The 227,565-nt window shown below is 35.4% G+C and overlaps 1 protein-coding gene across 1 annotated transcript; it reads right to left on the reverse strand.

Moving 5' to 3' along the window:
* Positions 1 to 6,812: 6,812 nt before the first annotated feature.
* LOC113234936 (COUP transcription factor 2) lies at positions 6,813 to 162,980 on the reverse strand. Its single transcript, XM_026470457.1, has 4 exons — positions 162,614 to 162,980; positions 129,801 to 129,950; positions 96,154 to 96,699; positions 6,813 to 7,744 (listed from the first exon to the last, which is right to left on the reverse strand). The coding sequence occupies exons 1-4, from the start codon at positions 162,978 to 162,980 to the stop codon at positions 7,470 to 7,472; spliced, it is 1,338 nt and encodes a 445-aa protein (XP_026326242.1). The 3' UTR covers positions 6,813 to 7,469.
* Between the last annotated feature and the right edge of the window lie 64,585 nt (positions 162,981 to 227,565).

Consider the following 227,565-nt stretch of genomic DNA (forward strand, 5'->3'; position numbering starts at 1 on the left):
AAAAAAATTCTGACTAACCGCTCACGCGATGCGCTCATCCTACCGCAAAATGGCGGCTATTTGGTTTCGCAAATTAGAACAGGATTCAGTTTAAATACAAGTTTTTATAAATAAAAATTATTATTCTGCATTGCTAAATACTACAACAAAAACATCTCAAATAAAATGCAGTAATACACCGCAAATCCTGCACTTAAAAAGCACTAATGAAATTTTTGGTGTACTTGGGTAAATATGATAATATTCCGTTTGAGTGGTTCTAACGTTTGCCATGAAATTACTCCTTAAAGTATAGTTTATAAACATTTATATTCAGGGTAAACTTAAAAAACGCTACTTACGGTATGTTTTCTATAAATAAACACCGAAATCACCAGCCTAAACAATAACACACACGACTGTCGTGACGTATTTTTGAAGTTGTTTATTTTTTTTTAATGACAGACCCAGGCATTAAAAACTTTATGGTTTGCTAGAGTAGTTACCGAAATAGCAATTAGTATTAGTTCTTTTACCTATAACTTCGATATCCGATAAATCGGTATAAAATCATCACCGGCACTTCTAGGTGTGGTATGCGTCTACGGCTGCATGTATCGCGTGAGCGGATATTATGACAAACTAAATTGCTCTACTTTCAATTGCACCATATTCCATAACCATTACCTACCACAAGTCGAAACATTAAACCGCACTACTGCAACCAGTCAATTAATTAGTCTGCCAACAAGCGCATTCCCACGCGTGGACGCGTGGGCGAGTGGACAAGTGGGCGAAATCACGGATCGCATGTCTACAACACACCTGTGCACTACTATTTTACACTTACGAACTACATTACACATTTCGCGTTCATACTGTAATGCAAATTGTGCCTTGTCAAAACAACAAAAAGGATATTTTTCAATACAACTGTTAATATTTTACCGAATGGTTGTACTTGCTTAAATTGCGACCATATGAAGCTTAATGTAAAGGGCAGTACGGTTCAAAGTTGTAGATATTGGTTGCGTGAAGATTATGTACGTTGTTATGCATTGTAATTATGTTGAAGGTCTCACGATTGAAGGGATGTTCCCACGTTTTTTTTGTTGGCCAATGCTGATATTGATAATTATAGGTTTGATTAGGGTTCTAACACATTGTAGTTTATAGCATGACTAATTTATTATTGACGAATGGAATTGTAATAGTATCTTATTTCTTACATAGGTTTTGGTTTACAGTTTTAGTGATTTTTTTATTTACAAAATAACTTTACAGCGAAGGAGAAAACACTTATATGCTAGTCATCAACGGCTAGACAACGTGTTATTGGTTAAACACATCCCGTGACATCTGCGTATAATAAGCACCTAGAGTAGCCTACTGTACTCTCATTTTTATACTTTATTGGTTCTCCATACAAACTTTCATCCCCTATATCACACCTTTAAGATTTATTTTTGCTTCAAAAAGTAGTGTACAACCCAAGTAGAAGATGTAGGGAAACTCTACGAGCTCGTTAAATTAAAGACGATTTATAGTTGACTGTAATATATTGGCAATAGGTAGCTCGTTTATAGTAGCAGTAGAGCTCCTTGTGCAAGAGTTCGTCCAGGGAAGTACTGCTACCTTGCCTATTTCTACCGCCAAGCAGTAATGTCAGCATTACTGCGTTCCGGGTTTGCAGGGTAAGGGATGCTGGTGAAACAGGCACATGAGACTTATCAAGTTATGTCTCAGAGTGCAGGGCACACGTGGCAGTGCCCTCCAGATCTTTATGATTTAAAACTCTAAGTGGCACTGCAACTGTTATGAGCAGGCGTGTAGCTTAACCATTAGGCGCACGACTTGATCGTCCCGTAACTTGATATTTAAAAAAAACAGTGCCATTAATCAATAACAGTGGTGGTTTCTTCTCGAAGTACAAACCAAAAGTGAACGTTCTTTTTGACCTTTGCACAAAAAGTTCGTTAAATATGTGGCAGGGACGAAATAACATATGTTATTTCATCCCTACCACATATTTTCTTTCTTTCTATTTATATTAGTTAGTCGACTGGTTCAAAATAGAACCCCCGGCCTACGTAATGTGCCATTGACGAGAATTACATTAAATTAAATTATTAAAATGCTGTAGCGTTTGCAACAAGTAGCCTGTCTTCTTTTTTAAATTTATTATTTCACATTTAAATTTACAATTAACAAAACAAAACAATGTACGGATTTTTCGCAACAATATAAAAATTATAAAACATGTTACATGTTATTGTAGGTAACATAACATTTCTGTGGCACATGTCACGGACAACTCGCTAAAACTTTTTTAACCGATTTCAAAAAAGGAGGAGGTTCTCAATCCGTCTTTTTTTTTTTGTATGTATGTTACAGGATAACTGCGGAATTTGTCAACCGATTTTGATTTTGTTGTTGAAAAGAGGGTACCTCAGTAGTGATCCCATTCTCTATTGCTCTACTGCTACTAAAACCTTCTTCGACGTACAGATTTCATCACGATGTTTTCCTTCACCGCAAAGCTCATGGTAAACAAATTAAATTGAAAAAATCAAGGGACAAAAATCGACACTAATATAAACAATTATAACAAAACTGAAACAGTACAACAAAAAATAATAATACAAAATAATATCAAAACACAACGATGTTCAGTGACAAAATTAAATTACATTTTCTTCGAAAGATATTCTACGCTTGATATAGATAGATTTATTACTATATAGATTATAAACGTAGTACTGTTAACCCGTGCCATGCCACGCGCTACAATAAAATTATGAGGTGCCATGGCTTCAAGCGTGTGTCGGCGTTTTCCAAGTGGAATCAGATTGCACTCAACATCTTTATTGTTGAAAACCTGCATTTATAAGTGATATAAATACTGCCCTGAGTGTCTTGAGAGCTAGGGGCCTACCATGAGCTCTTATTACTATAAGATCCCGATTCGACAAAATCGTACTATCACCTAACAAAAATAAGGCAAGTTCCATGCAGTTTATGTTGACAATTCAAAAGCCTTTTCTTCATAGTCAAATCATATTTTAATGTGCTATTTGCCATGCAACTAAAGGTCTCACTCATAGACCACTTAAATACTTCTTTCGTGGTCTCAACTGTCAAAATAAGCAATGAAAAAATGTTAGTCAATGCCACTATTTGTTGCAGTTTCTTAATTCTTAGTCGTCTTTTTAAATTTCATTGGCTTCTTAAATTAAGTTATCAAAATATTGAATAAAACTTTATGAATATGAGATACGTTCGAGTTCAGTCATCAAATGCAAACCCACCACAATCATTTCAATAACAATGACAAGACGTGTTGAGAAGAAAGTAGCAGAAGTCCTTATGAAAGAATTCGTCCAGGAAAGTACTGCCACCTTACCTATTTCTGCCGCCAAGCAATAATGCCAGCATTACTGTGTTCCGGTTTTGAAGAGTAGAGATGGTGGTGAAATTACAGGCACATGGGACTTGTCAACTTATGTCTCAAGGTGACGGGCGCAGTGGCAGTACACCTCAGATCTTTGCGATTTAAAGCTCTGAGTGGCACTGTAATTGTTATGTACAGGCGTGTAGCTTACTTGATTTGTACGTCCCGCACTTGATATTATAAAAAAAATGTTTACAAATGTTACAGACGAATTGCAACAAGCCGCTTTCTATATAGGAAAACAATTTTTTTATAATAACCTAAGTTAAAGCGTATCAATTATTGAATTTGGCACGAAAATAATTCTTTAATGGTTCACAGAATTGGAGTCGATTTTAGAAAACTTCGTCTTAGGCCTAGCTCCACGATTGACTTGCAGGCATTTCACGGGTTTATCAACAAGCTCAGCATGCGCTTGCAATAAACAAAACTCGCGTGAGTAGAGAAGCTTTTCTTCGTTATCTTGTAATCTTGAGATTTAGGACATTGTTGGTTACTTGCCTGCAGCAATTAATATTGTTTGTTAGTTAACAAGCGTATGATAATTAAATCGTTATACAGAAACAATAAACAACTGCTCAAAACTGAAAGACACTCTTAACACAATGTATTAAGAGTCGATACTACTACAGCTCGAACTAAATTTTTTCCGTAATAATACGGTTGGCTCATTTTACTTGGGTCGAACGGCGGGGACACTGGCCTTATTTCAGAATAATAAATATGTTTTTGAAAACGAAATTAAATCTATTTTAAAAATGTATATCGTGTACTATACGTGATCTATTCGGTTTTGATGATATTAAAAAAAAATTCGTGTATGTAAAGGACCTATTGAATACAGCGGTTTTCTTGTAAAATTTCGAGGTAAGATTGTGTTTTTTTTTCTATCGTGAAAATTTTAAGGAATCGTGTTTTTACACCGTATAGTAATAGCATATCCTCGATTTTACTATATATTTTTTTCAAAGTGATTGATTCAACATTCTCGCTCGAATCAACTAAAGCCATTTGAGGTTGTATAGACTTTTAAGAGTGTTTTTTGCATAGCAAGCCTTGTTTTGAGACGTACTTCAGTTTAGTGCAAGAGGACATTAGGTTCTTCTTCTATTAATCGTATTTAGCAAAGAATTTACTGGTCCTATATGGTCAGTGTAAAGTCATAGGAGTCTCCTAATATGGTCCTGCAGGAGCATTTTTAAGGCTCATCATGGAGCCTTAAAATGCTCAGGTGGAAAGTCATTTAGTTTTGCCAATAAAACAAAGGTGTCAAAATCCGGAGACATTTTTATTCCTCATTACATTATGTCGTATCATACAACCATTCAGAGACAGAATCATACAATTCATACATTAATGTATGTACGTTATTGTGAATAAATACATTGCTTCTTCTATATAACATTATTACATTAGACAGATTTGGCAGGAGAATTTTGAGAGACCTTCATCAGGAATTGAAAAAAAATAATTAATGGAATAAATATTTCTGGTAATTGTTTTTTGTTATTCTAAATTCTCTTTTTATTAAGTTGAATGTTTATTGAAAATCACAGGTTGTTCACTCGAACAACATGTGATTTTGAACTCTCAAAGATCTTCGCGATTGCTGGAAATTGAAAACGAAACTATTTTCAATCGACTACAAAAAAAAAAGTGTAGGTTCTCAAATCGATTGTATTTTTTTTGTGCATATATTATGCGATTACTTCGAAATTTGTGAACCAATTTCGATGTTTCTTGAATGTGTCCAATTTAAATTTGAAGAAAATATTCCACCTCTAAGGGCGCAAATTAAGGCGTGAATGCGATTTATTGCTTTCACCCACTTTCCATAAACCGATTTCAATAAAACTTGGTATTACAGATGTAATTCCACAAACTTTTGAGGTCGGTTCTTTTTTATAAAAAAGTTATAATTATTTCAGATAAATTGCATTTTATTTGTTTTCTCAAACAAACTTGCACCCGAGACCTGTAAATAACCCAATACGTTTATTTGTTCGAAAAAAACAAAAGTATGCGACTTAGACCCGAAAAAATTGTTTCATTACCATTCGTTCACGTATTTCTTAAAGTTATTTTAAATTCACAACTTATTGCATTTGTTTCTAGCATAACATACGAGCATTGACTTACAATTATATGGACGTCGGGTCCGCGCTAAAAAGTGTCCGAACTTATAGGGCGTTAAAATCGTATACAGAGCGTCATTCACGCTTCAGTCTTCGTTTGTTCGACTGACAGCGAAGCAAGCAAAATTAGACAGTACTGCGATGACATTACAATTTAAATTCAACGTTTTAGCTTTTTCATATTCCTTTACATGTCACTATGTTTAAATAGGTTGACTTGGGACATTTTTTTCGTGGTTTTTGTATTAGACCCGTCGTCCATTTATTTGTAAGTCAACGCATACGAGCTATTTTAATATACACCTGACCATTTATATTTTAACTTATTGGTAGGCATTGAATGGAAAAATTTAGCACTATTTGTTGCGTACCCTCCATCGGATTAATTTCTTCAAATATTCACTTTACGCCACTGGCATAGAGTACATTAAGTTTCTTGGTCATTTTGGCAATGCACATTTCTCAGCTATAACATGATGTATCGAAACAATGACCAAAAATATTTCTTCACTGAAAAATATCTATTAATTTACGTAAATAAAAGCTTGTAACTCATAATTTATATTGTATTTCTATGTTCTCACTAATCTTTACACAAAAAGACACACATCTAAACAAAATAAAAATTAAAAAACAATTAACTAAATCTTTTTGACGACATTGAAAAATATTATTCAATTATAATTATCCAGAGGAACATTATTATTAAATGCTTTATTATGGAATTATTAATTTAAATAATAATGCAAACGGAGAAAAGTAAGAAAAAGGTAAATAGAGAACACAGGTCGCATTTTTTGTAAAAAAAAGCGAATAGAGAGCACCAGTATGAAAATTAAAAGGCTAACATATTTGTTGCTACGTAGAAAAATGAAAATGAAAAATGATCCTAACTCTTCAAGAATAAACACGCACAGTTTTTTTTTAACTCAGATCAAAAAGTTTTATTTAATTTCAATCAAAAACTTTTAGTTTTAATTCGGCAGAAATAGAAGTGCTTTTGTACCTCAAAACATATGAAAGGAAGTACAACTGTGGTAGGACCTACAAATGTCCAGAAGATAGTCAGGATCATTTTACACTTAGTCGATAGAAAAGTATCGAAATGTCAAATTTTAATTTTATTGCCTATCCATAATAACTACACACCGACATTGCACGACCGAATTTACATTTTATTGCATTTGACATTAGATTGGTTTTCAACCAAATATTATAAAGTATTTTTTTAAATAAACATTACATTCACTGGTCTACTTAAAAATAAAGTATATGTTTCTGTATAAAAGTAATTCTAGTTCCCAGAAAAATCAATAAGAAATTTCATAAAGAAACTCCAATAATAAAATCAGTATAGAAAACTTTGTCTCTTATACTTACACTAACTATACATTTACAATAATAAAAACATTTTATTTACAATATTTAAATATTAAATTAGCCTAAGTATTTTTACAGAGGAACAAAAAACTTGAACTAAGAACACTACGGACCCCTAACACACCTTAAGTCCCATGGCTTGGCGTTGCCTACTTCATATCAGATAAGCACGAATCCTGTCGCAATAAATTGTCGATCATCATAGATTTTTGAGCTTGTACATTCTTTTGTTCGGTAGATGTCGTTGACGGCTCGAACGTTTCCTGATGATCGGTCGATTTCGGGGGGTAGAAAGCGGAGACTGGGTCAAACGTTGGACATGGATCGGCTCTCTCGCTGTCCCTGCTTCGAGGGAAATAGTCCTCACTTGGCGCTTCTGTGGTTTCGTGGAACTCGCTGGATGACGTCACAGCGTCGTCAGGCTGGTCTCGGTATCTGTTGAAGTCGAAGCGCTGGCTGGGCAGGTACGGCGGGAAGCCGTAAGGCGAGGATCAGGCCGCCGCGAGCTGACGCCACATTGTATGTCACATGGTCGCCATATAAGGCCACGAAAACGAACTCCCGGAAAGCAACATGTCCCTGATCAAAGTTTCAATGGGTGTCTTCCCAACTAGCCTTACAAAGAAGAGTTGTTCTATGACTTGTGAGCTGACGGTGCGGAGTGAGGGTAGCCGCAATAGAAGCTTCCCGAAGCGGGTTGGTTGATTTGGGTATTGACTTCTGCAGTATTCTTCAAGCGCGCATTGCGATTTCTCTTGTAAGCTTTCTATGTGTGGCACATCGGAAAGTCCGCACGCATCTGCAAAGAAGGAAAACGGACTTTAGCTGTTTGAATCTAAATACGCAAATAAATGATAAGATTACTTATAGGTAGTAGGATTCGTATGAACATTTTATTTATTTATTTACTTTCGTAATTATCATGTTAATTATCTGATAATTGTCCGATATATATCTGATAATTATCAATGCTGCTTCATAGTTGTCTCTTTAATTTTTGAGTAATAAAATGACACAGTAAAAAAAACTAAATAAATACGAAGAAAAATCTTTGGAGGAACGGTTTCATTTGGGAGTTTTTTAAGATTAAGAGCTTATGCATACGGCGTATTTTGTATGCGTCAATTGCGTAGTCGCGCGTAGGTATCGCGTATTTCGATATGAGATAATTTTAATTTTAGTTTTGTTTGTTATTTCAGTTAGTTTTTGAAATGAAGCAACTACATGAATTTCTAAGTGTAAACTCCAGTGGAATATACAAGCTTCTTCCTTGCAATGCGATCTTTGAGCGCGTTTGAATCGATGCACTGCAACGCATCTGCGGCGCGTATAAAATACGCCGTGTAAATAGGCTCTGATATTTGACACGTTTGGATACATCTCGGATACAAACACATGACATTGCTAGTTGTAGCATTTTGTTATTCCAATTAATTTTATAAATATTAATATAATTATCATGGTATATTAGCATGAAAATTTTCTTGATAATTATAAGTGATAATTATTACTTCGAACCTAGCTTATAGGCAACTTAATATTACGCTCTCTCTCAATTGTCTTTAAAACTCATAAAGGTATATCACCTTTATTTTAACTTGTTTAAAAGCCTGTCATTAAGTAAACAACGCCATTAACCATGTTAAATGTTATAGAAAACAGTTTTTATTACATTTGACATTCAGTTCTTGCAAGATTTGCTTTAAAACATCATTTGCATCATTGTAAATGTGTATTTAAGAAGTGTAATGTTTTGTGCAATGATAAAAAAGGGCCAGTTCATGAAGGAAAAACTTGTTTTAATGTTTGCTTATGACAATTAACGGGTAAGCATTAAAAAAATTGACCCTTTAACACTTTTTGGAGGTTTTGAGCTCAGGCGGTAAAATGATTATGAGATTAGAGGATGAATTTTTGAAATATTTGTTGTAGTTAAAGTTACACAATATTATAAATACCATCTTTTTAAATAAATAGTTATACTTTTTACTGCCATAGCTTTATTTACGACTGTACTTATTAGTAGAAACGATTGAGTAGGGATAAGTGGAAATGAAATTCCACTTATCCCAACTAGTGACGGTGTGTTAGGGAAAAGTGGAAAAAAAATCCACACCAGGATGGACAATTGGTATGGACTAGTGGAATAGGCCGTATTATAATGCAATATACTATTAGAATTCTAAAGAAAAGTTTATATTTTACATACAACAACAACATCAACCCATTTATACATTCCACTACTGGGCACGGATCTCCTCCCAGGTAAGGGTTTAGGAGATAGTTCGCCACGCTAGCCGAATACGGGTTGGGGACTTTTAGGCGTTTTCCGAGGGCTGTGAACCTTCTTCGACGTGCAGGTTTCATCAAGATGTTTTCCTTCACCGAAAAGTTTATAGTTAAATAAACAAATTATAAAAAGTGAAATAAATAAATAATCATAACAAATTAGTGGAGTAATTTCACATAAAAATAATGAATATCAATTGAATAAAAATTTAAATACAGTGAATAGCGATATCTCTAGACGGACTGGTAGCTGTAAAGGTATCTAACTGGGTGACGAAATATCATAGATTTCTCATAGATGGCGCTACGGCTAAAAAGTCGTTGAAAAACCAAATGCAAAGATACGACGCAAGCGCATAGAAAAAATTCGTGAAGTCCTCTGGTTCTTTCCGTTGCTTAGTTGGTATAGCGTATGGCACAGTATGCTAGAAGACGTCGGTTCGAATCCAGCCGGATGGAAGGAATTTTTTCTGAGTGTTCGATCTTTGTATTAATAATTAAATAAATAAATTTCAAATTAAATTCCGCTCTTAAATTCCGTAAAGTAGCGGTAGGTCAACCAATTAGGCTACCACGGCTGCGTATTTCACATAGGTAATGAAAAATATATCGCACTGCTATTACAATAGTGTTGTAACTCAAAATATGTTAAATTTAATATTATGTCATTACTGAACGTAAAATTTGATTCTCAGCACGTCAAAAAAACCGTCGTTAGAGTATTGTAAGAAACAATAAAAAAATATCCGTTTGACTCAAAATGTGACACACTTTATGTGAGCTAGTTCTGGCCAAAATAATCCTTATTCAAAAGTACTAAATTATTTTTTCCATTATATTTTTAAATATAATTGAGAAATTGTTTAAGTGTCTATAATAAACTATAACATAATTATAACAAACTAGTGGAGTAATTTCACAAAAAATAATTGAATGTCAATTCAATAAAAATTGAATTAACTTTAACATAGATAAATTTTAATGATTTTTTTGCGGGAAGTGAGTAATTAGTTTTTCATCGATTCTGAGAAAGTCCACTTTTTGAGTTAATACACTATTGTATTAGCAGTGCGATATATGTAAAAACTCAGATTATCTATGCACTAATTAAATATTGTGACGAATGTTATTGAACGAAAACACTTTTTTTTTATATAATACCAAGCGACGGAACAAACAAGTCGTGTGCCTGGTGGGAAGCGACACGCCTATCCATAACAGTTGCAGTGGCACTTTAAATCGCAAAGATCTTTAGGGTACTGCATGCGACATTACAGTAGTTCGAGATTTTACAGAGGGTATATTATTTACTCTATGTGTATTATTTCCTCGAAAAATTTGCCTAAATCTAGTTAGGAAATAAACGATAGTCTTATTGTACAACAATGAAGAAACGGTACCGCAACAGGAACAAGACTAATCCTTTCCGGCGTCTTTGCTCATAGAAACTCATAAACATAATAGTCCGTGAACGGTCGCAGGCCGCCTTAATGCGATTACGGCCCCGGTGCTTTTGGCACAAGGTACAGACGACGACAAAATGGTATTAATTTTTTCTTTATAAATTCTAGGCAAGACGATTCAACCACAATCTCTTCTAATGGTGACTTTCTGGTCGCCAACTGAGGATACTTGAGTTGTACGCATACATACTAATGTTCTTGTAAAATCATAATGCAACCACACCAAACTTGGTTTCATACACTAAACTCCCTGTGTTATGAGTGCCACAGCAACGGAATTCACTGTGAGACACTACCCAGAATCAATTTAGAAAAGATTAAATCCCATATTGCTCCTACAGGGTATCGGACCCGGGAATTCCTCATCTAGCGCCCACAGTGGAAACCTTGAACCATCGACTAGGTCGTCAGTACGATAGTTAAATTAATAAAACAAAACACGTCCACTTATATATATATATATATAAAACCTAGGAATGTAATATATTTTCAATTACGAAATTTCTTTTATTTAAGACATTAGCAAATGTATTAATCTGAAATACACAATTAGATGCATTAAATATTTTAGAATAATCTACTTTAGTTCATCTGACAACTAGATAATTCTTGTTCGATGAGAAGACATATTTTAATGGTTACTAAATAAAATACAACATATTATAGTTTTTTTAAGAACAATAGCAAAACTCTGCGTATTGTTAAACCCAAACACGGTTATTAAATCCGTATATTTTTTTTTACATTTTTCACACCGACTGTACACTAGGGTTGTTTCTTTCTTTGAGGGACATTAATATTTTTTATTATCGTGCTTGGTGAAATGACTCGAACTACGCGAAATGACACGAAATGACGCGGTAAACAAAAGGGTCATTATGATCTTAGACAGATGCTAGGGGTGTTACTCGTATATATGGGATTGTCCAATTATTGCAGGAGAATTATCGTGAGGAAGTATGTCTTCACTTTTTTTTTGCAAATTCAACGAGTATTCATTTTATTAACATCGCTAGCTACTTTTTTATGATATACACCGGTGCATTGGACCTCTACCTCACATGATGGGGAGTGACGATGAGGTCGACAATGGAGCATTCACACTTTAATTTAGTCAAAATGTAGTAGCAGTAGAGCTAGAGAAGGGAAGTACAGCCAAACAGTAATGCGAGCATTACTGTGTTTACGTTTTTAAGGGTAAGTGGAGTGCTAGTGAAATTACTGGCACATGGGACTTTTAACTTTTGTTAGCAGTGCCCTTCAGGTATTTGCGATTCAAAGAGCTCTATGAGCGGCACTGCAACTGTTATGGATAGGAGTTATGGACAATGTTATGGTGTCACTTATCACCTTGGTATGATAAAATAGAAATACATAACGCCTATTCAATCTGAAGGGGACGAAATGCTAAAAAAATATTTATTATCATTTGTAAGAATTAGATATCGTCGCTTAAATGCTAAACGGCTGCATGTCAAAAGTTCACTTTTTTTACAGGAGAGGAGATCAAAGCTTTCTACCTTATTTTTTTACATTTTAATATTGTTTTATTTTTAAATACCCGGGTATTTATACTCAAAGGATGCGTATTTTAAGGCTCAATAAATTTGTAAACACAACTCACAAAAGGACTATTTAGCTCAAAAGTTAGCCACGAAAGTGCAGAAAGTCAAACAGGCATTTGCGTAATTCCGTTGTTTATAATGCGAAATTGCTAGGTGTCTTCATGTAGTATTAATGTTTGACCACTTTTAAACACACTTTTGCAATAAAAACATTTTTGAATTTTTTTGTGATGCGGCGGTTTTACATTAAAGCGACGATATGCGAAGAAATAAATCATAGGGTATTAGCATTATTTAAGGTTAATTATGTGCCTACATCATAGATACATGCAATCTTTACCAGCATTACGTGTGGGAAAACAAAGATATACATATTTTGAGAGAACACTGCGCTCAGTGGCAGTGTGGGCATATTAATATTATATATGTTAATATGTGTAAGGTATGTATTTATGGATCTATATAACCTGATTATAAATAAAAAAAAACTTCCAATTAAGTGTGATAGAACAAAAAGTAACCTACATCTGTGTTTACCTAAACAATTACATTTAAAATTATTCATTAGCTTTATATATTATTCTAAATAGCCCATAAAAGTAATACAATAGTTAAGTAAGTTTATAGTAATTCTTTGTATATTAAACACATAAACTACGTGATTGAATGTCCCGATCTATTATTAATCAGTTATCATTTACGCAGTAGCGAGACGCAAGTACTATAATATCTTTATATTATTAAAACAATATTCTGAGAAATGAACAATCATTTAACTAGTTGCAGGAAAATAAGATAACTACATTTACTTGAAGGAATTTCAAGTGAGTAATATACCAGTGAATAATCGTATCGGGAACTGGTAATATAATTATAATTTGGAACATATCTATATTAAACCACTGCCTAACAACCAACTAGATCTCTAATTAATCTTTTCCAGGTAATCGGCTCTACTACTGCGTCTTTCAGATAACCTTTATATCTGTTTAAGTTCTGCGAGTAACATGCCTATTCTTTTATACGCCCCAATGCTGGGCATGGGTCTCCTCTCAGGCGAGGATTTTAGGCCACCACGCCGTCCCAATGAGGGTTGGGGACTTCGCACGTTTTCTGAGGGCTGTGAACCTTCTTCAACGTGCAGGTTTGATCGCGATGCCGTTGCCGATATTGCTATTAAACATTTACAAATGTACGTAATTTTGAAATTAAAGTCACAAGGATTCTAATAGTTGATTATTGTATTATATTGCCACTTCAATTTATTAATGATCTTTGGTATTTGTATTGGGATAAGAAAGTACCTTGTCGTCTATCCAGTCTTCACTCAAATTACGCCGAAACTATTAATTAGAATAACCTACATTTCATTCACCAACACCTATTAATTCCAATTTCTTGTGGGTGACGCAACCACCCCGGCCGGATAATTGTGAGCACTTGTACTAATTGTACGTGACCACTTGGACAATTATTGTATACGATTGGTGACAGCTGCCTTGTAAGGAGTATAATTGATACGTATTACGCAGTTTTCAATTGGACGGTCTTGGTATGCCTGATATCATGGTTCATAGAAATATTTCCTTCCTGATTGTATTTGGTGGAGAGGCCTGTATTTTTTATTCTTCGTTTTGTTCCTCGTTCTATCGGACAAAGATAAAAGAGGAACAAATATGCAGTAATAACTGTACAAAAAGGCGAATCTAGTTTATATCCCCTTCTTCTCCATGATTGTTTCAGGTAACGTTTACCGTTTAAGTTAAATATGGTCTGTTTGGTACTTATGGAAAGCAAGCAGAATAATGAAACAATTGTTGACGTGCAGTTTTACGATGTCGTAATAATTGTACCCATTTTCGAAAATTAGATCACAGCGAACCAATTTGACGTCACGATTAACATGCTCAGCGACTGATTACGACCCACCAGCGCGAACTTTGCGTGAAAGAAAAGCCTAAAAAATACTTTAATAATATCGAGTTCTTAGGGTTCGTGATTGCTACACATAGGAAATGAAACTATTTTTTTCTCGGGTCTAAATCGCGTCTATTTCTTTTTTCAAACAAACCAACGTTTCGGGCCTTTTACAGGTCCCATGGTCACGTCTGACTGAGATGGTAAAGTCATCAACCAGATATATCTAATATTAATGCAAACCACCCTACCTATCTACCTACCTATTTTTTACGATTGTTAAAAAAAGTTACTAATCAAATACTTTATTTCTAAATTTTTCGAAGATCAGATTATGACCTCTTAAATGTAACTCTTAAACAAAATACCACCAATGAAGTATGCAAGACAAGCGTGGATTTGGAAGTTGGAAGGGGTCAATCTCAGCGAACGTACCTTAATCCGTGGTACCATCGTTGTTTCCGATTTCCATAACACAAGTGCTTAAGCTACTTACTTTGGGATCATAGCTACGTATGTGATGTAGTGTAATCAGTCTGAGAACGCTTTTAACAAAAAGCCAGCGTAAGAGTACCTGCCCTAATTAAGTTAATAACAATGGACCTAGTTTGTAGCGATGCGACGGAAGTGTCGCAATTGAAATAGAAACAGAAACAGATGTCAAAAGTAAATCTTAGAGGAAACGGAAGCGGAAGTGTAAATACTATAAAACTTAACAAAATAGTTCCTAACAGGTCTTGCTTTTGGTTTCATAATGTAAGTCTAATTATTACACAACAACAAAAAACGCGCATTCCATCGCCAAATCCGCATCATAGCCTGAACCATCGCAAACCTTGTAAACTTCCGATTAAAGTTTCGTTATAAATATTTCAGAAGCAGAAACGGAAACCGATGTAAAAAAGCTGAAGCAGAGGCCTCCCAAATGAAATTTTATTCGCTGTACTGTTGATATTTGGCTCTATTGGTTAATGAGTTTCCCGACCACTGACCTAAGCAATTATCAACTGTATCGAATCGTTGATCCCACTATAAGCGTAAAGGGTACAAGATCCTAACCCCGGCCTCCTGAAATCGAAAGGTGTACGACATTGGTAGCAACGAGCAAAGATCAGGCTGGTTGGCAATTAACCCTCGTCGCAGGCGCAGCAATGTAATGTAGTTTAATTGAAACGACCCCGATGCCCGCCGATGAGCAAACAAGGAATCTAATAAATGGAGGATGTGAATGGTCCAGTCCCTTGGAATCTTTTACGACTGTCGTGTCGTCTCTTTAATTGCTTGATGATGTCAAGATAAGATTTTTTAGGTTCATTGATGTTGTATCTTGTTAACACTTCAAAAGTACCTGAATTACATGTTATGTTTAGTAGTACCTACTCTGTACCTTGTGAAAGAGTTAATACTGATAAGTACTGCCATCTTACTTAGTTCTGTAGTAATGTTAGCTGGTGAAATTACAGCCACTAGAGAGTTATCAAAGTGTCCCTCACATCTTTGTGATTTAAACATTGACTTACAATTATATGGACGTCGGGTCCGCGCTAAAAAGTGTCCGCACTTGTAAGGCGCTAAAATCGTATACAGAGCGCGACACTCCGCTTTAGTCTTCATTTGTTCTACGGACAGCGCGATACTGCGATGACTTAACAATTTAAATTTCGAATAGGTTGACTTGGGACATTTTTTTCGTGGTTTTTGTATTAGACCCGTCGTCCATTTATTTGTAAGTCAATGGATTTAAAGCTTTGAATGTCACTGCCATTGTTATGACCAGGCGTGTTGCTTAGCACGAGGCGCACAATTTGTTCTTCCTGTCATTTAGTATCATAAAAAAATTTTGCTTTTTATACATTTTCATTTAGTAGCTGACCACCTTCTTTTGACTGTCTGTTTTTATCACTATAATCGTAATGATCACGTGCCGCTGTGCCGTTTATAGGTAAGTCTCCAAATAAGTAAAAATTTCGTGATTAAAGTTCGCCTAGCTTAAAAGGTTCTAACCGGCGCCTTACCTCCAAAAACATAGTTATTACATACCATGACTATGTTTTTAATTCAAACCTTCTTCGCCACTCCGGCGCCAGCGTAGTTCAGCGCTCATTGGGTGAGCGAGCGCCTTGATTTGCGGGTCAGAGCAGTTGACTCCGCCATCAATACTATTTGAGCCACTAACTGTTCCTCTGGTTACTTTAATTTGGCCGAGACATTCTACATGTCATTTGTTACTAGAGTATGGACTTGATTTACAGCGCCTTTCCCTGGTTTCTACTTTAATTCACTTATTTCATGATTAGGGTGATTTAATTGTAAAGGTATCTCTAGTTGTGAAGGGTCCACATAACATGATTTTACGACTAAGGAATTCCTTTTCTAACTTAGTAGTAGATATTAACCGAAAAATGTCTAGAATTGCATAATTTGCGGCGATATTTTCATTTGAACATGATAAATTATATCCAATGTAAACTAATTCGTATTGACTTTATTGTATTTCATCGAGTCACCACTTCCCCCAGATTTCCCATTTAATCCCATTAAACCGTATCGAGTAAAGGGTAGGATCGAGTAAATCGTTAATCGACCGAGTTAAATCGAGACCCGCATTGACTCGTGTCGTGTTTATCATACCAAAATAAAATAATTGTCGCTTATTAAATGCTCTATTCATCGAGATGCGGGTTACGGAGACCGCTTTTTTTGGATTATTAACTTATAGGGTTTAGTTTTTTATATATTTTATTGATTTAAGTACGTTAAGAAGAATGATGAGATACCAATGATAGGTTCCTTTTTTCTGATTAATTCCTTTGTGTGATTTTTTTATGCTCTCTTGTGCTCCAAAATTTGATGACATTTCAACAATCTCGGTGGTTTAACGGTATGAATGGATGAGGAGGGTCCGGGTTCGATTCCCTGTAAGACCAATTTGGGAAATTAACTTTTCTAAATCGATTCTGGTCTGGGTGGTGTGCGTAGAATTTCGTTGCTCTAGTACTCTTAGTACATGAAATTTCTTAGTTTGAGACCAGGTAACAGGACACAGATACGTGATGGGGGTGTAGTGGTTTTGTTTATGCCAGCCTAATGCACTATTAGACTTGTTTTTAGCCATGATTACTTATATTTTGGTAGCTTAACATTATGGAGTATCGTGTTGTTCACTCCATTCGCACAGGGGTATTGTAACACAATTAGAACCAATTATACCTACGTATGTATAAAAAAACAGATTTACACATGTAAGACAAGGTGTATCTCAAAGATGACGTGTCGGTCTCAAATCACACAATCCTATAACACAAATCGAATTTCCCCGACAAAGGCCGAAAGAAGGCGACGTCGACTCGTCGCTACATATGGAAGACGGCAGATGTTTGCCTCAAAGATTATCTGTGAGCCCATAACATAATATCATTGTGAATAAGCATTTTTGTGCTATAAAGACGTACAATACCGCCTTATGTGACCGAATCTTGTTATAAACTGACGTTGAGTTTTTGGTTTCATAAGTGTTTAGTTTTTAAAAGCGCTGTAATAATTTTTTTTCTGCTAAGGTTTTATGTGTCATTTTTATAAATATAAAATTAAATTATAAGAATTGTAGCGAAGAGTGTATACTTATTTGTTTTACAGTGAACGGTTAATGTAAAAACTTATTTCGCGAAAGCCGTTCAAACGGAATGAACACTGTTGTGAAATTAAAGATTTATTTCAAACACCAAAGACTCAGTCCATTACAAAGTACCCACTTTGTAATGGCAGATTGAATAATTTTCAACGAGATAACATTTCGGGCGTTCGCGCTCTGCTACCGTCTCGACCTACAATAGCGTCTTTACAATCGCGAAATAATCTCGTAAGGAGATCGGAAATAGCGAAACAAATTTAACACCCACAATAGGCCCCCGGTGTTTGTCGCCAAGATTCGAATCTTGAGAATAGCACCCTTCCCTTATCAAGATGTTTATTTATGTTCGAATTTCAAAATGATATAGATTACGTGTGCTGAACTCAAGTTACGATGTTGAAATCGCATTAAATAAGCAATGCGCGGCAAATAAATAGAATAGAATAAGGTGCCTGATTGGAACGCCACTTGTATTTGTGGATCAAACGATAGTGTGGTAAAGGGTAACACTGATAGCTTGCAATTTATAAGTATTATCTCGATTTAGTTATATTTGAAGTATTGCAGTCTATATATTCGAAGTTTTATTGTGGCATCATGGGCGCATTATAAATTTTACGTTTTCTGACAATAGAATCAATAGACACAAATTGGATGTCATAAACTGCCAAATTTAGAAAAAAGAAACGGCCAACGTTATTTAAAAAAAAAGTAACGAAAAGTAAAATTTAAGTATAGAACAGTTCTATAACATGTACCAAAATAGAATCGAAATTCCATAATAAAACTTTTCGAAATGGAACGTTAATGTTTTGAAATAGCATTAAATGGCGCGAATAGTGAAAAAGGTCGCAAAAAGGTGACAATCATATTGTGTTTGGAATTTTTAAATAAACACCTTTAGAGTGGGCGGGCGCGGGAGTATTTGTAAATAGGTTTTTGTTGTTTGCACAATGGTTTCTGGGTTTTTGTCTCGTCCAGCGGGGGTGTTGTGTGACAATGCGTTGTCACGTGCCTGATGTTGCCGACTTTGAAGTTTTGTTTCGCAGACAGAGGTTAGACATGTAGAGAAAGGCATATTTCATAAAACGAACTTTAAAGATACAAAAAATAAATAAAACACTTCTAAAATTAAATCAGTGAAATCTAGAAAATCACATTTTGTATTTGGAAGTACATTATAATGGAAAACAGAAAAGGCCGCACGGACTATGTAATAAGTAAGTAGTGCATGACCTTTTGAGGACAGACAAGTGGCCCTAACCGCAAAGTTTAAAATGTCTATAAATTTTTTAAAAAGGTCACAGAAAGGACGGGGTTGTAACCGCTATGAAAGAATACACATTCATAAAACGAATTTTAAAGAAAAAAAGACTAAAAAGATACCTTGCAATGATTGATTGTGTGTCTAATATTTATATAATATTAATATAACTGCCTCTGTGGCCGAACGGTTACCATGCCGGACTGCCACGCAGAGGTCCCAGGTTCAATTCCCGGGCCGGGAGAAATAGTTGTATGGCCTACAATTATTTCTCTCGTGAGTTTGGGTGTAATTTGTGGTTGTCTATGTGTGTGTCCATGGCACCCGCGACACAGGGTTTCCCTAGTGCGGGGCTATGTTGAGTGTGTGCGTTATTACTGTCATCAGATTTAAAAAAAAAAAAAAAAAAATATAATTGATACAAAAAAACTGACTTCTTCATTCATGTATTGAAATCCGGTCGGTTTGAAAGTACGTGACTAGATTTCGTAAATGAAAAAAGTACTTATAGCAAAAGTAATTTAAACCTACGACAATCCAAAAAGACAAACGAGAACAAATTTGAACATGGAACGTGCGAACATGGCACGAGATAGAATAAAGGTGCGTGCACAATGAGGTCGCGCAGCTATCGGGCGATCGCGCGACATAAACCACGCGGCGGGTGGCGCTACCGGCGCTGCTTTACGGCACCACAAAAATACTTGTTAGCTACCGTACTTGGCAGTGATTTTAACGCGCGATATTACAATTTATTGCACATTTTTGAAGCGAACGCGAAAATTGTGCTTTCGTGTCTTGAGTCTTGGTACGAAATATTACTTACAGACCACACAAATTCCTTGAATACCGAATAGAAATTGAAATGTTAGAAACCATTGACACCATTGCTCATTACGTTAATGAATATATTAATTTTTCAAAAGACTGTCACATTCTGAAAACAAAGCTTCCTAAACTTAACTGACAATCAAAACCACTGACTCCACATTGAAAGCGCACATCTCTTTCAATAAACAAAAGAACAATACAGACGCTTTCAAGTGGGTCAGATCGTCGCAGTGTCGCGACACAGCGCGCGAGCCGCGACACCAATGTCACGTCGGTGTCAGAGTGTCACTGATAGCAGTTCGAGTTCAAATAGTCACAATGGGCACAGGGGACATATACTTATACCGAGGTAATGTGGTCACATTTCACATAAGGATTCTTGACGCTTTGTGGAAAAATAATTATGCTAGAATCTTTGCGACGAGCGTGTAAAAATATGATTATTTTCTAATTAAATTCAGAATTCAAATCCAGTTTGGCTATAAAACGAACGTGCCTATATTTTAGCAGTACTATCCGTGCGCTATGAGCTCGTACAGGCGGTATGGCGCAGTGCGGCGAGCGGGGCGGGGGGGCGTAGAAACGACATAGTACTGTGATAACCCTAATGACGTCGTAAACTCTGGACTGAACAGATAGAGGCATACGGTGAAAATGCACAGACTGATTTTTTTGCAATAGATTATGTTTGTGAAGAACTTATGAGTCAAACATTTTAGAACTTCTTACGCGAATGAAAATATTTTTTATTTGGCATTAGAAGTATAAGTAATATTTGTATCGTTATTTTACATTGTTGATATACGTGGAGTATGATTAGTGCTGCCTTAAAATTAGTGATACTGTGTACAGACTACACTATGATCGTAAGGAGATATGCGAATAGGAACGCGGAAGAATTAGCTCTAGCTAACGACGGAGTAAATCACCTGTTCGGCCGAACCGACTTCTTTAGATATTAAATTGAAAGCGGGCTTAAATTACGCGATTTATATGGGAGGATGCTTGGTTAACTTATTGATTTAATGCGATAATATTTTCTGCTATGGCTATTAATTTTTCCTAAGGTTATTGTGTCCAATTCAATACACTCAAGGCAATTTAAAGTACGGGGAATAATATTCTTTAATAGTTATTCAATCTGTGTTCTGTATTGTCATTTCGCTATAGGTTGTCTGGAGTAGCAACGATTTTGCGCAACATTTGTATATTCAATCGCGTATTCTCTGTACAGTTAAATGCTATGCTGAGCTTCACACTTAAGATTTCAGGTTAACATTATGCCACGTACGATAAGAGTAGTTTGAAGTGTTATACTAATTTTAGTGTTATTTGACACACTGAAAATATGAATGACTTATAATAATTTAATTTTTGTCTTCCGGCAGTATTTGTGAAATTTTTTAAACAATACACCTAAAGCATCAATTTTCCCAACAGCTGACAAGCATTGTGAATCTTTATATAGCCGAAAAGCGGTAACACATTAATGTTCACCTCTTCAAAGCGCGATTTTAAAAAGCCATCAGTTAATTATTCCGCCGTGTGGAAGCGGGCATGTTTCATTTGAATAACAAAGCGGGCTGACCGCCGGTTGCGGCGGAAAAACGCAAGATTGACACACTCTCCCTGCGAGCGAACTACAGTACAAACAACATTAGTAGATCTGCATCACAAAATGGTTTGATTTATGAGGTAATTAAACTACTTGTAGATGCACTGTTATTATTATATACCTAACAGTTTTTTTTCAATTATGAAATAAATTAATAAAGAAATAGAAATCGACTTAATTTTGATCGTTCGTGCATCTCAATTCAATGATATTTATTTTTTATCGATAAAATAAAATTTGCATGTAATCTACAGTATACTTATGTTTTCAAAGCATTCGCCATAATACTGGATAGGTAAATGTTATGAGCAAATGTACAAGTTAAATTGTTGGAAATGCATTAACTTGATCAGAAACCTTGCAGATTCTTCAAATTAAAGAGTTTACTGCATTTACAGTGATACCGTGTCTGCACGGAGGGCGATTATGACACGCGAGCTGAATCGAGATGGGTTTCGGGATAAGTGTTTAAAGAGTTGATTCAATTTACGCTTTCCGTGTTATTTACGAGTCGTGTTGATGCATTGCAGTTATTCAAGTCGTAAACGTTTAAGGTCTTATTGTATTGTGAAAATAATTATATTTATATAATAATTGTGTTCATAATGTGAACAAATCTTAATAAAAATTTAATAACTTCTATTGAATGAAGTGATACATCAGCCTTTCACACAAAATTTACCCAATAATATTATTTATTAATGAGAAAATTTGGATGGATGTTTATGACTTAATTTAATCAGAATAGTTAAACGAATGTAGTTTGAATTTCGTGGATAGTTTGTGGCTATAAATTAGCAAATGCTTTATATTATTAACCTCATTACCTCAACGAAATAATGGGCAGAAGCTAGTGTTCTACAAAACAGAAACTTTATTTAGTGCGCTGATAACAATCCTCGTGATATTTTAATAAAAAACTCGGCTAGCACATACGCCGGCAGCATTTTTTTGATGAATGAATACATCAAGCAGCGCAGCATTGAATGACGCGAAGAGAGCTTTTACACAAAGGACCGATCTTTGCACTTTGACATTTCGCGGTTTAATCACGTACTAGAGGGCGGCAGCGCCGCGCGCTCTTGACACCGCGAGGGCGCTCGACAATGTCACTTCGGACGGATATCGGCGGCTTAACACGGATCGTTCGTTCGATGGCTATCTCTCCAAAAATAAAACGCGGGTCGAGAGTCCTCCCTGGCGCGACGAGGGGATGATGATGTTAATTTTGCAATGTCTCGTGTTCAGCCGCGAATTGATAAAAATCTGTATTGTTAGGGGAGGGTTGTATTGTCAACCGTTTTTAAATGTTTTTCGTATCGCAGCCTATTTCGAAACTTTAGAAATTTAGCTATTGCGCAATAGTAACATTGTGGAATTAAAATGCCGCTAGACGCTATGGCGTCGCGAGCGGCCAAGTAAACATTGTTATATGCACTTGTATAGCATTTCTTATTTCTATAAATATTTAGTATGTAGTACAATTCTTTCTGAAAGAGTTCGTCCAGGGATGTACTTTCACCATACCTATTTCAGCCGAAATGTAGTAATTTAAGCACTACTGTTTTGCAGGGTTAGGGTGCTGGTGAAAGTACGGGTACATGGGACTTACTAACTTTATGGTTCTTGTGATATTCAGGGTGACAAGCGCAGTGCAGTGCCTCTTACTTTTTGCGATTTAAAGCTGCAAGAGGCATACCTGCAACTGTTACGGATAGGCGTCGTGCTTACCACTATGTGTATAAAAAAAATTAAAAGTCTTGACTATTGAGAGTTGATACTACCTCAGCGCAAATTAAATTTTTTCCCGTACCAATACGGTTCATTTTGCTTGGGCCGAGCGGCCGGGACACCGTCTTTATTTCAGGATTTATTTTTTTTACAAATGAAATTAAAACCATTTCAATAATGTATATCGTGACTTACACGTGTTCTATTTAGTTCAATTGAAAAAAAAAAAAATCATTGGTATATGTAAAGTACTTATGGAATAAAGTGGTTTTCTTGTAAAATTTCGAGGTAAGTTTTGTTTTTTTTGTATCGTGAAATATTTTAGGAGTCGTGTTTTCACACCATGTAGTAATCAGTGTATATCCTCTATTTTACTATATATTTTTTCCAAAGTGATCCAACACTTTCACTGTTATGCTGAATCAACCAAAGCCATTTAGAATAGAATAGAAATCGTTTATTACTACGCCACAACAAAAATATACACAGTAATAAAATGAAGATAAAAAAAAGGTGAAGCTACATTAAAACAAAAAATTAAAATAAAAATAACAGGAAAAAAGGAATAAAAATAAAATCATATACAACAACAAAGTAAACATTAAATATTTAACACAATTAGATTAAATGTCATGTGCGCGGCTGTGCAGACTCTTAACTTATTAGATTAGTATCTCATTACAGTGACAAAAAAAAAACATCTTTAGTACAATATGCGTACAGATGCCTAGACATTGCACATATAGTCACCTACATCATAAATATTGTCACCATACAGTCACCTATTATACTATGGAGATGTTTAGCATTTAGCTGAGCGCGACTGTACATGGAACGGGAGGACGGACGCTGTACAAGTTTCAAACTAATGTTACATGTAGGGTTGTCAAAATATTACATTGGAAAATATGATTAAAAACGGTTCTTGAAATAATAGAGACTGTACAAACTCCACTCATTTCTTTCTTTATAGAACAAAAAAAAAAATAGTATTGTAAAGTTGTGACACGAGCCGCCGATAAGCAATGAATTAACGACAATTACAAAATCTTATGTTGAGGCGAGACTCTGTAATAAAATCCACAGGGGCAGATTGTTCATATTTTAAATGGGTATGACGCTTTAAAAATCTTTCATATGAAATGAAAATGGAAATTTGTATTAATATATAACATAACACAAACAAGTTCCGCCAGAGCCCGAAACACATTGAAAATTAACTTAACTACCGAATGAAGAGAGAGACCAACAAAACAATACAATATGAATACTAAAACAAAGTATGGTCAACCCTAACATACCCGGGTGAAATAAAGCCCGTCGCTTACAAGTGAACAGCAAAAATCCGGTTCAAAAAGGAAAACGCGGGTAGTCCACGCGCAAAAAGACATTGTCACCGATGCTAATGTATTTTGTGGTCTAATGCTTTATTATAGCTCATTTTCTAACTAACTATCATAATGGGCGTTACGCAAATATTTCAGAACAACATAATTGTTTTTAGTATAGAGCTTTCATTTATTAAAACTGTATATATACACTATACCAACTAAGCATGCATAAGCATGACTGCATAAAGTATATTAGGTCAATGCTCTCTTGTGATGAAAGCACTTTTGACATATGATCACGTGTGGCCTTATTATAACCAAGGACACGATTTAAGAAGGTACGAAGGATGGAGACAAAAGTAAAATTTCGTCATGTACCACTATTATTTATGTATATAACAACGTTGTAGAGAAAAAAATACCATCAAAGTATTTTTTACGTTTTTTCTTTTGCAAAATTCGCGCTAGTGGGCCGTAATCAATCGCTGAGCGTGTTAATCGTGGCGTCAAATTGGTTCGCTGTGATCTCATTTCCGAAAATGCTGACTAGCGGTGACGCCCTTCGTGGGCTGCCTTTTTTTCCCACTTTTATTTTGTTTTTTTACGCAGCCTAAAATGGTCTGGCTTTAAGGTGGCTAGGTTTGAGTGCAGTCTCAAATTATTTTGTTGTCACTGTTTTGGCAAGGGAGTAGCATGTTAAATAATATAATTTTAATAACCTCAATGGCCTAATGGTTACATTTTTAAAACCAATTCTATTAATTTAAGAAAATTGATTCTGATCTGGGTGTTCTAGGTGTACTCCGGTGTTCATAGTACAGGGTATTCTCTAGTTTAAGACCAGTTAATTGGTGTGATTGTTGGGCATATATGTATAAAAATAAAATTTGATAATAAGTGTAAGATGTTGCCTGTGATTCGAATAAATATCAATCTCGAAGATCGTAGGCAAATTTCAGACTTATGCACTTTGCATAAAATTGATTAATCTGGATTCTCAGCTGATAAGACAATTATTTTTTTTAAGTGTCTGTTATGCAATAAAAATATATAACATAAATTTTCTTTATTTTGCTTTGGTTTGCGCTTAGTTATTTTTATAAAATGGACCATTGTATGAGGTGTGACGACGATGATTACAACAGCGTTCGTTTCCACCATCACATTATTTCTGTAGTTTTATGTTTTTTTAAATTATATTTATCTAATTTCAAAAAAAAACCTTAAAAATATGCCTTATGTACAATTGTAATTGGATGTTAGATTTATAATGATTTTCTAAGTATATTGGTAATCTGTTCCTATTGCCCTAAATAAAATAAATAAGTGAATGATAATGTTTCTAAAATTTATTACATTTTTACACCTTATTTATTTTTACCCGTTTTGGCATAGCAAAATTTACTCTATACAATAGCTCCTTTCTATGTTGTAAGCTTGTAGAACAAAATTTAAAAATATTCAAAAACATTATTCTTAAAAAAACTACATATTTTTATTCAATAATTAAGCTTGAAATAATGACGCTTGGTATCAAATTTCAGGGTGCGTATACAAAAAGGGCTTTAGGGGTATATTCTATTGTCCGCGCGACTGTACATCGATTTTTATCACGCAGTATCGGTTTACGAAGACCACAAAAGATTACTATTATTAAATTATGTATTGATATTTTAATTGTGCGGTTCAAGTAACCACGCATCAACTGCATTGCCCCTGCCAACTGCTAGTGCTGTCCGCTAGCTTTGTCAACTGCATTCTAAATTCTGTTTTGCAATTGCAATGCAGTCTTCATTCTTATCGTATCGATGGCTTACAGTAATGCTTGCCATCGTGGTGAAAGAGTTTGCCAATCGGCATAAGATACTGGCCGATTGTAGCCCAGGGTGTGTCAGACGTCAGTGTAACGAACGAAGAAAAAAGAAGGCAGGCTCCTTTCGTGCGCGTCTGTAATGCAGTTAGAAAGAAGAAGGTTCCGGTTTAGAAAGGTAAGGGTGCTGGCGAAGGGCACTGCGACTGTGCCCCCATCACCCTGAGACATAAGTTGACAAGTCCTATGTGCCTGTAATTTCACCAGCACCCTTACCCTTTTAAATCGAGACGCAGTAATGCTAAACATTACTGCTTAGCAGCATGAATAGGTAAGGTGGCAGTACCTCGCTGGAGGAACTCTTTCACTTTCTTTTCTACTGCTGCTGAATTTCAGGCACATGGGATTTGTCAACTTATGTCTGAGGGCGACAGACGCAGTGGCAGTGCCCCTCAGATGTTTGCGATTGATCCATTGCTCTAAATGTCACTTCAACTGTTATGGACAGGCGTGTCGCTTACCATCAGGCGCACGACTTGTTCGTTCCGTCACTTGATATTATAAAAAAAGGTCGGAACTGAATGAAAGGACGGCACAAGATCGCCAAGAGTGCAACAAGAGGGAAGAGGGTTACATCCAAGATTGGATACGAAAACGTCCGCCATGTTGATGACAAGACTTTTGTTAACGACTTTGATGTTTTCTAAATGGTTTCATCATCATAACTAGCCAGTATGTATGTTTATTTATGTTACTGCTTTTTCAAAATTAACGTAGGTACTTATTAGTTTTTTGTACTGTAAGTATAAGTTGTAGGTAATAATAAGTACTACGATTTTCCCTTGTAAGATGTGCTTGCAATAGCTATTTAGCAATAATGGGGTATTGTATTGACATAGTAATTTTTAATATACAACAAGACTACTTCATTCATTCATTCATTCTTGGATTACGACCTTGTACATTATGGTAATGACTTCTACTTTATGTTTTTACTCGAGATAGGTACTAATTAACCACGTGCATTAAGCGACGAGAAATCGATTTGTATAACGGTTTTTATATATTATCGATATAGCTATAGTCCCCACACTTCCTACAAAGTTATAATAAATTGGTACAATCGCGCACAACTACGAAACACGGCGACAGCACCTTGTTCTCTAAAGTCGTGCGCTCCGAGCCCATTGTGCTCAATTCGGTGGAGTTAATTGTTTTTAATTCGCCGGCCGCGTTGTAACTCTTTTAATTACGCCCACGGCCGCGCTAATGGCATCGTGAGCGCATGCGTCGATCGCGATGTGCTTTTGTTTGCAATTTCTGTACAGACGCACGGAGGCGGTCTTTTTTACTGCTTTGTGATCATGAAGTCATGCAAGTGTTTCATCATCAATGGGTTGCCTACAACCAAGCATGTGCCTTCCTAATAGAACACCACAACATGTGACAGTAATACGCGTGCAACCAAGCGTGTAGGTTCACTGTGACTATTCTAATGACTTTGTTTTACCTATTATTGAATTCTACGTAGGCATATAAAATTTAAAATAGTTACAGTTGTAGTACAGTAGCACTAGAGTTCCTTCTGAAGAAGTTCGTCGAGGGAAGCACTGCCACCTTATTTATTTTCGTGGCCAAGCAGTAAATCTGACCATTAATTACTTCCTTCCGGTTTTTAACGGTTCTGGCACATATGACTTGTCAACTTCATGTCTCGGGGCGACGTGCGCCTGGGGCAATGTCCCCCAAAGCCTTGGCGATTAAAGCTCTCGGTGACACTGTAACTGTCATGGGTAGGCGTTTCGCTTACCACATGCTCACGACTTGCTTGTCTCGTCACTTGATTTATTATACATATAAAAAATACTATTAAATAAAGAAAATAATATGCTATATATAAATGAAAATAGAAGTATGTGTTCGTCTCATGGCAAGACTAAGCGTAAACTTTGGTGGAAATAAAGACCAGTTTTCGGTCACCGGTGGCATAACGAAGATTGCTGCCAGTATTTTCGGCTTGATATATTTGTAACTAAGAACAAAATTAAACATCCTACTCTATTTACGTTAAAACAGTGTGATTTTTTTTTTAAAACGAACCCTAGAATACTTTTGCATTGCACTGTACAGTAGGTACAGTCTCGTAGCAGTGTGTCGCCCTCATTTGGTTAATTCAGCCAGTGCAGATCCTCAATTAAAGGCACAAAAGGAGAACTCTGCCGACGGGAAATCACGACTGCTAGAAATTAACGACACGGGACAACTTTTTAATGAGCATTTTCGTTCGCAATTTTCTTATTGAGAGTCCAACTTTTCTATTGTGCAATTCGTGCAATTGCGGAATTTCGGATTACGAATATGTGACATGTTCAATTTAGATTTTGAAACAAATGTATAACCTTAAAAATTATGTATTTTTTAAAATTTACACTTACCGTTATCGAAAAGATTAGGTATTATGTACTTGTATATTTAAATTAAATTTAACGTAATAGGGACCATCAATAAAAGAACTTAAATCCTCAAACATTAGGTAGGTATTTGTAAATGCAAATTACAAACAAAGTGGTGGTTAGGGTACAAACCATCCCTCGCAATCTCAGAACATGCGACTTTTGGCTTGTCAATTTGCGACCCTCCGAGCGGCGGCGGATAGGTTAAGGACTGCTATACATGGTGTTATTTTAGCGAGATAGATCCGAAGATGAAATAATAATGTCCTATCTTGTCATGTTTTTGCATTTTTATTGTAATTGTACGATTTTACCAGATTAAAAAGGCGAACAATTATGTATGTGAATAAAATTTATTTGATGAAGTATTCATATTAAAAATTCACTTTGAATAATCATTTCTAGTTGCAGACGCTCTTGACTCTTGTACACGAATGGCATTGGAGTTAAGAGATCTTTTAACTCAGTAAAAGATATTTTCTCTTTGGTTCAATATAGCTTTGTTTCCCACTCGAAGGCAATTGCTAATGACTATTTGTTCAAGCGTAGTTCAGGACCAAATAAATACCTACATATATCATTAATTCAGTCATCTCTACAGTAACAACAAAAAATATATCCCAAGACAAATTATTTGAACATTTTCCACAACACCATTTTTAACTGGTAACCCTAAGGGCGTAGATAATCATATCAGCACACGTCACTTCACATTGTCACCCCTGACCAATAATCAATCGCCATTTTTGCCACTCGCATTTAAAACTGTTGGTCACCCTTTTACAAATTCATTCCAAATAATTTTCACTTTTAATAAAAATGGAACATTAGGATTTCAAAAAACGAATAATAGGGTGGCGATTTTTAAATGTCTCTCAACATATAAAAGGTATTATTACTGCATCGTGCGTTTATGTGAAATTAAATTTTATTAAGCGTGAAAAAAAAAGATATATATAACCACAACAAAAACCGCGAAACCACTAATCATCCATTGTGGTAACTTTACACCGCGACACGCGCCAAGCTTGTATTTACAAAGAGAGAGCAAAAAGAAAATTACTACTTTTTAATAATTCTTGATTACGACGAGGACAAAAAAGGTTGTGATTATTTTGTGAGACTGTAATTGTGATGGAATATCAATATGTTGCGGGGTAGCAGTTTGTTTTGATTTATTTAGTAAGTACTACAAAAAAAAAAAAAAATTTGATCTACGCTTTTAAACCTAAACGGATTTGTCTAAGTATCTAACATAATAGAAAAATCTACATTTATAAAGATATACATAGTAAGAGAATCTTTTAATGTATTATCTTGTTAAATCACAAAATGTGAAGAAATACTCTTTACATGTTATGTTACAATATCACATTGATGAGACAAAAAATATATGTCAAGTTGACGGCTACGGTTTCTGCCTACCCCGATAGAAAAAGGGCGTAAATTATATGTACGTATGTATGTATCCATTATATATAACATAACATTAACATCAAAAGCGAAGTAAAACATAAAAAAATCGAGGAGAAGCAGTAAAAAGTATTTTCCGCTTTTTGTCATTTATGAAGTTAATATATTTGTATGTTGAGTTTGTGCAGCGATAATGTTTAAATCGATTTAATTTATCGTTTAAGTGTTTATTTAATTACATTACAAGTAATATAAAAAAATATTATGTATTTCTGTGTGAGTTTAGAGGTAAATGAGATTATTTAAATTTTATTTGCGTACAGCAGCGTACTGTAGTGTTCTCGGAATGTCACCTTAGAGGTACTAATAATGTCGTAAATTCTTGTTCTGTGGGTGGGGCTACTTATGATTTACATTTCCGTTGTGGATTTGAAAATTTGAATAAATCTAGTATGAATTTGTTTAATCAACTTTTTTCACCGACTCTCGGATGCTAAATTTTTTAATAAAATTTTAAAATTGGCCATTAAAAATACTCCAGTTTGGCTGTAGTCTAAATGGAACTTCTATAAATTATTACGTTTTCAAATTATATTTATAAAAAAACTTGCATAAATTCCGTGTCATTATTAATATATAACTTTTTTTTTTGAAAATTCGTTTTAAAAAATGAATAATGTGTTAATTTTTATTGAATTGATATTCAATTATTTTTATGTGAAATTACTCCACTAAGTAGTTGGTTCGGATCGAAAGAGATGGTTTTCTGAGTGTTTGATCTTTGTACTAATAATTATAGTAAATAAAGTTGGTTAAAGAAGTCTGAATTCTGTTTTGTGTTACCTACCTGTTTTATATCCGTTGTTTTGCTTGAATAATATGTTTTACAAACAAATAAAGGTTAACCTGTAACAGATTATCTGTAGACACGGCTGTGTGCGCCCACGCAGCTGGCATAAATCGGCCATAATTGCATCCCGACAGATGTCGCTCGCGGCGCCGCCACTGGTCTTGCGCACGCGCCGCCTACTTTTAACGCTATCATTTTTACCACGCTTTTTATTTAGCATTCTTTTTATTTTGTTTTTTTATTTATGCACAACGTTTAGGTTCTTCGATTATTATTACAAGCTGTAGCTAAGTTTTATAAAACTTTTTATGCAAAATGTCGCTATTGTAGAAAGTATTTTTGACAAAACTGTTTGTTGTCGGTGAAGAATTTTTGTTTTAACACTTAAGAGTAGATTACCTCAGCTCGAATTCAATTTTTTCCCCGTATTGAAGCGGTTGTCGAGCGGCAGTGACGCTGGCTGGTAAAGTACCTATTGAATACAGCGGTTTTCTTGTAAAATTTCGAGGTAAGTTTTGCAAGAAAACAAAGGTATGTGTTTTTTTTCGTGTTTTCACACCATATACTCATCAGTGTATGTCCTCAATTTTAGTATATATTTTTTCCAAAGTAATCGATTCAACACTTTCACTGTAATGCGGAAGCAACCAAAGCCATTTTCTAACGGTGTCGCCGCCAACCATCAAAGCGCTGTGTACAGGCTCCTCTAAGGGGTAAACCATAGGTCAAATTCAAGTATACCTTTATTTAAAAAAACATCTAATTACAAAACAAACAGAATCACATTTCATCGGTAATTAAACATTAATTATAAATTTTTCAATTCTCATCCATTATAGCAAAGCTTAAGTCAAACTGGTCGATTTGAAGTGAAACAATCGGAGCGCAGTTATCATCGTAATGATTTGGCAGAATAGTTTTCAAACAAATTAAATGGCATTTCGTCTCTATTTCTGGTTATATACTCGAAGTAAGCAAACTACACTTGATATCGTCTCACTGATTGAACTCTACAACTCTTAGGCAGATTGCCCTGAGAAGAATAGAATAGAATAGAAAGTTCTTTATTGTTTTTCATTTTTGTTACAGTTTTTGTCCGTAAAAGGGTGTGTACGTAAATGACTAAGAAACTTTAGGGTTGCGCTTTGTAAACGATAAACATTTGTGCACATTTATCATCACAGTATTTATTTCATTAAAAATCGCGACAACCTGAAATAGTTAAACGGGTCACTGCCATGAATTTTTGTCATTCAAGTACGATAAACTTAAATAAACTTGGAAAGTAAAGTCATTGAAACATGTAGCCACAGGGAGTCGAACCGTCGACCTCTTAATTAAGAAGAAACCGTTCTCCCACTACACACAATATAAAATAATAACTAGACCTTATCGATCGGTAGCAACTTCAAGAATTATATTTCTATGGCAGCTCTTCTACTAAAGAACAAGTATATGTACCTATATGACGCTGGAAAGGTGAAACTTAAATTTAAAGTATTTTATTAAGAAAAGAAAATCATACGTATAATTTTATTTGCTGTATGGAAAACTGGAAGTTATGAACTTTTTTTGTTAAAAAAAAACTTTTAATCGCTCTCTTGTAATATTTTCGAAATACACGTAAGACGTTTTACCTTTCCTTTACGATTCAGTGCTTTTCGCAAACAATGCCTACAAATAACATCATTGTAAAAAATTAAAAATTTTGAAATAATAGAAATAGAATTAAAAGATTAAACGGCAAATTTTACTTCTTTTTTAATTAGGCGGAGTATATCCATTAATGTGTTTTCGTTGTTCTCACTAGAATACATTTTTACGAAGAAAATATTAAAAATAAGAAATAACGATCAAAACTTAAAAATATTTCGTTTTCAACGAAGCATTTTTTAAGCAATTTTTTTTAAATTATGTGGTGGAGCATTTTCGAATAGAGTAGAAAAAAAGAATGGCGGGTTTTAGTAGTTGCATTTTTTACACGAATTAATTTTTAGTTTATGTATATTACGTTGTGCGTTTCTTGATTATTTGTTACCATTAAGCTGATGACTCTGAAGCCAATGCTTTATAAATAAATAAATAAATAAAAATAATACCTTAGACAATATTTTTTTGATTCTCGTAATTATGGACGTTGATACTAGTGAGCAGTTGGCTATTTATAACAGTTTTTCTTTACTCTGCTTACATAACCCTTTAGTATATGTATATTTAAAAGTTTAGAGTAGCAATAGACTGACATACAAATTTTGCCGACTCTGAACGACGACCGAATTAAATTTCATACTAAAATTGTTCATTTATTCATTCATAAGTGACAAACGTTGTGAGTTCCTGTTTTGAAAATAATGCAAACATTTCCAAGCGAGTTTGAGAAAAAAATATTTTTATTCATTTAAAAAGATAGAAAATATTAAAAAGATTTGTTTCAATTTAGTCACATGACCATCCTTGTGCTTCAAATAAACCGTGCCTGCTTGTCATTAAGGCGTCTTATCTGCAATTTTATTGTTTTATCTGCCGAGGGTTACGTCCAACTCGGAACTTGTTGGCAGATTCGGTTATCTCGCTCGGATAAGGGAATTGCTAATTATTCGCACCGGTGCAAGGGCTCCTACCACTTCGGGTTTATTTGTTAAATTTAATTTGAAATGAAATATTTGTGTCTACCTCTTTTGTTTATCATCTTAAGATTAAAATGTCCCCTTCGAGGATTACTGATTATTTAAATAACTGTAATGTCTTTTACTGAAACTGAATAAACACAAGTCAGAATTGTACAATGCCTATAGCACTGGGCGCAATAGTACAGCGATGAAGTCCTAAGAACACTATCACTTGTTTTTTACTCCTTCGGTGAAGCAGGCATGGTCACAGCGACTGTTATACATTCTAGTACAAGCTGATAACCAGCGCCATTAGGGGCCATAGCAAAACTAAGTTTGACAATACCTATTTATAGCTCGCCGTGTTGTTGTCTGTTTGTGAATACAGCGGTTGTGGTACATATAAGTAATTATGAGTACACAACAAAGTTTGTTGAGTAACTTGTATGAACTTAACTGCTAGCGCAAATTGTCTCTAGGGAAGGTGGAGTTAAATTGCACAGGACCTGACTTTATAAGCCTAAAGGAAATAAGATCACGTTTCTTTTATTGATGATCTTTTATTTAGAGTAAGTTTCAGAAGCTGCAAAATGTTGTCCTATAGTGACTTTACAGCTCTAGAATAGTTTTGGAGTTGTAACAAACGAAAATGAGTCAAAGCTAGATGAAACCTAATAGGGAGGTGGCGGCATGTCGTAACGAGATTACATTTTAATTCATTGTTGGTTGTCTCGCTTGCCAAAGTGCCGAATACAAAATGCTGTTGCAGCAAATCGCTATCCTTTATTGCTTCGACATCTGTACCTTGTCAAAGAACATTCATTTTAATGTCGCATAATATTATTGCATAATTATTGGTTCTCTCGCATTGCGGAAGTCACCTAAGGTCTATGAATAAGTACTATTGCGAAATGCTGTCCTTTATTGCCATTTCGACTTTACAAATGTCGACAAAATAAACGCGTTTATGATTTTTGTCGAAGCATCACGATTTTAGGCATAAGATGATGTTTAAGACGATCTCGGCTTTACACAAGTTATATTTAATAGCAGTAGAGCTCCTTGCGAAGGAGGTTGTCCAGGGAAGTAATGCCACCTTACCTATTTCTGCCGTCAAGCAATAATGTGAGCAGTACTGCCTTCCGGTTTTGAAGGGTGCTGGTGTAATTACAGGCACATGGGACTTGGCAACTTATGTCTTTGGGTGACAGATACTGTGGCAGTTTACCAGCAGCGCTAGCACGCTAAGACGCGACTTGCTCGAGAGTGACATAAAGCGCGGAATGTCTATGCGAGAATAGTAGTTTCTCTAGTGCTAACCCTACAGATTTTTGCGATTTAAAGCTTTGAGTAGCATTGCGATTGCTATGAATAGACTTGTTCGTCCCGTCTCACAAAAAACCTTTGAATTTGTAAAATTTAAATAAAATCGATTAAATCTTTTGTGTTTAAGGTTACTGAACACATTCGAACTACTCTTAAAAGTTATACTATTTCAATAAGAATTGTGTTTTCAAAAATGAAGTAATGCAGTATGTGTCTCCGTTTTATGCATTTTTAACATGATTTGGAACCACAATTTTTTTGCATTTAGTCTGTGTTTCAGCGGAGGAGCGATATCATGAAATGACTTCCCGAACACGATATTTTGTTGTCAAATAACTGAAATAAAAACACCTGTAAAATATAAAACTATTAAAAAATCCAAATTAGGAGGTATTACACATTTTTGTTATTGTATCGGGTTTTATTAATACGCTTTTCAGTATACATTTAGTAAAACGCGTTTGCTCCTATCAATATTTCGCAATGATATTCCCGTACAGTTTCCCTCTATTTACCTCAATTAGTATAATCAAAGGCGACACGGGGGCTAACACCAGAGACTAAAAGTCGGCAGACCGTGTGAACGACACACCCTATCTATACAATAAAACCTATATATAGATGATAAACCTACAGGGGGAAGTAGGAACTCCCTAATGGCCGCTGTATAATTTGTAAAAAAATTCAAAATGTCGGATTTCTTTTTGTTTTTTTTTTTAGCTTAACATTTCGTAGTCATTCTATGCATACTTCTTACGTATAACATACAACAAATTGATACGCAAATATAGTCTATGTAATAGAATATAGGTCGTCGTAGGAACAATTAGTAAATACAATAATACAAAATATTTAGTCAGCCAGCCAGTCAGACAGTTAGTCAGCCTGTAATCATAGGACTAGTAAAGGACCAAAAACTATAAAAAAAATAATTTCCTATGTGTAACAATTGCGAAAACCTAAAAACTCGATAAATACAAAATACTGTTAAAATACAAAGACGTCACATAAAAAAAATAAAAAAAATTCTTAAAATTTCAACCCGGTATGAAAGTTTACGCTGTTTGTAACATTTCAGAGTTACGGGTTCGGGGTATTAGATAATATATGTATAATACACTCGTGCGTATATGAGTATGTGATGCTTGTTTGCTCATTAGTACCTAGTAAAGGAACAACGTTGTTAGACTCGTATATCGAGTGTCTGAGAGAAATGAGACAGGTAATTGGTATTTAAAAATTATCTTCCCTTTTTTTAAGGGTGGTCATAGGATTGAGTCGATATTGGCGATGTTATCAATTCATGATGATTCTGCCTTTAGTGGTCAGTATTAATATTTATCAGTATTATATCGACGGTTGAAAGTAAAAGGGGCTAAGCAACGTTTAGGTTTAAAATAGTTCTACCCTGGGCAGCAAAATTTACAAGAACATCAATTGCCTTTTCTCAAAGCCGCAATGGAATTCGCTCTGGGGCACTACTTAGAACACCCAGATCAGAACCAATTTAGAAAGTTCATTTTCCAAATTGGTTCTACAGGGAAACGAACCCTATACTTCGTTGTCCTGCAGCGTCCACAATGCAAACCGCTAGGCCATAGAGGTCGTAAAAATGATTGGAAAAAAATTGTGAATGACCGTAGAGCTGTATCTATTGGTATGTCGATTTAAGTGTCGTTTAGCTTTTACTTTTCAATCATAAATATAGTTTACATTTGTTCAGCAAAGGCTAAAAAGTAGGACTTTGCTGAGACGTCCTTTTCCCAGCCCAATTCTATTTTTTTTTTCTATGAGATAATGCTTGCAAAGAAACGCTGTAATTTAAACACTATGTTGATGGAATAAGTTTCCATGTATCGGTTTTATGAGTCTAGACAAGACGTCTTTTTTGTGTCTTTTTTTATGATATCAAGCGAAGGGATGAACAAGTTGAGCGCGTGGTGATAAGCGACACGCCGTCATTAGCAGTTGTAGTGCCCTCACAAAGATCTGATGAGTACTGCCACTGCTACCGGGGTTCTGAGGCATAAGTTGACAAGTTCCATGTGTCTATAACATCACTAGCACCCTTTGCCCTTACCTTATCATTCTTGTAGTGCCCTTACAGGGTTTATGTGCTGGAATAATGTTATGTAACACCTCTGTTAATCCACATGACACAATGAATAAATGAATTATGAATTATCCATCAAAACCGGACGCAGAAATACTCACATTACTGCTTGGCGGCTGAAATAGTTTAGGTTAGGCAGTACTTCCCAGGACGAGCCCATTCGCAAGGAGTTCTACAGCTGCTAAAAATCTGTGTCTGCTATTCTTGAAGTAAACAAGAAAGACAGGAAGTCTCATAGCATGCTGGTCGTTGTAATTAATGCTAGAAAAATAAACGTTCTGTTCTCAACGTGAACTTTAAATTTTAAGGAACGTTAACGTTCTTTGTTTAAATTAACTCAAATGATCGTGTCGAAAACAATTTAAATTGCAATCGCGTCAGGTAGCTAGTGACAAATTGTCATTCTTCGAATTGCACAGAGATTTCTCTCTCTAAGAGAGACAAATGCCAATCGAGTCAATAGGCGACTAGGGCGTATAATTTATCAGGTGTGCAAAATAGATTACAGAAATGAAAGGTCAAGTAGTTGACTTTACGTTAGGAAATACACATTGACAAGATTTCTTGATAAATCTTATTACTGTTGGCAAAAAATCGAATGTCCACATACATTTTTGAAAATTGAGTGCTAGTTACTCACGTCTATATGGCAACGTGTTAGGTAACAGAGTGGCGGGCGGGGAGAATTACTGACAACATATTGTTATGTATATCTCAAACATGATGCTTGTAGATTTAAAAAAAAAATCCGAATGATACTCTTTTGTATATGACTTTACGATGAAAAACCAATTGTGTTTGTACGGAGTGTCGGAAGATGTTTTTATCATTTGTTCCCAATCAGAGACGTACTTATATCTGGTTTAAATTTGGAAGCTATTTTTAAGTATACAATAAAATTTATAATTAAATATGTTTTATACATGAAAATACATTAAAATATAAAATAATTGTGTAATTTACTATAATTTCAAGTAATATTGTAAGCATAAAATAGGATGTAGGTTACACCACTATTGCGCTGATAGCCTCAACTGGCTTTCCAAATAGCTGCACTGAAAAACATTGATTTATTATCATAAAGTGATTAATTACTTATAAATCGTTGTCATTAACGTCTTGTTTATTTTATTCACATTGTTTTTTCAGTGTGTTGTTAAGTGCAAATGTATTTATTGTTTTGGCATAAGTAAATTCAACTGTAACATTTCTAATTGCCCAAGGAACCCTAAAGCTCAATACTTGATCTAATCAACTCTACAAGCGAGTGACAAATAGTCAGTTCGGATTGCAGAGTATCAAACACCGGTCGGCAGCTAACGAGCGATTCCATGAATATGCACCGTGTAAAGCCGGACATTGGTCTGTGGGATTAATTAATTCAGTACACACAGCCGTGTACATGGTAATATCATAACCTACGACAGAATTATTATAATTTCGCGTTAAGTGTCAAGCGGAATATCTATTAATCCGATTAAGTTAGCTCCAATATTGTTTTTTTGATTTGCAAGTTTTTTGTATATGTACATTATATATAGCGGTTGTTGTAACAGACGTTTAAAGAGATACCTACATCCAAATTTTTAAGTTTAATTATACATAAATTTATACATATATTTAGTATCTCACAAAGTCCATATTTAAGTAAACGTGGTAATCTGTATTGTTCTATAACTTATAGGAGGACATAATGACCCTTTCTTGACTAAATCGACTCATCCGAAGAACAAAAAGCTATGTGATTATACAGCGTAAACAGGTCAAAACATAATCTCGTTACTCAAAAGGCTTATATAAAGGAGTTTTCAGATTTTTTATGTATTTATTATTTTGTTTCGGAAATATAAAATCGAACAACAGTCGATCTTGACTGTGGATATCAGCAGTCAAGAACAACGAAAGAAATGTACAATGTCTCGAGAATAAGCAGCATCTTGCATATAAGTCTTTGTTCTACGGATGAGTCGAAATGTGGTAACTAGCATTAGGTAAATTTTCCGGGGCACTGTATTTCGTAAGCGGAGAGTAGTTGCTGTAGAGTTCCTTGTGAAAGATTTCGTCCAGGAAATTATTGCCACCTTACCTATTTCTGCCGCTATCAGAGCATTATTGTCTTCTAATTTTTAAGGATAAAGGTGCTGATGAAATTATATGCATATGAGACATTATATGCAGTGGTAGTGCCCCTCAGATCTTTGCGATTTAAAGCTCTGAGTGGCACTGCAACTGTTATGTATAGGCATGTCGCTTACCACCAGGTGCACGACTTGTTCATTCCGTCCCATGGTATCATAAAAATAACGTTTCTCGACCTCTTTCTTATTTTTCTTCTTATTTAAGAACAAGTCTCTAGTCTGCAGAGTAATCGCCAACCATCTTTGTTCAGCGTGGAACTTTTGAGTTCCTGATACAACACGACATTAACTTATTCTCTTATGTTAATCTAAATAACTTTTCCTGTCTCTCTTTCCTTCGATCTTGCCTTCTATAATACTACTAAGAAAACTGTTATATCAGATATCCAAAATCATCTTTCCACTGCAATTCTCTATTGCAGTGGGAAGATGATTTGGAGATTTTTCAAACTTGTATTTTCTTGTAGAGTAACGATCACAAAAACGACAGAACTAGTTAATAAAAACATCAATCCCTTCAATAGTTGAAATAGCATAACCCCTATAGCCACCAGTTGGTCGAACAGGCCCCCCGGGACGCACGTCTTTTTATCGGGGACCGCAAATTTCTATTTGCATATCTGTGCCCTCATAAATCTCTGTTTCACTTATTAGATGCTCCCTAAAGGGTCTGTCGCTTGTGTTTTGAGCTTGGGTTACTCTCACTTTGATGTGTGGATGGTAATGAGTAATTATTTATAGGGAAATGGTAATGAGATGCATGTTTTGATAGTGCTAACGTTAAAGGTAAACAGATGTTTAAGGTAAATTTTCATTTAAATACCGTTATTTTTGTAAAGATGAATAAAGAGCGGTAATGATAAATAGCGTACATTTTGAAGTTAGACCCTTGGTGCACCAAGTCCAAAATATGTATATGTGAAAGTCTTTTAACCTTAGTGCACTAAGGTTAAAAGATTCTACGAACAAAATGAATCGATAACTTTTATGCTTAATAAGAGTATGCAGAAAGGCTTCTTTTTTTTTAATTTTATGCTTATAAAATTTCACATATACATATTTTGTTTCTTATATTTTTACTATTTGTATGACTATCATGTGATAATGGTAGGTGCGACCACATGTGGCTTTGTTACACCAAGGGATGTCCATGTCACTCAGATCCGGAATTACATCTGAAGCTTGCAGCATCCCGTTTGTGTAGTCTATAATCAACGCAATCAAATAATACCATCCAAGTGACCAAGACTTTGCACTTTATTGATTAACGCGTAATAATGATCTTAAGCTGTAGTTGAAACGCTGAGTGTGAAGAGTGAGGAGATGAACAGAAATTTTGATACCTCTCAATTGTTGCGTTATTAATGAATAATCGTTGAAGTGCGTTGTACTCAAGAATGAAATATTCTACGATATTTGGGAAGAATGACATATACTAGTTCTCGAAATAGTACAGTTTAGGCTAAGCTAGGGTGAATAGATCTTGTTTAGACAAACGCCCACCTTTGTCGATTACAAGTCGCTTAACATCAGGTTATAGTCAAGTGCATGTCTATTTTACATTAAAAAAAAAATTAAGACTGTTACTTAAAAAAATTAAACTATTTTTTCGAATCCAAATTGTTAGTATTTGACTGACTGTCATAGTTAGCCCTGACGTTAGTTGAAAAAAAAACAATGTACGCGATTTAGATCCGAAAATGTTTCATTTCCTACAGTAACTTAAAGTTCAATGGATGGAATTGAACTTTTGTAACAAAATCGTTCATAGCATAAGAAACTTTGCGTCAATTGTATAACGTGTAAATTAGATACGAACCATGAATCAGGTCGCGCGCCTTCCGGAGAATTCTCGTGCATTTCGGAAATTCTCATTCTCGCAGCTACTGTATGTAGTTTGTACGTTACACAATTGACATAAAGATAATTAATTATGCCATATGTAATTTGATGATGAAATGTAAATTGAGTCTAAGACTTTTCAATATTACCGTTCCTGCACGTGAGAATGATTTATTAATACGGATCTTAGTATTTTACTATTCTGAGAGTAATCAAAATAGAAAATGAGATTTTACATAGTCATTACCTAACCCTTTCATAGTATAAGTACAGTTTGTATTAAATTTCTGTAAATCGTGAAAACTACGTAAAAATACGAGAATTTGTGAATTTACATTTCAAAAACGTTCACAAATTTTCGAATATATGTAAATACCTATTAGATTTTTAAAAAATAAGACCTTGCGTTGTGTTCAAAAATCGTGATACTGTTTTAAAAAGTATACTTACTTTTATTTCAAAGAAAAGTGAATAAATCCAATCAGTAAAAAATATGCACTCCTGGTGGTTTCTAATTATGTATCCATATCATTTTCGTACATATTAATAAACTGAATGTTTACATTTTAGTGCACGCGACTGTATTTGGTATAAATGCAAAAAAAATAGAATATATTATAAATGTTTTAAAAAAATCATTAACAACTTAATAAATTTCGAAAATTAAAAAGCAAAATAAAATGTTAATACTTACGACTATAAAGTCCAGTTGTTAACCCAGAGTGCATCCCTTCGCCGCCTCGTGGTTAGTGATATTCGTGAGTGGTAATAAATTCAGTTACGGTGATGATAAATACTCAGAAACAGAAAATGTGGTTAGTAATGTGACATGGTAATGAAAATGTGAAATTAAACCGCCACCTTGAGTTACCACCACCGACACCGACAGAAAATAGAAACAAAAAAGCAACATGCAAATTTAGGTGTACAGGCTGTTCAATAGGTTACAACCCTTAACCGGCTTCTTCGATAAAAGAGTAGTGTGTAGGAAAAAAGGCAATACAATGTCAAAATAAATCAATGTAAATACGGAGATGATCTATAGAACGATACTAAAAATAACGATACGTTCAGAATTACTGTTAAAACTGTTTTGACGATCTCCATCGTCGAGTGGCTTGTACAGAGGTTTCAAGGTGTCGCCATCTCTGAAGTTCCTATTCAATGTAGAAAACTTTTCTATATTATTTCGGGTTTGGGTGTTTGTGGTACCGTCGTTGTTTTCCATTTCCATAACACAAGTACTTAAGTTACTTACTTTGGGATCGGAGCAACCTATTTGATGTTGTCTAACCTTTATTATTACTTAGTAGATGATATAATTTAAACGCTATGAAAATGACGTAAAGTATAATTTTCGACAAAGACATTTGGCAGATAGTATTTTAGCTGAAGCCTATTCTCCAGTACCACACTAACGAAAGTAATTTACAGTTTAGCAAAAATGATTCATTTATGTCAAAACAAAAAACATAGAATAAAATAAATACTACTAGAGGACGCTGTAACATTTTCATCATCTTTTATTATGCGCATTAGGCCAGGAATGGAATTCCCTGCCTGTGACTGTCGTTTCCGAGCACATACAACCCGAACATCATTGCAACTATTTATAATGTGTTAAATTTAATTGTGAATAAAACATCGAATTATGCAATGGTTAAAATAATTACGTTAATGACTACATTGGGCTGGTGTACATATTACATTACATTAGTTAATCAACGGCTATGAGCGCCAGATACGTCTAAGATTTTTCAAAACTTTCTTCCTGAATTAGGTGGTTTTGCAGTAGGCCATTCTAGAAAGCCAGTTAAATAACATAAGTTTGGTTAAGTATTTGTTCATTGGAATTTATATCGATCTTCGGATTAGTGCGCCAGAAACATTTGAGTTTTTTTGACACTATCTTCCAGGATTAGGTGGTTTTGCAATTGGCCATTCTGGAAACCCAATTGTATAATATAATAAAAATTTTGTTATTTGTTCATTGGAATTTTTGTCGATTTTTGGGTTTGCGCGCCAGAAACCTCTGAGTTTTCTCGAAGTCATTTTCCTGAATTAGTTGGTTTTGAGATAGACCATTCTAGAAAGCTATCGATATAATACCTGTTTAAATTTAGTTATTTGTCCATTAGAATCCTTATCGATCTATAGATCACAACCCACATGCGTAACACAGAGTTAAATAAGCGAAACTTAATGGTCATGCACATTCACGTAGGCATTATGTCATCTAATCATATTTTACATAATACGATCCTCATAAAAAGCGTATGTAGGTGTTTCTTCGTTATATTTTAAAGAACCAAGTAAGTGCTAATCCTTGATGACTTTATTGTCCATAATGGAGGGTATATTATGAACGTTGTTTATAGTGTTATGATTGGTGCCTAAGTACTTAATGACAAAGTTCTTTTTGGATCATTGGAATGTACGAGCTTTTCAATTTTCAAATCAATTCCCAATTTCGAAATCAATGTTTTTATTGTTTGTAATAAAAATTATTTGAAATTGTTATGTAAATAACTTAAAAAGTTAATAATTTGTCAGAATCTCATATTTCCCAAGGGCGAATAGAGCTGAGATCAATCAATATCATATCACGATTCTCTATATGGGCTTCATATTCTTACTGACCGATCTTTTACGGGATGTTTTTTAATACTCGTCACGTGTTAGTTGGCCAGCTTATATTTATTACATGTATTCTAAATTAAAACATTTTTTCAGGTCTAAATAGCGTATATTGTTCTTATTTTCAAAGATTAATTGCCTCCGTGGCCGAACGGTTACCATGCCGGACTGCCACGCAGAGGTCCCCGGGTTCGATTCCCGGGCGGGGGAGAAATATTTGTACGGCCTACATTTATTTCTCTCGTGAGTTTGGGTGTAATTTGTGGGACAAAGGGTTTCCCTAGTGCGGGGCTATGTTGAGTGTGTGCTTTATTATTTATTTAAATTTTAAACGAAAGTTTGGGATCTTTACTGGTCCTATGATCACGGCTGCAATCACTATGGGACCTCTGAAGAAGAAGTAGCAGAAGAGCTTTTTGTGAAAGAATCGTCTTGGGAAGTACTGCAATAATGAGAGCATTATTGTGTTCCGGTTTTGAAGGGTAAGGGTGCTGGTAAAATTACAGGCGCGTGAGACTTTGGCAGTGCCACTCAGATCTTTGCGATTTAAAGCTCTGAGTGGCATTGCAACTGCTATGGACAGGCGCGTGGCTTATCAGCAAGCGCAGGACATGTTAATAATAATTAATAATAAATAGAGCCGAACCTTTGGTTTGTTTTAAAAATACAAATATACGCGATTTAGACTCAAAACAATAGATTCATTTTCAATGTGTAGTAATCGTGTAAACCAAAGAACTCGATATTCATAATTAATATGTGACCACTAATTATGAACAATTGATTGATGCTCGTGAGTATTTAATTACTATAATTTTACAGTTGAGTTCTAATTCGTAAACAAATATTTTTCACTTGGCAAGAAGGGGCTCCAGAAAAACTAAGCCTTTCATAAGAAGTTTGAAAAGTATTTATTAACCAGGAAACATTAATTTTCCATGAAATGTCAGAGGATGGACCGTAAAGAGTCGTGATCTGAGATTTTGTACAGTTACGTGAGATACGCTGAAACCGACATTGATTCGATATGATTTACGTCATTGCGGCGCTTTCTCAGAAAAAAAAGTTCTCATCACGGTTACACAGGTAATAATAATAATTATAGTGCCAGACAACCCACACCGGCTACCTGGCCTTATAGTAGGAGATCCCCTGTTGTATGAATACAAGTAGGGCACATAAGCACGTAGCACGACAAGGCGCGACTAACCCGAGAGCGACATATAGCGCGAGATACTTGTCGCGCTTTATTTCGCTCTCGCGCTAGTCGTGGTAGTGGTAAAAGCGGTAGCCACTGTGAGATAACAGATGCTGGTTCGAGTTCAGTCGATATTTTATTTTATTGGTTAAGGTGCAGCTACATATTACAGATCAGAATATACATCAACAAAAACTATTCTACATGAATGAATATAAACTTGCAATCCAATTGTAGCTACACACAACACTTTAGTACAAACAGTAGACATTAATACTTATAAGAAATTATTGAAAAATTGTTAACAAATAAAAAAAAAGAGTAAAAGACATAAAAACATAATGCTTACGTAACGAAATGAAGGTGGTGGATTGGAATGTAGTAATGTAGTGTAGTTTAGTAGCAGTAGAGGGTCCTTGTGAAATTGTTTGTCCAGGAAAGTACTGCCACCGTATCTATTTCTGCCGCGAAGCAGTAATGTGAGCAATACGTGAGGTGAAATTACAGTACGGGTGACGGGCGCAGTGGCAGTGCCCCAGATCTTTACGATTTAGAGTTCTGAGCGGCCCTGCAACTGTCGTGGAGGCGTGTAGCTTACCACTAGAGGCACGACTTGTTCGTCATATCTCTTGGTATCATATAATCTCATATAATCAGTACAGAGTACTAAAGAAACCGACCTCAAAAGTCATTCATCCCCTAGTTTGCCATCTTTAGAGGTGGAATATTTTCTTCAAATTTAAATGAGACCATTTCTGAGGTATCAAGAATCATCAAAATCGGTTCACGAGTTATCGCGTAACATACATACAAAAAAAAACCATGCAGTCCAATTGAGAACCTCCTCTTTTTGAAGTCGGTTAAATAGAAAAAGTCGGTTTGAAGGAATTTTTCTTTGTGTTTGTTCTATCGTTGTGTCAATAATAATGACAGTTAATAAATTTATGAGTTGCAAATCCTATGGACATCGCACATCTCATTACCATCCATGGTTTGCCAAATTATCGACAACAGCGCGATACGGTAATTAATTAAATCGATTGTACCGTCGTATCGTATATCACGAGTTCCCGCCCCCGTCCCGCCTACGTCGTGTTCTCCTATCTCCGATATCTGGCATTACCACTTTTACGATCTCGCGATGTTGATTTCTATTTTTCGTGTAACATTGTGCAATATTGGCAAAGTGTTTTTATCGATAGTTCAAAAATATGTTTATTTTCATTTTAAAATTTGTTTTATGAAACTTTTTTAATGTGCTATATTTTTTCGTAATTTATTTATACATATTTACATATTAGTTAGTTCCTACAATAGATTAAATTGATTCATCGATAAATCGTATCTTAGGTATTATAAAGCCAATAGTGTGATTGTAAAAAAATATAAATGTCCGGTAGAAAAACATTGACTAATTTATTTCCCGCCAATTTTTTACAACCGCGAATTAATGAGGTCCTATGTTAAAAAAACACCATTCGAAATTTAAATAGTTGTGTAGAGCCAAAAGTGCAAAACTTTCAGTGTGCCCACGTGTGTTAATAAATATTTATTATACCAGTTTCCATGAATTGTGATTTTCTCCAATATTTCTGTCTATACAACAATATACGCATACATGACCAAGCAATGGTAAAATATCAACCGAACATGGACGACCTGTCCATCTCTTTTTCATAAAACAATTAAATATACAATAACAAAGAAAAGTGAAACACGCGGAGAGATCAGGATAGTTTTGACGTTGATAATTCGACAAACGAAATCGCTAGTATATTCTTCAAGATAGTTTTTATTGCGTAGTAAGAGGGGATGTTTATACGTAGTAAACAACATTGCAAGCGATGTATATCAATTTGAGAAATGGTTTCAACGACAGGGGACGAACGTGACGAGAATGAGTGTATGAGGGCCTTTTATCGTTATTGAGTGACCACGCTTCACGTATTGAGTGTTGAGATATTTGATATGTGAAGTGGCTACTCGGGGACATTTGATAGTCCATGACTTGGAAGGAAGTTGATAAATTGGCGTCTTTGAATTTGAGTATGATATTAAAACAAGTACAGAGAAGGCGAAAAATCTATTTGCTTATTTTTATTTAAATTTAACTTAAAGGATATGTCGTCGTTGTTATGTAGAAAGAGAGTAAGCGATATTTCGTAGATTTTTCAGGGGATCATGTTTTAAGTTTTAATAACTAATAATAAGTTTTTTTTTAAATAATAAGTTAAAATAAGAACAATACATAAAAGAAATAATTACACTGTGGGAGACTCGTGCCTAAATAAGACGTAAGGTCTGTATTTCAGGTCACGAGGGCTCCATCCCTTGAAAAATATTTGCAACTTTGAATTACGTACTCGTACATTGACAATTGCGATAACTAACTTATCTATGTACCTATACTAAATAACTGTTTTGAAACTTAAACTAATTAAAACCAAAACTGAATTTTCAAACATGACGTAAATATTTGAAAACAGCCGTTAAAGTCTAAAACATTTTGAAATGGCGCTTATTCTATTTCCACAAAACACGGACAATTTAAAAAATATATTATGAGAAATATTTGTGATAGTCTCTTCGATCGAGTAAGCATTCATTCCTTGTGAAAAGGTTTTTTCGGGGAATCGCTGCCATTATATTTATTTCTGCCGTCATGCAGTAATGTGAGCATTATAGATAGCGTTCTGGTTTTGAGGTGATGAAACTACAGGAATGTGGGACTTGTGAAGTTTATGTTTCAGGATTAAGGGCGTAGTGGCAGTGCCCCACAAGCTTTTACGATTTAAAGCTTTGAGTGGCATTACACTGCTATGGATAGTCGTGACGCTTACCACTCGGCGCACGACTTGTTCGTCGCGCACTTGATATTATAAAAAAGTAATAGAGCTTATGAAATAGTTCTTCCTGGGAAGTACCATCATATCTATTTCTGCCGCCAAGCAAATAATATGTAATAAAGTGAAGACTATTACTGCGTTTCGGTTTTAAAGGGTAGGGGTTCTGATGAAACTATAGACATATGGGATTTGCCAACTTTATGTCTCAGGTCTTGACGATGTAAGGCTTTGAGTGTGACTGGGTGACGTTTAATATAGGCAACAATGACGAACGGTCCTCAAACCACAATTCCTAAATTGTCTAAGAATTTATGCTTCAACTAATCAGTAAGTATTGCATTAAAGATGTTTTCTAGAAGTTCTTTCGCTTACCTTCTAGAAATATCGACGCTTCGCTACTGATAAGCATTAAAATATACACCTAACGAGATGCCATTATGCATTTTATATAAACAGATTTAGAATTTAATATAGAGTAGCAACTTACGTAAAACTGACAATATTCTGCAATAACACTAAAGGGACAGTCATAACGCAACACGCAATCTCGGCTGTATTGAAGGATCTATGTGCCAATATTGGTACCAATAATCGTACAACTACGTCGTCATGATGCGCCGATAAAGTAACACGTTGAATGGCCATTACATTAATGTTTTTGAAAGGGTTTTTAGTCTTTAATGTCTGTGGTTGCTTTAAGTGTTGGGATAAAACTAGATGCGACGAAGATGAATTTATTTTAAAGTGAACGGTTTAATTTATTGGTATAACGTAGAATCGGTTACGTCATTAAAGACTATGTGAATGACAATACTATAATAATCATCCGAGGACTTCTGTTCTCCTTGTCATAAGTAACGCATTAGCATTTTGTCGCTCTAAATATAGTCACCTAAAGTTTTTTTTAAATGCTAATTACGCTGTTTTTTCTTAAGACTCGATACTACGTCAGCTTGAATTTAAATTTTTACTGAACGGTTCTATTGCGCGGGTCGAGTGGCAGGAACACTGTCTTTATTTCAGAATTTATTGTTTTACAAACGAAATTAAAGATATTTGAAAATGTATATCCTATGCTATACTTGTACTATTTAGTTCAGTTGATATTAAAAAAGTCATTGGTATAATATATAAAGTACCTACTGACAACAGCGGTTTTCTTGTAAAATTTCTAGCTAAGTTTGTGATTTATTTTCTATCGTGAAAACTTTTAGGAATCGTGTTTTCACACCGTGTACTAATCAATGTACATCCACAATTTTACTAAATATTTTTTCTAAGTAATTCAACACTGTAATGCGGAAGCAACCAAAGCCGTTTGAGGTATAACACAATTTCACTAAAAATGTCGAGTACGTTAGTTGTGATAAGGAGAGCAGATTTAAGGTGCTTCCAAATGGGAATCAGACAGCAAAGTAGAGCAAAAGAGACAAAAGAGAGAAGAGAGAGAGAAAAACCGTAGAGTTTGATACCAAATTTTCTTCGAAATGGACAAATGCTCGAGTGCACGAATTTTATTAGGTAAATAAAATTCTATTCTAATGCGATAGTCTGGGCTTCACATCAAACGCGATATAGTCATCTGCTGACTTGCCGATCAACCGAACATCCGTAAGTGCTATAAATTGCATACTGAGCAATGCCCATACGAAACGTGCAAAAAGACTGTTGCAATTTGTTGGATCGACACTTCAGCTGCGCCGCACAGAGATGTAAGCTATAGTACCTACTATGGAACTGACATGTACGTTGTACAAATGTTCCTAAATAAATGAAGAATTTAAACAAAAAGGATCTCCTTCTAAATGGCTATGTTCAAACATTTTTATAAACTTTTATTTATGATGTTATGTGACAAGGCAAACAAGTCATACGACTTTTATTAATAAGGGACACATCTATCCATAGCAGTTGGAGTGCCACTCAGAGCCTTTAATCCTAAAGATCTGTGGGGCATTGCCACTGCGCCGTCACCTACAGATATAAGTTGACAAGTCCATATATCTGTATTTTCACCAGCACACTTACCCCTTAAAACCGGAAGGCAGTAATGCTTACATTACTGCTTTGCGGCAAAAATAGGTAAGGTGGCAGCACTTCCCTGGACAAATTCCTTCACAAGGAGCTCTACTGCTCTACAAATCCTAATTAAGATATTTGTAGTGAACCGTAGCAGGCGCTGCAAATTATTCTATTTTATATAGTATTTTATATCAGCTTAATATTGGATTGAAAACGAATGCTCTACTTTGCATTATTCGTTGTCCCTTTGTCTTGTCTCGTTATAAAAAAACACATTTTCTATGCCAAATCTGAATTGAACGACTTTATAGACTGATGAGTTTAAAATTGAACCGTTCGTTTGACAAAGAAAAGCAAAATGATGGAATTAATTGAGCAATAAGAACGAATCTGTTTTTCTATTACAAGTATTAGACGTTTCCCTTAAAAACAGGGAGGGCAACACTTCATTTCACGCATTTTATACTCGTACTACGTCCCTCTGTGAGTAAGGTACCCAATAAATCTTCAGCAGGAAGCATTTTTTGTTCGACCAAAATAGTTTCCTCCTTTGTCTTGGGGTATTTTTTATATATTCGGGGGAAATAGTTTAGGGTTGTGGTTGTGGGGACGCCGATATTTTCACTTAGTTCTTAATGTTTCTTTTAATGTTTTATGAAATTTGTTTTTAATGACTATAAAATATGAAACGTCGGAAGGAACAAAATGTCAAAAACAAAATTGCAAAACAACTGCAGTATAATGTACAATATTACAGGCAATTAATCAAATCAATAGAGGTGTCTATCTGTCAAAAAATGCGAGAAAGAATGTGTCTGCAGGTGAATACGCCATTATGGCTTCTCTGTCTACTTTAAAGTGGTTTACGTAATGATTTTATATAGCATTATTTTACGAAAGAGGAGGTAGTCTAGTAGGTGAAAAGTTGATTCTCCAGTGACGATATCTAGTATACTTTTCGCTTCATTAATTACTTAATTAAATTCAATGTTTACAAGTGTACTTATTCTACTAACATAATTTCTCACCTTGCTAATGGAAGTTGTTATAGAAATAGACTTAGCAGTAACTATAGCAATTTGAGTGATAAATATTAAACAGAAGTTATTAATTGTGGGCGCTGGTTCGAATCCCACTTCTGAAATGGAATGGAAAACAACTGTAATTTGTTAACGTATATTTATTTATCACCATAATTATATTGCGCTACTTACCTCAATTAAAGTTTAGTCTACCATACGTCTTCCAAAATTTGATTGAAAAGACCAACCGATCAGCCCCATTCTTATATTCCAGAAGAGATTTAAACCGCGGGAAAGAAACACGATACCTGTGTTGCCATTTTATATATCGAAATTATACCTAAGCCAATAGAAAAATACAGAATCCTGACAAAGATTTTCGTGTCAATGACATGAAAGGACAGAAGGAAAATGTTTTTTTATTATATCGCACCTTTGGTGTAATAAAACCACACCTGTAAAATGAATACTTTCAGGTTCAAACATTTTACAAACGACATTAGTCAATTACTCTTTTGCACCTAAATAGGTCAGTTATAAAATTTCACATATCCATACCACAAGTATCAATTAACGTAAGGGACATTTTGTCGAAAATGAGTTACATTCGGTATTTGGACTGGATTCGGAAGTTCCCGCTCTATCGATTCTGCCCTCTCGTAACGAAAAAGTCACAAGTATGCGTACTTTATACAACAGTTGTGCCTTTTTTCGTTCTGAGGGCAGGATTGGTATTATTAAAATTTATGAATGCCCAGTGGTTTAATATATAGCATGTCACTTACATTAAAACACGATATTTAGTTATATGTAAAAGATTCTTTACAAAAGAATTACGTATAATTTTCTATTTCTCTTCCTGCTTACACTATGCTCGATGGTTTACACATAAAATATTAGTGACGTCAGGCACAACTAAATATCTTTTTTTAATGTAAGGAACATGCTATACTTTAAACCACTGGGCCTATTCCTAAATCTTTCGTTTATAGCATGAAATACCTATCCCTACTCCTATTTACGCCTCCTGTGGGACTAGGGCGTGAGCTTATGTATGTATAGCATGAAAGAAGAGGAAATTCTAAGAAACTTTGCTCTATACACAATCAAAATTGGACAGACAGTAAAAAGTAATAGACAGATTTAAAAAAATAAAATCGTTTTTTGGTTCTCCTTAAAAACACTGGTTTGTCCCTTACATTAATTGATACTTCTGGTATCGATATATTTTTTATATATCTATTTGTGTAGTTTGTATTATTATTATGACCTTTGATGTATGATCTCATACCATTTAGCAATGATACGGCATATTAAATGTTACTACATAATACAATTTTAAAAGTAGGTATGTGTTAGTATGAGAGAAGTATGTGAAGCAAACAATGTCTAAACAAAGAAAATAGCTTTTACTTTTTTCTTCATTTTATTTGATATATGATAACTATAATAAAAAAATCCTCCTAAATCTCGTATTTGGCATAAAGGATAGAGACAAATGGGTGGCCGGGAGCGGTTGTTCTTTATTCATTTCGGGGGCCGGACCAATAAATCTAGAGGCCGACACGTCAATAGCAAAACTGTAATGTTAGAGTTCGAACAACTAATGTTAGTAAAATATAGCCCTTATTAACACCACAGAGTAACTGTTAGTAATTTAATCATCTACATATATTATAAATTGGGGATGTGTGATCTTATATAGTTTTCTTTGTTATCGATTGACAGCGTAAGGCGAGGTATGGCCCGTAAACTAAATCAACAAATAGATAATTCGAAAAAACAGAGGCTAAAGTGATACATAATTAGCAGAAACAATACTTTAAATGGAAATACGGTCAATGATTTCGACTCATCCGTGGAACAAAGACCTATGTGCAAGACTGCTTATTCTCAGGACTATGAACAATGATAAGACACGTACAGTACATTTCTTCCCGTGGCCGAACGGTTACCATGCCGGACTGCCACGCAGAGGTCCCAGGTTCGATTCCCGGGCCGGGAGAAATATTTGTATGACCTACATTTATTTCTCTCGTGAGTTTGGGTTTAATTTGTGGTTGTCTATGTGTGTGTCCATGGCAGCCGCGACACAGGGTTTCCCTAGTGCGGGGCTATGTTGAGTGTGTGCGTTATTATTGTTATTATCGTTGATTTGGCATATAATTAGAAGAAACAGTGGTTTAAATGGCAACATGCTTAATAGTTTGACATATAATTAGAAGAAACAGTGGCTTAAATGGCAACATGCTTAATAGTTTGACATATAATTAGAAGAAACAGTGGTTTAAACGGCAATACGGGCAATAGTTTGACACATAATTAGAAGATACAGTGGTTTAAGGGGAAACACTATGCTTAATGCCATCGCAATGATTTGCAATGCAAAATCTTAATGGAATCCATGTGACGAAAATGTGTTTAAATGTTTAATAATTTCAATACATTTTTAATACTTGTACTTCTTTACGAATGCATGAAACATTTATGTTAATAAAGCTTTATTTTCTTAGAAAACAATGTTAACTACATTTTAGGTTTATCATAAGTGATATTAGAGTTGAATATAAGTTTTAAGTGTAAAGCGCATGAGCCATTGTCTGTACGTGTAATTATGTATCTATATTTCCCTATTAGTGGTGCAGTCATATAACATTTGATAGCCAATTTCCTTTCATTTCGAGTTTTAATAGTTTACATTGATGTTTACAATATCGAATAGATAAGATGGAATCATATAAATAAAAGTTATAACTCAGCTAATCGTAGAAACGAGGCATGTAACTTGATACCCTCATAATTTCAAGCTGCTAAAGCCCTGATTGCGGTATCAGCTTTCACGGACTTCTAAAACCATTTGGATAAGATCTCTGACACTTTAAATTAATTTTGATATGAATTAGTAAATGCAGGGACAACGTTATACTGGACAATCTCCTTTTTTTTATCACTATTCAGAAGCGTTAAATTCTTTTACGACGTCTTAATATGAAATTTAATTGTAAATGAAAAATAGCTTTATAATCTTCATTTTATTGATTATTTTAACGGGATATTTGAATTGATTATAAAAATGGGAATATTTTAATAATTAATTGATTTATTATTACGTACGGTTCTAATCTGATAGTTTATATGAGATTAAGAAATAATATTTCACCGTTACTAATCTTTATTTGACTTTTGACTGTGTTTGTTTCGACATATTTTTAAGATCCCTATATTTTATAACGAACTGTCTACCAAATAGTTAATACGCTTTACTTTTTTTTAAAAAAAAGACCAGTTTCCAACAGTGACATAAATAGGTATTTTTACGGTTTAATACGAAAGATTTTCAAGAAAGCACTAAGGATCCGGAAATCGGAATTCTTTATGGGAAATGCAGCTACCATATCTATTAATGTAGCATTACTGCGTTGCGGTCTTGAAGGGTGCTGATGAAAATGCAAGCATGGGACTTGTTAACTTTGTATTCCAAGCTGACGGGCGCAGTGTCCTTCAAATCTTTGCGATTTAAAGCTCTAGGTGGCAACTGTTATGGGTAGGCGAATCGCTTAACACTAGATATATGATCTGTTTGTGCTGTCATTACAAAAATCATTAAAAAAAAATAGTCATGTTGTGATTGATTGAGACATTTGCTTAGGTACTACTGACTTCCTCAAGATGCTCTTTAGCTGCTGGCTAAAGCTCTGAGAATTCTATTTTAATTAATTTTTATGAAGGTCAGGATGTTTCACAACCATGATTTTCAATTATTTTTTAACAAACTTCGAAAAAAGGAGGAGGTTGTCAGTTCGACTGTATGTTTTTTTTTGTATGTACATATGTTATGCAATAACTTCGGCATTTGTGAACCGATTTTGATGATTCTTTTTTGTTGGAAAGAGGGTAACTCAGGACATTGAATAAAACAAATACAATTATTAAAGTGACATCTCTAGTCAGTAGCTATAAAGGTACCTCGGTGAGTGAAGAAAAACTTTCATAGATTTCTCACAGATGGCGTTACGGTTAAAAATCGTTAAAAAACAAAAACAAAGACCTACAACGAGCACATGGAAAAATTCGCGAGGTCAATCGGTTCGTTCCGTGGTTTAGTTGACATAGAGTCTGCCACGGTTTGCTAGGAGATATTGGTTTAAATCCATCCGAATCGGAGTGATTTTTTTCTGTGAATTGTTCGATCTGTGTTTAATAATTATAACAATTCTATTTCAGTCAGCGACTGTAGTTTATGAGCAACAGCATTTGCCCAAGCAACATGTAATACTTATTGGTCACATAAGTGTTCTGTACTTATTGCAAGGCTTTTTGGAACAATAAATTATTATTATTTTTGATTCAATTAAAAATTCGTCAAACAAGACTTGATTGGAATCGGTGTTCTTCATTGAACACAAATCTTTATCATTATTTTTTATACTTCCCTGTTCACTCCAATCAGCACTATTTTTCACTCAATCTCCCAATGACCCTATACTCGAGTGCAATAAATAACGTGGAACACTTCGGTTAAGTAAAACGCGTCGCGCGTAACGTGTGCGCAAAAAAAAACGACAAGGGTGCATAAAGAATAAGCTTTTAGATCTAAGTGCGTTTTCGCACTTCCTTCTGAATGCTATTGATATAGAAATATTGCTCAAGTGTCTTTATGTTTGTGGATTTTGAACCTTTTTTTTTGACGACACGCGCTTCAACAATCTCCTGATAAGATAATCATAGCTTTAAATACCCCAAATTTTAGTTTTCGCGAAACTTAACTGGTAATGTTGTTATATTGTTCAAATAAAGATATTTTCATTGTAACGTATAGCGAAAGCCAGATCCTGTACATATTTCTTGAGAGATATTTCGTTCTAAAGAGATATTTATCAAATTTCAAATTAATATGAACACAAAGGAAAACAAAGTTCAGATATTTAAATAAAATAGTTCCATCACAGAAATTCAAAATTTACGTATCAATAAGCAGCAATTTCTCTAATGAGAGATTTAAATTTATAAGTCAAACATTTGACTACCAATTCTTAATGGAATAAATACCGCTATAAATTGCTAACCAAACATAGGAATGGCCACAAATTATTCATAATCATGATATCCAGCTACGAATGTTGCTAATGGAATTCGACCGCGGGTTACCGAAACGTATGTTTTTATTACCACATGTAATTTACCCCGTAATTTGTGTGTCTTTTAATAAATTATTCAAAATCCACTATCGTCCATTTTATACACATGAGTTAAACTGAGTTGTTTATTATTTAATACGTAATTTATCGATAGTCGGGTATGGGCCGTTTGATTTTAGTCCGTAATTTAATTTTCAAATCGATGCGGGAATATACTCGCATTTGTTGCATATTTTTAAATACATTTTAGATTTAAAAAAATCGTTATTTGATTTGTTAACTATAACTACTTATTAATTTAATTTAAATGGTTTGTAACTATTATTCGATACAAATATCATAACAAACACAAATAATTTTGTTTCGACCCAATTGGACTCGAACAAGTGGCTGTTGCGTCAACGTGGCTACAACTTTTTTCTATGTGTATCAGAAATCCTCTATGTGCTTGTGATGGATCTTTGTTATGGATTTAAACAGTTTTTTGATGTAGCGCTACTGTCAGAAGTTATGATTGAATTAGTTTTTCATACAAAAAGCTGACATAGCGGTAGCCACTTTGAGGGAACAGCCGCCGGCTCGACTTCAGCCGGGTCGAAGGAATTTTTTTATCAATAGTAATAACAAATTGCAGCCAAGCAGAAAAATTTACACTAGTTTTTTTTTATAAAACTATGTGACGGTACGAAAAAATCGTGCACCTGCTCGTAAGCGACACGCCTATCCACAACAGTTGCAATGCCACACAGAGCTTTAAATCGCAAAGATCTTAGGGGTACTGCGACTGCGCCCGCAACCCGGAGACATTAGTTGTCAAGGCTCATGTGCCTGTAATTGCACCAGCACCCTACTAACCCTTCAAAATCTCATCGCAGCAATGTACACATTACTGCTTGGCGGCAGAAATAGGTATGGTGGCAGTACTTCCCTGGACGAACACTTTCACACGGAGCTTACCTAATGCATAGTAGTCGACGTACATACGTTGAATTCTAATACAATGGACTAATTTAGATTACTGTTAACTACTTCACATCTATTCTAGTAGCAGTAGAGCTCTTTGTGAAAGAATTCGTCCAGGGAAGTACTTCCACCTTACCTATTTCTGCTGCCAAGCAGTAATATGAGCATTACTGCGTTTCGATTTAGAAAGGTAAGGGTGCTGGTGAAATTACAGTCACATGGGACTAGTCAACTTGCGCCTGAGATCTTTGCGATGTAAAGCTCTGAGTGGTACTGCAACTGTTATGGACAGGCGTATAGATTACCACCAGACACACGACTTGTCCGTCCCGTTACTTGATATTATGAAAATAAATAAATAACAATATACCTAAATTTTAAAAACCATAAGTTTAACATAAGATCTAGTCCGTCTGTTCTCTAAGCTATAAACGTAGCGAAGCCATTGACACGGGTGCTACTAAATCAACGTCCCCGTATAAGTGTGGTTGTCTGTCTGTCTGTCACATAACGAACTACACACCGTGCGAAAATTATAGATCGCGTTTTTGATCAGTATAAGTCAGGTTGAAATAGTTTCGTCTCTACAAGGTAACTTTCAACACCACTTAGAAATCAAATGCGTCCAAGTTACTTACTTTGTCCTTTCTTGAAACTTATCAGATAATTGTAATGAGTTAATGATGATGATGGCATGAACCCCACCAAGACAATAAGTTCATTAGCAGAAACTCCATGACTTGTTCACTAACACCAGAAGATACTACTACTACTACGTATCGGGCAACGAATTTTTTTTTATAATATCTAGTGACGGGACGAACAAGTCGTGCTGCTGATGGTAAGCTACACGCTTGTCCATTACAGTGTACACAGAGCTTCAAATCGCAAAGATCTGAGGGGCACTGCCAATGCGCCCGTCACTCTAAGACGTAAGTCGACAAGTCCCATGTGCCTCACCAGCACCCGTCCCCTTCAAAACCGGAACACTGTAATGGTGACATTACTGCTTGGCGGCGGAAGTAGGTAATGTGGCAGTACTTCCCCCGACGAACACTTTCACAAGCTCTACTGCTCTTAAAACTTTTAATCAAGCTATAAGAAACAACTAACAAATTTATACGCCACTACTGCTACAGCTGTAAGAACATAAAATACTCAAACCAATCAGTAGGCCATTCCTTTTACTCGGACAATAGACAAATCTTATAAAACAAAGGCGGGTCTGTCCGTCATAAATCCACATTAAAGAATTAGTCGCTACGCCCAATAACTTTATCCTAACATCAGTTAACCTACCAATTACAAAAGTCACTTAAGAAGAAATCGCTTAACGTACTTGATGCCATTCTAACTCAGCAGGTTAACATAGGTTCACACGTGAACCTTAAGGTGAGAGCGATCTTGCAAGGCCGGGGACACTATCCGTATTAAAATAAATCTTATTAGTTTTATAATACGGTCACTGTTCCCACGGTTAAAGAGGCATAGAATACAATTAAGAAAGTATTGGACTGAACATTGTGATAATCAAAATAGGGTTTTATTGGAATGGGTTAGGGTTTATGTTGTGGGGTGGACCGGTTGAGACGGTCGCGAACTTTTACTTATAAATTTGTGTCGGCGCTCGGCCGCTTGGCTAGAAGCTCTTGCTTGGGTTGTGCCTTATCATATAGACGAACGGCGAATTTCATGAATAAAAATCTAACAAAAAATACTTTCCCCTAGGGGATCATCAGTTAGCATCGTCGAATTACTACATTAAAGCAGACTGTAATAAAATTATAATGAATCACAGTGCTCAATCTACACCTACAGGACGGATCTGCCGATACCTCTGGCACAGTGTTCTACTACACAAACTATATTTTCTGTAGCGTTCAAGAGATCATTGTGCGTGCAGGAGTAAAAACACATGATAGGATACTAGATAGGAGGAGACATCGACGTCAGATTTTAAAATTCAGTTAAATTAATCCTGCTATATTACTAGCATATTTTAACTACCTCCGTGGCCGAATGGTTACCATACCGGACTGCCACGCAGAGGTCCCCGGGTTCGATTCCCGGGCCGGGAGAAATATTTGTATGGCCTACATTTATTTCTCTCGTGAGTTTGGGTGTAATTTGTGGTTGTCTATGTGTGTGTCCATGGTACCCGCGACACAGGGTTTCCCTAGTGCGGGGCTATGTTGAGTGTGTGCGTTATTATTATTATTATATATAGCATATTCATATCATATCGTCCAGGGAAGTACTGCCAATTTACCTATTTCAGCCGCCAAGCAGTAATACCAGCATTACTGTGTTCCGGTTTTGAAGGCTCACCCTTCAACTTATGTATCAGAGTGACGGACGCAGTGGCAGTGCGCCTCAGATCTTTGCAATTTAAAGCTCTGAGTGGCACTGCAACTGTTATGGACATGCGTGTATGACTAGTTCGTCCCGTCACTTGATAGTATAAAAAAGAAATATATTCTGTTATATATGTCTGTTATTGTACACGATTATATCAGGACACCATTTTAAAACAGTGGAACTCGAATATTAATCTCCTTCTCCCTTTCTTCTTTCCACATTCCTGCTTGAGACACCAGAGACGCTAAGTTCAAATGTATTGTAACTAATAAATTATTTTAAGTGACTTAAAATAAAAAGAATATAGAAAGAAGAAAATGATTAACTCCTAAAGTATGACGTTCCAAACCACAACGATGTTCTAATTGAGGACATTCTTACTTTAGCTTGTTAGGAACAAGTACCTTCTGAAACTTGTAGTATTTACAGTGTTGAAGTTAGCTAGTAAGTTAGCGGGACACTTAATTTGTATTCAAAATTTTAAGTTACTCCTGTGATCTCTAGACGCAATCGAAATTGAAATACGTCAAAAGTGCTTATTATCACACGAAAGCTTCAAAGTTAATGCGAACTACTTGAAACAATAATGTATGTCTGAAACTTTTTAATTCTCCTATTGAAGTATATAAAAGTTGTACACTAACTTCCTTCGTAGAATCTTTAAGAGTCGATAATACCTAAGCTCGATTTAAAATTTTTCCCGTTCTAATACGGTTCATTTCGCTTGGCCTGAGTGGCAGAGACGCTGGCTTTATTTCAAAATCGAATTAACAATATATAGAGGCATAATGAAAGAGGCACTAAACGTTGAAAAATTTTGAACTAGGTCCTAATTCATTATTCGCTGTCATCTATTACTCGAATCTCACCATTACCAAGACCCATCTGCTGCATTTCACAACGAGTCAATTAAAGGCATCATTACTGTTTTTACACTGCGCCTGCGCCGATGCCAATGCTAATATTGCACTACACACGTACTTTGTACAAACTAGTTATGAAGAAAGCGTTACTTGTTTTAATTATTTATACAGCGACTTTTTCCTATAGTTATTTATCTGACTTTTACTTTTTAATTATGTGTTATAAAATTTATTTTACGAATATATTTTAGATGTGTCGATACTCCGGAATTTCACCTATTAATTTATTGCCCTATATATACGAAGTTTATTATTTGCTCTGTAGTAGTAGTGTTAAAAAAATATTGAATTCAAATGGACTTTGCTTGCCAATGAAATAAAGGTAATTAGAATTGGAATCAAACGGACTCTAAACATTTATATACAGGGTGTCATCTTAATTGCCCGAAGGGAGATGATTCCATCTATTAATGCGAAATGTGTTTGCGACTCTGTTGAAATCACATAAAAATCAACTAAAGTACCAACACGCTATGTTGGCCATTTTGACGTTTGTCCGAATATCAAGTTTCGTATTAATTCATAACTACGTTGGAGAAGCTAATGCACTTTGTTGTCAATAGTGACGTGCAGTAAAATTTATGGATGCATAATTTTACGACACAACTCAGCATTTGTTTTTCGAAATTCGAAATTTAAAAAAATGAAATCTAATACGATCGTCACTTATAGGATCGCTGGTCAGCAAAACTTCTATCTCCGGCGAACTCAATGCAAAACAAAGCAGTTTCGAATTGACGTTGCTTCAGTTCGTTGAAATTTAATTAAACAAACCTTAAAACTTTTTAATCAGCTACCCCTTGCAATATTAGTTATAAATCTAAAAACTTATAGTTGTTACTCGCATTTGATTATACTATTTTCGAGAATGAATTGAGATTTCACCTTACTATTATAATCTGTCAAAACGGCCATCATAGCGTATCGATACTGTAGTCCATATTAAATGTTTAAACCCACTCGACAAAATATACAAAACAGATAATTTTAGGAAATGAAACTATTTTTCCGGATTTAAATCGCGTATATTTGTTTTTTCAAACAAACCTACGTTTTGGGCCCTTTACAGGTCTTTTATTTTACCATGGGACTGGAAAGGGCCCGAAACGTCGGTTTATTTGAAAAAACAAATATACGCGATTTAAATCCGGAAAAATAGTTTCATTTCCTATGTGTAACAATCGCGAAAACCTAAGAACTCGACAGATACTGTTGTTGCGATTTCACCCGAGTTCTTGTAGTGAAGGTTATTCATTCGTGTTAATGAGCGGAATTATCTCCTTAGGATAATTAAGATTACAATCTCAATGAAACCGAATACTGTCGTAACTCAAAACACAAATACAGATAAAAAATACAAAAGTAAAAACATAATTATGGTCATTCTTGCACTAGTGTTCACTATCTAATTTTCGTGGCAATTTTTATTATTTAAGTATTCGAAATTTTTATTGTGCGTTAATATTTAATATTCGAGTATTTTGTCGTGAAATATTATTTAAAAATTTATAACGGAAATTAGGTAGTCAACACTAGTCTGAGAATGACCGATTTTATTGTAATAGCATTGTAACGGCTCTGATTCAGCATTACGCCAAAATTTCCTAAAGCGCTGCATTTCATTTAGGACAAACGAGAGGGGTTAAATTATTTGTAAGCAAAAACATAATGACTATGCACAAAGTTATACCTTGAAATAACGTACACAATAAACTCCCAAATTAGACGTTTTGACATCTAATTTAAGCCTCATTTCACAGAAATAAAGTCTAGTCGGGCTAAATACATTTCTTTTAGTTTACATAATATTTTTTTCACTTATCTAGCTTTGTTTTATTATATCTTGACAAGAATGTCCGTGACCGCGGCAAACGGCTCTCACTAAGGTATTGCTCGCAGATATAAGCCTCAGCCCAGTGCCCGTTAGAATAAGTGAAATGTTTTGCTGCAAAATATGCACGTGAGTACTGTTAGAGAAAGGATGTCGTATTTATGAACTGTACGGATGTTAATTGGATTACGATGACTTATTGCAGCAATATTATATTTTAATATTATTTTAGAAGCAACAGAGCTCCTTGTGAAAGAGTTCGCCCAGGGAAGTACTTCCACGTCACCTATTTCTGTCGCCAAGCAGTAATGTGAGCATTACTGCGTTCCGATTTAGAAAGGTAAGGGTGCTGGTGAAATTATAGGCACATGGGACTTGTCAACTTAGGTCTCAGGGTGACGGGCGCAGTGGCAGTGCCCATAAGATCTTTTGCGATTTAAAACTCTAAATGGCACTGCAACTGTTATGGATAGGTGTGTCGCTTACCACAAGGCGTACGACTTGTTCGTCTCGCCAGTTGGTATTATAAAAAAAATATATATATTATAAAGAACTTCTCAAATTAAGTGATTTTCTAGCGTACTTCAAACGCTACTTTAAGACCAGGCAATTGGTGTGGATGGAACGTTGTTCTAGGAGACTAAATAGTCTCTATCTACTTCTTTAATTTTTCTGTCATCAAATTGTTATTTTTTAAATGAATATCTACGAATTTATTAATAAAATTTAATTCGAATTTGAATCAATAAAGTCGATCATTTAAGTCAACACTATTTTTATTTCATCAAATTTTACAAATGATCGCTGTAATATGTGTAATTACAATTCGACTATACGGTAGGGAATATCCACGTTTTTAAATTTGGAATAATTAAATAATTCCGTTTCATATTACAGACCTTGTCTGACACATTTTATGTTTTTCTTATTCAGGTTTCATTTCTTGTAACATACTAATGAACTCAAAATATCCCACACACTATCAGTACCATATTACTTAATCGTCATGACTCGGCTAATCACGGCACGGCGCTGCGGCCGCGCAGCCGCGCTGGCGCATGCGTGCTCACGTCCATTTCCCACCCGATTTAACACCTGTCAACATCGCTCTGACAGACCAGATGTCAGGCGTGGCCTCATTGTGAGCGACTAGCGTATTTACCTACATAATCGTAGAATGTGTTCGTCAATTCGCATCGATTGATACTTATACATAATTAGATATAGATTATCATTGTCAAGATCTAACCTATCAGATATCTCCAATTGGCTACTGCATAGGTGGATTTCCTTGGTTAATTAAATTTAAAAAGAGTTAGAGTTAAGACCACTATCTCTAACTTATTCTAGGTTGTAAATTGGCAATGCGTTGATATGTGCACGAGTCTATAAATAAATATGATTAAACTGTTTATGAACTGACAAGGTAAATTATGCATAGCCTAGGTAACAAGTTAGTATGACACAATAAGCAAGCTTCGAAAAAGTAAGGGCGGCCACATCTACGTTCTTCATAAACGTTCTTTGTTGAAAATTGTACCTTTCATAGCGTTTAAATTAGTAGCCTCAAGAAGTAACACTTTATTTAACTTAACCGCGTAAGTGTACATCCAAATGTACATAAGACGTAAAGTGATTCACAGCCAGACAAAATTATTCTTATGATCATATAAATGCCCAGTGTACATTGTAATGAAAATATTGCATTCTTTAGCGCTATGTATTCTATATGACCATAGCTATAGGGTATCTAGAAAAATATTTTAAAAAATCCCGGTAGCGTTTTTCATACAAAACTGATGGCTTGCTTGGGCCTGATCATCGACCAGGCCTGAAGCATGAATGAAATTGAATGTATTTTAATCTACATTGAGCGTTTAACGCTTTTCCTATTGTCGTTTGCTAAGTCTCCGGAGGTTAATTTCTGGGTGAGTGTACTGAAATCAAAAGATTAATGTGAACATCGAGAAATATGGAAATATCGATATTTTACCAAAAAATCCATGTAACATCAACCCACACGTAGAAGTCGATTGATAAAAATAATCGATATAGCAAATCGACTAGTCATCTACTAAAGTCCCACGCGGAGATCGATTACGATTCGATAAGTCCAATGGATTGAAACAATGGATCCATGTGGACAGATATCTTCAAGTACTTAAATATCAAAGGCTCTTTGTTTAGTGGTTGCCTTTCTTGTTTTAAAACCTGCAAGCTTAGCATGCGCACAAAAGCAAACGTTATGTCTTCACCGAGCTATCATTCTATATGACGTCATACGAGTTATATCTAAGGTACGAATATAACCATCGTGCACACTATGCTATAATATGTTTAATAGCAAAACCTCTCGATAAAGGGGAACGTCATGATGAAATGGTTGGAAAACGAATACCTAAGTCCCAAGTTGTGGACTATGAACTAGACCAGCAGTAGAGCTCCTTGTGACAGGGTCCGCACAGAGAAGTACTACCACCTTACCTATTTCTGCCGCCAAGCAGTAATGTGACCATTACTGCGTTCCAATTTAGAAGGGTAAGGGTTAACTTGTTAAGTTATGTCTCAGGGTGACGGGCGCAGTGTTAGTGTACCTCAGATGTTTGCAGGCGTGCCGCTCACCACCAGGCGCACTACTCGTTCGTCTCGTCACTTGATATTATATAAGAAAAAACTCTTTCCTTAGGCCCAATTCCCATTGACGGGACGGCATAGCAAGGAATAGCATTCAGTATTCCTACATGTAAGCGCACAATGATGCAAATTATGCCAGGGTATGTTGCGACATAGTGCTCGCACCAAGCCTCTCTTGTTAACTGGTTTATTGTATATGTTTAAGAAAGGTAGTCTGCTAAAGAAGAAAAGAGAACTAACTATATTCCAAGAACGAGACGATTTCGGGTGAATAAGCTTCGTAAGCCTGCCGAAGCAACCAGAAGGCTATGTATTTCGGAGACTACAGGCTTGGTTTCCCTAAAGCTCGTAGTAGTTTTGTTTTTACCGTACCTACGACAGTCATATTTTAAAATTTAAGTATAATGTCTACTATTCGTCACCTAAAAATTCTAGTGCTCAGATTCCTGTGTGGAAAGTGTACTAAGTTGATGATGAACACAATTGAAAAGCGACAATATCTCTGCACTTTTGTCATAACTTCCGAGATATTTGCATCTAAAATTTTATTGTCACCTAAAAAATGTCAATTACGTACTCTGATTTTGCTTAACAATTAATTAATTTATTTATTGTAACTATATTTACACGGTATTTGATCTTTTTGGTCTCCGTAGTCGAGTGGCTTGCCCACCGGTCAGTGTAGAAACTTTTAATTTTTTTTTAACTTTTCTTTGTTGTCTCGGGTCTGGGTGTTTGTGGTACCGTCGTCGTTGTTTCCGATTCCGAAGAAGTGCTTTGGCTACTTACTTTGGAATCAGAGCGACGTACGTGATGTTGTCTAATATTACAGTTAAGAAACTATATGACAGAAAATTGAAATTAAATGAGATTTTAATAAACCGTTTCGATGTGGTTGCAGATCTCATTTTGATGATCCCAGATATGTTAATAACTCTATTTTGCGAAAAATGTCGATTACGTTAGTTGTGATAAGGAAAAGATCTGGAGAAATAACAGAGATACAGTCAAAAACTTTACCTATTATAGTTTCCTCGAGCGTTAAGTAAGTTTTGCCGCAATTTTTTCAAAGTAGGGTTTTTCATTGCCATTTACGACGGTAATCGTCGTAATTAAATAACTTTCAGATAATGAACGCATTAGGACTTGTAGCGTCAGTATTAAACTTCAGTAGGGTTAGCACGACAAGAGGCGGCTAGTCCTACAGAACTGTAGACTAGTTAGTAGTTTCTCTGTGTTAGTAGTTTTGCGAGTTTTATCCTAACGATATATAGGTAAAATGATTGCAAACATACAATACGTTAAACAGAGAGTTCACGTACAGACAAGGTAGTGGTGGCTTCCTCTGTCCGCGATTATTGTAGAATCTGTTTCTATATGTCGCTGCTTATCAAATACTGTGGCGCAAATCAAGGTAGTAATTTTTTTTTACTTATGGAGCAACTGTATTCAGAATGTGCAAAACTTTATCCGGAGCTTTTCGTTCAGTTGACAAATTGGGATGGTATACTATTCTTTAGTTTTTGAAGCATCAGTTTCCTTAACGATCTTCGAGATGAATTAAATTGGGGTGTTTCTGGAATAGGTCACAGTTCTAAAAAGTCGTCGATATCAGCTTTATGTATATAAGTATATATAGTATATGATATATACTATCCCATCACAGAAAAAAACAATGTGATAAATAAGTAATTGGCTAACTTGAGTAATTCAATATTTTTGAACTGCAAATTTGAACAGAAATATTCACATCGTATATCACAATACGAATTATTTGTATAGGAAGTAACAGTATGCATTCTCTAAAATTTACAAGTAACCAGAGTTCAAATAACAATCTCATTTATATTTCGTTGTAACTCGAGTCGATGCGTTACAGGAGCCGATACCGATCTAATCTCGCGATGCACGTTTATCGAGTACTCGCTATCGACTATTTCTTATCGATACAGCATTTGTCACGAATACCGGGTATCGTGAGACAAATTGCATTTAGTGGGAGTTTATCTGAACTTATAAAGTAGAAAGATACGGTTTTCCATTAATCACATAGAAAAACATAGAAAACATCAACCTCGTTTAATATGAATTGACGTAAGTTATAATTTCAACCTCCTAAAGACCCGCAAACTATAATGGGACAAGCACTAAACGTTTAATGTTATATTTTTGTAGCAGTAGAGTTCCTTGTGAAAGAGTGCATCCAGGGAAGTACTGCCACCTAACCAATTTCTGTCGTCAAGTATCAGTAACATAAACACTACTGCGTTTCGGGTTTAAAGGGCAAGGATGCAGGTGAAATTACAGACACGTGGGACTTATCTACTTATGTCACAAGGTGATGGGCGCAGTGGTAGTGCCCCTCAGATATTTGTGATTTTTTGCTCTGAGTGGCACTGCAACTGCTGTGGACAGGCGTGTCGCTTACGACCAAAAAAACGTGGTTCAGGTCTATGCAAATGTGCTCTTAGTTTTGTGTGAAAAACATATTTTTCTACATACCCTATGGTCATATAGAAATTTGAATGCGATATTTTCATTATAATGAACACTGGGCGTTTATGTGATTATAGTAGGTAATAATATTATCTGGGTCTGAATCAATTTAGATAATTAATGTACATTTTGATGTACACGGGGCCTTAGGAGGTTAACGGGAAATGGTTATTTATTAAGTTCAATTCAGAATTACTATTCTATGTCGTTATGTCTTCATCTTCTTCTTTTGCTCACCCAATCTGTGTGTAGATCTTTTCCAATGTACGCCATTCCTTTCGATCCTATGCCTTCCTCATTCAATTTCTTCCAGACTCTTTGTCAAGGTCAGTTCTGTGCAATGGCTGTCTACCTTGTACACTTCTCTGGGTCTCTAATCAAGCACCCTTCTACCCCATCTATGGTCTACCGCATATATATGGCCTGCCGGTTAATATCTTGGCTATGTCGATAAGATTCTTCCTTATTTCAACTGCCTCCGTGGCCGAACGGTTACCATGCCGGACTGCCACGCAGAGGTCCCAGGTTCGATTCCCGGGTCGGGAGAAATGTTTGTATGGCCTACATTTATTTCTCTCGTGAGTTTGGGTGTAATTTGTGGTTGTCTATATGTGTGTCCATGGCACCCGCGACACAGGGTTTCCCTAGTGCGGGGCTATGTTGAGTGTGTGCGTTATTTATTTATTTATTTATTTGGATCTCCGTGTTTGTGAATCGATCTCAAAGAGAAATACCCAACATACCCCTATTCCTTTCTCTCTCTCTGTGTGACTTGTAGCATTCGCACTGTCTTGTCTGTGTCCATGACTGTGCTCCGTTCGTTTATTGTTATGTATATAATTCATTTTCGTGAAATTTCTTAGTGTTGTGCTGAACTATATTTTAGAAATAGGCTTGGTAGCTATGTAGGCTTGCCAGTTTGCGAACGATATAAGTAATGTGGAATGTTATACTGAATATCAAGTGCCTAATAAAAACATAAAACCGAAACAAGGTTTGTATTTATAGTTAATACTATTTATTGTATTAAGATATATATCGTTTTTAAAAAGTTTATTTTGTCTTACGATAAAAATTTAAAATAGCCGTAAAGTGGAGTACAACATTACTAATACCGCCGAAAAAATCTTATTTTCCTTAAAACTAATATGCATACAATTTAAAATAATCGCAGAATAGAGTTGGTAAACAGACAGAAGGGGACAGGGAAGTGTGGTCCACAGATAAGAAACGCAATTTGAATAATTAAGACACGACTGCAAGATGAATGTGGCAGGTAGTACGTCTTAGAGTTTTGGGAAACAACCGTAATTAATTTTCATATATCTTAAAATCGAGCATGGTGAGAGTTGGCTTCATTTTGATAGGATTTTAATTGGAAGCTAACTGTGTGTATTGTGAAATTTTAAGCATAATGCTATGTACTTTATATATTTATACCTATTAGACAAACATTTTCAGAAATTGAAGCACAAAATTGAATTATAGAATTGGTCTTAAAACAAAGAATTATAGTACGTACTATTACGCGAAGTGACATAAATTTCACGCAAATTGTGATGTGGTTTACAACGACCTAACTAAAACTAAACTAAAACACCAACATTACAGAAAAAATTAAAAAAGTAATAACTTTAGTAATTCTGTACCTTGTGGATTTATTTCGAAAAAAATAATGACAAAAACGATGGAAATAAATTAACCCGTGTCGTTACGTTGTTAACGAAATTTAATTTTTTTTTAGAGGTCTATTACTGTATTCGTGCATAATTTATGTTTATATTTTCCCCAAAAAATAGAAATACTAATACTTTTATAAAAACGCTTTTTTGCGTGATAATAAAAAAAAATCGGTTGATAAAAAAATTATGTAAAAGGCTTTGCACGTTTATTCGAGGTGGATGTCATTATATCGATAAAGAAAGTGAATACGTTTAGTACAATGACAAGTAAAACACTGATTTAAACACAAAACCACCAAATCAAGTACTTGCTAACCACTCGTGAACCCACAAGGTGTTACACCTACCGTACACCCAGTCCCTTAGGACATTAAAATTCATCCCGAACGTCACTAGGGCAGTTTAAACATTGATCCGCCGATAACCATTAGGATCCCTTAATTTGTTCAGGCCCTTCACCTATCCCTTCCGTATCCCTTTACAGATCGTTAAGCTAGGAATTAGTAATTCTGGATATGGTTTTTGTGGGTAAAGTTGTCGGTAACGTATTGAAGAGACGCGTATATTAAATTAATAAATAACATTTTTTATGTTTTCTAATACATTTTTAGGTATTATTGATACAAATATCGAGTAATACAAACAATACGTTCGGTTTGACTGGATTCGAGCCAGTGCTCTTACTTTTAGGTGTTACTCCAAAAAAAATGCAAATGAATCATTTACATTTTTATTTACAAATTTTCATTTACAACGTAACCGTCAGTATTGAGTACGATAAGTTGTTAAATGTTATAGATTTGTTAAATGTAACGCAAAACAATAGTTTTTGTCCAGTTATTTATTAATTATTTCACAGTTAATTTTAGCTTTGTAAGATTGGGTTGAACTCTTCACTAGTCCATTTCCAGAAATTTCTCTATATCCCTGTCTTTGCGGGCGTAATGTCGCTAAATCCCTTTAGTTCGGCGCTATCAGATGCGATATTCTAATGTTATTGTGGTCCTTAGCGCCCAGATTGAATATCTGCTTGATTTGTGCGCTTACTTGTTACCGAGCCCTTTCTAGTCCTTAATGGTCATTGTTAAGAATGTTGTTAGATTATAGTAAAGTTTGCTTAGTGAATTCGTGTAAGAGTATTTAGTTAGTCGATCGTGTAATCTTAATACTGAATACTGTTTTCTATAGTCCAAGCCTCAGAGTCATTCATGTGTTACGGAAGTTTACGACTACATTCTTCACCTATTTGATATGTTGGTATTATAATTCTATTTTTAATAATATTATACCTTAATAGTGTAGATATACGGTTATGTTACGTTCTGTTTTTGAGTTATCAGATGATAAATTTAAATAATGTGAAATAATACGTTTGAGTATAGTACGGATAATACGGATAAGAATGTAATCGTGAACTTTCGTATAACACGAATGGCTACGAAATTTGAATTTTAGTCAGTAGTACGGTAGTAAGAGAGAGTAGGTAGGTTTTTGTGTAACTACAGAAGATAGTAATAGAATTGAAAAAAAGAAAGACTATGACAGTAAGTGTACGAGTTAAAGTAAAAATAGATGGGTTTGGTCAAAATACGTACCTAGTATTTGTTATTAAAGTAACGTTAGTTATTAACAAATTCTTTGTATTTAATGTTTATGACTATATCCTTCGTATCTTTTAAATTAAAATTTTGAGAATTTAGTACCAATATATTAATTATAATCATATTCATTTGTCTTAAGAACCAACATCAGTCGTCTGTACAGCAACGTTTACTCAGTATATCATTCATTAAACCATCCACTATTTCTCATCTACAATAGCACCTACAAGACTTAATACAGCCTGTATAAGTACTATATGTATATTTAACATGCAAGTTCTACATCCTTTCGACCTATAATATCCTGAGGTGACGCTCAGTCATCACCAAACATCATTACCATATCATAATACTAGCTTAAGGTATTTAATACAGATCAATTAAGGGTCAGCCAACCTCGGCAAACAATGCTGAATAGCTGACTTAGGCAATTAGAGCCAATGTTAGTTGACCTCTACTGATCTTGAATGCAAAAGGGTGGCATTAAGAGGCTAAAAGGTTCCGGTAATTTGGCTTGTATTATAGCTGTTATAATTTTGTTTGTTGTATTAATATAGTTTACATTGTTTTGTTGCAATTTGGTTTATTTATAGGGTCCGCTGAAAGATGTTTTTAATTAGTTAGGTTACGTGTTGTACGTTGCGTACAAAAAGGTCCATGGAAAACGCTCATGGGTGTCACTTACGACAACAAAACCTAATATAAAGATCTATTATAAACATATAGAGAAATTCGTAAGACATTTTGACTCGATCTGTAGGTCAGCTGGTAAAGCGGTGGTCCTGGTTTGGCACAGTCACAGGTTCACGTCCTTTCAGGTCAAAGGAATTTTTCTTTGTGTTATTAATTATAACATGGTAAACTTAATTCAAACGTCGTATCCGTTGAATCATAAAGTTCTTAAAAATATTTGCTTTGATTCAGGCCTAAATTATACATAAATTATACATTTAAATCAGCTATAAAATCCCTTAATCAAACACAAATAACAAATATTAAACTATAATGCCTACAATTAACGTCTCTGTAATATAGTAATGCAGTTAATACGGTGCTAATGTAAATCGCCCCGGGGCGCTGTCAACGCGGCTGTTGTGCGTTTAATTCACGTATTATTATCATCACGATCTTGTTGTCATTACCGTGTTTCCATTGTCATTACCGTCACTTGATACGACTAATTTTAAGGTTTGTTTCGTGAAATAGCATTATAATGTAACAATTTAAGCAAAACATATTTATTTAAAAGTTTTGCTACATAGATGCCTATTTTCAAGTAAATGATAAGTAGTAAGTGTGGGCAGGTTCATATTTGAATACTTTGATTTAGGTAATTTGAGTCACATTATGACGCCATAAATACGATTGTAATTTGTTGATTGTAATAAAATAAATAGTAAAATAACCATAAATTTGTACATATATTTGTATATATAAAATATGTACAAATATGAGTATATATTTTAATTTGTTTTCAAAAACGGCGTATAAGAATGTATAATGGTATAATTGAGTACGAAATCATTTAATACCTCTTCACTGCAGGAGGGAGCAATTTATTTTTGTAATTTAAAAAGTAATCCTATCTAATGGCTGTGAGTACGTTTGTCGGTTATTTTGGTAGGTGTGATTTTACGGTGCGTGACTATCGTATAACATGATAAATAATGAAAACTCAGTGTCATTACCAGACGGTACCGGGCGACTGTTCTTATATGTTGGTCGTGTAATATCGTCATATATTACAAACAAAATTAGGAGTTGGTAACTATAACTTTATAAATTTTGTTTTTTTCTAAATTCCGCCGTCATTTTAATGGAACAATGTAATAAAGATAACGTTCGAGAATGCTTAACAGGACACATAGTTTTCAACATAATTATAATGTGTGAAACAGGTCGTAACTGACAAACGTATGAATAAATCATTAAGTAAATCTCAGTATTTATAGATTTTATTGGAAAATATGTGAAAAAACCATTCGGTAGTGATTGTAGAACTTTGTTTCGTGTTTGTAATAAGATGTCTTGGTACAATTTATGGAGGTATTTATGATGTGAATTATGTTAATGTGTTAATAATGTAAAGCGCTAAGAATTTTTCGTAGTTACTTATTGTAATATATATAAAAAGCTGCTATTCAAGAATAGTGGCCCTATGCATAATAGTTATTAGTCCCTTTTTTTGAATTATCACTGAAACTCATTCAGAAAATGCTCAATCTTATAGTGAATGGGACACCGAGCTTTTCATTGGTTAAAACAATCACATGACAATATTGGTATGGTCTACGATTCGTCAACTTTACACGGCAGACACGTTTCAGATTATTTTAAAACATCTTTTTGATAAATTTGGTGCTTTTGAGATAGACCACTATTCTAGAAAGCCATCGAAAAGTCTTCTAGAAAAGTTTCGTAAATAAGTTTTTTTAAAGAAATATGTAACGAACGAATGAGTGAATGAATTCACTATACCACTTTACCACTTCAAAACGCTAAATTATAACACAACATTAATGTAACGTCCAGAATGAAGCAGAAGATGTAGAGAAGTTTAAGAAGATGAGAGTTCGTTGAATCAGAGACAATTTATAGTTTACTGTAGTGTATTGACAATAGGTAGTTACTTTACAGGAATAGTGCCGGTAATCGTTAAAAGCAGTGATTTCGTTTTGAAGAACAAATTAAAAGGGAACAGTCTTTTTAATTTTTGTTAGTTTGTACAAAATATTCAATCAGGTATGTGGTAGGGAATAATTATGTAGTATTAGTTGACTGGTGCAACCAGAACAAGAGAGGCAGAACCACTCCAGCATACATGATGTGACCCTGACGATCGTTTTGTTACTGCTTCGAGCAGTAGTTAAAATTATAAAAATTCTGTTACGGTTGCAATAGTATATAAGCTAATGTATAGTACTGCACATCAGACTACACATTTTTGTTCGAAAATCGCCCCCAGTACAACGGAACAAGATATGTCAATGTGTAGCGCGATGCGCTGTTGACTGTGCAAGAAGCGCCTTTATCACAAATGTAGCAATTTCTTTAAGGAAACCTTAAGACAAGCTGTAAGATAGAAAAGAGTTACATCTAACGAATATTACGAAAGGGATGCTTCGATTGTTTGGTCATGTAGAAAGAATGAATGTTAATAGATTCACGATACAAATTTATAGAGCGAATGTGGATGGAAGCGTGGAAAGAGGTAAACTTTGGGGTACATATCTCAATCAGATTGGGGATGTCCTTAAAAAAGGCCGGGTTAAAGTACTAAGAATAAACGGGCATGTATGAAGGAGGAGAAAGAGGATTGTTAGGATCATAGCAGGTGGAGGTCCATGGTCTCTGACTACCCAGGTGGGAGGCGTGATGATACGTATGTACGTACCAAAATACATAAAGGGCTTAACAAAATGATTTTTCTTTTTACTCATGAAATCATACTTCAACTATAATAATTATTCATGTACGAAGTCCAGCAAGCTTTACTTATACACGCTAGTGAATCAAAGTTCTATAGCTACCAAAGATAAACGTTAACGGAGGAGATGGCTTTCAAATCCCATGTCCCAAACTTGTAGCAATCCATTGTATGTTATCTCCCGAACTTTGCCTCAAAGACAATGCAAGACGCGGCGATGAATGCTTGCCACTCATATTTGGCTAGTTTTGACGGGCCGTTTCAGAATGTGAGCACAACTTCTGAAGTTCCGTTCAATGTTAACACCAAAGTCAAGTTACAACTATTGATTCATGTTTCTCTCAAAAGGCATATCAAGAAACACTTCCTTAACTCCTAATTTTCATCTCTTCTCCCTCTCTAAATGAAGGGAAATTTTCTTGTATTATTTTCCTTAAAAAATATATAAGATAATAAAATATTATCATATCTATAATGTATAATATATAGGAAATTAAACTATTTTTTTGGAACTAAATCAAGTGTATTTGTTTTTTTCAAACAAACCAACGTTTTGGGCCCTTTATAGGTTCCATGGTCACGGCTGACCGTGACAATCGCTAAAACCTAAGAACTCGATAGACATATGTACATGTTATATACTTCGGTTGTGCGGTATTTGCATTTCCGATTTTTTTTACCCTCAGGTTCTCTAGAATATAATAGAAACTACTACTTAGCAATATTTTGATATACGCATAGTACTATTCTGTGTAGTCACTGTAATTTTGGTTGTGAAGTAAGCAATAGTTCATTCATTCATGCATTTCTATTATATTTTTATAAGGAACTGTACGAATGTGGATCAGGTGCCAAGGACGAGTTAGTAAGTCGAACAAACTTCCTACAGTATTTTCATTTTTTTATTTATGATACCAAGTGTTGTTGAAGTGTTGTACATGGTAAACGACGCGCCTGTCCATAACAGTTGCAGTACCACTTAGGGCTTTAAACCGCAAAGATCTGAGGTGCACTGCTTCTGCGCCCATCAGCCTGAGACATAAGTTGAAAAGTCTCATGTGCCTGTAATTTCACCAGCACCCTTACCCTTCAAAACCGGAATGCAGTAAAGCTCACATTACTGCTTGGCGGCAGAAACAGGTAGGGTGGCAGAACTTCCCTGGACAAACTCGTTCACAAGGAGCTTTATTACTACTGTACAGCGCTACGCTACAGTAATCTAGCCGCAAATCAAAGTAATAGACAAGCCAATATCTCATAAAAAGGCGTCAAAAACAAGTACAATCAAACTCAGAATTTTTAATAAACTTTCAAATTTAGATTAAAAAGGTTTTATGAGAAATAATGAGAAATATATATGAGAAATAGTAAATACAAATGTATGCAAAAAGATTTAAGAAAGTTAAATCATGATCTCAATATAATGAAATGTAAATAAATAACAATTTGTTTAGGAAAGATAACGCTAATTTTAATATCTGAAGCTGGCTTATTGTAGACAAAAGAAAGTATACTATTTTAGTGTAAAATCGATTCTAACCCTTCAGCCATAGCAATCAATTTAATGCAAGCCGTGAAGTCATAAGGGCGACACGTAATTCAATTAATGGCGCCCCGGACAAACAGCCACTGAAAAGTTAGCTCTACACCACACCGCGCTATTTGCATATTACTGTCATGAGATAGAAGAAGTGTGTAAGTTACAATTTTGTATTTTCCAGATACTTTAAAATAACACATTTTAAAAATACCTTTCTAGGATTGGTCAAGATACTTACTTTATAATCTATAAATTGTCTAATTATTTAAATTTACTATGCTAGGTCGGTGTCATTCTTTCACATGTCGCCTATGGTCTCAAATTAGAGAATTCCTTGTAGCAAAGTAACAAAATCAGCACTTTTCCTGATCACCTCTAGTTTAGTAACAATTTGGGAAAGCTCGTTACCCAAAATTCCCTCTCTTGGTTATAATGACATCTGCAAAATGACAAGTTCTTAGGAGAGGTTTAAAGGTTCTACGAACGAAGTTAGTTGATGACTTTTCTGCTTTAATAGGACCTATAAATTTCACATGTACAAAATTTGTTTCATGTAGTTTGTATTATTTTTTATAAGTTTCATGTGGTATAAGCACTTGTGATATAAAATCACAAGTGTCATTATTACACCAAGAGTACGAATTATGTATATTTAAAAATTCTTTCAATAATTATTTGCTTATATTTCACGCCCTTTTCCCAGCGAAGAAGGGTGAAAGCCCTTCCACTTTTTTAAAATCTTTATTTAATTTTAGAACTTATGTTCTAGAGAACATGCTATCATAAACTTATTCTAATTGTCATGTAATTTACAGTAAAAATGATTTTCATATTATTATTACATTAAAAATAGGTACACGTTACCTAATGCCAGTTTACCATGTCACAGAATATTTTTGTATATTTTGACAAGGGTTCAGACAGAATCCCTTGAAAGAAGAACAACATTTAATAGAAACATCAGTAGTTGTCGCTGGCCTTCGTTCTTGGTACGTTCCGCCAACAAGTGTTGGACGTCTTCAATTTTATTACAAACTTCTCAATTTGGCGAATTTGCTTTTTTCATAAGATATCCAAACTTGTTCGACGGATAATGTCCGGAACGTTGCTTGCTGCTATCCTGACACAGTTAGGCTCAACTCATATTGGCGCAGAGTCGAAGCGTCGCGACGCGTCATGTTTTCGCCTATAGCATATTCATCTCTATTTTCCCGATATTAAGGTACAAATTTGTGTCTTGCAAGTATGGTGCGCGCACCTTCGCGTATCGACTCTTGGTTAAAGTCGAGCACAAACATTTGATTATGTATGTATAAAATGGTGTAAGTAAAGTTATAGGAAAAGAAACCATTTTTCGGATCTAAATCGTACATATTTGTTTTACAAACAAACCAACGTTTCTGGCCATTTACTGGATCCGTGGTCACTGCTGACTAAGGTGGTAAAGTCATCAACCAGTTTTGTCTAATATTAATATAAACAACCCTATTTTTATAGTTACAAAAGTAATAATTAAATACTTTAATTTTGTAAAGAACATTCCAATTTTACGTTACATAGGTTTTTACAAAATATTTTATTTAACAATACGATTTTTTTACGATTTTATATAAATTCGAAAAATAGTTTCATTTCCTATGTATAACAATTTCGAAAATCTAAGAACTCGACATGAGTAAAGTGATTTAAATATGAAATGTTGAGAAATAAAACGGTAAACCACGAGTTAGATCCATTCGGCACGCGCAAGCGAGGGTGAGGGTTAAAGATTAGACAAGCGCGACTCCGATAAACAACATCTGTGACCGCCATTGTCTGGTCAGACCCTCGCGGCTGCCGCTTCTCCGATTGCTCGTTAGAGGTTTGCTATCATTATTATTATTTTTATCCTTTGTAATTTGGTTAAGTGTTTTATCCCTCTTCGATAAACTTTGAAGACAAAAAGCATTTATGGCGATTCACTTTGTTCGAACACATTAATGAGTATATAATCAAACATCCTTAATAGGAATTATAAAGAAAGTTGTTGAAGAAACATTTTATTTTCGATTATTCATCTGTATTGGTTAGTAAAACAAGGAAAAAAGAAATAAACTTACACACTAATGTTAATAAATTGCACCTTATAAATATGTATGTCCTAGGTTTAAGGTGCTCGTGAACAACAAAAATATGGTCCAGTGTTCAAGGAATGAACCCTGAAATCTGCTAGCAATTACGAGTGACGGGACAGGTTAGTCGCGCGCCGAGAGGTAAGCGACACGCCTGTCCATAGATAGCAGTTGCAGCGCCACTGCGCCCGTCACCCTGAGACTTAAGTTGACAAGTTCTACGTACCTGTAATTTCACCATTGCCCTAACCCTTCAAAACCGGGACGTAGTAATGACTACTAACAATGTAATGTTTACTAGGAACAGTGAAGTTAGTGCAAGTCATATTTTGCTAATTTTTATCGTAAGAAATTTAGCTGAACAATTTACCTGTCTTTATGTCTTTGTATAGTGCGTAGGTATTCTTTGTGTGTATACCGTAGCGTTGCATTCTCAATCTGACAGAAACTTTACCATCCGATGTAACGTATATATCAATTCATAAGCGCGAACATTAATTGCAAAAACAATGAATCCAACGTGGGAATAACAAAATCAATTACAAAATATAAAAGCTACAATTTTCTATTCATAAACCTATCAGAGCTGTCATGATGCGATACAGACTCTATAGATAAAACCGTTACTAAATGTGTTTAAGATGATATCTTACGTTATACTTGTCAGGCTCAATGAATGCTATCAATCATTTATCTGCTCGATTCGAAAGAATTGAAATTTTGTACATATTACATTTTGTCTTATGGGCTGGGATGATGGGATATCGGTGCATTACCGACCATTGGTTGGGAATTTAAATGAAGGCCTATATCTGAAACTTTCATTTGAAGCGTTATCGTTATCAGTATTCTCAAACAAAACAGACACGGATCCGTTCGTCTCTGTTTTCGCAGATGCTGTTCTTTGAAACTACATATCCAAAAAGTTTTAAAATGTTTACGTAGCATGAAAAATATGGGAAACACTGTACTTGATGTGCTGGATTCATCTAGTTCGATGATTCTCAAAGTGGTCTATATTTCACCCAAAAGAGGTCGAATCTAAGCAGAAAGGATCCATAAAAGGGAACTTGAGATGTATGTGGAGGTTCTCAAGAGTGGATTCCATTAAGGCAGACGATAATCAAATATAATAATAATCAATATAAATATCTCTATACTATCATTTTATGTATTTTTCAATTTCTCACTCTCTATTTACTATCTAAGTGAGTAGTCGGTTGATATTAACTTCCTAAGATCCAGGAAACTACAACGAGAAAAGTGCTAAACGGCGTACATAAAGTTGCACATTGACGAATCTTCTTCCGTTCCATTGGAGGCGATATTTTAACAAAAGTATATAGTTTGATGTGCTGTTGATTGTATATTAATTTATTTTTATGATATAAAGTGACGAGTGTATACATGTTTTGGATAAAACTTATTTTTCTAGATACCTGGTCATATAGAATACATAGTGCTAAATGTGAATGTGATATTTTCATTATAATGTGTACTAGGCGTTTACGTGACCATGGGAATAATATTGTCCAGGTCTGAATCACTTGATATATTATGTACATTTTGATGTTCACGTAGCCTTAGGAGGTTAATGAATTTGTAAAAATTCAATATCAATATTACATAATATTAGGGGGTCAACTAAAGCAGAAAAACATTTACACGTGGTCAACGAGTATAAAAGTCTGGGGCCCTTAGATCTAGTTAAAAGCAGAAAATTTTATCTAGCTGTCGATGGAGCATCGTGCCCAGGACATTGACGACGTTTTTCCTTTGGATGGATATGCAGCTTTTGGTCGCCGAGGACTTCAACCAGGTGTACTGAAAGTTCCTTATCGAGCTGTTTCGCCTGTGGTCGCTAGGATCTCGGATTTCTACCGCGCACGGGCTAATCTTGGCGAAGGACTCTCTCACAGCTTTTGTATAAGAAATCTACATTCTTCTTATATTGTTTATTATTGTTCTTTTGATCAAATGAAAAAAAAACGTATTGCTTCATTTGTTTTCGGCAATTTTTATGGACTATAAAACATTACAAATCAGGTCAGAGCACGGACCATTTCCTTAACAATTCAACTTCGGCACAGAATATGACTTCAAAAAGATATAAAAAATCTGTCGGTATAATGTAAATGTACGGGCCACTGAGAACAATGGCTTCACAATGTGATCCTTTCACATTTCACACTTCTTTGCTACATCGTGTACGAATATTATATTGCTTTAAATGTTTTATAAAAATATCGTGCAATTTTATTTAAAAACGTTAAAAATTAAGCACAACCGTTTTGAGTTTACTGTTCTTGTATTTTATTTCCAAAGCTTCAGGGAAAAATAATATACACTACTATAATAACTACTATAAAAAATATTTAAAGTAGGTAATATAATATTCGTAGTAGTATAATAATATATATTTGATTCGCATATTTGAAGGCGCGATGTTTGTGATGTCTTTTGTTTTAAATTCTAATCTGAATATTTCCCTGGATCGATCACTACATCCGTTAAAGTGACGTTGGCATAATCATCATTTGCAGTAACGATGGTGCCATAAAAAATTTAAAAAATGAAATAAAAAAGAAATAGCCTGTTGGCTATCATATTACATAACGTCAGATGATAAACGTATAAATTTGGAAATTATCTGCTATAATTTTCAGTAAGACGACTAAAATCTTTTACAACGTTGTTTCGTTATTAAACTGTTGAATATTAAACATATTTTTTTGTTTTTAAACCGTTCATTATTTAATTCTATTAAGCATTTTTTTCTATAAAATCTTTTGTTATCATCATCTTAAATGCCTTATAACATGTTGCCTATATTTTATCTAGTCCTAGTTTCATACTGCAGTTCCTAGATTTCTCCAATAGGACTAACGGTAAACCACGATGGGCCGATGCGACTAAGGCTCTAAATATTGTGCGATAAGTATCTACTAATTAATATTAGTTGTTCGACCTTTGACTCTCCTGTGGTGGTATAGTGTTTATATGTAAAACGTTACGGTGTTTTAGAGTAGTATATTTTACATTTATATTTAGTTTAGTATATTTATCGGTCAAATATAATATTACAGTATAAATTGCACAGAATGTTAAAGTATAAAGCGCGTCACACTGTTTGTTTATTTTTTAAGTTATTAAGCTTTGAAAAAATATCGATTAGAACTTGTTCTTTTTTCCTGGGTATTGTTTAGCTTTAGCCGCCTATAATTATGAATAAAAAATACTCGTTGATAGAATAAGATGGACTTAAGACAGTAATTCATGAGGACGCATACTATGTGTATAACTAAAAAAAAATTAAATACGAAGTTGCATTCTGCACCATTCAATTTATTTTTTGTTCTCCATTTAAACATTTTAATCTTGCCTAATGATGATGACGTTAAACGACTCCATAAATCGATGCTATCCGATCGAAACAGCGACCTCTAGTGAGACATATTGAAATAATAGCGTCATTATTAACCGACCATATCTAAATTACCATTGCATGCTCCAAGTAAAGACTACAAATTTATCAGGATTATGATGTTATTAAAATCGTCTTTTGTTCTCGAGCGTCGATTATTTTTGATAGATTGCGAAAATTGCTTGAGAATGTAGGTTTTATCCTGTTAGTTTTCGTTTAACTTTTCTTTCTTGTCTCTCAGCTCAATATTATAAACAATTTTATGTGCGGGTAAACGAAATAGCTGACATAACTATTTTAGAAGCGTTCACAAACATAAAATGAATTTTAATTATCTTAGCACGTAGTCGTCCATTCCGATAACGCGAAGCACGTGTTATTGTTACCCACCCTCATCTGATAAACAGACGGACAAACGAACAAGACTATCGGCCTAACCCTGCACCCTACATTATCACACTGATTAATATTTCCATACCACCGTTTAGGGTTAGCTCATATTGATTGTGACCTTTATTATTGTCACAATAAGTCGCATTATTTCAATTTGGTTGTTACGTTGTTTTAAACGTTCAGCGTGACGTGTGTTGTTGCAAATGAAGCGTCAAAGGAAAATGTATTGTTTTCTTTTCGTTTTAAGACATGTTTTTGTTTATTTTTCTGTAGTTTTTCGCGATATTTTTGTTCATTTGACACACGTTGCGGTGACGAGGGTTTCCAATCGGCGGAATTTCATTTTTTTTTCTTCTTTTTATTAATTTCAAGCGACACCAAAAGGTCACGGTGTGATTTGTTACGCATCTGTGGTTCGCTTATTTGTATTTTTGGTTTGTAATGTGTTTTTGTTTTGTTAATATTTGTTTATATTGAGAACTAAATGAGGCTCAGACATATTTATTTAAAGCATCGTGTACAGTTTTCATACATACCTTTTTTTACATTACAATCTCAAAGCAGGCAACAAAGAAAAATACAAACATTTACTATCACTTCCCATTGGAAAATTCGTGTAACTTTAATTATTATTTTTTAGATTTTTGTATTGCAAATAATTATAATTGTTATAATTTTTTTTTGTGATTTTGAAATCCTTCGACAGTCTTTTAATCTTTTACATATAATATATGGTAGGTATGGAAGTTGAAAATTAATTATTTAATAGCCACGTTGAGGCGACAGATGTTAGTTCGAGTTCAGTCGGATGTTATTTAAATGTTTCTTTGTGTTTGTTCAATCTTTGTATCAATAATATTAACAAACTAGTCGCAAAACATCGATGATTAAGGTGCATAGTAAAAATGTCATGATATTCAATAAAAATAAAAATATTGCATCTAATTATTTTTGCTTTGTGGATGTGTGGATCTAAGCTAACCAAAGCGATACAAGATATCGTAAGAAATAACGGTTTCCCAAGCCATGTGCCTCACTCGGTTGAAAACCGTGTGCAACCGACATTTCAATCAATCGCAAAACCCATAGTCATACCATCTCCATATATCTTGACCACAAAACCACAACACCATAAGATATTTCAATTTTACATAACTTACAATGCTTCCTTATTTCACAGAGTGTTTGGCAAAATTAGTTTTCGCGCGTCAATGGATTTCACACTCGAAATTTCATTTACAAGTTAACGAATTCGACGTTTTAGTAGAATTTGCAAGTAATCCGACTACAATGAGAAGGTGATTGCTTGGTCAGCGCTTCACTAAAAGGGAGGTATATATTTTTTGATCGACTTAACAATGCAACAAATTGGGACTTTTAATATTAATAATTGTAAAGCATAGAATTTGTTCGTCATGAATATGGACATGATCATTTTGATCTTAAGCATTCGAGGCGTTCATTCGATTAGCAGTTGTATTGTTAATGAATCACCAGTCATATGTAGAATACATTATGGTATAATTTGGCTCAATAGGATTTGAACAGTTATCGTCAGTGCGCTACAAAAAAGTACAACCGGTTAAAGGAGTTAAAAACGCATTTTGTCAGTTACGTTGTTTTAAAGTTTTAATTCTGATGCTGTTAATGCTGATGTTTAATGCAAAATATTGTTTTAAAGGGTAATATATAAATGTTCTACACAAAAGGTATTAAATTCACACCATAAGGCGTTTAAAAGCAGTAGAAATCCCTGTGAAAGAGTTCGTCCAGGGTAGTACTATACCACCTTACCTATTTCTGCCGCCAAGCAGTAATGTCAGCATTACTGTGTTCCGATTGTGAAGTATAAGGGTGCTGGTGAAATTACAGGCACATGGGACTTGTCAACTGATGTCTCTGGCAGACGGACGCAGTTGCACTGCAACTGTTATGGATAGACGTGTCGCTTACCATCAGCACGACTTGTTCGTCCCTTCACTTGGTATTATAAAAAAGCTACATCTGCAAAATGATAACCTTTCAGGAAAAAGCTTTACAGATTGTACGAAGAAATTTAGTCGATAACTTTTTTATGCTTAAATAGGTTATGACATTTCACAAATTATACATAATTTGTTTAATGTAATTTGTATTATTTTTCATGTAATAAAAGCACTTCTGACGTTTTATCACAGGTTTTATCACATTTATTATATTACGAACTATTTAACTTGTTATTTTAGCAGGATTTCATAGCGCACTCTCAGTGCGTGTTGAGTAGCCTAATATCCTGCCATAGTTGCATATTTTATATCGCGCTATTCACAAAACAAAAGCTACGCGATTAAACCCCGTCAATAATTGTTATAAAAACTACAATGTAGAGTCTTCCAAATTTTGTTCAGTTAAATATAACTATGTGTAAATTTTTTAAAGAAACTTTCCTAAAATGACTCTGTATAGAATTTATTTGTGAATTCTCCTGACTGTGGAAGACAATATAAAATAAAGAGCCGTGTATTGCTATGATACACTCTGTGTATCGTATCGTAAAGTGGTCTAAGACATAGGAGATTGAATAGGAAAGTGTACAGTATTTGTCGACTCACAGGCAACGATCTTTTGTAACTAACTAGCCAAAGGAATGTTGAAATTTTGAAAAAATATATACGGCGACGGATGCATATTAAGAATACTGCTATTAGCTATAGGAATATTTAAGACATGACAAGTAAGTAATGTTTCAAATTACATAGAAAACATTTTAGAATAGTTAGTTTCAATGTAGGTAAGCGGAATCGACAAGCGTGTAAAGAGTTAGAAGCAAGACCACGGTAGAAACTTTATAAAAACTTTGCACAATAATCTCAAAATGCTACATTCCGGTTTAATAAAAAGACAAAAGAAACGAATATTTATTTATCCGGTTTAATAAAAAAGAAGAATATTTATTTACTTTAATTTATGCCTATTTCGGAGTTTCAAAATGGCCACTGTAAAGGTAACGATTTCCCGCGAAAACAAATCTATAATCTAAGATCTCACCTTAGCCTGTCCCGAAGGACGACAAATTTTGCCACTATTTACGCCTAGTTCACGAGAATCTGGGATCGACTTCGATTCTTTTTAAGTATCTAAGTAGTGTAGTTGTACTTAGTATTTCTGCTAGGAGTCTCATCGTCCAGATTACAAAAGAAGTACAGGGTCAAGAGCACGTCAAGCTTTACACTTAAGATAAATCCAACTCTATCCGCTTACTATAAGAACGGTAAAAGTATCAAAGTGATGTGCTCTTGACTTTACATGTTTCAGAGTGTACATGTATCAAAATAACAAATTAAAAACGCAAAATTATTAGTGACAGTCGATCACCATTGATTTGGCGGGTACATTTAAGAAAGACTTAGTTTTGAGAGAGTTTATTAATGGCAGCCATTATATTAAAACGTTTTTACTGTCATAATGCGTTTCTGGATACATTTATAATATTCTATTAACTTTATTGTAAAGTGCATTGATTTATAAAAAGTGCCTAATAAATTAAACGTAACGTAAAATTAATAACAACTTTAGTAATCGAAGACCACGTGTCTTACACCATGCGGCAACCTATCGGAACGCGCCGAGTCCCGACCGTCCGACACTTTTTCAAAATCGTGACTCTACCCGCGCCCTCAGTCACGAACTCTGTACCGTTACCCACTGTACCTTCACCTATTCTCTCGCACTTTTACGTACATCCCGATGAGTAACAGAGACAGGTGTATTTTGACAATTCGTCTTATAGCCTGAAGGATTGAGCCTCGGGCGTTTGCTTTTTGTTTTTTGACGTATAAAATTCTATAGCTTTTGAATTGCGAATTCGATATTCGCGAATGTTTTCCTCTACGGATTAGGAGACAAATATCCTCAGAATATGGTGTCCCAGAGGGAACTTCTCATCACTGGATACAACCATCGTCTCCTGTCCGAAACTATACCTAACCTAACTTTACAATTCGCGCCGAGATTTTACAAAAAAATGAATATCGAATAAAAAATTGTTTATGTCACAAAAGCGTAATTTGAAATCGGTTATAAAATTAAAACACCAAAGGTATTTTGTTGCAAAATGTTTTTTTTTTAATTTATTTATTACCGTTTATAAAACTTGTCTCCAAATACTTACAGATTTAAAAAATTGTAGCTTGAACGAAAAATCTCGATATTTTAAAACAAATGAAGGCACAATCCTACGCTATTACTATTATGCATCTTCACACATGCATCGTTACACAATCAACTAAAAGCTATTCTGTTCGTTTAATGCTTAGTCATGTACTTTATCCGTGTTACATTCAATAAAGGATGATTTTTTTTAAATGGCAACATTAATATCTTAGAATTGTCATGCAAATTCAAATTCAAAACATTCTTTTTCATAGATACGCAAATTACACTTGAAATCGTCAAATTGATTAAACTATTACGTACACATCATGACGCTTGTCTACAACTGGGGAAGGCAGAGACTATGTCCTCTACCTGCTACATTCCTGATTCCTTTCGCTTATTCTACTCGCGTCATTCTTATCATAGTCTTGGTACTTTTGATTGGGCCTTTTTTAATGCTGGTTTTCTTTCTTTACGTCCAAAATGTGATTATTTTAGATGTTTTTATGTAAATAAGTATGTAATTTGTAATTATACGCCCGCAGTTTTGTTTTTGAAATTTTACAAATGGTGAACATCCATTATGTACAATACCCATTAGGAACAATATAACGCTTAAAAATAGGTTGAATTATGATAACAATATTCATATGAATCATTGGCCACATAATATTATACCAGAACGTTTAATTTGAAAAAAGAATGATTTCAATTGTCTTTTGATTTCGAACATTCTAGAACTTTAAAAATGGCCACCATAAAGATACGGTTTCCCGCGAAAAAAATATCAGAAAATTAAACTATTGAAGAAAAATTTACAATCTAAGATCTGGCAGCATGGGCAATTAGACGCCTTAGTCTGTCCCGAAGGATGAAAAATTTTACTAATACTAAATGTACTGTTATATGTCGCTAGTGGTTCACAGGATCGCTATTATCACAATCCAACTTTTTTTTGGCATTTCTCGATTCATGAGTATATTTCTAATGCCAAATATATACAAAAAAAATTTTACAATAATTCTTTAAATATCAAATTCCAAAACTCTGCTTTCACAGTCTTCGCCGTTAACTTCCACTAGAAACAACAGTTAAACCAATAAATATATAGTAAAACAAAATGACAGTGTTATAAGTTACAAAGGATAGTTAATATGTGGTTGTGTAGATCTAAAAGAGTGGTTACATTTGTCTTTGACAGACCACACACCACACACGAGAATGATGTATGGAAACAATTAAGTTAACACTTTGAATATCGTGATTAACTTTAGTATATTAATTTTGTGGGAAAAATGTTTTGTGACATGTAACGTTTACACGCGTCAGACATGGTGGCATGTGTTAATTCCTCAAATGAAAATGAAAAATTTCTTGGTGAACAATTTTTTTTCTATACTTTTCTTGTTGTATGCGAGTAGCGCAGATTTCACTTAATAGCATTTATTTTGATTATTATTACCATAATAGTTTAAGGACGCTACTGGGTAAAGGCTGACCAAGGCGAACTTGCTATGACCAAAATGAGGATGCCCTATGAATGAAATTACAGGCACAACGGACTTGTCAACTTATGTCTCAGGGTGACGGGCGCACTAGCAGTACCTCCCAGATCTTTACGATTCAAAGCAGTGTAGCAGTGGGAAATCTTTTCATCACGACTGCAAGCATTACCGTGTACCATCGATGAGAAGAACAAGAAGTGCCATCTGTAATGGACAGGCGTGTCGCTTACCATCTGGCTTAAAATAAAAAAAGGCAAGGTCAAAAGTAGGTAATGACGATGAAGCGAAAGATGTCTGTCAGGACCGTAGAAAGTGGACGGCGGTTGTCTTTGCCTAGCCCGATGGGAAAAGGGCATGAAATATATATTTATATGTAAAAGCTAAATAACCTTAAGTGCCTAACAGTAATTTTTCAGGCCCGTAATCAGATATTTAAAACGTATTTTATTTGACCTTAAGGTTGACCTTAAACGACTATAGGATTAATGTCTTTTACCATTGCGTGATTTTTAGCATTTTAAAGCAATGTTTACAAAAACTCCTAAATTCCAAAATATGGACTTGAGATCCTTTACTTCTCACCTACAAATATTATGTAAATTTGAACAGTATGGAAATAGGGTACAGTTCAATTTTGTAGCAAAAAACCGTTTCCATACACCGAAAAGTATTCTCATAATAATTATTTAATTAATGCATTAAATTAGGAATCAATTGAACAGATAAAATTACTACTTTGTACTACAGCCGCATAAAATAATTACTAATTTATGCAAGTGCAAAATGATTATCTACTTAAATTAATAAGTACTATGAGGCAATTCTACAAAATTAAAAAAAAATATTCAAAACAAGTGAATTAGTAAACATGCAACACCAATTTGAATCTTCGCACGTTCACGTATTGAAGGACATCATGTAAATCTGAAACTCAACACTCATTCAGTAATTTAAGTTAACAAAAGGTGTGACAGCAGTAAATAAAGAACAACAGCACGTAAAATTAAGTTATAAATCAGACGTACATTTTATGACGGATTATTAACAATGTTGTCAAAGGAAACGCTTGGAATTACTGTATTCTAAGTACAGGGTATTATTAACACGCTCTCGAAAAATCATGTCGACACTGGAAAGTAAAAACGTCTAACATGCATTTGGCAAGTATTACATGAAAGCGATCAAAGTAGTTTCATTTTGTATGAAAAAACTTTTTATTAAATTTGACCCACTTCTGCTGTCCCGATTTTTTTCTTCCCATACAATGAAATGAAAATATATGAAACGTAGTCGATCAACACTGAAACAAAATTGATCGCTTTTATTCATTTTTATGGACAACTCACACTTGACCAAATAATTGATTACACCATTATATCTTTATTTAATTAAAAGATAGTTTTATTACTTAAATTCTAGCTGTTTTGTTATGTGTAAACTTATTGTTACCTTTTAAAGTAGGACAACTAAAGCCTCTCTACGAATGTTATATGAAATTGATGGAAACGTTTAATGTTAAAATTTTGGATATTTCCAGTTTTATTTTTAAAAAGTTATTGATGTCACTTTACTCTTTAGGTACTTTCGATATGAGTTTAAAGCTTTTTGATATCTCTTATATTTATGGAATAATCGCCTGGGCATACTTAACGAGTCTTTTAAGTTTAGTTTTATTTTTAATCTCTAAATTTAAATGTACTTGTTTTTGGCGCCTTTTCTTGTTATTGTCATCTATTGTTTCTGTTTTGGTTGATAGCTGTGCGCTGTTTGTTAAATAAACCGTAAGTGCATTTACTCGGTCTTGCTCACTCTATGATTGCAACCACCCGAACCCCATTATTACAGTCCGCTTCAAAATCGTTGTCAAAAATAGTGAGTTCTAGACTTATTCCATAGCTACATTCGAAATGTGCTAAATTTCTTCTCCTTGCCACAATAAAGACACATATGAAATTCATAAAAATAATACAAACTATATGAAACAAATTATGTATATCTGAAATCTTATACGACTAATTTCTTTTGTAGGATCTTTAAACCTCTTCTGAAAAGCACAAATTTTGCAGATATGACTTTTATACACTAATAGTTTGATTTTCATTGTTAATAAGACGATCGAGCTTTCTATTGGTTAAAATAATCATGTGACGACATTGTGCCAGCATACGATTCGTTGGCTGCGCGGGCTACATACTATACCATTTTTTTTTGCTGAGGAATTAGGTATTTATGAGATAGCTCGCTATTCTAAAAAGCCATCGAAATGTGATTGGAGGTAGCAAAAAGTATGCCAGGACCGTAGCCGGTTGCTGTAAGCACGTACATAATATATGTAGTTATCGTTCAATTTATTATGTAGAATTTTTAGTGAGTTACCATATATATGTATAGGTTAAATAAATGTACCTATTCATTCATACGTTTTTAGTGTTATAATCCATATTATAACATTATTTTAATTGCTCACGTAGTTATCGTGAAAATGATTGTGATCTTTTTGATACCGGTCTGCTGTGTTTGGCTGGCCGACGGATGGAATGATAGACATGAATTGACAGACGTGGGTTTGTATTCTTTTATTTGTTGATTACGTCACTTGTTTTGAGAGACTTGACCAAACTTGTCAAGAAAGAAGGGCTCGAACTAGACCGTCCGTTTTGAAAAAAATCTAACGTGACTAATATGTAGGAATTCATAATATCGGCTAAGTCTGAAAATCTCGTAACTCTATTTTCAAACAAAAACTCTCTTTTACTCTTCAAGCGTTATATCGGGCAATCAAACCTTAAAATATATTTTCTAGACCCTTTTCTAGTTTTAAAAATAAAGGTATAATCATAGATTGTCGTATAATTATTTCTAGTAATTCTGTGTTTTGTGCCTACTCAAAAGTTAACATTAATGGAGGTACGAGGTTTATGAATTTAACCGACAATACATAGCATTATTGTGATTTGATTAGAAAAAGCGATTTAAATAATAATTTTGCCAAACTTTTCTTTTCAATGGCAACACAGTCAAATTTTCGCCAGAAAATTAGTAAAAATTGTAAATTAATTGGCAGTACTACCAACTATTTGCTTGAAAATAGGATTTAAACTGCAACCCTGAGCTAAAAAGGCAGAATATCAATGCCATCGAGCTGTCTTTTACTTTACGTGGTTGACCGGCAGGTCTTCAGTAGTTTTAGCAAATAGAAAAGCAATTAAAGTAGTGCCATATTGTTTATTGAATATCGTCAAGCTCAAAGCGTCATTTATGAACCTAAATGTATAAGTACGTTATACAAGATACTGTACTGATACTGGCTAACGCAATTTCGTCATCCTATATCTCGTATCCCTATTAACAATCAATGTATGGTAATCCGACTCAAAGTTGGTTGATAGTCGGCAAGTATAATGCGCCTAGGAGAAAGTTACCCATGGATAAAACTACATTTATTGCCATTGCATATTCATACTATCTCGAGGCAAGGTTTCATGGCCAGTTTAAGGTGGTCTATGCCACGGTGTACTGTCTATCTAAGGTGGAAGTTTCGTAATATAACCATGTTATCTGGCACTGCGAGCTTCTCATGAAATATGAACGCCTGGTACTCTCGCTTTGAGAATTTGATAAAATTAGACAAACAATCAAGGTAGGTACTAGTTTTTTCATATTTTTCCATATTTATATAGATAGATAGGTAACTAGATTCGATCTAAAACAACGTTTTATTTCTTAATGTAGCTTTTTTTCACATACATTTCTCCACTTATTACACATAGAAAGTGAAACAATTTTTTCGGATCTAAAATCGCTAAAAACAGAGTCAGCTGTGCCCGTGGCACCTGCCAAAGGTTCGAAACGTTAGTTTGTTTAAAAAAATCAGTTTCATTTCCTATACGTATTTACTACTTATCGGTAAGAACCGTTTTAAAATATCGACTAAATTAATTACACCTCACATATGTCATACGCCAACAAGGCTTTAACTACAATATCTTTCTAAGACAAAATAAAAAAAGAAAAGTGATTAATTGATGAGTTATGTTATACTGCAGACAACATGTAGAGGTCTACAGAATCTGGCTTGGTGCAACGAGCGTTAGTAACTTTTATGTTCTGTTTAGTATCCGAGAGTCAGGTGTCTCGCGTATCACTGCTCTAGGTTTTAGTTGGTGCCTAGGTTTTATGTCTAGACTATGTCAAAAGTTGGTAAATTGTTATTCTGTAGTAGTAAGCGTTAGTTGTTTATTAAACTAATTTAGAGTGCAACCAGTGTCTGTTGCATCACCGTGGCTACCGCTCTTACCAACAGAGCTACAAACCGAGAGGTAGCCACGGTTGGGCAACAGACGCTGCTTCGAGTTCAGTCAGATTCACGAATTTTTCTTTATGTTTGTTGGATGTTGGTATCAATAATAATAACAAATTAGTAGAAGTACGAGTATATCAATGTCATTGTAAAAAAACCTCATGATTTTCAATAGAATAAATGTTACTGATTTAAAGAGGTTTAGTGGTTATATAAATGTTACCACAAGCTTATTTTTAAATATCCGATACTGGTGAGACAAAATACCTATGAACAAAAATTTCTTGGTTTTACTTGCCTAAAAATTACCGCTAGGAATATACAGCGCGTTTTTTAATTGGGTCTGTATAGGGAAGATCCAAAACTATACAGATACACCAAATTATCTTACGTATCTAATACTTTTCCCGAAAAAAGTAAAAAAAAATTAGAAAGAGTGTTTGCACACACAATCCGACTCCGAGACTGTACAAATCTATAAAACTCGGACCCACTTCGGATCTCACTTGTGCACTAAGTCCTATTCAAATCCGAGAAAATACAAACATCGCTTGTGCACCTAGAGATAAAATTATCCCTGTGACATTTCGGACCGTCATTTCTCAGATTCGGAAGGAATACGAATCAATAGAAAACATCTAATGTAATATTTACTAATTATTGCATGAACAATACAAACAACACAATACCTTAATTCCAGTATTTGAAGCATAAAATTATTTGACAAGTGACAGTAGAATCCGGATAAAAATACGGGGAAAATTTACAAGACCGTGATTAGACATGTCATGTTGTATGGATTAGAATGTTGGGCGATGAAAAGGGAGGATGAACGAACTGTGCATGTATCGGAAATGCGAATGTTGAGATGGATGTGTGGAGTGACGACAAAGGATAAGATAAGGAATGAGTACATCAGGGGAAGTTTGAAACTGGCGACAGTGACGGAAAAGATGAGGAGTAATAGGTTAGCGTGGTATGGACATGTCATGTGGAGGGAAGAATGTCATGTGACAAGAAGAGTGATAGGTATGAATGTGGAGGGATATAAGGAGACAAGACGGCCAAAGAAAAGATGGATGGGTTGTGTGAAAGATGACATAGATAAGAAAGGTGTGAGTATAAAAATGACGACTGATAGGGGAGAGTGGAAGAAAAATACATGTTATAAATATACTCTAAGTGGGTAGAGTGGGATAAGGACAGGAAGAAGAAGAGTAGAATCCGGATAACGGTACATTTCCCTTCCTTACGATAAGGGGATTGAAAGTCCAGTGTATAGCCGTACTATCCGCGATACACGACTGCATAGCAGTTGTCAGTCGGAAACTCGTGTGAATACGTCTCTAAGCACGTCTATCAATAGTGACTATCCTTTCTCCTGAATCGGAACTACACACCCTGGCCCTAGAAGGTATAAAACAAAAGTATCTCTGTTGACTAGAGTTGCATTGACTGTCCCGCAATCACGCAGGTCTGTCTGTCAACTTCGCGCATTCACACCTACACCTTACTAGTGAGACAATAGGAGTATAAATGGCGGCTAATGAATATCGATACAAACCTCCTAAAAGACCCAGCCAAATACAATGGGAAAAGCACTGAACGTGTAATGATATAATTACATGATTCAGGTCCAAACGCATCGCACTGCTATTACAATAGTGTTGTAACTCAATATGTGTGAAATTTAATATTATATCATAATTGAACGCAAAATTTGATTCTCTACGCGTCAAAAAACCGTCGATTGAATATTGCAAGAAACAATCAAAAGATATCTCAAAATGAGAGACACTTTATGTTAGCTAGTTCTGGCCAAAATATTCCATATTCAAAAATATTAAATTGTTTTTCCCATTTTATTTTTAAATATATTTGGGAAATTGTTTGTGTTTACAATAAACTATAACATATTATCATTGACTTACAAATAAATGGACGACGGGTCTAATACAAAAACCACGAAAAAAATGTCCCAAGTCAACCTATTCGAAATTTAAATTGTAATGTCATCGCAGTATCGCGCTGTCAGTAGAACAAATGAAGACTAAAGCGGAGTGTCGCGCTCTGTATACGATTTTAGCGCCTTAAAAGTGCGGACACTTTTTAGCGCGGACCTGACGTCCATATAATTGTAAGTCAATGCATATTATACATAAATTTTAATGATTTTTTTTGAAGTGAGTAATTCGTATTTCATTGATTCTGAGAAAGTCCACTTTTTGAGTTAATATTGTATCAACAGTGCGACATATTCTCTCAGTTTTGTATGAAAAACGTATTTTTAACTACATAAAAAAAGGAGGAGGTTCTCAATTCGACTGTCTTTTTTTTGTTTTGTGTGTTTGTTTTTTTACGCGATTACTCCGATATTTGAGAACCGATGCCGAGGATTCTTTTTTGTTCGAAAATGGTTACCTCAATAGCGGTTCCATTCAAATTTTAAGAAAATATTCCACCTCTAACGTTGGAAAAATGGGGATGAATCCGTTTTCTTAAATTTCACCCACTTAAGCACATTTCAATAAAACTTGCCACGTTTTGTTTGGATAAGCAAATTTCTGAGGTCGATTTTCTTTTTATAAAAAAGTTTTAATTATCAACACAATATTCCTAAAGCTATGAATATACTAAAAATAACACTAAAGCATGCAAAAAAGGTATCATTTTACTAACTAAAACCCTAATTACAAACAAGATGTATACTAACCAAATTTATATAATATTCAAGTCACAAACAAGGTATTTGATTTCCGTTAAGATCTGGGTAATAAAAAAATAGCTCCCATAGTTCAGGAGCCTTATTAGTTCTGTCTTTGATTTTTCATAAATTATTAACTTATTATTATTTATATTTATTAACTTATTCATATATTTAAGCATTTTCTAATTATTAGTTACGTCATTTTCTCTAAAAATGTCTTAGGCTTTAAAGTGATTATATAGTGATAATAGGTGATTATTTGCATAGAATTGTGATTATTTGAAATCTTTTAATCGAACTTCGTTTTATAGTTCGACTTGTAACAAGTAACTAAATATTAGAAGTTGATTTTTATTAAATTACCGTTTTATTACTTAAGTATTCGTTTAAAGACATTTTATTATATTTTGAAGAAATAAACATACTATTTAATATGTATTCCTTTTGATCAACATTCTTCAAGGATTTAGTAATTATAATATAGTGAATAGGTTTTAAATTCATCGTTTAAATACTTAATAATTTGGCATGACGACTTTTGATGAGAAATGATCGGTCTAGCGAGTTTTGCGTGAGTATGCAACGAGAAAGAAATTCTTAGTAGGTTTTTTAAAACACAATCAAATAATTATTTTTATGATACTCAGGGAAATAAATTCTTATTTGACTGAGTATCATAAAATAAAATTTTCATGCAAATATTTATTCATGCTTTCTATGGTTACATTTCGAAATATAGGATTTTAAATTAAACAATTAAGTAAAAAAGCATGTTATTGTAAAAGCTCCAGTCAAACGTTATTCAGCCTCAAAGTAAGTTAAACGAAAATCGCGTGTAACTATAAAATTAAAAACTTATAAATTTCCAGTAAACTGCAATTTATACTATATTTCTCAGGATATACTATATTTATCAACTCAGGAGTAATACAATTTTAAGTTCATTTCAAGTAACGGTGGTTCTATAGGCTAGGTTTAGTGTTTATGTTGAGGTAGTTTATAATTTGTAAATGGGTGCACCAAGATTATTTCTTGACAGAATCGTTGTAAATTAGTCAAGTTATATATTAGGTAATACATATTTATACGTGATACTGTAGGTAGTAAAAACATTATATATTAGTATAATAAAATTTTAGCCTACATTTTAATGTATAGATATTCAAATTTTTGTTTAGTGAATAATTATTGTAAATGTTTTATTTTTATGTAAAACAGTTTTATACTTCTCTTTCAATGTTACCCCAAAAACCTTACCAATATTGATTTAAATATTCTTAAGACTTAAATAAAAGGGAAAAAACACAAAATGAAACCAAATAAATTTTAAGAAAAAAAATGCGCGCCTATATTCAGATTTAAAAAACTAAATAAATCATTCAATCTTATTTACGTGGTTAATAAAACGTAACGTAGTCGTCGCGGTAACATTTGACTAACAAATTAACTTTAAACTCTATTAATAAATAGCCTAGCCTATTGCTATGTACATAATACGTATCATATAATATCACAATGATAATATAAGTTAGAACAATAAGTCGCAAACTCCCCAACGTGGTGAAGAGAGCGAGTTATTATAACGATACATAACTCAATAAGTAACGGTTAAATACGCGAAACTTTAACGTAACTACGATTAAATACGCGATTCGCGAAACGCAAAACCCAGAACCAAAAGCGTCAAGTGACAAAAACTGTTCATCACCCAACACCGTGTATACCAAAAACCCTCATTTATCCACCCGACGTCAACCTCCCTGGTCTTTCTGGACTTTAGTACCTCCGTCCCATGGTTTAAAAGGGGAGGATGTGGAAGCCTCAGGTACTCTGGGACTACTCGTATAGTTTGATGGTAACCGAGAAGGAGTTGCAAGAAAGCTGCCGTAAGACAGAGAGGAGTTGACGCCAAGTGAATTGTCCAGAGATGAATAGTATCCCGAGGAAGTAGCGGAGGGTGGCGGCGGGGCTGGCGGTTGTTGAACTCGAGTTGCCTCAGCATAAGCATCAAGGTGTGTCCTTACTAAAGTCACCAGCTCAGAATAATTAGCAACAGTTCCACAAGCACCGGCCACCCTGTAAAGCAACAACCGCGCTTCCCCAAAAAGACTGTCCAAAATTTTACCTGTCGTGAAGAGGACGATCGCCTTCAGACAGGAGTACTCCGCTGAGTCAACGTGTAGCGCCTTTAACTTCTCCACTTGCTCTTGGAAGATCCTTATGTGGTCCATGAAGGCAACCACTCGGTCCGCCGCCATTGGCGACGCATGTAATCCAGCGGCGGCTAATAAGGGGGCTACGTGTAAGGGCATGGAACACTGGGACGCGTTAAGGACAAACAGTTCCGACCAGACGAGCCGGAGTAGTGCGACCTGGTCGGTCACTTGGAGCTCAGGGAAGAATGGGATATTTCTCGCCCATTCCACAGCTGAGAAGAGTAATCTTGCGGCGAGTTCGCAGATATTGTCTATTCCCATGACATTGCTGGGCTGGACGCACTGGCCATACCGCGAGGTCGGGTAGGGTTCTGCGCGAAGGAGGAGGGAAATGTAAGAGGAGAGATACGGATGGCTGTTGAGGCCCGCCGCGGGGTCGCCGTTCGCCAATGCGAACTGGCCGGGAAGGGCCAGACCAGCCGGTTGCGTTGGTGGCACTCGACCTCTTTGGACCGCTGTAACAAAAGAAATTTGAAATATTAGAGATTTAAAAATTACTAAGTTCTCCAACGCTTAGATTTAAAAATAAACTGTAAACCATTTACGCAGATTTCAATACTTATACATAGCTACTTTTACCATTACCATTTCAAAGATTAAATTGGACAGCGACAAGCTTATTATAATAGCTTACCTCATTAATGTGTCTAATCATAATTAAGGCTGTGCAAATGGCAGGCCTGAACGTCAGGACGATGATGTACAGGTTGCATAACGTCGGCAGCAGATCGCAATTAGCATGTGAGCACAACTTCATTATGGTGGTGGCAGTTAGGAGTTTACAACCTCGTAACTCCACCAGACCATGTGAATTACAATTGCTTCCTATAGCCGACGAAATTATCTATCGGCTCGAGTAGGAATTGAAGATTTTATAGCTGAACTTGAATGTGTCATATAAAACGTCTGGAAGTTTCTATTTTCAATATTGAATTGTTTCATTTGAAAGTATATTGTACATTTACTCATTATGCACTTGAACTAAACTACCCAAGGAGCACACTTTATACGCCTTACTGTTATATCTATAAACAGTCTTAATATGGTATTGATTTAGATTATAGTGCTCTATAAATGGTTTTAGAAAAAATAAATTGTTCTTATATACTTATTTCACTCAAGTCAAAATTTTAACACGTTAATACCAAACAACAATTGATTATTTTTAGTAAAATTGTTCTATACACATCCAGTAACGTCTATTAATACTTTAAAAACAAGTGTTCTTAAGTTTATTCTAGATATATTTAATTTATGGACATTCTGTAGTGTTTGTACTTATTGACAAACACGTTATAACGCGTCTTCAGTAGATTTTATTTAAAAAATACTACAATTAGGGTTGTTACTCTATTGGACGTTGTAAGAGTTCAAACAAAATGGAAAAAATAAAGAATATTAAAAGTTCTAGTGGAGGTGGTGAACCTTGGATATTAAATCACATCATTCGATACAATCAGCGTTGCCAATACCAATTGTTCAAAATCCCCAAAAATCACGGTTAAAATCCTCAAATATGGGGAGAGCAAAGATCATATTCCCCACAAATTCCCCACATCTCGAATTTTCATTATTTATTAGAAATACATCGCTTAAAATATATTTTTAAGTGATTTGTGATCTACTAATAAAGTTGTGCCTACTTTTACTTTAAATTATCTAGAAACCTTCTTCGAGATATCTTGAGGGAATTTGAACTCTTAAAATATTCAATCGAATGAAATATGAATGAATGAATGAATGAATGAATGAATGAAATATTCTTTATTGCACATAAAATTACAATTAAAATACAATACAATAGCTTAAGTATAATAGTAGTAGTAAGTCAATGTGCAACAGGCGGCCTTATTGCTATGTAGCAATTTCTTCCGGGCAACCTTAGGATAGACATTTCGGATATGCAAAAGGGGTGCAACCAAAGAATATCATCATAAGTACACTACATAATAAGTAATAATAAAAATATATACATATCCATAAATTAATATACATATACATACAATTAACAATAATATTATTAATACATACATAACAATAAATACACAATAATATTAAATGCTTATATACTTTTAATAGAAAAAGAAAAATGAAGTACAAAAGTAGGAAATAAATGAAAGGATAGTAGAGGACAGACGAAATTTAGGAGTTGAGGAAGTGATCCTTGACACGTTGTTTGAAGGAATCAAGAGAAGGGGATCGTCGAATCGATTCAGGGAGAGAATTCCACAATCTGATCGCAGAAATGGTAAAAGAGTTGGAATAAAAGTTAGAGGTATGAGAGGGCAAGTTAAGTAAGAGAGTATCAGAGGAGCGAAGGGGACGACAGAGTGTAGAAGAGTGGAAAGTAAAGCGATCTTTAAGATAAGAAGGCGTAAAGGGATAGAACAGAATTGAATAGAGAAGTGAAAGAATATGAAGATCTCTACGCCGATGGATGGGCAGCCATTTAATTTGTGCGCGAAATTGGGAGACATGGTCAAATTTACGTAGTCCGAAGATGAACCTAACACACATATTTTGGAGCCGTTCCAATTTATTGAGCAGAGTTACTGACAAATCTGGGTAGCAAACATCTGCATAGTCCAGTATCGGGTGGAGAATGCTCTGGGCCAGAGTAATTTTGGTTTTAGTCGGCAAAAAGTTTTTAAGCCTTCTCAGAGAGAAATGCGCACCAAACACCCTCCTGCTAACCTCAGCAACTTGCGGCTTCCAAGTCAGACATTTATCAAAAATTACCCCCAAATTCCTGACTGTATCCAAATAAGGAATACAGACACCATCGAAAACCACAGGGGGTAAGGAGGCTAGATTTAGACGAGAATTGAACCAAGTGCTACCTATAATAATCTATTGTGTTTTGGATGGATTAACTTTAAGGCCAAAGGACTGACTCCATTGACGAATGGATTCAAGGTCCACATTGGTAGTACTAATGGCACGTGGTAAGTCTTGAATAGACGACTGGGTGTAAATCTGGAGGTCATCAGCATAAAGATGATAAGAAGAAGTGAGGGATTGTGTGATAGAGTTAATAAATTAAATCGAATTAAATTCTATTAGATATCTTATAGTATATATTTAGATATGGGTGTGCTGGTTGGGTAAGTGTTACAATTTTTTTTAAATAATATCACATGGGCGTGCATATATGGATTTAATAAGTCAGCCAGTTATTTAAACGCCGGGTCAATTTTGATAATAATAATTGTAACTAGATGTCAAATTAATAATAATATTATAATTTGTTTGAATAATGTGAAAATAAATACACAAATGTCAAAAATTAGACAATGATGTTAGGGGATTTTCAACAGGTACAATTTTATTAGTTAATAAGTTGTTTAATTGTTTTATAAATAGCATAAAGTTTTTCTCAGACCTTAACACTTTCGAAAAATAATTAGAAAGTTTTGGTAGTGTATTTAGAAGAAAAGTTTTGTCATTGTTATATAAATATAACTATTTTCTTTTCATTTTATCATTTTATTTTTAATCATTTCAGGACTTCTGAGTGAGAGGACATGTCGTTTTGATTTATATGTAGCACAACGCAGCAACACAACGCAACATCGTTGCAACGCCGGTGCAAGGCATAGCTCTTAGTACGTTGAAATCATAGCGTTGCGATGACGCAACGTCCGTGTAATTGCTTTAAGAACTCGATATAAATTTACCTTTAAAACCGATTGACGAACCGGTGAACTTATTCGCATACACAGAATTAGTAGCGAACATAACAGATATAATAATAGATTAGCCGTCCTATATAGTCAACTCTAAGCAGTACATGAATACAATTAAAGTTGTCACATCAAAGAACACAAGGTTAAATAGAGTCTAAATTCCCAAATTTAAAGAATTACAGGCTATTACGGGATGAACCACGTCGAATGTTCTTAAAGCAATTTCTATTAATGCGTTTTAAATTGTCGAAGTAAGTGTCGGAACTCGTTGCCTTGTGAGTCTTTGTGAACGTGTAACGTGTTATTATTTGCCTCTATGTTTATTTATGGGCTTCAAAGGAGCGAGAACTTACGTTTGGAAATGTTTTTTTAAACGAATATTAAGGTGAGAGTATTGGGTTACAATTGATCACTTTATCTCGATTATATCTGAACTATCTGAAAAACACCGAATTTATCAGGAAGATGGCCAATGGAAAGCTGGGTGGGTGTCATGTTCGTAACAAAACTTATCACCACATTTTGAATAAAACTGTGTAATTAGTAAAACAATATAAAAACTACTTGAATTTTTGACTCCACTATTGCAATATTTTTAACCGACAAAAAAAGGAGGAGGTTGTCAATTCGACTGCATGTTTTTTTGAATGTAATTTATGCGATAACTGTTTTTGTGAACCGATTTTGATGATTCTTTTTTTGTTGGAAAGAAGGTGCCCCGGTACTCGTCTCATTTAAATTTAAAGAAAATATTCGATCTGTAAGGGTGGAAAACTAGGGGATGAATCCGGTTTCACGCATTTTCCGGTAACCGATTGGCAAATAGATGTAATTCCACGAACTTTTAGTACTCTGTACTGAGATTATTTAAATTGATGATGTTTTTACTACTATGACATTGATATATTTTTTGTAAAAATATTTCACTAGTTTGTTATTGATACGAAGATGGAACAAACACAAAGAAAAATTCTTTCGATCTTATTGAACTAGAGATTGATTCGTTTTTCAAAAGCAGCGATGTTTAAAATTTTTGTAGCCATAGGAAATGAAACTATTTTTTCGGGTCTTTCAGACTTTGACTCTCAGTCAGCCGTGACCATGGTATCTGTAAAGGGCCCGAAACGATGGTTTGTTTGAAAAAAAAAAAACAAATATACGTAATATTGTTTCTTATAACAATTGCGAAAACTTGAACAAGATTTAGTAGCTATCTTTTTTTCTTTATTTTTTATAATACCAAGTGACGGGATGAACAAGTCGTGCGCCTGGTGGTAAGCGACACGCCTATCCATAACAGTTGCAGTGCCATTCAGAGCTTTAAATCGCAAAGATCTTATGGGCACTGCCACTGCGCCCGTCACCCTGAGGTATAATAAGTACCATGTGCCTGTAATTGCACCAGTATCGTTACCCCTTCTAAACCGGAACGTAGTTATGCTCACATTACTGCTTCGCGGCAGAAATAGGTAGGGTGGCAGTTTTTCTCTGGACGAACTCTTTCACAAGGAGCTATACTGCTCCTAAATCTATCTATCTTCGACATGGCATTCATGTTTCATGACAAGCAAAGTCTAAAAATATTAAATTTCACTGAGATTTCTCATTTTAAAAAAGTACTTGGTTTCTTTGCAATGCCAGACAAATATATACACTTCCTGCATAATGAAGAATAAAAATTGAAGCTGCTACAATTTCATTCATTCTTCGAATACCTGTAGTGCTCACTGTGTCCATTCAACATTTTTTCCGATCATTCACATTTTTCTCAGCCTATTCAATTTCTTATGCTCGCTGCGTAAGAAATGGCTTTTATGAAGTAGATAAAAAACTGTGATAGTTTTTTTGTCACGACTCTAGGACAGGTGGTGGAACGTGCGAATTAGGGATTATGTCATTGTATATAAAGTGTTACTTTACGATACCACTTTACTTTGACCTAATGCATTGAGCATAAATAGATTTTTTTGAAAAGTGAACGAAAGGATTAATTGACAGAATTTAGTAAATATGATAAAGATAAATATTATGTGATATTAAATAAATTATATATGTATTATGGACATATGGATAATAATTAAATATTATGGACTTCCTGGGATGTACATCGTTTGCTCATGGAGTGTGTTCGGACGGAACTTATCAAGGCTCAGTTATTAGCCCATGCTGGTTTTCGTACATTTAATGTTGAGTGATTTCAATCCGTTTTATCGGAGCCAACATGTAGAGCCGCGAAGATTTTGTGTAGGTGCATGTTTGGTTAGGTAGTATTTTGATTTATCTTTCTGGTTTTTATTGCTTTCTCGAAGTATTGTTTTTCTAAAGGAACACGTTCAATAATGAACCTATTGCACTAAACTTAAGAACCTATTAAAGTAATTATTAAATTAATACATCCAGTATATAACCAGAAACGGAGATGAAATAAGGGCCATCTATCCCTGGCAACTCATCAGGCAAATGGGACTTGTATCACTTTCAAATATCAACTCTCGTTGGCGCTGAAATCACGAGTTAGAAAACTCAAATAGTACAGCGCCCACAACTCACCTGTGTGTACGTCTCCGTATATTTAAAAAATATTCTGTATTTATAGTAATAAAGATAACATCTCTAACAATGGGGGCTGTTCCATTCGGTGGTGTGGGAAAACAGCAAAACATGTAATCACAAAACAAACGGAATCACATTTTATCGGTAATTAAATATGTAATTTTGCAATTTTCGTCCATTATAGCAAAGCTTAAGTTAAACTGGTCGATTTGAAGTGAAACAATTGACGACCCACGTCAATTGTTTCGAATTCGGGCTGGCCAATCGGAGTGCAGTTGTCGCAGTAATGATTTGGCAGAATAGTTTTCAAACAAATTAAATGACTTTTCGTCTCTATTTCTGGTTATATACTCGATGAATTGATAAGACTTTTAACACAATGTATTGTTATTTGTGTTTTTTACATTGCAAGCATTGGTTTAAGACGTACTTATGTTTAGTGCAAGTGGACATTAGTTTAACGAGTTCTTAGGTTTTCGCGATTGTTACACATAGGAAATGAAACTATTTTTCCGGATTTAAATCGCGTATATTTGTTTTTTCAAACAAACCGACGACGTTTCGGGCCCTTTACAGGCCCCATGGTCACGGTTGACTGAGGTGGTACAGTTTTCAACCAGTTATGTTTAATATTAATGCAAACCACCCTATTTTTTCACTATAGTTACAATAGTTATTAATTAAATACCTTATTTTTAATTTTACAAAGAAAACATTCCAATTTACGCTACATTAAGTTTTACACATTATTTTATTGAATGAATTTTTATTAAGTTTTATTTATTATTAATAGAAATTAGAATAAACTAAAACATATTAATTAGTACTGCAGTCTTATGTCTGTTTGGGATTTTTCATTAGAGAAAATACTGGATCCCAAACTGGTGGTACGGAGAAACCATCTTCCCTGTTGAAATTATGATGTTTTTTAATTTCAATGACCTCTCGCAGCATCCTGGGTAGATAACGGACTTCTTTTGCAAGGACCTGGGGTTTGTCAAACTTCATTGAATGTGTAGGTTTATCCATGACATGCTCGCAGACTGCAGACTTGTTTACGCGACGGTGTTTGACATCAGCTATATGTTCTTTGACGCGGGTACAAATACTTCGCCACCTCTCCAATACGATACCACCTCAGTCAACCGTGACCATGGGACCTGTAAAGGGCCCGAAATGTCGGTTTGTTTGAAAAAACAAAAATATACGCGATTTAAATCCGGAAAAATAGTTTCATTTCCTATGGACATTAGTTTGTTATCCCAGTTCTTATATTTCCTCTAAAATATATTTATTCGCGGCTTACTGTTAAATAAATATAAAAATGGTTTAAAACAAAATTATTGAGACGGGGAATTAAGCAAGTAAGTACCGACTTACTTACTTACTAAACTTACTTACTTATCAAATCGAGATTTTTGTTAGTAAAAGAACCGTCTTTTACTAACAAAAATCTCGATTTGATAAGTACTTCAAAATCAAGCTCGGATCACATCAATCTAAAAAAATCTCAACACGAAATTCGATAAAAGCCAAAGTAATAATTACTTGTTAACGGGCAAACAATATCTGTGCGCGCGCCGATCGGAGATAGTGATGCGCTTGAGTCGATGGGATGTCGATAGATGTATCGACAGATATCGTAATGACCGCCATTAAGTGAGGTGTCGACGCGGCGTGGGAGACTTGCTGGCCTACATTCTATTATACTAAGAAATTAAATACAGGATAAAGCATCAACTACTGGAGCTAATATTGTCACAATAAAGAGTTATGTAGTTTGGTTAATAAAAATTATCAAATCAGAAAATCAGATGATTTGTAGTTACGAGACACGAAATCGTGTGAAATGTTATATGGATAAAAAGATGAACGGCAAACTATAAATTGTGATAACAAAACCTGTATAGACTCTTTGTAAATTATACATAGGAATCTAAATATAATTTATGAAGAGAGACAATCGTACTACAGATGAATAAATACGTAAATTAAAATGATCACTTGTACATACAACACTGATGGGTGACAGGTGACAGCATTGGCAGTTTAGAAGCTTATTTTAAGACATTTGAAATGCTAGATTGACCTTTAAAATGATTGAGTAAATGAAAAATTATGAATCCGATCATTGAAATCAGTAAGAGAAAATAGAAATATGTACGATATTCACTTTTGTAATTTGATTCATGTAAGTTCCTTTTTTTATCAGAAGAGCTTACAAATACTACGATGGATATTATGAGGTGTTTTCATTTCGTAAAACAAAAACAATGAAGCATACTCCGCAAAGTCTGCGGTTATTGTGTAATATATACGAGTAAAAGCCAATATTATACTGAAAGTTGAGTGGTTAAGGATTGGTTGGGGTTCCCCCACATTGTGAATTTTAGTTTATTTGTGGTGAGAGTACCAACTGAACATCTGTCGACTTTCATGCTGGAGTTTTGGCCGAAAGAAGTCATGTACCGATGTTTCCGAGGCCGGACACCCGCGTCGTGGTACACGTAGCAGTTCATACATGTAAATAATTAGTGTTTTTTTTATATTATTATGTATTTTTGGTACGTATTTATGGATCCTATCTAAGTTGATTATAAATAAATATATTAAAAAAATAGTGAATGGAGTTTATTTGAACGTAGTTAAACAAAAAGAATCCAATCCACAAAATTATCAAAAAATGAGTTATGTGTACCATAAATATGTCTGAAGTTACATGACATTATAAGTTTTGAAAATAAAATAAAATAAAATAAAATTTGAAAAAAAAATAACAAGAGTAAGTAACTGGATGTGCATTGGATCCTTTTTGTTTAACTACGTCCATTTGTGCTTTCTCCCATAAGGTGAACACGACCTTCTTGTGTGTCAGTTCTGAGGCAGACTAATCACGCGGGCAATTACTCTAATTCAGTGGAATTATTCGGGCGATGTAACGCTTTAATTGAATTGTTGATGTAACCATAATTCAGAAGGTTATTTACACGACTGACTTCGTGTTTTGAACGTACCTAAATGTCAATATTGAACACTGAAATTGGAGTCGTAATTTTGAAATTATAGTTTTGATTTGAATGGTTCTCGTGCGGTGTCCGAATTATAGAATTTTTACGGTTTGAAATATCAAACAACGCGCTTATTTATTTACTTTTATAGATCTTAGATTAATAAAATACAATTGTCGTCATGTAAAAACTGTAATCAAAACCAAATTACAGTTTATTGATGTCCTAAAATTTAACTGTCAGCGCAAGAACAACCTGCTTGCACAGTTTTTTAAATTACAAAAAAAAAATTTGAAATAAAAAGTCGTGCAGCGCGCGTGCGCAAGCATTCGCGCCGGAGCACCGCGCATCGTGTTCCCGCCAAAAAACCGGCGCGCTCGAGATAGTCGAGATGCTTGCCGCGCTGAGCATTCTTGTTCCATCTGGGTAGTTCCGAATGGTGTCTTGGCATATTGTATAGTATTTTATTAAAGTAAGCTAACTTTTTTAAACATTCTGTTGAAGTTTTATTTTTAAACAAGGAAATATAAAGTCGAGTAAGTGACCCATAAAGCGCCCCGAAGGTTCGTATCATAAATCGTTTTTCAAATTAGTTAACCGTTACGCGATTCTCTGCGGTTAATGGAGAGAGAACGGATGTACTTCACATTATAACATAAATTAATATTCTCGTGTCTCAATGCCAATGCTTAAAGGGCAAATCGAAATTGAAAACATATTTCTTCAAGAAAGACAAATTAGCGGTCTAAGAAAAAAATATTCATCATAAGTTATTTACGCAAGGAAAAGTAGCTTCCCATCTCCTCAATTTGTCCCGTTAAGGACCGGCTACACGGTCAAGCTTCATCGCAAGTGAAATTGCGTAAATAAATATGCGTTGCTATTTCGAACCTTTCTGCTGTACTGCCGTATTTCATTTTTCGTAATTGTGTAAGACGTATAGATCTCACTCAGGTTTTAAAAGAGGATATTCTTCCACTGAACTTTTTTGATAATTTCTTGATAAAACGAGTAAGTAAGTTCTTTTGAAACATCTACCAATCATGAATATGATAGTTCATCAGAAGAGAGACGATGTGTATGGGGTTATATTGTGAAGTGAAACCGTCTTGCGCACTGCAGTCGCAGTGACGTCACATACCATAACTCTCAACACGGAGCGCGATTTGTTTGTTCTACAACATGAATTATTGGGACTCTTCATTCTGTAATCTGGCACCTCAAATCCAATATTTTCACGTGGAGTTTTACCAATCGGAGCTAGCGTGTCGTTTCGTCACGATCAGTAAGTTGGCTCGTTGTTTACGCTTATTGTCTACTATTTTATTATATTTTTCATGCTACGTTGTTGTTGACTACTTGCTTACTTTGTGAGAGTCTTTTGTGTTGTTATTTCTTTATTGTTGGTGTTTAATGCAAGGTTGACTATGATATTTTCAGGATATTTATTAGTTACTATTGCCATTTGCGCAGCGGCATTGTCCCTCGGATCTTTGCGATTTAAAACTCTAAGCGGCACTGCAACTCATGGATATGCGTGTTGCTTGCCATCAGGCGCACGAATTGTGGACCCAGTCATCTTCTACGCAAACGAGTACAACTCTTGGCACAATACAAACGTGATTCACTAATATTTAAAAAAAAATAATTGCTAAACCTAAGCACCCAGTTACACGAGAAGAAAGTTTTCGCGCGGGCGCCGCGCGGCGACCGCCCGGTTGCCACGCCTTCATGTACATTAATGGCGAATCTGAATTCTATTTATTATGCAACAACATTTAAATTCCTCTCAATAAAGTTGCCGCGCGGCCGCGTCGACTAAATTCAAGCCAGGCTAGCCCGCGTTCCCGGGACGCTCATTTAAATTAAAACGTAAAAGCTAAATAATAGAGCGTATTTTGCCATGACAGTTAGCCGCCGCGAACTCCGCTCGGCGGTCGCGCGGGGTGAGCGCCATGAAATTCGTGTCGAATAAACACAGATCGATAGAGGGCTAATAAATAAGCTAAAAGTAATTTAAATAAATAACTGAGCTGAAAATGGCCCCCATTATCGTACACTTAGAAATTTTGAACATAGCAACGAAATAATTTTCTTGCAAGTAATAATGTTTAAAAATAATTAAAAATCACCTGCTTGAATGAAATGGCTGCATGATGCAAATGTATGGCGCCGATTGTACAACTGGACCTATTAGAGTACATTAACATAACACTACGTCTCATTCCAAATTTCTCCTGTAGTCTTAAGGGGATACACGTGTACCATGATCACGTGTACACGTACAAGTATCTTCGTTGGACTGGAGTGACATCTTGACAATGCAATTATGTTTTGTCATAAAAAATATTGTAGTAAACAATTTATTTTTTTTAAATATCAACTGATGGGACGAACAAGTCATGAGCCTGATGGTAAGCCACACGCCTGTCCATAACTGTTGCATTGCCACTCAGAGCTTTAAATGGCAAAGATCTGAGGGGCACTGCCACCCTCAGATACTAGTTGACAAGTCCCATGTGCCTGTAATTTCACCAGCACCCTGCGCCTTCAAATCAGAAAACAGTAATTGCTTGGCGGCAGAAATAGGTAAGGTGGTGAACGAACTCATTCACAAGGAGCTCTACTGGTACTACAAGTAATAATAATTCTACATAAAATCAATTCTAAAATTATCAATCCACCGCATTCATTTAGCTAACTTAGGGAGACACTCTAGATAGAAAAGATGTGCTCAGTTTTGTTATGTAGGTAAGAAGCACCACAGCTAGATGTAGAAAAATGTGCGTTTCTCTCTTTAAAAAAAATAAGATCATAAGTCGTTTACATACCGTTTAGCATTATTGAAAATTTACTATCGTTTGTTGTACTTAAGTATGTATATGATACATTTACTTTGACTTGATGCAACCAATTGGCGTAAATACGAAGCAGAGAAATTAAAATTCGAGTTTCAGAGAAATTATTTGTTAAAATCCTAAAATATTCACCACAAAGAATAGTCCATATTGTCCACATGCAAGATAGGCGCCTGGACGTTGAATTGCAGACACCAGCCCATCACAGCATGCCATACCATCACACCATAATGGCAAATATTTAATTGGTGACACATTACAAAATTATTTTCATCATGTTACGTGTACAAATTTTGAGAAATATGATCGGAAACAGATACGGATAGATAGCCATGACCTGTTCTAACCATTTAAGTATTATTTCATAGGTTTCAAAGTTGTTATTGCCAATATGCTGGATATTGTTTATTGGATGTTACACAACATTTATTAATCAGTACTCATTTTGTATATAATCTATGAAGTACTATCTGAATTGCTCATGTTATTTACATTCTGCGTACCCAATGAATTTAGTCTGTGTTATATAATTTAATAAATAATTAAATACAGAAATCCACAATACATGATAACCCCCTACTTCGAATTAAAAGGTCCGACACCCACGACGCATACCTTACCGGATTAGTTTAAATTAACACTGTTTATATTATACATATTTTACTATAAAATTTATTATAAATGTCGTAAACTAACTTGCTACTTAGCTACGGCATCGCTAATGGGATTTTGCTGGTAAATAAATAAATGAATCAGGCAACAGTGAATTGGAGAACGAAATGGAAACATTAACAATCCCTTTTTGTTTATAATTTTCTTGGCTTCGGAAAGCATTTTAGAGAACGTCAAAATTTTTACCGTAAAATTAAATCATCTTCAACCTTATTCTTATAGAATGTAAAGAATATACATATAATAAATGGATATCATAAAACCAACTACGGGCTTTACAGTGCGATTTCCAAGTGCTTTCTGTGTAGTTGCCACCTACTGCTTTTCCATAGAAAAGTATCAACAAACTGACAATATTCAATGATTTACATACATTGAACGTTTTATATTGAATCAATATAATTTAAGACCTACGGCAAGAAAGTTATTGACATTTTTGTGTGCGGTACTAATTTTAAGTACTGTCCATGAAAAGTGTGAAAAAGTTAGGGGAAATATAAAATTTTTAAATCAAACTAAAGAAACAAGAATTGTTTGGGGAAATGGGAAAAAATTATAAAAGGTGAATAGGATAAATAAATATCATTATTAATACTAAACATTCGATTAAATACGATTTGATACTTTTCTTAAAATTACATATGGGTATGAGGTTTAAAAAAACTTTTCCGTTTTATTTTTATTTCTTAATTTAGAACTCCTTATTAGGCAACTGAAGTAACTCTTTTAAACTAAACTAAAAAGTAGCGCGAAAAGAATTTATTTCGTTTCTCATCTGCAATAAAGACATCAACTTGTCCAGTTATGATACGAACTCACCCTCCGTATTCACCAGATTTGGCCCCATTTGACTTTTTTATCTGATTTTTTACTGATTTGGATCAAATAAGGAAGTGATAGCCTGAAACTGAGACTATTTTTTCACTTAGACAAAAAAATTTTGTTTTGATGACTTGAAGAAGTTGGGATATCGCTGATGAAGCTGTATAGAGTTAAAAAGAGATCATGTAGAAGAATAAAAAACAATTAATGAAAAAAATGTTTTTTCTTCTTCTTAAAGTTACGGACTTACCAAACCGCCCTCGTACATACATATATAGAGATAAACAATTGACAACCTTATTTCTTGTGATAGATAGAGTGTGATTAAACTTTATGGATGCTGAAAAGAAATATTTAAAATAAGAATAACCAATTAACAAGAAACAATGTACGTTATTCACGTGGGTTTTACTGTGACAGGTTAATAAATATATTTTACTCGGGTTTTTTTACGATTTTGGAGTTATTTTGATTAAGTTTTTTGGTGTCGGCAATTTGCGTAAGGCCCATTGACGAGACGGCAAAGGGATTCTTCGGTATCCCTACATCCAAACGCATGTTGAAGGCAGTTATGTCGCGTTATCCTTTAGGTATACCGATGTATATCGTCGCGACGTCGTACTCGCGCCTAACCTCTCTTTCAGTCATAACGTTGCAAATAGGTACTTTAAAAATTGTAGTCTTGCTGAAAAAAAGGAGAGTATGATATACCAAGGAATAGAACCTTTGGAAAAATCCCGAAGGCAATAGAGGCACTCCGGAGCCTGCCTGCTCGTTACCCCTAACTCATTGCAGCTTCGCCTATTTCCGATTTGAAGGGTGCTGGTGAAATTACACGCACACGGGACTTGTTAACTTATGTTTCAGGGTGACGGGCGCGGTGGCAATTCCCCACAGATTTGAAGCTCCGAGTCGCTTACCAGCAGGTGCACGACTTGTTCGTCCAGTCACTTGGTGTCATAGAAAAAAGCTGTATTTTATGATACCAATGAAAATTACCTGCCGTGCTGTTCCATAAGTGGGCGCCGGGTCTAAGTCTACATTTACTGGTATTAGGAATTAGCATGTTTGGTCAATGATTAAAATAATAATTCTATACCAAGTGCAGAGAGTTAGAGAGAGTAGAGTTCTTGTGAGTGGTAATTTGTAACTTTGAAATAACAAAGCAAAATCATTCATAGTAACATGAAATTTAACTACACGTAGCTAGAATTTTCTAGATTTTTCCATTGAGTTATTATACGTTTGAGATTCATCTTTGTCACCGCCTGTCGGCTTCGACAGATCTTGCCATATTTCCTCCACAATCTGTGTCAAGACCGAACTAATAAACACTACCATTATGTTTACCACTTCGTTTTATTTAAACACAATTACGTTAAAGACTATTTTTGCATATATAAACTCTAACTATAACATTGTAACTCTGCAACTGTTGTTGAAGTTTACTTGAGCGTTATTTTGTATACCATAAAGTGAGTTTTACAAAATGTGTAGTGCAAAAGTAAAGTGGCTGTGAATATGTGGCTGGAATGAAAACAATGTAAGTAATGGATCATTTAGACTTTAAACTTAAAGTATCACGTAAACAGGGTACGCGTGTTTTGAGTAGCAATGTCTCGTAATGATTTACTAGGGGATCTTTGATGTTTTTTTACATATCTGCTGTTTCACTGATTTAATATTGTTGTTTACATACAATAGGAAAAGGCAATTTACTAAATTAATCATAGTCCAAATACTTAATTTCATGTCAAAACATACTACACGAAGCTTATGGAACGCTTTTAAGGCATTCAAAAGTTTTTGTACAGATTTAAGAACTCCATGGTATTCCGAAGTATATGAATTAAATTTAAAAACATAAAATTTCAATTTTAGAAACAAGATTGTTCTAACTATAAGAGTGGTTACACACGGCGACTATCAGCAGCGACGCAACACGCGCGTTCGTGAAACTTAGCACCTGCACTCTTACCCTTCAAAACCGGAACGCAGTAATGGTCACGTAATTGCTTGGCGGTAGAAATAGGTAAGGTGGCAGTACTTCCCTGGACGAACACTTTCACGAGGAGGTCTACTGCTACTGAATGTGTTTACTATTTGATTGTGGCTAAACATATTGAGCATCCCATGGTTTAAAATAATTACGTAAATATTAGGCCGATATACTATTTCGCACACTAGGTGTTATAAAGCCATATCTGCAAAATTACAACTTTCAGGAGAGGTCTACGAATCTATATACAGAAAAGTTGAACTATGGTTATAGGCGGCTAGATACATCTCATTATGTTTTTAACCATATCTTCCTATTAATAATAAATAAATTTATTATTATTCAATTATAATAAATTTATTTCAAGTCACTTGAACCCATGCTAATGCTAATGAAATAGATATTTTCGAGATAGGCCGCTGTTCTACACGGTAAAAACAGATTACTTAGAAAAAGACAAAATTCTTTGTATGAAGACAAATTTATTAAATCCAACAAAACGATCCTCTCCCTATAGACGCTAGAGAATAATTACTTGATAATAGTAAAAAAACGTCTCAAAAGTGTATTTTCGTTACAAGACAGAAATATTTAATCCAAGAGCAAATTAATTTACTTCAAGTCACAAAGCCACTCTAGATTCAACAAAATATTTATTTGTTATTAGAAATGTCCGATTTTGATTTGAAAAAAAAAAAAGAATGAAAAATTGAGAGGTACTTAATTATTTGACGGAAGATTTATATTTTCTAATATCAAAAAGGATAAATTTACAGGGTTATGGACCCAACAGTGCCAAACCTTAAAGTAGCAGAAATAGGATGGAAATATGGAATCTTCTCAAATACTTGAGGACCAGTGCCGTATAAATGCTACAGCGGCAGAAAGCACTAACAATCCCAAATATATGAGATGACTTTATACTATTGAAGTTAACAAAACGATAGCGCGTTTCAGAGTACATCTAATGCCATCTAGCAGTGGCGTGATGGAACTAATTGCATGTTATACTTGTTACAAGTGTAGTTTGATTTCATGCTGTAACCAAATTTCTTAAATTATGACTATAAAGAACACCCTAACAAACTAGAGATACTACGTATTGTTTCTTTGGATAAATGACTGTTTATGATTTTTATGATTACAAGCACAAGTAAAAGTAATTGTTACCGCGTGCGCCTTCGGCGACATGTCACGACAAGATTGACTATGAAAACGCAACGAAATGTTGCTTTAAGAATATACTCTAGAATTTAGAATATTAATCTGAATAGAAAACTACTTCTTTTTTTGTTTAAGAATATATTTTCTTAAAATACACCCAAGAAATTTTGAATTCATTTAAGATTATTTAAATTTGATGTAAGAGGTAAAAATTTCTTGATATAAGTAATGTCAAATTAATTGATTAGAAATGAAATAAAATCTTGAAGTGAACGTATTTGTCTCAAAGTTAGAATAAAGTTAAGAGTAAAATTGTATTAGAAAAAGATAAGCAGTATTTTTGTAGTGACAATATTTTATTACTTTTAATAAATATTTTTTCAGAATTAGCAAATATTTTGAGAAATTGCTCTTTCTTATTAGTAGAAATCCTTTTTTTCTGTGTAGGAAGCTATCGAAACGTATTAACTTATACCAAGAATGTAGGTTAGGCCTTACGTGTGCCATAGACAATTAATAGTGAATAAAATCATAGATATCATAATACACATGGCATTGATTCGTAGTATCGTATTAAGTACACGGCCGTAATTGTCAAAGCGTGTAAATTGGAAATTGTTACTCGCACGCGCAGGATCTAGATCATTTATCCTCATGACTGGCAATTTATCGATCTGTACGTGATTGCTGCTTTAGTAATTATTAAAAGATTTCATAGAAAAATTAGCCAATGACAAGAAGTAGCAAGTGAAGATCTGGGTGACCCAACGGTTTGTCCTGCGAGCGTGTGTCCTTCTTAGGTCACGGATTGGATTCTCGATAGGATCAAATTGGGAAATGTTTTTTCTAAAAGGAGGTTCCATGTAGCGCTCAAGAGTGAATTCCGGAGCTCTGGTGCTTATAGTACAAGGAAATGTCTAGTTTGAGATAAGGTAATTGATATGGTTGTTTGGCAAATTCTAATGACTCGTAACAATAAGTTATAATGACACAAATTACTGGGAGGTCCCTGTGAGGTAGAGTCCCAGACGTGACAGTTGGTAGAACTTAAATGACAGCTCACAGGTCGTCTCACAGAACTCGCTACCTAAATCTGGAAGAGGCAATACGGGAAATCCACTCGTTATGACCATAAGGAACGTCAGCATTGCACCGTCGTAGTGACTTTTGTCTTGAAATGGAAAAAAAACAGAGCTGTCAGATAACCTGCACGGAGTATAATCTGTTAATAGAGAATCGGACAATTTTTCAGAATTTAAAATTACAGCCAAGAAAATTATTATTTTACTGAAACAAAGCTTTTCAAGTCCCTAAAACGTCCCTAAAAATCTTTAGCTTTAAAACAAAAAGAAAATGCCCCGTAAACAGCCACTATATGTCAACTCAGAACGCGTGACGTCGTTGGTAGGAACAAATTAAACAATATGCACTTACTACTTGCGAGAATTTTAAATATTTATTGACTAATGACCTCTATTGAATAAATGATTTAAATATACAAATCAATATTATTTCACAAAATATTTACTTAATGATCGTTTTTATTTAACAAATATTCTTTTTTAACCGACTTCAAAAAAAGGAGGAGGTTCTCAATTCGACTGTATGTTTTTATTTTGTTGACGAAAATCATCCACCTCTGAGTGTGGCTGTTCACGCGTGAAGATTAATTTTTATAAATAGCGCCTAAATTTTATTATAAGGAGCAATTATTTTAATGGTTGATTTTGCTATTCTCCAATTCAAGGCGGTTTTCTCTCTCAATGTACTTTGATTATTGAGAACCGATTTTTATTATCTCCTGTGTCAAATCCTTATAGTGGCGAACTAGGGCACGAATCCGGGTTTGCGCACTTTCCGGTAACCGATTTCAATAAAATTTGGTAATTCTACGTAGGTCGGTTTTTTTAGTACTTTGTACTGAGGTTATTATAATACCATGTGACGGAACGAAAAATCGTACGCGTCCGCAACACGTGCAGTGCTGCTCAGAGCTTTATATAGCAAAGATCTGAGGGGCACTACCACTGCGCCCGTCACCCTGTGACTAAGTGCAAAAGTCCCATGTCCCATGTCCCATATAATTTCACCAACACCCTTAAACTTTAATACTGGAACGCAGTAATGCTCATGTACTGCTTAAAGGCAGACATAGGTGAGGTGAAGCCAAAAAATATTACGGGTTTTCACACGGATTTGTAATTTTATAGTTATAATATTCCTCTGACGATAACAACAGTGTTAAATAGAGGAAAAACTTAGGGTTTACTAAAAAGATATGCAGTAGCTTCAGACTATTAACATGTTTACAATTACCATCTTGTGGTTATCTTCTAACCGTTATAGTTAATCGATTGTAAAGGCAATCACACATCTAGGAACGTGTTTTGATTTTAACTCGCAGTTTAATTAGTATTCTATTAATTGAAAGTTAATTGGAATTTTAGTTAATAAGAGGAGTTGATTGGCTGTTTAGGTAACTGTGCTATAGTCGCTGGTTAGTAAGTTCGTTGCTCTGGTACTTATAATGCAGGAAATTCTCGAGTTTAAGACCAGGCAATTGGATTTGGTTATCTGGCACATTATTACTATTATTATTACATCTATTTTAGACTCTCGTCTCCCCCATGGCCTAAAAGATTAATTCGGTCATTCTGGAATTAGTGTTGACTACCTAATTTCCGTGGCATTTTTATTATTTTGAAGTCTATTATCGTGTAATTATTAAAAATTAATAATAATAATAGCGCACACACTCAACATAGCTCCGCACTAAGCAAACCCTGGGTCGCGGGTGCCATGGACACACACATAGACAACCACAAATTACACCCAAACTCACGAGAGAAATAAATGTGGGCCATACAAATATTTCTCCCGGCCCGGGAGTCGAACCTGGGACCTCTGCGTGGCAGTGGCAGCATGGTAACCATTCGGCCACGGTGGCAGTTATATTTCACGATAAAAAAATCGAATACTTAAATAATAAAAATAGCCCAGGAAATTAGGTAGTGAACACTAATCCGAGAATGATCGAATTTTGAATTATTAAACGGGAGATGCAGTACTCTTCGGCAATGGCACAGTCGGCCGGGGTCAGGGACTCAGGTTCAAGAACCGGCGAACAATACGTGACGTAGCAGGACTGCCTCATTGTTATTATTATTATGTTTTTCTTTTCTCAGCGTTTTGATTGGGTTTGAACTACATTTATAGACCGAGCTTAAGTAAATATGTGTGTATGTTGGGGGTGTGTTGTAACAAGACCCTGTTTCGTCTTCTTCTATCTGGATGATCTTCTATTTGGTTATACATTATGTAAATTTGCGACCAAATATTATGTGTGACCAAATGTTACGTGTGCGCGGCGGGTGGGTTGAGTCCGTACATTTGTCAAGTTTTTCTAAAATGGTTTATACGACTCTCTACTACTTTATAGTACTATTAGATATTACGCTTTGGTCATAAGTAGGTGCAATATATTGCAATACCGCATTTATATCCCTGCAAGCTCAAATTCGAACCCAAGACCCTCTGCTTAAGAGGCGATAGGTCAAACTATTAGGCTACTGTCTGGAATAGAATAAAATAATATTAGTTAGATACAATGTAGGTAAATATTAGAAATTGTAATGGGTAACTGAAATGTATTGGGTAATTGAATGAAATGTTCATGTGATTGTAATATTTAGCGTAGCAACCAAATTCTCCCTATAAATTTTATTAAGTTTTGGAGATCCAGCAGTAGAACTCCTTGTAAATGAGTTCGTGCAGGGAAGTACTGTAATACCTGTTTCTGCCGTCAAGCCGTTATGTGAGCATTACCGCATTCCGACTTTGAAAAGTAAAGGGTGCTGGTGAAATTACAAGCACATCGGTTTTGACAATCTCAGGGTAACACACGCAGTGACAGTGCCCCTCAGATCTTTGTAATTTTAAGGTTTGAGTGGTATTGTAACTGTTATGAGTAGGCGTGTCGCTTACCAACAGGCGCACGACTTGTTTGATCCTTCACTAGATGCCATGAAAAACCTTATTCATATTTATAGAACTGACATTATGACGATGAATAAATTAAAAAAAAAATATACATATACCGGTCACAGGGATTCTCAATTGAGAAGCAGACATGCTACCACAAGGCTACCACCGCCCAAGCAGGTGCTGTGGTCGTGACCACAAATCTATTATAGAAACTTAAATTCCAATAACGCTTGTCTTGCCTAAGGTCTTTTGACGCACTAGACATACGCGTGACCGACTAAATTAATAATTAGTATAATAGCGTGTCGTAGGTATAGCAGGAACGTAGACGGTCAGTGTAATGAAAACTTCTTATTCGTTTTTACTAACATCATCAAAATACCATTGACAGCATATCTGAAAGAAAACCAATTGTATGTTCGTTTACAGGTACTTTGCTAGATTAAAAATAGTGTCAACGAAAAATAGTTAAACCGATTTTAACAAAGGAACGGTGAACTTAAATTAATATTTTAAATTAATGTAGAGGAAAATAGCGCAGCTAGTACAAAGTAAAGAGATGATGTGTCAACTAACGAATTTCACAATACCTAGAGTTTTTTGCATATTGTTGTGAAATTGATAAACAAGAAAAACTTATTCAATAATAAATAAAAGTAGGTATAGACAAAACTGGAGCAATATGTAAAAGGCAGCAAGAACAACACTGTGATATATAAGTGCGGAAATGATTAGTTTAAATGTAAATGTAACTCAAATCTTGCAAATGAGAACGATAATTTAGAAATATCTAGAATACTTAGCTTAAGACTCCCTAGGGCTAATATAATCGGAGGAAAAAGCGTATCCAATTTCAGTCGGAAAGCGTGGGAAGATTTTGTAACGATTTAGGAAAATTGAAACATCATTTTGTACAAAAAAGTTTTTAAACTGATTCGTATCTGTGATAGATAAGGCTGGGGTTTTGTTGTTATGTCGGTAGTTGTGATAAATAAGATGCAATAAATACTAAAGTTGGTTGAAGTATTAAGACACGAGAAAACGAACAAACGGTGCTCATAAACAAGACCATAAATCCAGCAGTTGCTATAAAGTCATTAAGAGATCCACCAGATACAACAGTCATACATCACGTGTCTCTGAATTTTGTACACAACTTCATTTACCGTTCGCCTATTTATTTTAGTGGCTTCTATCTCGTTACGTTCCGATACTAGTTGATAATCCGTTATTTATGTTCACCATTTTTCAAAAGTACAGCACGCGACCAAGTGTCTTTCTAACTACACGATCGTAGAATTCGGAGTAAGTCATCTACAAACGATCCGACCAGGCCCTACGAGTAATATATAAAACAAGACGACACGCTTACACAATTTCTCCAGCAACATATCAACTGCGATGTTCTGAGAGGCTGTGTAAGCAACAATTTAACCCCCTTCCAGTCATTTGTAATAAAATGATATACTGTCCAGATACAGCATGTTGCTATGTTGACCAGCGACAAATGGTGTACCATACCACCTTTTGTTGCTCTAACGGTTGTATTTTGATATCATTAGGAAATTCTCCGCTTTTACGACAGTGAGAAATATTGTTTCCAATACACAGATTAGACATTTGTAGCTATCGGCTAATGTAGAAAGTGTACTTTCGAAATATGTAATAAATACGAAAAGGCAGTGACGAATGTCTCGCTCGATTAGAGGCTCGATTACAAACCACTTGATGAATACTCTTTTGTTTTAAAGAAACGCTCAAAATCTTAGTCATAGAAAACCAAACGTTAGTAAACAATGATAGGAATCCGATAGAAAGTCATCACTGTAAAAAAGATTATGAGCAAAACCGCCCACCTCGAGAGCTGCATACGTAAATCGCTATAAAACGAAGAAACCGGACACGGAAGACATCAAAATAGTACCAGATCATGTAATTAAATTTATCGGAAAGATAAAAATTCTGAGAAAATATGCTAAAGATTGTATAATAAAGCTATTTGACGGACGCGTGCCGGGTATTAACGCATCGTCTGCATTAGTCGACGCAGGTTTTTGTAATTACCGACTCATTAAATGCCATACAAGATTTATAGCGGCCCTCTGAACAGGTATCGTTTCGTTACACGTATACGAGATAACTACAATTTAGACGTTGTTTTTAATATTAATAAATGCAATTTATGCAGAGACGAAACGTTAATTTAAGATATAATGACGACATTATATTGACAGACGAATAATAAATCGCAGACCGAAAATACTTCACGCATGTGTCAGCAACGCTTACAATTTGAAGAAGGGCATTAAAAACAGAAAGGGAAAATATTCCAGATCAATCTAGAAAGCAGCAATCGAAATGAAAGTTATGTTGATAAAACAATAATGCTCCGAGGCGAGGTATGCACCCGAGTCACTGACCACAGCAACGTACGAGAAACGAAGCCTTGCGATAATCATAATACGCTTGCAGATATGTGATTAGCCGAGAGGTCACGAAACGGTCGGCGTTAGACAGAGAACAATCGTTTATCTCATTCTACCATACCAAGCCCCCATAAAAGCATCTCTCTCGGACAAACGACCGCAGGGCGCCTAAACCGCTATACTAAACTGTGACCTCACGAAATTCTCCGAGCACGATACCAAGGATGATTCACATAATGACGGACGTACAACTTGACATATAGAGATGCCAACACCGCATGAATCCTATCTGACAGCCAAAAACAATTAATTCTCATCTTGATCGTTACGGGCTACTAATGCATTTTATTGAGCTATCATCTCAATTTGCATTGCAAATGACAGTTAGTTATTGTTTAAGTTTTGCCTAATTCGTCAATCTACATTTTACGATAAATTTTGTCTTTTACGACAATGTCATGGTGTCATAGCGTGCTTTTCGATAAATTGGACTAAACATCACATTTTATCCTTGCGTTAACTACAAATTTGACCTTTTAATGGTTAAACAATTAGAATGTAATTTATTTGGTATCAATTAAGGGGCTCTGTATACGACTGATCTCAGTTTCACATCATTAAAATCATGATACTAGAATGTAAAGTGAAACTATAAGGTATAGGTAGCGACGGTACAGAGGGCACGACCAAGAACAGGTTTGTTGAGACTACTAACGTAGTAACCAATATACATACGGTCGTGCATTACTCTCTCGAGTACCCGAGATTATACAGCGTTAGAGACTCGACTGTGAGAAAATTTCACCTGCAAGAAATTCTATCGTAAGTTTAATGCCGACTGCGAATTACGATTTAATAATGTCGAGAGCTAACAAGAGTAAAGGCGCAATAGTAACTGAAAGCACTAATATAGAATGGTAGGTTTCTAATGTTATGAATTTTAAACTTTAAACATGAAGCACGGACAATAGAAAATAATAATATAAACGCGCGAATAAATGACGTCGATATAAAATTCTATAATATCAACAGTAGAATTTTTATTTAAGATGTAAACAAAGACATGTTTCTTAATTTAACTAGCGATTATAAATTTTTGGAAAGTCTATTTGAATAACATCTAAAAACTAGGATCCAAAGTAATCAAATTTGTGTTGACATCGTAAAATAGAGTGTTATGGGTACAATAATAGTTAAACTTAAGAAGAAATATAGTGACAAGCACAAAAGTGCACACAAATCAAAAAATTAAACCTGAACACAATCAAATTAAATATGAAATCGAAGGCAGTGATATTTCATTACCTAACATCACACGTCGTAAAGGAATTAGCATCAGAGAGTGTGAGTCGGACCGCTCGAATAAATCACCTGTATAGTTCGTTAGGCACTCGCCGGTTGCACGGCGGGGGTCCACCTTCGATTCCAGCGCGGCAAGTGGAACGGCCATTGAGGCAACCCCCTGTAGGTGAATATTTTGACGTGCTATATTGTGTCACGTCGCGTTCTACTTGATGAATTATGTTGAATCTAGTTATATTTTATTTAGATAGTGTTGAGTTTCATGCTTTACGTAGAACATTATTGAGGGTTACAAGTTTCGAGGAACTAAGTAGTAAATTTTTTTCATGTGTCTGTTCTAATTTACATTTTTTTATTTATTTATCTTTTTTACTTTTTTATTATTACTGTGTAAGTCGCACATTTAGTCACTATAAGTTTTAATAAACGTACCTGCAAATATAAATGGCTCAATAATTATAGGAAAAACAGAAAAAAACAAATTCATTCGTTAATTTCCAAAGCCAAGACCCGTTCTTTTTTATTTCTGTAGAATCGTGCGCTTGTATATTCTAGTTACTGTCACGTCATCGTCGATATTAACTTTCTTGTTAATTCTTATGTAATGAATCGCTTCACGTTTAAATTATGCAAAAATTTTAATAGACTGATAATCGAATCTTTTGTTGGAGACATTAGAAACGAAACTATTGAACACATTCCACATACCAAACATGGACCACGTAATGAACAGGTTCTTAAAAATGATCGCGCAAAAATAACCTTTATATATTTCTTTATAAGATCTGCGTATTGTAAAAATTTTGGCGATTATATTTTTGGTAGTAGATATTTTTTTGTCGATTTTGAGCGAGATGAAGGCGTCCGTCAAAATTTAAAAAGTTAATTATCGAATACTTTTACCATCAGACGGGTCCGAGTCCTGAGCGGTGATACATCATCCCCGAGAGAGAATATAAATCACCAGGTGATTGATAGTAGTATATATCTCACGCTCGTTCGCTAGCTCCTTTTTTAATCCGACACAAATGATTTTACACTTTGATTCCTTTTTGTGACGCCATTTCGTTGCGGAGTTTATGATCCTCGAATTGGTTTCTGTTCAGGGCTATTGATTCGACAAAAAGAATTACAACATATCACTTATTGGTTGTAATAATATTTTTGCAGTCACACTGGACTCCATTGCGAATCCATCAACATCAAATGCAGCTATTATCGTCATTATATCAACTTGGTGATTGCCAATGTTTTGTGTACTTTATAAGTAAGAGTTTATTCATGTGACGCTTGAGTGTCAGGATTTCTCTTTAATACGTCTAACATACATAAATGTATTTCTATAAAACGTTGTTCATTAACCAAGACTTCAGATCCTATTAAGATTTCCTTATAATAATCCCCCATTATCGCCGCAACAGAGGATTTCACCAACACAATACACTTGATGAAATCTGTTCCACAACAATGTGAAATTCAATAGTTTCTGCCATTATTTCACTCAAAGCTAATGTTTGTAGTAGAAACCTATCAAGTTTATAACAACTATTCAGCCCCGTACTATTCCGGTATACGGTATTACCTGCCCTAAGAATCTTTTTGTACCAGATTACCGTCTATTGTAGTTGGGACCCTGATTCACATGCAAATCGGGTGACAAAACGTGCGGAAATATAATTAGCTTATAGGGTTGGCATCGACTTGGGCAGGTCCGAGGTGTCCGAGGTGTCCAAGGGTCAGACACTTTGACCCTGGTCTAAACCGGTCTATGTTGTCTTCAGATTTTAATTAATGTTTTGGAACAGAACTTATTTGTGACCGATGTCCGGCAAGGGATGTTCCGTCATTAACGTCGGGGGATTTTTCGCGAGTCGGGTCGTGGGAACGCGTCGGCACTCGCTGATGGTATCTTTATGACGCGGCTAGTACCACGTAAGCCTCAGTTTTCCCAGAATGAGGACCATTATACTCGGCCCTGGAGCGTTGTACGAAACATGTCACAGTTATTATGCTCACTAGAAACGATAATATCTTTCGGCTGTGACGCAGAGGACAAAGTCGGTAACTGCCTCGAGTTATTCTCGTAATTCTAAGTGCGGCAATGATTGTTGACACGATTAAATCATTAAATTAATCTCCGGTAGGTCCGAAACTTTTTTAATAATCGTATCGATTTCTGTTATCACATAAGTCATAACTTATAAAAAACTACAATATGCGAAATTGCCATATTACAGTCTTCGTAAAGTATTAGAATCCTCTACAGGCATGAACGAAGATGTGTGACTTGTAAAGAACATGCAATGGTCAGTAAAAAAGTGGACACCAGAAAAAAACGTTATGGTTCTCACGGTGCAGTAATATTTGGTGAACTAGACCGGGCTAATGCAAACAAACCAATCCTTACGGTCAGTTGGCCAACAATGACCACACCTGGTTCAGGCGCAAATTGACACCCTCCTCAAAACATCGCTTCGATCCTTTTGACATCGCCTTTGTTCAGTCAAGGCGTGCACAGGGCTTTTACTTTTCAAAAATAATAACCGAAGCAAACATTGCAATAATTTGCAGCCCCTGGGAATCGGATAATGTTTTTGACGGCACCATAGACCATACAATGCAAGCGCATTGTCCATGGTTTCCTTTACTTTGCTGCATTTGCACTCGGCTTAAGGAATATAATAAAAAGATAGTAATAGTCCAGGACATCGAGGTTTTAAATTTTGTGGCGTTAAATTTGCTTCTTTGCTTCAATAATCTAATGAAGGAATGAATGTTAACGGAGAATTTTTCAACATGTATGCAAAGAACCGGTTTCCCCAAGTTCGATGAATCAAAAATCCCGTCAAAAATGAAGCCATTTTCCAAACAAACATTTTACCAAAAGATCTTGATACTTTTTCAATTTCCCTGATCGCGGTTCATTAAAATTCATCGCGAATCCCTCGGGGGTGCTGCGTGATACCGGAATCTTTCTAAATGACCGGTCCGACACAAAAACTTATTAAGATATTCCAAACAATGAACCAATGATTGATGTGCCCTAAACAAAAGGTGTGGCATAACTGGCATCCATTGTTCGAACAAGTGAAGTGACGGCCGGGCCTTTTATTTAGGGACTTTATGCACTTATTTAATAAACCGGTTCCGGTAATGTGGCTAATTAATCAGAGGAATGCGCTTTGTTTGATGTATTACATTACAGTTGTTGTATTGATATGGAAAAGTCTACCGTTGGCAATGTGCCAGAAAATAATATAACTATGGATCTAAAAAACGTAGACTCCAGATGGTTGCATATTACAACGGATTTTTTTTTAATACATACAAGTTTATTAATTTATAAGGTACTTGTTAAAATGACTAATAATAATAATGATCATTTCTTGCATTATAGTAATACCAAAATACCTTATTTATTGAAAAAGCAACGCAACAAAGCATTAAAGTCTAATTGAGGTATTTCCCCTTTACCGACATTAGCACTAGGACTGCTATTATACGATTTACTCAGCAACACTGTGGCTTAAACGAGTTATTATGCTACGCTACTCTATCATTGAAAACTCTGAGCCTTACATAATGAGAAATAAGTGCAGTAGCTGGACTTCACCTAGCCCCAACGCAATGATTGGAAAAGATAATGAATTATACTTAATTGTAGTAGAAGAGAAAAAGTATTCTAACAAAATAATATATAAAAAATTATAGTATCAAATACCACACCTTCGCACCAACAATAATAAACAACATGTCCAAACAAAAAAACTGACCACTATCAGATCTAAAGGGAATAATGACCATTACAAACCATATCCGTAACAGATCAAGTTCCGTATAACAATTATAAATATATCCGATAGTAGCTCTTCCTCTATAGACCCTTTCAACCGCTAAAACATTTTATAAAACACCTACCAACAATCCTGGTACAAAACAATATAGGTCCGAGAAAAAACTTAACAAAAGATGCGTCGACGCTTCTAATCTCAACCAGATCTACAAGTTTTGATATCTAAGACGATTATACGGCGACAAAAGAGGCACACTTATTTTTTGTTTTCCATTAACAGTTAATCTGGGATAAAAAGTATGAAGCTATAGGTCCATGTAGCGTCACCTTTTCTTTGTTTGTTGACAGCAAACAAATCGTTTGTTGAGAGAAATACGAAGGGTCGAGGATGTGTAATGGGGTGCTTAAGGGTTGAATCGAGAGCAGCGGGTTACTGTGTCCTTTCCGGGGCCTGTGGCCTTTGGATTATCGCCACGGAAGCAAGGGATGCTAATGATGCTGTTGCAAAGGTGTGATGAACAAAAACTTTAGACAAACATTGTTGCGGTACACATTCGAAGGTAATGTGCACTGTAGGCAGATTTATATATACAAGTTTTAGTAGTGTTTTCAACACGTAAAATGTATTTTTTTGTATTTTAGAGGAAGGAGGTGACACCAACTAAGTTGACTTAACCCTTCACCTCTAAACCAGGTCAAACACCTCACAAATATTCGAATAAATTTGCAAAAATAATTTTTAATATGGACACAAACTGAACATTGTAACAAAGGTGTCCCACCAGGTGATATTCTACGCCCGCATTTCTATATTATGCCTCAGCGGGCGTCCGAGCCTCAACCTCGTGCCCTCACAAGACCGCTTCCTTTATTGCGAGAGGAAATTACTTCGGTCGCGTGTTATCTTTGGAATGGACACCTGTTTTTCGGGGTATTTGTGATTTTTGTAATAAACAAAGTGGACTTAGTTGTTAAAAACACAGTTGATTTGTTTTTTGTGTTTATAGTGATGCGTGAGGCCAATGTTTGAATAGGATCAAGTTCTGTTCATAACAATTGTAACAACACAACAAAGATCGTTTTCATATATACCTTAATATAATATTATTGGAGGACATATCCAGTAGTAAATGAAATTCTCAAATATCAATCTCGATTCTCGAATAGATCTTATTAAAATAACTTCTGAATAAGATGGATGGTGCACCGTTAGACTTTATCGCATATAATCAAGCACACTTTTACTTATTCAAATGCATTGCAGCACATCACTTATGAAATTTTACTGCAGTGTCGATTGCTTAACAGAAGGTAACGTCATTCGATGGCCAATAAATGTGTGGGCATCTTTTGCTTTTAGAGCCATAAGGTATGAGTGTCGCGTGTCATAAAACTGGACACACAAAGCCTATCATAATCTTTATAGATATGTATAGGTACATACAGTCCCTACAGAAATTACTCTTCGTAAAATATGACACAAAATAAATTACTACTAAATGGTTTTTTACCAGATGAGCACACTTAGTCCCTAGAGCGGATTATCCGGTGAAGATGCATTCAGTACCCAGAATACTATAACTTCAATTCAAGGATTGATTCAACGACAAATCGAGCCAGTAACTTGCCTTTGTTATATTCGAAGTTGTTAAATAGTAAGCTACCAATGTTTGTCGATCGTCCGAATCTGCATTTAACTAGGGTTTATTTTATTTTTGTATGTATTATTTTTCTTAAGATTTTTATAAGCTCTTCGTTTTTACTCTTCTTTCCTTGACACTTAGGTCTTACACCTTCTTAATTAGCACTGCAAGTGCTCTTTTGTGCGCAATAATTAACAAAAGGAAAATTCATTGAAATAAGTCTTGTGCATTAAAACGTCAACTCACTTCACTGATGAAACGTCAAGGTCCAACGGTTAACTTTACTGGATTATTTCCCTTGACCTCCTCATAGTCTACACTAACTTCGTTGAATAAAAAAATATCTTCTTTACCAATAATTTTTCAATATTATTTAAAAATAAAGTAAACTAAACGTCTCATCTTCTATCCAACGTAAGAATAACAACAAGTTTTATTATAGATAACTGCGATTGGTATATCTTTCTGATTGAAATATGCGGATGATACAGCTTCATCATCATCATAAGGATGTCTTATCGAAAATAACTAATCGAATTTTTAGTTCACCGGCTTCGAAATATTCACCAGATTAGTAAGATTATTATGGACATACTCATTACCCAAAGTATTCTCATTTGCCACAAATTCCAAAGCACCAAAGGAGGTCAATTTGACCGCATACATTCCGTCACTACCATCCATCACAGGGCTGTCTTTAAAACAATAACCGTCTATATTAATTCCAGTATAATAATAACCTATTACTGCTCATAACTTCATATCAGCTAGTGTTGTGCTTGGTACTAGTTTATGTCTCATCTTCATATCTGTTGAGTCGTTACAGTATCTGTATTTATTATTTTTGTAATTTAAAAACTACACTCATGGACGTATTTAGAAGAACGTTAAAAAAGATTAAGAAGATATGATCACAATGTTCATTAGAACCACAACTTCTAATTTGAAAAAGGAATTACTTCAATCAAGTCTCTTTTGATTTCGATTCTGATATAGGTATGTGGCCAGTGGTTCATGTGAACGTTGTTATCATAATTCAAACTTCTTTTAGCGTTTCTCTAAATATGTCCATGAGTAATTTAAAAATGTGGATGTTCTTAATTTGGGCTTATCTAATTTGAATTAGATAAATATATACCGATTTGGAGAATACTCCTTTGAGTTGGGACAGGAAGATATAAACGACAAACACTGTATTTAAAATTTATGATTCCAAGGTTGAATAGACGATACTACTCTAATATAAAATAGATAACTGTGGTATATTCGAGGTATATGGATGTAATTACTGGTAAAAACGAGTTTATGTAATATTTTTTGATCTTTTCAATATGAGTGTGATTTGGGAAGTATTGAAAAGGGTTAGGGAAGAAAGAAATCTTTTGAATACAATAGAGAACAGAAGGAGGAAAATGTTTGAACATTGTAATGACGAATTTTTGAGAATGACAATTGAGGGGAAGATAGAAAGGAAAAGAAAGAGAAGAAGACCAAGAATGGCGTATACTGAACAAATGAAATAGGTCAAAAAGCTGGCTATGAACCATGAGGAGTGGAGGATGCTATACCGACAAGAGCCTGGCTCTAAAACAGGATGATGATGATGTGATTTCGGCAAGGAGAGCACTGAGTGGACACTTATTTAATCCGTAGTGAGGCTTACCATTGCAGTTGTCTTTTTATATAATAGGTTAGTTAATTTGTGCGCTAAGGTTACTTTTATAATTGTATTTGTGAGGATCTGTAATTGGCTTGCAGTAAGACTAGCATGACAGGGCGCGACTTGCACTACAGCGATATAAAGAGCGAGATACTGCTATTCTTGCATAGCAATCTCGCTCCAGTTGCAGTCTGTTGTGCTAACCCTGCAGTACCTATATTATTTAGGATTAAACTGTAAGTCTTCCTGTTAGATAAATGAGTACAATACCCAGTCTCGTTCAGGTTATTTGTCTGGTGGTATTTTTAATACATGATAGGCAGATGACTCCACTCCACCTAATGTTAAATGGAAAGTGGAACCAAACGTGAAGGAACCTAATATAGTGTAGATACAATTACTGCCCTAGCCGCCTCCAACCTGCATACCTAACAAGATGCTTCTTCACGCGTCGTTTGAAGCACCCCATAGGTATGCTGATGTCGCCGGCTTCTAGTAAAGTAGATCAAGCTAGTATTAAATACCGCGAATATAAGCACTTAGCTTCCCTACACTGATCGTCAACAGTTACTTAGTTTTGCCCTTGGGCAGTTGTCCGACTAATGACGCGGCAAGATTAATGATTTTACTAATTACACAGCGACAATGTATCTTTAACTGCTTTTTGTTGCTTATTAAAACACCGCCGTGTGATGTATATGATGTCGTAAATAGTTGGTAGTTGTAGAGTGGCGAATAACAAGTGTTTTGCCAAATAGCCTTAGGTATTGAGTAATTATTCATTATTATATTAACTTGTCACGCGTTCTAGGGACACTCCGTGTCACCAACGATTTAGATTTTTTTTAAATTAAAAAATATATTAAATTTTAAATTAATAAAATGATGGATGAAACACAGTTGCGCGTTAGAGACACCGTGTGGCACTAGAACGCTACAGTACCAAATTCATTAAGGACTGTCTAACAATGTTAGGTGTGAAATTTAACAGGCAAACGATGTTTTCATCCATAAAGATTAAAATTTTTTACGTGTACAGTGGTTATGTAAAACAAAATTTGGACCTGTTTATAAACTAGTACTTACAGTGTAAAGCTAGTACCGGCGAACAGAAAGAAAACTTTAGTAACATGGGTTATGGGAACAAATGTCTCAACATAGGCATGGATACACGTTAGTCATAAACAATAACCAATTGTTAGTAAAATTTTCTTTTGAAATTTTGAATGTCAAATCCACATTTTAACCATAATATTCAAATGTGGTAAAAGTAATTAAACATATTTTAAAATAAGACAAATAAACAATGTCAAACGTGAATTCATGTTAAAATTAGTACCTACGAGATAACAAGCCAAAGTACAATTTGAAGCAACTAAATTTATAGCAAATTTAAACATAAAATTTAATAGAAAGGAATAAAATGAAGCACTGCAATGAAAAGCGAATAAAAACTTTTACCACTTTTGAAAACTCTTATTACACTTCAACCCGGTTAGCATGATTACATAGAAAAGACGTTGGGACCAGAGGACACAGACATTGCCTTTCGAATTATTCACGTCAAATCTCTTACAATTATGAAAAACCTGATTGTAACACAGAAGTAATACAAAGTTTGTCCAAATTCAACCAAAAGGGCATATGATAATGGCTTAACGTAGACAGAGGCCTTGAAACGGTGAATACGTGAAGTTCAAGGGGACCTAAATAAGAAGATCAAGGGATCTAAAATTGAAGATTAAGGCAATTTAAATAATTTTTGAGAACCAGATACTGCGAGTGCCACAAATTGTTGAATAGCTCAACCACAACAACTAGAAAAAGGACGAGTGGCGCTTTACATTTTAAGGTTATGAAATATGTGGGAAGAAATACTCTTCTATAAATATGATCCAATATGGTGTTTGGATCTTAGAGATCTAGCAACTAGGATCTTTTCCATAAAATCATGCTTTTTTTTGAAACGAGTAATGAAGGACTCACCTTCTCTCCTCATGCCCATTTTGAGACATTTCCGCAGTCTGCAGTATTGACACTGGTTCCTATGATGCTGGTCAATGGGGCAGTTGCGGTTACCTCGGCAGGAGTACGTCAGGTTTCTGCGCACTGATCGTTTGAAGAAGGATTTGCAACCTGGTGGAGAGATTTTAACATTGTATTTTTCTTTTATTACAATTTTATTTCTATTTTTTATTATAAAACATGTTTCAAAGAGAAATATAGGTACATAGACACAGGGAAAAAATAAGTTACAGCCGCACATGACTGGGAGAGTTGGCGTACTCAGGGGAGGTTCATGTATAGCAGTGGACGTGTAAATGCTGATTTTGCAAATTATTCCAATTTTATAACGTCCCTACTACAATTTAGTTGTATTAAACAACTACAGTGGCAAATAACACCCCGTGGGACAGATTTTTTGTAGGCCCATAGCCGCGTCCCTGTATATGCTATTTTTTATTGTATCACTACATATAGGTTTGCAAGAATAAACCTTACTTGTATATATAACAACAGCGATTTCTTCTTCCACGTTCCCATCGGAATTAATTTAATAAATATTTTTGATATAATTATCTTTGTTAATTACTAAGCTTTTGTTGCAAGTAATAGAATTTTTAAATCAATGAGATTTTTCACAACGAAATTTCTACATCTGATTAAAATGTCACCCGCGGACAATTAAATCAATTTTCTGTGTTAAATTACGATTATAGATTATTTTGAATCGAAAATCAATGCATACAAAATCAAATAAACTAGAAGCTAATCACGTATTTTATTTAGATTGAGATCATTCTATTGGCAGTTGTAATTACTTATTAGCTAAACTTGTTAGTAACTTTAGTTTATTAAACACGATTAACATAATCCGATTCATCAATAGCTACTCGATATCGATAATCTGACGATTCGTAGGAAAGCATCGACTCGACACGAAACTATAAAACAGTTAAACACCACCTTTACGATCTAAGCACAGTTAAGGCCACTCATGAATATATTATACGTATACATTACGGTAAGAAACAATTTGCTACCGACACATAGTTTTAGCATTGAACATATATTTGTCACGAAATCAAACATAACACGCTAAGTTATAAGGCACATAATCCTGTTGAAATTAATTTGTGAAATGCAAAACTTGTGTGGTTGATCGGTAAAAGAATGTGATTGTCACCGCAAAATAAATGGCCACGAATTTGCAGTAAACAAATTGGAAATGGTCGTAAATATCATCGGTTCTCTTCAATGTTGTTTTTTATCGGAATTTGTTACAGTTGTAGAGGTGTGTATTTGTTTAATGGGACGTGAAACTGAGTATCTTTCAATGCGTCCATCTGACTAGTTTATATGTTGGTTTTCCCCAAATTTTAACATCGATCGCTCTTGTATATATAAATGTAACTGGTCAATTTATTCCACGGTAGACCAGAGTTCGGTACACGATTATTTTTTAGTAGCAGTAGAGCTCCGTGTGAGTTACTTATTTCTGCGGCCAAGCAGTAATGTGAGCATTACTGCGTTCCGGTTTGGAAGGGTGCTGGTAAAATTACAGGGCCTTGTCAACTTATGTCTCAGGGTGACGGGCGCAATGGCAGCGCCCCTCAGATCTTTGCGATTTAAAGCTCTGAGTGACACTGCAACTGTTATGGATAGACGTGTCGCTTACCACCAGACACGAGTTGTTCGTCCCGTCACTTGGTATTATAAAAAAAAGATTATCCATATTATGTGAACTACTAAATAGTAAGTGCAAGTGCCGGGTATTATGTGGCTTACATGTTTTTGTTTTTGCACTTCAGCACTAATATAATTATGTAATTGGTTAATTCTACATTCATACACAAGTTCACACCCTTGTCCCACAGGACGGGTAGGTAGAGAAACCATGGAAGATACAAGGCATTAAAAAAAATTTGACTATTTTTTATATTTTATATTTAATATTTTATTTTATGCGAAAGATATTTGATGAAATTTTACCAACTTGTGCTGTCCTAATTTTTTTTACTTTTTTTAAACGAAATTGTCCTTACATGAAACTGAGCCGATTATTATTGCCTATGTTAAAAAATTTTGATCAATTTTATTCATCCAAAAAATTGACTATGCCCAAATTGTTTTCACAAAAAAAAACTGTCTTAGGAAACTTTAAGGTTCCTAAGACAGTTTCCCTGTATCTTCTACGGTTTCGGATTTCACCATACTGTTCCATTTAAAATAAAGCACCGTATATATGTATGTACAGGCGTGTCGCTTAATACCAGGCGCACTACTTGTTCTTCCAGTCACTAGGTATTATAATTTTTTCAGATTTCGGATTAATATTTGTGGTGACTCCTATAGTTAACCGAATTATTTCTTTTATATTATCTTGTTTAGAAAGGTCAATGATAAGAATAATCATCTTAACTCGATAATAATTATAATTAAAACAAAAAATAGTTACTAAAAATGTTATATCTATAGTATGCTTATCAGTTGACTGTTTGGTATATAGAGTAAGTTAGTTAAGAAAAAAGCTTGAAAAAAATTCATATTATTTAAAATTTATTATTGCCTATATTTAATAAAAAAATATTGACTGGCACATTACCAATTAAGAAACTGAAGTCTCAAATAAATTATATTTTTTTAATTTACTTATATTACATAAACCAGTAAAATGGTAACATTAAAAACCAAATGGTTGGTAACGTAACCGATAGGATTATCGTTTGACGACAGGGAGCTCGTTTAAAAGCATTTTTATTACGATTCAGCGAATCAGTTTTTCGACTGCGAGTTTTCATAGGTCTTAAATTAATAATTACCTATTAGAGAAGGGAAGTAATGGTAGAAAGTCTTAATAGGCAATTCTATCTATAAAAGTTGACTTTGTTACAATAGTATTTTATGCAATAGATGTATAATGAGGGTTCTTATAATTGAGTACCGTGTTTAGGCCACGAGGCTTTGTCGATTGGCGTAAGTAATAGGTACGAGATTTTAGGACCTAATTATGTAACTATTGCATACAATACTTTTTGCGCGAGTGAATAAAACAATGAAACAGAACCAATACTTAACGTATATTTTGTTAACAATTCATGACAACAAACTGAAACGAAAGCCAAAGAAACACTACAAAACAAAAAACCAAAGTGATAGAATAGAAGTGGCCAAGTACCGCTTATATTTTTAAACTTTTTTTATAAAGATTTATGGCCCGGTTGTAAGACTAAGACCAATTTAACCAATGAGGAGGTATTTGAGTGGCGTCATACTTGAAACAAAATTTTAATTCTAAAAAACACGACGTTCTTTTTTTTGAATCCATTACAGTTGTGTACAGAACCATAACGAAAATGAGGTCAGCAGTGAGTACCACAGATAATAAAATTTTGATTCGGACCTAAAAAGAGCGCTTTTGTGATATGGTTTATGAAATTATAATTGACAGATTAAAGTACAGGAGTACAAATTTTATTACAAAATATCTCACTTAACGTTACCATAGTGAGTCAACCAATATTTTTTAACGGCACTCAGCTAAGCTGTCCCTAAATTTTAAAACAAAAACATTATTTGTGTGTAATCTAAGTCAAACTCCTAAAAATTCATAATACATCTGCATAATGACAACTTTAAGGAGAGAGGTTTAAAGATTATACGAGCGTAATTAATCGAAACTTTTATGGTTAAATAGGAGAGTTATAAACATGTTATAACATAATTTACGTAATTATCAATACAAAGACCGAACACTAAGAAAAAAATTCCTTCGATCCGACCGGGTTCGAATCGATGTCGTCTGGCAAACCGTGTCAGAAGCTATGCCAACTAAGCCACGGAACGAACCAGCGGACCTCACGAATTTTTCTGTGTGCTTGTTGTCGGATCTGTGTATTTTGTTATCAACAACTTTTTAGCTATAACAAAAAAAAACAAATAATTATAACAAACTAGAGGAGCAATTTCACAAAAAAAATTGAATATAAATTCAATACTAATTTAACAATTAAACGTAATTTGTTTCATAGTACGTATTATTTTTATGACTTTTATGTGATAATAGTACTTTTGACGCATGATCTTACGTGGTTTTATTTATAAAAATAGTTATTTATAATATATTTATTATTATAAGTATACTTACGGTAGGATACGAGTTTTTAGTTGACAATAACTGAGTTACAATTCATTCCTGTAATGACCTACTAAGGAATAAAAAATGGTCTCCATTTCTACGTTGAAGGTAATGTTCAAATTGCAATCGGTAGTGCCTATCCTAGGTACTCGGTAATATACTAGCCGTTTTAGCGTATGATTTGTGATTTTATTATAGGATAGTAATTATTAAGTTATCTCATTAATAAAATATATTTATAGAAAAAATAAATATAAATTCTGTTCGATTGGACGCCAGAGACGATACTTCAAATAATATACCAAAAATAAAATACTATAAAAACTTTGGTTTTTAACGATAAAGTCATAAGAGACTTTTTTGATTCTCTAAGTGACGAAACGAACAAATCTTGGGCGTGGTGGTAAGCGATGGTTGCAGTACCACTCAGAACTTTATATCGCAAAGATCTTAGGGGCACTGCCACCGCGCCCGTCACGCTGATACATAAGTTGACAAGTCCCATGTACCTGTAATTTCACCAACACCCTTACCCTTCAAAACTGGAACGCAGTAATGCTCACATTACTGCTTGGCGGCAGAAATAAGTAAGGTGGGAGTACTTCCCTAGACGAACTCTTTCACAAGGCGGTCTACGGCTATTAAAGTTTAAAGTAAAGGTCTAGTATCTCAGTAGGACAGGTGAAAAGTTGTTTTTCATAAATAGTCAGATTTTGGTGGGATACACGAAAGCCCGATTGACGTAGCACTCCTTTCCTGTATGTCTAGCGTACCCTGGGCAACAATCGGCAAGTACTGTACGCCAATTGGCCAATCCTTTCACCACGGTGGCAAGCATTACAGTGTATGCCATAGATACGATAAGAAGTTATAATTATTGACGACATCCGTGGTCGAGTGGCTTGCACGCCAGTTTTCATGGTGTCGCAATTTCTGAGGTCCCGGGTGCGATCCACGGTCGGGTCAGTGTAGAAAACTAACTTTTCTATATTATCCCTGGTCTATGTGTTTTCGGTGGGTGTTTTCGGTTTCCATAACACAAGTGCTTTGCTACTGACTTTGGGATCAGTGCAGCGATGATATAGTATATCATCTGCTAATGTCATTTTGTTGTGAGTGAGTGAGTGAACTCACTTAAATTAATTCCGAAAATATATTCAATACTGGGTAGCAAATTAATTTAGTTCCAATTGTATTAATATGGATTTCCGCAAAGTAACGCCTGAATACATTAATTATTGAAAATTAAACATTTTTAACTATTATTGCATTTACATTTAGTCTCTCCATACTTACTTGATAACCTACTGAGTAAGTCAGTGAACTAATCGTCAGTTTACTGTCTTAAATTAAAAATCCAATACCTTTGGACTTTTGACCGTCCTTATTCCAAACGACATAGAGTTGAATTCAAATCTTAAGCTTCAAGCTTGCGTGCTCGTGACTGCACTATAAAATTAAGTTACTTTGGAAACCGGAAAAGGTGGCGTAGTGACCTTTGTCGGCCATGTTTATTGTCAATAGTACCTAGTACATTTTTTGTTTTTCGGCGCAGGCTAGGCCGTCTAATTGGCCATACAGTTAGATCTTAGATTGTGTTTTTTCTTCAATAATTTAATTTTCAGATTTTTTTGGCGGGAAATCGTAATGTCTTTACGGTAGCCATTTTGGATCTCCGTTTACATTAGTTCTTTTTTTAAAATTCCGTATAATATCGGAGAGTGCAAATGTAAGTTTTTAGCTTGTAAGTGCTTATAACTGGTTTAAAAATACATACATTTTTCATCTTTCTATAATGTTTCTCCCAACCATGTAAGGATAGTAAAAATGACAAGTTTAAATTGTTACAGTGTTAGTTTTATGTCAAAGGGCCATTACAAAGGCCATAAATTGGCCGTAAAGTGTCAAATGATGCCGCTAATGTTGTTTCTGGTTAACTAAGTAACTTTTATATTTTCACAAGAAATACGCGTGAATTAGATGTTGTAACTCATGTCAACTTTATTTCAGGGCGTCTGTACTTTAAAGCCTTTCCTAAATCAGGCAGATCCTTGAGGAAACCTTAATTTTGAAGGTCTTCAACCTTTTTGAAAACTTGTAAATACAGATAAACAATTCTTGTGAAGTTAGACGTTACTGTAACAGTACGAGAATTCTCTTCGGACATTCAGGCAAGCTTGGGACAACCAAAGAAATATGAAATAGTGTTAGATAGCATACATGCATATAAATATAAACACTTACGTTTTATTTATTCTTTATTGTGCCAAGTGACGGGACGAATAAGTGATATACCATAGAGAGAGTTTTAAATCGCAAAGATCTGAGGGTCAATGCCACTCCGCCTGTCACTCTGAGACATAAGTTAACAAGGCCCAGGTGCCTGCAATTTCACCAGCTCCCTTGTCCTTAAAACAGGAACGCAATTGCTCACATTACTGCTTGGCGACAGAAACAGGTAAGGTGGCACACACGTACCAAATCAGTATAAATACGTTTCCCAATCACAATTAAAATCAGTTATCTACCAACCAACGAACCTTACTCATTTCTACCATACACAACGTATGTAATACATCACGTCGGAGTCACCAGTGTACAATTTCGACAAAATTAAATTATAAATTATAAACATCACAAAATAGAATCTTGTAAATCATCGAACTACATAAACGGGTGTAGAGATAAGGGAAAGGGACGAATCTGTAGGTATTACGTCGGGGGGGGGGGGGGGGGGGGGGGGGACAAGCGGGGGGGGGGGGGGGGGGGGGGGATTACCGACCAACACTTATCAGTCCACCATCAAGGAGCAGACTAAAGTTCAACATTATACGACTTGTAGTCTGAAATTTGCAATTTGGGTAACAAAGGCGCATATTTCCCCATTCCTCGAGATACCGTTAGCGCAAGCGCAGTGAGGCTGGGCTCACGTACTTAAAGACGAGATAAGCTTGTAGGCTTGGTGTAAACGTAGCGGAAAGAAAGACTGTTCTGAAGGTTTTTTGTTGAAACTAAGAACACCCAGTTCGATCAGACTCTGGGCAGCGCAAAGTAATCACGTATATATTCTAGTTGATACAAACAACCTACTCTATAATAGGTTTCTTTTCAAAGCAACAATGACAATTCAATCCAAAAAGTCGCTTTATACAAAATCGTGTAGTTCTAGTTTTCCAAAATAAGTAAGTGAAGGATTTCGTCCAGGGAAGTACCTTAAGTGGGAATCATAGCTATTTCTGCCGCCAAGCAGTAATGTCAGCATCACCGTGTTCCGGTTTTGAAGGGTAAGGGTGCTGGTGAAGTTACAGGCACATGGGACTTATCAACTTATGTTTCAGGGTAGTGCCCCTCAAATCTTTGTAATTTAAAGCTCTGAGTGGCACTGCAACTGTTATGGACAGACGCACGACTTGTTCGTCTCGTCACTTGATGTTATAAAAAAAAAACGTTCATATGGTTTTAATGTCAACTTAATTTGTTGTGAAAATAGAAACAATATGAAGAAATAATAACATTCGATCTCGTTTATCGCATTTTCAAACATAAAAATTACAGACACATGGGATTTGTCAACTTACGTCTCAGGGTGACTCAGTCACTCAGTCTCAGTGCAAGTGCCTCTCAGGTTTTTGTAATTTAAAGCTCTTTGTGTCACTGCAACTGTTATGGACATGCGTGTCGCTTACCACTAGGTGCACGACTTGTTCGTCCACTGTTCACGTTTAAAACAAGATGTAGAAAACGTATTCATAAAATAATACTGGTACTCCAAACACATCGGAACATGGCCGTGTGGTGTACGTCCAGCCTACAGGGAACACTTGGGTCCCAATTACCACTATCGTTGGGAATATCATGTGTTGCAAATTGCTCACCTGATACACTACAGTACATTGACATCGGCGATCAAGTGAAACCGGGGTGGCATTGTTTACGAGTTTTGCGCTTAATAACGCTTGTTAAGACGTTATGAATTCTTTTTTATTAACAACACAGTTCTTTAGTGTTTTTGTTAAAATGTAAAGTAATTTTGGAATTGATTCGAAATGTATTGTATTTGATTTTTATTGATTATCATGATGATATTAATTTATTTTTTTGTGAAATTATTCCATTAGTTTGTTGTAATTATTAATACAAAGATCGAACACTTTTTTCAAGAACGACAGGAACAATTGTCAATATGACATGGATTTGAACCTGCGTCAGTGTTAAATCAGGGTCATCGCTCGACCAATTGAACTATAGCAAACCTAAAAATGTACCGGACGAGTGAGAAGCTTCACGGATCTCTCACAGGTGTCGTTTACGGTAATAAAAGACAAAAAACCCAATACAAAAGATCTGTAAAAAACACTTAGAGAGAAATTCGTAAAGTCTGCTGACTCGATCTGTAGCTCAGTTAGTAGAGCGGTGATCATGGTTTGGCAAAATCGCAGGTTCGATTCCTGGTCAGGTCGAAGGAATTTTTCCTTATGTTCGATCTTTGCATTACATTTTGCACTTAATTCAATAAAGGGAAGCTAAAATATTCTTCATATTACGTAGAAATAGAAGTTACATACCAAATTGTTAAATAACTCAACCGACATTATAAGTACATATTAAGTAAAAATGAGAGCGTCAGAACGAGTAAAAGTATCTCAAAAGTTCCAACTATCGGAAGATTCCACATTTCATCTTAAATTGTAGAGTTAAAACCGGCAAAAAGCGGTTACATCACGCAGTATGTGGGGCACCAAGCTTGGGAAGTGACCGACACCTGTAATCTCGACGCCATTAGTCGCTGGCCTAATAATTGTGCTCGCTTGTGTACACTTCACTTTCCATTTTTAAATAGGTATATCGTAGTGCAATATTTTTTTAAAATATTTTGTTTAACAGTGGTTCGCTTTCCAATTTTGAATGCTTGATTTCGTATCGAATTCGAATTTAGGCCCGATAATTACGATTACGACTATTAATTATAGATGCATCTTTTTTAAGTGATAATTATTTTTTATTGTTAATTTGCCAGACTCTCACACCAACAGGGGGTCTACCCCCGTTCTTCGTCATCCGTTATTGCTGTCATTTATGCAATACTCGACCAAATCAAACGCGCACACAAGACGCATGACGCGAATGAAGCTTCATACTGGACATTGTCTTCACATTTGGTCGAGTATTATTTATTGGAGAATGGGAGTAGTGCCCTAGTGACATACTATGGGAATATTTCTGTGCTATGTGTACCAGAGCACGCTGCTCCGATCACACAAGAATAAATTTCTTTTTTAATATATCAGGGGATAGGACGAATAAGCCTGGTGGCAAGCGATATGCCCGACTATGACAGTTGCCTGTATCGATTAGAGCGTTAAATAGCAAAGATCCACTACGCCCGTCATCCTGAGATATAACTTGATAAGTTCCACGTGCCTGTAATTTTGATGACCACTGTGGACGCCAGACAAGGAAGTCCTGGATTCGATTCTCGGTAAGTCCAATTCAGGAGATTAACTTTTCAAAATTCGTTCTGGTACTCATAGTACAGGCATTTTCGTAGTTTAAGATTAGGTGTTGTTATCTTGCACATTAAAAAATACCACCAGCTCCCTTTTACCTTTCAAAACCGGAACGCAGTAATGTTCACATTATTGATTGGCGGCAGAAATAGGTAAGGTGGCAGTACTTTCTACGACGAGCTCTTTCACAAGGAGCTCTACTGCTACTAAATTCTCAATATGGAAAACGAGCTTGCCTAAATTGAACCTTCCTCTCAAGAGTCGAACATTGGATCTCCACACTAAGCACTGAGGGATCAAACCGCTGGACCAAAGAAGTCGTATTGTAATGGTAAAATAAAATAATACAATAGCAAAACGTCGCTAATTAAAAGACTAGTTACTTGAAATATATAAAAATAATATTTTTAATCAAAATCTTAAAAATTTGGTATTTATAAAAAGCGAGAAACCAATAACCAACTTTTCCTAGATTATTTCTCAACTGGCAACAAAATCAAGGTACACAAAACAATTAGTCACGCAGTGCCATAAAACCTGCGCGCGCGCAATGTCAATTTACTGCCGTGAAATGCAGCGGGGATAAATATAGTATTATGTCGTTTAGTCAAGTCTAACTGGGATAACATACAAGTATCACAAAATTGTTGTAATACGAATGCATCTGGGTGCATTCTACTAATATTTTTAATTCGTGTTATTGGCGCTACATATATATATATAGAATATAATGGAATAGAATAATTTATTTCATATTGTCAATGTCACAATATTACAATTAAAAATACAATGTCAAGGAATAATATGATTATCACTAACACAAACAATAATACAGTCGCAGTACGTACAGGGTCAAAAGCACGTGAAGCTTGACACGTTTAAGACTTAAATCCAACTCTATGCCGCTTACTCTCTTGACTGTACGGAGGTACAGTCAAGAGAGGTACAGTCATTACGGTACCGAGATAGAGATCTGACCGGTACCGTATTTATAAGCATGTTCTCCATCAAGTTTTAAAGTTCACAAAGTATCGTGTATTGCATAAAAGTACGTGGTTTTTGTTTTGTCATGACAAAAATTAAATTATGTCCATAAAAAACAGTGGAGCCAGCGGAATCTCACAGCTGGCTCGGACACGTGGAGAGAATGGGAGTGATCGTGTCGCGAAGAGGGCTTATTTGGGACAATCGAAAGGAAGCCGACCGGTCGGACGTCTCAGGTAATACTGGAGCGATGAAGTCCAGAAAGATCTCAAGAACCTTGGTGCTAGTGGCTGGAAGGAAGGCTCAGAACCGGCAGGCGTGGCAGAATCTAGTGTCGGAGGCAAAGACCCACTTTGAGTAAATAAGTAAGTACAAGAAACAGTAAACAATATTATAGTGAAATTTGAGAAACCTATGTCATATAAACAATAATTAGTGATTCTATTCTATAATTTATTTATTAAACACTGATATGAATGAACTCAACGCCACCTCTAAAGTTTAAATGAAATTGAATTAAATGTGAATATATTAACCGAGTTAATTTCTCATGGAACCATTAATCATTGAGTAAGCAATAATTAGCAATTTTATAATAAAAAACCTAAAGGGTTAGGTCATGAGTGGGGTTTTAGATGAGTTAAGTGTAAAGTAATGGCTTCTTTAACATGGACATTGTAGCGGGGTGTAGCAAAAAAGTTAGATGTACTGGTAATACAGATAAATACAGAATTAGATGCTTTCAGGTCGAGATTGTCTTAAAAATAATCATAGTGATGACAGGAAAGTAACATTCAGCATAAAAAGTCAGTGATAATTTTTGCAGATTCATTATAACTATTAACTGCATGTGCTTCAAAACGCTAACCATACATTAATTCGTCCGTATTAGGGGCAAAATCTTTAACATGGCAACCTCACGCCACAAAGCCTTAAAAAAAAATCGGAATCATTGTGTGCTTGAGTATTAATTATTTTTGTGTGAATGGTTAATTATTTATTCGTGGAAGTTGTTTGTTATTATCAACTCTATGGTCGGCCATTTCTTTATTCTATATAGCTTTAAAAAATGGCAAAAGTAACATGTATTATCACATGAAACTTGATATTTTTTTACATACAATTTTTCATTTATTAATAAATTGCTTGTGATACGTTGTAAATTAAAAAACATATAACCATTTTTAAATATCAAACACTTCTACCAAAAATATTAAATACTATAATGTTATATTATAGGTTATTGTACCTTATTACTAATATTAATTAATACCTTTTATACATTTTTTTTCAAACAAGTTGTAATTTAATTTTTTTTATCAGTCATTGTTATATATCGACGGTATTTTATATCTAGGAATTCAATCAAGTTGCACAATCTACGTACGAAAATACTGTATGAAATTTTAAATTGGCGTAAAAAATACAGGCTGTGGCGAAGACCACATTTTGAATTTCGATCTATACCCTAAGTCTGTGGACCTGAGCTATCAAGATAGGCTTTGGCCTCAGTTATCTTAATCAGTTTGCGCGCGCATATGTGCACATATGTGAAAAAAGATACACAAGACAAATATTTGCGCACGAAAATGTGCAGAACTGTGAAGAAAGAACAAATTGACATTCTGTCTAGTTTATATTAGTGACGATATTATGAAAACAAAAATGAAAATGTCTTTACTTTCTCTCACAAGGTACGGCGTTGAAAGCCAAAAACAAACCAAAACTAAAGATCTCTAACAGACACAGGAGAATTTTGTCGACTTGTAGCTCAGTTAGCAGTGCGACGTTACGGTACAACGTGGTTGTAGGTTCAAGTTTTGTCGAATGAAATTCTTTTGATGAAATTTTCTTTGTATTCGATCTTTGTATTAATAACTATAACAAACTAGACGAGTTATTTCACAAAAAATATATAGATATCACAGTCGTAAAAAATCGTGAAACTCTATATAAAAAAAAAATTAATAATATGTCTTTATTGTCGGTCACAACGGAAACTTCTACTTACATATACCTACGGCCCTCAGATGTTACTGAAGACAGTTTCGTTTGTGAAAGTCTGGTATCTATACTAGAATGAAACTGTGTTATAGACACAGAACTAGTGCACCAGGCTCTCACCCTTCCACCTCTCGAGCAGACGTAAGCAAGATAGGCGTAAGACAAAAAGTTAGGTGTACATAAATACTTTAAATTATTTATCCCTTGACGCTGCATTAGGAATTTTAACATTGACAATATGGTATAAAATACGTTTTGTATAAAAAAACCGATTAGGAATTTATGATGTTAGAGGAGGAATAATTTGTTCAAATTTAAATGGGACCAACACTGAGGTACTCTCTTCTCCGACAAAAAAGAACCATCAAAATCGGTTCACAAACAGAGTTATCGAGTAACATATACATATAAAAAATACAGTCGAATTGAGAACTTCCTTCTTTTTAAAGTCGGTTAAACATATTCCAGTGTTTCCTACCTCGTTTTTTATTTTTGTTCATAATCGTAATGTACGTAACTAATAGAAATTAATTTACTAATAGTCGTTCTCTATGCGCTAGTAAGGTTCCCTTAATCATTTCATTAAGGCCGCCGCAAAGGAGGATATATGAAATATGGCCGACTATAATGACTGCGGCAGACCCTCTAATGACCTAGGTCCTGTGTCTTGGTACAGGATGTCTTGGTTTTGCAGGTACTATGTAGAATAATTTCCGAATTTTGTGTTTTTTATCTTCGTAAACATTTTTTTTACAATATAAAATGACTGAACGAACAAGTCGTGCACCTGGTTGTAAGCGACACGCCTGTCCATAACAGTTGCTGTGCCACTGAGAGCTTTAAATCACAAAGATCTGAGAGCCACTGTCACTGCGCCTGTCACCTTGAGACATAAGTTGACAAGTCTCATGTGCCTGTAATGTCACCAGCATCTTTATCCTTTAAAAGCGGACCGCAGTAATGTGAACAGCTTGCCGGCAGAAATAGATAAGGTGGCAGTACTTCCCTGGACGAACTCTTTCAAAAGGAGCTCTACTGGTACTAATGATCTAATGTTAACCAGGAACTGTGAAGTGTTAGTGTTATCTCAGAAATTTAGCCTTTATGTTTCTATTTGTGTTTATACAGGGTGTCCCACAGCTATGCAACACGGAGAGAAAGACACGAAACGGAATACTATGTTACTTAAAAGTAATTCATTATTATAATTGATTTTCGATTGGCAACATAACATATGGTCGGTTCGAGTCCCAGGTGAGGCAAGCAATTTTTTAAAAGTGTTTGAATGCCGTATTACTTACTGTTAAAAACAAAATAATGTATCAAAGTATAACTGCCTCCGTGGCCGAACGGTTACCATGCTGGACTGCCACGCAGAGGTCCCAGGTTCGGTTCCCGGTCCGGGAGAAATATTCGTGTGGCTTATATTTATTTCTCTCGTGAGTTTGGGTGTAATTTGTGGTTGTCTATGTGTGCATGGCACCCGCAACACAGGGTTTAACTAGTGAGGGGATACTCTGTATATTAAAGTACAATTAGACATAAATTAATTGAAAAAAATGATAAATATATATGTAGAAATATATGAGTGGCATAGGATCCATCTGTATAACTATATATATATATAATAAAGTAAAGTGAAATAAGTACTTTTCTCTACTTGATTATGGAATATTATCATAAAGTTACTTACGTAATATTCGTGTGTAGTATTATTAGTATATGTAGTATATTTTCTACACCGGTACTTTAATCTGTCAATATAATTTCATAAACCATATCATAGAGATGCTCTAATTTAGTTTTGAATTAAAATTCCATTATCTATGGTACTCGCCACTGAGCTGAAAGAATTCATTCGTTTTGTACACATAACTATAATGAGTATTCATAGACTTTCAAAAATGGAACGTCAGATTTTTGCTAATTAAAATATCAATTAGGACTCTACTCAAACCCTTTTGCCTCCTGATTGGTTAAGTCGTCATCATACTACCCACTACTGGGTACGGGTCTCATTTAAATAGAGGGTTTAGGACATAGTCCGCTGTACTGGCTCAATGGAAGTAGATAATGTTAAATAGCCAGACATAAATGTATCAGGAATAAGACCTGAATGTAAAAGGAATAACTAATATTTATTGTTGATATTGCCGTATATTCTGTTTAGTTTTTGTTATTAATCATTCCTAATTTTATTTTAATAATGTAGAGTTTTATTATTAATTACTCCTAATTTTATTTTAGTAATGTAGTTAGTAAATTAAGGACTTAGTGCCCTCAGAATGTTACAGTGCCCTCACGGGGTGTTATATGTCAAGTACAACTAGCATAAGAACACCTGTTATATTACCATGTAACTTGCAAATAAAGAAAGAAAGATTAAAAAAAGAATAATTCCACATGTTTTGAAATGGTTGCGAACTTCTTCGACATAGAGATTCCATAACAATGTCTTCCTACACCGTTAGCAAGTGGTATTGTTACTAAATATTTAAAAACATACATAACTTAGAAATTAAAGTCTATAGGTGCATGTCGCCACAGGGATTCGAACCGTCGACCTCTTAATTGAGATACCACCGTTCTCTTACTTGGCTATTAATTACCGTTAACTCTTGCAGTAGGTATGGAACAAAAAATGGTTTTGCAATGCAATATTGGCTGCATGTCTCCTTAAAAAGTCCACCTCGTGTCGATATACATATTTGTATGCATACCTTTTTTTACTCGAGTAACGTGAAAGACGTTGTTGAATTTATTCCTTCAAATCAACTATTATATATTAAAAAAATGAAATATATATCTAAAACGGATCTCCAAATATTATTTATTTTTTATTTAAGTTCATATTAATCGTAATAAACAACCTTCCACCTAATTTATTGAAAGATAATAATTATTATTGTAAATAAAATTTAAAAAATCGAATATAAAAAATTATGCAAAATGGTTTGTAAATAAAGTAGAACGAAGGGTAGGCCCGATTAGCATACAAATGTATCGATAAGCGGATATCGATTTTTATTTTCGATAAACTCGATTCGTCAATTTCCTTAATGAGCCATCAATACTACATTAGGACCAGTATGGCATAGCTGTGTCAAATAATATATATTCACGGGCAATAAATTCATGCCACATGCCAATATTTTTAAGAAAACAAAATAAAACTGAGAGATAAGCCAATTAAGGCCAATTTAACAATAAAAAGTTTTACATTTTTGTATTTATTTTTTTAGGTATAAAAAATCATTTTTTACGGTAAGTATTTTTTAAGACAATAACAATTTTAATTTATTTCATAAGCTGTGTATTTTTAAGGTTTCGTGTAATTATTGCAGAGTGTACTAAATATGCTTTTTGCTTTTGTACACAAATATTTAAATTGTTTCTGAAATTTTGTAATTTACTTTGTGGTACAATAAAGTATTTAAATAAATAAATAAATGGTTAATACAGAACGTGGTGCATCCCGTTGCCCTCAAAGACCTAGGAAAAGCACCGCTAAAAGCATAAATCTTTAACACTAGCCAAGCTTTCTTTAGTAGCAGTAGAGCTCTTTGTGAAAGAGGTCGTCCAGGGAAGTACTGTCACATTTAATGTGACCATAGCTGCGTTTTGGTTTTGCACGGTAAAGGCTATGCACCTTACAGTCACACGGGACTTGTTATAACGTCTTAGGCAGGGACGGCGGAGTGGCATTGACTCTCAGATCTTTGCGATTTAAAACTCTCTCTCTGCAACTGCTACAACAACTACGGACAGGCGTGTCGCTTCACTTGGTACCATACAAACGGTTGTTTTTTGACAATTATTTATATTTGAATTTACATTAATTTCAGCTTCTTGTTGTATCGATGGGGTGCACGAAAGGAGCCCCCCCTTACTTCCGACTTACCATTGCTTTCTTGTACGTCTAGCGTACATTGAGTACCTTACGCCGATTTGCAAAAGAATTTACCACTACGACGGCAAGCATTATAATGTATTCCATCGATACGGTAAGAAGCATACACTATACCATCGTGGCCCAAAAGTTATAGCCGCTACCCGCGTCACCAGTAGTAGCCGTCGTACTGAAGTGTGAGGCATGTTTGCCATCGTGATGAAAGGATTTGCCATTCGGCGTAACGTACTCGCCGATTGTTACCCAGAGTATGTCAGACGCACAGAGGACAAACTTTAGCTAGCAGCTACTTGTAATATTATAGTTATTTAAAATTTTGTAATGACTCTTATTTAGTTCGCTAGTGAATACGAGAATATTTCAAGAGAGAGAAAAAAAAGGAATTTACCACAATCGTTTGGTTGCCCGTTTTCAGAATTTTTGGTCGCTTCCTCACAACAATGAAATTATGACGTGATTTTAACAACAATCAGAACATTATTGAAACTGTTATTCTTTTCTCCTCAAGTGTTACTTAAAAAAGGCTTTCTAGTTTTATGGGCAATGTGACTTCCGAGTTCATAAGGTATTAACCATCTTCGCCTATACTACTTTGTATCAACCTGTACCGCTGGGAATATACTATAAGAAAATCACTTTAAACACTTTAAAGTTCATAAGAACACATAATTTATTGTTAATAAAAGGCTAATAAAGCACTATGACGTGAGAATAAATCCCCTTTATGGATAGAAAAGCGTAAATTTCCGATTTACGATGTGACAAACACTGAAGGGCTTATATTTTTAAAATGTGTCGATAAAAGTCAACTGGCGTGTAGTATTTACCCTGTTAAAGGGTTATGAGTTACACGAAAGCTGCTACATATAGGATGATTTCATACCGGTGCTTTATTTCACGAAACACTACATACCTTACTAGTTAGTATCCGATGATCTTTTCTTCAAGGGCTCTTTGCCCTTGTACACTAATAAAATGAATTGAAAGTAATTAGTGATGGGTTGGAGTAAAACAAGATTCCAAATAGATTCGTGTATCTAAAACGTACTAAGCAGAAAGTACTCAAGTTTCATATTGAGAGACACATCACTTATTTAACTGAAAATTATGAAATGGGCAATACAATTGAATGTTTAATCTATTGTGGCAGGCCATGATACATCAGGCATAGACTAGAAGTTATTTATTTCACATAAATATTATACTAAACGCCTCAAATTTTCATTAAAGGCCGCATGTTTCAAGCAGAGGAGCGTTTTATTGACAGTTTTATTGGCGCACAAGAGAGCCACACACGGACCGAACGTGGATTCAATTTAAAAAGTGGAATGAGATAAAAATAAATAAGTTTGGAAAGACACTTATGTTTAGAGGCGGTCGTAAAGATAGGGTTAACTGCTACGGTATCGCGGGACAAAACATACCATAAACTGGCCGGTTATAGTGGTCAGTAGTGGGGCTTGTGGGGCTATCTTGTACGCTGCTTTATCGATACTTCGTGACACTTTTTAATTTATGGTCTTTCAATAGCCAAATAATGCCTTCGACATTCTATCAATTATGTTTTGGTCTACGTAAATGAGGATACAAAATATGAATATTGTATTCATAGTTGATAACTAATAATATGTTAAGTTACTTGGAATGAATGGCTTTTATAAACAAAAATATAAATATTAGAATACATATTATTTAAATTAATCATACTTTGTTATATTCCTCGATATCGAAAATGATTAGGCATCGATAATGTCGCATCACTAGACACAGGTGTCAACTCGGATCACTGTTCTCGCAGACGTGAGCGTTTAAGTCAAAAGGAGCGCTTCAACCGAGAACCTTGTCGTTCTACCACTATCGAGACTTAAGTACGATTTGACCTACACACAGTGCTGTTTTATTTAGATAAAGTTGCATGTGGACGGCGCAGGAGGTCTGTTAATAAAGTGGATTTGTCGACATCAAAATAACACTTTATGGGCACGACACTAATGCGGTTTATCGAGGCACGCTTTAGTATTCATGTGATAGGATTGAAGAGCGAGTATTGCTGTTTTAGTGGTTGTGGCTTATTTTAACAAGTCAGGTTTTTGGATATTCAAGTTTCATAGAAAAATCTTACAGGTTTATTCCTTTCAGTATGAAAGGTTGATCTACTTTATTAACGGATTTTCGTTAAACGGGGCATGTATACTTTTTACTCGTGATAACACTTTTTGAAACCCATGAGTTCTAAGATTTTCGCGATTGATCCACATTTTTTTTTCATAGCCCCGCACTAGGAAAACCCTGTATCGCGGGTGCCATGAACACATACATAGACAACCACAAATTACACCCAAAGTCGCGAGAGAAATAAATGTAGGCCATACAAATATTTCTCGCGGCACGGGAATCGAACACGGGACCACTGCGTGGCAGTGGCATGGTAACCGTTCGGCCACGGAGGCAGTTGGTAATAAAACATTTTCTTTTGCAAACGGCCGATTGACTGATTTAGCATGACAACCGACCTTCATATCGGTTGGTTTATTTGAAAAAAAAAAAATATTCGCCATTTAGATAAAAAAATCTTTCTTTTTTCATACATTTTTTTTAATACTTCAAACCCAGTCGATCAAAATTTTAATAAAACAGGTTGCAACCTTTTTAACATTTTGTACTTACGGCTTTGTTGTTTATTACTAGACGCGATTTTGGTTTTTGTTATTTTTCGCTTTCCGTGAATTAACGTTAACGACATTTAAACTAAAAATAATGTCTATATTTTGAAGGGTGCTGGTGAAATTACAGTCCTATGGGACGTGTCAAATTATGTCGCAGAGTGACGGGTTCTGTGGCAATGTCTTTGTGAGTTAACTCGTCCAGTCACATGGTATTGTAAAAAAAATAACAATACAAGTTAACACCTAATTGGCTGTGTAAATGACGTAATTATCAGTTTTCACAGTTCGTGTGAAGTCTTTGACGTTATTTCATTACTAAGGATTCGTCAATACGCAATTTAGAGAACAGAGTTACGCAATAGTAACTTTGGCTGTTAATTTACAATACCTGTGTTCACCCATTTCTGTCCACTTGCACCGTAATCAGAGAGTTTAGCTCGTGTTATAATTGTGAAAAATAATAACTATTCACTGTGTATACCTAATATGTATGCCCTAGAGCATCGTACTGAGATGGTTAGCAACGTTTCCGGGTATTCCTTTTTTCTTTTTTATAAAATATAAATGCGCATTTGATCTCCATCTCACCTGATGGAAAGTGACGATGAGCTCGACGATGGAGCTTGCACACCTAAATAATGCCTATTCACTCTCGCCTTGAAAAGACCCAAGTTATAATGTTCAGGGAACAAGTCTGCAGGCAGGGAATTCCACTTCATAGCCGTTCGCCATATAAATATGGAAGCGTAACACTTCGTGCGAATCTTTGGAATATCCACAACATAGGGGTGGAAAGCAAGCCTACGCCTAGTCCCCGGTGATGGAAAGGGGAAGGCGGAATTAAATCATGTAATTCCATCGCACACTTTCCGTGATATATCCTGTAAAATACCGATAAGTAGGCAACTTTACGGCGGTGTTCAAGGCTCTGCAGCTTCGCCTCCACTAATTCCGAGTTACTTATAAGCGCACGGTCTCTTGAAGAGGTTGTCAAGTGAATCCAAAGTGGCTAGTTGATATGTAGCAGAGCCATCCCAAAGGTGGCAGCAGTACTCCTTGCACGATCGGACTTGTGCTTGGTACAGCTGAAGCAACTGTCCCGATGTAAAGTAACGCCTCACCCTGGAAAGAATCCCTGCTGCATTTTGCTGAAAGCTTCCTTGCTGCATTTTTGGCCATGGATTCAATATATGCCGAAGTTCAAATTGGACGACAGGTCCATTCCAAGTAGCTGGAGACAGTCGGCTATCGGTATGGATATATCACGAAAAGTAGGAGTCAGCTCAAAGGGACTCCGTTTTGTGGAGAACAGACACGCCTGTGTTTTGGTAGCGTTAAATTTAACAAGATTGGCATTGCCCCAATCGGAGACTGCCTGGAGTGTCAAATCTAAACGACTAACCACGGACTCTCGACGAGACTGGTTTTCCTCTTCACTGACCCTTGCATTGGTCAAGTAGCTATCTACAACTGTGCTGTCATCAGCATACGCAAAGGTACCTGGAATTAACATATCATTGATATGCAGCAGAAAGAGAGTTGCAGACAGTATGGAACCTTGAGGAACTATCGCGATATGTTCGGAAGAGTAGCCTTCTAAGACCACTCGAGTCGAACGTTCGCTCAAGAAATCCGAGATCCAATTACAAATGTCAGTGGGAAGCCCATAACATAGAAACTTGCTTAAAAGGCTTGCGTGACAGACCCTGTCAAAGGCTTTAGAAATGTCCAAAGACACTGCAAGTGCTTCGCCTTGCTTTTCTATAGCTTCGCTCCATATGTGGCAGGCATACACAAGAACATCCCCAGCAGATCGCTGCGCGTCGTTGTATTCAAGGTACGATAGGAGACGGTTGTTGAGTACACGTTCCATAGTCTTGCAGAGTATGGAAGTGACTGAGATAGGTCTACAGTTGACAGGGTCAGCTCTACTTCCCTTTTTTGGCACAAGTTGCACGTTTGCACGCTTCCACGAACTGCGAACTACACCAGTCTCAAGTGAGAGGCGGTACAGGCGTGTGAGCGCAGGAGACAACTCAGGCCACAGTTACGCAGGGCTATTGCGGGAATTTTATCTGGCCCGCTAGCTTTATTCACGTCTAGATTTCGCAGAATTCTAAGTACCTCTTTTTGGCGTATGCAAACTGGCGCCATAGTGCAGCCAGTCTGAGGTAAAGTGGGTGGTAGGTTACCTGCAGCATCCAGACGCGAACTCTCTGCAAGGAGTGAGGCAAAACTATTCGCCTTTCTTCCGCAGTATGAGCCAGCGAGTCATCCGGCCTCAGCAGAGGTGGCAAAGATGGGCGACAAAAGTTAGATTCGACCGCTTTGGCCAGGGACCAAAAGGATTGGCTGCCTGCTAGATAAGCGGCAAGCTTGGCCCCTATGCGGCGCACATGGTCGAACTTGGCCCTACGTAACACGCTTTTGCACTTATTGGCGGCCTTATTAAAAGCTTTCTTCAAATTCTAAGCACTCGGAGCTTTGCGTAGTCGAGCATCTGCTCAAGTTTGGTACGCGGACTGTTTATGTGCTTCAGCACAACCACAATAAGCGTTAAACCATGGACGAGCTTGGGGTCCATTGGGTACATCAGAGTATGGTATGTAATACTCCATACCCAAACCACCACTAGGTCCCTGATCGGGTGGGGAGTATACGCATACAGTTTTTACCAGACAGTGGTCGGTAGTACCCAGTGGGGCATCCACAACCACAGAGTATCTGTCCGGATCAGTTGTCAGCAGAAGGTCCAAGTAATTAGCCGTATGAGATTCAACATCTGGTATCCTAGTGGCGCCACTGACAAGCTGGGATAGGTTAGCGTTAATGCAAGTTTACTCATCTCTCTCCCAGCGTGATCGGTTTTCTGGTATGGGAACAACCATTCTTGATGGTGTGCGTTAAAGTCCCCCAGAATGGCTAGTTGCGCCGCTGGGTACCTATGCTGAATCTCATCAGAAGTCTCACTCAGACATTGGAACAGCTTGGTGGTCTCCTTATCTCCACTGTGCGATCGGTAAACACAGCAGTACACTATTTGTGTAACTCCTTTGTCCACCAAAAGCCACAAAACAGAAAAACTCGGTGCCTCAAGGTTTTGAGACGCTTGACACAGATGTCATCACGAACATTAACACAGACTCCGGCACGAGGTAGAAACCTGTGCTCCAGATTATACCCGGGGTAGCTGAGGTACGCCGTGTTAGTTGGACATCTGATCTGCGTCTCGGCGAGGAACAGCAGCTGCGGTTTATCGGTTTCAAGATGATGGTGGACCGAATCGAGATTTGAGAGACCTCGGATGTTAGTGAGGTGCACTTTTAGTGGGAGGACGTACAACCGCTGTGTAAATTTGTTACCGTTTCTGTTTTTCATTTGTGTTTTAAGGAAGTGAATAGGCAGGAGGAAGGCAGTTGAACGAGGCACTGCGTCGTGTTCAACCAAGCGCCAAGCTCACACTGCCACACGAGGGTACGATCGGCTTGGAGACCGCGGGGACGCCCGAACCCCCCTGGAGATGGCCACCTGGTCCTCCCTTCCGATCGCCAACCGGCAAGGTGGAGCATTCCGGGATTTTTCGTTGGGTGGCGGGGCAACCTTTCACGGGTGGCTTTCCCGCTACTTGGGCCCTCAACTTCCCACGGTCGGCCAGCGGTGCACCGTGCTTCGGATCCCGCTAGCCTCCAGAACCGAGTGCTGAGTGTGGCAGTACAAGCAGCTACAATTCGTCGTCAGACGCAATGCAATTGTTCAGACCCGACCTCCTAATGGCAACTCCCGAACACGAGTCGGAACACGGTAAAAACCATTAGGCGACTCGACTGTGTCAGGAGGGTGGTGACTAGCCACGGCCGAAGCCTACCACCAGTAGTTATTGCTCTTTAGCACCATCTAGGGGTCACTTGTAGGGTCTTGAGGGTAAACCTACGGAAGCGAGCAACATTAACCCCCAAACCTGGTTAATGTTCTATACCTAATTTCGGTGGCAATTTTTGTTAAGTATTCTAGAATATTATCATGTTCATATTCAAGTGTTTTGTTTATTTATTTATTCTTAATACCAAGTAGCGCGACAAACAAATCGTCCGCCTGGTGGTACGCGACACGCCTATGCATAACAGTTGCAGTACCATTCAGAGCTTTAAATCGCAAAGATCTTATGAGCACTGCCATTGCGCCCGTTACCCTGAGATATTGACAACTCCCATGTACCTGTGATTTCGCCAGCACCCTTACCCTTCTAAACCGGAACACTGTTATGCTCACATTACTGCTTGGTGACAGATATAGGTAAGGTGGCAGTACTTCTCTGGACGAAATCTTTCACAAGGAGCTCTAAAAAAGAAAGAGAGAGTAGAGTGTAGGATCCTGAAACATTATTTTATATGTCACGATAATATGTTCGAATATTCAGATAATTAAAATTGCCACGAAAATTTGGCAGAGAACACTAACCAGAAAATAAGCTTTCCCCTTTTTCTTTGGTGGATGTAACTGTAAAACTTCTAGTTACTGGACTTGGGAACGAGGCGGATTGACAGCAAAGGGTATTGCCTGTAGCTTCCAGGGATCCCATTGAAAGAACTTCACACAAATGCACGGCGTGGCAACTGGTACCACTCAAAATATTTTTATACTTAGCGTCTTCGTTTATGTTCATGTAAATAATTGATCTGTGTTTTGTTTGTGAATTCGTTTTGTAATTATTTGTGTCTTATGTGTGAATGTTTTTTATTTCTCTTTTTTTTTAACTTTTTTTTTTTGTGTTGTGTCACTTGTGGTCATTAACTTACAAATAAAGTCAATGCTTGTGGTAGTCAAATAAATGTATTTGGCAGAGAAGATTTTAGATGCGCGCAATATACAGATATTACATCTGTCTTTGAAATCGACGCTGAAACTCAAGAAGTTCATTCTATACTACATATGGAACTATTATATAATATGCATATAAAAAGAATTCTGAGAGGCACTGCCACTGCGCCCATCGCCTTGAGACATAAGTTGACAAGTCCCATATGCCTGTAATTTCACTAGCACTCCGACCTTTCAAAACCAAAACGCAGTAATGTTCGATCACATTACTATTACTTTCATTCCCTTTGTGTAACAATCGCGAAAACCTAAGAATACCTATACTACAGTTAGTTTAATCGTCCTTATGATTTTGATGTTATCTGTACACAACAACGAAGACTTTCTGAATGGTCATGACTTACTTTAACTACGTCATAGGACTTTTCTATTTATTCGCAAATTGTGTCATACTATAAAAGTGACTTGAAAGATATGAAGCAACTATTGAAATGATTCTGTTAAATGCGCGAACACGTGCCGATTTTGTCGACGTACTTGATTACTGTGGTGCCATCCTTTGTGGTATTAAAGGCAGTATTGATAATATTATACACTAAGATATGCCTATCTATTTCTTATATGAATATCATTGAATGATCTAATGAATTCTAATATAATACGTTTTCTTATTATTTCAAGTGACGCGACGAACAAGTCGTGTACCTGGTGGTAAGTGACACGCCTGTCCATAGCAGTTGCAGTGCCACTCAGAGCTTTAAATCGCAAAACTCTGTAGGGCACTGCCACTGCACGTGTCACCCTGACATATAATTTGATAAGTCCCGTGTGCCCGTAATTTCACCAGCACCTTTACCGTTCAAAACAGGAACTCAGTAATACTGGCATTACTGCTTAGCGGGCGAAATAGAAAAGGTAGCAGTATTTTCCTGGACGAACTCTTTCACAAGAAGCTCTACTGTAATATTTCTGCTTTATATCTTTGTGAGGAACTTTCCAGATCTTGCGTGATCAGAAAGGTGCAAATTGGAGACCTGTCAATTTCCTTTCTAGTGTTGGGCCTAACACCGTTCCCTGTTGACCGTTTATCACTGTACAGTAGTATTTCCACATAGTTTAGAAATGTGTGGAATAAAATATATAAGGAAGACTTTACGCCTATTCCAAGTATACATTCGCGAATAGGGTAAAGATCTGAATACCACTTCCCGTTAGGCAAACCGAATTTCCGATTACAAATAGGCCGTTCGGATGTCGGCAATCGATTCCCATACAAAAACACATAAAAGGCACCGGCATGTTTATTTATAAAGCTTAATGAATGAATTTTGTATTTTTTTTTTTCAATTTATCGCATTGCGAAGGGCGCCATCGACAAAAGCGAAACGATAAAAGGATTTAAACCCGCCGCATCCGTTTCCTATATTATTTGACTTTAGAAATATGCCCAGTCAAGGTCAAAACGACTTGTTTCGTGTAGTTTTCAGTCTATGAGAAAAAAATATAGAAACTACGGGAATTATACGTCGCAAGGGCCGTTTCTGGACTTAATTCCCTTGCTAAGAAGAGTACGATACTGACAGGTTCAATGCGAACTGGACTAGTCATTCCAAACTGACGACCTCAGTGGCCCAACGGTTTATGCTGTGGGAGCTGGAAGGGAGGTCCCGGGTTCGATTCCCAGTAGTACCAAATTGGGAACTGAACTTTTCTAAATCGTTTCTGATCTGTGTGCTCCGGGAAGTGTCGGAGGGTGATAGACGCAGTGGCAGTGCGTGTCACTGCCGTGTCAAATCAAAACACTGTATATCGAAAATAGCGCTTTGAGAAAAAGCTGTGTAAAGATTTATTCGTATTTTGTTCTTTTTGAGGTTAATAACATAAAAACATACATTTAACTTACGTTGTACATTAGATATTAAAGAAATCTATCCAGCCTAGACATTATAATTTTACTTTGGAAAATAAGCTATTTCTATTGTAACACGTACAAATTTCTTTTCACTGGATAATAGCCGAAAGGTTCTTGTTGTTATGAAATTAAAAAACACTGTATTAAGCCTTGCAGTATTTTGATTTAACACGATAGCTCAAATCTTTGCAATTGAAAGCTTTGAACGGCATTGTAACGGCTATGAACAGGCGTGTCGCTCACCACCAGGTACACGACTGGTTCGTCCCGTCACTGGGTATAATAAAAAAAATAATGGACTGAATGAACTCTGGACTTTCTACACACAAGGCAAACGTTCTCTCAACTAGGCTTTCACGCTCTTAGTAAGTTATACTCAAGCCCAAACTAATTACTATTTACACTTGAACTCGGGTTAAAAAAGAACAGATTGTTTACACAGAGTGTCTGAGTTCAGTGCAGGTTAACGGTTAACCTGCTAGGTCAAGGCTGGGTGGTTTAGGCCGCGCCAGGTATAATCACCGAGATGCACCTGATACACCTTGTTGGGTTAAATGTTTCAACATAACACTTATTATTATTAATACAAAGATCGACCACTCAGAAAAAAATCCTTCGATCCGGTCGGATTCGAACCGACGTCTTCTAGCATACCGTGGCAGAATCTATACCAACTAAGCCACGGAACGAACTAGCGGACCTCACCTACTATTCTGTGTATATGTATATGTAACAGCGGTTTTATGTTAATGGATTTATAAAATAAATGAAAATCGAATTTTTAGGTTGTAGGTAGGTCGCAATGCAGTCAGCTGTGGCTATAGGACCTATGCCTCTGCCACAAGATTACAATGGCGTCTATCGCTGGCTACCGCGTAAAATGTTGTGTAGGAAAAGTTGTTTCTCCTTGTGACCGCTAGGGACACTGTATAATTTGCCATAAAATATTATGAAGTAACTTACGCGGTCACTAGCGACAATTGTCACAGTAATCTCGTGGTAGAGGCACTGTAAAGGGCCCGAAACGTTTTGTTTGAAAACAAAATAGTATATTGTGTAGTACATTAAGGACGTTAAGTAAGAAATTACCAATGAGGGTCTATTAGAAGCCCGATGTCAAAGGCTGAGGGCTTTAATAGCTCGAGTTTAGTATTTTTGTTACCGTCCGTGATACGTACATTGTTTTTCATCACATTTGCGAGGAAATGAATACAATAATATAAATATGATTAACAACATAGATTCAGCAAATAGCGGGTTTTTGGTTTTTTTTTAAATTCTTCCATAGATAATACAACTCGAACTAAAATGTAAAACGCAAACACGCATACAGCCATAAAAATTGCTAAATTTTTATACGGAATATAATTAAAATCAATTATAAGAAATTCTTAGTAATAAGTATTTAAGTAATATGTGGCTGAATTGAAATTAAATTTCTGTTTAGGCATATTTTAAGCGAACGTTTTAATTTTGAACTAGTAACCTCCTTGTTTGAACTTGAACCTGAGCTATGTATGTATGTCGTGCTACAAATAAAAAAAACTCCTTGCCGAAAATGGCTGTAATGGAAAGAAAAAAGGCCCGTGGGTTTTGTTTGGGGCACTATAGTCAAGTTAGCCACCATGCAATCATACCATTTACGAGCAAGTGTGATGAAAAACAAATTACATGCGACTTAGATCGAAAAAAATTCTTTCAATTACAATGAATGATAATGGTTTATAAAATCCCTTTAGTCATTAAAGGTTCACCTTGCGGCCCCCTTCACTCTACTAGTTTTAGTGCCTATTTAATAAACAATGTGTATGTTGATTTATTACTTAGATTGTACTAAAACAAAATAATTTACGTGTTTTGAGACTATTGATTACTGCCTCCGTGGCCGAACGGTTACCATGCCGGACTGCCACGCAGAGGTCCCAGGTTCGATTCCCGGGCGGAGAGAAATAGTTGTATGGCCTACAATTATTTCTCTCGTGAGTTTGGGTGTAATTTGTGGTTGTCTATGTGTGTGTCCATGGCACCCGCGACACAGGGTTTCCCTAGTGCGGGGCTATGTTGAGTGTGTGCGTTATTTATTTATTTATTTATTTATTTATTTATTCCAGGAGTAATCGCCGACCATTTGTATTATTACCATTTACCTTTATCTAATCTAAATAACCTCGTCTAGATCTTTCTCTTCCTCTGATCTTCCCTTCTATAATGCTTCTAAGAAAACTGTTGTGTCTTATTAGACGATCAAACACCTTTATCTATTGTCTTTAATAAGCTTCTCTATTTCTGCACTGTTCGTTACGATTGATTGGTTAAAAATGCTACGAAAAATACTTTCTATTGATCTTTTTTTATTTGATCAGTCAACAATTGTTACACCAACTAAATAATCAGAAACATAATATGTACATGCAAAATCTTAAAACAGAGTTGCACCATTTATAACAGACCAACACTACACGCACATTAAATCATTGCAGAGTAAAATAAGTTACATAAAGAAAAGTGTAAATATTAACTAGCAAAAGTAAATACAAATATTTATTTAAAACTAAACAAAAATATAAAAAAGAAGTGACGTAGGCTCGGGTTCCACCCTGTTCCAAAGATTCGCACAAAGCGTTACGTTTTTATATTTATATGGCAAACGGCTATGAAGTTATTATATAGAGTGAATTCCCTGCCTGCAGACTTGTTCCCTGAACATTATAACTTGGACCTTTTCAAGGCGAGAGTGAATAGGCATTATTTAGGTGTGCCTGGTCCATCGTCGACCTCATCGTTACTTTCCATCAGGTGAGATGGAGGTCAAATATGCATTACATTTGTATATAAAAAAAGTTAGTTGACAGAGTTTTAGGAAGGTAAAGAAGTAGAAGCAGTTGCTATCAATCGTTGCTATGATCGTTGTACAATTGGCAAAGCCTAGCAAAAAATAAAATTCTCCCATTCTCATCTAAAACAGCATTTTGAAATGCATAGTTTGTTTATTTAAAAGAATACAAGCAAAGAAGTGGAAGTTACAATAATTATGATTCTGTTAGGCCTTTGAGGTCAAGGGGGGTCGCAGAGGCCGTTGCCTGGTTTAATCATGGAATCACCTCACACGTTAAGTTTGTAATGTGTAGGGAAGTCACTAATTGCTAAGTTACGCGTACCACTTGTAGTGCGTATTGTTTATTCAAGATTTTTTATGTAGCTCGTTAATCAATATTTTATTTTTATAGTTTTACCCCGAAAAATTTTTTTCAATATTTTCTTTTTTTAATCGATCCAGAAAAATAATAGCAGCAGAGCTTCTTGTGAAAGAGTTCGTCCAGAGAAGTGTTTTTCTGTACTGTTTTTCTCGCCAAGCAGTAATGTGAGTGAAATTACTGTGAAATTACAGGCCCACGGGACTCGTCAACTTATGTCTCAAATCTTTGCGATGAGTGGCACTACAACTGTTACGGACAACCGTGTCGCTTAAGTGTCGATACTATCTCAGCTCGAATGAATTTTTTTCCCGTACTAATACGACTCATTTCCCTTGGGTCCACCGCAGAGACACTGACTTTATTTCAGCATTTATTTTTTTACAAAAGAGATTAAGCCATTTGAAAAATGTGTATCGTATACTATACGTGTTCTATTTAGTTCTGGTTATAAAAAAAAAATCATAGGTATATACAAAGTACCTATTGAATGTAGCGGTTTTCTTGTAAAATTTCGAGGTTAAGCTTAAAACTTTTTAGGAATCGTGTTTTCACACCGTATAGAAATCAGTATAGGTATATCCTGAATTGTATTATATATTTCTCCATACGTCCATGATTTCTCCAAAGCGATTGATTTCACTGTTAAGCGGAATCAACCAAAGCGATTTGAGGTTTTATAGACTCTGAACACTAGCCGTATGACTTGTTCGTCCCGTCACCTGATATCATAAAAAAAAAATTAAATTGTATATAAGTATATCTCCCATTTCAGTATAAAAAGTTATCGACTAATTTCGATGGTAGAATCTTTAGACCACAACCTAATAAATTCTGGCAATTATATTTGTTTACGTAACATAATACACAGAACGAGAGAAAAGAGCACAAATAATTTTAAAAAACCACAACCACAACCGTTATGAGCAATCGAGACTAACAAAAAGACCGCATTCAATAAATGACAAACGCTTATTTGACGTGTGGTCAACGTTCGCTACATTCATGCACTTGATATAAACTCGTTCCTCGTCCAACTAACCGCGCCGTATCTAATATTTTTGTCATTATTGAGTAAAGCTTTCAAAAGCGAACAATCCGCACTACAAAAGTAATTGAAATAAACAAGATGTTGTTCCAGCTAATGTAACTTGTTTCAATCTGAGCTTATAAAGCACAGAGATTGTTGCAACAAACATAATAATTGCAACAACAATTTTAAGTAATGAATTGCATTATGTTGTGATTGATTCAATAAAGAATTCGCCAAACTAGCTCGCAATGTGACGGGATAAACAAGTCGTGCGCTTGATGGTAAGCGACTCACCTGCCCTTAACAGTTGCAGTGCCTCTGCGGCCGTCACCCTGAGACATAAGTTGACAAGTCCAATGTGCTTGTAATTTCCCCACCACCTTTTTTACCCTTCAAAACCGAAACGCAGAAATGTGAGCATTACAGCTTAGCGGTAGAAATAGGTAAGGTGGCATCCCTGGACGAACTTCCTCTACTACGGCCAAAGTCCATTTAATTGAAATTGGTTTCTTTTTCGTAGGGTAATCATTGTGTAGTATTAAACTCGTTTATTGATAACAGTTGATAAAAGCTCAGATGGTTTAGAACGGTGGCCTCGGCATGGCATTAAACACTGGTTTTGACACTGGTCACATCGAACGACATTTTCTATGTAGTTCCACCTTTGTATCAATAATAGTAATAGACATGTGACTAACTTTTTTATATACGAATACTATTTATAATATTGTCAGAATGAGATTGACATAAGCTATAAGTTAGTACTAATTACGGCAGGTGTCAGAGTGAGGACAAACTGTGATGCATTCAATTGGTTGTCAAGTCGCGATACTGCACTTTTAAAACGTTGATATATTTTTTATACTATTTGTTTTAATTGCTTTATATTTGTTTTTAGTATTATTTTTTATCCTACTTTTTTTATTAAATTTTGTCCCTACAGTAAAGTATCTTCCGTGTGACGGCCTCTGTTGTCAAGTGGCTTGCACACCGGTTTGCTCTCTAAGGTCACGGGTTCGATCCCCAGCCGGATCAGTGTAGAAAATGAACTTTTCTATGTTATCTCGGGTGTGAGTGTTTGTGGTACCGTCGTTGTTACCGAACTCCATAACACAAGCGCTTTAGTTACTTTTAGTTACTTTGGTATTTATTTCGTTACTTTGTTTTATTGGGAATAATCTGACTTTCAAGATACAGATACTTATTATGTTAGTTTAGAAGTTAGAGCCACATGATAATGTAAAACCTCTTTTATTTGATAAATAAAGAGTATTATTTTCTTTCTTTATTTATTATTATATTATTTATTATAGGTACTATATTATTTTATTACTTTATTGTAAGATTACGTTACAAATATTCACCAAAAAAAATTAGTTAACATTTCATAGATGCAATTTGTCAAGAAGACGAATGCATAATAAGAACTGTAAATAAAAAAAATTAAAAAATATGTTAATTATTTGTAATTACAACTTTCAATTGGAAGTAAGTGCGAGTTAAAAGTTCCCAAGTCATTGTTTTTATCATAAGGCTATCGGTAATTATTTAGCGACATGAAACATGTCATTATACGTCCATACAAATTACAATGCCGGTTTGTTTAGTGAATACCTATGGTAACGTATGGGAAGTAACTGTTAAAATTCCTTGATTTTTATTAGATATATTATATATTTTTACTATTTTTAGTTACGTAATTGTGGCAGAAAATTGTTAAAAATAGATACAATTAAAAAAGTATTTACAGTTTTAATTAATAACAAAACTAAATTTGGTTGCACGACAAATTAATCACTGTATAAGACGAAAGAGGCGTAACTCACAAAACAACAATTCTGAGATTTGCATAAAAGCGCCCCTTATCTCCCGCGGCAGGCACTTTATGAAAACTTGCGCCTATTGCCATCTGATTACGAAGTTAATTGAGATTTTTGAGGTTAGGGGCGATGACTAATTACTTGTTATTCTACTGAGTTGTCTTAATTTTATAAGCGAGGGCAGTGCTAAAAGATTTCTAAAAGTGGCAGTAGGTTTATATTTGATTTCTTTGCGAAAGTTTCAATATTTATTTATAAATTCTTATTGGAATGGCCTTGTTTTTTTTTTAATTATTGATTTAATTTGTACATCTAGTTGTAACTAAATTTGAAATTTTCCGAGGCACTTAAGGTTTTTCACTAAATCTGAAAAAAAAATTAGTAAGGTATTGTAAACAGAAGCGGCCTTAAGTGCGTTTCACAAACATAAAATGCGTATATACGGAGATATAAAACTTTATTAGTGTATCTTAAAGCACGCGCTCATAATTATTCGTAATTGCGCATCTATTCCATCGTGTTCCGACTCCGTACTATCTCTACCAAACAGGTTACCGCCGCGAACGAACTCTGAACTCCAAGTATTTAGTACGTTTTGTCAAAATTAGCATTTACACGCCCGTTATAAAGCACACAATAGGGAAGTAAAGCACACAATAATCTGCGCATCGCATTATCCTAACATACGCCTACACAAAATGCAGTTTCCGTCGCGACACACAAAGTTCCAAATCGGCACAACACTGTAACCGCACGGCGTGTAATCATTATTAACCTTTGACACGACACTTTCACTTTCACGAATTACGTACCCTCACAAGTGAACTGGCCGTAGTGTTTCCCGGAGGACTTGTCACCGCAGACCACGCACTCGACGTTCTGGCCCTTGTCGGTGGCGGAGGAGCCGCTCTGCGTCGACGCGGCCTGGCTGGCGGGAGTGGACGGCAGGAGCTCGTCCTCGCGCCAGCTACCGCGGAAGCCGAGCTCCAGGGGCGGAAGGTCAGGGCCTCTCGGAGGGCAAAGCCCCGGGCCGCTGACCCCGCCGTAAACTAGCGCTCCGTGCGTGATGATGCCGGTTGCCGTCGCGGGGCGAGAAGACGCGCGACGCGCTTGTGTGTCAAGGGTCGCGGCTAGCTCGCGACTGAGCTCGGGTCGGGCCAGGGCGCGCCGCTCCGCCATTGGCCCGGTGGCCCGCAGGGGCAGGGAGCGAAGGCCCCGCCACCTCGACCGCTGCCCCCTCCCCGCGGGGGGTGAAAATCTTTCAGCGGCCAAGTACCGTCGGGAAGGAAAACCGACGCGAGTTTTTCTTTTCCTACATTTTTTTTAACGTACTTGTTATTATAGTATTGGTTAGATTATTATAGATATGATAAAATAGCGTTCTCCTATTGTTTGTAAATACTAAAGTAGCCATTTTGAAAAAAAGAGAATTATTTATTAATTTTAATTCTGTCTTGTGTCGAACAATGTTTTATTTAAAGAAATTAAAAAGCCTTAATGTTGACTTAAATGTTGTTAACTATTTAAGTTTTATGTGCTTTGGATGTTTTTTCAGACGGTACCTGAAAATTCTACTTTGTATCAACTTTCCCGCAGCCTCCATATTTCTGCTCGGCTGATAACACCTACCCACAACTATACCTAAGTGTTAAGGTATTTGCGCGGAGCTTCACAATAAATACGAACTTATTATATTCATATAGATACTATATAACGATTTATGTGAAGGATAGAAGTAGATTTACGGCTTACGACGTAAGGCGTTCTTTTAGGCTTTTTTATACTATATGAGTCTGATGCAGTATTTTATGTAGATATTAAATAATTTTTCAAATCGGAACACAAAAATATCGACAATAATGTGCAAAGTTTGCATTAAAAAATCATTCATTTTTCACCATCAATAATTACGTATGTGCTTTTGAAAAGCATTTATATTTTAACATTTTGTAGAAATCAACAAATCACAACATCACCTTTACTGCTAACAAAATCTATAAAAGGAACAGAGCGTACGAAAATCAATAAAACTGCAGCAATATAACAACAAGTGTAACAATAAATTCTGAAACGGGCAATCTAGATCGATCTAGATGCGGTAGGCGGCGCGTGCGCAGGGGCGTGGCCCTCGGGAGGGGGGGCGTCACTTGTCAGCGTGACGCGGCGGCGCACTGACGTGTTACGAGCGTCATAAAGCCAATTTGTCAGTTACGCGCTTTTGACACAATGCCCTTAATATATCTATTATGAATTTATGATGATTACGATTTAACATGTATTGGGTAAAAATACCGAAAATAAAAGTTTTTTCTATAAAAGAAATATATATTACATGTAAATGTATTTGTAATCATACGTATTGTAATTTAAAATATAAGGGTAGGATTATTAATCAGTTACTCGTAGCACTTAATATTGTGTACAAACCAAATAAATAATTATAGACAATTATTACAAAGCACCTAGTGACCAATATTTATATTTGTAAGAAAAACAGACCCTTCCGGAAGGTTCTAGTCCTTAAGCAATATTCCTCGTCTTAAATAAGTCCCGTCTGTTGCCCGGGATAGTGGGAGGCTTTTATCCCGCACAGGGTTGGCTCATGGATGGTTGAGTAAATACTTAAGTTAGACTGAAGTTGGACTTGAGTCCAACTTGATTGCTTTTCTTATCGGAACTGTAATTAAGATAGAAAATGCCTTCGGTTTGAGATATGAGAGTCCATTGTTTAGTGACATAACTTACTAATTTAAAGCCTTTACTCCCAATAATATTTATTTAGAACTTATGTATGTAGAATTTGGATTGAAAAATGTTGTACTATCAGCCAAGTAGACGCGTTACCACGTTAAGAGTTGTTTTTGCGAGTAGGCAACGGCCGTTAATAACGGCCACGTGCAGTTCGCTTATTCCTGTCAACCAAGGGCATTTAATGGCTAGAATATATTGTTATCCTCCGGAGACTCAGCAAATTGCAATGGGAAAAACGCTACATGCTTCAGGCCCAAGCAAGTATGACCTCCGGTTTGCACGAAATATTATCATAAAAATTATAATAGCGCCAAATTTGAATGCGATATTTTCATTGTAGTGTAAACTGGGCTTTTACGTGATCATTGGAATATTATGGTGTGGACCCGGATCACGGCCTTAGGAGGTCATAATAAACAAAGGGTTTTCACTTAAAAGGGTCAACAAGAGACGGGACTAGCTTCAACTTTGCTTGCAGTGCACAGCTCAATTAAAAATTTCACTCTAGAATGTTCACTACGTTCGATTCCTCAGTTCCGAATCTGAAAAATGACGGTCCGAAATGTCGCAGAGATAATTTTATCTCTAGCTGTACAAGCGACATCCGAAGAATGTGCGAGTTTTCTAGATTTGTGTAGTCTCGGATTCGGAACGGATACAAATGGGATGCAGTGAGCAAACGTGCTTTCTCTGTTGTGAATTGAAATTGTAGAATTCGTTAATTAATTAAGAAATAATTTTAGCAAATAAATTCACAAAAAAAAAATTACAATTCTTATTGGTGAATTACTTATCTATAATCTTTCGTACCGTCATCAATGGCGTTATTACGTTGGAAAGATGACTTTAAAGTAAAAGTTTCATATTGACATGTAAACGAAGCAGATAGGAATTTTTTTTTCCTCAATAGTACCCAGTGATAAATCGGAGTTTGGTAGCTTTTATAATGTACCTGTGTAGCGACAGTTTCAAACGTGGAATACAATGACCGCGACTCGGTTTAGGTAGGTTTCCTTATATTTTGAGGTGCTGATATTAGATTTTAACATGAAAATTTTGCATAGTGGTTCTTTTTTATTTCTGACTAAAAATATTCAACATCTTCCATATTTAATATTGTACCATGTACGAAGACTTTTCATCTTCATGACACCCTAAAACACGAGATAAGACTGTCAAAGTACAAAACAAAATAAGTTTTCTTCATCTTTTATCGGGTGTCATCAAGCCAGTCACGTAATTTTCAAATAAATAGACGTGGCTTAAGCAACTAAAATAAAAGTAAATACTCAGTCTGAGTAGCCCTTACCGCTCACCCCCGAGGTGAAAGGTGGGGTGCGCGGGGGGGCGAGGGCGGATCAAAGGTCGCGCCGCCTCACCGTCCCGCCCCGCCCAACGGGGGTGCTCCACTTATCTCACTGATGTCTTAGAGGAAGTGTCCAGACTCGAAGATAAGGAGCAATTCTAGCGTGGGTGTAGATTTTTCTTCCGACATAAAGTAATTGTTCAAGTGGCGCTAAATTCTGACAAAAGTGAAATTAAGCACTACTTCTCACACTTCAATTTCTTTTCAGTAAATTTGTGACTTCTAGACTTCATCACTTACAAGGCTTCATACGTTATAATCATATACAGAAAAACATTGAGTTTAATAAATTAAATCTATCATGACTCTTAATGGAATCAATGAATGGAATCAATCACAACATGATTAAATTTATTACTCAAAATGGTACTATGGTACTAATGGCACAGCAAAAAATTTAATACTCTAGAAGATAGCATAATTCTTTAAACTAATTAATAATAATACAGTCGTAGTTCTTTGCGTGCAATAAGTGAATAATTGAAATATTAATATTACTTTAATTTTTTTTTGTAAGGGAGCCTTAGATATTGCTTTTACTAATTTCTTCTTTTATGTTCGTCGTAATATTTCCGCCAGTTATGACTTCCACGATGTTTTTTATTTTTTTAAGTTCTATGATTACATTATTGAATAATTTGTTTATCTAAAAAGATGCAAAAGGCTAACATACATTAAAGGCTTGAATACTAGGATTTCGTCTTAATTAAGTGGATAACATTGGGTCCCCACGATTTGGTGCCCAAAATATTTGCAGCGTTTCCCCTTCGATTCCCTTCCATTTATACTCAAGGACATAAAGTATACAGAGGAAGTTTGAATTATAATAACAAAGTTCATGTGAATCACTAGCCACACAACATAACAGAAACAACCATTGTCCCGCAACTGTCTACCACAGCTCTTAGTAAATAAAAAGATATTTAAACAGATCTCTTCATAAGTCTGAAGTCATAGATACAGTTGCAGATAATTGTAGCGTTATTTTACAAATATACTCGACACTGGCGCTTAATCATTCTTGAATACGATAGTTATATAAACAAAACGTTTCGTGCATATTTTACATTTCACTTTATACCCTACCTACATTTACATACGTATTTTCTTTCCGCAGACGAAGTGAGTACGTCTTGCGAATCACATCGATCGTGACAACGGTGTCTGTATGACGCTCCCCCTCACACACCCCTCTTTGGGTCGCGAAGCTGAGTAATTAGCCCCAGGTACTTATTAGCAGATGTTTTTGCTTTTTTACAGATTCCTAATTAGTTTATAGAACTATAGGTTGTACAGAAGAACACAGTAGTTTTGTAGCCATAGAGCCTAGAGCTCCTTGTGAAAGAGTTCGTCCAGGGAAAATTAAATTATGCATTTTTTTAACTAAAAAACGCACACACTCATTAGGGAAACCCTGTATCGCGGGTACCATGGACACACGCATAGACAACCACAAATTACACCCAAACTCACGAGAGAAATAAATGTTTCCCCGGCTCGGGAATCGAACCTGGGACCTCTGCGTGACAGTCCGGCGTTGTAACCGTTCGGCCACGGAGACAGATTTCTTATGTTTTAGTTGTTTTATTATGTTTTCTTGTAACATGTTCTGAGTCTATCAAACAATGATTGCAGCAAAAATTTTGAGTAATGAATTTGAATTGCTTAAAGTTATATTTTTCAATATGCATAATATACACTTTCATTTTGGCCGGCCAATCATTTATAAGTAGTTACAATGGTAACGAATGACACCTATTATTTTTTTCCTAGCTTTCAACATTTATTGTCCTTACTTTTTATGGCAGAAAACAGAAATAACCACAAAACCCTCTCGTACCGCTAAATCAATCACATCCCATCACAATTTTACACAAAGATCAATGCGTTTGCGCAAACTAAAACAATTTAAACAAAAAATTCCAAGTTACAATTCCGTCAACCTTAAATCACTCGATTGCGTTCGATTTTCTTTATTTGTCTCTTTAAAGAGAATAATTTAGGATCGTCTGGCGATGTTCAATTGTTTCTCGTTTAGTTTGTTTTGTGATTTCTTGTACGAGCTACATACAGGCGCTTTGAGGATTTATTCCATTTTGATATGATTCATTGTTATTTATTATGTTATCTATTTTTAAATATATAGATAAAGTGTATATTCAATTGACAAGGAAACTTGTAGGGTTTTAAAGATCTTAAATCAAACAAATTTAAGTCGCAGTACAGTTTCTTGTGAAAGAGTTCGTCCATGGAAGTACTGCTACCTTACCTATTTCTACCGCCAAGCAGTAATTAATGTGGGCATTACTGCGTTCCGGTTTTAAAGGGGAAACGCGTTTGCTCACAGCATCCTATTCGTATTCATGTCGAACCCGATACTATACAAATCTAGAAACCTCGATACCCACTTCGGATGTCGCTTGTGCACTAAGTGTAATCGAATGCGGGAAAATACGGATATCGCTTGTACACCTAGAGATAAAATGATCCCCGTGATTCTGATACGAACTGATCGATCGATCGATGACGAATCGGTCAAATGCTCGAAATTACTGGCACATAGGACTTGTTAATTTAGGTGACGGGTGCAGTGACAGTGCCCTCCAGATCTTAAGAGATTAAAATATGTATTTTTCTAAAAATAATCTTATTTTATTATACAGCTTACTAATTAAATTAATACCAGCGCCATGTTGAGCAACTTTCAAAAATACATTTGTCTTCTAGCCCACTTAGGCAAGATCAAAAAATTTCAATTTTCTGCCCACCACCACAAAAAATAATTAAAAACACGTAATTAATACAGTGAATAGCGACATCTCTCGCCAGGACTGGTAGCTGTAAAGGTACTAACTGGGTGATAAATCTGTCATAGATTTCTCGTAGATGGCACTACGACTAAAAAAAAGTCGTTGAAAGACCAAGTACAAAGACACGACGCAAGCACATAGAAAAATTCGTGAAGTCCGTTGGTTCGTTCCGTGGCTTGGTTGGTATGGCGTCTGGCACGGTATGCAAGAAGACGTCGGTTCGAGTCCGACCGAATCGAAGGAATTTTTTCTGAGTGTTTTTTCTGAGTGTTCGATCTTTGTATTAATAATTATAACAAACTAGTGGAGTAATTCCACAAAAAATAATTGAATATCAATTCAATAAAAATTTAATTAAAAACGCGTATTTTTTATATTAACTTAACACAAAATCATCACAAGGAAAAAAGTATATATAGTGTAGTTAACACACATAATTCAGAGTTTTTCAGGCCTTTTCAAATGCGGTAGCAATGGACAGCATCAACTACTCCAATTGCTTCACTGCTTCAATCCTTCGTACGCATACACGCGTACGCACGCGCGCACACACCGACCCAAACACACACACTCATCCTTTATAAAGGTAACCAATTGGTATTGAATTAAAAATATAATGAATTATAATCTAATGTAATATAAAAATATGATAAAATAAAATAAATAATAATAATGTTTGATCGCAATGTGTACAATTTTTCCAAAAAAAATTTTAACAAAATTCTCTTTGCTTTGACGTTATGCTTTTAACAGTAACAATGTTTTTATCGATTACCTGCGAGACAGGCCTTGCCTAGTGCAGGAATCGTAGGAAATTCTCTGTACGCGATATACGCTACAATTGAGTTGCGTTACATGGTTCTTTGTCGTTATTAAATTGTAATGTACCTACACAAGTTCATTTGTAAAAATTTATATATTACGGGACGTGCAAATCGCGTGTCTAGTGATAAGTTACATGCCTGTCCATAACAGCTGCAGTGCAACTCAGAACCTTAAATCGCGAAGTTCTGATGCACACTGCCACTGCGCCTGTCACCCTGGGACATAATCCCTTGTGCCTGTAATTTTACTAGCACCCTTATACTTTAGAATCGTAACAGAATGTCTTTGATCAGAACTGTATCCGCGAATCTATTGTAACAAAGCAGACGAAGATTCAATAAAAAAAATATGAAACAACAATTCAGTCAACGGTTAAGGTCTTTTGATCGTAATTAAAGTATTAAATATTTATTAGGTTTGTATATCGCATTGACTGTGTGTAACTCCATCCTGAACATGTGTCGGCAGGTAGCAAAAAGAAATAGAATCAGTCAATGAAGTGTTCTTCAAAGATAGGTAGAGCTTAGGGCATTCCTATTAGGTGACACAACATTATTTCAGGTGTACAGGGTGTCACAATAAGTCAAAATCAAAATTATTTCGTAGGTAAGCAAATAACACTTGAAATCGTCATACTGAGTAAACTCTACTGCTCATTCGTAAGGCAGAATCCGCTGAGAAGAATGAGCAAGAAACTGTAAGGGTTCTCTTTGTAAATATACACTTGAACACATTTATCGTTACAATATTTAATTTAGCACTCTCAGCGCCATAGAACAAACAATTTTTCTGACGCAGCAGGTCACGTGGCCGGCGCGCGGGAGACGTATTTTTTTTTTTCACTGCACGCCATGCCTGACTTAAAGAAACTTTTGTAGCAGGCCATGTGGGCTACCGGCGGGACATGAGATCGATACTTGATTATGGTCTGGATCAGTTGTTAGCAGAAGAGCCTAACAATTGGCCATGTTCGCCGAACGCACAACTTATATTGTCGGCCTGCTGATACAACTTTTGGCTGATCTGTGGACAGGACTAGAAAAATCGAAAATAAATTTGAATTCCTAATTGTGGTACGCCGTGGACCACATGGCCTGCCAGATAAAATTCGAAAATACGTTGTGGCCTGCTGCATTTGGGATTTTGTGGGCGGCCGGCGGCCCACATGGCTTGCTGGTTAACATTCGAAGACACAAAGTGACCTGCTGCAGTCGAATTTTTGAGGGCGACCGGTGGCCCACATGGCGCTGAGTGTGTTAAACATCTTAGATCGAGACTATCTAAAGCTATAGCTAAACGGGTCTCTACCATGGATTTTTGTAATCCAAATACGCAGAAGCTGTAATAACCTTTAGTACATAATAGGAATCGAACCCATAATTCAACACAGACACAACTCCAAAATGACAAATGTTGCAAGTAAAAATGTCGTGTTTTGTACGAAATAAATAACCACGATTTGCTCCACGAGCTCAGTTGGTTAAGAGCAGTGGCCTCGGTATGGCAACAGACACTGGTTCGCGTCCATTCAGGTCGAATGAATTTTTCTTTGTGTTCGATCTTTGTATCAATTACAAACTAGTGGAGTATTTTCACGAAAAATATATGAATATCATCTCATGACATCTCTAGCCGCTGCTGGTAGCTGTAAAGGTACCTGTCTGAGTGAAGAAAAAGATTTCTCATAGATGGCGCTACGGCAGTCTTTAAGAACCAACAACAAAGATCTGCAACAAGCACGTAGAAAATTTCGTAGGGTCCGCTAGTTCGTTCTGTGGCTTAGTTGGCTTATCGATTGGCATAGTTTGCTAAAAGATGTTGGTTCGAATTCAGCCGGAGCGTTCGATCTTTGTATTAATAAATTATAACAAACTATTGGAATAATTTTACAAAAACAATGGAATATTGAGTTGCAGTGCCGCTCAGAGCTTTAAATCTCAACGATCTGAGGAACTGCCACTGCGCCCGTCACCTTGAGACATAAGTTGACAATTCCCATGTGCCTGTAATGCCACTAGTACGCTGACACTTCAAAATCGAAACGAAGTAATGCCCTCATATCTACTTGGCGGCAAAAGGCATGGTAGTAAAACATTACAATATTCGATGCATAAATAGTGCTATACCTTACCAATTATTCGTCAAAAGTGACACTAGTCCATTTCAGACTGAGTAATAACGTTGCAATAGTTATTAAACCGTTTTTACCCTAACGCGGAGTAGTTTTCAAGCTCAGAAATGCTGATTTTTGTCCAATGACACTGCTGTAAATGATGTGCTATATGAAGCACGCGTAAGTTGCTTCTTATAAAGTCTGAACGGTAAAGTAAACAATTAGAACTAAGAAGAAAAGACGATTTAAAAAATCGATAACTGTTACCAAAGAAGTCCACATTGAGCATTGGGCCAGAGTATGTTGAATTACGGAACCCGTGCAGTGAAACGTACTACGTACGTAAAGGTTGTTAGACATATAATACAGAACAATATGTGCTTTTCTGTAAATAAATACATATGCAAATTATATACAATAGTAACTGTGTACCTAATCATCAATAACCCACTTCTCCTCGAGTTATCAAAGCGGAGAGGAGGGGGAGGAGTAGAGGGGCATAGGTTATCATACTGTTTTCTGCTCTCATGTGATACATGCCTGTATCTATTCATTGTGTACGTCGTATACAAGGTGTTTTAATCGCACTTGTTTTTTAGGTATTAAGGTAAACTTTACCAATTTGATACCTTCTAAAAAACCAGCAACTGACTTTACCTAATATGTGCCAGACAACCACATGAATTGCTTGGTCTCAAGCTAGGTAATTCCCTGTACTATCCATACCAGAGAAACGGAATTCACTGTGAGGCACTCACCAGAACACCCAGACCAGAACCAATTTAGAACATTTTTTTTTTCAAACTCCGCATCCAGCGCCCACAACGTAAATCGTTAGTCTATCGAGGTCGTCGAACTTAACTCGAAATCCTGAAGTTAACCACGAAAAACATCCTCTATAATTAGGAAACACCAACGTCAGGCTGTCTTTAGATCGGTGTGCATTTGGAATAGACCAGCGAGTTTGAATTGCGATGCAAATGAAGGAAGCTAAAGAGGTATACCATTTTTAGACATAGCTTAGCCGGAATAGCATTTTTTTCAAGTGGTTGGTCCTCGTCTTGTAAAGGTATGTTGTTTAATTCTTCTCCCTTAGGGGCCAGTTTTGCTTGAACTCGATATCTAAATAAGAATGCGACTAATACACTGTCGTTTTGTAAATTATCCAAAGAACAAAATGCTTTTTTCAATTTAGTTTTGTTGATTAAACTTCAGCCTGTATAATGCTTTATCTTTGGTACGCCTCCTCGATGTCATCATTTATCTAATAATACAAGTGATAAGATATTCTTTTTCTCTTGAATAACATACAAATGTTGGATGTCTAAAAAGATTTAAATCTTCGTTCATGATGTAATTTAAACTTTATATTGCAAAAATCCAGAATACATGATATTTTATAGTGATAAGTATCAGATTGAAAAAATAACAGCATAAGCACCATGTGACTAAAACTTCATACACAGAAAAATGCGTTGCACATATCCTGTTGCACGCAAAGATTTAGCAAGGTTATGTGGAACTTTTCTCCATAGACCCACCTGGCGATAATAGTTCGCCAGATGGATCCTCAGAGTTCTACCCATGGGATACCGTTACGAGGCTCCACTCACGACTAAAACTTTTCCTTGGTTGAAAAGCACTGAATGTATTAAACATGACCGAAAAACAGCAATAATTTACTTTTCGATATTAACTTTCACGTTTGTCAATTTGCAAGTTACGACAATCTGTATGAAAATGGGTGTGCTGCACACTAGCCAGCTTCCCGATAATCCCGTAATCCCGGTAATCCCGCGGTCAGAGGCGCGCTACCGCCGGTGCAGTGGCTGATGAGATTTCACGCTCCGTCGCGTAAAGCCCGGGGCCGGCGAATTCGTCCCCAAAATTTCAACAGATTGTAGTTACAATGTTACCGACAAAATTTACTGAGGAATTTATTTGGTTTAGTGTTGTAAGTTATCAGTTGATCATTTAATCTTCGACAACAAAAAGTAAACTATATTTCTGTAGCAGAAAGTTAAGTTTTAAATCTCTTTATGCTTAGATTACAAGATAAATATAGGTACGAATGTGTCGATTTGTGTATGTGAGTGGGTGTGTGTGTCTGTGTGCTTTAAATCGCAAAGATTTGAGGGGCACTGTCACTGCGCCCATCACCCTGAGACATAAGTTGACAAATCCCATGTGCCTGTAATTTCAACAGCACCATCCCTTCATAACTGGAACACAGTAATGCTGCTATTACTGCTTGGGGACAGAACTAGGTTAGGTGGTAGGTACTTCCTAGACGAACTCTATCACAAGGAGTTCTACTGCTACTAAATGAATGAAGTGAACTGAAGAGTGAATGTAGTGGAAAGGGAAGCTAATTTATTATTGTAATTATATTTTCTGCTTGGTAGTAATTAAATTAAATTTTCCTTAGCCAGGATTCAATCAAACACTTCTGGACATTGTCTTAATTTGGGGTAATAATCAGTCGAAGGACTGCTATTTTCCTAAGCTAGTAGCTCAGAACCGGTAACATTAAAAATATTGACTGTGACTGTACTGGTAACTTATCACAAACTCGAAATGTTTTTTGTTCAAAATAACGTTTTTTTCCAATTTTCGTTACACCGAAAACCGAATTATAACGAGACAGTTGTTCTTTCAGGATATGTTAAATGTTTATCGCAAAGACAGGATTAGGTTCGGTTAGATTAGGTTAAGTTAGGTTTAAAAGAAACATTTTCCTCTCAAAATTAAATTCGAGGTTATGAAATTTCGGCCAAACGTTATTTCTGGTAAATGTCATTTCGGAGTACGGATAGGTAACCAATTGTACTACCCGATCAGTAGGTCCAATGCCCATACAAATACAGTCCTACTGGTAGAACCACGGGCAAAGAACGGAAATTTTAACATTCAAAGTTATAGCGTGTGGCAAAAGAAAAAGTTGCAAAAGTGGTGGTTGAAAAGTAGTGAGAGATTTATGTCATATAAAAAAAACATATTTACCCATTTACCAAAAATATGATCCATTATTAAATAAAATACGTATATACATGATGATATGAACATTCGAGTCTTAATATCTACAAGTCCAGTTAACTTACGCGTATCAACACTTACAAAGAAAATCCATTCCGCCGACACCTCCGAAAATAACTCGTCCACGCCAACACCTTGACAACGCCAATAACTCTTAATCCAATGTTCACTGAGTGGAAATCCCTCAACGTCAACCCTCACGATCAGCAATAAAACTTGCGGCACTGCGCCGGCGCCATCGTCTCGCTTTGTGCCGAGGCGACCAATTGTGCAGAACCCCTGCCTGATCACTTAATTGACTACTGAGCCAACGCTTTTTGGAATTACATCGCCCTATCTAACCGTCACTTACTTTATTATTAGATACATTGATGGCCCACTAAGGCAAAGATACAACGAGTTTTAATCATAAGGAAGTAAAAAAGTAATGTATTGCATTTATGAAATATTAATCAACGACGTTATGGGGTGAAGGCAATCCGTTGATATCGGATTAAAGTGCAGTGAAAATCAGATTTGTCGGCAAGTGATAGGATTGCGTGGGATCGTTTAATAGCGCTTAATCCAGCCGATTAAATGAACACCCCGTGTTCGCGTGGCTTCGACACAAAAAAGACTTGAGGTGGCGGAAGATATAGGATTTCATTGTGCGTTTTCGAGTACCTTTTGTGTTATGCTTATTGGAAGAGATACGATGCCTACTCTCATAATCCGTGTTTATGAATTTCTATAATACGACAATCCTGTTAGGTTGCGTACTTATTCTATTTGCGTGCTAATCCGTAGACGGACACCCTTCAGTTCGCTGGATTCCATGACGAAAGGGTGTGTCAAGCTATGGTTACCACTGTGGCACAAAATTAACGTCAAGTTTTCATATTGCTACTAGAAACCGTCTTAAATCGCTATATTTTTATTAACTACATCCACAAGACCGGCGGGAGATCCCGGGCATCCCAAGAATGCCCTTGACAACCTCATATTTCCCAAGGGCGGATAGGGCCGAAACTAATCAATATCACATCAGGATTCACTACTTTGGCTTAACATTCTTACCGACCGATCTTTTACGGGTATTCTGGGCTATTCGGTTACCAGCTTATGATTACGGTATATGTATCGAGAATGAAACTATTTTTCCGGATGTAAATTGCGTAGAATATATTAAGTTTATTGATTATGTTTCACTACCATTATATTCAATTATTTTTATAAAATTACTCCAATCCGTATCGTTCTCCTTGTCATCACGGACCACAGAGGTCGGGTCGAGAAAACGGCCGCAATAATGATTCCACTAGTTTGTTAAACTTATTCATACAATCCTTTGGATCCGGCTGGACTCGAACCAGCGACCTCGCCATACCGTAACTGACGCTCTCCCAACTGGGCTTCGGAACGAACCAGCGGAAACTTACGAATTTCACTATGTGCTTGTTGCAAATCTTTATTTTTGGATTGAGCTACTTTTTTGCCGTAGTGCCATCTGTGAGAAATCTATGAAATATTGCGTATTTATATTAGTTTTTTCAAACTACTAAACAGTTTTTTTTATTTTAGCCAGTTTTATTAGCAGTACAACTCCTTGTGAGATTTCGTCCAGGAAAGTACTGCCATCTTACTATATCTAATCTGTCATCCTTTTCATTTTTTTTCTTTTTTTTTTGTTCTGTTCGTCCAAAAAGGACAGGCTAAGGTCAGAGACCATGCTGCCTCGTCTTCAGTGGTATATTATCATCTTCAGTGGAATTCAATAAGTAAACGTCTTTAGTAATTTTTTTCTGCCGATCATCAGTATAATCCATTAATTACACTTCTGAAAATCTTCCTTCGTCAATATTCGTCATAGGTAAAATCCAGTAATTCAACGTCTTTAGTATTATTTCCTTTTTTCTTTTTTTTCTTTGTCTATTTCTTTCATATGTCAGATCCGATAATGTATATATAAGTCATGTATAAGTCCTTTGCCCAAGCGTTTTCAGTATCTTCAGTGAGATATTCAAAAAAGAATAAGCGTCATTACATTTTTTTCTTTTCAATCCCACCAATATCATTTAGTGTTGCCATTTTGTTCTTTAATTGATTATACTCAGGTCAAATCGGTAACTTAATTTATTTAAATCTGATAGTTATTGCAAATAGCAATAAGCATTTTAAACTAAATAATTGACTAACATAGCTTTCGTTAACAGTATTGTTTCACTTTCTCACGTGTCCAGCTGCAATCGCGAAGACATGCCAAATGCAACAAATAGATATTCTCTAATTTGAGACCAGGTTATTGGAGTAAGGTAAATAAAAAAAAATACTTTACAAAATAGAGTAATTTTTAAAAAAATATTAACAGTTATTACTGCCATTGTCATTTATTACATCTACCCTTTATTTTTTTTCTAATTTTTTTTTTCGTCGCCCCCTGTCTTAAGGCACGTGGTAGGGTTACAGTTGAGATTATTGCCATTAACCCTTAAATAGTAACGGATGCTGTTCTTTCTCTCATCTTTTTTTTAAGAGACACAAATGATCCTCGCCTTAGATAACTTTAGAAGATTAGTGTTGATGTGTTTGGAGGGTTAGAATTTATGGTTTTACTGATTATGAAATTAACGCTTTGAAATTAAGTTATCTTAAAAAGTTTAGGGCGTCTTAGCACTTCGTTAAAACCTATTGAGAATAACTGTAGTAACTATAAACAGTCCCATAGCTTTCTACGTAAGTTTTATTTATAGTACCATTTATCATACCTAATAATTCCTAATATCAACCTCTTAGTTATACGAGAAAGGCACTATAACCTTTGCAAGCAAGCCTGCACAGGACCCTTACCAATCAGGTCCTGGCCCCAGATAAGCCCGTTTGCACAGACTTCATACGGTTTTCAAAAGGCTAGTGCCTTGGATGTGATGCCCCGGGTGCACACTCACGTGCCTCCAGTGAAAATCAACAAATTGATACGTCCCTCTGCGGGGTATGGGTTTCTTCTCAACGAGGGCTTAGGCCATAGTCCGCCACCCTGGGGCAATGCGGGTTGGGGACCTCACACATTTTCCGATGGTTGTGCATCCTCTTCAAAGTATTTTATTTATTAATTAATTTATTTAATCTTTTTGCACAATGCATTAATGTACAAATAGCAGAATTAATGCCATAAGGCGTTCTCTACAAAAGGTTGGTGCTACACTTAAAACAGAAAAAAAAAATTGTTTTATACTAATAATAATCGGACGGATAAGTCGTACGCCTGATGGTAAACGACACGTCTATCCATAACAGTTGCAGTACCATTCAGATTTTTTTCAGAGCTGGACAAACTCTTTCACAAGGAGCTATACTGTTACTAAACAAGACGCGCAGGTTTCTTCATGATGTTATCCTTTACCGAAAAGCTCGTAAATTTCTAATTAAATTTTGCTCATAAATTCAGAGTTGCGAACCTGGATTCGAACCCACAATTTCAGCTTGGGAGGTAGTAGATTAAGCCACTAGCTACTACGGCTATGAACTATAAACAGTAAAGTTAATAACAACAAAAAACGTTTGGTTCAAGAACAAGGTTTTCTTGAAGATAATTATTGTCTAGAAGTGTAATAATAAAAATGTATTACATGGCTACCTATCTTTATATAAGATGTAATAATATACGTACTTATTAAAATTTAAACCAAAATTTGTTTTCAAAATGGAATAGTTACACAAAAAACCGGGTAACAATGATTCCAATCAGCCGTTACACAAACTCTTCGAATAGCATTAATTTTCAATGAGATTATTTACAAATCCTCGACGGGGCTGGATCTGTCAATATTGTCACAAAACATCACTGCCACCTAAAAAGAAAAAAAACTTTAAAAAAATATGAAAATTGGTAAAAAAACGTAAGACATGAATGTGGCCTAATTTTCGCTCTCAATACTTACATTATGCGTAAGCATCGGGGCGTAACACAAATTAATTCATACGTATTCGCACCCTTATCTTTTTAAAAATAGAAAAAAAATACAAGGAAGACCGTTACATTTTTTTTCTTTTTATTTATGGTGCAAATTGGGTTACTTAACGGGAGCGAACCGCCTATTGTACGGAATCTTGAGGGTACGCGGCAAAAAACGTCGCAAAAATTTACTTTTTTAAAGTTTTTTTTTTAAACCAGACACGAGTAAGTAACTGTTAATATTAATGGATATTGATAATTGGACGTTATAAATGATAAATTCGTGAACTAATTTGTTTGTTTAATAACGTTTTTTTATTCGAGTTAGTATAAAAAAAATGTAACAGTGTGTTCTGATTTTAAATTCGAAAAAGAACTAAAAGTTCTTAATTTGCTCTATGTAAAATAAAACCTGTTCTAAATTTTATACCATCTTTTAGGGCGTATATAATCAGTTGAAAAGTACTATTCAAAGCAATCCTTACGACGCGTTGCTATTCGTCTCATAGATTCCAGTATATTCCCTTATATCCTCAACTTTATATAAACCGCATAAAATTTCAAAAACGCGTATACAAAAACCTTAAGAAACACTAAAACTGCCCTGACGACATAAAAATCCGTTTCGGACATGCCATACAAATCATTGTGCAAGATAGAATAGTGTGACATGCTTTTTTATAACAAACTAGATCCGAACTAAAGCACCCTATACTACGGAGGTTATAGGTCACCGTCTCAAAGAAAAAAGTCGTTACGAAAAAAGCTACCAGTAAAAAAGGGGCTTCGTCTAATATTGTGAATATTGATGAAATCTGGTTTTCGAAACATGTGTGGTCCCACGGTAGAATCACGTGTTAGTAGTTTTCTGGGAACTTCGTTGTCCAGAACTTGATTTTTTTGGACGATTCAAGCGTTAACATCGCATTGGACAATTACAGAAGAGCTTGCAGAAATGACATTGATAAAAAGCCATGGATCCACTATCAGATACTTCTTTTGAAATAGCAAATTTATACTTTGCCAACCGAGAAATGTGTTAACATACTCTGATTTTCCAATTAATTTAAACGACCCTTTATGGAACAAAATGTAACGGAATTTTGACTGTTTGAGACGCCATTTTGAAAAATCTCAGTAAACCGTTGTATTTATTACGGCTTTAGAATTGCTTATTTATATTCAACAAAAAATATACTATGTAAAAAGCGAAACATAAAGAATGTATTCCACAAAAGATCTGTGTAAAGAAGGGTTGTCTGATTTCTGCCTCAACAAAGGGCACGTGGTACATTACAGAATCCTTCACGATGCTTACCCTTTAGCCCTTGGAGCGAAGAAATCTTGAGATAAGGTACAAAAGGGGTCGGATTGATCCCAGCACGCGTTTAAGGGTTAACATTGGATGCTGCGCACGCGACGCAATAAACGGGTTTACCGTATTTTGTGTGTTTAGAGATATTTTGGAGCTTAAGAGAGGGTTGATTGTATAAAATATTGTTAAAGTTTGTTGCTGACGTGTTGTTTGTTTATTGCTCAAACACATGATAGTTATTTGAACTTTATTCTATGTAAAGGCTGTATCAAAAAAACGGACGGTTATGTAGTGGATGACAACGGAATCAATTATACATAATGCAATCAATCACAATATTACTTGAAATTGTTGTAGCAAATCATTTCGAACTCCATATAAGTCCCATGGTGATTATTAACTGACCAAGGTGTAGCAAACGCAAAAACCTAAGAACTCGATTTCAATTCGCTCATGACAACTAACGTGGTATTATTTCAAAATGGCTTTAAGTTATATTAATATTACCTATTTAGTTTCAAAGCGACAGTGTTGGTCTGTCACTTTGAAATTAAATCGTATATGAATGACACGTCGTTATAGCGAAATTTTTAATTTAGAGGTAGATACAGTCCACAGAAAATTTATAAGTCGGTTGAGAATAAGGAGCACACAAAACTTACGTTTGTTTGACTGAAGATAATCCCTTCAAAGTAAAGGCAGGCTTATTAGTGCAAACAATGTACTGCTCACTGTTGCTGTGTCGCAGACTCATTTGATATAGGTACGTGTCTAATATCGAGTCGTTAGGTTTTCGTGATTTTTTTATTATTCATCTCTCTTGATGGAAAATAACGATTGACCTCATCGTTAATATAAGGCCCAAGTTACATAGTTCAAGGAAGAAGTCTGTAAGCAGGGAATTCCACTCCATAGCCGTTCCACGCTCCACGCGAAACGCTACGCGTATCCTTGGCATATTTTACATAGAGATGGAACTACAGTCTTCACACTTGTGACAGTTCGTTTGATATAAAACTATCATTCTATGCGTTATTATTCTAAGTTCACATATATGAATGATTTTTTTGAATATATCAACTGAACTAAATAGAAGACGTATAGAAGACGATGATACTTTTTGCTGACGATTCCTCTGTGGCGGTTGTGAGATGCACTAATATTGATGAATATGAATCAACTTTAAATGATGCACTAATTGACACTATAAAATGGCTACAATTAAATAATCTCGTAGTAAATTTGGACAAGACTAAGTTTATGCAATTCTACATGCCACAATCACGACCAAAAAAATTAACTATAACCTACAATACACAAAATGTAGCTCAGGTTGATGAAACAAATTTCTTGGGCCTTACTCTTGATAATCACTTGAGCTGGAAGTCACATATAAATAAGTTAAATAGTAAACTTAGTAAATACGTATATACGTCCTGAAAAATCTGACGAGAATAACGAAGAACTGCTCTTTGTGCTTATCACGCCTATGTAGCCTCTAGTTTGCGATATGGTCTGCTGCTTTGGGGGAACGCTGCTGCAACACATATTACACCACTGTTTAAAACCCAGAAGAAATGTGTCAGGGCCATGTTTGGTGTGGGCCAGCGAGAAAGCTGTGTACCCTATTTTAGAAAACTAAAGATTTTAACCCTACCATCTATGTATATTTACGAGGCCTGTGTTTATATAAAACAAAATCCAGGCAACTTTAATATAGTGAAAACCAGACATCCCAGGAAAACAAGGAACAAAATAGAAATACGGCCAAAACAACGCCCCACCTTGGAATTTTACAATAGAACGATGTTTATATTGGCACCTAAATTATTTAATAAAATACCAGACGCAGAAATCAGTTAAAGAACTAAATTGTAGGCAATTTAAAATAAAATTACATAATTTGTTAGTTACACAATGCTACTACAATATAAATGATTTCTTAATTGATAACATAAAATGTAAAATTTAACCACTGTGCGTGATTTAAATAAGAATTGTGTAAAATATTCGCATGCCAAGTTTTGGTGAAATGTACGATCTAATAATAATATACTATAACACCATTGTAAACTACATTTTTCAGCGAATAAATATCTTGTATTCTTGTATACGATAATACATTTTTCAAAGGGCTTTAGTTTCTTTTGTAAAAAATTTAATTTTGAAATAAATAAAGCCAGTGACCCTACCGATCGAGATAAGCAAAATGAACCATATTATTACCGGAAAAAATTGAAATCGTAAGTATCGACTTTTGTACATACTTCCTCGGTATCGTAGTTTATGTGACTGTTACATAATCAAAGGCATTAAAATACGAGTGAGGTTTTATGAAACGACCCGACAGGCTAGTTTAATAAAAACATCTCACGTGTGTTTTAATGCCTAATTATGTACAATTACTACACACTACAATACACTGCTTTATCTACACACATATTATAAGCTCTCAATGATGTGTTTAGGAAGCGCTGTTACGACTGGCGAAATGGCGGCAAATAAAAACTTTTCTAACGCATGTCGTACACAACCGTAGTTTTTATTTTTAATTCATAGACAAACTAGAATCGGCCCCAACTATCATATCGTTCGATATCAAGTAACGTGTGAAATTGTCAAAATTGTTTGCTATTGTCATTTCATTTCGAATAAAACTTCATCTCGACTGATATTAGAATTGAGGTCCAAAGAAATTGTTTTGTTTTTCAGAGATGTTCGAAATTTGAATATAATAATTACATCGAATTCCATGTTAATAAGAAGCTAAGAAATTTGTTCTAACAAAGCAGTTTACCTATTATGCTGGTCGTAATTTGCGGTTTTTTAACACATCATAGAGTTTTTGTGACATGTGTGTAGAAATAAAGTAGATAATATACTCAGTCTCAATTTAAATGACCCTTTGTAGTAGGTACGACGCGTCGCTCTTTCCGATGACATTTGGCAAATATTAATCAATGCAAAAACATACCCGATTTTAAGACGGGTCTTCTGACAAATTTACGACGATTTCTTGCAATAGTTTTTGCTCAATTTTTGTTTTGCATTAACCATTTTTTTTATTCGGTTTTTATTGCTTCCCGTAAGTGAACGGTTCTTGATTTTTTTCTCTACGCTTTTTTCAGTTTTCCGTGAGGTGTTAAATTTAAGTTTTATCTTGAACTCATTTGTCTATCCTTGGGTTTATATTTTATGCGATAAGATTTATTTTTAAACCATTTTAGGGAATTAAGATAAAAGACGTTACAGTGATGTAAATTTTGACGTGGCATGGACAAGATTGTTTTGTAGAAAAGACAGTCTCGAATCAACTTTATTTATTTCTTAATGTTTTTTTTTTTGTTTTTATTATCCATAATTCATATTTCATTTACTAGTGAAAACACAGATCGTATAGAAGCTGACATGTACAAAATAAGTATAAGTTTCACTGTGTCCGGCCGAACATTATTAGGCCGAATATTGAAGTACTATTATACATTCACTCATATGCATTTCGACAGACTGAACCGGGTGTAACATGTTTCTTTTTCAATAATACTACATAGGCGTGCTCAGTTTCGTTAATCATTTAAACACGGTAAAAGCGCCATTGGTACAATTTTAATGATAACTAGATTTCAAAATAATATAATAATTTGAGTAACGTCAAAATGTGAAAAATGTTAAAAACTACACAATGGATTTATAGTACATTGTATTAGTCAATAAGTTGTTTAATTGTTTTTAAATAGCATAAGGTTTTTCTCAAATGTTAATACTTTCGGTAAATTATTATAAATTTTTAGCGCCATTACAAATACTTACTTTTTTATAATATTAAGTGTCGTGTCGTCAAGTTTACTTACTAAGTCGATCTTGGTCACAGAACAATTCTTCCGTGGTCTTGCGATACGAGTTGGCGTCAGCGTACCTATCTGGTGCAGGACGTGAAAGTCTTTTTCTACTTCGTCTCTCCACCGGTATTCGGGGAGACCAACCGATCCGAAAAAACCAAAATCTGGCGGACATCGTGTCTGAGCCCAATATCATCGGAGAAATCCTGTCCACAAGACTCCCTTGGCGTTTATCAGCTAATAGGGCGGTGAAAAGGGCTATTACAAATATGTAGTCAATATCCAGTAGTGTATTATAACAGCTACATTCGGTGTCATGGCGTCACCGTTTTATGAAATAATTTACGCAAATAATATTTTTTTTATGTCAATCAGAAGGCAAAGTTGCAGACGAGCTACTTGATGGAAGGTGATCATCGTCGTCCATGGACATCTACAATAGGAATACAGTAAAGGTGGCAGTACTTCCTTGGACGAACTCTTTCACAAGGAGGTCTACTGCTACTCAATATTATATGAAATGCGCGCGGTCAATCAATTATTTCCATACGAAACTTACTTTTCCCAGTTTATTTGTTGTTTTCTTTTCCCAGTTGGCTCTGTGACTCTATCCACTAAAAGATATCCGTGAAGTAGTCGTAAAATGAATAAAACATTTGAATGCGTCAAATACGGTAATGTAAAACATTTGGTATGTTTAGAACACAATAGTGTAAACAGGTTGTGTAAACGCTACGGCTTTGTTTGCAAATCATTCGCCGCCCATATTAATTAGTTGGGTAATACTTACAAAGATATAACTTTTAAAGCTATGTGACATGTTTTAGAACTAAAAAGTTTACTAAACTACATATTGGATATTAAAAAAAATCCAAACTAAATCTTCCCTTATTAACATAAAGATCGAACACTTAGAAAAATAATCCTTCGAGTCGGCTGGATCCAAGCAGCGTCTTCTAGCAAACCGTGCTAGCGTAAATCGTTCCTATTTGTTTTTTCAAACTGCCTCTGTGGCCGAACTATCACCATGCTGGTCTGCCACGCAGAGGTCCCAGATTCGTTTCCCGGACCGGGAGAATTATTATATATGGCCTACATTTATTTCTCTCGTGAGTTAATCTCGGATGTAATTTGTGGTAGTCTATAAGGGTATCCATGGCATCCGGGACACAGGGTTTCCCCAGTTCCTCAGATATGAAAAAACCCGAGGCCCAGTGGTCACGGCTATGGCTGACTGAACAAAATAAATATAAAATAAGCCACCTTAGCTATTTGTACTGCCAAGCAGTAATGTGAGCATTACTGCGTGTCGCAGAGTGACAGGCGCAGTGGCAGGGTCCCTCAGATCTTTGCAATTTAAAGCTTTGAGTGGCATTGCAACTGTTATGGATAGGCGTGTCGCTTACCACCAGGCGTACGATTTGTTTGCCCAATCATACCGGTTTAAATTAAAACTCAATATTTTTATTTTCCCATTTATTTTTACGTAAAAGGAAGTAGGAATATCATAAAGTTATTCAAAAATGTGCAGTGAGAGAAAAAGTTAAAAGAGTCAGAAAAGAAAGGAAAAACATAAGTATCTTTTAGTTTTCAAAAATATGTGTTCCATTTTTCCAAGTAATAAAAACAAATGACCATCAACGTACAACATCTAAATAGTATAATTAAATTTAATTTGTTATCAAGTGCAGAAAATACAAACGTGCTCAATTAGAGCACACTTATTGCAATCAAAATTGACCTCAAAGTGTTACAATTATTATACAGCTTTGTTTATTCGAAAATTTCAAAAAATAATAAAACTTACTATATGAAACAAATTTTATTAAAAAATTATGTTTATGTGAAATTTTATAACTCTCCTTCTTTGTCCAAAGTCAAAGTGAAAATCAAATCATCCTTATTTCATACGTAAGCAAATTACCCTTGAAATCATCATATTGATTTAACTCTACTGCTCATTCGTTATGGAGATTCCCCTGAGAAAAATGAGCAAGAAACTCCAGGAGTTGCTCTTTGTAAATATACATTTGAATATAATTATTTATCATTTACAATATTTAATTCAAACGTTAAGACTACCTGCAAAAGTTAAACAGGTACAAGGAATTTTGTCACACAATTTTGTTATACAGAAGATGTATAATAATAACCTATGGAATAAATTTTTTGTTCCACTATAGTTTTAAACCTCGTAAATGGCAAATTTTGAATATCACCCGGAATTATTATTATTATTTTATAATATCAAGTGACGGGACGAACAAGTCGTGCGCCTGATGGTAAGCTACACGTCTATCCATAGCAGTTGCTGTGCCACTCAGAGCTTTAAATCGCAAAGATCTGAGGGCCACTGCCACTGCGCTGTTCACCCTGAGACGTGTTGACAAGACTCATGTGCCTGTAATTTCACCATCTTGTTATAGAAGCTTTCTATATAATGTTTTGTAGAAGCCTATACATTGCCCCTTATCCTTGTCCTGACCATCATCCATCGTCTTCACATCTTTTCCACGGTTCCTATCCAAGTGGTCTATATAACTCTCCTTACTAGTAATAAAAATGTTATCTTCTAATTTCGTTCGCAGAATCTTTAAACTTCTCAAAAGTTGTCATATTGCAGATGTGGCCGTATTACACTAACAATGCGAATATTTCAATAAACTGTATATTAATATTCACATAAAATAAAAAATAATGGCGGGATTGGGAGGACCACGGGCTGGCATACCTTGCATAATTATTGCGCCTTATCATACTAATATACTCTAAGAATTTTGACATAAATTACTTACATCACAATATAGAATATAAAATTTTGAATCGAATTATGTAAATATCTTTTTATGCCAAAATTGTAAGTTCCTTCGTGCTAAAAGGGGCGATGTTACAGCCGGTGATTGTACTAATGACAACAAAAATGTTAGCAATTTTCAAATTGCGATTTGAAAACAAAAGTCGCGGAACCCCATGCATAAAGGAATCACTACACTAATCGACACGGTATTCATTAAGCCATTCAAAAAAAGGTTTATGATCTGTAATAAGAGCAAAGAAAGAAGGTTGTGTTTGTTTCGCGTCGGCAATCCGAACGGAAGCGGTAAGAGCAACGTCTCTTTCACTGTTGTTATATGGACATCTTTCTTAATAAGACTAGCGACTCCTTAAGGCGAAGTATTTCAACGCGAGCCTACGTTTTAGGAGGTGAGGTGTGGGGGGAACTCCTCGCGTCCCGCAACCCGCACACTGAAAATTAATAACCAGTGGCCAGATTCCCACCTGGATGCTGTCTATTGGGTTGCAGTGATTCATTCAGTCATAAAGTATTTTTGCACAGTATATTATCCCAGCTCCTTTGAATTTTGAGGTCGGACGGAAAATTTTTGTTGGGGCAAGCCTGGTTCTAGGCGTTTCTGAACTCAACAAACCACGTCATCTCGCAGTTTATTGGCAGAAGCCTTAGGGTACTCGCTACTAGGTTAAGCTTGCTGTAGATTGAGGACAAAAAGTCCGGAGGAGTTTTGGCGGATATGCTCCTGATGCCTAAACCACTAAGTCTCATGGGGAGGGTAGCTTACGTCCAGGTTTTATGGGTGAGATGGACATAAAGAATCGATTGAAGAACTGCGTTTCCGTTTTGAAGAGTAAGGGACATGTCCCCTTTATGTCTAATATAGTTCTTTTTAAATTACTTGAAAGCAATTTTCAATAAAAAAAACTATCATTGAAACTTAGGTATTGTCATTTATTTATATACATCAAAACATTACAATGTTTTGAATAAATAATTATACCTATATTGATTCAGAGCTTCATGTTCTATGTTGTGATCAGAGGCGGCTAAGGAGCATAAGGAGCACTGGTGAAGTGAACTCCTATCCAACCTACCAAAATAAAATGATTAATTATGCTTTCATATTTTTGGAAGCCAACATACAATTAGAATTTTATCTTTCTCTTTAATATAGTATAGCATAATGACCCTTCAGTGGAGCGCTTCGCGATGTGCTCCTATGAGCCGATGTTGTTTACACAGTTCAGGACTGAATTCAATGAGTGCGAAAGAGAAATTTCTTTATCTATATGCGCAACGCTCGGTGTGTTAAGTATTATTGTTTTTTGCATAGGTTATGTAAAAAGTAAACACCAAAATATTTATATAAAAACTTAACGTAAAAGGTCATGACGAGAGATTACGCAATAGGGGTCTCTTGCTCAGAATAGCGAAAATATCTTTGTCTGTTTGTAACCCTGGGTTGCTTTAAACATTCCGCATCTAAAATGTTGAATTATCTACCTACGCCTGTATGGGCGGCTGTGTATCAAGCACTACCAACGTTCAAACGAAAATATTTTCTGTGGCTGTTTGAAAGGCAATCTCGGGACATGGGCGCAATAGCTGTTTGTGCATATTTGGTATTGTGCAATTTAAATTTCCTATTATTGTTATTATTATTCAAGATGATTATTATTTTCATGTGTAAATGTTGTGTATGTCAAATTTCATTATTATTTTCATGAGTAAATGTTGTGTGTCAAATTTAATTTAATTTATTTACTGCCTGATTGTGTTATTAATTGATTTTTTTTTTAATTATGGTGTTCTATTTCTACGACAGGCCATGGCAGATTATCAGCGAGGGCTATATAATTATCATTTATATATCATTTTTTTCTATTATTATTATTACATTTCCCTATTTTTTATATTTTTTTTTTTATATTTATGAACGAATTATTTGATATTTTATAATTGTTTGTATTTTATAATGTATTTGGCATGTCAAATAAATACGATTTTATTTTATTTATGGCGCGCCACGTGAAAGAAAAGATTAGCATGGAAAATTAGCAAGACCTGAGCGGCGCTCCGCGCAACGTTGCCGTTCCGTGCACGCCCGATGCGACAATTCTGCACTCCGTCTCCACGTGCTGTTGCCAGTTTTAATTGTCAAATAAACAAACCGTATTTTTCGTTGTAAAAATTATTATTATTCAATCGTTGTTAAATAGCGTAGTGTTGCTTAGTGGTATTGTTTAAAATATAACAATATAATGTGAGTTTCATTTTGTAATTTAAAATATGTATAAATAAGTGAACTCCCACTGAAATCTCTCACGAGTCGCCTCTGGTTGTGACGTAAATAATTAACCATAACTTTCGTTCATATGTGCCACAAGAGACGATATGGTTGGATCTTTTTATAACACCCTGTATATTTATGGTAAGATATGAAACTTTATACTTTTAATGTACTCACGTACTCTATAGTCACGTGCTTAGTTGTTACAATTAACAATATAGAAACCCACCTGGCATAAACACAGCGTGGCGAGCTAAACTGCGATTATACAGGTAAAGTTCACTTAATTTGCAGTAATAAAATCGTGTAGAGCTATAATTTGTGTTAGCTATTATTTGCTATAGACGCTCGTTTGTTCTTAATACGAGTACAATATATACAGGGTAATGGATAAGTCTGAAATACCTTACAGTATAGCTTATGACAGTTAAAAAAAGATACAAATACACATTGACTTACAATTATATGGACGTCGGGTCCGCGCTAAAAAGTGTCCGCACTTGTAAGGCGCTAAAATCGTATACAGAGCGCGACACTCCGCTTTAGTCTTCATTTGTTCTACTGACAGCGCGATACTGCGATGACATTACAATTTAAATTTCGAATAGATTGACTTGGGACATTTTTTTCGTGGTTTTTGAATTAGACCCGTCGTCCATTTATTTGTAAGTCAATGCAAATACAAGTATTATATATCCCAATTGCAATATTAATAATATGTGCCAGACAACAACACCATCTGACCACATCAAAATAGGGAATACATTGAAGCAACGAAATTCGCTCAGGGGACACTTCCCAGAACACCGCGACCAGAACCAATTTAGAAAACTTCATTTCCCAATTTGATCTTACCGGGAATCGAATCCGAGACCTATGCATACAGCGCCCATAGCGTAAACCGTTATGTCATCGAGGTCATCAAAGTAGTACTTAAGATATGATTTTTTTTCCATAAATGAATGAATCCGTTCGATTTTTTTCGGTAGTTTAGTATTCTGCGTAAACTATGCATAGGTAGATGTGCAGTAATTAGTATGACTAAGTATTGTATATATAAAAAATACTTTTAGTGCATTTTTTATTTGTAACAAAGTTTAAGCGTTTTGGGTACAAAGAAAATGATAATAACCTGACCGACCAACTTTTTCAAATAATGTGTGTTTGATATATTTAAAAATTGTATAATTTATTATTATATGTAATGTAAATAGAAAATTATTACTATATCAAAATAACTATAACAAAATATCAAAATAACCAACGAAAATCACACACCATTACTTCGTTTCAGTTTTATTCCCAAAAACAAAAAAAAAACATTCGCACGTTTCAAAAATTCACTAGCTATTATTGTTATCAACAAAAACAAATCGAATAATACTGTCAATTAAAGGACGTCACACATGCGGTATTAGTTTCTGATTTTAAAACAATGAGGTAACTAGAGCAGTTTGTGAAAGAGTTCGTCCCGGAAAGTACTGCCACCTTACCTATTTCTGCCGCCAAGCAACAATCTGAGCATTACTGTGTTCCGGCTTGGATGGATAAGGGTGCTGGTGAAATTACAGGCACATGGGACTTGTCAACGTATGTCTCACGGTGGCGGGCGCAGTGGCAGTGACACTAAGATCTTTTGCGATCTAAGTGGCACCGCAACTGTTGTTGATAAGCATGTTGCTTACCACCACTTAATAAGAAGTATGCGAAAGTTTACTGGTTGCGACAAAACCTCCTTCGCGGACGTCCGCACGTAAAAATACGCCGTGTGCATGTTATATAGGCTCTTACACTCTTTATCACCTAGACGAGACCTTTTTCGATTATACCAATTACGGCTACTGTTTCATAACTCGATCTCCATCCATGATGTATGAACGGTTTTTCATAATAAAGGAAAGATAATTGACTGTCAGCAAATTGAACTAAAATCATCAAATTGTTTAAACATTCGTAAGGGATTTCTCATAGATGGCGCCACGGCAAAAAAGTTATTAAAAACCAAAAAGCAAAGACCTGCAACAAGCACGTACAAAAATTTGTAAGGTACGCTAGTTCGTTCCGTGACTTAGTTGGCATGGCGTCTGGCACGGTTTGCTGAGAGACGCTAGTTCGAATCCAGCAGGATCGTACGATTTTTTCTTGGTGTTCGATTTTTCTATTCATAATTATAACAAACTAGTGGAGTAATTTCACAAAAATAATTGTTTATCATGGTGGTCACACATCGTGACATGCAATAAACTCAACAAATTCGTAAGAGCGTTTATCACGAGATGAATATGTAAGAAATTCTAGGGATTGCTCTTTGTAGATTTATATAAATAAGTTCAAATGTATCATTTACAATATTTGTTTATAAACATCATAGAGAGAAACACACAGAACGAGAAATATGGATCATTCCCATGTATTTTTGACATCCCAGCAAATTAGAGCTACATAAATAAATAACCATTTGTAAAAAGTTTTTGTTTCACGAACGTACAAACTTAGAATAATAACGCATAGAGCATTGACTTACAATAGTGATAGTTTCATATCAAACGAACTGTCACAAGTGAGGCAAAAATCAAATTCATGTAGGCTGGTTTTAGTACCAGGTTAATTTTAGGTTTTAGTGAATATTTATATAAAAATACAAGTTGAAACGCGTTACTTCCTTTTGGAATGTGATGTTAGTATCTATTTTATGTTTGTCTAACGTATTTTTACACTCATTTACCGCACATTTCGCCATTTTTAGCTAAAATTCTTGATCTGTTCGCGGTGCAAGTTGACCTTGAGCACTGAAGGCCCGCCCGCTCGTGTAGGCCCATTGGGCGCGCTTCAATTTGCCTCATTTATTGTGTGCGTACTAGGTTTCTATGACTTTGTGAAGGCGACTGTTAAAAACAGTCAGTTTACTTTTATTCCTCGTAATAATATTATGCTTAACACTGTTTTCTTAAAAAAAATACTATTCTTTTCAACATAAATTACATTATCATAAATGTACTGTGACACTAGTGTAAGAATGTTATTTTAATTAAACTATCTCTCAGAGACACTGCCCAGTTTGTTAATTGCCCTAATAACACGCTTCTGTATGTATAACAAAGATTTTATTAATGTCGCCGGCATTTCTTAAAGCAAAATACCATAAGTATGATCAATAGTAATGATCAAAGTAGCGAAAATAAACCAAATCTATACTTTTTTCTAGGATTAGAAAAAACGTAAACAAAGAAGCAGTGGTGGTGAACATTTTTCTTCAGTCCAAATTACAGTAAAGGAAAACATCAACAGAATTAATCACCAATTACATTTATAAATGACCAATAATAACAATATGTTGTTGGTTTGTTTGAAAAAACAAATATACGCGATTTAAATCCGGAAAAATAGTTTCATTTCCTATGTGTAACAATCGCGAAAACCTAAGAACTCAATATGTTATTGTTTTTTAAAATATTTCCGTTTAATATTTGGAAGGATGTATCTCTAAGTTTTTTATAGTGCAAGTCTTTGAAATATATAACCTTTATATAACTATGTAAAGATTTTTTTTTTGTTTAATTCATAATAGTGAGTACTACGAATGAAAAAACATAATAATTACATCAAGGTAGTAGAATTTTGTTTCACGGTATTTATTAAAATGCTTTGCTGTCAAAATGACTGAATGAAATGTTGCATGATAGAAGAACCAAAATTCTTTCTAACGAAAAAAACGAAGAATAGTGTTTTCCATGTCTGAGAGTTTTTATATTATTTAATCGGTTATTTGTTGCCCCGTTGACACTTAACATCTAAAGTTGTCACCTAAAAATACAACTGTATCTTCATTCGTTATTATGGACAAACAGAAGCCCGTTTTACATATAATAGGTAAGCAGCTTTTCAAGATCTCTTCAGAAACCTACGTGGAGAAGTAACTTAGTTAATAGTGATAATATAAAATGTGTATTTACTACAAATAATAGTGTATTTAGTTTTCTCCTATTCTTTGTTCAAATCACCCTAATTAGTCTCCTAATCAATCACCCGTAACCCTCAAGGCATGATCTGAAACCCCAAACATTCACTTCATTTTGAAACTCAAAACAATGTGCCTATTATACTATATCACAAAAGAGTTTTCATATCAATTTCTTGCTAACAAAACTGCCAACGTTAAAATAGTTATCTACGAAATGTCAAATTTAAAATCAGAACTCTATGCCTTCAATTTTAGGGTTGTGACGTTTTAAGATAAGGTACATAAATACGAACTATTATTTTGGTAATACGAGTGATTTTGATGCAGAAATGGATACTTGAGCCAAATTAATAGCTTATCTATGATCACGGCGGTTATTATGTCACTCACTGCGTGGGTTTTTGATAGACTGTCGGCAGTCAGCCAATTTAAGCGGCATAGGGTTGTCACTTTATGACGCGTATATATTTACTCCCGTAAACAAAATATTAACATTTAATTTAAGCTCAAATATCTATAAACCAAATACTATGTGAATATCAAGTACCTACAGGTAATTGTTTCATTCATGCCTACTAGAGAAATAGTAGAAAAAATAATAATAATATGAGGTAGTATTTTATAGTGTAACATAAATCAGTATTGTTTTCAGTGTTTCCTGTAGTTTGTTTTGGTCAACCCTGCAACCGCCCGGGGGAGTAAGTTACCCCAATACGCTACGGGTTATCTACAACATCTAGACTTTTGTTACTGCGGTAATCAGACCCCATCACGATTATTAGTCGGATCTTTTGTGTCCGGACGAATATTTTTTCATAGGGTTGATTGAAAACGTATTTTGTATGTCGCAATGAATGGAAGGAAACATGCATTTAGTTGCTTGGTTATTGGTCGTTACAGTACATTTAATTGTTACTTATTCCTCTGTTTTCTCTTTCAAATCTAGTTGCAATATTTAAGCTGTCTCACAAACTTGTTTCCAACTTTTAATTTCAAAAGATATGGAAACGTCAGAAATAGCATGATTCATTTCTTTATTCCGATTTAAAAAGTTTATTGGACCGTTGACGTAGCTAATCCGTGTCACTTCCGAAAAGTTTTGATAACAACAATAGGATATGTCCTTCCCTAGTTCTTCCAAATTTAAATTCAGTCGTCATGGGAACTGTCATCAAATTCACGCTTTAACTAATAATCCAAAAACTAGGTCTTTACAATGGCCAGTTCGATTCGTGACGCGATAAATCGATAAAGTGACATGTGTTTTGAATACGAACGTCACTGTTGCGCATATTTTTTCTTTTTTTTTCTTTAGGGATGTAAGTCAGTAATCTTTTGAATAAGAAAGAAGGGGGCCAAGGCAATTATGTTTTGCGATAATAAAAGGCAGTTTCGGCGGACAATAGCCAGAGCTGCGGTGCGGTCGTGTGTGTCTTTATTATTGAGATGTGTTTTTGTTTAAAATTGGGACTTGCCCGAGCGCCGTCTCCTAATCCGAGATAACGGTGAATTAAAAGAAAATACGATATCCACCTGGTTACCAAATAGAATATGATATATAGTGAAACATTTCACTAACGGCATGTTTACAAGAAATACTTGTTACTTGTAATTGACGCGTAATAAGTACATAATATTAGATCATTTCTGAAACTTTTTATTTTTCTTTATTTATTTTTTTCATAAATTTTAAACTAAGTGACATCGATTTTATAAAAATATCCACAACGAAATAAATAAGTGAAAAGTTCAAAATCCTTAACAAAAGAAATTTTATTGATAAATTAATTTTGTCCTTCCAAAATTCAAATAAGATTCGTTATTTCCAGAGCATGAGATATCTTTACTTTTTTTTCTTTTTAGCATATAAGTAGAGCTTGTTAGTGGTCAGAGTTTTTTCTTTTGCATTTTTTTGTTATAACAAAAGTTGGGCAAATTTGTACAACACTCACCGCGATTACGTAAAAAAAATATTCTTTTCATCAAAATGTGGATCTTTTTTTTACTATTTTTTTACGTTATCAATATTTATGTCCATGTTTTGTTATGTTTTTTTCTGTATTTTATTACTGGGGTGTCTCAAAAGTGGGCTAATTTTGAAAAAGTGGTTTTGACGGTTATAATTTTTACCCTATTCTAGTGTAGCGACATTGATCTTTAGGTTATTATCTATCTATAAACATATACATTATGCATATTATATTACTGAATAACTTTCCCTAAGGAATCCATATATCATTCGCGATATTTTTATCGCGAGTTATATAATGATTATAATCAGCTAATCGGACAATATGTGTGGGAATTGTTTATTTTAATAGGAGTAGAGCTCCTTGTGAAAGAGTTCGTCCAGGGAAGTAAGTACTGCCACCTTACCTATTTCTGCCGCCAAGTAGTAATGTTAGCATTACTGCGTTTCGGCTTTGAAGGGTAGGTAAGGGTGCTGGTGACATTACAGGCACATGGACTTGTCAACTTATGTCTCAGGGTGACGGGCGCAGTGGCAGTGCCCCTCAGATCTTTGCGATTTAAAGTTCTTAGTGGCACTGCAACTGTTATGTACAGGCGTGTAGTCCCAGCACTTGATATTATATAAAAAAGTCTAATTAATACTGTAATTGCATAACTAAATATTCCATTGGTTAACTCTAAATTTTTAGTGTAAAAAAAAATACCGCCACCGGGATTCGAACCAAAGACCACTCAATCGGAAAGCAACCATTATCCCGCAGGGCTACCACTATTTTGCCATGAATATATTAACCTTTAATAAAAGGAGGTATTTCTCAAATATTACGATACCTCTATCCATCATAAAGGACAAGTCGCGGGGGTGAAGTGCGGTTGGTAGAGCGGGGGACGGGGGTGCTATTGACAGAAAATTTACGAGATTAATATTTACAAAAGGACCCCTCGCAGGTCTTTACTTGGACGTCGCATTTATGACGACTTGCACTCATAGAATTATGATAGATCTTCTGGCGAAGTCACCTCTATCTACATAATTTTACGTAGGGATGCATGCACCCATAAGTCGCATGGATGGATGCAGGATTCATTTTATTATACAATGCAAATTTGAAATTTTTTTTCGATTAGCACTCTTCCTGAAGCAGGTACAACCCTACTGTAACTTTCTTTACGATCACTTTGAGCCCACGGTCACGTCAATATACTAACGTCTATTATTAACAAATATAGAATATAAAATATAAAATCACTGCATTCAAGAGGACCTACATTGGTTTATTTTTGAGAAACGTACCGAAATAATTCCTCGGAGGTATCAACTTTCAAACTAAATTATGTTTATTACCGACAATTGTACTACTAGAGTGCTATAGACAACTTTTTTAATAGAGCTCCTTTTGAAAGAGTTCGTACAGGGAAGTACTGCCACCTTACCTATTTCGGCCGCCAAACGATTTGTTATATAGATTATATAGAATATATAAGATAGATTTATTGATTACTCTATTTTTAGAGTTTTATTTCTTCCTCTATTTTCATAATAATATGCCTAGTTAAATTTAATTTTAATTTTATAATTTATAAATAATATGTATAATTTGTCTTATTTTAGTGTAAATAATTATTTTGTTATTAAATTTAATTTTTAATTTAATATGGATTAACTTTATTTGTTTTTTTGCATGAAAATAAATAAATTTAAAGTTCGTGTTTGGTTCACAACAACATTTTAACAACTACAAATGTATAACGTGATACGCAATGAAGAGTTTGAACTTGAATTTGAATTAGAAAAAAAATACTGTACCTACGTGTTTTCGTTGATTGATAATGAGCAAGAAATTGTACGGGTTGCTTATTAGTAAGTATAAGTTTATTTAGGTATATTTATATATACATATATCTACGTATATACATATGTATTATACCTATAATACATCATTATTTATTAAATATTTTATAAATTACTATGTGTCTTTATTTAATATTTTAATTTTGCATTTTTTTTTAATTTATATAATTTATTTTTTTTATATTTGTAAAATTGGCACACTACAGGTCGTATTCTAGAACTCTACTCAATGCTCAAGTCAGGACTTGAGTATGATTCAAAGCATTCGAAATCATACTCAAGTTCCTGCCATTAGGGTCGTATTTCCAGTGCTTGTGTTGCCAGTGCAATCCTGACTTGAGCATTGAATAGAGTTCTAGAATACGACCCTGAGTCTCCTGCTCCGATTAGCTTTCCTCTAACTCTAAGGAAGAGATCGCTCTTAGCGATAAGACCGCCTTTTCTCACATTAGTTTTAAGTTGTTTATGTACTATTCTTGTTCTTGTGTGTAAGCAATAAGGTGTTTATCTATCTATCTATCTATCTCTTTGTAAAACGTACATTTGTACACATTTATCATTTACAATATTTATTTCAACATCATAAGCTCGAAACTACGTGCAAGAACCACAGGTTTAATCATCGAAGGATGCAAAAGCTGTAGTATAAAGTTTTTGTTTCATTATAGTTTTAAGCTCGTGAATGGCAAATTTTTAATATCAACCGCAATCTTATTATTGAAGCGTATACATTGCCCCCTAAATGAATTTGTGAATACTGATGGTAAAATTTAAATCTTATGTGTCAAACTTCATGTCCCTTTACTGGATTTATGCATCAAGCAAATACCATTAAAATTCCCCCATATTTCTACCTGAGAAGTAATATAAGTTTCATATTGTACTAGAATGTTCAGAATTTTGGTTCAGAGTACTAAACAGTCGGTAGAGATAAAGTTTAGTGCCCAAATTCCATTTACCCGGTAGTGTCCCCTTGAATCTTCGGCAGTATCGATTCTCACGGTGCGGCCGCATAATTTTGCTATAAATAAAATTGCAATGTAAAATTTCTTGGACTTGGGTAGTGGATTTAGGTTCGATTGAGTGGAAAAGGATCTTCATTTTTGTTGAATAAATATACCGATTGTGTTTTGTTATTGACAATATTTGTGTTTTCATCATATTACAAAAGAGTATTGTTTTCATTTTGACAAGATAACAGTATTGACAACTTAGGATTTAATTGAAAATGAGTACCATTTGTAATCAGTAATAATTCACTTTTTTAAACTTATTAAATAAGTAAGTATTCATCTTCATCTTTATCAATAGTATACATGTACAACATAATGCTTGCCAGGGCGGTGTCAGGATTTGCCAGTGATGGGACGGACAAGTCGTGCACCTGGTGGTACCCCTCAATGCTTTAAATCGCAAAGATCTGAGTGGCACTGCTACTGCGCAACAAACCCTTCAAAACCGGAACGCAATAATGTTCACATTTGGTGGCAGAAATAGGGAAGGTCGCCGTACATCCTTGGAGGAACTCTTTGACACGTAGCTCTACTGCTACTAAATTCCTTTTAACACATCGAGTATAAAAAGTACAGTATAATGTATATAAAATATAAACCCCATTATTCAATGTTCTCATTCATTTCATTCATTCATTCTCATTCAGTTCATCAAGTTCTGTTAATCTTCCGTTTTTTTTTTACATGCACGTATTGAAAGACCGCAACCTTGGTGTAAAAGGCCACATCTGCGAAAAGACAATTTTTCAGGAGAGAGGCTTAAAGCTTCTAAGAGCGAAATTAGTCGATAACTTTTTATGGTTAAATATGTAGGAAGACTTATAAAATTTCACGTATACATATTTTGTTTCATGTACTTTGTATTATTTTTTCAGGAGATTTTCAATTCGACTGTATCTTAGTCTCTTTTTTGTATGTACATATATTACGCGATTACTTCGGGATTTGTTAACCGACTTTAATGATTATTTTGTTTGAAAAAGGGTACTTCAGTATTGCTACCATTTAAATATATATATAAGATGCAAATATATATATAATATATAATAATATATATAATTCCACCTCTAAGGGCGACAAACTAATAAATAAAAAAGCTGTTAAGCAAACTTTTGAGCTCGGTTTTTTTGTTTAATAAAAAAGTTATAACTACAACTTTCATGTGAAAAATGCATTGTTGACTATGGTCACATGTGGCTTTTCTATACCAAGGGCATGAATTTTCCAGTTGACAACAACTGAAGCACGATTCATTCCTCCAATGACCAACTAAGGAATAAACAAATGGACTCCATTCCTACGTTCAAAGTAATGTTCAGATTGCAATCGCTAGCGTCTAGCCTGGGGACTCGATATATCTGCCTAAATATACGACCACTTCCCGTCTTACGGAACTGTATACATTGAATCCTTTAGTAGAAACGATTTTTAAACCCCGAAACGATTCATAGAAAACATTTAGGTTTGAATTAAGTATATATATTTTTTGAGTAATAATCCTCGTAAAGAAATGGTTGCTTTTCAGTTAACAGGTCAATATCGTTCGAATCCCTTTGGCGGCATTTATACATATGACTTTAATTATATATAAATACCTCTCGCGTGCGGAGAATGAAAACATCGTGCTGAAACCTTCACCCTTAAAAAACGTAAGAAATCTTCCAATGACCTAAATCCTCTCTTTGGAGGAGATCCCAGCTGTGAGCCATGTGGCCTTTGAGGTTGATAATGTGTTTTACAATGTAGATCTCCTCTGCGTAGGTAACCCCGACCAAACTATTTCTACCACAGAGCATCACTGCGACAGGTGAGTTAAACTCTGAAGTCTCACAGCGTGCAATGCATTTGCGATAATAGTAAAGCTATAGTCTTTACTATTGCAACGCAGTCTTTACTACTAGACCACGTAACTATTTGCCAGTGTCAATGCAATAAAAAATATGTTTTACTGTCTATTTCTTCTTTATCAAATACCACTATAAGCTTCCTAGAAGTTATTGTAGCCCATCCAGGAGATACGAAAGACACTAATATCTAATTACCGATTTAGTTTCTATTAGGTAACAACGTTCTGTAATTCATGCATTAGTTTTTTTGCAATACGGTAATATAGAAAGAAGTCCCATTATCTACAGTCGAAGTAAACTAAAAAGATCAGCAGATTAATTTAAGGTAACAAAATCCCAAAGACGGTAAAATAGACAGATAAAACGTTTATTGTCTTCCCACTAGCACACACAAGCATATGAAATTAGAAGAAGAAATAGACACAAAACAGAAATTAAAATTGACAGTGAAAACAAACAAACATAAAAAAAAAACAATCACTTTAAATAAACATATAAACATAGCAATCGTCTTATACCTAGACAATGAGATAACAATAACTTAAGTGTGCTGCAGTAAGCCAAAAGGTCCTAGCTCAGTTTGAGTTTTGCCAAAAAGTAAAACACTGGGTTTGGTAGACTTTGTGGTACAGAAAGTGGGTATATTAAATTGATAAAACTTTAATGAAACTCGCAAAAACGACCCTAAAGAAGAACAGTCATATAGCAAAGTCACGAAAGTGATGGTAATCAGGATCATGGTAGAGGTAAATCCTCGAAAGCGGCGTGTCACCAACTGGGCGATAGGCCGGCTTAAATGGCTCAGCCGGTAACCCTTTGTGGATCTGATTTGCAAGTGTGGTACGTTCCCGTTGTTACGTACGACTTGATACTACAATCTGTGGGATCACACAAAAATTGACATTTAATGTGCGAAAAATAATAATGAGAGTTTATATCGAGTTCTTAGGTTTTCGCGATTGTTACACATAGGAAATGAAACTATTTTTTTCTCGAGTTTAAATTGCGTAACATTTCGGGCCCTTTACAGGTCCCATAATCAATGGAGTCAGCCGTGACCATTGGTTTTTTTGAGAAAACAAACATAAATACACACGATTTAGATCTCAAATAAAAATTATTTCATTTCTGAAATTATCGTTTAATTCATCTGAAGTTCGTATAAAGTGACTATCATTGTTCGCTTTGGTAAAAAATAGCAAATAATTATTGCACAATGAAATAAATATAAGAAGTTAAAGTTGGACTAAAATGAAATCAAATGAAGGGTTTTTGTATTTTGTGTCTAGTTGACTTGCGATATACTTTAATTCCGAGTAAAGCATATCGGGCATTATCGTATTGCAATAGATTGCATAAGGCAGTGGTATACCCTGACGAGCATCTAAATTTCAGCCACTATTTAAAAGAAGCCGTCCGATTTCTAGAACAGTGAAAACAGCCATAGCTCTGACTGATTCCTCCACCCTTTAACCGCGCTCGTAAAATTTTATCGCTTATCTCCCGACGCGATAAAGGGCCTCTTTAAATATGCCGCACATCCATTCCCAGCCATTTTACTTGATCCTATAGTTTTTTTTTTAAAAAAAGGGGCGAGTATGTCACATTTCTAAGTATAAGTAAAACCACACTAGAACCAGCGGTATTCTCGTTTCAATCTAATAATAAAGCAAAATAATTAAACTCAAAAGCAGAGTACCTACTGAAGAATGGAAAAATATGTCGCTGTTTATTAATACGTCGCTTCGTCCCTCGTTGTTGTAAGGCGCGTGTTCCGGTTTAGCACGAATGGTCAGAACTTAAAATTTCGACTGAATAAAATTGTTTACACAGTTCGCTCAAAAATTTTACGTTTTATATCGTGATGTTAATAACATTTTTTTCCTAAGTTGTTTAAGCTACACGCCTGTCCATAGCAGTGCCAGTGGCACTCAGAGCTTTAATTCACCAAAGGAGCTTTCTCCCACGTACTATTGGGTTGTGGAATGAACTCCCTGTCGGGGTTTTCCCGCAGGAATACAGCATGGAGTTCTTCAAAAGGGGTTTGAGGAGGGTTCTAAAGGGTCGGCAAAGCGCTCGTGACGCACCTAGTATTGCAGGCGTTCATAGGCGACGGAAACCGATTTCCACCAGGCGGGTTTGCTGCCTACATAATATAAAAAATAATAATAATAAAAAAGAAAGAATTGAGGGGTACTGCTACAGCGCCCGTTACCCTGAGACATAAGCTGACAAGTCCCATGTATCTGTAATTTCACCAGCACCCTTACCTTTGAAAACCAGAACGCGTTAATGCTCACACAGCTTTGTGGCAGATTGGCGGCAGAAATAGGCAAGGTAGCAGTACTTCTCTGGACGAAGGAACTCTACTGCTACTAATATAATTGGTGTTTGTTGACTCATCATGGCCTTGAAGACGTTACGAAGACAACGCAACATATTAATATTGCACCAATTCTCTACGGAAATACTACAAATTTTGCAAATGAATAATATTTAAAACACGTACAAAGTTAAAATATCCATTCGAGAATAACATCGAGAGTTCTAATCTATAAATTGTGGCAACACATACGTACTAGATTTTTTTTTAAATATCGATAATATAAATACATTTTTACATATCAGAACTATATCTTTTGTAGGGTCAATTTTTTAATTTAGAAAATTAAACTTGAGTTTCATTGCACTCATTCGTTACAAAAAAATATAATACTTTAAGTAACTCATTTTAACGCAGTTTAGTGTTATAGCTAACGGCAATTTAATTTGTTTTCGGAATCTTTATTATTTCCCAACATTCAATAGTACCTGCAACTATGGTTATGTTAGGCCGTTGAAATAACAAAGAGAGGACGTAACTCCCTTAAGGGTACAATGATTAAAGTATGCCGATATCGTAATCCGCCATATTGATTGATGACCGGGCGGACGATAAAGCGAATTTCCTTTTTTTGGGAAATCCGGGATGCGTCCGCCAACAGCGGGGAATAATATGGGAACAGTGAGTGAGTGATAAAGATTCCCAGTGGAGTGCTTGTGGGTTTCAATCGGATCAAAATCTAGTGCGTTGATCTCTGTTTGGGGTATTTTTTACGAATTTATGGACTTTATTAAGGCGTGTTGATAAGGGTTGTTTTCCCGTCACATAAATATAGCCATTAGAGATTAAGATACATAAATGAAAGCCGAAACAGGTTTAATGAGAAACATATTAGCTTGGTGCAGCAAACGAACAACTAGCTAGCTACAGGTGATGACTGAAAATGAGCAATGCTGAGTCTTTAACCTTTTTGTCCACACACTCAATTGTTTTTTTCTATTCGTTTTTTAAGTATTGTGTTTCTTATGTTTTGTGGAGAAACATTTTTGAAACATTTTTTTTAAATGCAGATTGGAATTCTGTTTACGCAATGTTAGCAATAACATAAATGTTTTCACGTCTAAATAAATTGCTCAACAGAGAGAACGTGCTTTAAACAAATATTAAATAACATTTTTATTAAAAAAATGTCCTTACAATTAAAAATGGAATTACATCTATTTGCCAAGTTTTATTTAAATCGGTTACCACCAGTGCGCGAAACCAGATTCATACACTAATTTGCCACCCTTAAATGTGTAATATTTTCTTCTCTTCTAACAAAATAAGAATCATTAAAATCGATTTATAAATTTTTAAGTTATTGCGTAACATACACAAAAAAAAAATACACTCGAATTGAAAACTACCTCCTTTTTTGAAGTCGGTTATATGTATAACTATTAGAAGTACGTTGCTCTGATTCCAAAGTAAGTAACTAAAGCACTTGTGCAATGGAAATCGAAAACAACGACGGTACCACAAACACCCAGACCGGAGACACTATAGAAAAGTTAGTTTCTACGTTGCTACGGCCGGGAATCGAACCCGAGATGGCGACACCATGAAAACCGGTGTGCAAGTCACTCAGAAGATTAAGAAGAAAGTTTCTTCTCTTAGATAAAAAGTGGTAGACAGTACTTTTTTAATTTAATTGCTTCAGACCATCAACCGTGTTTCTTAAGTAGTGTGTAATAAAGTAAATGACGTTTGTTAGTTAGGAATTTTCTTTTTTTTTGTTATAATATCAAGTGATGGGACGAACAAATCAAGCCTGTCCGTAAGAGTTACAGTGCAACTCAGAGCTGTAGATCGCAAAGATCTGAGGGGCACTGCTGCTGCGCTTGTCACCCTGAGACATAAGTTGACTAGTCCCATGTGCCTGTAATTTCACCAGCACCCTTATCCTTCAAAACCGGAACGCATTAATACTTACATTATTGCTTGGCGGCAGAAATAGGTGAGTTCGCAGTGCTTCCCTAGACAAACTCTTTCACAAGAAGCTCTACTGCTAATAAAATTTTAAGATTCTACGACAATATTAGTAGTAGATGTAGGTAATAATGTCTTGATTTATATTTTTGATAACGTTCGTGGTTCATCATGACATGATTGCCATTAAGTCGTAACAGATTTTGAAATAGTGCGAAAATTATAAGAAATCAAACCGTGGTAAGAAACTTAGAATTTTTTGGAACTAATGTCTTATTTTTTTTGTTTTGATTTGGAGTCTTGTTTACAAAACGTGTGTAGGCAATTTAAAAAACGAAAACAAAAACCTGAACGGCCAGCTGGATTTTATCAGTCGGAAGGTCAGTTCTGTTTGTGTCCACAACACACCTGCTTCCAAATTAGAATAATAATAAGATGCCACCGCTTGGCACTGTCCAATGTCCATGCGACAGAATAAATTATTTTGGACACAAAAGCTGACCGTCGCGCATACAATGCACTGTTTTCTTCGTCGAGGGGGAGCAGAATATTCAAATTTTAGGGTCGCGCGATTTTAAATGTCATTTATTTTTAGTTTTTTCTATTTTCGGCCAAGTGGTCAGTTCTCACGGGTCAAGCGGTGACCTTTGCTGGACAATGCGCGATAGATCATAAGTCCGCGTCCAGAATTTATAATTAATGTCCCGGGTTCGATCCCGGCCATTGTGAGAATTCGCGGATAATGGCCTCGCGAATCTTTGTCCCGATTTATGTTTGTGAATAGTTGAACTAGTTAGAAAGTGGAATTTCTTGAATATTGATGGGGGCAAGTAATGGTCTTGAGAACCGAGCTCATTTTGTATGACACTTGTCGAGTCATTAATCTTTTGTATGGAATTTGACCTTCCGGTTTTACTTGCATTCTGTGAACTCGATTTTTGCAAAAACTTGTAACGAACTTATTGAAAGCACCCTTCAATGATCAAACCATTTCGTATACATACTCGCATCGCCATAGCAGGAATATATTGTAAATTATAATTTTGAGGGAAAGAAATATTCACATTGCTTAGAAAAGATTTTGATTCGAATCCAACCGAATCGAAGGAATTTTTTTCTGAGTGTTCGATCATTCTATTAATAATTAGGTATGACAAACTAGTCGAGTAATTTTATAAATAATAATTGAACAAACATAAATACAATTTAGGAACTTTGGAACAAAAACCGTTAAATTCATTCAAAAAATATATTTCAATTCTAATTTTGAGTATTCTCATTGAAAGGATTTGTCACATTGTCTTATGTTTGATTTTGTGGTGGACGTTTAGGTTCGATAACTTATTTGTAGAAATTAACAAAAACTACTATTTGGCATTAAAAAAGAAGGACAAGTCACAATATAACATGTAGGTTTTTATTCCGATGCTTCTCAATTATTAACTTGACATCTCTAGTCATCTGCTGATAGCTGTAATGGTACCTGGCTGAGAGAAGAAATACATTTCTCACAAATGGTGCTACGGCAAAAAAGTCGTTAGAGACAAAATAAAGAGCAACAAGCTGCAACAAGCATAGAAAAATTCATAACGTTCACTGGTTCGTTCCGTGGTTTAGTTGGCATAGCATCTAGCACGGTTTGCTAGAAGGAAGGATTTTTTTTCAAGTGTTCGATCTTTGTATTAATAATTATAACAAACTAGTGGAGTAATTTCACAAAAAATAATTATACTTAATTTTTTTGCATGGTGGTAAATCATTCTGATATTTAATAAACTTAATTATAATTACTTTTCGTCAAAATTGTAAGTTGTTACAATTATTATTATAATATAATATTATTTATTATTGATAAGGCAAATAAAGACTAAAATTATAATTCATAAAAATTTATTTGTAAAAATGTTGGTTGGATGTCAACTTCTATACGAAGTTGACATCTAACACATATTTCAAATTTTTATTGAATTGATGTTCACTTCGACGACGTCGACGTCGACGTAGACGTCTTCTTGCATAGATTTCATAGATGGCGCTACAACTAAAAAGTCGTTGAAAAACCAAATACAAAGACACGACGCAAGCACATAGAAACATTCGTGAGGTCCGTTCGTTTGAGTCGTGAGGTCAGTTCGTTCGTTGAGGTTGGTTCGTTCCGTGGCTTAGTTGGTATAGCGTCTGGCACGGTATGCAAGAAGACGTCGGTTCGAATCCGACCAGATCGAAGGAATTTTTTTCGAGTGTTCGATCTTTGTATTAATAATTATAACAAACTAGTGAAGTAATTTCACAAAAAATAATTGAATATCAATTCAATAAAAATTTAAAATACAGTGAATAGGAACATCTCTCGCCAGGACTGGTAGCTGTAAACGTACTAACTGGGTGATAAATCCTTCATAGATTTCTCATAGATGGCGCTACGACTAAAAAGTCGTTGTAAAACCAAATATAAAAACACAACGCAAGCACATAGAAAAATTCGTAAGATCCGTTGGTTTGTTCCGTGGCTTAGTTGGTATAGCGTCTGGCACGGTATGCAAGAAAACGTCGGTTCGAATCCGACCGGATCGAAGAAATTTTTTCTGAGTGTTCGATCTTTGTATTAATAATTATCTAATATTTTTTTTTAATAAACACTTAAATATGTATTTGAGTTCCATCTCAACTGATGACGATGAAGTCGACGACGGATCATGCACACCTAAATAATGCCTGTTTACTCTTGCTTTGAAAAGATCCAAGTTATAGCTTTCAGTTATAGCTTTTATTCACACGCACTTCAACTTTCCTATTTCAACCGCCAAGCAGTAATGTGAGTATTATTGTGTTCCGCTTATGACGGGTTCTGGTGAAATTACAGGCACATGTGACTTGTCAACTTATGTCTCAGGGTGGCGGGCGGGCTGTACTCCTCAGATCTTTACGATTAAAAGCTCTGAGTGGCACTACGAGTGTTATGGCTTGAAAGTTTTTGTTTACCGCCGTTGCTTGGACGCAAAAGGAAACCCTAAGGTGGTAACGCGACGACTTTGGTGATAGTACAACATACGGTTTTAGGCTCAATTTATTATCATTTATATACTAATAATTTTTTCTATTTTCGGCCAAGTGGTCAGTTCTCACGGGTCAAGCGGTGACCTTTGCTGGACAATGCGCGATAGATCATAAGTCCACGTCCAGTATTTATTAATTTCTGATGCATTGGTCGGGCAGCTGGTGTCCTATATGATGTAGAGCATTTTTAAAGGTTTCGGATTTTTCTGGTGCTCAATATTTCCAATGAAACACAATCCGAGAGGCGTGTCGCTTACCATCAGACGCACGACTTGTTCGTCCCATCACTTGATTCAAGTTCATAAGAAATTCAGTACATTGCCATTTCTAAATTCTACGAATAACGTCTCTGTCTTTATATAAGACTGCTACAGTTTGACTGCATGTTTGCAGTTAATCCGTGAAGACTTAATCAACTTCATGCAGCCGAGACGACGTTGATAACGACTACACGGATTAACTGCATGCAGTGATCTCGGCTGCATGAAGTCGATTTCGACTGCATGCAGTTAATGCGTGAAGTTGTTATCCTAGACATTGACTATATGAAGTTGAGAACGACTTTACTAGTAGTCAATCTGTTAGCAGCCTTAGCTAGCAAATTTATAATAAATTATAATATAAATATTTTTTTTAAATCAGATTCCTGTCTACTGCGTAATATTCCATGCAGCGTGAACTAGAAACGCGGTTTGAAGCTAATTTCACAAAAAGACATAAATTTTTGATCCATTTTCTATCGTTCCACAATAAAACATATTCAGTCGTGTGCCATACAAGGGTTATTGAAGGGTTGACCACGTGTCAGCATCCCTTCGTTCACATTTCATCTCCTTTATTGAGATGATCTTAATGTCACGAGGGTTTAACAGTGTGGATAGTAACAGGTTAAAAATATTGAAAGTGTCGTTCCATGTAACCTCTTTTGTTAATTGTGTCAAACGTTTTGAGGTCTTGACGGAGATGGGCTAAAATGGCGACAAAAACACAAAAAGCAAATAACAGTGAGACGTTTTTGGATTCGTAAGGCAGAGTGTTCTAGAATGATTGAATAAATGAACAAGTGCAATGAAATAAATTATTGGTATATAAATGATAATAAATTGAGCCTAAAACCGTATGTTGTACTATCACCAAAGTCGTCGCGTTACCACCTTAGGGTTTCCTTTTGCGTCCAAGCAACGGCGGTAAACAAAAGATTTTTTTCCCCAGTAAGCTACAGTTTCTGATTGTAAACGAAACTATTTTCGGACTGGAAGGGATTCAACTTTGCTGACATGCTAAATAATCCCATTATACTTACAATATTGTTTTTCATCGTCATTGTAATTTTCGTTATGAGCAATAAAAATATTTCTTTCATTCATAAATTTATTAACTCGTTCACTCAATCATTCACTTAATACATTCCACAGTCAGGTAAATATTGACAGACAAATTTGAAACTACATGACCGATCTCACTACGGCCTTTTAAACAGTGTAAAGCTGAAAATCAAAGGACCATTTGATAAATTGCTTCCTATGGATAATTACATTCTTTGTCATTCTCTTGTTTTTTAAACTGGCTGAAAAACATTCTTTGTCTCTCTATACAGGGTGAACAAAAAGTCATTAGTGGCTCGAGATAGCGTATTTGTCGGAAACGTCGCGCTGACAATTTATGTAGACGCTAACGGTAGCGAGGATTCTAAATCCAAATAAATACAATATGGAGGACAATACTATGAGCTTCGTTAGTGCTGGCAACGTGTGGTTTTATAATATCGATATTTTGAAAAAATGGAATACTAATTACATCGACCTGAAAACTACTACACTGAATAACTATTGTATAAAAATATCTATCTCTAGTATTGTTATACAATAACGATTCATATTTATATGTAATTAATCAATTTTCATAATTATTAAGAAATTAACATAAAGAACTTTTGAGAAGACTAACGAAAAGAGAGATTTAGATAATCACGAAGTTACACAGATCATCGGTAAGAAACAAAAACATCATCAACAAATAGTAGGTAGAGTACATAGCCAGTCGCATCACATGTAAAAGTTTGTATTTTTTTTATAACAAGTCGTGCGCCTGGTGGTAAGCGACACGCCTGTCCATAGTAATGGCAGTGCCACTCGGAGCTATAAATTGCAACGATTTGAGGGGCACTGCCGCTGCACTCGTCTCTCTGAGGCATAAGTTGACAAGTCCCATTCATAGATTTGTCACAGATGGCGCTACGGCAAAAAGTCGTTAAAAACCAAAAACAAAGACATGGAAAAATTCGTAAGGGCTGTTGGTTTGTTCCATGGCTTAATAGGCATAGCGTCAGACCCGGTTTGCCGGGACACGGCGTTGGTTCGAATCCAACCGGATCGAAGTGAATGGTTTCTAAGTGTTCGATATTTGTTTAATAATTCATTCTCATGTGCCTGTAATTTCACCAGCGCTCTTACGCTACAAACCTAGAACGCAGTAATGCACACATTACTACTGGCGGCAGGAATAAGTAGGGCAGTACTTGCTTGGACGAACTCTTTCACTCTTTCAAGGAGCTCTACTGCTGCTATTTTTTCCCAAAAAAATCATTAACATAAACATTTCCACCTAACTATATCTAAGATTGAAAATCATTGAGTCAATGCGAGCACCAGGTACATGTTACTATAGTTATACAATATAACTAGGCGGAATATTGATTCCTTGCCGAAGCAGAGCAATCTTTCGTTTTTATTTTTATTCTTCACAGTTTTGCGCATTTGCATGCGCAAATAATTTTTTCAATTTTCTTTCTAGAAAAATATTTGAAAAATCACAGTTTTGCATATTTTTACAATCGAATTATAACCATCTATATATTTTACTTCATAATTTCAAGTCTGTCACTTCACTATCGTTTTGCTTCCATACCTTGCAGTAAAAAACGCACCAGGAAGATATATCTCAAAAACGTTAGCCGACCGTCGAGTATTTATGGAAATCTAAATAACTCCGGCTTTTTTTAATTGCGGTGAATGTGTTTTTGTGGATATTCATTTATTTTCGTGGCTGAGTGATTTGTTCGGTAAATATTGGGAGAATGATGTGTACTAAATGAACTGTCGCGTATAAATGTTCGAAGGGATGCCTTTCATATTTTTATATAATATTTTTACCGTTCTTTTTGTGTGTTTTATGATGTGACATTTGATTTTCCTATTAAGTTACAATTGAAGGTAACAATAGCTGTGTCTAATATGATTATTTAGTTATTTGTATCTGTCAATAAAAAACAAATTTACAATATAACGTAAAGTACAGATTATACGAGTAGGTAACGAGGTGGGTGACAATGCATAATTGTATTAACACAATTAACCATAAACAGACGCTTTGTAACGTATCGAGTCATTTGATAAACCAATAAGGTAATCTCTGTAAGCTTAATTAAGAAATAATTAGAAAGCGTCCTTCAAGTGCTTTTAACATATATATAGGCAAAAATTCTACAAAATTACTTATAAACTGGCAAGTACAGAAAAAAATTTTAGTTCTTCGAATCAAAAGTCTTTTCTGGCCAGAGAATGATGCCATTAAATCGAGTTTCATGCGCAATATCCCGCTCACTGCGGCCAATGTTGCGGAACGCATCGAATCTACGTGAAACGGAACGTTCCACCGTTCCATTTTTGAAAGTAATACAATTTATTGCCCCATATCCATGCGTGAATTTTATTTTTGTCCCCAACCGTGACTAATCTTGTTCCGTTTTCCCGGATTTATGTAAGTTTTGCAGTAAAATTCGCAATAAATTAACGATAGCGGAACTAAATGATAAATAGGCGCTGGACAGTAAAGATGGGGAATGTAAACGATCTAATTTTTTTAAACTTTACGATGTTTGGAATTCACTTTTTAACGGACACCTTTTATAATTTACGGTATTATTTCGATTGTACGTATTTTAATAACACATGGATTTTAATAAAGACTAACGACATACCTCACAAAGACTGTGAAGAAAGTTCGCGAAACAAATGAAAATAACATAAAAAGAAAATAGAAGAGCAATGTGTTGTCATAGTAATTTTATTATGTGCAACAAAGAAATATGGAATATCGAGTTCTTAGGTTTTCGCGATTGTTACACATAGTTGACAGTCAACCGTGACCATGGGACCTGTAAAGGGCCCGAAACATCGGTTTGTTTGAAAAAACAAATATACGCGATTTAAATCCGGAAAAATGGTTTCATTTCCTAAATGTGGAATAATCAAAGAAGAACATTTGAATATCCCATTTTCAAATAGCGCGACTGGCAACTATTTTAAACTTTGGTCATGAACGTTCCAGTTTTAAAAAGCGTCCTTTACTCGTCTGTAAGATAAGAGCGGCACATTAACGGCACTCCAGCGGCCAGTATCTGTGTCTGAAACGGATCTCTTTCAGTTCTAATGGGTGATTTTTTTCATGGGTGGGGTTAAAGGTTAAGACGGACCAATAGCGTCTCGACGCATAAAGACATTAAAAACGGGAGTGGGAGGCGATGTTCTATTCTTGGGAACGTCTGTTTGCAGTTTGGTACAGGAGTTAAGAAAAGTGCTTGAAATGCATTTTTCTGAAAGCATTATTTGAATGAGTTTTAGTGGTGATAACATTCGTAGAGAAGTCTAGGTTTTGGTTTGTTCAGCAAAGTTATAATAATAATAGATAAAAATAAAGATAAAGATACAGATAAAAAATAAACTTAAATAGATACAAAGGCTATTATTAACGACCTATTTGATTAAAGTAACGTTTTAATTATTAATACAAGGATTCGGGCAAAATAATAATAATAATAACCCACACACTCATAGCCCCGCACTAGGGAAACCCTGTATCGCTGGTGCCATGGGTACACACATAGACAACCACAAATTACAGCCAAGCTCACGAGAGAAATACATGTAGGCCATACAAATATTTCTCCCCGCCTGGGAATCGAACCTGGGACCTCTGCGTGGCAGTCCAGCTGCTAACCGTTCGGCCACTGAGGCAGTATACCATATAGGCAGCAAACCGAAGACGTTGGTTAGATTCCAGCCGGATCGTAGTGAATTTTTTCTAAGTGTTCGATCTTTGTTTAGTAATTTTTTCTTATGTTTTTCTTATCACTAATGAAAAAAGTTAACCGACCCCTGGCCTAAGTCTATAATCATATTATATATAAATATAAATTATTTATTACTATTATTAGTATGACGTATAACGATTTTGGTGTAATATTCTATTTTCTAATCGACTGTCCGAGGTGAGCGACTATTCCCGTCTCCGCACGTGAAATTAATCCGAGCAGCAAGCATTGCGCGCGCGCCGAGCGTCGTTCAGATTTCTCTAACTTTCCTTCGTTTTTTACGGTAAATGACTTGACGTGTTTGTAATAGAATTGTTGTAATGTCTTAAATTTAGGAATAGAATTGATAGAACGTTAACGTAAACTTGGAATATTTCGTACCCTTGGTATAATATAACACAGGTGACCATCACGTTGAAAGTGCTTTTATTACATTAAAGTCATAATAACACGAACTACATGAAAGAAATCATTGCCTTACTTTCTCAAACTCGTATCTTAAAGCTTGAAGCACAAAGTTAAGTACTGAAATGCAAAAAATAGATTGTATGTACAAATTTTGCAGGCTGATTTCACATCACATTTCCTTCATATTCACACACTGGCTTTTACCTATTCTTAAAGTAATGCATCCAAATTAACACCCTTGATAAGAAGTTTAAAATAAATAGAAAGCTTTGCTATCTCCTGAATAATCACTCTTTATGAGATACGAGTTCGAGAAAGTAAGGCATCGAAATTATGTATGAAAGAAAGAAAGAAAGAAGAATTTATTTCAGACTACATGTCCATATAATGTTAGTAGGAACTTAAATAACTATGTTAGTAGAATGCAAAATTTTCATTTTCATTTACACGAATGGACATCCAATGTTTAAGGATTGGGCTGTCCATCCTCTCTGCTATCACTCTAAGAAGACTGTTGGTACTGCCCCTCACTCTGGCCAGCAAGGAAGCCACTCTTTTCCGAATGATGGCCTGGAAACCGTCGATTCTAGCCTCCGTGAACATCCCAGAGGCACTACAGTATCGAGGCAACCCCATCAGTCCCCTTAGGGCATTGTTGAATTGGACTCGCAGGGCACTGTAGGCTTTTTTGGTGTAATTGCTCCACAGGTTGCACGTGTATAGTGTCTGAAATTTTATAACTTAATCTTGTCCTTTCCCACGCTAAGTGAGGTCGGCACGACATGTATTTTTCTTCCACTCTCCCCTATCAGCCGTCATTTCCATACTCACACCTTTCTCATCCATGTTATCTTTACTTCTTAACTGTCTCCGTGGTCGAACGGTTACCATGCCGGACTGCCACGCAGAGGTCCCAGGCTCGATTCCCGGGCCGGGAGAAATATTTGTATGACCTACATTTACTTCTCTCGTGAGTTTGGGTGTAATTTGTGGTTGTCTATGTGTGTGTCCATGGCACCCGCGAGACAGGGTTTCCCTAGTGCGGGGCTATGTTGAGTGTGTGCGTTATTGTTATTATTATTATTATTATCTTTCTCAAAATCCATCTATTTTTTCTTCGGCCTTCCTCTCCCCTAACATCCCTCCACGTTCATACCTAACAGTCTTCTCGTCACATGACCTTCTCTCCGCATGACATGTCCGTACCGCTAACCTATTATTTCTCATCTTTTCCGTCAATTTCAAACTTCCCCTGAAATACTCATTTCTTTTTTATGACTATCCTAGAACTGATATCTATTTAAACATAAAAATATTCTCGACTTATTTCGTTCGTAGAATCTTTAAATCTTTCTCTTTCTTTCTCGCGCAAGTCTGAATCGAGATTCGCAAACCCTATCTTCCTTTCTAAACTCCACAGTAGCACACAGAAACAAGGCGGCCAGTTCTTGCGATACAAGGATGTTCTGAAACGACATATAAAAAGTTGCAACATTGACTCCTCGAGGTGGGAGATGTAATGGAGTTACCGTTCTGGGTGGAAGCACTTTGTGAAAACTCAGGTGACAAAATTTGAGACGCAAGGACTGTCAGACCTGGACGCGAAACGTGATGCTCTCAAGGCTAAAACACCTCGTGTCACCACTGTTTGCGAATATTTACCAATAAGATCGTCTACTGTAGCCATCTAAGGGCACATAAAAGAGCAAACAACCGTAGCTCTAATTCTAAACAATAGCAGTCGCTGTAGTCGAAATCGGCTAGGATATAACACACACACACACACGTATACAGATGTGGGAAGATCCTTTACAGCCAGGTACTGCAGAAACTTGTAAACGAAAAAAAGAACTTGAAGTTGAGTGGTAGTGGTATTTAATAGCAGTGGAGCTCCTTGTGAAAAAGTTCGACCAAGGAAGTACTGCCACCTTACCTATTTCTGCCGCCAAGCAGTAATGTGAGCATTACTGCGTTCCGGTTTTGAATGGTAGGATGCTGGTGAAATTACAGGCACGAGGGACTTGTCAACTTATCATATTCGCATTACTTGTTTTAGTATTATAATAGAGATAATTTGATACACAAATATTACAACTCTCTTATTTAATCTTAACAGAGTTATTGATTAATTTTGTTAGTGGAATCTTAAATCTCTCTTCTGAAAAGTTATCATTTTGCAGATATAGCCTATTTACTCCAAGGGAGGATTGTGTTGTATTTTTTTACTTTGGTTTAAAAATAGAGATGGAAACACTATGACACCATATAAAGATGTGGGATGGTCCTTTACAGCCAGGAACTGCACGTCCCTTGTAAACAAAACTTGAATTTGAGTGAAGATGTACACAAAGAACTTAATCATTGAAAGAGAAATGTTTCCTTAAAATAATAGCGATCATTTTTACGACTCATAAATAAAAATAAAGGTTCGATTTCAACCCCTAAAGTTTACTAACTCCCCTTAAAATACGGTTATAAAAATGACACATCTCAACATTTCCAACCGCTCCCCCGTTCTGCGATAATTCGAAATCATATACACCTTTACAAATTTTTATTTGCATTAGAAAAATGAAAATACCAAATTGTATTCAAGAGTGTTAGATTTCATAAGATGCAATTGTAGCTTTGCCAAGTCTGCTGAAGTATGGAAATATTATGGCGGGAAGTCGCCTACGAATTGTCTCGTTATAAAAAAGTTGAGGCAAAGGAAAAGATGTTTAGGGCCAATGAATTTTAACAACCGCACTAAAGAGTTTTTATAAGGGGCTCGCTAAGCGACTCCTTTTTGGTTTTTTGTTTGTTTGGACGTAATTTTATGCGCATATCGTCAAGACATTTACGGCGATGTGGTTTTTAAAATTAGTTTCGTAGTAAACTTGGTAGTCGAGATAATTTTAAGGGCGCCTGTCAAATACAATGATCATAAAAACTTTTAACTAGGCACTAGGTAAACAAAATTCAAGCCACCACAAACTACGTCATAAATTGCGAGGCAAGCCCATTAAATTCAAATATATAATAGAAAAAGAATAACTTACACATATTTTGACAAAAAATTAACGGCTACCTCGGTGGCCCAACAATTTGCTCTGTGGGCTCTGGATAAGGAGTGCCCCGGAGTGAATTCCGTTGTTCTGGTACTCATAATACTTTTTTAATTTTATTATTTCTCTAATTTGAGACCAATTACAGACGGTGGTAGGTAGTATGGCAAAAAAAATACTATGTGGATGTACTTTATTAGACAATAAGTTGAAATATACAGGTAAATATATAATAAAAGCTTAAATATGTGCTAGAAATTAAAAATTGGATTAAATTATATATATGAATAAAATTGTGTAAAATTTTGTACAAATGTGGCTGTTATTATATATCCTTCCTGATTATATTGGGGAGTTAGCATACTTAACAACACGGAAAATCACAAACCAAAAATTAATAATCATAATTTAAAATAACTAATATACAAAAAAAAATCATATTTTAAAATTAGAAGTACAAAGTACAGTCAAATACAAAATACGGTTTTACAAAAAATTGTTTTTAGCAAAAACTCTTAATTTTCGGCCAAATGCGCACAACTTAATGTACATTCTTTAAGACAATAGAACATAATTATTAATACAAAGATCGAACACAAAGAAAAATTGCTTCGAAAGGAATTTCTCTTTGTATAGATATTCGGTCTTTATATTAATGAATTATTACAAACTAGTGGAGTAATGTTTCACAAAAATAAATTAATAGAATAGAAATAAATTTAAATGAAGTAGAGCTCCTTGTGAAAGAGTTCGTCCAGGGAATTACTGCCACCTTACCTATTTCTGCCGCCAAGTAGTAATGTCAGCATTCCTACGTTTCGGTTTTGAGGGGCACATGGGGCTTGTCAAGTTACGGCTCAGGGTGACGGGCGCAGTGGCAGTGTCCCTCAGATCTTTGCAATTTAAAGCTCTGAGTGGCACTGCAACTGTTATGGACAGGCGTGTAGCTTACCATCAGGCGCACGACTTGTTCGTCCCGTCTATTGCCAGCACCCTTACCCTACAAAACCGACACACAGTAATGCTCACATTACTGCTTGGTGACAATAATTGGTAAGATGGCAGTACTTCACTTTCACAAAGAACTCTACTGCCACTAGAATTTTTAATAGCAATATAAATTCACAAATTTATCAGAGATAAATTAGTCTCCTTGTAATTCTATATTTCTTGTATCCTGTGTCCACGTGGCACGTGCAACTTCCTTCCCTGCCACTTGACCACTTCCATTTGTGTAATGTTACACTGTCTTCGATTCTTTGAAGTATATTTGATCACAGTTACCGCAGAAACCTAATAACATACTTACTTACGCATTTGTTAAGCACGATGTACTTTAAATCTTCTTCTCGACTGTACTATTTTTATATGTCATTGAATTTGTTTGGTTTACCTATAACACGAAAATGTTTATTTTGTATATTACATAAGCGTATCTTTTCCATTATTCAATTCCGGTTTTTATTCTCACTCCTTCATTGTTCATGCGGTCAGACTTTGGAATGCACCTCCCATTACGATTCATGGCAGCAAATATTTAGCAATTTTCAAAATGAGAATTAAAGATCACCATTTACCGACTGTTCCATGCATTTTATAGGTATTATAGTACGAAATATGTATTTATCTAACTATCTATATAGTTATACTAATTTTATGTTTTTGATATTTTTTATACATAATTTTTGTTTTGTTGTGCACGTAAACCCGTTAGCGTAATTATTGTGTCCTGTATTTTGGTGAGCGGGAAGAAATTTCTTATAGAAATAAGCAGTATCTTTTGTTTGTCCTTTCATTAATAGTAATATGTGCTTTTTTCCTGTGCAATAAAATGATATAAATAAAAACAATCTCGAAAATCTAAAACCTCGATTTAAAAAATAGTTATTTTGTTAAATATGCAACGCTTCCGTACGCAGTAACATTCTTTTCATGTTTAGTTACTTAGTCCATAAGTTTTCATTTAACTGAATTGTAAATTCTAATGAGAATACAGTTTCTTAAACCCATTGACTTACAAATAAATGGACGACGGGTGTAATACAAAAACCACGAAAAAAATGTCCCAAGTTAACCTATTCGAAATTGAAATTGTAATGTCATCGCAGTATCGCGCTGTCAGTCGAACAAATGAAGACTAAAGCGGAGTTTGGCGCTCTGTATACGATTTTAGCGCCTTACAAGTGCGGACACTTTTTAGCGCGGACCCGACGTCCATATAATTGTAAGTCAATGCTTAAACCCGAACATACGCGTATAATGTAAAGGTATAACAGGTGTTTTTTGGCTAATTGATTTCAATCGGAATACATCGATCCGTTTTCCTCAATACTTAAATTTAAAATCACTAATGAATGATACCCTGCGCTATATTTACATACTTAAAAGCCGGAAGCGGAAGGTCGGGGTGAGATCCGCCATTAGCATGCGCGTGAGTGTGAAATATACGCATCAGGGTAGAGGTTATGTCATCTAAGGCTATTTGCGTTGGGTAAAGTATTTCTGAATTCAAGGTTTCACTGATGGCTTTGGGACGATTTTTTTCTTGGCAATGCAGATCTGTGAAAAGTACTTACCTTTCTGCTGACAGCAACAGTTAATTTATTTTTCGGAGCCCAATTCAATATTATTTTTTGATTATCTATTTAACATTCTTAGAAATAAGTGTAATATGTTTTTAAAGTGTGCAAATTAAGAAGTTATCCTTAGCTGTTTCTTATTTCGAAGGAATATTTCGTATTCCCTATAGCATAAAGACGTTTTTATTGACCGACTTCAAAAAGTAGGAGGTTCTCAATTCGACTGTATGATTTTTTATATGTACTTATGTTACGCGTTAACTCATTTGGCATTTGTGAACCGTGTTTGAAGATTCTTTTTTTGTCGAAAAGAGGGTACCTCGGTGTTGGTCCCATTTAAAAATTGACGAAAATATTCCACATTCTAAGTCTGTATTTTCATGTGATAAAAAAACTTTCAACGTATGACCAAGTAATAAAAAGTAGAACTAGATATATTTTTAGTTTTAATTAGGAAATTCCTTGTCTAAAATTTACATATCTCGCCACGGCCTGCAACCCCTACGGTACCGACCTACTTGCCTAAGTAGGCAGTCTTTTCTTCAAGTTTTGCGGGAAGCCATTGCAGAGCCGTGGTCAAGACAGCCGATAAGAGGATTCCGTTTGACATATAATACTATGACGATTCTAGTGATTGTAGTGACACCTTGATTATTGCAATAATGGGTCTAACTCTCCTTGAGAAAGAGTTCGGTCACTGCCATCATATTTATTTCTGCCGCCAAGCAGTAATCAGTCATATTTTATGGGGAACTGTATACATTTTTACAATAAGATTCCGGAGCATATATTAAGTTTACCATTTCCTAACTTTAAAACTTACATTAAAAGTATTTTAATTGAAAAGTCATATTACAAAATTGTAGACTAAGTGTTAGATAAATATGTATGGAAAAACAACGTGAGTCTAGATTCCACACAAATATGATTCAATATGTATTCTATAGCATTTAAGTTTATAAGAAAAGAGCAATCCCTAGAGATTCTTGCTTGTTCTTCTCAGGGACGTCAGCGTAGTGAACGAGCAGTAGCTTAAAAAATGACGTTTTCAAGTTTAAAAATTTTGCCTTTGGAATAAATGATTATTTAAGTTTGACTTTGACTCAGTAATCTGCTTATTAACGATTAATGGCCTAGTTATTTTTTATCCTTTACGTGGCCGCATTTATATTGAATTCTGACGTCAATGTTCGTGTTATTAATAAAAGACTGCATGAGGTTGGAAGATATTATAGACTCATATCTCTCTTGCTTTCTCCTATCGCATGTGTATTCATTGACTAAACGTACATAATGCTGTCTAATCTTTATATTATTATCATGGAACTAAGGGTCGTATTCCAGAACTGTAAGTACTCAATGCTCAAGTCAGGATTTGAGCAGACTTGAGTATGATTTCAAGCACTGGAAATACGACCCTAATGGCAAGGACGTGAGTATGATTTCTAGTGCTTTGAATTATACTCAAGTCCTGACTTGAACATTGAGTAGAGTTCTAAAATACGACCCTTAAACTGCTAAATATTCATTATAAAAGTGAAGCAAGTCACAAAATATCGTGAATAATAGTAACTAAGTAAGTAATTGTAATTGTAATATAATGGATTCAATTGTTAAAATTGCGTTCCAGTTTTTTTTTTTGCTAATTTGAATCTTCATTTAATTAATTGTAAATTGTAGTTATTTAATAAGTTTACTTTTGACTACATTATTATAATGTATTAAATATAGTATCAGGTTGCTTACTAACAAACTATGGACCTATGCTGTCTGAGAATAAAAGACTTTTACTTTCTTGATTTTATAATTTAATTACAAGGAGAATAATTCACTTTGTCAAGAACGAACTACACATATTGCGTAAGCAGTAGACCATGTCCTAGTGGTCTAGTAGTCATAGTCACCATACCGAAGCCTATGAGCAAACGGAAGTCAAAGCACAAAGGCAGAACGAAATAGTAACTTTCCTATTAGCGGATAGCTAAGGAACCGTTTATAAGGCTTCCGAGACAATTGGACGGGGATTACCGTATAAGAAATTCATATAGCTATCTGGTTATATTAGGACGTGGAACTCCAATTCCAATTATAATATCTGTAATAAAAAAATCTTTATGAAACACAGGTTGTAAAGATGTTATAATAAAGCATTTTGTATCACTGTCGTGCGTTTTGCTGAATTAACTGCCTCGGTGGCTGAACGGTTACCATGCTGGACTGCCACGCAGAGGTCCCGGGTTCGATTCAAGTGACGGGAAGAACAAGTCGTGTGCCTGATGGTAAGTTACACGCCTGTCCGTAACAGTTGTAGTGCCACTCAGTAATTTAAATCACAAAGATCTGAGAAGCATTGCCACTGTTCCCGTCACCCTAAAACATAAGTTGACAAGTCTCATGTGCATGCTGTAATTTCACCAGCACCCTTACCTTTCAAAACCGTAACACAGTAACAGAAATAGGTAAAGTGGCAGTACTTTCCTGGACGAATTCTTTCACAAGGAGCTCTACTACTAATAAGTTGTCAGCATTTTACAAATAACCTTTGTATATTTATATTGTATATTTTTGCACAAACGGCCGAATAGTAATACAATAAATCGTCAATGCAATAGAAATTGACCACCAAATCGCACTAAACGACAATACAATATCCCAGTCAGATATTACCAATATTCATAAAAAATTGGTCGCATGCCGTAGGTGGACATCGTAAATCTCTGAATCTAAATCAATATGGCCGATGAACAGCTGTCATTTAAACATTGAGACATCTGTTACTACAAAAGTATCATCACCACCAATCGTTAACATACAAATTCTTAGTATGAAAGATATAGGTTTGATTATTGCGTGTTCTCTTAATTGAACAGCAGTAAAATAACTTTGTAACGCTCATTGTTAGGGAACAAAAAGGAGCATTGGTCATTACAAAGTCATTTCACGGTTGTAGCGCGTGTGAAAGTGATATTAGTGACAATTAATTTTATGGATATTTTGTAATTGTCGTGGAAAAATGTAGTGAACATGTGGGCGGTTGGCCTTTGACAAAAAAAACGGCGTCTTTATTCGATTTTTTTTTTCTAATGGACTGTACGCAATTGCAAATGAGTACAGTTAAGACCACATGAAGGTTGATTCTTAGGTAGGTTCTTATCGCAAGTGACATGTATATTGAATTGAAATCTTAAGTGTTTTTGTCACCGTTACACAGCAGTAATATTGTAAATTCCATAGCTATTGAATAAAATTTATCATTATTTCGAAATTAGATGTATACGAAACCGCCATAGTATAAGTTTCCAAAACACTTCCAAATTTTAAATTTTAATAATGAATATTCCGTTTTACCTGCAAGCGTTTCATAAATTAACGAAAATTGTTCGAAAATGAAGTCTAATGTTTGCGATTTACAATAATACATTTTTTAATGTTTAGGCACTGTGAATACAGTCATGTCTGGTCTGAATTATAAATGTCATTTACTTACTGTTTCTTCTCTAAGCACTGTATTGAAAGTGAAACAAACTTCTAGGCCCTTAAATTCACAAGACAAATCGTACAATATTTCAGCTTCAAACCCAACTGGGTCCTACACATTGCACAGATTCAGCTCGCATACGTTTCAATTTCGTCCATTTATTACTTTGTCTTACCTTCCGACATGTTTTCACGTTACACTGCCAAAACATTCAAAAATCTACTTTAAAATGCTACCACTAAACTTCATTTTCGTACCATATTCGTTAATTTAATTTATCAAACACTGGCAGGTAAAACGAAATCTTCCGAATTCAAAATTTAAAGTTCGAATTCGTGTGTTCCGGAACAGCAGGGGTGTTCAACCGCTAACGACTGCAGATTTAAATTAGTATGGTAAAGTTTTAAGTCGCGCGGAATGAAATTAATCTAGCGTCGGTGACGGGCCCCTGATTTATTACCTGGACTTCCTCGTGACGGACGCGGAGACGGTGTGATTTTAATTTTAATTCAATTAAATTCATGGTGCTCATATTTTTGAGTATGTGTACTTATTCATCATCAACCTAAATACGTTTTAATGCTGGAACGAGTTCCTCATACAGAGGGCTTGTGGACTAAAGTCCACCATCAAGTTCCAATGTCGGTTGGGACTTCATATGTCTTCGAGATACAGCCTTCACCACAATTAGTAAATGTCGAATGATTCGAAAGTAGTAAAGGGTGACTATCTACAAAGTTGACGTCTTACCACCTTAAAGATTCCTTTTGGGTGAACACACGGCGTCAGTTGGTAGCGGCTACCGCAGCTTGTTTGTTTTTGTAAATAGACGGTGTTTAAAGGCTATATTTATTTTTAATAAAATTACTCAAAAGGTTATCACGAGAAAAGGGGCTGCGTTATACAATCTCCGCTAGCAAACATTGCATTTTATTATTTTAAAAAAGAATTATTATTGTAATACAACGGATAATAATATCCGTTGTATTACAATAATAATATCAAATGATATAATAAGAAATAACACACACACTTATAGCCCCGCACTAGGGAAACCCTGTATAGCGGGTACCATAAACACAAACATTGACAACCACAAATTACACCCAAACTTACGAGATAAATAAATGTAGGCCATACAAATATTTCTCCCGGTCCGGGAGTCGAACCCAGGACCTCTGCGTGGCAGACCAGTATGGTGAACGTTCGGCCACAGAGGCAGTTAATATAGTCATACAATATGTGTGATAAAGTCATAAATTTCAATATTTTTTTTTATAATATCAAGTGACGAGACGAACAAGTCGTGCACCTGATGGTCTGATGGTAATCTACACGCCCGTCTATAACAGTTGCAGTGCCACTCAGAGCTTTAAATCGCAAAGATCTGAGGGGCACTGCCACTGAGCCCGTAACCCTGAGACATAAGTTGACAAGCCCATGTGTCTGTAATTTCACCGGCACTCTTACCCTTCAAAACCGGAACACAGTAATGCTAATATTACTGCTTGGCGGCAAAAACAGGTAAGGTGGTAATACTACCCTGGACGAACTCTTTCACAAGGAGCTCTACTGCTCCAATAAAGGATCTTGCTAATTTTACGTACACTAAAGACTGCGTCAATAAAATGATTCACTAGAGACTGCTTAAAATATTCATACACAAAATATTACTTCTTCTAATGACTGCTAGTGGCGCTGTACATTTGTCATACAAAATAGTCAGATATTATACTAGGATCTCTAGCAATAACTGACAGTGGAAACTCGATAGAGGTACAGCTTTTAAATCTCTATATAGTACAAGTTCGATCGCATACTGCTACCATTTTTGTAGTGAAAAGACTCTCATATCAAAAATACTTAATTAAAAATATTTTTAAATTCAATTAGACGTCTCTGAGCGCTGAATTCACCATATACGGCATGCCTAATTAATTGCAACTAATGCTACAGCCTTACACAAAAATGTATGTAATTATTCCATATTTAATAACACTTAACTACAAGACTTTACAAAAACCACAAAATTATCAAAAACAAAAATTCATCTTCTAAAACGGTCTTCGCAAAAGACAATGCATTCGCGGACTTATGGCAATAAATTACGCTACGTGACTTCTGTTATCGAGGGGGGTGGGGCGGTGTGGGGGGACTTGTTTGTCTGCTGATTAGCTCATTAATTTTGTGATTCGTTTTGCCCTGTGGTTTTAAAGATAAGAGTTTAATAATTATTTTGATAATTTTATGTCTTCTACAAACTGCTGTTAATCCCCGACGCGAAAGAGTGTTATTTGTTAATTAAAAAAAAAAAATTTAAAGTTATTTTTGAAGTCTTTGTCTGTGTGTCTGTTTGTAAGCCTGTCTGTGGTATTGTTACACCCAAACAGATGGACTGATCTTATAGCGTTTTAAGTAGCAGTAGAGCTCCTTGTTTTTTTTATAATAGTATCAAGTGACGGGACGAACAAGTCGTGCACCTGATGGTAAGCTACAGGCTCGTCCGTTAGAATTGCAGTGCCACCCAGAGCTTTAAATCGCAAAGATCTGAGGGGCACTGCTACTGCGCCCGTCGCCCTGAGACATAAATTGATAAATCCCATGTGCCTGTAATTTCACCAGCACCCTTACCTTTCAAAACCGTAACACCTTGTGAAAGAGTTCGTCCAGGGTACTGATTGAGGGACTGGCACCTTACCTATTTCTGCCGCCAAGCAGTAATGTGAGCATTACTCTGTTCCAGTTTTGAAGAGCAAGGGTGCTGGTGAGATTACCCAATCGCGATGCATCATTCAATGCATCTCGGGATTGTTACAAATATCTTTGAAATACCTAGTGTTTTGTTTATAATGCTGTGCTTTAATGTATCATTTATTAAGTTACTTTTACTTATATGAATTTATGCTTTTTAGTTGCTCATGGAGTCTTTGTTTTGTTCGTCAAATCGCAAAATTGGCATTCAAAAGCAAAAACAAAACGTTCCAAATTTCGAAATTTAAATTGTGACTTTGTAATTAGAACACGTGCGTTCCGATTTGTGATCCATTTGCGTGGGAACTTGGGAACAGGTGTCTCGCGGGTGTCACGGGGACTGGCGGGCTGTTGCGGGGAAGGAATGTTTTCACAAATCACAGTCCAGGAAATGAGGGTTAAATTATGAGAAAAAGTTGTCGGACGCCTACTTTATGCGCACCAAAGTTTATGGGGTAAAAATAATAATTGCCTGAATACGGCAACGCCAATAGGAGGGTAACGAACGTCTTAATGAAAAAGAATAATTAATACGACCTTACTACACTTCTGAGCAGTGGTAGTTTAGTGGGAGAGCGGTTGATTCTCAATTCAGAGGTCGTAGGTTCGAATCCCTGTGCCGTTAATTTCTAAGTACATTATGCACCTACACAAGTTAGCAACCTTTGCAAAACGTGTTTTTTTTTATATCTTGAGACGCGGCGAAGGGCGGGGTTAGTAGAAAACGGCACGCCTGTCCATAGCAGCTGCAGGGCCACTCAAAGCTTTACATCACAAAGATCTGTGGGACACTGCCACTGCGCCTGTCACCCTGGTACATAGGTTGACAGGTCCCACGTGTCTGTAATTTCTCCAGCGCCTGCAGCATCCTTTAAAACCGTATTAATGCTCACATTACTGATTGGCGGCAGAAATATGTAAGATGGTAGTACTTCCTTGAACGAACTGTTTCACAAGGAGCTCTTCTGCAACTCTACGTGTCATGGCCCCAATTTGGGACACATTGGGGCAGCAGCATGGTGGACTACGGCGTACACCCTTACAGGACATCAATAAACTAGCAGTAACACGTATATAGAGTTGATGATAAAAACAGAAATGTATTTTTTTTATTGAATTGATATTCAATTATTTTTTATGAGAAATTACTCCACTACTTTGTTATAATTATTAATGCAAATACACTTAAGACGAAATACTTAAGATTTCTCATAGATGGCGCTACGGCTAAAAAGTCGTTGAAAAAACCAAACACGACCACAAACACATAGACAAATTCGTGAGGTCCGCTGGTTCGTTCCGTGGCTTAGTGGTATAGCGTCTGGCACGGTATACTAGAAGACGTCCGCGTCGGGTCGAATCCGGCCGGATCGATGGATTTTTTTCTGAGTGTTCGATCTTTGTATCTTTTTCATTAAAAAAAAATAAGTGCGCATTTGACATTCATCTCACCTGATGGAAAGTAACGATCAGATCCACGATGGAGCATTATTATGTCACCATTTTACTAACTAACTCCTAAGTATAACTACTTAGGAATTTAGCAAAATGGTTTTAGGATATTGTTTGCTCAAGGGAGTCTTATTAGAAGTCCCTTTATACTCATATTGGGAATATTTATACAAAACAAAAACAATTTCCTGATGGAATGGTTCACTATTGTGACAACTCCCACGGCATTGAGTTTCATAAACAGTGTGTTCATAAACTGTGGGACATTTGCCAACTTCCGTATTTTGAAAGAAAAAAAAACTTTGAAGACTGTAATCTAACGACACTTTTGATTTTCGAACCAAATTTGAAGTAATTTTTGTAATATTATTAATAATTCTTGTACTTTTTTTGTGATTTTCCCTCCAAACCACCTGGGCTCAAACTATGGAATTCCCTATGAGTACCAGAGGAACAGAACACCTAGACCTATAAAACCTATAAAATTAATCAAAAGAATATTTAGAAAAGTTTTAGAAAAGTTCATTTTTCAAATTGGCCATACCGGGAATCGAATCCGGGACAATATCAAAGCCCGCATTGCAAACCGTTGGGCCACGAGGTTGTCGATTGACAACTTTCATGTGATGATGTAACTTTGTACATTCTGAATGGTACGTTTATTTTTATTCCTCCTATAAAATAGAAAATAATAGTACCTACCTATATATTTCATATCAATATCACAATTTAAATACAATATCAAGGTAGAATGTCATCGTCATTTTTCACGATTGTAACACGGTCAGCCGTGGTTCAAAGGCCCGAAACGTTGGTTTGTTTGAAAAAACAAACACGCTATTATTGACCCAAAAAAATTGTTAAATTTGTTTATTATTGCATACATGTATTATACTTATGGACTTATGTAGAAGAACGCTAAAAATATATAATATGACGTTCATTGGCTGGCTGATCTAGTTGGAACTGGTTGAAGTTATTCCTTTTTTCAATTAAAGGTTCTGATGTATGTGGCCAGTGTTTCCTAAGAACATTGTTATCATAATTCAACTTTTTTTAGCGTTCCTCTAAATATGTCCATGAATGTTTAAAACACAAAAACAGCCTCCAATATTTTTTTATTAATATTATTGTCTGTACTATACAATTAACCGATAAGAGAATTCTCAGTCTTATTTGATTCATAAAAATATTGTCTATGGTTTGGTTCCTTAAATCAATAAGAATTAATACGAATAGCTGTAAATTACCTACCCTGTACATCCAAAAGAATGCGCGTGGGCCGAAATTATGCGGAAAACAGGCAGGTGGTTCCGCCCCTGCAGATTCCGTGGGTTTTTACTCGAATTCCTAATCGCCATATTCGTTAACCGTGGGAGAGGATTTCCTATTGGAAAAGTTATTTATAGTAGCAAGTATTGCAAAATACATTGAAAATTGAATACTCCGTATTTGAGAGTATTCCAAATACGTAAAAAGCAATGTGATTGAAATAAACGAAAAATGGTTTTACATCATAAATTGATCATGTAACTTGTTTTTAATGATTGCATCAATAATTTTAAGTAACGAATTTAATTTAAATTAAGTATTCGCTAAACGTGCCAAAAATCCACTAGTAGAAAGAAGTAAATTTTTTGACCTTCGGGAACGGGCTAAGGAATCATATGCCATTCTGCCAGAAGTCAGATTTTAATGTATAAGGCGGAATTAAATAATTAAATAAGACACTAATTAATAAAAATAAATAGTCCTCGAAATCCACGTGACAGGTTTTTTTTTCAATTATTGTACATTCTTCCGTATACATTCCATTTTCAAAAGGGACTATTTACGTTATTTTATATATTTTCATTATTTACGTATCTTCATGCCTACATAATATGTACCAC

Source organism: Hyposmocoma kahamanoa, unplaced genomic scaffold (genome assembly GCF_003589595.1).
Source record: "Hyposmocoma kahamanoa isolate Upper Pololo Valley unplaced genomic scaffold, ASM358959v1 86, whole genome shotgun sequence".
Classification (NCBI taxonomy): domain Eukaryota; kingdom Metazoa; phylum Arthropoda; class Insecta; order Lepidoptera; family Cosmopterigidae; genus Hyposmocoma; species Hyposmocoma kahamanoa.

Coding starts and splice junctions, on each gene's coding strand:
- LOC113234936 (XM_026470457.1), bottom strand. CDS start 162,980: ATGGCGGAGCGGCGCGCCCTGGCCCGACCCGAGCTCAGTCGCGAGCTA. Junction 129,951..162,613: donor CGGCCAGTTCACTTGTGAGG/GTACGTAATTCG, acceptor TCTCTCCACCAG/GTTGCAAATCCTTCTTCAAA. Junction 96,700..129,800: donor AATGGGCATGAGGAGAGAAG/GTGAGTCCTTCA, acceptor CTTTTGTTACAG/CGGTCCAAAGAGGTCGAGTG.